Source organism: Zalophus californianus, chromosome X (assembly GCF_009762305.2).
Source record: "Zalophus californianus isolate mZalCal1 chromosome X, mZalCal1.pri.v2, whole genome shotgun sequence".
Lineage (NCBI taxonomy): Eukaryota > Metazoa > Chordata > Mammalia > Carnivora > Otariidae > Zalophus > Zalophus californianus.
This window is the reverse complement of record NC_045612.1, coordinates 112,951,841-113,214,694: the sequence shown is the minus strand read 5'-3', so window position 1 is coordinate 113,214,694 and position 262,854 is coordinate 112,951,841. Positions and strand designations below refer to the sequence as shown.

The 262,854-nt window shown below is 39.4% G+C and overlaps 2 protein-coding genes across 8 annotated transcripts; both read right to left on the bottom strand.

Annotated features, from left to right (window-relative positions):
• Positions 1-4,664: 4,664 nt before the first annotated feature.
• On the bottom strand, positions 4,665-26,998 carry EIF1AX (eukaryotic translation initiation factor 1A X-linked). Its single transcript, XM_027608713.1, has 7 exons — positions 26,725-26,998; positions 20,378-20,461; positions 17,916-18,019; positions 17,132-17,182; positions 13,780-13,861; positions 10,851-10,942; positions 4,665-8,484 (listed from the first exon to the last, which is right to left on the bottom strand). The coding sequence occupies exons 1-7, from the start codon at positions 26,738-26,740 to the stop codon at positions 8,479-8,481; spliced, it is 435 nt and encodes a 144-aa protein (XP_027464514.1). The 5' UTR covers positions 26,741-26,998; the 3' UTR covers positions 4,665-8,478.
• A 6,366-nt stretch (positions 26,999-33,364) lies between these two features.
• On the bottom strand, positions 33,365-148,581 carry RPS6KA3 (ribosomal protein S6 kinase A3). 7 transcript variants are annotated; one of them, XM_027607859.2, is made up of 24 exons: positions 125,799-125,914; positions 125,546-125,639; positions 124,528-124,564; positions 118,832-118,888; positions 91,845-91,961; positions 87,200-87,281; positions 78,059-78,139; positions 77,186-77,265; positions 76,478-76,584; positions 71,599-71,636; positions 71,248-71,390; positions 71,008-71,078; positions 61,532-61,620; positions 61,263-61,327; positions 61,084-61,186; positions 58,798-58,922; positions 56,035-56,160; positions 53,004-53,093; positions 50,876-51,034; positions 48,575-48,736; positions 45,593-45,669; positions 44,936-45,053; positions 39,416-39,556; positions 33,365-38,769 (listed from the first exon to the last, which is right to left on the bottom strand). In XM_027607859.2, exons 4-24 carry the CDS (start codon positions 118,871-118,873, stop codon positions 38,647-38,649), a joined length of 2,139 nt encoding a protein of 712 aa, XP_027463660.1. In that variant the 5' UTR covers positions 118,874-118,888; positions 124,528-124,564; positions 125,546-125,639; positions 125,799-125,914; the 3' UTR covers positions 33,365-38,646. The 7 variants fall into 7 exon arrangements, with proteins under 7 accessions (XP_027463660.1, XP_027463663.1, XP_027463656.1 ...); XM_027607862.2 differs by lacking the exons at positions 125,546-125,639; positions 125,799-125,914 and adding an exon at positions 148,161-148,581; XM_027607855.2 differs by lacking the exons at positions 124,528-124,564; positions 125,546-125,639; positions 125,799-125,914 and adding exons at positions 144,354-144,395; positions 148,161-148,244.
• Positions 148,582-262,854: the final 114,273 nt, after the last annotated feature.

The following is a 262,854-nucleotide window of genomic DNA, read 5'->3' as shown; positions in this document are numbered from 1 at the left end:
GCGGCAGTTGGGTGACTCAATTGGTTAAGTGCCTGACTTCTGCTCAGGTCATGATCTCAGGGTCCTGGGATTGAGCCACGTGTCGGGCTCCTTGTTCGGCGGGGAGTCTGCTTCTTCCTCTGCCTCTGCCCCCCGCTCATGCTTGTTTTCTCTCTCCAATAAAGATCTTAAAAAGAAAGAAATCATAGATTACTTTGGGGAGAATTGGCATTTTTTTTTTTCAAAGAAAAATTTTTAATTAACATGTAATGTATTGTTTCAGGGGTACAGGTCTGTGATTCAACAGTCTTACACGGTTCACAGTGCTCACCACAACACATACCCTCCCTAGTGTCTATCACCCAGCCACCCCATCCCTCCCACCCCCCTCCACTTCCGCAACCCTGTTTGTTTCCTGAGATTGAGTCTCTTATGGTTTGTCTCCCTCTCTGATTTCGTCTTTTTTCCCTCCCTCCCCCTATGATCTCTGTCTTGTTTCTCAAATTCCTCATATCAGTGAAATCATATACTTGTCTTTCTCTGATCGACTTATTTCGTTTAGCATAATACCCTCTAGTTCCATCCACGTCATTGCAAATGGCAAGATTTCACTTTTGATAGCTGCATAATATTCCATTGTATATATATACCACATCTTCTTTATCCATCTGTTGATGGACATCTAGGCTCTTTCCATAGTTTGGCTATTGTGGACATTGCTGCTATAAACATTGGGGTGCACGTGCCCCTTCGGATCACTACATTTGTATCTTCGGGGTAAATACCCAGTAGTGCAATTGCTGGGTCGTACGGCAGCTCTATTTTCAACTTTTTGAGGAAACTCCATACTGTTTTCCAGAGTGGCTGCACCAGCTTGCATTCCCACCAACAGTGTAGGAGGGTTCCCCTTTCTCCGTATCCTCGCCAACACCTGTTGTTTCCTGACTTGTTCATTTTAGCCATTCTGACTGGTGTGAGGTGGTATCTCATTGAGGTTTTGATTTGGATTTCCCTGATGCCGAGTGATGTCGAGCACTTCTTCATGTGTCTGTTGGCCATTTGGTTGTCTTCTTTGCAGAAATGTCTGTTCATGTCTTCTGCCCATTTCTTGATTGGATTATTTGCTCTTTGGGTGTTGAGTTTAAAGTTCTTTATAGATTTTGAATACTAGCCCTTTATCTGATATGTCATTTGCAAATACCTTCTCCCATTCTGTCAGCTGTCTTTTGGTTTTGACTGTTTCCTTTGCTGTGCAAAAGCTTTTTATCTTGATGAAGTCCCAATACTTCATTTTTGCCCTTGCTTCCCTTGCCTTTGGGCCATTTTTAAAAAAAAAGATTTTATTTGAGAGAGGCAAAGATCACAAGCAGGGGGAGTGGCAGAGGGAGAGGGAGAAGCAGGGAGCCCGATGTGGGGCTCCATCCCAGGACCCTGGGATCATGACCTGAGCCAAAGGCAGCCACTTAAGCAAGCCACCCAGGCGCCCCAGAATTGGCATTTTTTATATTATGTCATATCATCTATGAATACAAAGACTTTCTATTTAAGCCATTATGTTAAAAGTATTAGTGTGCTGGGCTTTTTCCATTAGATTATCTTCCTAAAAATCTAGCTATACTTGAATGGTTATCTTCAAATCTATTATACCATCTAGGGGTACCTGGGTGGCTCAGTCGTTAAGCGTCTGCCTTTGGCTCAGGTCATCATCCCAGAGTCCTGGGATCGAGCCCCGCATCGGGCTCCCTGCTCGGCGGGAAGCCTGCTTCTCCCTCTCCCACTCCCCCTGCTTGTGTTCCCTCTCTCCCTCTCTGTCAAATAAATAAAAACCTTTAACAAAAAAAATCTCTTATACCATCTAGTTGTTAGTCTAGTGCAGTTCTCACATTTTTTGTCTGAGACCCTTACCAGCAGAGGTTGGCAAGCTATAGCCCATGCATGAATGAAATGTAGCCTGCCACCTATTTCTGTTCACATTTTATTGGAATATAGACACACTCATGTGTGTTGCTATAGCCGTTTTTGTGATACAATGGCAGAACTGAGTAGTTGTTATAGAAACCATACGGCCTACAAAACCTAAAATACTATCTGGTCCTTTAGAGAAGTTTGCCAACCCCTACCCTTACACCTAAAATGGAGACTCCCGAAGAACTTTTCTATCTGCTAATAGTGGTGGATGTTGTTTTCCAAAACTTTTAAAAAAGTAACCCAACCTGGGGCTTGAACTCATGACCCCAAGATCGAGTGGCATGCTCTACCGAGCCAGCCAGGCACCCCAAATTTTCCAAAACTTAAAATGTGTTAATCACATCATTAGTTTTTGATGCAGCATTCCATGATCCATTGCTTGCGTATAACACCCAGTGCTCCATGCAGAACATGCCCTCCTTAATACCCATCACCAGGCTAACCCATCCCCCCCACCCCCCCAAAACCTTAAATTTTTACTTGATAGTGCAAATGTAATATTGGCAACACAGTTTTCTTTGAAAGGACAAGTTCACTTGTGAGTTATATCCATGAATATTGATGTATTAGAAATTTAAAATAATATTAATTCACTAAACCTGATGCTTTAATATAAAGTAACATACTTCTGGGGCACCTGGGTGGCTGTTGGTTAAGCGACTGCCTTCGGCTCAGGTCATGATCCCAAGGTCCTGGGATCAAGCCCCGCATCGGGCTCCCTGCTCGGTGGTAAGCCTGCTTCTCCCTCTCCCACTCCCTCTGCTTGTGTTCCCTCTCTTGCTGTCTGTCAAATAAAATCTTTGAAAAATAAATAAAAATAACATACTTCTAGTGAAAAGTAACCCCCCCCAAAATAATATTAAGAGTGGCATTTTCACATTTTTGCAAATCTCTTTTCAGTTTGGCTTAATAGTAGAGTCTCAGATCTGCTTTTGTATTTAATGTGTTGTCATACGTTCTTTTGGTTAAAGCAATTAAGAAAATCTGGCCTCAGAGGCATGTAGTTGGAAAAGGGAAAAACATTCTTATAGCCCCTTCAGGTAACTGTGTTTTGATACTACACCCAATCTTGACTAATGGTAATTTCTTCAAGGTTAGCTGCAATGTGGAATCTAACACTGAATCAGTGACCTTTCCATCCTATTACATTAAAATCCATTCATCATTTAGAAAATACTGGTTGATTCAGCTATGAAGATCTTCCAAATGTCAACATTCAACAAAAAGTCACATTCATTAATACCATCACTAATTCCTTAAGTTTTTACTGTGAAGTTGTAAAAGTGATAGTTTTTCCAAACCTGTAATTTTTGCTTGAAAAACTTAAATCCTGTCAACACCAACAAATGCTGCCAGTTGTTTTCCTTGGGGCAACAGCCTCATCTCATTCATTTTTGAGAAAATGTTAACCACAAACCCAGGTTTGTCAATTCTAAGTAAAAAATAAGTGTTCCATGAAAAACAGTGGCCAATTCAGCTTGCAACTCAATCACACAAGGGTTTTTTCTCGAGACAACTGTTACTACTCACAGTATGCAGAAGTGCTTTATGTGGCACTTCCTACTTTGTCACATTCAATATTAAAAAGGTGTGAACTCAAGGGCTGGGTTTAATGAGATTAATAATTTTTATTGTTACTGAGGGGCATTCTTAAGTAAAATTGACCTAAAAAAAGATTTGAGAGCGCATACAAGCAAGCATGAGTGGGAGGGGCAGAGAGAGAGAGAGAGAATCTGAAGCATATTCCTCACTGACTCCGGAGCCCAAAGGGGGGCTCGGGCTAACGACCCTGAGATCATGACCGGAGCCAATACCAAGATTCGGACATTTAACCAACTGTGCCACCCAGGCGCCCTGTAAAATTGGCTTTTTAAGATTGTTTCTGTATTTGCTTCTGATAGATAACTTTTTAAGTTAACAAAATTCCAATTATTCTTAGATTTCTAAGGTATTTAAAATCATAAATATGCATTGATTTTTATTAAATTTGCAAAAATCCAACTAATTCTATACCTGATACTCCAGCGGATCAAACCAGCAACGGAGTATCAGGTATAGGGGACTTAAAGTCAGATTCTGTCCCTACTTTTTGATCTGCTCATCATTAAGTTGTGAACTGAACAAAGCCCGGATTCAAACAGAAGAAATGTCTTTATTTCTTTATTTATTTGAGAGAGAGAGCATGAGCAGGGGGAGGCGCAAGGGGAGAGGGAGAAGCAGGCTCCTCACTGATCAGGGAGCCCCATGCAGGGCTCGATCCCAGGACCCCGGGATCATGACCTGAGCTGAAGGCAGACACTTAACTGAGCCACCCAGGCATCCTGAGAAGACGTTTTTAAAAAGTGAGCAGGTTGGGGGGGAAAAAAAAAAAAGGTAAGCAAGTTGGCCAGAGGATATCTGCTTCATCCATGGGTCTCTGCAGAGCACAAAATACGGTCCATTGAATGTGATTTGGGCAATTTGAGGTCATTATGGAGAACTGATCTACCATTAGGAAACGTCTTCTGCACAGGTTTGTAACAAACTCACTCACTCACAAAATGCAACCCCATATTTGGAGTCTGAATGTATTCATTCAAATCAAACAACCAAAAACACAAAAATGAAACACAAAGTATACATTTCCCCTCAATCACGACTGGTTTTCAGAAAAGAATCTTCATGAAGTTTAAATAGTTTAAAAAAAAAGTCAAACAGTGCAAAAAGAATCAACTGCATACGGTTAGAAGTTATTTCATATTTTATTTTCTAATTGTAATAGTTTGCATCCATTTTTTTTACATAAGTCCAAATCTTCAAATCAGTCAATACTAATTAGCTGTCATGAATCTATATAGTAAAAGGACTCATTAGACTTAAGAATGAAACATGACCAGAGCTATCAATATTAATAACTATAAACTTTCTCTAAAGAAATATAGTTGGTATTTTGCAAAACATCCATCTTTAAGCAATTTAGAGATTTGTTAGTCTTATGCTGAATTAAATGAGGGTGGTAACAATTATTTTATATATTGTGTCAACATGAATATATGAATATATATATTCTACAAGTTTCTTTCATTATAGGAACCAAAGACTGCAAGTGAAAGAAATGGTAAATAGAGAATATAAAAGATGCGCATATTTGATCTTACACAGTCCTGGATACCAAGTGAAAAGCGGCAGACACCGCTCTAGGTGCAATACACCTATGGAGACATAATTAATCCTCCTACCAATTCTGCAGGTACTATTCTCATCACCCCCATTCTTACAGGTAAGGAGCCTGAAACTCACACAAGTGAGAGAAGGTGCCCATGGTCACCTGGAGGTTAAGGGCAGAGTGGGGGTTGGGGCACAGGCCTCCTGACCCCAGGGCCCATGCTCCCTTCACTCTCTATCACACTGCCTCCTAAGTTCCCAGCAGCTGGGGGGAAGAGGATCCACTCCAATACTCTCCAAATTCCTTGGTTCACTCTGTACCTGAGAAGTTAAGTGTCTAAATACGGCTGTAGTAATAAGACTTATGATTTTGTTCTTTTCTGAGTAGGAAGAAATAAGCAAGGATAAAAAGAATGATAGTTTAAGGTAAATCAAAAACACAAAAGTAGTGTGTACAAGTTCATGGGAGTCCAAACAGTATAAATGAAACTTCCTCTGGCTAAGCAGGACAAAGATCTAAACATCTACCAATATGAATCTTAATTGTTAAGACATAAAGAACCGCACTTTCATTCTGATACTTTAAGCATCAAGCTACAGTTAATACTGGATACTTTAAAATCTGTAAACAATACAAATAAAGTATAAATCCAGCTAGGTATTTTTATTTCAAACATGCTTTTACCTATTTGATTACTCTGTTGTTCTGAAGTCATTACTGACAGCAATTTATATGTACTAAAGATGTTATTCACCATCCTATAATTTAATATTTACACAAGATAGAGGAGATTAAGTTAAACTACAAGTCACAAGGAGTTTTGTAACCAACTATATTTACAGCCATGATTCTGTAGATGTGGTGAGTAAACCAATGGCCATTCCTTAATAAAATACACGAACTGTCATCATGCATAGTTTACAGGATCCTTAAGAGGATCTCTTAAGAGGTTGGATGTTCAAAAAAGATTCAACAGTCAAGCAATTAAATCTTGGCAAGTCTTTTTTCACAAAAATGCTTGGTTTGGTTCTTGAGCCACCTTAGTAATACAATTTATTTATACTCTAACTGGAAGTAGAATCAACACTGCATGAAAAATGCAAGCCCATCAAATTCATTAGTAATAATTATTATACCCGCTTAGCAGGAAGAACCATTATTGTTGGATTTCAAACATTTTATTTTCTCTCGGGGCATACCTTATAGCTCTGTTATGGGAATCAAAGAGTATAATCAAACAAATCCCAAAATCAAAACCAAAAAAACAAACAAAAAAATACCATACAAACCAAAAACCAACCAAAGAAACTCAACAAAACACCACACATACACACACCAAAAAAACAAAACAAAAAACACCAAGAACCACTTCCATTTCTCATTTAAAATATAATCAATAAAACTATACAAATTTCACATTAAATTTAATAAAACAATCCCTCCAAGTAGTGTTGCGTATGACCTAGACCTTTACCATTTTATAATCATTATGATTTGAGATTTTCCAGGATGCAATGGCACTAGATTGAGCTGTTACTACATAGGCAAGGAAAAAAAAATATCACTAACACACACATGAATGGGGACCATAGTTATAATTTAAGAATCTTTAGACGAACCATATTTGTTAGAGGAGGTAAGTAGAAAAGCTAATGTGTGAGTTGTACCATCCCTACCATGAACTGTACCACAGATGCAGAGTTACAACATTCTTGGTAAAACAACACGGAAAAAGGATCTATATATACACCACAAATTTAGCAAAACACTTTTTGTACAGAAGCCTAAATATCTTAAGTTTAGATTTTGATGAAGATAATCACTAGGTTAATTCTTCAAGGCTAGTTTCTTACAAGTCTTAAAAAAACCAGCTTATGGTCTTGGATGCATTCCATCTAGGGTAAGTGTTCAGAACTCCAGAGAATTAAGAAACATGAATTCCAACTGTCTACTCATTTCTATTCTTTGATTTAATAATGTTTTATAGTACCTCAGATTCTGATTCCAGAGTTTGCACACTTAGGAATAAGCAATGAGATTAGAGAAGATTTGCTTATTTTTTGAAGCCACATGAAGGTTTATTTCCCTTTGTAGTACTTTTCATCATTGAAAACACCCCTGGAGACCGGTAGAATAAAAGCTTCATTACCTTAATGATGGACCTCTTCTTTTAAAGTTGCATAAGATTTCAATGTGGCTAGTGAGGTCTAAATAGCCCAGCCATTAATTTCATCTTTGTAGAGTTGAAAACAAATACAAGCAAAACAAATCTTTACACACAATAAAATACATCCTAAACACAAAGTCAAGGTATAATATACTCTGCAGATGACATTGTCTTTATTATATTTCTCAGCTGTAGCTCTCCCATTTTAAAATGAGAAACCATCTTTTCAGTAAATTGTTATTCCCCTCCTCTTTTCCCAGCTTAGGGATAGTTTGAAAAAGGCTTAGTTTGTACAGTTGTTAGGAAATTAAGTTTTCATTTATACATTAATTCAGGTGTTTATAAAGCACTCAAAATTATAGCTTATAGGTATATGACTTCTGAAATAAAATGACACTTTTAACAATATTTTTGTTCTTTAAAAATATTCTACATACATGCACATGATCAAAACAATCTTTTCTTGTTTGGGAAATTTCCTATGCACAGTAAGAAAAAAAATTGACAACTACAGCAACGTTTCAATGTTAAGATGACTGGGTGCCACCTACTGTTCAATTCCTGTAACTACTAACCTTACAAATTAAAAATTGCTATTAAAACCCAGGTTCTAAAACCTGCATTTTGGAAATGCTTTTTTGCTGATAACATTTATAGTGGCAAAATAAGATCATGAAAAGAATGTATATGATATCAAAATTAGTACAAAAATAGCCACATGGTACTTAAATATGAAAAACAGACCTAATTATTTTTTACTTCAAATGCAGAGTTCTGCCTCCTTTAAACTGTATCAAAATCTCAAGGGAACATCAAAGTAACTGGAATATACAGTCAACAGGCTAGTCAAAGGTAGGGCTTACTCATAATCCATAATGAGTGCAGGGCAAATGGTTTATTCAGAACATTCATTTACTTACGGGAAGGGGTCAAAGTAGGAAAGGCAGTAATGCATTTCTCCCCTCTTTTTAAAAATAGTAGATGTGGTCTTTTACCCATAAGCTCCAATACATCAAAAGAACAAAGGGGGTTTAACTTTTCACTTAAGAGAATTCAGGATTACCAGTTTTTAAAGAAATACCTTAGAAACAAATCAGTCTGCTTTAACAAATTGCACTCATGCTAATGAAATTTTAATCTTCTTTAACAGGTCACAGCCAAAATCCAAATTGTTGGAACAATCCTCAGAGAAATTGGAATGTAAAATGTTGAATTCAATTTAGATCTGGAAGGGAAAAGAACATCAGATCAAATGAAAGAATTCTTATATTCCAGCAGTCTACCACATAAGGGAGGCTTGCACACCCTAAGGCTGTCTTTGAAGAGGAAATTCTATACACAGGGTTTTTCTCAATTACAGTTTGTTGCCAGTAAATCTTTACAACCTCTTTCAGAATGTCATGCTATGCAGAATATTCTTAATAAAGTTTACTGTCTCCCCCCTTTTGTGTTAGTGATGAGAGATTTTTTATTCTGGGGTGGGAGCAGACACAGGAGTATTATCTGAGAAAGGGACAAATCTGACAGTAACCAAATTCTCCTCTCAACCTGGGTACAGGAAAAAAGGCTAGCATACCTATAAACCATCTGGAGAAATGTCTTGGAAAAGTAGGGTTCTCTGGTGGTAACAAGGCAACCCTTGCAAAACGTTCAAGATAACTCAAATTCCTTTAGTATCCACCATCTTTTACCATCTCTTTCCCTGCCAGCTTACTGGGTCCAATTCCAAGGCATCACTGGCATAGATTTCAGAAGTTTTTTCCTTAGAAAATCTTAACCCTGTCTAGATCCTCAATTAGGAAAATAATACATTTTCCTAAACAAATACACCTCAGTGTATTCAAATTCATATTCAAAAGTGTTCTCTGATTAGGTTCTTAATTTCCAAAAGAGACCTACCCCAGCTCTAAAAATGTTTGGATTGCCCTTAATTTACAACACAATTCCATGTCAGGTTCTGGTCACAGAATATAATCAATAAATCTACTGTCAAAGTATCATTAACAATTCAGTCACAAGAATTCTGTGGCTCAGGGTCTCTAAATGGAAGTACATTAAAAAAAAGAATGATATATTTATGTAAAAATTTATAAACGCATATACACATGGAGGATATATACTCAAATCCTTAATTCACCCTGAGTATTCTAAATGGTCTGAAGATGCATCAAAATATAAGATGGATTGATGGATGAATAAAGATAGTTAGATATATATGATAAATCAGGTATAAAAATATTAATTATAGAATCCTGGTAGTGGGTTATCACTTCTGATGCCTAACTCAGACTTCCCGAAGATGAGCCTTAGTATTTCTGAAAGGCTCTGGTAATTGTGTTGCAGTCTTAGGAACAACTGCCCCAGGTACACTAAAATTTCATCTTTGAATCAAACCAAACAAACATAAGCATAATTATTTTTAGATTTATATACACATGTGGGTTCTGAACTACATTTTTACTTTAAGAAGTTGAAAAAGAGCCCACACTGGAGTTAGGAATAACTTATAATACTACTACAATTATTTATATTGCCAGAAACTAAGTATGAATTTCATTTGAATACTGTTAACAGCAAAAGGGCATTTGCTCTTGTGAGCATCACTGCTTTACCTTTCAGAAAAATAATACATTTTCCTAAAACACACCAACTCCAAACCAAGAGTTTGGCAACAGGGCATATCCAACAGATTGTCATAAGTAATTGGCAAAAGGTCTCAACTTTTTAAAGATTTATTTATTTATTTTAGAAAGAGATCACACATTTGGGGGAGGGGCAGAGGGAGAGAGGCGCCCCTGGAATTACAACATATGTTAAAAGTCTTGTTAAATTTGAGACCTTTTGGGGTGTGTGGGTGGCTCAGCTGGTCAAGCGTCTGACTCTTGGTTTTGGCTCAGGCCATGATCTCAGGGTTGTGGGACAGAGCCCTGCGTTGGGATCCATGATCAGGGCAGAGTCTGCTCGGGATTCTCTCTCTCCCTCTGCCCACCTCCCATGTGCTCTCTCTAAAACAACTGAATAAAATCTTCTAAAAAAAAATGTTGTAATTCCAATGCTTCATATCAAGCTGTACAAACAAGATTCTTCTTTTAACATACTAGTATCTCTTTAGACACTTTTAAACAAGTTATGATTCCAATGCCTAGCATTCATATCGCCAAAACAAATACTCATCTTTTCTGGAAGAAATGTTGAAAAGATTTTTTTTTTAAAGATTTATTTATTTGACAGAGAGAGACATAGTGAGAGAGGGAACACAAGCAGGAGGAGTGGGAGAGGGAGAAGCAGGCTTCCCGCCGAGCAGCGAGCCCGACGTGGGGCTCGATCCCAACCTGAGCCGAAGGCAGATGCTTAGCGACTGAGCCACCCAGGCGCCCGAAATGTTGAAAAGATTTTAAGAATTTTCAAAGTTTAACAGTTTGACTAGTTGTCTTCTTTCTATATTATACTATTTTAATTCATGGACAAGTCTTGAAATATACCCTAATTTAACTATTCAACATTTTTAGTTTAAAAGATAGGAGAAAAGGCTGGTTTCTCTGCGGATAATTCAGAAACAAAAGTTGGAAAATGCAAGATGCATCTACTCACATCATCGATGTCTTCATCATCATCTCCAATGTCATCAAACTGAATTTCATCATCATCTCCAGGACCAAATGTATCAGTTTCATTGATTTTAGCTAAAGAAACAATAAACACACTCATATAACCAAGATGATATTAAAATGAGTAACTGTGCACTAAAAGTGGTCTGATACTAAATGTTGAAGTATAAAGACTCTTGAGTCAAACATACCAATTCAAGTATAGTTGACATAATATTAATTTCAAGTGCACAACATAGTTGATTTGACAATTATATACACTACAATATGTTCACCAGAATAAACATAGTTACCATCTGTCACCAAAGTTATTACAATATTATTGACTATATTCCCCATGCTGCACTTTTCATCCCTGTGACTTATTTTAGTACTGGTAGTTTGTAACTTTTAATCCCCTTCACCGATTTCACCTACCCCCCCCAACCCCCCAGCAACCACTGGTTTATCTCCTCTAGATTTATGAGTCTATTTCTCTCTTTGCTGTTTGTTCATTTTTTTGTTTTTTTAGATTCCACATGTCTAACTGAAATCATATGGTATTTGTCTCTCTGATTTATTTCACCTGGCATAATACCCTCAAGGTCCAACCATGTTATTACAAATGGCAAGATTTCATTTGTTTTTATGTCTAATACTCCAGTGTATGTGTGTGTCAACCATATGTTCTTTATCCATTTATCTATCAGTGGACACTTGAGTTGCTTCCGTATCTTGGCTATTGTAAATAATGCTGCAATAAACACAAGGGTACACACATTTTTCCAAGTAAGTGCTTTCGTTTTCTGTGGGTAAATATCCAGTAGTGGAATTACTGAATTGAATGGTATTTTTATGTTTAACTTTTTGAGGAACCTCCATACTGTTTTCCACAGTAGCTGCACCAGTTTTCATTCCCACCAATGGTGCACGAGGGTTCCTTTTTCTCCCCATCTTCACCAACACTTGTTATGTCTTTTTGATACCAGATATTCTGACTGGGGCGAGGGGATGGTTTTGATTTGCATTTCCCTGATGATTAGTGATGCTAAGCTCTTTTCACAGGCCTATTGGCCTTCCTACGTCTTCTGTGTAAAGTGTCTATTCAGGTCCTCTGCCCACTTTTAACTGGATTATTTGGGAGGATTTTTAGGCATTCAGTTGTAGTTTTTTTTTTTTTTTTTTAAAGATTTTATTTGGGGCATCTGGGTGGCTCAGTGATCTCCCCTCTGTGACCTCTCACTTTTGCTCTCAAATAAATAAAATCTTTTTTAATTTGAGCGAGCACGCACGCATGAGCAGGGGGAGGGGCAGAGGGAGAGGCAGACTCCCCTGCTGAGCAGGGAGCCCGATGTGGGGTTCGATCCCAGAACCCTGGGATAATGACCTGAGCCTAAGGCAGACGCTTAATCAACTGAGCCACCCAGGCGCCCCAAGTTGTAGGAGTTCTTTACATATTTTGGATATAAACCATTTATTAGATACATCATTTGCCAAGTATCTTCTCCTATTCAATAGGTTGCCACTTTGTTTTGTTGGTTTCTTTCACTGTGCAAAAGCTTTTTAGGGTGATGTAGTCCCAACTATTTCACAAAGATATTTTTAGTAAGGCAGGCTCCAGTTACACAAATTCTGAAACTATTACAACTTCCAGCTATGCCTAAAAAAATGGTTAGAGCACATGCTAACAACTTACCTACCCATCACCAGACAGACTCATCAATCAGAAACTTTAGTCAAATCATGATTACCCCTAAGCAATGAAAATGAACTGGGAGGTGCTGGTCCTAGTCCCCAATATACTAGCATTTCCTAGACTGAAAATGTCATGGAAATAATTTCAGTAGGCTTTTCATGCTTAAGTAAAATATTGTTTTCATAATAATATGCAAGAGAACCAAAACAAACAAAAAACACTACAAAACAAAAACATCAAATGAAAAAGGTAGGCTTACAAAGTAGTATGTAAAGGACATTTCCCCTTTGGTGAGGTTATGAGGGACTTATTTTTGTTTTATTTAAGTTTTCCGCATAACAATGCATAACTTTTGGGGTGCCTAGGTGGCTCAGTCAGTTAAGTGTCTGCCTTTGGCTCAGGTCATGATCCCAGACTCCTGGGATGGATCCCTATATCAGGCTCTCTGCTCAGCAGGGAGTCTGCTTCTCCCCCTCCCCCTCCTCCCCCAACTCATGCTTGCTCTCTCTCTCTCTCACCCTCCCTCTCTGAAATGAATAAAATCTTAAAAAAAAAAAAAGAATGCATAACTTTTGTATTGGTAACAGAGAAACAAAGAATGTTGGTTTTAAAAAATCCTATGGGATCTTATGATACTAGGGTAAGCACTGAAAACTTTATAAAAATCAACAAGAGTAACTACTATCCTTGCTTTACATTTTTTTTTTTTTTTTATTTGAGACGGAGAGAATGAGAGAGAGAGAGAGAGAGAGAGAGAGAGAGCACATGAGAGGGGGGAGGGTCAGAGGGAGAAGCAGACTCTCTGCCGAGCAGGGAGCCCGATGCGGGACTCGATCCAGGGACTCCTGGATCATGACCTGAGCCGAAGGCAGTCGCTTAACCAACTGAGCCACCCAGGCGCCCTCCTTGCTTTACATTTAAAGTAGATGAACACTGACAATCTCTTGAGAAAGTTACTGTGAAATAAATACTGTAACGAAAGTATTCCTTTGATTGGTATTAGGCAGAAGTTCAGAGTTTATAAAGTGTAACTCCACACCAAAGAGTGTATTTATTAAGGACAGAATCCCAGTTACTTTTTTAAGGTATCCAGTATTATGAAGTATAAGCAGGCATACTTAAAATGAACCATGTAAGCACAAAAGTAAATATGCAAAATTCTACCAAAATTCCTTCACCTAAATAACACCAAGTACTAACACCATATGACAGGTCAATAAAATAACTTAGACATTACCATGCTCTGGAAGCTCGCCATATGCCTTCAGACTCCTAGCTTCATCTGCATTGTATTTTAAAATTACATCGGCTTTATTATCCTGAAAAAGACAATTAACTTTTAGAACAGATTATGCCAAAATATTATCCATTATTATCCCAAATCATTTTCAAACTGGATAAAAAAATTAAAAACGGTTGTTACAATCTTTTTTCACATTTTAAAGTTTTCTCCTACCCAGTGCACTTGCTGTCATGAGCACTGGGTCACTTTCCATATACACTATAATTTCCGTAATGTTGAATGACTATATTGTTAATTATACCAGAATTAAAGTTAAAAAAAATAAGTATTATGGGCACCTGGGTGGCTCAGTCGGTTAAGCATCTGATTTCAGCTTGGGTCATGATCTCGGGGTCCTGGGATGGGGCCCCTGCATCAGGCTCCCTGCTCAGCAGGGAGTCTGCTTGTTCCTCTCCTTCCCCATTTGCCTCTCACCCTGCTTGTGCTCTCTCTCTCTCAAAAGCTTAAAAAAAGAGAAGTATCGAAACAAACAACTTAAAAAATAAAGTTTTCTCCTACCTTCTAAAAAACATCCTTAGGATTATATAGTATGAAGCTGCTTACATGCATAAATGAATGACGATCAACAAGCTTAAGAAAGATATTTACAGATCTCACTTTAAAAAGAGCAGAACTGTGCAAACCCAATCTTTTCTAAGTTATTTACTATTATCCTTTGATTAGAAGTCTTTTTTTAAAGATTTTTATTTATTTGACAGAGAGAGACACAGCGAGAGAAGGAACACAAGCAGGGGGAGTGGAAGGGAGAAGCAGGCTTCTTGCCAAGCAGGGAGCCCGACATGGGGCTCGATCCCAGGACCCTGGGATCATGACCTAAGCCCAAGGCAGACGCTTAATGACTGAGCCACCCAGGCACCCTATAAGTCTTTTGAAATACAAAAATTCCCTGGGACCGTAATTTACAGGATTAAACAGTCTAAAAAATTGAGACTGCGTAATCACCTAAGGAAATTAATATACCTTTCCATGAATCAGTGGTTCTTAGAATATGAACTGACTGGAATCTCCAGTGGAGCTTATTTCCTGAAGATAGATTAGTAGAGATGGAGTGAAGCTCATGAATCTGTATTTTTAAAAGCTCTTTTAAGTGGTTCTGATGCAAACGTCCCACTGAAAATTACTGCCATAGAATGTTCACACTTTCCCATTTGAAAAGAATCCAACTCAGTTAAGAGAAAGTATTGAAGTTGATTGTTTCAACTTCAAAAAGTTCTTTGGATCTAAAAGCAGGTCCTGATGGCTACAAAGAGGAACAGTGATGCAAAGGCAGTGTGATTCAAACCAGTACATCTTGAACTGTAATGTTTATAGAAGCTCAAAGGTAAATTGTTAAAATGCATATTCCAATTTAGGAGGACTGGGGTGGGGTCCAAAAACCTGCATTTCTGACAAGTTCCCAAAAGCCAGTGATGCCACTGGTCCCTGGATCACCCTTTAAGTGGCAAGGGTAGAGAAGGTGGTTTGTGGGAGATTTAAGAATCAGAAAGTTGATCTTGTCTGTCATTTTAGAGTCAGAATGGTACATGTTTTTGGGGCGCCTGGGTGGCTCAGTCGTTTGGCATCTGCCTTCAGCTCAGGTCATGGGCCCAGGGTCCTGGGATTGAGCCCCGCATCAGGCTCCCTGCTCAGTGGGAAGCCTGCTTCTTCCTCTCCCACTCCCCATGCTTGTGTTCCGTCTCTCGCTGTGTCTCTGTCAAATAAATAAATCAAATCTTTAAAAAAAAAAAAAAAGAATGGTACCTGTTTTCAAACCTTGGTTTCCTTATCTGTCAAACAGAACTAATTATCCTTCCTACTTCTGGGGCTATTTTTAAGATCAAAAGAAGAAATTGGACATCAGAATGGTATTTTGTTTGTTTTGTTAGAGAGAGAGTGCACCCCTGTCGGGGGTTGGGGGGCAGGGCAGGACGGACACAGGAGAGTGAGAATTTTTTTTTTTTTTAAGATTTTATTTATTTATTCATGAGAGACAGAGAGAGGCAGGCAGAGGGAGAAACAGGCTCCCAAGGAGCAGAGAGCCTGATGCAGGACTCGATCCCAGGACCCTGGGATCATGACCTGAGCCGAAGGCAGACGCTTAACCATCCGAGCCACCCAGGCGCCTGAGAATCTTAAGCAAGCTCCACACACAGCAAGGAGCCCAATGCAGGGCTTGATCTCATGACCCTGGGATCACGCATGACCTGAGCTGAAATCAAGAGTCGGATGCTTACCTGAGCCACCCAGGCAACCCAAAATGGTATTAATTAAAGCAGGCTTTTTTTGCATTGTTCACATTTTGGGCTGGGTAATTCTTTGCTGTAGGGACTGTCCTGTGCAATGTAGGATATTTGGCATCACCCCTGGTCACTTTCCATTATATGCCAACAACACTGCCTCCCCCAGTTGTGACAACCAGAAATGTCTCCAGGCACCGCCAAATGGTCCCTGGAGGAAAAAATTCACTCATGGTTGAGAACCACTAATTTAAAATGAAGATTTTAATTCTTTATTCTGGAATATATATCTTAAAAAATCAAAGCAGGATCAAGGTTATAAAAACAGAAATGTCACTCACGATGTGATTAAACATATGGTGATGAGTTCCAATAGGTAGAAACCAAACGGACTACAGAGACCCACAATGAGTAGTCTCCAGGTTGAGATCATGAAGGGGAAGTACCATTTTTTCCTCTAAGTGCTCAAATTCTATCATGGTTTGTACTGTAATTACTTGTGTGCCTGTCTTATTTTTTTCACTACCAGGCCATAAACACTTTCTGGGATGGGAGCTTGACTCATTCAGGTGTATCCACTACAGTAACAGTTTCCAGATTTTGATTTCAACACGTATAAATTAAAAAGAAAAGAAAAATTGCCATGGGAGGTCCAATGTAAGATTAAATTATTTTAACAAATAAGAACACGAACAAAACCACCACTATATAACATCACTCATTCCAAAAAAGGAAACTTTTTAAATATCAAAAAAGGGGAAAAAAAGGCCATTTAGCTTTATGAAAAATTCACATTGCCTGTTATTTTTTCCACAGCGAAAATGTAGACTCCACAGAATGACCATTTGGGAACCACGATGCCTAGGGTACCTAGCACAATACCTAAAAAACTTAACTGGCCCTTACGAAATGTTTGTTGACACAGTGGTGAGCAGCATGCTGGGGTGAAACCAGTCAAATACAGTCATGACGAAAGTTCTAAGCATTAATGGCTCACAAAATTCAACCAAGTGAACAATGAGAAAAAAAAATACACACACACACACACACACACACACACACACTTTTACCTGATAGTCTCGGAGACCAACCAATATAATGTCTGAAGTATTTATCCAAACCTATGAAAGAAAGTCACTGCATGTCATATTTAAAAATAAAGAATCAAAGCAACATTGAGTCAGTCTTTCCATAAAATACTATTCACCCAACTGTGGGTGAAGTACCTATACTTGGTAACAGGATTAAAAAATACCCATATAAAAATCAGAGTTGGAGGGATTTTTACCCAATTAATATATCTGCCTCAACACCCACTATGATAGGAAATTAATCATTCCTTTTCAAGGCAGCCCATTCAGGAAATTTATTATCACCATAATACTTAATGTAATTCATATTCAAATTATTTTAACACTCTTTACAACTACTGCCCCCACCCTCAAACCAGAATCCAAACATAGGCCACCTACCCCATTTAACCATTAGGTTTCTTTCATCTCCATTCAACTGGAATAGTTCCCCCCGCCCCCTTTAAGATCATTAACATTGTATTAAGAGCCAGGCCATTTGTTTTGCAGGTCTCCCTCAATTTGGATTTGTTGATAGTTTCTTCATGATTAGATTCAGGCTAAACATTTTGAGTAGAAAAAACAAAGGTGATGCAAATGTGTCTTTAAATAGAATCCATATAAAATTACCATCAAGGAGTTGGCTGTTTTATTATAGGTAAATCACTGTTCTACTGAAATCTTTGGGGAACTTCCAAAAATGAGATCCTAGACTCATAAAAACTATAGAGCCATTTTCCCCTCTTAATCACAATTTTAAAGTAAAACAAATTTCCACACCTACCTTTTTTCTCAATTTCCCTCTGATGTGACATAACCTCTTTACACCATCAAAACACATCGCTTCTAATCGTCCATTTCCCAACATTTTGATTACTTGAGCATACTCTGGGGGAGGGAAAACAAAAGTGTACAGGAATAGTGTTCAACTTTTCGTAACAGACAACTTAAAAGTCCACACAAAACTGACTAGAACAGGGGAGCCTGGGTGGCACAGTTCAACTCTTAGTTTTGGCTCAGGTCATGATCTCAGGATTCTGGGATCAAGCCCCACATCGGGCTCCATGCTCAGCACAGAGTTTGCTTCAGATTCTCTCTCCCTCTCCCTCCGCCCTAAGATAAATACATAAATCTAAAACAAAACAAAACAGACTAGAACACATAGGTATATTGACTAGGAATAAATATGTGTAAAATAAATACTAGGGATTAATAAACACTAAGCTAGTTAATGGCAGAGCCATAATCTAGACTCCATGATGTCATTTCTATAACAAGTTATCTCTGCTATCGGAAATGCTTTAATTATCTACTCATTTGAATAAGCAGAAGGACTACTATCTTCATAACTGTATGCTTAATTTTGGAGACCAAGGCAGCATGCCTGAAAACGTACATTACACCTCATCAATCTCTCACATTTGGAACGTCTCCCAAACTTGGATCTCCTTTCCCTCAGATCCTTCAGAGGCTAATCTCAACACAATTTTTGGTACATTTGGCAAATACAAGTAGCTTAATGCTAGTAATGTCTGGTTTTTTTTTTTTAAAAAGATTTTGAGATAGAGAGAGAATGAGCGCGAGAGTGAGAGAGAGCATGAGTGGGGGGAGGGTCAGAGGGAGAGGGAGAAGCAGGCTTCCAGGTGAGCAGGGAGCCCGATGTGGGGCTCGATTCCAGGACCCTGGAATCATGACCTGAGCTGAAGGCAGACACTTAACTGACTGAGCCACCCAGGCGCCCCAGTAATGTCTTTGTTATATTAGAAAAGTCATTATTCTAAAGTTTTTGTAGAGCCAGAAAGATGTTCTCAGGCAAAATGCCCAACTTTTAATCAAAATCTTTCCAAAAGGAAACCCAGGAATCCACCTGGTTTTACTGCCATTTGGAAAACTGAGATGATGAGCATTAGCTTGCACATGGGCCTGTCTGTTCTGCTCTTGTCATTAAATGACAGAAGACCTGGGGCGGAGGCGGGCACTGCTTCAGAACCTTTAGCTTACTCAACTTGTACATAAGACTGACCCCCAAAGGGAATATCCACTGATTTTAAGTATAGTGAGACCTAACTTTGAAAGGCTCAACTGTGGGGTTAGCATGCTGAAGTGACTTGCTCAGAATATACTGAACCTAGAGCCACAACGTGGTGGGCCAATTCAAAGGCAGCCTCTCTCACTCCCCCTGCTTGTGTTCCCTCTCTCGCTGTGTCTCTGTCAAATAAATAAAATCTTAAAAAAAAAAAAAAAAGTGAGGAAAAAATACGAAAAAAGTAGTGGTGGTCATAATGAAGTCAACTGCTAATGGAGGCAAGCCTGACTAAGGCTAAGAAACAAAAAGGTCTTTTAGCCACAAAACACGCTTCATTTTTAGTGGCTTATATAAACACAGCCATGAACAAAATCCACCGAAGTTCTATAAAAAGACAATCAAAAAAAGTTCTTTGTTAAAATATGCTGGAAATTATTGGGATAACTGGAAACTTCAAAAACAGATTATATACTAGATATATAATATATTCATGTTAAATTATCTGAGTGTGATTTAATTCTATTGTGATTATGTAAGAGAATATCCTTAAGAAACATAATGCAGCAGGTAAGGTAAAAGTATGATGTCTGCAACCTGCAAGCTTTAAAATGGTTCAAGAAACACACACACACACAGTGAAGGGTTTAAGGGAGTTCACTGTATTAATACTGCAACTTTCCCAAAGGTTTGAAATTGCTCAAAAATACAGGAAACTAGTGTTATGCATCTTAGTTTGGAAAAGTCAATTGTTCAGTTTCACTGTATTCTATGTCCTGAAATTATATGCTAATGGCATTGAGAAGTGAGGGAAAGGCCTCTAATTCATCCCTCAAAAATCCATGGTCTAATAAAAATACTACGAAGCACCATTTACTATCAAAAACGGTCTACTAAATCATGCCAATTGTTAACCTCAGCTTTTGAGGCTTAATTCCCTCTGAACTGTACAATTCATTCTTGAGTGTTCATGCACAAAACAATGAAATCCAGACATTTACAGAAATGCCTCCAATCCTCATTGCACACAGGATACCAGGGAATGATTAGAGGCACTCTAGAGAGGCGTGGAGGGCTGAGGAACAGAGAAGGGCAAAGAGGGGCATAGGATGTCATTGCTCAGGGTTATGAATAGTTCTGTCTTTCATGTTTAGACATTGAAATTCCATATTAAAAAAAAGAAAACTGTTACTAAAAAAAAAAACCCTCACAGAAATGCTTACCTTGTCCGTCTTCTTTGAACACCAGCTCTCTTTTTTCAGATTCATTCTCATTCTTACCTCTGCGTCGATTTTTACCTCCTTTACCTGATGGTTTTAAAGATAAAGAAAAAGACGTTATCTGTACAATAGTATTAAAGAAATAAATGACTCACAACATGCCTTTAAAAAATCATTTAAATTTAAAAATTCACCTAATGTGGTCACCCAATCATATTAAATTTACAATTTCCAATGATATCAAACACATCACTCCCCTACCCTTCTTAGAAATTCCTTTTGGGGGGTGCCTGGGTGGCTCAGATGGTTGGGCATCTGCCTTCGGCTCAGGTCATGATCCCGGAGTCCTGGGATTGAGTCCCGCATCGGGCTCCCTGCTCCTTGGGAGCCCACTTCTCCCTCTGCCTCTCTCTCTCTCTCCCTCCCTCTCTCTGTCTCTCATGAATAAATAAATATAATCTTAAAAAAAAAATTCCTTTTGGGTTATTTCTGACATAAAATACAAATAAACCAGAAGAAGGTATTACATAAAATTATATAGATCCCTGAGAACATCTGCGTTCAGTGACCAAAGTTCCTGGACCATAATGACCACTTGGTTGAGCACATTTCTCAGTGAACCCCTCCTACAGTGACCCACAAGGGCCAGGGTGGGAGATATAACGGGTTACCCATAAATTTCTATATAAATAAGCTCCCTCTTTTACAGCACCTCCCCATGAAAAGTCTGAGTTCAATCAAGTAGGATGACTTGGGGTGGGGGCTGGGGGTCAAGTTATAGCTCCTGGAATAGGATACATTGATTTTGTGGTAGAGGGAAAACAACTCTGGCTGCTTTGAGAGTTTTATCTTATACCGGGTAGGAAAGATTCACTGAGCAAAGTATTTGAAGTTAAAAACAGAAGGCACTAATTTGTGAACTTGGAAACAACCAAGATGTCCTTCAGTAGGTGAATAAACAAACTGTGGTTCATTGACACAATGGAGCAATAAAAAGAAATGAGCTATCGAGTTCCCGAAAGACATTAAAGAACCTTAAATGCAAACTGTTAAGGGAAAGAAGGAACCCATAAAGGCTGAATAGTATGATTACAACATTTTGGAAAAGGCAAAACTATAGACACAGTAAAAAAAATAAAATAAAATAAAAAAATCAGTAGTTGACATGAGTTGGGGAGAGGGCTGATGAATATGTGGAGCACAGAGGACTTTCAGGGCAGTTAAATTACTATTCTGTATGATACTGTGATGGTGGATACATGTCATTATACATTCGTCAAAACCCACACAATGTACGACATAAAGAATGAACCTTAATGTAACCTATGGACTTGTTAGTAATAATTTATCTATACTGGCTCATGTAAGATGTTAACAACATGCTGGGGTAATATGAGAATTCTAGTTTCTGCTCATTTCCCTACAAATGTAACTAATCTAAAAAAAAACAAAGTCTAGGGGCACCTGGGTGGCTCAGTCAGTATGCTTTGGGCTCAGTTCATGATCTCCAGGTCCTGGGATAGAGCCCCACGTGGGCCCCCCAGCCCCCCTCATGTGTACTCTCTTCAAATAAATAAAATCTTAAAAAAAAAAATAACAAAGTCCAATAAAAAACAATAAAAAGCAGCTACTCTACGACCCAGCAATTGCACTACTGGGTATTTACCCCAAAGATACAAATACAGTGATCCGAAGGGGCAAATGCACCCCAGTGTTTATAGCACCAATGTCCACAATAGCCAAACTATGAAAGAGCCCAGATGTCCATCGACAGATGAATGGATAAAGATGTGGTATATATACACAATGGAATATTATGCAGCCATCAAAAAAAAATATGAAATCTTGCCATTTGCAATGACGTGGATGTAACTAGAGGGTATTATGCTAAGCGAAACAAGTCAATCGGAGAAAGACAATTATATGATCTCACTGATATGTGGAATTTGAGAAACAAGGCAGAGGATCATAGGGGAAGAAAGGAAAAAAATAAAACAAGACGGGAGAGACAAACCATAAGAGACAATCTCAGGAAACAAACTGAGGGTTGCTGGAGCGGAGGGGGTGGGCGGATGGGGTGGCTGGGTGATGAACACTGGGGAGGGTATGTGTTGTGGTGAGTGCTGGGTGTTGTGTAAGACTGATAAACCACAGACCTGTACCCCTGAAACAAATAATACATTATATGTTAATAATAATAAACAAACAGTGGGATGTAGGAAAAAAAACAATAAAAAGCAAGATGCAAATAGGATGCAATCAGCAAAATCCAGACTGCGGGAGCAGGGTTGGGCCTGGTTAGCACTTCGATGGGAGACAATTTGTTTTCAAAAGAAAGCAAGCAAGCTGCATATTCATATTTGCTTATATATACATAAAATACCTCTGGAAAGGCATGTACAAAAAAGGTTAACAATGACTGCCTGTGAGGAGGAGAACTGGTTTACAATGGGACATGTTTAGGAAAGAGATTTCACTTTTCATACTTTTTGAAATTTGAATGGTAAATATACTTACTACCCAAAAAGAAAAAAAACTTCAACGAAAACTGTACAGTGAAGCAGGCCTAGCCTAGCCACGAAGAGGAAGAGAAAAACAGGAGGGATATTTCTGAGATGGAAACAAGAGAATGATGACCAGATGTAGAGGGAGGGAGAAGTAAAGGATGAAAGGGGCTTTCACAAAAACCTCTCAGGATCTCAGCTACAGACTATGTAAAATGAAGGAGTTAGAACAGAAGATCCAAGTACCTCTACATTCCTACATTCCTTCTACCATTTAGGATTCTAGAATTCTATCTACTGCTGTCCTTAAAAAACTGTAATTCTCCCCCTCCCCTTGTTTTACACACTTTAAATGACACTAATGATCATTTCCCCCAACTCTTCTTTTTCTGACTTTTAAAGGGCCACTTGCACTATTGACTTTTACCAGCCACCACCCCCCCAATTATGCCTATTCCTCTGGAGCTTCATTAATTCCAAATTCCCACTGTCAACCCACTCTCTAAGGAAATTAATTTTTCTCACCTATCACTTCTATGCTAATAATTTTACATCTAAGCCCACTATTTTCAACCAAGCATTGGTCTCATATTTCTAATGGCTCCAGTGAATGGTACTGTCCTCTCAGGCTCGATTTTATTCAAAACTCTATTTTTATTTTTTACAAAGCTGGTCCTAAATCAATACCCTTGTTTCTGTCAGTGACAACATGATCACCTTAAAGAATATATATATATCTCTCAACCTACGAACCACACCAATCTACCTCTTAACTCTTAATACTTCTCTTCCACTATCTTATGCTTTAATCCAAGTAGATTTTTCACTGTCCCAGTAACTTACCCTTAACAAGCCTATGCCTATGAGATAGGTACCATTTTCTCTTCATTTCCCAAGAGATAACAGTCTTTGAAAGGTTAAGTGACTTATCCAAGGCTCTATGATAAGACGTGAGATCCAGGATTTGAAGTGAGGAATAAGACCCCACCCCAGTTAACTATACTCTTAACCACTATACACTTAAGCCACCCATTTTACTTGTCAGAATCACCCTATGAATAGGTCATTTATCCCCAGTTTATCAGAGTTCACCGAAGCTCAGAGAATTAACTCACTTTACATATTTCAGTGTGTGGGGGTGAAGAGATTCAAACCTAATCTTTTTTGTTGTTGTTCCTGGCCCTCACATTAGGGTACCTCTCCACAGCATTTTGTTCCCATTCCAGAATCTAAAACCACACTAGTGGCCTTTTTCAAAAGGTGGGAGAAAGGCTGTAAGTGGTAGTAATATTAAAGAACTCATGGGAAGAACCTGGAAGCAGCAAAAGGTTCACAGCCCAAACAGAATCAAGAATGTGCACGCGGCCACTGCAAAGACAGACACATAACTTCTAGAACCAAGTACATGTTACCTGTCCTGGGGGAAGTCTCACAATGCTCTGTACTATTGTCAGGTGGGCCTCTACAATTTCCTGACCCACCCAGTGTCCTTAGAGTTCAGTATGTGAGGCATTCTTAGGGGACATGAAAACGGATTTCCTAGAAAAAGTATCTTCTGCTCCATGCCATTCATGCCAAATCTTCAAACCAGAGTGAGAGCTCCATTAGGGCAAGGATCCTACCAGCTTTGTTTACTGAGTTATACACCCAAGTTGGGCAATTCTTTGAATCAGTCCAGAGTAGTCCATACATTCCTAAAGGAGTGGCGATTTTAAAAGCAAAGGTAGTAACTTAACTCAAAGTGTGGGAGCGCCTTACCTCAAATAGTCTTCTTGAGTGGACCAAAAGATACCCTTTTTCCTGAGGTAATAAGCTAAAAGTATCTAGAGGATTCTAGAGGAAATAAGCTGGTAAGAATCAGTCCAAAGCAAAAGTCATTCAACACAGTTTGTGGTAATTTATATTTTTGTGAAACCATCACCAAAATTATATTCACAAGGCTTCTGGCTTTTCCAATGAAGAAAAAAATAAACATGAATTTAATTCTACATTAGTAAACCTCATCTCATAATATTCAAGGGTCTTGGAAAGCATTAACATAAGAGATTGGTTTTACAAGTACTGAAATGATAAACAAATTGAGAATGGTGACTACCTCCAAAAACAGAGGAAGACAGGAGGAGGGGACTGGAGAGGGGGACACAAAGGGCTTTAAATGATTAATTTTCAAGTTCAGAGTAACAGACTCACAGGTGTTCATTGTATTATATTTTTTGTATGCTTCAAATATTATTTAAAGAATGATCCATTGCTTGTCAATTTATCAGAATTAACCATACCCCGATCACTTGCCTCTCTCTTTTACTGCCATGTAATGGAATATAACCTTCAAAGAGGCTAGTGAACTAGATGTGATTTAATGTATAAGTCCTGTTCCCTGGGAACCAAAGGGGAACCTATTATTCATCTGAGCGTAGAGTCAACCAAAAAGGTGACTTAACCCAACAAATATTTATTGAGCATCTACTAAGTGCCAATTCAATGTGATTAAAAGACAGATACTATTACTGCCCATCAGAGCTTAGAGTTAGTGAGGGAATTGGAAATCTCATCACTAGAAATAAAGGTGAGAATAAGATACTTACTGAGGTGATCCAATTACCATCTAAAAGGAAATAAAGGACTGGACAAGTTACAAGAAAACTGACTTTTTAGAACTCTGTTTCACCCAGAATAATTAGCAATAAAATGCTCCAAAAAGGACCTGCAAGTTAGATTTCTGAAGACAATGGAGTGCCCTAAGGGAACTGTACCAAATCTTGCAAAGAACCCCAACCAAATACCCCAGGGGATAGAATCCCTGGAGCCAGCTGTGAAGTAGAAAAGAGAACAGAAGTAGGCCTGGGTCAGGGCAGGGGTCTCAAGGATGAATAACCAAAGGAAACTTCTTGTGGTTTGTGTAATATGCTCCTCTCCTGAAGGAAATACAAGTTTCCTTGTTTCTATTGACACATTACCTTAAGCAATATTTATAAAGACACAATTTCCTTGGGAAATTATAAAGATACTTAAAAGACAGAAAACCCTTTAAGTCTAAAAAAAAGGATAATTTCTTTAGGACTCCTCTGCTTTTAGGTATATTAGACCTTCCATTTTGGAAATTCCAAATAAATTTATCTTCGAGACGAGTAATTTGTGGACGTTTAGCCTCAGAATGGAGGGAACTTAAAAAATTAAAAGGTCTTTACTCCCAACACATATATACAACATATGAGACAAAAATAGAAAACTTGGATAAACATGGAACAAGTGTTTTGGGGGTTAAAAAAAAAAAGTTAAACCCCATAAAGGGATGGGGAATAGTAAATCTCTAGAAATGAACCTTAAATAAGTAAATATACATCAAGGTTTCGTCCACTGTTTACACGGGAGAGGGAGTAGTCTCAACAATACTCAACTATCCATAAAGAAACCCATACACAGAGTACCTGGTCACTAAAGCAGGCATTACCCTTTTAAAGTTAAGAACTGCTTTCAGGGCTTAACTCCTTGCCCAGGAAGCCAAAGGCACTCATTTGCGAAACCCTGGCCGCCTCAGGGAGGTCTCCCCCACAGGTCCACAAAGCGCCGCGGTCAGTCTGGCGCGAATCGGGAGCAAAAGCCCACATTCTCCCGCAGGAGGCCCTACAAAAATGGCGTCGGCTCCACCCCAATGTGACCAAACTGGAAGACAGTAGTAACTTCCCAGCTTCTCTCCCAAGCCCCAAATCGCGTCCGTATCGTGCAGCCGTGTGGAGGCACAGCGGAGAGGAAGGTCACTGCGGCCTGGGCAATCCGGAGGCCGGGGGCAGGGCCGGAGAGACCGGGTGGAGCGGAGTCGTGGTCCCGGGGTCCAGGCAGCATTACCTTTATTCTTGGGCATGGCGGTGACGGAAGCCTCCCGGCGTTTCCGACTTCTATCCTGGGCTTGGCTGCGGCGGCGGGAGCGGCGACTCCTCGGAGGGGCCCCAGGGGCGACGCGTGGGACCTCGCGGTACCAAGCAGGTAAGACAGGCCGGCTCGCGTGCGCGGGAGAGTCTCGCGACCGAGTTCTTCCGAGATCCGCCTGCGCCCACGCTCAGCTGCAGCAAATGGCGTCGCGGCTGCTTGCGTCGCTTTTCCCCGCCTCCCAACGCCGGCTGGCCCGCCCCCCCCCGGCCCTACGGCGCAGGCGTGGCCGACTGACCACCCTCCCCCTTACCCCTCTCCCCTCCAACCCCCCCCCTATTGTTAGAGAGGATGGTGACGCGCTTTTGAAGCGTTCACGGTAGTTCGCAGGAACACGCGGGGGGCGGGACCGTGAGCCGGGAGGAGAAGGAGTCAGGGAGGGAGTGGGCGGGGCCCAGGCGTCATAATAAAGGGCGGATTCAGGTGGCGCCCGCTGCTGGCTGACATCAGACTTCTCTGCTGCTTTGTGACAAGCCCGCGTCTCGGGGTTTGAGCTGCTGACTCATTAACGAATCTCACAGCTAGTTTTAACTAGGCCCTTTCGCCCACCCAACCTGGTCGGGAGCCTGAGGGGAAGGGCAAGGCTCTCCGGTCATCTCCATTACCAAGGCATAATATTTGCATGACATTTGTTATTACTTTATAAAAGACTTACATCTGTTGCTTACTATTACCATCAGTTAGCAGAATGTCTGGCATATATATAGTAGGTGCTCAATATACATCAGAAGGGAGGGAGGGGAGAAGACATAAACTCAGGGTTACGGGCTGAACTGTGCCCTCCCAAAATTCATATGTTGAATTCTTAACCCCTAACATCTCAGAATGTGACTGTATTTAGAAATAGGGTCTTTAGGGGCACCTGGGTAGCTCAGTCAGTTAAGCGTCTGCCTTTGGCTCTGGTCTTGATCCCGGGGTCCCGGGATGGAGCCCTGCTTAGGGCTCCCTGCTCAGCGGGGGTCTGTTTCTCTCTCTCCCCCCGCGCCACTCCTGCGCGTGTGCTCTCTCTCAAATAAAGAAGTCCTTTAAGAATTAAAAAAAAAGTAGGGTCTTTAAAGAGGTAATTAAGTTGAAATGAGTTCATTATGGGCGGGAATGCAATATTGACTGGTGTCTTTATAAGAAGAGGAGATTAGGACACAGGCACAGAGGGGAACACCGTGGGAACAAGAAGGTGGCTGTCTACAAGCCAAGGAGAGAATCCTCATAAGAACCCAACACTGCAGACCTCTTGATCTGATTTCTAGCTTCTAACACTGTGAGAAAATAAATTTTTGCTGTTTAAGCCACTCAGTTTGTGGTATTTTGTTATAGTAATCTCTGCCAACTTACACAGCTGACTATACAGAACATATAACTTCACTTTTAAGTAAACTTATTTTATTTTTTTAAAAGATTTTATTTATTTGAGAGAGCACAAGCAGGAGGAGCGGCAGGCAGAGGGAGAGGGAGAAGCAGACTCCCCACTGAGCAAGGAGCCCGACACGGGGCTGGATCCCAGGACCCCGAGATCATGACCTGAGCTGAAGGCAGATGCTTAACCAACTGAGCCACCCAGGTGCCCCAGTAAACTTATTTTTAAATAAATCACTTTTCTGAAAACATTAGGGTGTCAGCATTATCTTTCCAGGGAAATGGACATACCTAAATGACAGAGAAGTACAGTACAATTGTTGAAAACAGTGGTTTTATACCAGAGACATCTGACAGTCTCTGGAGATATTTCTAGTTGTCACAACTGGGAAGAAGGATGATGCTGCTGGCTCCTAGTGGACAGAGGCCAGGGATGCTAGTAAACATCCTACAGTGCACAGTACAAACCCCCCACTCCCAAACAGAGCATTATCCAGACCAAAACACTAATAGAGCTGAGGATGAGAAATCAATGACATGCATTTCTTAGAGGGAAATTGAAAGACAATGGGGGACTTAAAGTTCTGGGTTTCTCTTTCCATTTGCAATAATTTGCAATATTCACAATTGAGGATGAAGGATATCTATGAGATTTATTTAAATTTTGCTTTGAGGCCAAATGATTATGAACTTGGGCTTTGAAGTTAGAGAGAGCTGGGTTCAAATTCAGCTCTGCAGCAACTTATTACTCTATGACTATGGACAAGTTACTTAACCTATTTATAAGTCTTAGTTACCTCAGCTGTAAATTGGGTATAGGAATAATACTTACTATATTGGGTTATTGTGGGAATTAAATTAATACAATGCACTCAGTGTGTAGCAGTTGTGCCTAGCACCTGACAAGTAATCAGTCAGACTCCAAGTGTCTGGAAGTTCAAATATGTAAAAACCAAAAGTCTCTGCCAATTACTCAGTATAAAACCCCAAAGGAGAAAAAAATCAGGCTTTATTTGTCTATCATACGATGGTTCCCACATTTGACTGATCATCAGAATCATTTGGAAAGAGGTGAGTCATGGGGCCATCTGAGGGAAATGACTACTGGGCAGAGGACAAAGACCCGGAGCGGGAGCATGCTTAGTGTGATGTGAAATGTTGGGGTTCAGGAGCGAATGGTCAAGGAAAAATTCTTGCGGTGTCTTCGGTGCAAAAATTAAAGCATGGGGACAGGACCTGTGGGTAGAAAGAGCTGCACTGGGGTTGTGAGGAATGGCTGATTATACACTTTTGAGTTGGGTGGGGGTTAAGGATGGCATAAGTCTCTAGGGAATTTGAAAGCAAGGTTTCCAGGACCTTGAGGGGCTAGCTGTTGTTAGGAAAAGGTCATTTACCACTATCTAGTAAAATCTTAGTCATGAGACCCTTCAGAGGTATATCAGTGGGCCATATGTTTGGAGGACGATTGCTAACACATATCTTGGTGGGGGGCGGGTAGAGAAAAAGGAAGTTTCCAAAGGGATTTTTGGAAGGATCCTAGAGGTCTGGTTAATGTCAAGCTAAGGTTGCCTTTTGCCTTTAGCAAAGTATTAACATTGAGGCAGTTGAGTTCCGGAAGGAAGGTCACTCTGCCCGTCTCAAGTATGTGTCAATGGGCTGTAAGTTTGAAGGAAGCTTAATTTTTTTTTATTTGCCTTTGTTCTCCACATCAGGCATATTCAAGAAATAGCAAGGCCAATGTGGCTAGAACGCAGTAAGCCAGGGGGAGTTGGGGCAGATAAAATCAGAGAGGTAAAGGGGACCAAATCACTTGTTATAATCCTTGGTAGGTTTTGAACAGATCATTTCAGCTTCTGTATTAAGAATAGATTGTAGGGGGGCGCCTGGGTGGCTCAGTCGTTAAGCGTCTGCCTTCGGCTCAGGTCGTGATCCCAGGGTCCTGGGGTCGAGCCCCGCATCCGGCTCCCTGCTCTGCAGGAAGCCTGCTTCTCCCTCTCCCACTCCCCCTGCTTGTGTTCCCTCTCTCACTGTGTCTCTCTCTGTCAAATAAATAAAATCTTAAAAAAAAAAAAAAAGAATAGATTGTAGGGCACCTGAGTGGCTCAGTTGTTAAGCGTCTGCCTTTGGCTCAGGTCATGATTCTGGGGTCCTGGGATCGAGTCCCGCATCGGGCTCCCTGCTCCGTGGGAAGCCTGCTTCTCCCTCCCCCACTCCCCCTGCTTGTGTTCCCTCTGTCTCTATCAAATAAATAAAATTCAAATAAAATAAATAAAAATCAAATAAATAAAAAAAAAATCTTAAAAAAATAAAGAATAGATTGTAGAGGGGCAAGGGAGGAAACACACCATGCAAGACGCTACTGCAATTGTCCAAGCAAGAGACAGTGGTGACTTGGAGTAGGATGTAAGGTTTCTTTGTGACATGATGACAACGTTCTAAAATTAGATTATGATAATGGTTACACAACTCTGTAAATATACTAAAAAACAATGACTTATAGTCTTTAAATGGGTGAACCTTATCTATGTAAATTATATCAATAAAGCTGTTTAAAAAAGACTGGGAAAATGGATGACCAAGGAAAAATGAAAGAATTGACTGACATGGTACTGAGAGCTTAGCTGAGATTAGAAAACATAAACTTGCAGTGGTAGCAATTTGCATAATTGTATGGTTTTTTTTCCAACATATCAGTTACTGCTCGGTGGGTACACTATAGAGGCATGGATGTAAGGAATTTCAGGGTGCTTCTGAGGTAGAAGTTCAGGTGATTAACTATAGGGCCATAAGGTTCAGACTTGTAGCAGAGGAGCTAAAAAATGAGGATCGCCAGGGCATCTGGGTGTCTCAGTTGGTTAAGCATCCAACTCTTGATTTTGGCTTGGGTCATGATTTCAGGGTTGTGAGATTAAGCCCTGTGTCGAGCCCCGCGTCGGGCGTGGAGCCTGCTTAAGATTCTCTCTCTCCCTCTGCAGCCACCCTCGTCTAAATATAAATAAAAATAAATAAATAAATAAATAAATAAATAAGTAAATGGTCACCAGGAAAAAAAAAAAAGAATGAGGATTGGGGGTGAAAGGGTGGGGAGAAACCAAAGGAATAAAATTCAAATTCCTTAATATGACTTATTATTTCTGATGGTCTGACCCCTCTCTCTTGAACCTCATGTCTTGCTTCTTATGTTTTAAATTCCATTCAGACAGAACTTTTTATTTTCTTGAGTGCCTCTAACTCTCTCTGTACATTCTATTCTACCCTTCCTTCCCCTTTTAGGTTGCAGCATAATCATTGTTTTCTTAGAAGGCCTGCCCTGCCCTACCCTGACCCTTAGGCAACTGTTATATATTCCTATAGCATCCTACACTTCCTTTACCTAGCTTTGCTAGTGTCAGTCAATTCTATCAATTTAGGGTGGGTTAACAAAATTTAATATCTGGATCTACAAAGCTGCAGAAGAATGACCATGGCAAAAATTGCTGCTTCACATTGGCTCGTCTGAGGAGCCGGATGTTTTTCTAGATAACCACAGTAGGCTGGTTAATGGACCCCAAAATTTTTCCATGTCCTAATCCCTGGACATGGCAAAGGGAATTAGGATTGCAGGTGCAATTGATGTTGCTAGTCAGTTGACCTTGAGATGGGGAGATTATCCTGGATTACCTGAGTGGGCCAATCACATGAGTCCTTAAGAGTGGAAGACAAGGTGGAAGAAAGGAGTGAGATTCATGTGAAGAGGATTCTACCCACCATTGCTAGTTTTGAAGATGGAGGAAGGGGGCCATGAGGCAAGAAATGCAACTAGCCTTCAGAAACTGGAAAAGGCAAGCAAACAATTCTCTCCTAGAGCTTCCAGAAAGCAATTCAGCCTGTTCAACACCTTGGCCTTAGCCCAGTGAGACCCATATTGGACTTCTCACCTACAGAACCGTGAGACAATAAAATTGTGTGGTTTTAAGTCTCAAAGTTTGTGGTGATTTGTTACAGCAGCAGAAAACAAGTACATTAACAACCCTATGTTGCCTCTGTATAATACCAAGTAGATCTTGAAGCTCTCCATCTTAACCTGGATACCCAAATTAATTCAAGTGAATAGTCCCTAAACTATTTTGGGCTGAATTGTGTCTTCCTCCAAATTCGTATGTTGAAGCCTTTACCCCTAATACCCTGGAGTTAAAGTCTTTAAGGAGGTAACAGAGTTAAAATGAGGCTGTTAAGGGTGAGGCCCTAATGCAATATGACTGGTATCTCTGTAAGAGGAAGAGACAGCAGGGGTGGAATGACCACATGAAGAGGCAGCAAGAGGGTGGCCATCTGCAAGCCAAGGAGAGAGGCCTCAGAAGAACCTAACCCTGCTAGCACCTTGATCTTGACTTCCAGACTCCAGAACTCTGAGAAGACAAATTTCTGTTGTTGAAGCCACCCAGTCTGTGGTATTTTGTTATGGCAGCCTGAGACGAATAAATACACCATCATGATGTAAAACGCAAAATGTCAGTGGGGAAGAAAAGGGCTAACTGTAGGCCTATAACCCATTCCCTCTCTACCAGGAATCAATGACCTCAATCAAATTTCCTTAAATGTGGCAAGGATATTTACTGACTAGCAGAAAGAAAACAAAAAGTCCTTATCTCTAAAATGCTTTTAGCAAGATACATTTTGTCTATAGAGATGGCTTATTGTAAAACATGGAATTTATGGATTGATGAAGCATGGTTGGCTGGAGAATGTGGATTCATCATTTGTGTAATTAATGAGGTATAAAAAAGGGATGTTGCAGAACCAAATGACTCCCTTTGTTTAAGCAATGTCTCCACATTGCTCAGAAGGAAACTTGTCCTTTAATTCTGAGTCCAAAATGTACCATAATAAGGAAGAGCAAGGGTATTTTGGAGCTAAGTCTGATAATTTTGGATGTCTCCAAGAAAAGATTATTTCACCTATGCCTGGTGATCACTCTGTATCCTTTGAATCATTAATCACATTTGGTATTGGGTTAAGATCTATGACTCATGTGAGTCTGTTGTGACACTCTTTGGGCTAACCAAGACTTTGCATACAAAAATTATCTTGCACTTCTTATTAACTCAGAAATGTTCCTGTTTTAAGTTCTATCAATCCAGTTTGATAAATTTATAATTTGGATAGAATTGGACATTATGAAGGATTATCATATAATTGAAATAACCTGATAAATGACATACATGCATTTATTTGAAACTTTATTATATAAATTTTCATTTCTTTTAAAGATTACAAAACCTGTTCTGTGACAGGAATACAAGCAATATTGTTCCAGGATTATTCATGGATACATCTGAAAGAGCTTAGATTACACATTAATAGTATGACTTGAAAACTTCCCAGATTAAACTCTTAAGTAAAACAATTTAAAGTATTCAGTGATAATTAATCCTTTACAAGCATTTCATAATTATGGCAGCAGTGCCAAGCATCTGATGCAATTTAACCACCAATAAAAGGTACAATACATAGGAACTCATGATATGGTACCTTGGGCTTCTGGCATGCCTTACTAGAGAGAAACTAGTATAAAGTAAGATCATGTATAATAGTAGAAAAATATTTGTGATTTTTTTTCTTTTTTAAAAACTGTTTAAGTGGTTGCCCACCCCATTCCCACCCAAGGCCAAAAATGCAAAATAATTACATCCCTTAGGTGTATACCTTCCCTTTTGCTTAGGGTAAGAGTTAAGATAAACCTAATACATGTATACAATTTTAAGAATTAAAAACTCATCACCCATAATTATTAAGGATGCTAAGGAATGGCAATTAAAAAAAAAAAAGCTTTAGATGATAAACTACACTTAGAGAAACACAAACCAAAACCTTTATCCTTATGCCCTTGCTTTGAATTTAAAAGTTCTACTTTACACACTTGTTTGAAAAACTCAGTATACAGTTCATTCAGTACTATAGTAATACTAGGAGTAAAGATTTTCTCTTTAATTAGATATTGAACTAATCTACTTAGAGACTCTCCTCTCACATACGTTTACACATATTGTACTCAAATGGTATGTGCTCTAAAAGAGGTTTTCTTGAGGTTTGCATCTCTGAACCTAGTCTCTAAATTTTCCTTTCCACTAATCTCTATTCAATGTCATATACTTTGCTAGTTGCTCTGGGAGAAGTCATGGACATTTAAACAGCTTATCATGCACTTCAAGGTTATATGGCAAAATAATGAGGAAAGTGCCGTAAGAGGTAGGAAGTAGACTCTCATCCCAACCCTTGGTATGCCCTGTTATGAACAGTTAAAAGACTAGAATCAAAGTGGTAAATGTGAGACTGATAGTAATACAAGGCTTAAGAAAATTAAGTCGACTTAATTTACTAGAATTCTTTGAGAACACTCAGTCACATTGGAACCAGTTACAAGTCACTTGACCACACAAAATACAGCAGTGTCAGAAGTACATAAAGCACACTGTAGATACAAATTCTTCTTGGCCATCCATATTTAGGTATTATCATTCTGTAGATTCTTCACTAGAAAAAGTGGTTAAGCGTAGCTCTGCAGAATACCACAGTCCCAAGAAAGCAAATTTCATTCCTTCATTAATTGGTCTCCACCAATGGTCACTTGGGGAAACCAGCAAAATGTAAGCAATCTGGAGGTGAAAAGAGGACTATTTTCACTGAAATATAAATACTGAGTTAAGTCAACTTATCTGTGAATTAAATAAAACTCAATGTATACATCTAGTGTGAGTCACATGGAGCTGGACCTTTCAGAGGGACAGAACTCTAGGACTAGATCGGAATCTCTTGGTTTAAGCACCAAGGGTCAACCATGGAACCCATCGTATTTCTTAAACACAGAAAACAGACCTTTTCTAACTCTTTACATTCCTGAGATACCTGTCCTAATGCCTTCACAAATCTCACAAATGCTTGATACCACCATGAGAATTTTCTCTATAAAATATGGTAAAGCAAGCTGAAAAATTTTCTGTCATTTATAAAGGCCAGGAAGTAGAGAATATCAAAGCCGTGTTGAGATATGTATTGCTGACTTCCATGGTGATTAAGTACATCTGTATCAAGGCTCCCAAATCCTAAATGTTTCTCTGCTCTCATCCCAGGCTGGACCTACCCCAGTTCCTTTCCAACCCAATCCATTCTGCTTACTCATGAAGCCTTTTCACCCCTCTCCCTCTTCAAATCTTTGCTGGGCTGAGGGTGCAGGGCACAGCAAACAGGCCAGCCCCACCTCTCATAATGCCCCTGGCCCCAAAAGCAGCCACTTCTTAAAATTAGGTGGGAAATGGTTGATCCAAACCCATATGTTGCAGCCTACCACATGTGAAATGTGAATCTCTACTGCATACACACCACACCCCCTCCAGACACTAAGTGACTTTTCCTCACACATTAGCCTTGCAGCATCTTGATTTTGTGCCTTGTCAAAATCATTACATTTTTGCATTTTTGGGGTTGCTTGTGAATAAATGAATCCGTATTAAATCTGTTAAAGGTCTACTGTACTTAGAAAAAAAGACATCTCTATAAATTAGGATCTGAAATGACTTACATAAAAAATTAAAAGGACAAAAACTTACCTTAACATCATCACTTGAAAGGGAAGATACAAAACACGTGGTAGTGTAATCCGTATTTTTCAGCATGTGCTTGGAAAAGTTAAATGCAATCTACCATTCTAGATATTATTTTGGATTATAGGCTAAGAGGAGGTTTGTAAAAGTGGCCTGATGGTTTAGTTCCTTCTTTCACATTGAAATAATCTTTAAGACTGAACTAAAACCTTCTGGGAGAAGCCCTGGTAACTAGGGGAACTAAATGGTGAAGGGCCCGGTGGAGCTGGACTCAGTAATTAATGGAAAGGTAAACCCAGGGCAAGCATTACACAATTGTTGGCCAAGTTTGTCTGCCGTAAGTCAAAGGCAATAGGAACACCAGGACCACAGATGAAATAAATTAAGCTCACAAACTGCATTTTAGGCAAAAGCCTTCAGTTTTGTGAACATACGACTTGCTTTTCTCCAATAAAATTGGCAGCTGGAGTAGGCAAAGAAGGCAGTATCTTTGAAAGCAATAAACTTGCCATTCATCTACCAGTAGAGTATTATCCTAAGAAATATGTATTTTTTTTGAACAACTCTGCTCCTGGTTGGGTATTAATATGAAGGGAAGGCAGTGTGGTGTTATGAGGGAAAAAAACTGAATGGGAAGTTAAGGATTCTAGTCTTTGCTTTGGGTCTTAGGTACTTTACATGCAATATGAGAGTTATTTAGATAATTTATTATCTAAACTAGATAAGTTATTTAGATAATAAATTATATAGATAATTTATAGGATTTACACATTTACTTCTGGTTCTAAGACTCTGATGGACAAAACACCTAAGCATCAGCGTCCAAAATTTGAAAATATGTCTTTTTTTTTTTTGCCCAGAGTTACATTAACATTTTAAAAGTGACAAGAATTTGTGATGGTCATGGTTTGAAACACTGAATAGAGGAGAGAGAGAAAGAAAAAATATTTTCTTTATAGGCAATGGGAAGCAGTTTTTGATAGTTAGCATTCATATACTCAAGAATTTTAATAAAACTTTCTCCATCCAGATCTTCTGCATCCTTCTTCCTATACATTTTATTTAGAAGATGAACTTACATTTGATTTCTATGCAATAATCACTTTGTGTCACTTAAGCAAAATGAAATGTTATAGATTTTCCTTTTCTCTTTAGTTGCATGGAGGAGAAATTAAGGAATAACAAGTGGCTTCTAAGACATTTAACTAAAGCACGCTTTCTTGGCTTTGTACTCTCAAAGAAAGATTTAAAGCTTCGGGCAGGTAAAGAGACTTCTGATGTAAATGGCTCAGTACATGGCTAAGAGATCTGCTGGGCACATTGTTGATGAGGTTAAGTTAAATTGCTTTTTCCTTGTTCATGTTTTTCATATTACATATCGATGTATACTAGGTAGCTCGACTAAAATACAGGTAATAATGGATACAAAAGTTTCTTTAATCAAAGAGAATTGTGGAAACTACCCAAATCAGATGTAAGTAATGAATACTGTAATCTAAGCAGACCCAGTGACCACCACTATGAAAGCTGATCATTTCTGAAGTTAAAGGAAGTGTTATATGGCTATAAATCATCAGAAGGAATTCAGAAAACACTCAATGGTGAACATTCACTTAGGCTACTTGAGCTATGATTTCAGGTGAGAACAGATACTGTTTGATCAAGAATGTTTTATTCCCTCGAATAAGAAAGTTTAAATCCAATTTCATAGTGAGGCTGGTGGCCTTTATTACATTCAAATTAGTGTTTAATATAGAGCATTGTAATGGGATAGAACTCATTATGATTTACCTTTTTTCCAAAAAAGCATACTTTTCTTGCAGGTATACAAGAACAGGTATCCTGTTATTCATACGCTAAATTCTGCAATTTGATCTATTTAAACATGAAAGATCTAATGGGACTTGAATGACCTGTTGTTAAATTTTCCTTCGCTAATATCTTCACCATAACTCTTAAAGGCCTTTGATGTATATTGGCAAAATCCCAAATTATATGCCAAATACTAAGTATGGATACTATTCAAGATCAAAAGTGCAAGAACTACTTCCTTAATTAAGGAAAAAAGAACCCTAAAGAGTTGCAACGTATATGGACTAACTTCATAGGTGTACTCTTGATGTCATGCCACACACACGTGATAACTTTCTCTACCATAACAGCTCTCTAAGTTAGTCTGACAAAGCACCTGACTTTAAGAAACAAACAAATGAACGAACCAGTGAAACAGACATGGGGAAAGATATATACATTTTGGAAGTATTACATTCAACAGCTGTTCCACAATCTGGCCATTTTTAGGGCTGTCCAACAATACTGTTAATCCAGGTGAACTATTTAACCCGATTTAATAGTCAATTGATTAATAATAATAGATTCCAAGTTAAACAAAGCATGTATACATTAAAGAAAGCAGTACAGAAATGTACTGTGTATGAACTGTTTACAAAAACATACAAAATGTTGGATGGCACAAGGGATACAGTGCTAATAGAAACGGATTGTTTAAGCTAAGTGCTTAACATAAACTGTCCATCCCTATAACTAACAAAGAATATTTCAGGGACATGAAATATTTCCTATAAAAATAATGCTATATGGTGTAGAGTACTTTATTCAGTGTATTTTTAGGTGGTATTCATATGTTCATTATTCTTGTTGATTCAGTGAATATGTCTTCATCATGTTTCCATTTTCATTTCACCCGAAGCTCCAGGAAAATCTAACTTGCTAACAATCATTTAAAGCGAGAAGAGATGGAAGCAGGAGCAGCAGCAGGAGCAGCAGCATTATGGGTACCAGCTGGGACAGTGTGTGCTTGCAGGTGTCTCTCAGATATGTGCTACCTGTCGCCAGAACTTGTGCTATCAGCTTACACCATGGTACCAAATAGCTCACTGAGGTCACTTCACAGGGCTGTGGAGGTGATTTTTTTAATACCTCTCCGCTGAGCAAGAGTAGAGCGGCCTACTGGTTCCAAAACTGGCGACTGATTACGGTTTAAAGCAGAATATGTAGCTGCCATAGCACCCTGAAAACAGGAAAGAGAGGTCACAACACAAATGACAATGGCTAGTCCCAAGGACACAGAATATGAAATGAAGACTTTTTCCCCCCTAGATAATTTCTTCATATCTAAATGCATATACATTTAACTGGGCTTATAATGAAAATAACCATACTGGTCAAACCCTCTGATTTAACTAAAATTAAAGAGGCAAACGTGGGAGGCTGAACTTGTGGATGAGAAAGGACGGTGATGGGCTTATAACAAGCAGTCCTCACTTTACTCAGGACTATTCAACTTTTTGTTTCTTTGCAGTGCTTTAGCACGAGACGCAGTAAAGCATGCTCTTTTGGAACGTGTTTTGCCACTGCTGACAACCTCAAAGAGTTTGCTCTGGGTTTTGCGTAAGAAAGCAAAGTATAAACAAAAGTTAGGAAATCCATAAGCCTACGTGATTGATAAATTCAGAAGTCATTCTTAAACTAGTTTTATTATATTTTGGTGTGCTTTGACTTTTTCTTTTCTAAAAACTGCTCATTGTAAGAGACTGTCACTTGAGGAAATGGATGCTGGCTGAGCGAAAGGGAAAAAGGTGCTGCGGGCATGGAGAGGGAGGCTCACAGTGTTCTGGAGGGCATGCAGAAAACAGTGCCTGAATGGGGCAGCTCACCTTGACTAGATGGGGTGCGTCCTGTCTGTTTAGTTGGTATTGTGGCAGTTGGTCCCAGTGGACGATCCAAGGATGTCTGAGTACAAGGGCAGCAGTCAGTCTCTGATGAGGATCCACATGAAGCATCTTTGACACCAGGTCCTGTAAAGGGAAGAAGAAGAATAATAAAACAAGCTTAAACTTCTGTTTGTTTTTCTATAGCACTTGATACTGGTCAGCATTCTTCCTTAGCTTTTATGACACTATTTTTTCCTAGTACCAAACCTTGAGGTTCAAAGCAATTTGGTCAACATGACAATTTTTCTTTTTTTTAAAGATTTATTTCAGAGACAGTGAGAGAGAGAGACAGAAAGAACTGCAAGTGAGCATGAGTAGGGGGAGAGGCAGTGGGGGGGGAGAGAATCTCAAGTACACTCCCTGACATGGGGCTCAATCCCACGACTCTGAGATCATGACCTGAGGTGAAATGAAGAGTTGGATGCTTAACTGACTGAGCCACCTCGGTGCCCCCAACATGGCAATTTCTTTGCGGGGCGGGAAAAAAAAAGGCAAAAACCTAAGTCTTTGTTTTCTCCTCCCTGAGTAACAGTAATTTAGGTGCATTACAAAGAGTAAATTTACCACATTTATGTATCTTTAAGTACTTTGGCTCTTTCTTCACTGAGATATTCTGATTTTTCTACACTTTTGTAGGTTTATTTCTAAGTAATTTTTTGTGCTGCTGGTAATAATGAAAAGCAGAACATAACTGTCCAATAATAGGAATTTAATTGGAGAGCTCCAAATGCCCCCTCCAAAAGATCAGAGTTCTTTTTTTTTTTTTTTTTAAGGTAGGCTCCATGCCCAATGTGGGGCTTGAACTCACAACCTCAAGGTCAAGAGTCACATGCTCTACAGACTGAGCCAGCCAGGCGCCCCAGATTTTTATTTTTTCCACTTCATGGGCATCGCACAGGCATTATTTAAAAAAAAAAAATCAGAAATACAGAGAAGCAAAAAGAACATGAAGAACTCCCAGAATCCCATTCTTCCAAAAAAGTGCTTTCTATCGATCCAAATGCTTTCCTATGCATGGAATATAGATCCATATAATTGCTAGATAGTTTTATACTCTCTAAAATAACAACAGTTGTGACTTATAAAAGCCACCTACCACTTGTTTAATTTTTCATTCAAAATATAGCTATTGAGTATCTATTAAAGGCCAGGTATTCTGCTAGGCATTGGGTATTTAGCAGTGAACAAGATAGAAATGAACTCTGACCTCGTGAAGCTTTCAGCCCAGTGAAGGAGAAACAAAGAATCAATTACAAAGCAAACAGTAAGTTCTTTGATGGGATGAATAAAGAGGTATAGCTAGAGGAACACAAAGAGACAGTGACCTGAACAGGATGGGGTGGCTTAGAAGTGACTTCTTTAGAGGAATGTTAGATCTGAAGGATGAGCAGTAGATGGATTAGAGAAGGGGAGGAGGAAACAGAGCAATTCAAGGAGATAGAGCAGAGTGTGTTTAGAGGAAAGCCTTCAGGGACGAGAACATGCCATAATTAAGGAACTAAAAGGAGTGCAGTGAGGCTGTAACAAAAAATGCCAAGTAGAACATGGCAGCAGATAAGTGAGAAAGGCGAGAAGGGACCAGACCATGAAGGCCCTGGTAAGCTACATTAGCAAATCTGGACTTTGTCTGCAGGTAAGAAATTATTCAAAGCAAAGGAGTGATACAGTCAGGTTTGTACTTTAGAGAGCTTACGCTCACTAAGTGTGGAGGAAAATGGATCAGAGGGTGCAAGCCTGAAGACTCCAACTTGAGACTGGCGAGAGATGATGGCTTCAGGGCAGTATAAGAGATGGAGAAATATGGATGGTATTGAGGTACTTAAGAGAAAGAACCAACAGAACCTGGTTGCTGACTGGTACTGGGAATTGAGGAGATGTTATTCCAAGTATTCCTCTGGTATTATTTACAGTTTCTTATTTTTAGTTATCATTAACAGCTAAGAACAGGAACAAGCTACGGAACAGAATTAGAAATAAAAAGTGAAACAATTAGGAACTCCCCTTCCAAATTCTTAAAGTGGGAAGATGTGCTTCAAGTATATAAGGGGTTGCAAAACTGCCCAGGGGCATAACAAAACGCTATTCCTTCCATAGGTCTCATCACTCTGCTCAGATAAGCTCATTCGTGCTCATGGCTTTAGCTACTACAGATGATGACAACTCCTAACTCCACTGTCCACCCGAGACTTCTCTCCTAAGATCTGCATCCATATAGCCAGTTGCCTAATGGACATACCTCTCTTAATTATTTTGTATTCCACATCTTGGCGAAGGACACCATTACCTACTCATTTGCCTGAGGTGGAAATGTGGAATACATGCTTACTATCTGCTTCTCCCTTGCTTCTTTTTTCTTCAAAGATTTATTTTGAGAGAGAGACAGAGAGAGAGAGAGAGAATCTCAAGCAGACTCCATGCTCAGCACGGAGCCCAATGTGGGCCCTGAGATCATGACCTGAGCCGAAACCAAGAGTTGGGCACTTAACAAACTATGCCACTCAGGTGCCCCTCCTTTGCTTCTTATGTCCATGTAACCACTGAGTCTATTTTGCCCCCTAAATTTCTCTTTCATTTGCCTCAAATCCTGCTACAACTGCTCTAGTTTAGGTCTTCATCATTTGTGACCTGAAATATTGTAAAACCTTACAAGTAAAACTACCCTTAATATTAGGTCAGTGAGGACTGAATGAAATAATATAGGTATGTGTTAGCACAGTCCTTGGCACATAAGTGCCCAGTGAATTGTAGTGATGGTACTGTTCTTCTCAAAGCCACATATGACACATATGGCCCATATGACTGATGACATTCACATGTGCCACTTGCTCTTGAGGCAACACATCAGACTGATAGAACCCTCCCTCCCAGTTTTGTGGGTATTCACTGTACCATATAATGCTTGTAATCTTAAGTCTTAACTCGACAAATTAGCAAAAGTTATCAGTAATAATGTGATATTTATAAGAAAGGCTGTGAGTTAGATCCAATTTTTTTGTACTCTATTTTCATCTCATCCTCACCCGTCTTTCTCTTTCATTCAAAAAAGCATACTGGAATGCAAGTCAATGAGAACCAAATTATCAAAATTAAAGCAAGTTAAGGTTATCTCTATAATTTATTTAAAAAGGAGGCAATGGGTAAGCTCTGATACTTTACATGGTGACATTACTTAATATGTCTCACAAATGATCATGACAATTTCTAGCAGACTCCAGAGATAAGAATTACTGCTCTACAGAACAAACTTGAAAAAGGAAAATCTGATCACTATAATGCTTAATATTTTTCAACAGTTCTCCAATACCTAGAATAAACCTGAAATCCTGAGAATAATCTACAAAGCCTTTTATAATTTGGGTTCATCAGCTACCTTCTCGTGTGTACCCTGTATTAGTCACAACAAACTGTGCGCAGCAACCTGGAGGCATTCTGCCATTTTCAGGCTGTCCTGACCACAAAGAGCATGTACTGCTCCCTCAGCCTGGGATGGAATACATCCTTCTGCTCCCTAAACCTGCCAGGAAAATCCCTTCACTGCTTCTGGAAAGCTTTCCTGGAAATCTTTCTGACCGAGCACCATCTGTGAACTTAACACAGAAAATGTACCACTGTAACAGCACACGTGACACTGTACTGTATACTTCTGGCCATCTCCCAACTAGACTATGAGCTTCTTGAGATCAGGAATTCTATCTCAGTCACATCTTTGATCCCTGGACCTTCACATATTAAGCACGTTGTAAGTGCTTAATACATGGATTAAAAAGAAGTCCCAGAAAAAAAATCAATCATCTGGTTTAAGAAATATTGTTAAAAAAGGGGGAAAGGCTAACATTTCATTTTAAATCAGTTACAAAGCCAAATATCATCTATGCAGACATTAAATTAGTTAACAGAGGCTTCATGTCTATGCCAAAAGTATCAACCTACATTTTTGACATACCCTGTTTACTTATGCAATCATCTCAACTTGGGCTTCCATCTCTAAGAGAAATCAGCAAGCACTTTTACCAGTATGTAGCTTCTCTATCTCCTCTATGTTTTTCCTTATTCAGAAGTGAAAAACTTTGCTCTTCTTTTTCTAATTTTTAAAATTTTCACTCTTGTTTTTACAAGAGCATCTTCTACGAATAAAGTAAAACTAGAGCAGAGTTGGAAAGCAAGTCTGCCAGAGGATGGCAGATCTTCCAGTGAGAAACGCTTTTCAAATGGATTTCAAGCAGACACTATAAAATGATACTACCATTTACTGTGAAAAAGATAAGATCCTTTTCTACATAATACGGACCAAAAATAGAACATGGTGCAGTTATTCTAGGGAATAAGGGCTTTGGAACCAACGGCTTAGTTTGAAGCACCCACATGCTCCCTGTATGTAACCATGGACAAATTCACACAAAAATTCTGGCCTTGGTTTCCTTCTGTGAAATGGGGATACTACCACCTATTTTACAGGGTTTGGAAGAGGATTAAATCTTTTAAAAATTTTTTTTAAATTTATTATTTACTTGACAGAGAGAGAGAGAGACAGCAAGAGAGGGAACACAAGCAGGGGGAGTGGGAGAGGAAGAACCAGGCTTCCCACTGAGCAGGGAGCCCGATGCGGGGCTCGATCCCAGGACCCCGGGATCATGACCCAAGCCGAAGGCAGACGCTTAACAACTGAGCCACCCAGGCGCCCCTGGAAGAGGATTAAATGGGATGATTTAGGTGAGGTGCAGAGTGAGGCACAGAACACATAAATCATGAAGATTATCACCATTATTATTATTATTATTATTGTTAACAGATTTATATATTTTTTCTTCCAAATTTTTATTTAAATTCTAGTTAGTTAACATATAGTGTAATATTGGTTTCAGGAGAATTTAGTGATTCATCACTTACATATAACATCCAGTGCTTATCACAACAAATGCCATCCTTAACACCCATCACCCATCTAGCCCATCCCCCACCCATCCCTCCATCAACCCTGAGTTTGTTCTCTCTCGTTAAGAGTCTCTCTCTCTCTTTTTTTTAAAAGATTTTATTTATTTGTTTGAGAGAGAGAGAATGAGAGATAGAGAGCACGAGAGGGAAGAGGGTCAGAGGGAGAGGCAGACTCCCTGCTGAGCAGGGAGCCCGATGCGGGACTCGATCCTGGGACTCCAGGATCATGACCTGAGCCGAAGGCAGTCGCTTAACCAACTGAGCCACCCAGGCGCCCTCGTTAAGAGTCTCTTATACCACCATTATTATTCATCATGTTTGTGAGTAAGTAGTTTTAGATGTATAGGTAATAAAGCCAAACCAATACCTTCTGGGAAACAAAATAATTGGTCCATTTTTGAGTTCAAGTTATTTGGTAACATCACTTCAAAGTAATACTTTATAAACAAAAGTTTGTAACTATTTTTTTTTCTCACCAGGGATTATGAAAAATTATTTTCTCAAAAGCTTATAATAGGAAGCCATACTTACCTTTGCTGTGTCCGAAACAGAATTCCAGTAACCACCACTGAGTGAGAATTTTCCGCTGCCTATCCGTGCCAATATTTCCTCTGGTGTATCATCAGGGCCATTTGCAAATGGAGTGTAACTAATTTATAATGAAATTAAAATGTCAATGAATAAAATTTCTTTTTTGGTTGGTAATCTTCACATTTATTTACAGTGTTCAAGAGTACTCTGGGTAATTAAATTAATATAATACTTTACTGAAATCTCCTAAAGTGAAAAATATCAACATCATGAAGCTCCATTAAGCACCAGGTCAAGGTACAAGCTGTGAAATAATTAGACTTAGTATATATACTATAAATATTTTAAGATATGACACATAAGAATAGAATATTTAAAAACAGTGTATGTTTACAACATAAAGAGTACAAAAGAGATATGGAAAAAATCAAGTCAACACCTTAAGACATTAACAAATGGTACATTAAAGAAAATCAGTAATGATACAGTTATAAAAATGTGGTATACATATATGAGACAGAGAGAGAGAGATACACACACAGGACTACATTATCAGATAACATGGGAAAACATGAAAAGAAAGATATTACAACACAGAGATTAAAAAAAATAAAAAAAAATTGATGAATAAATGCTTACAACATATGGTCCACTCACCCAGTAAGCATTGTATAGAGAAGGACACCAAGACTCCATATATCACAAGCAGCATCATAGCCTTGTCGTTTTAAAACCTAGAAAAAGTAAAAATTAGTATTAACACACTACTGTTTAGAGATTTGAATAGGCTGTGAACTGCACTATCTTCTAAATCAATGTATTTAAGAAAAACTCAACAGAACATGGTTAACAAACAAGGCAATATATTAATCCTATTCTATAACATTCTACAACCCATAATTCATATATATATGTATATACACATAAATTTGATTTTGGTATTTGAATTAGCATTTATCGAGTGATGCCATGGCAGACAGAGGACTATAAAATAAAATGAAGGTAAGTTTCTTTTTCTCCCCCACTGCTTCCCTCTAAGTTTCTTATTTAAATGAATTTATATTAATTTTGTCTGAGACTACAGAAGTGGTTACATAAAACAGTACTTTTAGGAACACATAAAAGTACAAACAATATAATGCAAAATTACACTTTTGCATATATAAAATATGATTCACTTGAGCATTTAGTAATCAACTACTATCGAGCATGAACAGTGATAAATACAAAACGCTCTTGTTTCCTTAAGAAAATTAGACTATGGCAGGGGAAATAAACATATAGTTAATAAAGCAACATATTATAACAAAATTATGCCTAAAGTGCTATAGGTATAAAGATGAGGAAACTATTCATTTTTGTTATTAAAGATTTATTTATTTTAGAGAGAGCAAGAGTGAGTGGGGAGGCGGGGGAGAGGGAGAGAGAATCTCGAGAAGACTCCCCGCTGAGCATGGAGCCTGACATGGGACTCGATCCTATGACCCTGAGATAATGTCCTGAGCTGAAGTCAACAGTTGGACGCTTAACCGACTGAGCGACCCAGGTGCCTCAAAACAATTCATTCTTGATCTGGAGAGAGAAGGAAGGCTACAGGGCAGCCTGCTTGTACTGGGCCTGTAAGTAAGAATTCAGGAGGCAAAGGGAGGAGGTGGAAGAGAGTAGAGGACACTCCAAGAGCAGAGGCAAGAGAGCAGAGCATGCTTAAGGACAGGCAAGGATTCAGTGTGGCCAGATGTCCAGGTAAGGGATACCAGAGAGAACAAAGAAGGGCTTTTATAAATATCTTGTTAAGGATAGGCAATCTGTGGTCATTGAAGCATTAAACAGGGAAAAAAAATAAGTAGATGGGTATACCAAAAGGATAACTCAAGGTATAGAGGAAATGCTGGCAAGAAGACAGACTGGAAACAAGGCCATCTGATAGGAGGCAATTTGTAGCAAACTAAGTGAAAGGCTATGAGGAACCACACTAAGGCAGGACATGGAGAGAAAAAGATGTAATGATAAAATAGGAAGGACTTAGTAGAGCTGGGATGTATAGGATAAGGGAAAAGGGGTCTAAAATATTCAGGAATCAGAATGGAAAGGGTTTGGTGACTGACCAGATGTAGAGAAATGATGGAGAAGGAGGCTTTCAGGAGGACTTCCAAGTTTTAACTTGAACAACTAAGTGGTGAATCTGAGACAAAGAGTTAAAAGGTCAAGTCTAAGGAGATTTTATTCATGGAAGATTTCCTGAAGAATATGAATTTAGAGGCTTTGAAGCAAAAAAGGTTTTGAAGCAAAAAACATTAGGTTTTGAAGCAAAAAACATTCCAACATGCCAAGGCAAAAGAGCTACATGGCGATTTCCAGAAGCAGATTGCTTGTCTGAAGCAGGAAACACTCATGAGGAAAAATGAGATGGCTAGATGAAGTGACCATGCTTGGACACCAATATGTGTCAGAAGCTGTGGCTATATGGACAAACAAGCAAAAAGTCTGTCCCTCATTAGTTCTAGTCCCACCAGGCGAATAGGTGCAAGTAGTCTTTTTTAAAAGTATTATTTTATATCTCAAAAGTAACAAAATTACAAAAAATTTGGAAAATAGAGGGGGGAAAATCCAGCTCTACAATCCAATTGTCCTAGCATTACCAACTGTTATCATTTTTTGGTGAAATATCTAATGGTAAAAGCAGAGACTTTGCAGCCATATTACCTGGGCTCAAATCTCAATCTGACCTCAAATTACATAACCTCTCACCATGCACCTGGTTTCCTGTAAAACTTGAAGAGTAAAAGGTCTCACTTCACATAGTTATAAGAGAAAAAATTATTATATGTCAACTCTATTTGTGAGGATGAAATCAGCTAATACATTTGACTGGCACATAAGCTTGATATTAGGGTTAACTATTATTTATTACATAGTTCACAGTTACATTTTTTTTTAACACAGTGATAATAAAAAGGCAAGAAATCTTGAAAGCAAAGCAGTGGACTTTAGATTTGCTACAATGGGGAACCAAAATTTCTTAGGAAAAGAAGCAACTTGATCACAGCAGTGCTTGAAGACTTCAGTAAGTCGACAGCTCTTCTGTGGAATGATCACAGAACCAGAGAGGGAGCAAGGTGCAGCTAGGCTGTGGCAGTCATTTGGGCTGTGGTGAAGGAAGCAGCGGCTAGGATGGCAGTTCTGTGAAAAGAAGAACCTCAGACTGGTTTTAGGGGATAACAGAGATGGTACCTAGTTACGTAGCTAAAGACAAGAAGAGACCATGATGCTTTAGCCTCAGAAATACAGGAAGATGTTGACAAAATCAGGAAATTAGAAGGATATTAGGAAAGGATGAGAATAAACTAGTTTCCATTTAATTCCATGTGCTCACAGCACAAAAGTGTCAGTGATAGCGGACCGCTACAGATGTGTGATTATGTAGAAAGACAGAAGGTAGAGCAAGAAAGGACTGTAGTGGACTAAGTAGTAGGGGGCTGAGGACAGGATGAATTACCATCAGAAGAAGGGCTGACGTTTTATTTTAATTATTTGTTCAGTAAGTCTTCAATGGAAAAACTATTAACTATTCTATATTAAACACAGCAAATGAATTTTTAAATATACTGAAATACTGGAAGCAAACAATTTCACAATTACCTCCGGTGCAACAAAATTTGCAGTATAACAAGGAGTCATGAGAAGACCGTTTTCTGCTCTTAGCTGTTTGGCAAAGCCAAAATCACAAATTCGAATAGATTCTGGATTGCCAGATTCATCCACATAAAGAATGTTGCTAGGTTTCAAGTCTCTGTGGACCACCTAATTGAAATACAAATTGAAGAGGTACATTAACAATACATTTCAATTACGGAAAACTCTTTATTCACAAACTGTCAAGCAACGTACTTAACAAGACGATGAGTGCTGATCTTTAAATTATCTCATTTTAAAATGCTGATAATGTAAGTATAACTCTCTAACACAGAACTGGGGCAAGGAGAGAAGGAAGAAAAAAATAGTATGTACATCCCTCTTCTTTGTCCAATTGAGTAAGTGGGTTAAGGTAAAATGCAAATAGCAATAATATCTGTCTCTAGGTTATTTATTCATTCAACAAATATTTACTGAATGCCTATCATGTGTCAGGGTATTATATAAGGAGCTCTAGATACTATGCTCAACAAGACCCATAAGATCTTTGCCTTTCCATGCTAGGAGCTTACACAGTAGTGGGGGAGGTAGAGAATAAACAGGTGAGAGATGGGTCTCTACAGGAGGTAACATCTGATCCAAGACCTGAAGAACAGAATGAACAAGCCAGAACAGTGGGGGATGGTCATTCTAAGTAGAGGGAACAGCATGTATGAAGGATGTATACAATAAACATATGCCCACAGGCTCAATGGAATAGGCATGGGGTTCAGGAGTAAAAAAGGAAAAAAAAAATCCAGACTTTAAGTATTGCCTATTTGATATCTAAGTGACAATGTCACACATACAAAAAGATATCGTTTCCTTTAGAGTTTTGCATTATTTTCCCCCTTTAGTTACCTACTTGAATAGTTCTCATACATAAGCCTTCTGACATTCCTTATTAGACTTATATGTTTCTTCTACCGTGAAATTCTGAATCTAGAGTGTAATCAATCATCTCAGTTTTAGTTCCTAACATTGAGAACATTACTTCTCCAGACCATCTGAATAACTAATTACTGCTGAGGCAATAGGAAAAGAACAGAGAAGACTCAGATGACTGCAAAGTCATCAATTCTTCAGTGAATACAGAGTCCCACTAATTTTGAGCTAGTGTACCAGGCGAATCTTGACCAGCTAGAAGTCAAGAAGCTCTAGGATGAAATTAACACATTGCACTTGTTAGCTTTTATGAGCAAAGACAAAATAATGAATTGAAAAGAAACTCCTTAAGAAGTAAGCTCTTAATTTCCTTTTATTTATTTTTTTTTAAAAAGATTTTATTTATTTATTTGACAGAGAGACATAGCAAGAGAGGGAACACAAGCAGGGGGAGTGGGAGAGGGAGAAGGAGGCTTCCTGCGGAGCAGGGAGCCTGATGTAGGGCTCAATCCCAGGACCCCGGGAATATGACCTGAGCTGAAGGCAGACGCTTAATGACTGAGCCACTCAGGCGCCCCTTATTTTATTTTTTTAAAAAGATTTTATTTATTTATTTGACAGAGACACACAGAGAGAGGGAACACAAGCAGGGGAAATGGGAAAGGGAGAAGCAGGCTTCCCGCAGAGCGGGGAGCCCAATGCAGGACTCGATCCCAGGGCCCTGGGATCATGACCTGAGCTGAAGACAGACGCTTAACGACTGAGCCACCCAGGCGCCCCTCTCTGGTTCTGCTTCTAAACTTGCAATGGACCCAGTTCTCAAGAGTACAGAGTGGCCTAGCAAAAAAGGTGATAGGTCTTCCAGGTCAGAGGACCTCACTTACTTTTTCTTGGGAAGCATAAGTATTTAATATAAACAAGTTAGGATTTCAAAGTATCACTTCAAGCTCGGTGGGAGAAGTTTACATAGAGGAAGAACAGCAGAATAAGGTAATAACAGTTACTTTCCATTAATGCATAAAGTAACTTCTTTTTTTTTTTTTAAAGATTTTATTTATTTATTTGAGGGAGAGAGAATGAGAGATAGAGAGCACGAGAGGGAAGAGGGTCAGAGGGAGAAGCAGACTCCCCGCTGAGCAGGGAGCCCGATGTGGGACTTGATCCCGGGACTCCAGGATCATGACCTGAGCCGAAGGCAGTCGCTTAACCAACTGAGCCACCCAGGTGCCTGCATAAAGTAACTTCTACCTTTGTAATTTTAGTTTAAACATTAAGGGAAAAAAGGTAAAAAAAAAAAAAAAAGGTAAAGGTATGTGTGTGTATGTATACATATGTGTGTGCGCGTGTGTGTGTATGTATATATACAATGTTAAAAAGACTTACCCCTTGTGCATGAAGATATTCAACAGTTTTGGTTATAGTAAACAGGACAGCACTGGCCTCTCTTTCAGAGAAAAATTTCTGTCTAAGAATTTTATCCAGCAATTCACCCCCTTTCATAAGTTCTGTCACTACATACACATATTTTCCATCATCATATACCTGTAAAATTCAACATCAAAATGTAAAAAATTATTTGAAGCTTTATATGTACTCAGAACAAAGTTTAGCATATTCAAGAGAAAATTAAAACTCATTTTATAGTCAAGGAAAATTTTACTTATCACAACCAATAGAGGGTATAAAATCTGCAAACCATTATATACATATAAGAATATTAAAATACAAATTGATTAGATTGAATGTCAGAAAAATAAACTGTAATTTCCTTCTATGAAACATAAGTCATGGCAACCAAAGTAACTATGGGCAGCGTATATCAAGGGGCACTGAACTTTTGCTCTCAGGGTTTATTTCTCTTGATCTTTCTATCTACCGATGACAGCAGGGACTGGTATAAAGACACATGCCTGTAATTTTCCTGGAACTTCTACAATTGCAGAACTGTATTTACAAACGCAGTATAATGAATTATCCTGGTTTTGATTAAACTGAAAGACAAGTTGTGGCAAGAATTAAGCAGGAAGATTAAGTAGCAAAAAGAAATTCCATCTAACCCCACAGAAGCATGCCAGTTTACTCCTAATGTAGAAATAGAAAGCTCATTGTAATTTTGGATTTGTACTCCAGGCAATCCCGAACTGAAATAACCCCTTTATTAAACCAGTTCCTTTTATTCCCCCTCACCACAGGGCTACTACACACTTTTTATTTAGTTCCATAAGAGGTACCATGTACTAGGGCCCCCAAAATGGAGAAAACAAGGTACCCATCCTCGATGTTTTTATTCTAGTAGAGAGAAACAGACATAAAAACAAGAGTTAAAAAAATGTTGGAGATGCTGTAATAAAAGTAGGGAAAATTTTAGAGACTTTGGAATTTGAAATGAAGGAAGGAGGAAAGATGTGTAAAACAGTGACAGCTTAGGGAGTTTATAAGGCAAGGATGAGAGAGAATATTTTCCATACCTCCTTTTTGATTTACTTCGTTGGATTCTTGGAGATTATATCAGAGTCACTTAAGTTACACAGCTTCACATTTAATGGCACTAAGCTAACATTCTCCTTCTAACAATGAGCAGCGATAAATTAATCTGAGGAAATTAGGAGTTTTGGTTATCAAGAAGGGAGAGTAAACTTTGGAATTCACGAAATCTCAGAGGTGAAAGGCGAAAGGCACCTTAGAAGTCCTGTGGCTTAGTTGGCTACAGGACATATCAGATCTACAACCCAGACACAGTCTTTGAGGCTCTGTGAGCACCATCAGCAAGAGAAGATTTAATGCTGTCTGGGGAGTTCACACCCTTTGCCAACAGCTCTGTTATGATAAAAAACAGAGGTAGCAAGGAGAGGATACTTTACTTGTTTGGGGTGTGGTGATGTGCAGGACAGGCCTCCTGGAGGAAGTAATGTTTTAGCAAAGTTTTACATGCACAGTAGTTAGCCAGGCAAAGAAGGGAAGTGGTAGTATTAATTGAGGAAACCATAAATTCAAAGATAGAATGGCATGAGAAAAGGAGGAAAGTTTAAAGATGAGCACATAGTGGAGCATGGTTGGAGCATGGGGTTGGAGAGGAAGTGTGAAAACCAGTGTAGACAGAGGAAGGTTAAGGACTGGAGGTGAGGGGGGTAGGAAATGTAGGCTGAGGGATAACGTGGTTCCATGCGAGTGTTTGCTCTCTCTGGCAGTACTGTGGAAGACAGTCTGGGGAGTCCATGAAGCATGAGACTAGTCAATCCCCAATCCTAATTAGTACACACGTTCCAACAAGGATATCAAAAGCAATAATGTCAGCAACACTTTTCTTCTTAAAGCAAAAGTACAAAAATTAACTATATCAACAGGTTTTGTTTTTCTTTATAACTGAAATTATGCTATATATGTTGTCCTTCAATTTTTTAAAAACTTACTCTTATTAAGTTCTTTGTCCACCACATGATATTTGAAAACATTCCAAATGTGAGCTGGACAACTGATTCAAATGATCAGAGTTCAAGAATCTACTACTTACGTCCTTTAGAGTAATGATGTTTGGATGCTGTCCATAACGAAGAAGAATTTCAATTTCTTCTGTTGGGTCTCTCTTGCTTTTATCAATGATCTAAAAGGCAAATATTTATCATAAAATCTCATGAACTATTAAGGTCACAAACCTTAAGAATTTACAGCTACAGACTTTAGGTATTATCTTACACAAATACTGGACATATGAGCCATTTATCAACCAGTTTTATTCAAGTACCTGACCAGACTGTCTAATCAAAATTTGAAAGCCAGTCTAAGTTTAGGACTTTCTAAACGCTCAAAAGCCTCAAGAAAAGGTACCAAGAACATATCTTTCTTCCATCCTTGAATGTCTTAAAACCTTGGAAACTCAGTCAACTTCTAACCCCTATCAATACAGATAATTAAGAACAAGACGTATCTATAATACCACCACTAACATCTGTTTATTGAGTTAACTTTACTTCCTTTAATAAAAGGTTTCAATGGAATAACCAATTAGTTGTAAGCTACTTATAAAAAATTAATTCACAGCTAAGTAGAACAAGCTTATTTTTGAAGCTAGGCAGAAAGCTAAGCAGAAAACCACACCTAGAATTTTACTTGGCTAGTGTTAAGTTTAATTATTATAATAAAGCCCTTTAAAGTACTAATGTAGCTTTCCAACCCTTTTATGTCAGCTGCTTCTTAAAAATACACCTCTTAATGTTTTAATCTGTTAAAGTAATATTATATTTTTAAAAGGACAAGTTTGGCTTTCATTTTGTCCAGAGGGTAGTCTGAAACAAATTTTGTGACCTTCATACTTTCAATTTCAAAAAAGCTTAGTAATTGATGTACACAATAAATACTCAAATGCTCCAGCAGTCAAGGAAAGAGCTTGCAACTCACAGTATGAGCCAAATCTGCTATCTGAAATGGATTTAGTTGTAAAACAGTTCTGTATGTGGAGAACAGGGAATACAAACATTAGGTGTACACCGTAATCAAATGCAAATGACAGTGTGGAATTAGGCAAATGGATGATTAAGACGAAAGGTATATGAAATAGACATCCTAATTCAGGGGATATGATCCGGGACTAGTCTTTTGAAAACTAGAACACACTGGGAGGTGTTATTCCCAGCAACATTCTCTTTGATCTGCTAATCTGAGCAGAGTTTACGTCACATTCATACTTGTGTTTGTAGATCTTAGATTTGTAGTAATTTCAGTAGAATGAAATTGTGCTAGGATTGGTTTTATGAATCAAATTTAAGTCACACGAATCCACAAATAGCTTGAAGATATTCTCAAGGTTTTGGTATACAGCTTCTGGTTTCTGTAATTCAAAGGGGGCCTCAGGGCACTTTTGCCTTTTTTCTGGTGTGTTTATGGAGGCAAGATACATCCTTAAACTGCCCATCATGTACATTACTCACCTTCTCTCCTTTCATGTAAGCAATCTGAAAATTCCTATGTACCCCAGATTTCACTATGAGCAATGAGTAGGAGAAGAGCAAATTAACATGCATTTCTATGGTTCATCCTACATCCAACAGAAAGTCGGACACTGATGATTTTTAAAACAATTACATCTAAGTTTAGAATAGTAATTACAATTTTTTTGTGTATGTGTGTGTCTTCCCAGATATTTGCTATGCATATATAAAACACATTTATTTTTACACAGTGAAATCATATTAGATGATAGACGGATGGATGTATGGAAATAATAATTAATGCCCCTCTCCTACTAACTAAACATGAGCTACCCACACTTATAGACCAGTTCTAAGGTCCAAAATAAGTTGAAAGCTTTAGATATTACTTAAATTGCTTGTACTGGGAGAGTAGTGACTACCATCTCAGGAAATGAAAAGGCAGAGACTTGAATATAGTATTTTTTCACTTACAGCTACAGGTTTGTAACTCAAACTTTTTTATTTTTATTTTTTTAAAGATTTTATTTATTTATTTGAGAGAGAGAATGAGATAGAGAGCGTGAGAGGGGGGCGGGTCAGAGGGAGAAGCAGACTCCCCGTTGAGCAGGGAGCCCAATGTGGGACTCGATCCCGGGACTCCAGGATCATGACCTGAGCCGAAGGCAGTCGCTTAACCAACTGCGCCACCCAGGCGCCCTGTAACTCAAACTTTATCATAGAGCCATGTGATTTGGTTTTTGGCTTAGAAAATTCTTACTGTCTTGACACCTGCTGAAATTAAAACAGCTAATGATAATAAATTTTATAACAGTAGTGGTTCACTTTTATTGGTTTACAGATCCTTTTATATGTAAAGAACAGTATGAACATTTTTGCCAGAAAAATGGAAACACAAAATTTGGCATACAATCTTGAGGAATTCCCTGATACTTAGACCACAAAATGGGGGACTTTTTAGAGTAAAAGGATGTTACTAAAAACCAGGCCAGGTGTGAACTGTACTAATGCCTTGAGCAAACTGGAGGTATGCTACCTTGCCTTTAGTTTACAGGTGAATCCATGGTTCCAGATTAAGATCCCTAAGGGTTGCTAGGCAAACATTTAAATTTACCTTAGCTTTTTTAAAAAACAAAACAAAACAAAAGGCACATTTACCAAAGAAGAAGTATTTAACTGGTACTGACACATGTGAATAATAACTGTTAAGAGTTGCATTTTATATTTTATTTTAATTTTTTTAAAGATTTTATTTATTTATTTGAGAGAGAGAATGAGATAGAGATAGAGAGAGAGAGTGAGAGAGAGCACGAGATCCAAGAGGGTCAGAGGGAGAAGCAGACTCCCTGCCGAGCAGGGAGCCCGATGCGGGACTCGATCCCGGGACTCCAGGATCATGACCTGAGCCGAAGGCAGTCGCTTAACCAACTGAGCCACCCAGGCGCCCTTTTATTTTAAATTTTTTTAAGTAGGTTCCGTGCTGGGCATGGAGCTCAACGTGGGGTTTGAACTCATGACCCTGAGTTCAAGACCTGAGCTGAGATCAGGAGTCAGATGCTCAACTGACTGAGCCACTCAGACGCCCCAGAGTTGCATTTTAAATCTAAAAATATTTACCTTCACTGCAAACTCCATGTTTGTAGCTTTATGTATGCATCTCTTGCAAACAGAGTAGGAGCCAACTCCAATATCTTCTTTTACTTCATATCCATCAGTAAACTGAATACTGTTTCTGTGCAACTGCTACAAAGACAATTACAAATTGACAAAGCGTTTTGTAATGACTATGGTACAATCCATAATAGGGGAATATGTTACCCATTATGCATTGTTGATGTTAACAATAAATATAAATGAATATAAGCAAAAATAAAAATGAATCTTTACAGCATTTATTCTTCTACAGCTATGTATTTTAGAGGTATCTACCATAAAACGTACAGCAAGAAATAGGCTTTCAATTTTTTTTAAGAAGTTTTTTTTTTTTAAAGATTTTATTAATTTATTTGACAGAGACAGAGATAGCGAGGGATGGAACACAAGGAGGGGCAGGGGGAGAAGGAGAAGCAGGCTCTCTGCTGAGCAGGGAGCCTGATGCGGGGCTTGATCCAGGACCCTGGGATCATGACCTGAGTGAAGGCAGTCGCTTAACGACTGAGCCACCCAGGCGCCCCAAGAAATAGGCTTTTTAAAAAGCTTATGTTAAGAAGAAAAAATTGAGTATGTACAAGAGAAAATGCAGAGTTACTTGATAAGGGGTTGAAAGCCCTGCCTGCGACTGAGCCCTATTCCACTCCCCAACTGGCGTTAGGCCTTTGAAGTACTTTTGCAAATAGGGAGAAGTTTGAAGCTTCTGGTATAGAAGAAAAGATTTAGGAGGATTCAGAATTAGAATATCTGGATTCTTGTCTCAGATGCCCCTCTGGCAGACTGCAACCCTGAACATGTGTTTTCTCAGAGGGTAATGGTGAGGATTAAATAAAAATAACATATTTGAAGGTGATACCTATTATCATCATTGCGGACTATCAGTAGCCATGCCCTCCATTTCCACCCTCAAGTCAAAGTTTCAATACAACTTCTGCTAGAGAAGCTGTTAAAGGGTTAAAGACTAGTAACACATGGTAGGATGATGGCTAGCAGCATATTAGCAGTTCCATAAGCAGGCTGAGGGAAGTTGTGCTGTCCTTGGCTATATTGAAAGGAGACCCCCAACCCCCAATGCCTATGAACTGTGTATAGGTTAACATTTGAATTCTGTAGAATATATGTTTGTGATTTCTATGGTAGGTACAGAAGTTATAACTTAAAAACTTGCCATACATCACATGCTTGCTATAGTAAAAGGAACAAACTACTTCAACCATGAACTTTATTTAAAAACCAGTGTTTAAATTGGTTTTCTAGAAAGTGGAAAGCAACTTAACTCAGGAAAAAAACTTTAGAGCAAAAGCAACTTCATCATCAAGTAAATTCAAGCACTAATTGGTGCCCTAAAAACAATCAGTGCTTCAAAAGATATATCTATTCCCTCTATGATTCGGAAGATGAATTAAATTTCCCTTTCCATGATACTAGGATGGGATGCAATAAATCTAATGGTTTTTACTACTTGTGTTCCTCTAATAACATTTACTAGTTCAGTCTCCTGTTACAAACACACAGACATCTGGAAACGTGCTTCTGTTGTTTCTACCTTGTGCTCCAACTCTGAGACACAGATGGGATAATGAGGTGGGGGACACCCTAAGATTGTACCTACAACCATTTCTTTTAAATAGCAATGGGGGCTCCAAAAGAACAAGGACACAAAACTTGGAAAACATTAAGACTGAAGTTCACTTTTATTTCTTACACATTTCTACGGCAGAAGTTGGCGAAGTATATAGCCTGTGGGCCAAATCTGTTTCGTTACTAGCTTTTGTAAATAAAATTTTATTGGCACACAGCCACGCTCATTTATTTAGCTGTAGTCCATGGCTACTTTTGTGCTACAATGGCAGAGCTGAGTAGTGGTAATGGAGATCATATAGCCTACAAAGCCTCAAATATTTATTAACTGGCCCTTTACAGGACAAGTCTGCTGAGCCCTGTTCCAAGCCATCAGGGAACCAGGAGAACTCAGTTCATCATAACTGACCTGACAGAGGCAGAAGATGAAACAAATTAGGCCAGATAAACATTATGAGGCATAGGAGAGGGTATAGATAAGATGGTGATATGTATCTCAACTCTCTTAGAATTCCCCCTTTTTTTTAAGATTTTATTTCTTTGAGAGAGAGTGCAGAGTGAGGGAGAGCACAAGCAGGGGGAGGGGCAGAGGGAGAGGGAGAAGCAGACTCCCCAATGAGCAGGCAGCCTGACGTGGGGCTCGATCCCAGGACCCCAGGATCATGACCTGAGCCGAAGGCAGAGGCTTAACCGACTGAGCCACCCAGGCGCCCCTCCCCTTTCAAGTCAGATAGGTATCCAGGACTCTGGTGCATGCAATCTTTTTTTTTTTTTTTTAAAGATTCATTATTTATTTATTTTAGAGAAAGAAAGAGCACGCATGGGCGTGTGCAAGCAGGGGCAGGTGGAAGGCAGAGGGAGAATCTCAAGCTGACTCCGCACTGAGTGCACAGCCCCGCCAGTGGCCTGATCCCACCACCAGATCACGACCTGAGCTGAAATCAAGAGTTGGATGCTTAACCAACTGAGCCACCCAGGCACCCTATCTTTTTAAAGGCATATGAAAGGAACTCCTAAGAGTAACATCAATGATATAAAATGTATTATTTTAAACTGCCCACTTAAAATCAGCAGTTAAATCTAATTATTCACACAGTGAACTATATTTTACAACATTTCAAATTTTAAATTATTCATACATTCACTCACCTGCACAATTGAATGCACACCAACTGTCTGCATAGCTTGGCTTTCATCATCTGAGGTGATAGCAACAAAACTAAACCCCCGAAAAAGCTGATGTGCATTAGCACTAGGTGGAATACCCGGTGAATCTGAAAAGAGTAATACATTACTAAGAAGGTAATACTCTGAAAGATAATTAAGGGAAGAACTATTGACAGTATGACCTTTCTCACTTATTCTGGAATTCCACTTCTTAGGCATCCAGGGCTTCTAGGATAACTCAGTGAAACGCTCTATCAGCTTTGTCCCGATGGCTTATTGGCATCACAACTCTAACATCCTAGTTCCTCTGAGCCCAGAAAATAGCTAACTCATTGAAGAATATAATAAATCAACGAATTACTAGGCTAATGTTATTCTAAATTAGCACTGTCGCACAGAATTTCCTATAGTGATGGAAATTTTCTTTATCTGTGCTGTCCAATATGGTAGCCACTGGCCACATGCAGCTCCTGGGCATCTGAAATGTGGTTAGTGTGACTGAGAAGCAACATTTTAAATTGTAATTAATTTAAATTGAAATAACCACACGTGACTACTGGCTACCATATTAAACAGTGCAAGCCTACATGATAACCTAACAGTGCTACGGCTCCTGGTGAGGGGAAGATACAAGTTTCACCTACAGATAATTTAGGAGAAAGGGATTTAGTCTGGTAGTCTCAATATATAATATCAGAATCTGGAAATGTAAACAAGTTAAAAATTACTACATTTATATATATAAGGAACAAAAGTAATTTCTTTTTTTAAAGATTTTATTTATTTATTTGACAGAGAGAGAGAGAGAGAGCACAAGTAGGCAGAGTGGCAGGCAGAGGGAGAGGGAGAAGCAGGCTCCCCGCTGAGCATGGAGCCCGATGTGGGGCTCCATCCCAGGACCCCAGGATCATGACCTGAGCCGAAGGCAGACGCTTAACCAACTGAGCCACCCAGGTGCCCCAGGAACAAAAGTAATTTCTGAGACAATCATGGTATGCTGTCCTTAAAATATATTTTATGACATGACATGTATGGTTACTCAAATTATTTGTGTGGAATCTACTGGCATTAACAAAAATAGAAAAATACTTTTTTAAAAAAATATAATTAAACTTGTAGTTCACAACAAAAACAAACAATAAAAGCAGAACAAATGTGCTATTCATAAATATAAAGACACAATTAAGCATACTAATATTTATAATCATACTATAAAGGCTAAGGGCAAGCAAAAACCAAACAGGCAAATATACTTAAACATCAACTCCACATAAAGTTCTTTTTTAACATCAGCTTGACATTCTCAGCAACAAAGACTGTTTAGTGCATTTTAAACCAAAGTGACAGTATTATACTGAAGAACTCTGCTAAGAGAACCATACTGAAGAACTCTTCTAAGAGAACCAATTTGGGCAGAATATAATATATAACGGCTCTCTTTTGAGATTTTTCCTCTATCAGGCCAAATTGTAATGAGAAAGCAAAGTAAAACATTACCATATATCATCAATTCTATGCATACCACTGTTCATATATTTGATAAAATTTTGTTCATGTATTCATCAAAATTTCTAAGACTGTCTTATAAAAGTAATAAATATCCACCAGTGTTTAACATAATTTATGAGGTTATTGACCGGAAAGCTTTATAGTGAGGTTTAAATGATGTACTCTATAGAAAATATATGCAAATATACTTTTTATTTATTTGCTTGTCAATGATAAACCTGGGGTCTGGTACACCTAAATGAGAGAGTATTAGAGTGCAGAACACACCATTACATGCATACACACACTAATTTAATGAAATACAGATTACCATTTCAAAGATAATTTCTCTAATCATAGTCACTGTTTATGCAATTCTAGGATAAAGCATGACACAGGATATGAATCATTTTGAAATTATCACACCTCATACAAAGTTTATGTTTTGGATTTGAACTTGACAAGTACTTCCAGAATACTACCTAATATCAGAGTTTTAAAGAGTACTATCTATACTGAAGAGTATTTCATGTAAAAACAGCTACAGGTAAATAAATGCACAACCAAAGAATTTTTTCACATAAATAGTATCAAAGTTTAAGGCACAACCTAATTTGCTAAAAGATTTAACAAGGATCTTAACTGCTATAAAATGCTATAAAGGATTTATTAATTATCTAGTTATTGCAGCAGGGATATGGTATGATGGGGAGATATGAGGATAGCATTAAGAGTCATACATATATACGTTACATTTAGGTTTTCACATTTTCTCCTTACCTTTGGGAGTTTTTGCAGTAAACTCAGGATCAAAATAGAATGTATCTTCAGGCCTGCCAGTTGCAGGTTTAAAAGGTGGATGAATTTCTCTTCTGTACAGTTTCTGGTGGGGAAAAAGAGAGACTTAGACATGCATTAATTATAAAAAAAATTCAAACAAATTTTTATTTTATACTCACATTCCAGTCTATTGTCGAGAAAAATGAATGTCTTTTAATTTCCTCAACTCCATCGGGTCCTGCACCTATCAAAAATCAAACGGTTTAAAATTTTTGATTAAAGGGCAATTTTATTTCAAGGAGGAATATATAATTTATTTAGTCTTTGCTTTTAATGTTTGTCCTACTATGTCATAATTCCGCAACAAAAACAAATATCCACCTCCCCCCATCAAAAAATCCCAAGACCAACAAACACACAAAAGAAACAAATTAATTATAAATTTTACCTAATCTGTTTGCAGGATTTCGTTTGAAAAGCATTCGTAAAAGACTCTGGGCTTCAGGACTCAAAAACTGTGGCATCCCAAGTTTGGCTCTAAATAATAAATCCACATAATAACATTTTATTTTTTGGACGTATTTGTATTTTATTTTAAAAAATTTAATCTTTTTTTATTTTGAGATAATTGTGGATTTATACTAAGTTGTAAGAAATAATACAGATAGATCCTGTGTACCTTTTACCCAGTTTTCCCCAATGGTCATATCTTAAAAAACTATAGTACACTATCACAACCAGAATACTGACATTGATACAATCCACTGATCTCCTTCAGATGTCTCCAGTTTTAACTGCACTCATTGTGTGTTTAAATTTAGATCTATGCCATTTTACCATATGTATAGGTTTCTGTATCCACCACCACAGTAAAGATACTGAACAGTTCATTACCACCAGCATACCTCACGTTGTCCCTTTATAACCACACCTGCCTCCTTCCCTCTCCAATTCCTAACCTCTGGCAATCACAAATCTATTCTACATTTCTATAATTCTGTCATTTTAAGAATGTTATGTAAGTATAATCATAAAGTGCGCAATCTTTTTTTACTCAGCATAAATTCCCTTGAGATTCATCCAAGTTGTTGATTAGTATTCCATGGTGTGGATGTACCACGGTTTATCTACTTACCTGTTGAAGGGCATCTGGATTGTGTCCAATTTTGGGTTACTACAAATAAAGATGCTATGAACATTTGTGTATAGTTTTTTTGTGTGAACACTTAATAGAATTTTAGTCCATAATTTTTTTTTTTAAGATTTTATTTATTTATTTAACTGACAGAGAAAGAGAGAGAGAGAGAGACAGCGTGAGAGGGAACACAAGCAGGGGGAGTGGGAGAGGGAGAAGCAGGCTTCTGGCTGAGCAGGGAGCCTGATGCGGGGCTCGATCCCAGGACTCTGGGATCATGACCTGAGCCAAAGGCAGTTGCTTAACCAACTGAGCCACCCAGGCGCCCAGTCCATAATTTTTTTTAAAGATTCTATTTATTTATTTGACAGAGAGAGAGAGAGTGACAGACTATAAGCAGGGAGAGGGGTAGAGGGATAGGGAGAAGCAGACTACCTGCTGAGCAGAGAGCCCGATGTGGGGCTCGATCCCAGAACCCCAGGATCAGTACCTGAGCCGAAGACAGACACTTAACCGACTGAGCCACCCAGGCACCCCTAGTCCATAATCTTCTAACAAACTCTTCCGTTTTTATAAATTTTGCAACAAGCACTATTGTGAGAGTAAGATCATCTGAGTTTTAGTTCTGGCACTGTTACTAAGAACTTTGTGACCTTGGGAAAAGACAATTCCCTTTGGTCTGTTACCAGTTCTTTATAAGCAAGGGGACTAACCGTCAGATCAATGGCTCCCAAACTGTAGCCTTGGAACCTTTTTTCAAAAGAAATTTAAGAAATCCACTATTTAGGGCACCTGGGTGGCTCAGTCGTTAAGCGTCTGCCTTTGGCTTGGGTCATGATCCCAGAGTCCTGGGATGGGGTCCCACATCGGGCTCCCTGCTCAGTGGGAAGCCTGCTTCTCCCTCTCCCACTCCCCCTGCTTGTGTTCCCTCCCTCACTGTGTCTCTCTCTGTCAAATAAATAAATAAAATCTAAAAAAAAAAAAAGAAATCCACTATTTAAAACTGCTAAAAGAACATGTGCTACACATGCCTATGTTTTCCTCCCATTCCCTTTAATAGTCCTACAAGGAAGAGGAGCTGGTGGGAAAAGGGTCTGTGGAACATCTAAGAGTCTACAGCACACAGTCTGAAACCCACCAGCTTGAATGAGCTTGAAGGTCAGTTTCAGCTCTAATATATAATTTTATTCTTTTTTTTCTAACTTATAAACTAAGAAAACTAATGATCCTCTAAGTATGAAAATAATAACAGAGCTGGAGAAATGGCTAGCAGAGAAATTTCTACTTCAGAAATAGATCCATTTATTATTCAGTAAGTTGTTACTGAGCTACTACGTGCCAGATACTCCTTAGTGCTGAGGATATAGAGATAAAGATAGCCCCCCACAGTTAGTGGGGAAGACAGAGATGGATAACCCGAGGATAACCCTAGTATGTGAAGAGGCAAATTCAGAAGGACATATGGAAAGACTGCTAAGGGAACAGCAGGGGATCATCTAATTTAACATGAGACTGAAAGGCCTTAAATGCAGTTTAAAGGTTGAGAATTTATTCACTTGGCCAGTGTTCCCCCAACATTTTACTAAATAACTTTAAATTCTCTACACACTCAGCAACAACAACAAAATACTTCATGATCTAATAAATTTGTGGAATGTATCTATTATACCCCCTGTTGGGAGACACAGAATAAAATACACTGCATATAAAAGGCTGAGAAATCTAAAGTAATCAGTATTTTTCTAAACATTTGCTTCCAGTACCTCTTTTTCAGAGAATACCTATTCACATCTTGTAGAATTAGGGTTCTGTTGAACAAATCTGGGAAAATACAGCCATATTAGGTAATAAGGATATAGCAGAGGTCTTTAAACAGTGGACTAACATGACCAAATTTATTTTCAACAAGGTTAACTCCAGAGGTAGTATAGATTGATCTGGAGTGGGAAGTGGTGGTAGTTGTAGGCATTCTACTTAGGAGCTTGACTCAGTAGTGTAGGTAGGAAACTACCATGGTCTAAGAACTATAAGCAGTGCAATGTAAAGGAAAGCCTGGGACAGTGAAATATTTCTGAGAGCAAATTTGGTCAATACCTGCATGTGCAAGAGAGGGGAAGAAATCAAGAATGATTTTTAGGTTTCTGGCTTGGGAAATAGGGTGCTTAGAAATGAGGCTAATTGAAAATACAACAAGAAAAAAGAACAGCAAAAAGATGAATTTAGTTTAAAAATGTTAAAGTCATACATATCACGTTTTCAGAGAGCCATGCAGGTGAGTAAATGCAAATATAGATCTGATGCCTGGTTAAGTTAAAGAAAGAGTAATTTGAGAGTAATTAAAATGCTGACAGTAGTTATAGGAAAGACTGAAGTCAGCCAGAAAATGAGCACAGAAGGGAAGAAAAGCATATCGGAGATGAAACCCTGGGGTACAAGAACATTTAAAGAGTGGTCAGAAAAAGAACAATTTGAGCATTAAAAATAATGAATGCAACTGTTTGTAAATGCTGAATCACACTGATTATTAAATCCCATAGATTCATTATAATAAAATAAGAAAAAGAAAAAACTAACATAAAACCCAACTCACTGGACACCATCCCCACTGGAGGTAATCAGGGCTCTGGCAATTGGAAATAATTAAGAATCAAATATTTATTCTGCCTTTCTTGTTTGAGCCTTATTTCAAGGTAACTAAAGAGCCCTAGTTGATTAAAGAAAGTTCAGTGTTTTGGAAAATACCAGCTAATAAATAAAGAAGGAATAAAAGTAATAGAAAATCACAATTTTTGAATCCCTAATAAAATAACTGTTTCAAGTAATGATTACCAATGGTTGAAACCACTAGATGAAAGCCTGCCAGGCAACTTCCTAATAGAGGGATCAGCTGTAACTATAGAACTCATCACTTAAAGTGGGACAACCAGGTGTTCTAAGCCTTCTGATGTGATGCAACAGGGTGCATCATGAGCTATGAAATAATCTTGCCCAAAAAAGCTTAACCAGAAATGCGATAAAGGAACAAGTTAAACAATATTACAAGGAGAATAAAACAATTTCAACACTCCTAGGAAAAGACTAATTGTGTAACCATGTTAACAAGAGAGCCACAAGAACTGGCTTTAAACTCATTCAATTGATCAAAAACAACTTGCCTAGGGCGCCTGGGTGGCTCAGATGGTTAAGCGTCTGCCTTCGGCTCAGGTCATGATCCCAGAGTCCTGGGATCGAGTCCCGCATCAGGCTCCCTGCTCCTTGGGAGCCTGCTTCTCCCTCTGCCTCTCTCTCGCTCTCTCTCTCTGTGTCTCTCATGAATAAATAAATAAAATCTTTAAAAAAAAAACAACTTGCCTAGGTAAACACTGTTTTTGTTTTTTTCCAAACCAACCAATCAGTAACTGCTCTTCATCTGTGAAAATCAGCCAAACAAGAGTGGACTGACTCCAACAACCACACCTGAGTGCCAAGTGATCAACAACAGTCCCACCCAAGTAACCACTCTTATTAGAGATGATGTCAACCCACTTATGGCCCTGAAAATCTGCCAATTCTTGAACTCCACCCTTCCCCCCAACCCTATGTTAAGAACAGTGGTCTATGCTGCTTAGACACTATTAGATCAGCATCACTCTTCCTTACTATAGTAAGCAATAGGATCGGCTTTATGCTTTTTGTTTCATATACTGAGAGGTTGTCTTTTTGACAAGATAAATTCTGAAAGTGGAATTCCATAAAACTATCTTGGTTTCTTCTACGAGTAAATGGTAGGGAAAAACAAGGTAGAGTGTTCTGGAAAAACAGAAGCTTGAGAAATACAACCAAATGAAATGTTCAGATGTGATTTGGGACTATAAAGACACAGTTCTGGAGAAAATCTGAAAAGTCTGGTTAAGAATTGGTATTAGTGGATACCTTAGCAGTGTCTTGTTAGGTGTGGTTATGTAAGAAAACATCCGTATTTTCTAGCGATGCAAACTGCAGTAGGTGAGAAATGGCATGTCTGGAATGCTTAAAATATTTCAGTGAAGAAAGAGATGAAGCAAATGTGGCAAAATCTTGATGTCTGTTGAATCTGAATGACTGATATATGTGTTCATTGTATTCTATTTTTGTGAATTACATTAGAAATTTTTCATAATTAAACAGAGAAAAGCAGGCAGAGAAGGAATGGTTAAGCAGGAGATCAAAAGAGGAACTGTTAGGGAAGCAGGAGAAGCAGATGCGAGGAGGAAGATCTAAATGGAGAGAAAGTGGCCAACAGAGTCAAATACTCCCAGAAACACCTTTCTTAACTGTCTCCTCTAAAATGGCTTCTGCCCCTGCCCCTTCCCCCACACTTCAAGAATAATCTGGTTTATTATGCCCATTGCTCCTATTACTACCTGAAATTATTATATATATTTTTTTGATTTTTTATTTATTTGAGAGAGAGAGAATGAGAGAGAGCGAGCATGAGAGGATCAGAGGGAGAAGCAGACCCCCCGCTGAGCAGGGAGCCCGATGTGAGACTCGATCCCGGGACTCCAGGATCATGACCTGAGCCGAAGGCAGTTGCCCAACCAACTGAGCCACCCAGGCGCCCTATATTCATTTGTTTAAATGTTAATTCCTTGTCTCCCCGACTAGAATGCAAGCTCTGTGAGACCAGAGAAGATCCTGTCCATCTTGTTCACACTGCATCCTACATAAATGTAGGAAGACCCTCAATCATCTGTTGAATGAATTGTGTGAACAAATGGTGCGGAGAGTCACCTTTCTAACAACCTGTCACTGGTTTAGGCAACCAGATCACTGCTGACCATAATAAGGGGAGTTTCAGGAGAGTGGTGGGAATGAACGATCAACAGGCTGTGGAATAAAAGCAGCCAAGAAATGGTAACAGAAAGCAGACTATTCTTTAAAGAGGCTTTGTGGGGCGCCTGGGTGGCTCAGTTGGTTAAGCAACTGCCTTCGGCTCAGGTCATGATCCTGGAGTCCCGGGATCGAGTCCCGCATCGGGCTCCCTGCTCGGCGAGGAGCCTGCTTCTCCCTCTAACCCTCCCCTCTCATGTACTCTCTCTCTCTCATTCTCACTCTCTCAAAAATAAATAAATAAACCTTTAAAAAAAAAAATAAAGAGGCTTTGTGATGAAAGGATGCAGAAAGATGGGCAGAAAGTCGAAAGGAAGCCAGGTCAAAGAAAGGGTTTTTTTTTTTTTTTCCCCCCCGACACTAGAGTGTATTTGTTAGCTGAAAGGAAGGGGCCAGGATCGATGGAGTAATGAAGGTTTAGGGACATTAATTTATATAGCAAATATTTTTTTACCTTTTTTATTGTGGAGAATAACATAAAGTGCAAAACAAACCAACCCTGCACAACCCCAACATCACCAAAGTATACAGTTCACTGACTTACCACAAAGTGAACAGTCATGTGGCCAAGAAATGTAACACTGTAACCCCTCATTCAACATAACCACTTTTCTTATTTTGCCTTGGCTGTTGCCATCTAAATACGGACCTTAAAAACTGTGCTTTAGTTTGTCTGCTTTAAAACTTTATAAATAGAGGGGCGCCTGGGTGGCTCAGTTGGTTAAGCATCTGCCTTCGGCTCAGGTCATGATCCTGGGTCCCTGGGATCGAGCCCCGCACAGAGCCCTGCATCGGGCTCCCAGCTCTGCAGGGAGCCTGCTTCTCCCTCTCCTTGCCCCCAGCTCATGCTCTCTCTCACTCTCTCTTAAGTAAAGTAAGTTAAAATCTTTGGAAAGAAAAAACAAAAAAACTTTATAAATAGAATCATATAGTTATTTATTCTTTTGTATCTGTCTGCTCAGCATTCTTACGTGATTTACCCAAGTACCTGCATGTAACTGTGGTTTGTTCATTGTCTTTGCTGTATGGCACACTGTACCCCTGGGCCAAAGGCCTCAGTCTCTTTTTGTATGGCTTTCGAGCTAAGAATGGTTTTTACATTTTTTTAAGTATTTTGTTTGAGAGAGTGAGTGCAAGTGGCAGAGAAGAACAAAGGGAGGGACAAGCAGACTCTGTGCTGAGGGCGGAGTCCAACATGGGCTTGATCCCATGACCCTGAGAGCATGACCTGAGCTGAAATCGAGAGTTGGAGGTTTAACTGACTGAGCCACCCAGGCGCCCAGGTTTTTACATTTTTAAAGCGTTGGAAACAAACAATAAACAATAAGAATATGTGACAGACACAGTGTGTATTGGCTTGCAAAGCCTAAAATATTTACAGATCGTTTGTCAACCCCTGCTGTATCTCATGTATGAATAACATAATTTATGAATCTACTGCTAGTAATTCATTTTCCACTTTTTGGCTATTACAAATAATGCTGCTATGAACATCTTTGTTCTAGTTTCTTGATGTGCAAGTGCCTTCATGCATGTAAACTGAGTGCATGCCTACGAATGGGATTATTGGATGAGGGTATACATATATTTGGCTTTAGAAGATAATGTCAAAAACTGCTTTCCAAAGTGGTTATAAGAGTATTTATATTCCTTCCAGCTATGGATAAAAGTTGCCACTGCTCCACATCCTATCAGCACTTTATACTGTCAGTCTTTTTACTGGTTGCCATTCTGGTGGGTATGCAGTTGTAACTCATTGTATTTTCTGACTAGCGAGGGTGAGCAACTATTTATTGGCCATTAAATATCCTCTTTCGTGAAGTCCCTGCATCTCTTACCCATGTTTCTATTGAGCTGTCTTTTTCTTATTGATTGACTGGAGTTCTTGACATATTCTGGATACAAGCCCTTTGCTGGTTACGTGTCTCAAATGTTTTCTTCTACTCTCTCAATGGAATCTTTTGATGAGTTAATCAGTTTTATGTAATAATAATTGATCAGTATTTTCTTTTATGGCTAGTGCTTTTTGTGTCTGAAGACTATTTTTCCACCCAAAGATCATGAAAATAACCTCCTATACTTTTTTTTTTTAAGATTTTATTTATTTATTCAGAAGAGACAGAGAGAGACAGGCAGAGGGAGAAAAGCAGGCTCCCTGCTGAACAGGGAGCCTGATGTGGGACTCGATCCCAGGACTCTGGGATCATGACCTGAGCCGAAGGCAGACGCTTAACGACTGAGCCACCCAGGCACCCAACCTCCTATACTCTTATAGCTTTTTTTTTTGCCTTTTTACATATATTTTACCTATTTTTGCCTATTTACATATATATGTAAATATATATATATTTGTATGCTTACTTTGGCAGCACATATACTAAACTATATGTATATCTGTAATATACTTGGAAATGATTTTTGTGTGTGGCATGAGGTAGGGATTGTTTTATCTTTTTATATATGATTTTTCTAGCATGATTTGTTTAAAAAGGCTGTTACTTCCCTACTGTTCTGCAATTTCCAATGGTCATAAATCAAATGTCTATATATATATATAGTTCTGTTACCTGGCTCTCTATTCTATTGCACAAGTATATTTTCTATACTTCTTTCAATGACATTTTGTCTTAATTAAATTTAGAGTAAGACTGGATACTTGGTAAAGCAATTCTTCCTATCTTGATTTCTTTGGGAGCATTTTAGCTATTCTTGGTCCTTTGTACTATATATTATATTAGAATCAGTTTATCAAGTTTCATACAAAAAACTTCTTAAAATTTAAATTCCATCTGCATTAAGGCTATAGTTATGCTGTCCAATATGGTAGCCACTAGCAACAAACAGCCCCCAAGCACTTGATACATGGTTAGCCCAAATTGTAAGTGTAAAATGCACCCTGGAAAAAATATAAAATGCACACTGAGTTTCAAATAAGTATGAAAAAAATGTATCATATCTCATGAATCATTTTCTAATGTTGATTATATGTTGAAATGATAATATCTTGTATATACTGAGTTAAATAAAATATATTACAATTAATATTTTTTTTTTACTTTTTAAATGTTGCTACTAAAAAATTTAAAATTAAGTATGTGGCTCACATCACATTTCTATTGGAAAATGCTCATCTATACAAACCCACATCTTTACAATACTGTGTCATAATGTGAATGTGGTACAACCTTCCAAGTTATTTTGGCCTTTTAAATTTTCTTTAAATAAAATTTCCTAGTTTTCTGCATAGAGTTTTTGCATAACTTTTGCTAGATTTATCCATAGTTATTTGAGTTTTTTATACTATTGTAAAGACTATCTTTTTAAAAAATTCCATTTTCTGTTGTTAGTATATAGATATGAAATAGATTTTATTTATTGACCTTTGATCCAACAACTTTGCTAAACTCTTATTAATTCCAAGAATGTATATGAAGATTTAGATTTTCTATGGACACGATCTTGTTATATAATAATGACAATTTTACTTCTTTCTTTTTAAACCTTAAACCTTCTTTTCCTGGCCTTACTGTACTTGCTAGTATCTCCAGGACAATGTGAATGGAAGTGGAATAATGGATGTCCCTGTCATATTCCACATCTCAAAGGTGAAGCTTTCAATATTTTAACATTAACATGAGGATTATATGAGTACTCCTTTAGAGATGTAACCCAGAGCCCTGGACCCCTGGGTGTTTCTGCTTGGGGCAGGGGCCTTGTCTCTGGCTGTACTTGGTGGGGGGCATGAATAAAGGCCAAAGGCTCCAACATTTGTGTGGCCAGAAAAAAAAATAACATGAGTACTCTAAATCTACGGGGCTTGTTCATATTTGAAACACATTAATATTAACATCATAATATCGATGAATAAAATTTCATATTTTAGTTTGAATCATTTATTTTTAAATCTCATCAAAACATATCCATTAGGGAGTACTTACTTAAGAATCATAGTCATTGTTTCTTTTCGATCTTTTCCTTGGAAAGGTAGTGTACCAGTAAGCATTTCAAACTACAAAAAAGGCAGTATCATCAGAGGTATTAGTCAATAAGTACAAAATCTCAAGGCCAGAAAGTAAAAAAGCATCATCTTAATTCAAATCTTGTAAAATTGCTATATAATAACAAGTGATTTATAGTTCTACCATATTACTGAACTCAAAAAACACCCCAATCCTTACCATTAACACACCAAAAGACCACCAGTCTGCACTCTGAGTATGACCTCGACGATTAACTACTTCGGGAGCCATGTATTCCACAGTTCCACAGAAAGAATATGCCTTCTTTTCATGGTCAATAGACTCTTTACTTAGGCCAAAATCTGCCAAAATAAATATAAAATTCATAAATATCCTACAATAATTTCCACATTTAAAGTTTAAGCTTTGAGTTCTAATATTGACATTTATTATTAAAAAATTCTAATCCTAGTTTTCAAGGCAATATGTTACTCAATATTTGTACAATAAACCTTAAAAGAAATTATATAGAGTAGAAGAGAATATTTTAATAAAATGAGGATTTTTTACCTGTTAACTTGATGTGACCTTCTTCATCAAGAAGTATGCTGAAAGAAAACAAAGTCAGAAAATCTTTTCAAACCACTAGATATTTATAGAACCTGGAACTGAAACTATGGTGTTAAGCACCAGATCACCACATTTGTTCTAAAATATTGTTTTAGACTGTGAATAGGGGAAAGGTAAAAAAGGAGAAAAATGTTTTGGACACACACATATAACAAAACCCAAAGGCAAAGCCTTAAAATATTGTTTTAGACTGTGAATAAGGGAAAGGTAAAAAAGGAGAAAAATGTTTTGGACACACATACATAACAAAACCCGAAGGCAAAGGCTTATAAACGTGTATTAAGGGCACCTGAAAACTATTAGGAAAAGAACCAAAACCTATACTCTAATTTCTAGTTGCTCTTTCCAATGCCTTTCTCCAGAGTTGGCCTAACTAAAATCCCTAGTGCTTACACAATAGACAGAGGGTCCACATATTTAAGTCAATTGCATAAAAGTTGTCATTTTCTTGGTCATTTTTTTTGGCATCTGACTCAATCATTCTTTCCTAGTTTCTCCATCCAATCCTCTTTTTCTTTTTTTTTTAGAGCAGGGGACAGGGAGAGGGAAAGGGAGAGAGAATCTTAAGTAGGCTCAATGCTGGACACGGGGCTTGATCTCACAACCCTGAGATCATGACCTGAGCTGAAATCAATAGTCGGACACTTAACCAACTGAGCCACACAGGCGCCCCCTATCCAATCCTTTTTTTTTTAAGATTTTATTTATTTATTTGAGACAGAGACAGAGAGAGTGAGAGAGAGAGCACAAGAGAGGGTAGGGTCAGAGGGAGAAGCAGACTCCCTGCTGAGCAGGGAGCCCCATGCGGGACTCGATCCCAGGACTCCAGGATCATGACCTGAGCCGAAGGCAGTCGCTTAACCAACTGAGCCACCCAGGCGCCCTCCAATCCTCTTCTTTTTAAAGATTTTTTTTTTTAATTCATTTGAGACACAGAGATACAGAGAGAGAGAGAGAGAGAGAGAGAGCATGAGCAGGGAGAGAGGCAGAGGGAGAGGGAGAAGCAGGTTCCTCGCTGAGCCAGGAGCCCGATGTGGGGCTCGATCCCAGGACCCTGGGATCATGACCTGAGCCGAAGACAGACGCTTAACCATCTGAGCCACCCAGGCGCCCCCCTCCAATCCTCTTCTTAACACAACTTCCTTATACTCCTTGTTTTTCACTGACCCATCCCTTCACTGTATACATTCTCCAATGTTTTCTCTCTTTCTCAGTAAACTCTGAGCTTCTAGGTTTGACCTTATTCATCTTGTAGCTTAGTGCCTGGCAGAGTAGAGACAAATAAGAAACGTATGTTGAATGCATGGGGCCAGTCTACAAAAAGCCAATAAGGCATTCCAAATAGTTTGGGCTTCTTCTCAAGGGCACTGAAGATCATAAAAAGTTTATATGCATGAAAGGTAGAGATCATCAGATCTACATTTTCATAAAACAGTTTAGAGGGGAAACCCGAACTCTTAGATATGGATCATGATAAAGAACAAATGGAGAAGATACTCAGGTTTCTGGCTTTAGGAGATACTTGAGTGGAGAATAATGTCATTAATTAACAAGTTATAGGAAGGGGTAAGTACTAGGCTGTAGGCCAATAATTCTATTTCTGGATAGGTATTTTAGTATACTGACTTGAAAGGCCAAATAATAAACTGTTTCACTTATATTCAAAGCCATTCCATAACATAGGCATTTCCTTACTTTTAATTCTAACTAAAAAAAATGTGAAAGCCAAATTTTGCTACAATAAAATTTTACTATGTCAGAAATACTACCAACCTTTCTACATCAATTCAAATAGGATTACAATAAAGTTTACCACTGAGGATAATTCAGTAGGGACTTATTTTTCATGTCTTCTTCATAAGGGACTTAAGAAAAAAATACAAATCTTAATTAAGCTTGATTACAAAGCAGACCAACCATTTACAGAATATAAAGGGAATTATTAGGTATGGTGGAAATCATCCTCCCTTTTGTCTAATAAATACATGAAAAGACAATTCTAAAACTTCAAATTACTCTTTGTAATTCTGAGGAAAAAAGAGAACATAGCTAAAAGAACATTACTTATGCCTTCTATAGCAAATGGACTTAAGATAATCATGCCCATCCTTTATCTCTGAAAGAAAAAGCCAACTGTATTACTTTCAATAGGCAAAGTTCCCTTTCAACTACTAATAATCATTTTCAGCCATATTTATTATAACAGAGTTCTGGTTCAAAAGAATGTGGAAAACCCCTTACAGTACGTAAAACAACTGGTCTAAAAATTGAAATTTCTTCCAAGTTCTATATGATGGTATATACTTGAATTATTTAAGAGCTAAATGTTATTTTTTTTTAAAGATTTTATTTATTTATTTGAGAGAGAGAGAATGAGAGATAGAGAGCACGAGAGGGAGGAGGGTCAGAGGGAGAAGCAGACTCCCTGCTGAGCAGGGAGCCCAATGTGGGACTCGATCCCGGGACTCCAGGATCATGACCTGAGCCGAAGGCAGTTGCTTAACCAAATGAGCCACCCAGGCGCCCGAACTAAATGTTATTTCAATTAATAGCATCATCTAGGCATCTTTGTGAAAAATCTCACTTCTTACTTACATTTGATCTTATTTGACTCTTAAGAAGGGTCCATGCTGTATACATACTTTTATGACCAATGCTAATCCAAAGGTTTACAATAAATACATTCAACTAAATGACATAAAACACTAACACAGATTTTTATTATGAATGTTTAAGCTTATGTTTATAGTAATTTTTTTCTTCTAAGGACTATATGCTTGAATATTCTCATCAGGAATTATATTTTGTGTCTTGACAGTTAGAAATCAGGAAAATGATGAGAAAAACTTAATAATTATCTGGGGAATAACAACGGAGCCGTATGAAACTTATCCAAAACCAAAATGTATGAAAAACAAAAGTAAAATGTGAAAGTATAATTTCTAAATGATCATGTAATAGGATTCCAAAGGATCATTTCCTGTTTCCTGTTGTAATATATAATTTAAATTTTGCATGTAACATTTTATTTTTTTATTATTTTTTGAAGATTTTATTTATTTATTTGACAGAGAGAGAGTGCGAGCACAAGCAAGGGGAACGCAGGCAGAGGGAGAGGGAGAGGGAGAAGTAGGTTCCCCACTGAGCAGGGAGAGCCCTATGCAGGGCTTGATCCCAGGACCCTGGGAACATGACCCGAGCCAAAGGCTGACGCTTAACCGAATGAGCCACCCAGGCGCCCCATATGTAACATTTTATTTTATTTTTTATTTTTTTTAAGATTTTATTTATTTATTTGAGAGAGCGAGAATGAGAGAGAGAGAGAGAGCACATGAGAGGGGGGAGGGTCAGAGGGAGAAGCAGACTCCCTGCTGAGCAGGGAGCCCGATGTGGGACTCAATCCCGGGACTCCAGGATCATGACCTGAGCCGAGGGCAGTCGCTCAACCAACTGAGCCACCCAGGCACCCTGTAACATTTTAATGTAAGTAATACCCAAATTCTTTTTTTAAAAGATTTATTTATTTATTTGAGAGAGACAGAGAGACAGCGTGTGAGCGTGAGTGGGGGGAGGGGCAGAGGAGAAGGAAAGAGAAAATCTTAAGCAGGCTACATGCCCAGCACAGAGCCTGATAAAGGGCTCCATGTCACAACCTTGAGATCATGACCTGAGCCGAAATCAAGAGTTGAACACTTAACCAACTGAGCTGCCCAGGAGCCTCAAATATTAGCTTCTTGATACTTGCTACTACAAAAACAATGGAAAATTTGCTCAACGCACACTAAAAATTTGAGATGATGTGGAGAAGAAAATTTTCAGGGGCTCATGTCATGACCTCAGGGTTGCGAGACTGAGTCCCACATCAGGCTCCATGCTGGATGTGGAGCCTGCTTAAGATTCTCTCTCCCTCTCCCTCTGCCCTGCTTATGCATGCTCTCTCTCTCTCCCCCTCTCTAAAAAAAAAAAAAATTCAATAAATGGTATTTGAAGGAAAGCATTAGCTCTATGCCATCCTTCGTATCAAAAAATTTCCAGATGGAGTTAAAAGTAAAAAAAGAAACCATAAAATAAGAAGAAAAGTATCTGATTATGGGATTGAAAAAGTCTTTTAAGAATAAAAGTCATGGAAGAGATCACAAAATATTGGTATATCTGACTGCGAAAAAAATACTTGTGTAGGTAAAAACAGAATAAGTTAAAAATTTTTTTAAAAGATTTTATTTATTTATTTATTTGAGAGAGAGTGAGAATGAGAGAGAGAGAGAGAAAGAGCACATGAGAGGGGGGTCAGAGGGAGAAGCAGACTCCCTGCTGAGCAGGGAGCCCAATGCAGGACTCGATCCTGGGACTCCAGGATCATGATCCGAGCTGAAGGCAGTCGCTTAACCGACTGAGCCACCCAGGTGCCCCAGAATAAGTTAAAATTAAAAGACAAACTAAAAAAGCTATTTGCAAATATGTCAAATGGTTAAATTCTTAATTTCTAAAGGTCTCTAACAAAACAATGGGAAAAAAATATTCCAAGATAAATGAAGGCCATGAACAGAAAATTCACAAAAATACAAATTGCCAATAAACATATGAACATGGATTTCAACCTCATTAAAAATAAAAAAATGCAAATGAAGACAAGGTAACAATAACAGATATTACGATTGGCAGATTTTTAAAAGTATGAGATTACATAGTGTTAGCAGAAATGTGAAGCACGGGCACTCTAATGTAATTCTTGTGGTAGTTCTACAAAGTAATTTTATTTTTTATTACCTCCTAAATAATTATATAACATTGTATTCAGCTTAGTAGCATGATTCCTTACTTTTCCGGTTTTAAGTCTCTATAGATTATTCCCAGGCTATGTAGATGGTCTAAAGCAAGTGCAAGTTCAGCCAAGTAGAATTTGACATCTTCTTCTGTGAACATCACCTAAAATAAAATAATAATTTTTCTGTCTTATTTTCTTTCTGTGTCTGTAGTTTTTATTTAAAATGCCATCCTAGAGTTTAAATATCCAAAAAGTTATAAATATGCTAATCACACGTAGTTTTATCCACAATTTACTAATGAAAGGAATTTGCAAAAATGACCAAATCAGTCAACTAATCACTTTCTAAATGCTAAATGTGCACTGTGGGGGAAATAATTTTACATATTGTTAAGTAACATCTATATTCAGATTGTGCCATTGCTGCCCTACCACAGTAACATCTTAAAAATGAAAAATGATCTTTTAAATGCGTACTGAATTTCCACTACTAATTGTTTAAGGATATCTTGATGTATTATTGCTCCTGAAAAACTGTAACTAAAAGAAGCAGGACAAAAGACAAAGAGTTTATCAATTTAAAGTCCTACTTTCAGAATAACTTCAAAAGGCAGGAAAAGAACTCTTTTTGGCTCTAATTCTCTAATGTGAGACTCTTGTGCCACTACAGAAGATACAATAAACATAATTTTGAAATATAACAAAGCTTTAGTTAAAACAGGATGCATATAGATAGATTAAAAATAGAGATTAATTACATACCTCTTTGGATAAGCGTGTAAACAAATCTCCTCCCCTGAGAAAATCCAAAATAAGATACAACTTCCCTTCAGTTTGAAAAGCTGAATGAAGAAATGAAAATTTCTGTTTAACCCACCAGAGTTTATTTTTTTGGCTTACATTAGGTCAACTCATTCACAAATGAATATTATTTTTAAGCAAATTAATGATCATGTCATAGATCTAAACTGGTTTTTACTGAGAAGATAACCATTGATTGCTCTTAGTTTCCATGTGGAAATGTTAAAGGCAGTGTTTCTTATGGAACCACTAGGACATTTGTTGCATTTTCTTCAGGCAACAGTCTCCCAGGAATATAGCAGTTTTAAAACATGTGATCAATAAGAAAAATTCCCAACATGGTTACTTAACCAGGAAACAAAATACAAGAACCATGTCACTAGCTTTAATTACACGTATGAAGAATTACCACAACTTTACCCACTGAAAAAAAGTACATACACCTTTGGGGAAAAGAAAGGTTATAAAAGCTTCAGGATGTTGACATTAGGGTTCTGTCTTGTTTTTAGGAAAAGCTGGGCTAACACATATGGACTATAAAATGCTGGTACACTGTTATTAATTACCATAATAAAAAACAATTATGATTTATTATGAATTATTATGAAAACAATGATTATTACCTATTCCTATGGCTACTACTCAGAAACATAAGTATAAATGCAATAAAGGCTTCTAAAGTTTAAGAAGTAATGGCTTAATTTCCATGACTTTATCTGTTAAACACATATAAATATACACAAGTAAATATTTATATACATTAATATATCTGAATGCACTCAGGGAGTGGGGGATCAGGTGGAGGGATGAGGCTGCAATTGGCTCATAACTTACCATAATGCAACTTGACAATAAAAGGATGATTAACTTCTACCAAGATATCACGCTCCATTTTTGTCCGAACACGATCTCGAACTACAAAATATCGTACATATGGCTGTACTACAATAGCTTTCAGAGACAATCTTTAAAACAAAATCGCTTTGGTGCCTATTTTAAATAAAATTATGCTAAAATGTGAATTCATATTTTTATACATACCAATAAAATTATTTATATGTACAAATAAAACTATTACTCTTGAATTTTCAAAATTAATATTTTTTTACTAAATTATACAAATTTTGTTTATATTTATAAAATCTGTGCTTTAGGTTAAAAAAAAACAGAGAACATATCAGATGTTGAATCAGATGTTGGTTTTGACATCAAATTTACAAGTATTTTATTTTTTTAAAAGATTTTTTATTTATTTATTTGAGAGAGAGAGACACAGCAAGAGAGGGAACACAAGCAGGGGGAGTGGGAGAGGGAGAAGCAGGCTTCCTGGGGAGCAGGGAGCCTGATGTGGGGCTCAATCCCAGGACCCTGGGATCATGACCTGAGCCAAAAGCAGACACTTAACGACTGAGCCACCCAGGTGCCCCAAATTTACAAGTATTTTAATCAAAGTTATGAAAAATGACCAAAAAAGAGTAACTCTTTTTTTCTAAGATTTTATTTATCTGTCAGAGAGAGAGAGGGAACACAAGCAGGGGGAGTGAGAGAGGGAGAAGCAGGCTCCCCACCGAACAGGGAGCCCAATGTGGGACTCGATCCCAGGACCCCGGGATCATGACCTGAGCTGAAGGCAAGATGCTCAACTGACTGAGCCACCCAGGCGTCCCAAGAGTAACTTTTTAAAAATGAGGCATCCCGGTGAAATATTAAAACACGCACAAAAGAAAATGGAATAGGTTTCACTACCCCTACCAACCCTATCAACTCATTTCAACAAGCATTCATTAAGCATCTGTAAAGCATAACAGACATGGTGAAGGATGGGTGTACCCAAAAAGGTCTATTTTGGGGGAAGGAGGAAAGGGAGAGGAAGAAGAAATAATGTGGTGCAGCTGAAAGAGCAAAGGCTTTATAGAGTTAAAAAAATCGGATTCAGATCTGTGTAATCTGGGGTGCCTGGGTGGCTCAGTTGTTAGGCATCTGCCTTTGGCTCAGGTCATGATCCCAGGGTCCTGGGATCAAGCCCCAGATTGGGGTCCCTGCTCAGCGGGAAGCCTGCTTCTCCCTCTCCCACTCCCCCTGCTTGAGCTCCTGCTCTTGCTGTGTCTCTCTCTGTCAAATAAAACAAATAAAATCTTAAAAAAAAAAGATCTGTGTAATCTTAAGCAAGTTACCTACTTAAACTCTTTGAGCCTCTGTTACCCCTCATCTATAAAATAGAGATAAGACCACTGTACCTTTGTGTACGGTGTGACCATTTGAGATAAGGTCTGTACATCCCAGAGCCTGGTATATAGGAGATATTCAATTAAATGGTAGCTATAGCACCATGAATATGATAAAGGGATAAAATGACTTATAACTAGCAATAAGTAGTACAGAAATTCAGAGAAGGCAAAGATGAGTTTTACTTGCATGGGAAAGCAAGAAGGAAGAGGTGGAGTTAGGAACTTTTGGAGTGGAATTTAGATGGATGGGAAGGATCAGGCCTAAAGAAGAAAAGTCCAGGTATGGAATACCAGCGCAAGCAAGGACATGGAGGCATGTATGAGGAAGAGAAAGGAACCAAATCAGTATGGAAACTGGGGAGGTGAAACTGGGAAGACCCAGATTCTTGACAATTTGTAATGGCAGATAAATTTACGTTTGATCCTGTAGATAAAGCTCTCTTTTACCAACCAATGGTTTCCTGAGCAAATTCTACGTACCAGGTACTGTGAGATACAAATACAAACAAAATAGGGCGCCTGGGTGGCTCAGTCGTTAAGCGTCTGCCTTCAGCTCAGGTCATGATCCCAGTGTCCTGGGATCGAGTCCCACATCGGGCTTCCTGCTCCTTGGGAGCCTGCTTCTCCCTCTGCTTCTCTCTCTCTCCCTCTGTCTCTCATGAATAAATAAATAAAATCTTTAAAAAAGATACAAACAAAATAATCTTCAAGGAGCTCATAATCTGGTGGGAATGACAGACAACCAACTAAATAGAATACATTCTGATAAGTATTCTGTGTTGGTAGCTCAATGGATTTAAGAGGTGAAAATGACCATTCATTAAAATTTTATTATTTTTTCTGTTGCGTAATAAGGATAAATCATAAATGACTTGCATTCTTCAGGCTAGAGTGACTGAATGGTTATGTCAAAGATTAAGCAGCAAGAACAGGGAAGAGAGTCTTCTGTGGGGGGAGGGTAGGGACAGAGAGAAAGATGAACTGGTATTCTTTTCAGTTATAAAGTGACCAGATATTTAAAACACAGAAATAAGACCCCTGGAAAAAAGAAACAATATAAAAAAAATCCAATGTTTCCCATTCTGTTTTCCACTTCCAATTAAGAGATTTCGGTGCCAGTGACTGAAAATGGGCAAACCAGATATAGAAATCATTTTGCTTTTCAGATCTATAAAGCTCTGTCTTTTAAATGACTTGTCCAGCAAGTATATCAATTTCATTATCCTATTCTATCACAATAACTCTGGTGTGTTCTATCCAACAGGCCCCTTCTATTATTTCTATGAATAAGGTTCATCACCTAGGTCTGCTGATAATTCTGTTCCAGTCTAGGCCACATCTGTGCTTTTTCTATTGCTACCCATATGATCTTGGATTCAGTTTCTATTACCTTAAAGCTGGATTCCAAATTTCTATCTCTTTCAATAATTATACAAAGATTACAAAGCTTATCATTTAGAACTTAACTCTCTGCTCAGTGAGCAGCAAAAATACCCAACAATGTATTTACTGTATATCTTTCATCTATTATTCTATCACAATGAAAAGAACAATTATTTGGGAGTCAAGAACTACAGGTTTCAGTGGCCTTGCTAGTAACTAGATGAATTACCTGGTCAAATTCTTAACACTGCTCAGGGACTTCTAGCTTTCTTCTCTATAAAATGAGAGGTTAGAACAAGATGATTTTTTTCTATTATGATTATCCTGTGAGGTGGTTTCCTTACATGTAACACTGATGAGAACTTGTTTAGTTGAAAATGAGTAGCGAGATTTACTTACTCAAGAATTCCTTCATTTTGTCTGAGGCAGGACTGTGTAATAATAATTCTAATCTGGTTTCTTTTACTCATGTAAAGTCCTACATCATGCTACAATCAGGAATTTTGATTAGGATATACTGGTTTAGAAGAAGGCATGTTTTATATTGGTTAAACTCTAAACCCTAAAATAGAATTTATTAATAATGACTCATGCTGGCAAAGCAACTACATTCCTCTGAAATAATTTTTCTCATATAGTAGTTATTAGATTTTAAATCCTCCTTGACTTGAACCTAAGAGTGAACAAGAAGAAATGCTGTTTATGTTTCTAGGGTTATGTATTTTTTTTTAAAAGATTTTATTTATTTATTTGACAGAGACACAGTGAGAGAGGGAACACAAGCAGGGGGATTGGGAGAGGGAGAAGCAGGCTTCCCGCCGAGCAGGGAGCCTGATGCGGGGCTTGATCCCAGGACCCTGGGATCATGACCTGAGCCGAAGGCAGATGCTTAATGACTGAGCCACCCAGGTGCCCCTCTAGTGTTATATATTAAGAAACTTTAAGGCCCACAGACTATTGTATTAGGACAAAAGTCCCTACAAACTCAACTTAACACTACTGACTTCTATTTGACCCCATTTATTGTATTAATAGGAACTCTGAAATAGAAAGAGACCTCTGGTTAAACATAAATGTTTTACTTTCTACTTTCTTCCAAAGCCCCACTGAAATCACTATAATGGAAAAATGATGCATAAACTCACAAGGACAAAGAACAGGAGAGGAAGCAAGAGCAGATGAGTAAGTGGTAACTTACACAGTAGATAAGAGAAAGCTAAAAGCTAAGCCTAAGGGAATAAAGTCAATGAGAAATAAGGAAATTCTTGCCATAGAACTCTTTCCAATTGGCTATTTGGTACCTTACTCTTTTTTTTTTTTAAGATTTATTTATTTATTTGAGAGAGAAAGAGAGGAGAAGGGCAGAGGGAGGGGGGACAATATCAAGCGGACTCCCCACTGAGCATGGAGCCCAAAGCAGGGCTTGATCTCACGACCCTGAGATCATGACCTGAGCCGAAACCAAGAGTTGGGACACTCAACCAACTGAGCCACCCAGGTGCCCTGTTGCCTCACTCTTAAATGTGAAAAAGTTAGCAAAGGATCCCCACGCATTTGAGGAAAGGCTCTAAAGAGGAAAAAGTTATCAAAATAAGCAGAAAAAAGGGAATAAAGGGAAATAGAGATAATGTAAAGAGGAGGGGAAAACCTAACAATCAACCTTGTAATTTAAATACCCCAACAGAGCAAAAACCATACGGCACCCATGAAACAAGAAGCTTTAAAAGGGGCAGGCGTGAAGGAACCAGTATCTTCAACAAATAAACTACAAAGAAAAAAAATGGAGACAGAGCTCATGGATTAAAAGACCTAAAGAGAAATCAACCAACTACAAAATAGACCTCTTCTATAGATCTCGATTCAAACAAATTGCAAAAAGAGAGATGAATTACAACAACAGGCACAAATGGAAATTCAAACATTTAGATACCTGTATATTAATTTTTTAGGTATAGTGATAGAGTTGTATTATTTCTTTTAAGAGTCTTTATCTTTTAGAGATACATACTAAAATATTTACAGAAGAAATTGTACAATGTTTAGGATATGCTTCATAGTATCAAGAGAGGGGAAAAGACACAGATGCAAAAAAACTGACCATGAGTTGAGAAATGGTGAAGCAGCAAGGAGGGTATACGGGGCTTCTCTATATTCTTTTGTTTCTTTCTGTAAATGTTTGACACTTTTCATAATAAAAAGTTTTTAAAAATAGAGAACAAGGAAAATCTAGGAAATTAAAAATGATGGTAGAAACAAAAACGTCAATAGAAAGTTTGAAAGGTAATTGGTAATATTTCCTAGAAAATAGAAAAAAAAGGCAAAACTGGAAAACAAAGGAAAAAAATTAAGAAATGATCCAGGAAGTCCAACATATTCAAAGAGCAGGAGTTACAAAATGGGGAAGAAAAGACAAAATACTTTGCCAAAATTGAAGAAATGAGTTTCTAGACTGGAAGAGACCACCCCATACCTGGTATGGTGAATTTTAAAAGTTCACACTAAAGAAATACCACTGTACAAATTCGAGAACACCAGGGATAAAGAATAGAGTGGTTCTAGACTTCCAAAGAGGAAAAGTAGCTTACGTACAAAGGAATGGAAGTCAGTATTGCAATAAACCTCATAACTGCAACACAGGAAACTGGAAGACAATGGAAACAATGCCTTCAAATATCTGAGGGAAAATTATTTCTCACCTAGAATTTTACACTCAGCCAAATTATAAATTGACTGAGGGGTAGAATAAAGGCATTTTAAGACATTCAAAGTCACAAAAATTTTACCATCCATTCACCCTTTCTGAGGTAGCTACTAGGAGATGTGTTCTACCTAGACTGGTGAGTTAACTGAGAAAGAGGTAGACACAGAATTTAGAAAATGAGATCTAATACAGCAAAGATGTGAAGGTAATGGGATTCCAGTATACTATTCGGCTTACTTAGGAACAGTTCTTATAAAGCTATAATAATGTGGGCACACGGGTGGCTCAGTTGGTTAAGTGTCTGCCTTCGTCTCTGGTCATGATCCCAGGGTCCTGGGATCGAGTCCCGCATTGGGCTCCTTGCTCAGCAGGGAGCCTGCTTCTCCCTCTGCCTGCTGTTCCCCCTGCTTGTGCTCGCGCACTCTCTCTCTCTGGCAAATAAATAAAATCTTTTTAAAAAAAGAAAGCAAGCTGTAATAATGAAAACATTACTGGGCAGACATGAAAGGTGGAATTATGTATGGGTGGTAGTATGAAAGAACTAAATCTTAATCTGCCATATTAGGAAGTCAATAAATTATGTCACCAAATGAAAACAATCAAAGAATTGCAAAAAAGAGTATTGAGTATGGAGGTAAATGACAGAAATAGCAGTTAAGGAGATGAAAGTCATTGTCTCTGAGGGTCGAGAATTGGAATAGGGAGGAGGGTTGGTAAGGCAATGCTATTTTGTAAGATTCTATATACATATTACTTTGAAAGAAATTAAAATTGAATTTAAGAATGCATTAAAGTTATCTGACAGCTTACAATTCCAGTATGTCAAATATTTTCATTTTCCAGGGTTTCTTTTATAGCTTATATCCATATAATTTTACATACTTGTGGTAGCCAAATTTGTTATAACTGTCCACTTACATATTTTCATTAGTTCATTTTGGGGATTATATTTGAAATATTTCTTTTAAATAATATTCTATTAAATGGTATACTATAATTTTTAAACATTCCTCTATTTTCAATATTTGTGTGATTTCTAAATTCTCAGCATTATAAATTAATGTTGCTGTAAGAATTTTCAAGTGCATGAATTCTTTCTTTGAGATTATTTTCTCAGGTTAATTTAGCAGCAATAATGGCTCTCTGTATGTATTGCAAAACCACTTTCCAATTTATGTTGCCATTATATGAAATAACATTATTTTACATGTATTTCTTTATCATCAAAATGGAACATTTTTCCAAACATTATTTTATCCCCCTTCATAAAATTTATTCTGAAATCCTTTGGGTAGAGGTTGTAATGATACTTTTCAGGACCTCCTAACTCAATTATTCCTTTTACATTTATTAGTTGGAATTCTACTATAAGGAAGAGCTTTCCTTTGCTCCACATTACTTAATTTATGGATCAATCCATGGATTTTTTTTTAAAGATTTATTTATTTGAGAGAGAGAGAATGAGAGAAAGCACATGAGATGGGGGGAGGGTCAGAGGGAGAAGCAGACTCCCTGCCGAGCAGGGAGCCCGATGCGGGACTCAATCCAGGGACTCCAGGATCATGACCTGAGCCGAAGGCAGTCGCTTAACCAACTGAGCCACCCAGGTGCCCTGGATTTTTGTTTTATTCAGTGGTTTGTAATCTAGCACTATCATTAATTATTGCCAATTTTCAAATTGTCCTAGATTTGGCCCATAGGAGCCCTGTACTCATTCCTTGTATTATTTTCTAATATTTGAGGCAAATAATTTCATAATTTCTTACTTATACTACTTTTCATTATGTGAAAGGCTAAAATTTTTGCAGTGTCAATCTGTTTATAACATCTGTTCACAAGTTTCCTAGATGTGTTAAGTTGTAATATTCAGTTAGACTGTTTGATTAGATTGTTAGATTTTTTTTTTTATGGCATAGGGTTTAAGAGAAGACTAATTTTTTTTTCCAGGTTGCTCAGGAGTATTTCAAACAAAATTTGTGAAACCATTATTTCTCATTGTTCTGTATACTTGGTTTGCCATATAGCACAGCACATATTCTCTTTGATGTGTATGCTTTTCAAATGAAATTTTAAATATTTAAAGGAAAATTCAATTGGAATCTTGATGATATAGAGCTAATTGGATGGCTAGATGAATACTGAGATTCTTAACAACAGTTAGCCTTCTCTAAAAGGAATTAGGCATTTATTTCCTTTCCTGATATCTTTTAGGTTTTTCAGTTTCATAGTTTCTTTTACGTACATTATGCACAACACAGATCCTGTTAAATATATGAAACCTACTCTTGTTGTTTTTGTGAATGACCTCTTTTGTGTAAGTTCCACCAATGTAGTTTTATAACTTGGGAGTAGGTATAAAGTTATACAAGTAGTGATATAAAGTAGGGCAGTGAGGATATAATTTCACTCCCTGGTCCTAGCAAGAATCAAGTAAGTAGTGTGCCAGTTGCAGAGACTAGATAGGAAAGAAAATACATTCAGGAAGGGAACAAGAGAAAGTAAGCAAAGGATGGTGTTTATAGAGAATGGTGGAATTTCTTGGAATGAGGATATCCAGGGTAGGTGACTAACTGGAAAGAATAACACCAGAAATAATAAATGATCATCACAAATATTCCTTCCTGAATATTTTATTATTTTTTATTTTTTAAAAGATTTTGTTTATTTATTTGCCAGAGACAGACACAGAGAGAGAGGGAACACAAGCAGGGGGAGTGGGAGAGGGAGAAGCAGGCTTCCCGCCGAGCAGGGAGCCCGATGTGGGGCTCGATCCCAGGACGCTGGGATCATGACCTGAGCCGAAGGCAGATGCTTAACGACTGAGCCACCCAGACGTGCACCCCCGTTTCTGAACATTTTTAAAAGCTTTAAAATTACATGTAAATTGAAGAGGAAAAAAATGATGCTGGGAATCAATACATTAACAACTAGAGCTTATGTGGTAAAATAACCAAAACTACTAAATAAAAGATTTAAGTATTTTTAAAACTATGTATAATTTCTTCTAAATGACTATTTACCTAAAAGAGTCAAATCCTATATAAGATTGTTCAAAATCAGAGGTTTAGAATAAAAACTTACTTGGAGACCAGAAGTCAAGATGATAAAGTCCTTAAGATAAAAGCTATTTTGCATTGGGTAAATCAGTAGGTTTTCAAAACATTAAAATAATTACAGTGATTTGAAGATGAATCAAACCCAGTTTGAATTTTCTAAACCTCTACTTGCATAAGCCCAAGATGAATTTATAATATTTTTTTTTTTAGATTTTATTTATCGGACAGAGAGGGACACAGCTAGAGAGGGAACACAAGCAGGGGGAGTGGGAGAGGGAGAAGCAAGCTTCCCGCCGAGCAGGGAGCCCGAGGCGGGGCTCGATCCCAGGACCCCGGGATCATGACCTGAGCCAAGGCAGACGCTTAACGACTGAGCCACCCAGGCGCCCCTATAATACTTCTTTTATAACATGGCAACTCCTATTCTCACTAGTCATAGGATTCCTAGCCCAGTAGGAAAAATTCACTAAAAGAAAGTCTAAATTTAAAGGCAGTAACAGGAACAGATTCAGAATGTAAGTAACTGGCCTAGGAGTCACTGGAGATCTGTTGAGACCTTTCAGTTTGCTTAGACTATGCAAACAGCATAAACAGTTGCAGCACTTACCTTTCAGTGTGGCCTTCTTCAATACTTTCATGGCGTAAAGCTGTCTAGCATCAGAGCCTGAGATTTTTTTGACTAAGAAAACCTGTATTTAAATGAGGGAAAATAAGTTTTACAAAGTATCACAAACTATGCCATTGTTAAAAATAAGACCCTTTCGAGACTCTGATACACTGTAGATGCTTATTTTTCTTATGTATCAATTATAAATACAATGAGTTGTAAACAGTGGTAATCACTTGGGGTGTCAACATAAATGAATACATTTTTTTTTCTTTTTGTTGTCTGCCAATTCCCAGAGCATGTAATATATAAGTCACAAAAATCTTTAAACTGTGTAATTAAAGTCTAACACGTTTAAAGTATAACACAAGTGGTCATTGCTTTTAACAAAACAAAAATTCTTCCGATTTGATAGAAATTGTCACACAGGAGTTCCCCTTGACCACCATTTTCCGCTGATACAATTATTCACTGATAATTGGTCTTGTCTGTGTATGAAAACTGTACATAAATTTCTCATCGCTGGGAAGAACAATTAAAACACACTGAAGAAGCCTATTCACAAATATTTAATGTGACTTAAGACAGAACCCTACCTTTCAACCTTTTAAAAATCAAATTATCACATATACCTAAAATATGAAGAACACAGTTCTTAGGTATGTTACTGAGCCTCTTGATTTTCCAAGTTATTTTTATCTGCTTTCAAAATATAGTGTGAAATTTATGCAAAAAGAATAAAGTCTGCTCTAAATAATTCACAGTCATGCTATAACATGGCTAATACAAAACTATAAATCTTTTCTGTTCATTATGAACATTAAGTTTGTGATCTTTTTTTAAAGTTTTTATTTAAATTCCAGTCAGTTAACATACAGTGTAATATTAGTTTCAGGTATACAATATAGTGATTCATGATCTTTTTCATTCAATCTTTAAACATATTTGCTAAATGGACCTGAATTTCAACTTTTTTCTTCTGTCTATTCTTTCCTAGCAGTTGCTATTGAGTTGCCACAGATGGGAAGAGAAGCAATTATAATTGAGAATTAACTTTCAGGTCAGCTCTCAATGATCTGCACTAGCATGCCAGGCTATTAGCAAAAATAAAAAAATGCTACATTCAACTGATTCTAGGGCGAGGCAGAGTTCCTCACTTTGAGAAACTGTGCCAAAGGTGACTGGCAATGACCTCAAAAGTTTAGTGAAGAGCACCACAACTTGCACAGAAACCCTGATGCATTGTGTGTTCCTCTCCCCAAATCACTCCCTCTTGTCCCTTCCATGATGCCCCACCCTTTAGTTCTTTTTAGCCAGTTAGTAGTGAGCCCAACGAGGGAGAAAAAAGCATTCTTAATCAGGTTCCTAAGAGGGAATGATGTTCAAATGTTAAAGATAATCAGAGATTATTAATATTTTTGAACAGAAAAAATTTCTAATTAGGTAGAGATAATTAGGATTTATCTGGTATTTATTCTTAAGATTCCCTAAATCCAGCTTCTTTGTGCCATTCCACAAGAAAAATTCTTATGGATTCCAAACTTTTTTCACCCTTCTTTGAAAGTACCTTAACACTTTTCAGCACTTCTTAGTTTACAAAGGACCTTCACAAGCATTTGTAATACATCATCATGATAATTTTGGGAGGCAGGCGGACTAAGGAATGCCTATTTATAGCTGCCCAAGCTAGGGCTTAGAGAGGTTAAATAATTTGACTAGTGTCACAGTGGAGGTATTGGAACAAGGACCAGGCCAGCCACCCAGTTCTGTGCTCTTGCTCAGGCGCTCTTAATCTGTTCCCTTTGGCAGGTCACCAGTTAAGTGTAGCAGGAGCAGCAGTGGTCCCAGATGCCATCAGATCTTCCCCAGCCAGAGCATTCATGACCTTTCGAACTCCCCCATGAAGCTATTCTAAGCTCTGACAGGTCATCCCTGTTTCCTTGGCTTACATGGGCTTTTTAGGATGAGTAAGAAAGGAGACGCCCTGTTTTTAATGTTTGCTATTTATAGTAAGGTATTTAACTTACTTTTAAAGAAATAAAGGGAGATGCATGCTAACTACTGGCAACTTAAATATTGTGTTCCCTGAAAATCTAATGTATGGAAAGAAACCAATCTATTTGGGTTTGTCCATAATATGACTGCATGATAATACAATTTCATAGCAGATATTATGTGCTTGGCCTTTTATCATTTAATTCTCACTACTAACCTATGAGGTCAGGACTATTATTTTATCATTACTTCTTTCCAGAATTATATGCTAGGCACTGTGCTACTAGCTCAATGCTGAGACATGGTACAAAGCATGTCCCTTGTACTCATGGAAAGAACACATAGTCTAGGGGAGGAGATAGGCAATAAACAATTACACAAATGAAAAACTAAAATTGTGGTGAGTGCTGTGAAGAGGTATATAATGTTCTGACAGGGTAAAATAGAGAAATATGACTTAGAATGGCAGAGAAGACTTCTTTGAGATCATAAGCATGAGAGGTGCTAATAAAATGAGGAAAAGGTTGTGGCGGGGTGTTTCACCCAGAGGGAAGCGCACGTGCAAAGGGTTTCTAGTGGGATGGAGCCAGGGGCTTAAGGCCAATGTAGCCAGAACACAGACAGTGAAAAATATATGAAGTGATGTTGTTCAGGTAGCTAGGCACCAGAACAAGGGGCTTCTCAGCCGTCTTAAGACTATGTCTTTATCCTAAAGGCTAAAGGAAGCTACTGAAGTATAAGATTAGCTCTTGTTGGCTGTTATGTAAATAGTGGCTTGAGGAAGAAATAAATTTGGGAGTCCCAGTTAGGAGCCTCCTTCAATAGGCCAAGGAGAAATGGGGGTGGCATAGGGTGGAGGAGTGGTAGTGGAGAAGGAGAGGACAGGCATGATTTGAGAAATCTTTACTAAATCAATAGGACTTGCTGATAGTTCAGATTGGTGGGGAGAGGCAAGCAGAAAAGGTGGGCAGTAGAAGGATATGTAAAAAATGTCTCCCAAGTTTCTATTTGCTTAACTGGATGCCATTCACAGTTGCAGAGAAAAATGAAACAGGACAGGTTGGGGGGGGGGCAGGGGAAAATCATGACTTTGGTTGTAGACATGTTGAGCTTAAACTGCCTTTGAATCATGTGAGAACAAAATATGCAGCTGGACATAAGAGTTCAGAGCTTAGAGGCACGATCTAGATTGGAGAGAGAAATCTGTCAGGACAGCTGTATGTGGGTTATAATTAAGATAGTGGGCATAGAGAAAATAATTAGTAGTGAGTATAAAGTGAGGAAAAGGCAGCCTAGAATGGAACCTTGAGGAATTTCAATACTTAATGACTGGCTGGAAGAGGAAAATGGGGCTTGAAGAGGTTAAGTAACTTGTTCAAGCACATGTAACAAGTAGGAGAAAAAAAAAATCAAATCCATGTCTGGCTGACCTAGAGCCCAAAGTTGCAGCCATTATATTCTACTGCCTCCTTAACCAATATTTGAAATAAAAGCATCACTTTGGGTTTAAAGGAGGTTAACAGCTGTAATAAATTACCTATATTAGCCAAGAATTGCTAAACAGGCCCCCTAAAATACACAAGGGAGCTAAAGTGGTGTTGTTTTGAAGCTTGCAAACCATATTATCTTCAGATGTTTCCTCACAGGGAGGTGGTAAGCAAGCATTGCAATGTGAAAGTTGAATGCAATCTCAGAATCTTCCTCTTACTGAGAAATGGAACAGTTAGATCAAATAATAGTAATCATAATGCTGTACTTCTCAAAATGAAGGACAGAAAGTGCTCCTGAGGTATGCAGCAGGGGAACAAGGAATATTTGAAGAAAAATGATGAAGATGTTGCATCTCCAGGAGCAATTTTAGTTGGTGGCTTTGGGAAACATTTTTGATATTAAATACAAACATGGATATCATTGACTAGAATCTAACCTTTGCATTCTTATTTATTTATTTTTAAAAATATTTGTCAGAGAGAGAGAGAGAGAGAGAGAGAGTGAGAATGTATGTGGGAGCACAAGCAGGGGGAGTGGCAGGCAGAGGAAGTAGGCTCTCCGTTGAGCAATGAGCTCGACCTGGGACTTGATCCCAGGATCCTGGGATCATGATCTCAGCTGAAGGCAGAGGCTTAACCGACTGAGCCACCCAGGCATCCCCTTTATATTCATTTTAAAGATGAGTTGTTAAGTCTCCAAAATTTTATACTTAGTGGTAATCCACCCCCCCCAATTCCTTTGGAGTAGGCATTCACTTCCTGCTGGTATTAGGGATATTATGAAGGAAAGATTGAGATATACTGTTATAATGTATCCGGCAACATCACCTTCCAAATCTACATGAGGACTCAAAAAGTATATCAGGGGAATATTTTTTCTTATTTTGAATCATTTGCAAAGTGCAATTAAGAGAAGTCACATGGTCTTGAAGATAAAATAAATATGAAGTAATTATTGTCAATTTATGAAAATTTCCAGTGTACTTTTGAATGACTTTATTCACTTTCTCAGGCTACTTATAGTGAGAAATGTAAGAACAGAGAAACACTGCTTGTACGGAGATTGGTAGTATTTCATTAAATATTTCCATTCTCCATCTGTATGAAATACACACAAATTCCAAGAAACAACTTTTTAAAAACACAAACTCATGACTTACCTTTCCAAATGATCCCTGCCCTAATACTTTTAAAAGTTCAAATTGGGAAGGATCTGCCTTTTCATGTCCTTCCTTTACATGATGTGTGATTGCAATTTCTTTGATACTGCCTTCTTCCTGTTGAAGCAAATATAAAGGGAGAAAAAAGAGTTAGAGATACTTTCTCCAGCTATAAATCAAGAAATATAAATTTAGCATATATTAGAAATCCTCAAATTATTATTTATTTTCTTAAACTCTATGTCCAACTTGAACTCGTGACCCCCAAGATCAAGAGCTGCATGCTCTACCAACTGAGCCAGCCACGTGACCCCAGGAATATACTTTCAAGTTAAATGTCAGAGAGAATGATACCAGCCCACTGCATAGACCAATTTAACCTCTACTTAACATTAGCACTGAGTATTTCCAAGTCTTCATTCTTCCTATTGGAGATAATTAGAATAGTTTCATGGGGTGAGGGCAGAGGGTGTAAAGAAGTCTGAAAACACAACAGAGTAATCTGCTGTGCTCTGACATGTGCTTGTATTAAGTAAAACTAATGCTACACACACACACACACATCCCGTATTTATTGGGGAGTGGGGTTGAAAAATATTCCAAGGCAAACATGGAGATTTCTACCCTCAGCAAGGCCATTTGGATCAGTATGCTGAAGTTTATTCTGTTGGAAATATGTAAGTTACTTTGTTTCTAGGACTACTTGAGATCTAAGGGAGAAAGATACAACTCTAAAACACAAAATCAAAAAAGACTTAAACATTTGAAATGGAGGATTAGACACAAGAAAAAAGTTACTACCCAGCATAATGGAACAGTGGAAGGTCTTAGGGTTAAGGGAAGGATTGTTAGACAGTGGATGCTTCAGTATATCTGAGGGAAGGCGTCAGAAAGGGAGAAAGGTTGAAAATATATGTATGTATACACAGACTTTCAATTACTTATTCACTCTGAGATTAGCAGATAAAGTACACCTTATTTAATCAAGACATGTACTATGTTACAGCCAAAAACTACAATAAAACAAAACCCAACAGAACCAGAAATATAAGCCAGTCAAAGACTATTTTTCTTTTTTTGCCTATAATGTTTTTTCCTAGTGCCTAAGTATTATTAATAGAATCGAAATGTGTTGTACACAAATAATTCATTGTTTTTATTATTGTTGTGTTCCATATGCATGTTTGAGCTCAATTAGCATTTTCTGAGATAGAATGTTGGCTATATATGGAATTACAAAGATTTCTCAAAAAGATATACTGGTATACTAATGTGGCAGGTTTTGAAAATGAGCAGTAAAAGGAAGAAAACCTCTTATAGGACAAGAAAGGAATCTAGGCCCATTATTTTACTCTGTAAGACAGAAGTTTGTAGACTGTGCTAATACTTAGGTAGCTTCATCATTTTGGATGCTTTCAGAACTGTGGCAACAATAAAACAATCCCCTAATATGGTTTAGTCCTTTATTTTGTAATTTCACATGCACTATCTCCTTTATTTTTCACAACCATCCTGTGCAGTAGGTATTAGGGTAGAATCAAGCATTACCTGACTCTGAGACTCTATCCCCCCTTTCTGTGCACCCCTTCTCTGCAAATGAGACCGGTGTACAGGGGCTCAAGAGTGATAGCTATTTGTAGCTATATTAGGAAAGGCAGGAAGCAAATTACCAAATTCTTCTAAGAAAATTTTCAAAGAACAATGTATGTATGGAACTGATTAAAACCCAGCAAATATTTACTAAGCACCTACCATGTACCAAGCCTGGTTAGGTGCTTTTTCACCTTTTATCTTATATTTATTGCTTCATAACAAATCTTTCACTACATATCAATGTTAGAGAGGGCTGATAACAACAGGGCGGAGTATACCTCAGAGCAAGCAAAAACATCTCAGAATACTCTACAGACTCCCCCATTCATTACTAGAAATTTGACAGATCTTTTAAAGGCCAAATGGTTTGAATACAGATTGAAGTTTAAAGAGATTAAGTAAAGATCACAAGCGAATAACTGGCAGACTTATGGATCAATTCCAGGTTCTGACTTCTAATGACTTCTAAAACAAGGCTCATAGCATTACACCATACTGAGACTGTCATAGGCTTCTCTGGTTCCCCACCCAAGATCAATGACAGGAACATACACACTTATTCCCTTGATCCTTGTAACTGGTCTGTTTCTCTTGGGTCAGTGAGCTACAGTGATTAGAGAAATGTCTCTGAACTTTTGGTAGCATATCCTCATCAGTTAAAAAAAAACCTATGTTTTGTGTATTTGTACACTTATTGGCTTAAAAATTATATATACTTTTTGTATTACTAAATTATATACATTATACATGGAAATGAAATTATAAAGAAGTTCTCCTCTTTCTTTTCTGTAACCCAAAGTGCTGTCACATCACAATTTAAAGACCAGTAGATTACAGATTTAAACTCAAAAAAAAGGCCAAGGGTTGGATTCTAGCATGTGCCAGTCAGCCTACTATGGAAAAAACTATCTGTTCAAGAGCCTAACTGGAATCTAACAGCCATTTATGCCTTTAAATTATGAGGCTGTGAAGAACTATACTCTATAATATTCCAAATGTCTTATCAGTTTTCTTTCCTGGGTAAGTGGGATGTAATTCTAGGCTGCAATATTGTTTCATCTTCTATTTCATAAAAATACTATAATTATGTGTCACAAGGATGCAACACAGGCAGGGAAGGATCACTGAATTATAAATGTTTTGCATTTTGCAGCAGGCATATAGGATCAAGTCTTACTCTCATAATGAGAGCTACAATCAGGTCATGGGTCTCAAAATAAACAAGTAAATATTCAAGAAAGATTTCATCTTGGATGACTACCCTTCCTTTCCTCTCATGTCAAACAAGTTACCAAAAAACACAGAATCTCCCTTTGATCCCTTCATTCAACAAACATACACTAAAACATCTACTGTGTATCAAACATGGAAATGGGAATACCCTTCTTTCTCCCCCCCCCTCATTTCCAAAAGCATCACCCAGGTACAATTCTTCATTACCTTTCCTGTGGAAAACTGAAACGAGCTTGGCTACTCATAATGCCCCTTTGTGCCACCGCCAGTCCACTTCATCCTCCCAACAAATTCATTTTTTTTTTAAGATCTTATTTATTTATTTGACAGAGAGAGCAAGAGTGAGCACAAGCAGGGGGAGTGGCAGGCAGAGGGAGAGGGAGAAGCAGGCTCCCCGCTGGGCAGGGAGCTGGAAGTGGGACTCGATCCCAGAACCCTGGCATGACCTGAGCCTCAGGCAGACGCTTAACGACTGAGCCGCCCAGATGCTCAACAAATTCATTTTCTGAAAGGAGATAGCTCCAGTCATATGACGAGACTGCCCAAAAACTCCTCTAAGTTTTCCTAAATTAAATTTCCTAAATTAAATTCACCTTGGCATATAAGGCCCTCTACAATATGGCTGCACTTAGTTTTATGGTATCATCTCCCAACATTGCCTTACATGTAATCTTTTGTCAACCTGGGTTATTTCCTGTTCCTTAAACTTTTTGTTTTTAAAATTAAATTATGTGCACATGGATGACAAATCAAATAGTGACAAAATACCCTATGATGAAACACAAGTCTCCTCTCACCCCCATACCTAGGCTTTTAAAAAAAGTTAGTTCCTTTTGCACTTACATTGGTAATTTCTTGGTTTATTAAGACAATGCCTGCTGATTTAAAAATAAGACGAAGGATTCACTCATACCCCTTTCATCATCTTCTTCCCCACTATTTGATAATTATACTACTTTTACATAAATTTCTCATCTTTTCTATTAGTTTTGGATAGAATCCTAACTCCTCACTTAGTTTTGTTTTTTTCAAGATTTATTTATTTGAGAAACAGGGAGAGTGTGCAAGGGGGGAAGGGCAGAGGGAGAGAGAGAATCTCAAGCAGACTCCCCACCCCCGACCCCAGCACAGAGCCCAATGCGAGGCTTGATCTCATGACCCTGAGATCATGACCTGAGCTGAAACCAAGAGTTGGAAACAACCTATTGAGCCACTCAGGCACCCCCTAACTCCTCACTTTATGAAAGGAGGTTAATAGTGCCTATACTGGGACGCCTGGGTGGCTCAGTCAGTTAAGTGTCTCTGCCTTTAGTTCTGGTCATGATCCTGGGTCTTGGGATCGAGTACCGTTATCAGGCTCCTTGCTCAGCGAGGAGGCTGCTTCTCCCTCTGCCTGCTGCTCCCCCTGCTTGTGCTCTCTTGCTGTCTGACAAATAAACGAGTAAAAAAAAAAAATCTTAAAAAAAAAATAGTGCCTGTACGTTTTTTCTCTGAAACTTCCCTAACCTGCTAGCTATATATATATATATATTTTTAAAGATTTTATTTATTTATTTGACAGAGAGAGAGACAGCGAGAGAGGGAACACAAGCAGGGGGAGTGGGAGAGGGAGAGGCAGGCTTCCCGCCGAGCAGGGAGCCCGATGTAGGGCTCGATGCCAGGACCCTGGGAACATGACCTGAGCTGAAGGCAGACACTTAACAACTGAGCCACCCAGGCGCCCCTATATTTTTACGTTTTTATTAATATTGAGAAAATTAACATTCTCTCCTGTAACCACAACCAAACCCTTCATACTGTCTCCACAGCCTGATTTTAAAAGCAAAAGGCCCATACACCAGCATTAACATTTTTATGACAATACATTGTTTAAATGCAGGCTAGAAAGTACATTATATTTCCTTTTATATGGGCCCATAGCAGTGACTTCCAAGACAATCCGAAGGGACTTAAAAAAACCAAACCAAAACAATACTTCATCAAATGCTTAAATTCATGATACATTTTACTTTGAGCTCTATTGGGACCATGAAGTTTTTACATGTTTTTTTTTTTTTTTTTTCCTGTTTCTAACAGCCCCATCATTCCTGGGGGGAGGGAAAGGTTAATCTGACCATTAGTCTTAATTTTTCCTTAACCCCTTACCATACTTCCCATTCTTCTGCGAGCCCTCTCTTAACCCTCCCATCAGGAATGATTGGTCTCTAGGCCTTGCTGCACAGCTATTACCTCCAGATATCTCTTCAGGGCTTTCCTGGTTGAACCCACTATTCTCAGCTTCCCATATCATTCTCTTTCTTAGATTACTCCCTTGTAACTTCCTAAGAAAGGTAATGTTGAAAAAAAATTTCTGAACCTTGCACATCCGAAGATGTCTATTTTGTCTTCACATTTGTATAGTTTGGCTTGGTACAAATTATAGAATAAAAACAATCTGGCCTCAGGGGCGCCTGGGTGGCTCAGTTGTTAAGCGTCTGCCTTCGGCTCAGGTCATGATCTCAGGGTCCTAGGATCGATTCCCACATCGGGCTCCTTGATCAGCAGGGAGTCTGCTTCTCCCTCTCCCACTCCCCCCGCTTGTGTTTCTTCTCTCGCTGTGTCTCTCTCTATCAAATAAATAAAATCTTAAAAAATAAAAAAAAACCCACAAAAACCATCTGGCCTTGAACGTTGACGCTAATGGTCCATTGCCCTCTAGCAGCCAGGACTGCTACTGAGATGGGTGATGCTAGCCTGATACACATTTTTGGGAAGGTGAACTGTTTTCTTTCCAGAAGCTTTAAGAATTTTCTCTATCCTTGTACTTCTGAAATTCCACACTAGTGACATAAATATGGGTCTTCTTTCCTTTAGAATGCTAGATGGTTGGTGAGCCTTTATAATTTAAAGATCTGAATTCTTTGCCTCTGGGGGAATTCTAACATTTCTTTTTTGATAAATTTCCTTCCATCAATTTTTCAGGGTTTGTCTTTGTGCAACTCCTCTATTAGTTAGGTATTGTGTGTCTGGAATTGAATCCTGTATGTCACTTATCTTTTTTCTCCTATTTTCTGAGAGACTTCCTTGGTTTTATTTTCCCACCGTCATACTGAATTTCTTATTCTGGCAAATCTTATTTTAAAATAAATTTGCAAGTGCTCCTTTTGTCAATGTTTCTTTAAAAAAAAAAATAGCAACTTCCTCCATTCCCTACCCTCTTACCCCAAGATGGATGTAATCATGCGAAACCTCTTTAAGATATAAACTAGAATTTCAAAAGTCTTTTTCTACATTGGGGCTCAGAAAGTGCAAAACAGTGTGCTTGGGGGTGGAGAGAAAAGAGCGAGGCCTATGGCCCAAGTTCTAAAGACCTGTCACGGTTTTATCTTCAACACATTTTTTTGTTCCTTCCAAGTTCAAATTTTTACTAGTCACATTAGCAACTACCTTCTATCTACTTTTATGTTATACAGCCATAGCGGTATAATAGGCAAAATATCCTTGGTTGGTATCTCAATGCCCAGAATGTGCTTAATGTCACCAGTTTTTCCAAGTTATGGGACCATGGGTATTTTAGAAATGAATCTGAGGTTCAACTAGGACATAATACTAATGCTTGGGCAATCTTGGACAACAGGTAGAAAAGCAACAATGTGCTCTTGTAGCTCATACCTAGAATCTCATGAGATGGATGCAAAGAGGAATATCAAATTTCCAAAGGCACTGATAATCCAAGGACAGACATTTGCATGTGACAAACATATCATGTGAATAAATCACCTGTAACTGAAATAAATCTGTCACATGGAAACACAGAACTACAGTTTGACCATTTGTAAAATTGTGTTTTTGCCTTAAGCACACAGTAAAGCAACTATAATTTTATGGAAAAAGAATTTTGTCAATGAAGTTGAGCACAGATTTAAGTTATATCCATTATTCCCCTGTGAGGTTCACGTATTTTTACATTCTCTGGTACAAGTATATTTTAAATTATACATGGATAGCTTCCCATTCATCATCATGAAAAACTTACACTGTGTATTTCTAAAACTTATGGTAAATTCTGTATTTTATTTTTACAAAGTCTATGTTTATTTGATAAGCAAAGTTCTAGCTATAGGTAAAATTGTGAGGCTGGCGGCTGGTCTCCATCACAACCCTGTATCATCTGTCTACAACCCCATCACTTTCAGGTATTTCCCACCCCCAGCCTAGATGTTCAATACCCTCAAGCTATATATGGGAATTCATTCATTCATCCATTTAAACATTTATTTATTGAGTACCTAATACATGCCAAGCACTCTTCTAGATGCCTGAGATATATAATAAATGAAATAGACCTAAAATCTCTGGCGTTTTGGGGAGAAAAATAATAATAGGTATATTCATGTTAGAACAAGATAAAATACCATGCGAAAAAGATACTAAGTCGGGTAAGAGGGATCAGAAGTGCAGGGATGAAAAGGAGAGCTTACAATTTTAAATAAAACCATCACTGCAGGTTTTACTGAAAACGTGCTATTTGAGTAAAGACCAGAAAGACGCGATGGAGTCAACCATTTGGGGGAAGAGCACTTCAAGCAGAGAAAAGCCAGTGCAAAGGCCAGTGTGGGAGCACACATGGAGACCAGTGTTTGGATCAGACAGGAAGAGAAGAACAGGTTCAAGAGGGGACTAAAACTCAGGAGACTCTGGTGCTTCTGCTTCTTCCTAACTGCCTGGTCCTAATGGAAATGTTTCTGATCTGTAACATATTCTCAGGCCCATTCCTTTTTGTTAGAAGGCATTTGAGATTATGAACCAGGTAGTGTGCTAGGTATTAGAGATACTAAGATAAAGAAGAGTATCTGTCCTCTAAGAATTTACTTAGGGTTTCAAAGATTTATTACTGGATAAATACTTGTTGAGATGTGACCCATGATAGAAAAAACAAGGTCAATTCAGTTAACAAATATAGAATTTTAGGAATTCTGTAAAGGATGTCATTTTAGACATCACAGAAAAATGGCAGAAGGAAATTCATGGGCAGGTGGATCTTTTGGTGTTCATCCAGTCACACAGAAAGCCACCTCATTTGCTTCCCAAGCCACCTCATTTGCTTCCCAGGACCACCAAGAGGTCTGTAGGTCCCTTCTTAAATGGTCCTTAAGGTTCGCCCTTTAATGGAAAAAAAAAATTAATGTTTCCTTTTTAAGTTGAGAGGAAAAAGATTCAGTTTTGTTCTTAAAATGCAAAAGGATTAAAGAAAAGGAACAGAAAGTGATGCTGTCTATTTGAGACAGAAAACCTAATATTGTAACACAATACCATTAAGTAAACAAACTGCGTGATATTAATTGATTTTAAAGAATGATTCAACTTTTGGCATTATGCCCTGACTTGTATACATAATTTCCTTTTTCCTGCCCTCCCTTGGGTCAGGAAGTGTGTTCTTAAGGCATTTGTATTTTCTAAATTGTTTTGAATGTCAGAAAATACAGATGAAACTTGGAAGTAAATTATTTAAATGTTCCTTGGTAAAAACTAGTAAATCTTTTCTAACCATGGATATGTAACTATTTTTTGGCCTAACATAAAGAAGACCTTACAAATGAAAAATGTATACTTCATCTGCCTCTTGAATGTAATTCAAAATTCAAGTATTAATCTCTATACAGAAACCTAAGGTTCTATAACATACAGTTTTTAATTTTAAAAAGAGATGTTAAATTTTAGATGATCAAGATACATAAAAATTTGGCTGTGATACATAATTAGGCTGGTTAAAAGCCATGCTGGAAAAAACAACATTTTAAGGTATTCTAGATTACAATTTGACCAAATCCAATTTACTTATTTGCCAATGGATGATAAATATGCTCAGCATTTTTCATTTAACCAAGTTCTCTAAGCGTATTCCAAGCCAGCTTCTTCTGTTTGAGAAAATAGCATTGCTGTTCTCCAGACTAACATTCCTAATCACTGCTACAGAGAGCACAGTTTTCTCCTAATCGGGAATCCCAATCAAAAAATTAAATTCTCTTTAAAGAACAGCAGGATAGCACAATTCTCATGGCAAAATATCGAGTTAATTTGGCAGAATTTTAGATGAAACAAAATGCAAATTATCATTTGCTAAGCACTTTTTAACAAAGTAATGCTTTGAAAACTGTGCCTGTTCTAAGATAAAATTTCTTAAAGTTACTTAAATACGGTTGGTTAAAAACGTCAAACTTTGAAAGGAATCAATTTCAACAAAAGTCTGACTTTAAGGTCTTGACTGTTTAAAACAATACATTCTCCAACCCATCAAAATATTGCTTACATTATAGTAATCTCCTAACTATCAATAAGTTCACAATTTTGTTCATGCCTGGTTTAATCCTGAAAGTTACTGTCATCTGTTTTATTATACAAAATTACAAACACAAGCAAAATAAAAACTACTCTACCACTAAAAGCCAATATAAAAATAAATTTACAAAATATACAATTGAAATGAATAATACACATAGGTGGCTTACTTTTAGCAAAGAGAAATACTATCCCTTAAAAGTTCTTTAAAAACTGGTTTTGAATTTTGAAAAGCTTCTTAAAAGAACATATAAAATGAAGTAATTGTTTAATTAGTATAATTATACTGAGCTCCAACTAAAATATTTTAGTTTTTACAGAAGTTGAACAAAGCTTACCTGTATAGAGCGAACACGAAAAGACAAAAATTTAAACATGGCTACGAAACCATGATGGTGATAAAAGAATTTCTGACTGTAAAACTTAGGTTGGAAAGGGAAGGCCAAGCCCCTGCAAAGTTTTCTCCTACCAGCTGTTCCGGCAATTAGAAAATTTCCTGTCAGGCGGGTCCTGAAATGCTAGAAAAAGAGTCCTGACAATTTTCCTGTGGTAAAAGAAAGGAGAAACGTAATGGCGAGGGCACTATGTAGCTGATAGGTAGGGAGGCCAGAACAGGAAACCAAAACAGATTTGCTGATAGCAAAATCCTGTTGAAATGTTCTTAACTCCTGGTTCCCAGGAACCTAGACAATTTTCACAGCTAGTGAAATGAACATTATTTTTAGAATCCTGAGAAATGCCAGTATTTCTTAACTATACGACTCTTTAAAAGCAAATGAAACTAGTCAGCACTATTAAAATAAAAAGTCACTGATGCATATGTGAAATTTTACCCTTTGTAATGTTTACACACACACTCTAAAAGATAGTCAAGACTATTTTAAGATTATATATAGAGAAGTCATGGGTGTTCCCTGTCAATGAGGCATTGTTTCATAACTATGGGAAGAAAATGACCAATGCCAGCAAACTTTTTGATTGTGATATAAGGACAAATTCTTCCTGTCTTAAATGGAAGTAAATTATATTTAAATTCACATTGGTTATAGACATCAATTATCGGCCAGGTTAAAGACTTCAAGGTCTATAGCTAAAAATCCTAGTTGATAAAATCTAAGTTAAAAGAAAGACCAACCCCTGGGTTATTAGTGAGCAAAAGGAACACTTACTGATATAAGCCAAACTGGAAATAGAGAGGTTAAGTTACCAGACAATCCCTTACTCCATTTCATTCTCTAATAGCCTCTAGAAGTTCTTCTAAGGTATTTTTATTTTGGAAAATGTTTTTAAAATATGCCAATAATCAAAATATGATCACAGAAATAGTGGCATTTAAACAAAACCCAAGGGCAGAAACACTGAGAGCTGTGGGAAAATGCTCTACTTGATGTGCATTTAACCTATGTGGAACCAACAAACACATCAATCATTAATATATATAACCTATACCAATTTAATGAAATAACTGAATTTTCAAAACCTGAAGACAATTTATCATATGATTTCACTCATATGTGGAATTTAAGAAACAACAGATGAACACAGGGGAAGGGAGGAAAAAATAAAAAAAGACAAAATCAGAGAGGAGACAACCATAAGAGACTCTTAACTATAGGAAACAAACTGAGGGTTGCTGGAGGGGAGGTGGGTGGGGGATGGGGTAACTGGGTGATGGGCATTAAGGAGGGCACTAGATGTAATGAGCACTGGGTATTATATGCAATTGATGAATCACTAAACTCCACCTCTGAAACTAATAATACACTATATGTTAATTGATTAAAAAAACAAAATAAAACACAAAACCTTAAGAGTCTTCAGAAAACACCAGAAATGATTAGCTAGTTTTCTGGATGAAGGAACCATGGTCAAGGCAGGCACATATTCAATGATGCAGCTATCTATAATGAGAGCTCAGTTCAGCACTACTTTACTGAGCAAATGTTAAGAGTGTCCATTAGGTGCTACACATGCCATATGAAAGGCCAGGGCTTTTCCTGCTGTATCAAATTTTTGCAGCTATGTTCTATAATGTGCTATATATGTTCCTGCTGCATTTACCTTTTATGGCAATATTTTATAAATGACCTAACAGAAGCTGAAGAATAAAAAAACTGCTCAATTTAAAAAATTACCTTACTTAACCAGGTACATTAGAATCAACTGGGACCTAAATAAATGTCCAAGATAAAATTTTGAATTCTGCTAGGGAATTGTGCAGTCCTTTTGATTAAAAATGCATGCCTCAATTTTTCAGCAGAAAGCACTTAAGAAAACTTCCATTAGAACATCAACCCGTTCATCTCCCAGAAGGAATTATTTAAGTCTCCTTATAATGCTGCAAAGGGCAGCATGGTTAGGACAACCACCTAACATAAAATTGCAGTCTGAACATGAGATGACTTTTAAGACTGTCAAGAAGCAGCAAACAGCAATGGTTACTGCGCAACTGATTAAGACGTACAAAACAAAATAGGATTGTCTCTGTATACAGCACTCATCAACTTTATTCAAGTAATACTTAAGAAGCAACCAAATAACCTTTTTTGAATTTAAAGGATTAGTTTGAATTGGCTTTAATGACTACTGATGCTCAGGTTAACAGTCACATTTTGTTGTGTGCTGTGCTTTTTAATATTAACACTAAGAAAATGAAGCAGTATTTCAGATATCAAAACCTAAAATAAGTCTGAGCTGAAATGATACCTAAATTAAAACAGTGTAGTACTGCTGTATAAAAGATAAACAGAGCGTCAGAAAAGAATAAAAGAATAAATGTGACACTTTACATCTGACAGAATGTTAGGACATTTGGCTACCTGTCTGGGAAATGCAGAAGCCATAAAGGAAAATATTGGTATAGATGTGATTATAAAATTCAACAACTTCTCTATATCAAAAGGTACCATAAATAAAGTTTAAAAGACTAGTTCACATGATTGGAATCCCTTATAATCATATTACAACTCAGCACTAAGCAACAGCTTTATCTGGGTGTTAGTTATGTCCTAACCAAAAATGAAAGCGCTTAAGGCCCTTTGGTACATTGCTTAAGACACTGATCACTGTTTAAGCACATGCCACTGCCCCTACCAGATTAATCTTCAGAACAGGCACCATACTTATCTTTGTATCCCCACAGCAAAGAGCATATAGTAGGAATTCAAATAATGGCTGCCTCAGTAAGAAGTAGCATATGCTGAAATCTGAAATGGATACTACTTGTGTGGCTGTGTGCATGAAACAAGGTATTATTTATTGTTTATATTTTTCCTGCTTCTTTTGACTTCCTTTAAATTTATCTTATTAAAATTTCAGGTAATTCTTCTTTATTCTTGTATCTTACTGGTTTTAATGTTTATCTTATTCAAAAAGTAAATTTTATTACAAAAAGTATACATGTCCATTATAGAAAACTTGAACAATAAACAAGGAGAAAAACAAAGGAAAAAATCACTATTTTGGTGCTTATCTTTCTAGTCTTTTTCTGTATACACACACGTCCACACTTGAACCATACTATACATATTATCACTTTTTTCAGTAAAGGGCCAGACAGTAAATGTTTTTGGCTTTGCAGGCCATATGGTCTGTGTCAACTCTGCTACTGCAGTGGGAAAAGGAATGGGTGAGGCTTAATATATAGCCAGAATAATCTTAAAACAGAAATCAGACTGGGTCATGCCCCTACCTCAAATTCTTCAATGGTTTCCTGTCACAGAACAAAACCCAAATTTCTCAGTCTGTGGACCATAAAGCAGGCACTAATAAACACTACTTGATGATGACTTGGGAATATACTCACTAAATCATTCAGATACAATGTCAATATTTGGTTTTAGACATTATTTTATCATGTTAAGGTCAGATTATTCCTCTTTACTAAAAGAGGAATGAATAGTCAATTTTATAAAATGTCTTATTATCTATTAATATAGTCAATTTATCTCCTTTCACCTATTGATTTGATAATGTAGATCAACAGATGTCCTGATATGCTTGTATTTCTGGGAAAAATCCATTGTTTTAATATATGTATTTGATTGGTAATCTTCTAAAAGGATTTTTGCATCTATATTCAGAAGTTAAACTGGCAGTTTCCTTTTGTGCGTTAACTTTCATTTTCAGGGCTATGCTAACTTTATAAAACAAACTAGAAGGCAATGTAAATTTTTTTCCTACGCTTTGGGACAATTTAAAGACTACAGGAATGATCTAGTTCTTGAAAGTTTCAAAGATTTCTCCATGAAGTCATAGGGGCCTGGCACCGTAGTTGGAAGACGGAGAGTTTAACACCTTAAATTTCTCCCTTGTTATTGGTATATTCAGTTTTTCTATCCCTTCCTAAATAATATCTTTAGATTTTCCTAGAAAACCACATTTCAGCAAGACTTTTATGTTAGTATACAGTTACACTTGTATTCTATGTTTTTAAACTTGAACTTAAGGAACATGTCAAGCATATCTAAAGTAGACAGATGAGTATAACAAACACTCATGTACCTATCACTCACCTTTAACGATTACCAGCTCACGGCCAGTCTTGCTTCATACACTCACTTCCCCCCATAACTAATTATTCCCATAATTAATTATTTTGAAGCAAATCCCAGATATTATATCATTTCACCTATAAATATTTCTGTTGTTAAGATGTTTTAAACTCTTTCCTATCTGTGGCTGTATCGCATTTTGCTTTCTGAACATTGTATATTTGCTTCCCCACCACCCGTTTTCTCATTCACTGATTTTGGAATTTGTATTTAATTCCTTCTTCTTGCTCTCTAGAAGCTTTGTAGTTCTTTTTCTAGCATCTTTCACTGAATCCTTAGTTCCTTTATTTGAATTCTCATTCATTAATAAATTTTTCTTTCTTTCAAGTGTAATTCTAACAATATCATTTAACATACTATATTCTAAGCACTGTGCTTACATGAAATTATTTCAGTTAAATCTCACTACACTGAGATAAGTACTATTATTCATACTACAGATGCAGAAACTGAGGGGTAAAGAGAAGTTAAGGAACTTGTTGCTCAAGTTCATACTTTCTTGAAAGTCGGAATGGCTGTGATGTTGGTGGGAGCATAATCAGGCAAGTCTATCTGGGGAAGGAGTGTGTATTATGTATGGCCAGTGGCTGACTTAAGTCAGAGACCAGGAAGTGCTAAAACTTGTGATAAAACCCAGAAGACAGTAGAGGGTCCACAGCAGAGTTCCTGAACACTTTTCTATAGCATACATTATATTTGTCTGGCAAAACCCCAACCCTGGTCAAACCCAATTATCAACCATTTTCTTAAGTCCATGAAAGCAGAACCATGCTGGAGAAAAGTCAACCCCTAGGATAGAAACTTAAAATGAACATGTTTTCTGAAATGAGTCCTTTGGATATGATTTTTTGTATGGATCAGTTTTTCAGGTACTGAAGGGTTTAATATCTAAGGGTTTCCATTTAAGTACAGAAGAATTACTCTCTAGCACACGTCCATCAGTAGATAATGTTGCAGAGTGCTCTAGTTCTATGGTTTTAAATCAGAGATAGGAAATATCACCAACCTTAAGCAAATGGTAGTGGCTTCCTAGAGCACTGAGATGGGTTCCTTCTAAGGTCCTTTCTCAATGACCCCTTGCAACATTTCCCACGAGCATGGAGAGAGGGCAAGGGGGTAGCTGTACCAATGCCCCAGGCAGGAATACTGCAGTAAGCAGTAATACATCCTAGGTAGTATTGCTTGTCAATCTAGCCACACTTTTTTTCCCCCTCATGTAAGTAAAGAGGTTACAACTTTCAATATATGACAGTATTTCAGATTGACTCAATAAACCAGTCATACTTGAACAGAACTTAATCAAATCAGTTTGCTCTCTTTCCATTTGTGTATCAGATCACTCAAACTGAAAAAAATGTGTAGACTGCAGCAGAGGAGGGGCAATTTTGGATCAGAGGCACCACATGAGGTAGGCAAGCCATGAAAAAAAGGGGGGGAGATTTTATTTTTTTTAAAGCTCTTATGCGTGGATGAAAGGGACACTAGGAAGTGAAAAAATAGCTCTGAAAGAGAGCCAAAAATGTAGCAAAGGGAAACCTTACATGTTTGGAAAATTTGCCAATTATACACATACTCGATTTAATGCCACCATGCAGTGCTAATTATAATGCTATTTATCTCAGGAATATTTTCCTAAGTGGTATATACTTACATGTACTAGACTATATTTTTCCCATGCTCTGAGTGTTAAAATATACTCTCAGCCAATGAGAGAACAACAGACAATACTCTACACAATTAATCAGTAAGTGCTGTCAATGCACCACTCCACAAATGTTCCCTGCCAATGAGCACTCTATTGTATTTTGCTGTGTTGAGTGGGTTTTTCACTGTCTATTGTCTACTACGCTAGGGCTTCTCCTATAGTTTATTATGTGTTGAATCCACGATGACTGCAAGAGGTGTGCAAGTATGTGCGGGACTCATGGCTATGAGTATCACTTTGGATGTTCAAATGCAAGGTTTAAAGCAGCCTGAAGGAACCTTCAAGGAAATGGAAGAAATCAGTGGACAACTGGGAACTGGTGAAATTCCCTGGATACTGTGAAGGCCATCATACACATTACTGCAGCCTTAGAGTTACTATATGAACAATTGCTAGAGTAACGGCATGTGTGCAAGTGGAAGAAATTACTATTAAAGGCCTATCATGACTTCAGGGGATTTGTAAAGAATGCGGGCACTGTCAGTGTACTACCTGTGTCCTTCATGGGGTGCTGCTCCTTAACCTGGCATTTAAGGTCATCTATGAACTATCTTCATTATACCTTTATAAGCCATTTTTATCACTATTACTTTTAACAAGCTTTCTCGAATTCTTGACAATCACGCATGTGACCATGATACAAGAGCTACAAAAACTGTGTCGATAAATAGTGTTTAATAAGACTGTAGTCAGGAGCTCCTGGGTGGCTCAGTCGGTTAAGCTGCTGCCTTCGGCTCAGGTCATGATCCTGGGGTCTTGGGATCGAGCCCCACATCTGGCTCCCTGCTCAGCAGAGAGCCTGCTTCTCCCTCTCCATCTGCCTGCCACTCTGCTTACTTGTGCTCTCTCTCTCTCTCTGTCAAATAAATAAATAAAATCTTTTTTAAAAAAAAGACTGTAGTCGTGTAATATTTACGAAGTTGATGTCATAAATAACTGATGTATGTATGGTCACCAGAAATAAATAATAAGAGAAACAGAAGGGTCAAAGGACCAAGTTAAGAGAAAATTAACTCATTTCACAATTTTGTCTGAGGCCAGGCCTATTGTCAGCCACAAAATTACTGGATACCACCATAGTTCCTAAGAGGCATACTTTATCCCTGGTGAATAGTCTGAAAGAATAGGATCAGACTTTGGAAGAAAGGGGACAGGAAAATGAACACTTTTTGGGTTCTTACTTTGTGCTAGGTACTTATTTAGCTCCTTTAATTCTGAAGCCTCAGAAGAACCTTTGCCTGGTACTGTACGAACCACTAAGAGAATTATTTCCCAACTAAGCAAGAAATAGCTTTAATGATGGTTCTTGGATGACTACAGAGATGTAAATAGTCAAGACTCCCTAATAGCTAAACTATGGAAAGAGCCTAGACGTCCATCAACAGATGAATGGATAAAGAAGAGATGGTATATACACATATATGTGTGTACACACACACACTGGAATATTATGCAGCCATCAAAAAAGTGAAATCTTGCCATTTGCAATGACGTGGATGGAACTAGAGGGTATTATGCTAAGGGAAGTAAGTCAATCAGAGAAAGTATCATATGATCTCACTGATATGAGGATTTTGAGAAACAAGACAGAGCATCATAGGGGAAGGGAGGGAAAAATGAAACAAGATGAAACCAGAGAAGGAGATACACCATAAGAGACTCTTAATCTCAGGAAACAAACTGAGGGTTGCTGGAGTGGAGGGGGGTGGGAGGGATGGGGTGGGTGGGTGATGGACATTGGGGAGGGTATGTACTATGGTGAGTGCTGTGAATTGTGTAAGACTGATGAATCACAGATCTGTACCCCTGAAACAAATAATTCTATGTTAATTAAAAAAAAAAAAGACTCCCTATTTCTTCAGCATGGATCATGCAGAACATGGAGTCCTCTAGCCAACTGAGAAAAGGGAAATTCCAGAGTCCAGGAAGATATCTTGGCTTAAGGTACTATATAGCACTCTTCTGCTATGAAGATAGTCTCTCCCCAGCTCCACCAGAATAAAGGCTAAAAATAATCAAGTCTCTCCAGCAGGGGAGGGAGAACAAACAACACCAGCTAGAACAAGTTAACTGGTGAAAAATTCAATGAATTATACATAAAATATGGATTAATATATGCAAACATCCCTGGGGGAGGGAGATAAAGGAAAGTGATGACTACTTGTTATATTCTGGTATGAATCAATTTAATTGGATAAAGTTCTTATATTTTATGAGATACATGGAGAATATAAAAATTTTTACTTCAGGTGAGTAAAGACAAGAAAGAATTGAACTTTTAAAAATCCAGAATAAAGGAAAAGAGTATTAAAATTTCAGGAGATGGAAGAGAAGTGGATCTAGGATCTGGGAAGAAGGCAGATTGCAGGTCAAAGAACAAAGGGAAGCGAGAAGAGATGAGGTGTGAAGGAGGAAACAATCCAGCCAGAATGAAATGACTCTGCTACAAACAGAAACCAGGGGACATGTTCAAGATACAACACAGAGGCAGCTCCGTATGTCAAGAAGATCTGAGTGAAAGTATTTTATGTTTAGGAGAAATTTGCCTTTCCTTTATGATTATCATTTTAGTCAAACTGATTTAGCTACCTCTCACATTTTTCCCCCTTTGGCTTTTGTTTACACCACTGTCCCATGAGAATACCTTCACCCAAATATTGACATTTACTTCTAAAAACCTATACCAAAATTTTATGTCTTCTGTGAATTTTTACTTGATTATACCAGTTATAACTAGTTTTACTTTAAATTCTAGTTAACTTAAATTTTTATCAATGGTTAGATGGTCAGATATTGCTGTAAGGCTTATATGACCAAAAAGCAGCAGTACCTAGTGCTCCTGGTACCCTTTCAGCTCTTTTCATTGCTCCCTCTGGTATTTATCTCTAATCAACACAAGAAACAACAGGTGTTGGCGAGGATGTGGCGAAAGGGGAACCTTCATGTGCTGCTGGTGGGAATGCAAACTGGTTCAGTCACTCTGGAGAACAGTATGGAGGTTCCTCAAAAAGTTAAAAATAGAACTATCCTATGGTCCAGCAATCGCAATACTAGGTATTTATCCAAAGAATAAAAAAATTCAATTCAAAGGGATTCACACACCCCGATGTTTACAGCAGCATTATCTACAACAGCCAAATTATGGAAACAGACCAAGTGTCTGTCAACTGACAAACGGATAAAGAAGTGGTACATATATACCATGGAATATTACTGAGCCATCAAAAAGAATGGAATCTTGCCATTTGCAACGACATGGATGGAGCTAGAGAGTAATTATGCTAAGTGAAATAAGTCCATTAGAGAAAGATGAAAACCATATGATTTCACTCATATGTGGAATTTAAGGAACAAAACAAACGAGCAAAGGAGAAAAAAAGAGAGGGGCCCACCATTGTTCTTAATTATAGGGAACAAACGAATAGTTACAAGAGGGGAGGTGGGGGGGGAATGGGTTAAACAGGTGGTGGGGATTAAGGAGCGCACCTGTCCTGATGAGTACCACGTTGATGTACTGACGTGCTGAATCACTACAGTATACCTGAAACTAATATTACACTGTATGTTAACTGGAATTTAAATAAAAACTTAAAAAAGGAAAAAGAATAACCTTATACTACTTCCTCTTGACTCATCAATTTCAGATATTATCTTTAGACATCCTATTAGAGATGACTTAAAACTCATATCACAAATTTTGGTTAAATTAGTATTTAGTTTTTATATATTATTATGCAAACACTGTTCACTGCCAAGGTAAGGAATATACTCGTTACATTTCTTGTGTACAACTTCTGTTTTCTTCTTAAGTTTGCAGTTGGTTTTAAAATTTGCTTTCTTTTTGCCTACAAATTCTTCTCACTCTGCCTCTTAAGTGAATTTTCAGTACTCCAACCTATTGGATAATTCATCACTTCTATTTTTTTCCCTTGGAGACAGCTTTCCTGGAATCATCTGTCTGCTTCAATCTGGACTGAGTACTCTCTAAGCCTACTGAATGAACTAGTCTTCTGAAGCACCCTTTATTCATCACAATGTGAAGGAACTTTCTTCATTGTGCTTATAAATGTTGGATCCTTTGTTGCCTGAATCTCATGTCTTTTTCTTGTTAACAACCATCTCATGTTGGCAGAGCCCACTTTCCAGCAACTTCCTAAAAATAGGTATATGTCTGAAAATATCTTGGTTGAAAATCATTTTCACTAAGCACTTCAAAGGCATTGTTCCTTGTCTTCTAACTTCCAATGTTGAAATGTTTGATATTATTTTTACACCCCGTCCTTTATATATTTTAAAAATCTCTTAAAAGCTTATCTCAGCCCACTTGGGCTGCTATAACAGAATACCATACACTAAGTCATTTATGATAAACAGTAGAAATTTATTTGTCAGAGTTCTGGAGGCTAGGAAGTCCAAATCCAAATCACCAGCAGATTTGGTGTCTGGTGAGAATCTGTTTCCTGGTTCATAGACAGCTATCTTCTAGCTGTGTCTTCACATGGCAGAAGGGGCAAGGAAGCTCTCTTGGGTCTCTTTTATAAGGGCACTAATCCTATTTATGAGGCATCTGCCCTCATGACCTAACTACCTCCCAAAGGCCCTACCTCCAAACACCATTACATCAGGGATTAGGCTCCAACGTATAAATTTTGCGGGGAGACACATTCAGTCCAATAAAACTTCTAGGGTTTTGTATCACTGGTGTTTGATAATTCACAATAATGATTCTTCTTGAGAGTAGGTGTTTTGTTTGTTTGTTTTCATTAGCAGGCTTTCAGTAGGCCATTTTAATCTAGCAACTCACAGTCATATTAGGGAAAATTTTTTTTTGGTATTTTAGTACTCCATCTAATCTAAGAGCATGATTATCACTGTACCATTATAGTAGAAAATGCAGCCAATTAAAATGTGTCACATCATTGGCTTTAACAAACATTTCGATTTCAGAAATATTAAGATGTGGGAAAAAACAAATGTGGTATTTCTTTCCTAGTTTCTTCCTTTCCATTTCCCTGTTGTCTCTGGAATTTCTATTAAGTAGATGTTAGATTGCTTCTTTCTTTTTCTCTCCTATTTTCCATCTCTTTCTCTTACTCTGTTTTTTTTTGAGATTTCCTTAACATTAGCTTTTAAATATTCTACTAAAATGTAAAACATTCCTATCTCATTTTTAATTTTCTGATTAAAAACATAGCATCCTACTCTTATTTTAGCATATCAATTTTGTCTTTTAACACTCAGAAGGTAATAATTTAACTTTTCTTTTTCCTTTTTACTGCATTGTCTGTTCCTTCAAGAGCTTATTCTTTCGTTTGGAAGCCTTTCTCAAATGTCCAGTGATATTTGGCTTTTCAGTCATACTTAAGAGTGAGACACTAAGAAGTAGACCACATGTTCTGGAGCTTGTCAACTGTTAGGCTTTTTGGTAGGTTAATCGGCCAAATAGCCTTTACACTGAAGATCTCCTAAATGTCTGTTTCTAAAGGTCTTTTATCAGGGATCATTCAATTTCTTCATGAAAGAAGGGTTTACTTTCCTGCCGGGAAGATATGGTCCTGGTTGTTGTAATGGGCTTTCACTTGATCTCCTTGTTTCTAGCCCAGTGCCTCACACCACTTCCTACTATATCTGGGGTTCCCCAAGTCTGGAGCTATTCTGATTCATTTTTCTCTAAAAAATACCCCCTGTCTCTTCCAGGGGTAGGAGAGAGGAGAGAGTGGAGGCTGTTTATACTGACATTCAACCACTCTCTGTTTTCAGCCCCATGCCATTCCTCCACTTTCCACGGTACCTGGTGACCTCATTCTTGAGCTCTTCCGGAGCTGTGAGGGCAATAAATAAGGCATGCTTCCTGCTGCTATACCCCTCTAAAAGCACTTAGGTCCTTTAACTTCCTCCTGTTATGACTCTTTTATCTACTTTTCACATTTCTATGTTGTGGTTCAAATTACACAAGTCAGAATTCTAATTTAAAGATCACGTTTCTGTTTCTTATTCTCCTTGATGTTTTGGGTGATTATTTACCAGAAGAGAAGAAGACAAAAACAACTTTATTTTGTCATTTAAAGACTGCAAGTTTCCCTCATATGCTTTTGTATCTCCAACAACCTAGCAGAGTTCTTGGCACCTAATAGAAATTCATTAAGTGCCTGGTTAATGAATGATTAGCTGTAGTCAGAGTTCAGACTAAGCTGCTGAAACAAAAAGACCCCAAAATGTAATGGCTCAAACAAGATAAGTGCCTTTTTTTTTTCTCACGGAGCAGTCCATAGGTAAGAGGGTAAATCAGGGTGAAGAGGTAGCACACGATCATTAGGTCAATAAAGGACCCAGGCGTCTTCTCTCCTGTTACTCTCCATCCATCCTACAGTCTTGTTGTGGTCAAAACTGGCTATTCAGCATACCCTGTGTTCTAGCCCATTAAAAAGGGGCCAATCAACCTACAAGAAAGCCTACTAGTTGACAAGCTCCATACATACAACTATCATCTCACAGTTTCTATGGGCCAAGAGTCTGGGCTAATAAACGTGTGAGCTTGGAAGAAGAACCTTTTTCCATCAAGGTTCGGATGAGAACCTAGCCCTAGCCAACTCCTTCACTGCAGTGAGAGACCCTGAATCAAAGGATCCCATTAAGCTGTGCCCAGATTAATGACCCACAGAAACTGTGAGATAAGAAATGTATGTTGTAGACGAACCATGAGAGACGATGGACTCTGAAAAAACAACTGAGGGTTCTAGAGGGGAGGGGGGGGGGGGGATGGGTTAGCCTGGTAATGGGTATTAAAGAGGGCACGTATTGAATGGAGCACTGGGTGTTATGAACAAACAATGAATCATGGAACACTACATCAAAAACTAATGATGTAATGTATGGTGATTAACGTAACAATAAAAAAGAAATGTATGTTGTTTTAAGCTACTAAGTCTGAGGTAATTTGATATGCATCAAATAGATAACTAATGCAACATCTCAACTTTTGTTATTTAAATTATCAGTAATTGACAAAATGAAAACTTTTAGTTGTACATTAAAGGCAAGTACAATTTAAAAGTATAAGGCTAATAGATATTTTGACAATCTTTTGGATTTAATACCATCAATGAAATAGTAAATATTAGGCTTTTTATACTCAATCCTAATTCCTATAATCTGGAATGATCTGCTCAACAACTTCACCCATATTGCTAGTAATACCGTAGTCCTGTACCTTTTTTTTTGCTTTTCTTTTCTTTTCTTTTTTTTTTTTGGAGAGAGCGTGAGCTAATGAGTGAGTGTGGGTGGGGGGAGGGAGGGGAGAGGAAGGGGTCAGCTCCCAGTGTGGAGCTCGATATAGGGCTCGATATCACAACCCTGTCCTGCACCTTTTCAACCTGGTTATAAAATGCAATTTTCTTCCAGATGTAATGTTACTGATGCCATGAGTACTCTGAGGGAAAGTATGAGCCATATAATATCACAATGGAAAATGTTTCTAGGATACAGAGAGAATAAAAAATTTGAAGGTTTTCCTTCCAAAGAAATTGTTACCTAAGAAAAACAGGTAACTGGTGGCAGAAAAACTCAGTATTAATGCTTACTGTTTGCTTAAATGCTAATAAATATATACTCCAGATGAATGAAACAGAATGCCTCAAATGGCCTGGGACGTACAGAAATCTAGACTAAATGTGAAGGTAACCTCAGGCACAGGTCCCATGCTTGGGCCCCATTACGCATTCATTTAATTAACAAGCACTTATTGAATACCTACCGGATACTAGATATAAAACAAGGAATAAGTCAGACATGGTCAAGCTCACAGTTTAGTAGGGAATAAGTAAATAAGTAATGGAATCTAATGTGGTATTCCCATTTAGGGTTCTCATAAGCTGCTATGGCAGCACAAAGGAAAAACGCTTAACTCAAAGCCGAAATGGAACTCATAGTTGTGCCAGGAAGATATCTCAGTTGAAGTGATATCAAACTTGGATCTGAATGATGATTGGGAGTTAACTGGAAGGGGTACTAGGGGAAAAGAATTCTGAGAGAGGGAGTATTACCTATGAAGACCTAGGAACAAAAGAAAATCTGATGCATTGGAGTGACCACACTCTCAGGAGGGGGCAGAGGAGTACAGCTGGGAAGGATACAGAGAAGTACACAAAGACCTTATTATAAAGGGCCTGATAGGTCACACTGCAGTGTTTGGGCTTCATTTAAAGGAAGCACAAAACTACTGAAGGATTTGAAGAAGATTATAATGATCTCACTCTTCCATAACTGACAAAATGTTCATGACAAATTGATTTCTGAAAACTTTCCAAATATGTTAAAAAGCATATAGAAACATTTAACATTTTTTAAAGATTACTTATTTGATCTTTATTTATTTGAGAGAGAGAGAGAGAGTGCTCACACGAGCAGGGGGAGGGGCAGAAGGAGAGGGAGAAGGAGAAGCAGACTCCCCGCTGAGCAGGGAGACCGATATGGGTCTTAATCCCAGGACCCTGGGATTATGACCTGAGCCAAAGGCAGATGCTTAACTGAGTGAGCCACCCAGGCGCCCCAACATTTAACATTTTTATGTATTAGCAATAATCAGATAGAAGACAGCAGAAAAGAAATCCCATTGCATTATAACAAAAACTATAAAATACCCATGAATTTATCTTTTTTTCTTTTTAAAGATTTTATTTTATTTATCTGAGAGTGAGAGAGAGAGCACAAGAGGGGGTAGGGTCAGAAGGAGAAGCAGACTCCCTGCTTAGCAGGGAGCCCAATGCGGGACTCGATCCGGGGACTCCGGGATCATGACCTGAGCCAAAGGCAGTCACTTAACCAACTGAGCCACCCAGGTGCCCCCACCATGAATTATCTTAATAAATTAATGTACGAAGCTATATGTAAGAAACCATAAAATTTTGATAAAGGATATAAAAGAATGTCAATAAATGTTTTGGGAATGTGAAGACTCAACATTATTAAAATAATTTTCTTCATGTTAATTAGCAAATTTAACGGAATTTTTATAAAATCCCAATAACTTTTTCAGAAGTACTTGATAAATTGATTGTAAAGTTTATCTGGAAGATGTGAAGACCACAATTTTGAAAAAAAAAAAGGTGGGAGGGCTTGCCTTGCTACATATAAAAAACATATAATAAAAGCACAGTAATTGAAAATATATGTGAAGTCAAGACATTCAGGGATGCTATGGGTTGAAACTGTGTCTTCCAAAAAGGTACGTTCAATTTGTAATCCCAGTACCTGGGAGTGTGATCTTTTTTGAACACACGGTCTTTGTAGATTCAGTAATACTAAAATGAGGTCATACAGGAGTAAGGTGGGCCATAATCCAGTAACTGGTATCCTTATGTGAAGAAGGAAATTTGGACATGGAGACACATAAGGAAAATGCCATGTGACAACAGAGGTAAAGAATGGAGTGATGTGGCCAAGGAATGCCAAGGACTGCTGGCAGCTACCAGAAGCTGGAAAAAGCAAGGAAAGATCCCCTCCCAGGGCCTTCAAAGAGCATGGCTCTGTGGACACAGATTTTGGTGTCCTCCTGACTGTGAGATAATAAATTTCTGTTATTTTAAGCCACCCAGTTCATAGTATTTTGTTAGGGCAGCCCTAGGAAACTAACACCAGGAGAATACGGCAAATTTATATATGATAAAAGAGAAATCTCAAATAAGTTGAATAGGTTTTATTTGTTCAGTAAGTAGAGATTAGGACAACAAGCAATTTGGAAAAAGTTAGATTTCTATGTCATAATGGATACTACAATTCCAAGTAGACCACAGATCTAAATGTAAAACACAAAACTATAGAGGTGGTAGATGAAAATTTAAGAGGTTTATTTTTATAACCTTGGTGCAGGAAAGGATCTTCTAACCCAAAACACAAAGCCCAGAAGCCAGATCTGACCATTTAAAAATGAAAACTTCTGTATACAAACAATGAAAGACCACATAATCAATGTTACAAAATAGGGAGAAAATATTTGCAAGATACATTAAAGACATGGAGTTAATATCCAGAAAACATATGAACACACAGACCCCAAGGAGATAAGCAACCAACAACACAAAGGCCAGTAATACATGGATACTCAACTTCATTAATAATCAAATGAGATGAAACTGAAATGAGAAAGTATTATTTATTTAGAGTGGCTCAAATGAAAAATAGTTTCTAATAATATCCAGTGTTGAATAGGGTATGGTTGAACAGGTACTTTCATACGGTAACATTTTTACAAGCTTTTTGGTTTGGACAGCAATCTGGCAATGTCTACTGAAATTAATTTAAAAAAAATTTATTTAAGTAATCTCTATACCCAATGTGAGGCTCGAACTCACGATCCTGAGATTAAGAGTTGCATGCTCTTCTGACTGAGCCAACCAGGTGCTCCTATGTCTATTGAGATTTAATGTTCATACCCTTTGTTATAGCACATTCTTCTCTAAAACTATATCCTACTGAAACACAAGTTCACAAAAATAAATAGAGGGAAATTCCATTAAGTGTAGGACATGCATAAAATAGAGTATCATGCAACAGGGGTGCCTGGATGGCTCAGTCGGTTAAGTGTCCGACTCTTGGTTTCCGCTCAGCTCATGACCTCAAGGTCCTGAGATGGAGCCCCATGTGGGGCTCTGTGCTCAGCACGGAGTCTGCCTGTCCCTCTCCCTCTGCTCTTCCCCACTGCCTTCCCCTGCTCTCTCTCTCTCAAATAAACAAATAAAATCTAAAAAAATAGGAATATCATGCAACAATTTCAAAAGAAGATCTACATGTACTGTCATAAAAAGATGTTCTAGACTTTAAGTGAAAAGAGCAAGTTGGAGAATATACATATTTTGTAAATACCAGTAATAACTATCTTACGTACAGAATAAAATGAAGATACTAACTGTGCTAACAATGGATATCTTAAAGGTAGGAAAATTTATTAATTCATTTATGTAATATTTAATGAGTGTCTATTATGTGCCAGTCACTGGTCTAGGTGCTGGGGACTTAGAAGTGAATAAAACAAGATGAGGAAATGGTGAACATTCATCTTCTATGTTAATACTTCTATAAAGTATCACCTTTATATTTTTGTCTCTAATAAATCTTTGTTTAGTTTGATTTTTTAAAAAAATAACCTTTAAGGGGGTACCTAGGTGGCTCAGTTCGTTAAGCATCTGTCTTTGGCTCAGGTCATGATCCCAGAGTCCTGGGATGGAGCTCCTCATGGGGCTCCCTGCTCAGTGGGGAGTCTACTTGTCCCTCTCCCTCCCCAACCCCTGCTCGTGCTCTCTCTCAAATAAATCAATAAAATCTTTAAAAATAAGCTTTAATGTACTAATGAAAAACTTTCAACAATATAAAGCAATTTGTCTTGTCATTCTCTTAAAATCAGTCTTATTAAACAGTTTTTAAAAATGGCACAGCATATTCAAGACTATATTTTGGTAAAGTTAATGTGAAAGCATCAACAAGTTTCTAATACCATAAGATCATTACTGTGCTCAGTTTAAAAATAAGAATCCTTAAATTCTATGGTATCTGATTTATCTACAACCCTTATGATACAGTATTTTACTTACAGTTTGTGGATTAATCTCCTCCTCTCCCATAGGTTCATCCATAATTTGCTGTCCATTCTGTGAAAAGCACAGCAAGTAGAAAGTTACCAACACAGATTTCACATCCGTTAAAGTTAAATGAAGGCAGACAAAACAAAATCACATAGGAATATTTTCACCCCTACAGGGTTCTAATGAAATACCAAACCACCATATAAGTATGTAGTTGCCAATATGCAACAGGTTGTGCTTTAAAAGTTAACTATAAAAACATTTTCCATGGAAATGATATAATAAATGATGATTACCTTTCCAGGTGAGCCCTTGAGGTTATTTTAATAGTTAAATGCATTACAAATGGTGTTATTTAAACCTCACTGAACATCATTTACAATACTTTCTTTGGCAAAACACACTCTAAATTCCAACTCCACTGATTAATCAGGGGAACTGATTATTTTGGGGGAAAATAAACTAGATCTCCATATCAAAATCAATTCCAGGTGCATAAAACATTTAAATGTCAAAAATCAAATTATAGAAGTATTAGAAGAAAATATAGGTAAATAATATTTATGGGGTAAGGAGGGTGGAAATCATAAAGGAAAAAAATAACATTTGAATCGATAAAAGTTTAAAATGTCATCTATCAGACACAAAAAAGATAAAAGACAAATTTATTACAAAAAAAGCAACATATGACAAAGGGTTGGTATCCTCAATACATAAAGAACTTTGTTTTACAAACCTGTAAGAAAAAATGATGAACCTCAACAGAAATGAGCAATAAGGGAAAAAAGAGTTCAGCCTTAGTACTAATCAAATAAATGCATTTAACCGAAAGATACCTTTGCCTTTCAAACTGGTAATGATTAACAGAAAAAATAACACCCAGCACTAATATGAGTATAGGGAAAAGAGCACTCAGGATATACTGCTGGAGAAAGTATAAATCAGCACAACCTTTTAGGAAGGTAGTCTAAGTCTGTATTAAAACAAGTGTGCAAAGATGTACATACAAGAATGCTCACCATAACTTTTTCCAAAAAGAACTCCAAATTGGAAACCTAAATTCTTAACAATAGAGAACTAGTTAAATATATGATGGTACATTCATATAATGGAATACTATACAGTCATTAAAAATGATAATAAAGATGTAAATTTATTGACATGGAAAGACAGTCACATGTAATAAGTGAAAAAGCAGTTTACAAAAAAATATGGATTGTAATGATCCCATTTTAAATAAATATATACATATTTCAATGTATATATTTGTATGGGAAAAACTCTGTAAGGATATACACCAAAATGTTAACAGTGGCTATTTCTGGATGGTAGAATTTTAGACAATGTAAAATATGTTTGTTTTTGCATATCTGAATTTTCTAATGTGTCTACAATGAATATGTATTATTTGTGTAATTAATAACAAAACAAAACCAAACCAGAAGTCAAGAACACAGGGTCTTCTCTAGTTACTTCAATGGAAAAAGGAGTAAATGTCCTTGACCACTTGTCTATTCAACAAATGTAGAAGGATCTAAGCTAACCATCTTTGGAGCATTACCAACTGAAAAATAAAAGGCAGCCCACCCATTACCCTACATCCCACATGAGGCAGATGCTCTGAATTTGAACTCTCTCTACTCTCCAAATCCCTATTTATCCATCCATTCATCCACCCATTTCATTTCATTCATGCTATGTTCTAGGCACCAAGCCATAGATGAAAGGTTAATAAAACATGGCCCCCAACCTAGAGGATCTCACAGGTCTACTGACTTGTAAAAAGAGTACCTTTCATTTTCAAACACTCACAGAGTATGTTCCTAGGTTAGGGAATGCCTATACAATATTACAAAGCACAGAAATGGTGCTAAAATGCAGAAAAGGGGAGGCAGTTATAAAATCTTTATTATCCTAGGCCACCTTCAGAGACTATAGTATTGCCCACTTCTATGGCAAGGACTCAAATAACTCCAGGAGACATCTTTCTCCCAAAAGCCACAACCATTTATTCAACTGAATACTGATCATTTTTATCCAAACATCACAGACGAACCTTAAACTAGCTCTTAAGAACACTAGTTTTAGAGTCAGACAACTGGACTCAAATTTCTGCTCTTTAGCTAAGTATGAAGCCTTGGACAAGTTATTGAAACTAAGCTGTAGTTTCTTCGTATGAGAAGTAGAGACTTAAAAGTCTCATCTTCAGAGAGTTGTGGTAAAGACTAAGTGAGATAAGTGATATAAAACCCCAAGCACAGTGCCTGACACTTAGTAAACAATCAATGGTAGCCATTTTAATTATATCCAAAATTCAGTCACCCCTTTTATGGCTCACCAATCTGCTACTTCTCCTATATTTGCTATCTTTGTGAATGGTACCATCATTCATCTAGTAGTACAAACTAGATTTTCTCATTAATTGGTAGGCAGAGTTCTCCTTCTATAATACAAATCTGAATGGCTCCCAGTTATTTGACTTTTAGAACCCTTCATCTAACTGAGCTACAATTACACTTTCCATGGGAATATAATCTGAGAACCATCTGCTTCTTGCAATTTTCAATGTAATACAAAGCAAGAATTACAACTAATAACTTACTTTTAAGGTCAACTGGTATAGTAGAAACAGCACTAAACTTGGAATGGTAGACCAGGGATAGAGTCCTAGGTCTGCCACTTATAAGCTTTATTATTTTGGGCAATTCAGACTGTCTCCTACCTAGCCTATTATCTTATCTTTTCAAAATGAAGATACTTGCCTTGTCTATCCAAAGGGTTATGTTAGACTCAAAACTGAGATAACTTAAAAGAAGTACTTTAAATCATAAAGCGCTGTACCAACGCAAATTACTATTATTAAGGTGAGGTAGCTTCATGAGGATAAAATAATACTCCATAAAGTCCTTTTAATCTTGGAATCAAAACATTTAGGATTGGTAAGGGATCTTGAAAGTCTTTCGTTCCAAATAAACATCATATGCTTCAATTCTTTTTTTGCCATTCTCACCTAGATTTGAACACTATCAGGACATGAATGTACTACCTCACCAGGCAGCCTAGATAAAATTCTTCATTATATAGTAATTTTCCTCAGCTACAAACTCCCTTTAGTAGGATTACTAATATATGATGACTAACTTGCCTGTATTCTATCTGTAAAATAACTGGAAGTAAATCTACACCTATGACAGTAAACCATCTTGAGTCTGTTCTTTACTAGCCAACTCAAGTTCATTTAAACATTCCTTTCAGATAGATAAGACCACCTTCTTTTCTGAGCATGCACCCAATTCATCTTAAAGGCAGTATACAGAACTGCATTCAATTAATATTCTAGCCTTGATATGACCAATGAAGAGTAAAGAGCATATCACCTCCCTTGTCCGAGATAATAAACTTATATTAATGCAGTTCACATATGCATTATTTTTGATATGCCCAAAACACACTCCTGAGTCATACTAAATTTTCTGTTGATTAAATCCTTGCCTTCTTTATACTGCGACTAAGCCCTGCATACTTGTTGGTACACTTACTCTCATGAATAAAGCCTTAAATTTTAAGTTTTTGATTCATCTTTTTCTAGTTCTGATCCTCTATAGGATTGCTACAGCCTCTATAAAAAAGATTCTGAATCTGCTAATCAGTCTCTTCGCTATTTTCATCTTCATGTAATCCATAAATCTTATATTTCTTTTCTAAACAATTCACCCAGCCAATTAACAGTAATATACTAACAAAGCAATCTGAAAAAAAATTAAGTGAAACATGATCTAAAGGTAGTTTACGCTCTACCTTTTGCAAAAATATCTACTTCCTTTCTGAGTTTAGGAAAGACTGAAAATTTTTAACAATTTAATTTTAAGGAAGGAAAATATAAAAGCCAACATTATCCTACATATGGTGAAGCTTTACAAAAATTTACTTTAAAAAGCACTTTTACTTCAATCCTTTCATCAAAACAAGGATTCAAATATTACCTACTAGAAATGAGCATAATTACTCATGCAGCTAGTAAGTTTCCTTTTTGAAAAATGACTCCTGGCTTCACTAGAGATTAGGTTACATGGGCCATCAGTCTGACTTGATACTGCAATTTCTATAGATCCAAAAGTTCAAGGAATAGTACCTATTAAATAAGAAAACTTATTTAATTTTAAGAAACAGAAAAAACATATGGTCTGCGTCTCACTAGTACCAGGTTTAAATCCCAGCTCTGTCACTTACTGCTATAGTTACGTGGCCTTGGGCAAGTTACTCAACATTCTGAGCCTCAGTCTCTTCATCTGTAAGATGCATATAATATCTACCTCACAGGGATGTTGTACTTAAATGGATCCACCAAAGGATAGTAGATGCTCAGTAAATGCTACTTTCTGTTCCCTCTCTTTTGCCTGAATTGTGTAATATATACATTTCTACAGTTAACTTCTAAAGACATAATGCAATGAAGAAGTACAGGAGAGTGCTGAGATACTTGTTTTGCTACTTAATACAGCCAATTTCCCACCAACCAGGGTGAAAGAGATCATTCATAAGTGTAGTATATTTTCATACAATGTGGCCAAAGAATGAGTACAGACAAAAAAGAATAGTTTAAAAGTGAGGCAAATGTATTTATCCTCTCTCATCCCACCATTATGCCTTCTAGCCAAAAAACTGCAGAGCTTGGCAGATTGTACATATGCAAATATTATGTGAAATACTAGAAAAGGTTAGGAAATGCTAATCATGCTTTACTCTGTTAGTCTGAAATGTGTAAAAGTCAAAAATAAGAATAACGTACAATATGGGTCTCATCAGAACAAATCAGACAAAGGAGACTGTTAGCTTGCATTTCAGCAGGAATTGTTTTCAAAATAACTTCTAAGGTTGTGGTATGAAATTATCACTAAAATCATCTTCTTCTGGTTTTAAAAAGGATGAACAATTAAAAAAAAAAATCAAACCAGTAATTCTGAACCAAGGTTTCAGGACTTCTAGAGTATTCCCAAGTATTTTAAGGAAAATTCTCAAATGTTAAAAATAAGAATATTTTACTAAATAAAAATTTTGTTTTAAGCAACTTTATTAAACAGATTGTTTTGTTGTAATGGTATGTTACAACAATGCACATTTCCAGGTTGCTGTTTGATACCTTTGAAGAAAATATAAAATACATTAAAAAAATGCTTTGAGTCCAGCAGATCATCATGTACAAGTATACTAGAACTAAAAAAATTATCTGTGACTGACAATATGCTACCTTGAGATTACTAGGAAATATCATCTACTGACATCCTCCTACATAGAAATGAAATATACATATGAACACTGGGAGAAAAGAATTCTTCACAGAGAATAAAAGCCTGAAATAATAGGAAAGGAGGAGGAAAAGAAAGGGTCCAGAGGCCTGGTGTACTAATTTGGAGACCAGGTTGTGGGAATGAACAAGGACCGTATTTTTTTTAACCACCCTCAAGTTCCCACAAGTATATTTGCCTTCCAAACTCCCTGAAATCAGCAGTGGCTCTCCTGCCCAAAGCATATGCAACAGGAGTCCCATGAAGCTGCTGAGGATGAGGCATGAGAAACCTCTCTTGAATTTCAGTTCAGATACCATCAAATTGTTCAGAATCCAAAGAATCTTCTATGCAATCACATTGAAACAATAAGAAACAAAGCATTTTATATTCTTAATAAGGAATGTATATAATCCTTACCAATATGACAGGATTAAGAATCAGCTCCTCATTTATCCTAAGGAAATATCAGAGATGTGCATAAAGACTTATGTACAGTGATATTCATCATACTCATTATACTGAAAAATAGAAAACAATCTAAATGACCAACAGGGGACTGGTTAAATAAATCATAACACATCTATTCATATGTAGGAATACTATGCAATGGTTAAAATAAGGGCCTCAAAAAATTAATGATGCAAAAATATGCTTGTAATATATTAAATTAAAAAGGATACAAAACTATACAGCATGACCCAATTTTGTGCCCCCCCCAACATGTGTGTAACTGGAAAAACATATATCAAATCTTATCAGTAGTTACCTGGGTCATAGGATTTTCTTCTTGTACTGTATTTTCAAAATTATATGCATTTATTATTTATTATTTTTATGATGAGGAAAAAACACAATCAATATAATTGGAAAAATCCATTATTTCTAGTTAAGTTGCCCTTATGGGTTGCTTTGCTATTCCTCATGCAACTGAAGGCCTGCTAGTACTCAAGACTGTTCTATTTTCTAGACTAGGGTAGAAATGACCTCTGGTTATATCTATGTTTTTAAGCTTTAGAGGACCCTTTCAGAAGCCTTTTTTTTTTTCTGTATGGTCCTGTTGTTGTGGCCTCAGAAAATAGATACACTTTAGGCCTGAATCCACCTTATGTTTTTTGGAGTGTACCCCTAAGGGGAATTCTGCTTATGAAACAGGAGTATGTTGAGGTAAGAATAAAGAAATGAAAACACAGTAGCCAAAATTAAATCTGCATTGTGAATAGCAAATATTAGAATCGACACTGCAGAAAACGGAATCCATGCCACAGAGGACAAACTTGAATAAATGAAAAAATATGAAAGAAAAGATTAAAAAACTATGGAGGACAGACATAGAAATAATCTATGAATAACAGATGTTCCTAAAGAAAAAAAACAGAGCATTTTAATCAATCAAAAGTATAAGAAACTTTCCAGTTTCTGAAAAAAAAAAAAATACCTGAGACTGGAGACTGAGAAGGTTCAACAGAGATCATCAACACCAAGACATATCCTGGCAAATGTTTTTAAATTTCAAGGATAAAGATATAATCCTACAAGCATACAAGCAGAAAAAAATAGGTTATTTTCAAAGAAACTAAAATCAGAATGACCTCAGATTTTTCCTCTGCAAACAATAAAATGCCAGAGACAATGAAGTAATGACTTACAGAGAGTTGAAAGGGAAAAGTTATGATCTAAGAATTGTATACCTTGTCCTAGTTTTTCATGTACAAAGGTCACAGGAAATTATTCTTAGATCAGCAAAGTCTATAAAATTTCACCATCCTGGTAGTATCTTTTTTCATAAATTGTTCAAAGGTATATCCTAGACCATTGAAAGAGAATCAAAATAAGAACTATAAGAACACTGAGGTAGGGAAGAACTGGTGAAGTATACTGACATCAACTTAGTATCTAGAAACAAATGAATAAAATAATTAACCCCACTAAAGGAGAAAGGGTCAATAATGAAGAGTAAATAGTTGATATAAGTATATAAACAATATAAAACTTAGAAAGTTAAAGGTAAGATTTGTAATCTCAAGCTAAATTAATGTAGACTCAAATAAAAGAGGTAGTGGAAGAAGGGAGAAAAAGATTCTCAGTTCTTCTCTGTCCTAAAAGGATTATTAAAAAACCACTATTTTTAGTAGTTAGCTATAAATATAAATTTTGGAATGTTTTAAGAACCATATGATAACCAAAAATTGTATTTCTTTATTACAGTCCAAATCACTAGAGAAGATAATAACTGGCAAAGACTGTAAAAACTACTTTATGAAAGCATCACATTCAACCCTAAGAACATAAGGTAGGTATAATCACCCCTATTTTACAGATGAGGAAACCAAGGCTCAGCAAAGTTAGTGAATGGCAAGAGGAGGACTCAAACCCAGGTCTTTCTAGCTCTATAATTCTTTCTTCAGTATTTCATAACCTCCTCAAATAAAAACAATCCATATGTCAGAAGAAGAAAAAAACAAACCACAAAGAAAGAATAAAAAACTTAAGATGATAGAAATCATTTCAAAAGAAATAATGTTAGAAATGTAAAGTTTAAAGTGTCTAATTTAAAGAAAGTGTCTTACTGGAATTTGATGCTATTACAGAATTACTGACATTTTCATGAGGGATGATGTTATGGTGGTTATGTGTTTTTAAAAGTCTTCATCTTTTAAGAGATATAAATGAAATATTTACATCTGAATATATGTATCTAGGATTTGCTTCAAAATAATCCACTGGAGCCAGGGAGGGGAAGAGAGAATGTGTGTGTGGGCATGAGGAGAGTACAGATAAAATAAGATTGGCCATGAGTTGACAATCTTGGAGGCTGGGTAATGGGAATATGGTAGTTCATTATACTATTCTCTCTATACTATTCTATACTATGTGTTTGAAATACTTGATAATAAAAACTTTAAGAGTGACAGGTTATATTTAAAAGGTTAAAAAGCCCATACAATTATTTACTGCTTTAAAGAGAAACTCAAACAAAAGACGTAAGACTAGAAAAGCATAAAGAAAAAGAAAGAGTTTGTAATATGGAGGCCAAAAATAAAATGTGAGGCAAAAACCTATAGCCAATTAAAAAGATCATCTGATTTGGACTAAAAATGCAATTAGCATTTAATACATATAGCGATAATTATTGCTATCATTTACTGAGCAATTACCACACATCAGGCAAGTGTTAAGTACTATAGACCACCTTTGATGCTTCTAACAACTCTGTGAGGCATTATCACTAATTTACAAATGAGGAAATTAAGCCAAGATGGGTATGTCAATCTTTTTAAGCACTATATCCTCAGCCCCTAGCAAAAGGCCTGGCACAAAGTAGGTGCTCAATAAATATTTGTCAAATAAATAAAAAAGTCTAATATTGTGCCTAAGGCTAGTAAACAGGGCCTAAATTCAAACCCAAGTCTGAATCTAAAACCCCTGCTCTTAATCACATTTAAATCTTTTAATAATGATGTATCTTAGTAAGAGTAAAAATGTTTTTTTTCCTTCTGTGTATGTTTCACTATTTTTCAGATCTTCTACAATTAACATGTTATTTTTTCAAACAAGTCATTAAAAACATTAAATCACAGACTAACCACAAAACACAAAAGATGTTTTGGGGACTATAACATGAAATGAACAAACACAAAACAGGAGGGGAAACTAGCACACTAGTATCTGCTAGAATAAATGAAATAAGGACAAAGCATTTGAAGTAATTTACATTAGATTAGGTAGATATTGAATTTTATAATGTAAAAAGAATATGGGTTCTTTTCAAGTATCTATGAAAAATTATAAAGAGTATGTCTAGACCATAAAGTAAATCCAAAAGTCTTCAAAGCAGGAATTGTACAGATCATATTTTCTGATTATGATAAAGAAAGTGAATAAAGAAATAAAGCAGTCATTCAGAAATTAATATTCTTATAAAAAACTACTGGCTCAAGGAATTAATAACCGTAGCCATCCCTTACACAATGCTCATTTTGTTCAAAATACAGTGTTAGCCATGTTACATATATTCTCTCATTTAATCCCAATTAATCATTAATAAACCATGAGGTGTGTTATTATGTATAGCAGAGAAGAAAAAACTGAGTAACTTTTCCAAGATCACAGAGCTATTAGGTTTGCAGATAAGATAACCGAACCGAAGTCTGAATCCAAAGCTCATACTCCTACACAGAAATGCTGTTAGAATTCATTAGACATCTACCTTTGCTCAGTTTTCTCTATAAAGTTTTTTAATCAAAAGTAGAGAAACCTAGAGTCCTCCATAACACATGTTCTTAAAGTGTCCATTTGTTAACTGTACTATTCTAAGAGGGTAATGGTTCAATTTTCGAACATATTCATGTTCAGACATAATATTTAAAATCATAATCTCCTAAAAGCAATCCCTTTGAATATATTCACACTCTCAATAGGGCATTTAAAGAAGGAAGAAACCGTAAAATTACATAAAACAAAGTAGGGAATATAAGGTAAACATGATTTGCCGTAAGTTTATTTCTAAAAAGCAGTGTGACTGTGGAAAAGTCACTATTTTTTGGTACTTATCTGCAATCCGTAAGAGTTAGATGGAACCTTGGCCAGCATGGATTTGAAAGTTTGCCACAGGACTGTGGGCAAGTCCTTAAGCCTCTCTTGAGTTGTGGTTTCTTCATGCATAAAATATGTGGTTATCTAAGAGCTCTTCCAGCTTGACAATGTTATAATCTTGTGACTTTAATCCTTAAACTTTAAGGATTAAAGTTATTAAAGATTTTCTAGGGTTTTCACCTGAGGAAATTACTGATTCTGTATTTAAAGCTGTTTTTATGTTATTTCTTTTCTTTTTTTTTTTTTAGGGGGGAGAGAGAGAGAGAGAGAGAGAGAGAGGAGAGAGAGAGAGAGAGAGAGAGCGCGCGCGCCGTGTGCCCACACAAAGGGAGGGGGAGAGAGAATCTTAAGCAGGCTCCACGCCTCAGGACAGAGCCCGGGGATGCAGGGCTCCATCTCACAACCCTGAGATCATGACCTGAGCAGAAATCAAGAGTTGGGCACTTAACTGACCGAGCCACCCAGGCGCCCCTTTAAGTTATTTCTAAGTCTAATTTTATCTGCATCCAAAATACAGTTTTATTTATATCCTTCAGCGGTGCCTTTGTACCCAACTGTAAACAAGGATAATGTCAAAGAATGATTGTATAAATGTTGTCACCTGAAAGAGAAGTACTAAGAAAAAGAAAACATTGTTTTTCTGTGAAGAGTAAGGAACCTAAAGCAATTTTATAATTTCCACAATCCAATTTTACTATTTTTTTAAGATTTTATTTTTAAGTAATTTCTACATCCAACCCCAAACTTACAACCCCGAGATCAAGAGTTGCATGTGCCACTGACTGAGCCAGCCAGGTGCTCCCAATTTTACTATTCTTATTTCACTAGTGTTGAAAATTAAGTGTCACCTTGTTTTTTTAAGCTCCTCTATCTACTTCGAAGCCTATTCCTGCCTTCCTAATACCTTCAAGTCCCACCTCTTAGTACTCTAATGGAGTTGGGAGTATTTTCCAAACCTGTCTGATGATCAGAATCACCTAAGATTCCTGGTAATGATACATTACCTGGCCTTATCCGAAAATGAATCGGAAGTTCCAGAAGCCCCATGGTATTATTTCATTTTTTAAACAGCTACTTTAGATGATTCCTGTGATTAGACAAGTCTGGGAAATCACAGTGTAGAGAAAAGATCGTGGGCTTTGAAGTCTGACATATTAAGCTTCAAAACCTGACTTTGCCCTTTATTATAGGTGTGACTTTGGGCAAGTTACTTAACACGAGCTTCAGTTTTCTAGTCCACAAGATTTGGATACTAGTTATGTTGGAGGTTGTGGTAAAGCTCATTGTGTCTTGGGTGTTCAGTGTTAGCTTCTCTTTCTTCCTGCTCGCCTTGCCAGAGGAAATGACAAATACAAATATTTGAGGGGATTCTGATGAGTCTCTTATCCTAATGGGTCCACTTCCATTTTGAGGGCTAAAAATTTGAGTACTAGATAACTCTTTAATGCATTACTTGGGTTGGCTAATTTAAGAGTCTAAGGAACAAGGCTAATGATTTCTTCTGGTTTCCAGAGGCTTACTGAAGCCCTCCTACCTAAAACAGATACACCATGATGATGGGCTTCAAAGCTCAAGCTTTTGTTATGTGACTATGGCAAAATGACCTGAATCTCTGTTTCCTCATTGATAAAACAAGTGGTGCTTGAAAGTCTGCTGAACTGAACCCAATATATGTTACTGATAATGTAATGGTTAATAATCACTTAAAATTATGTAGTCTTATAAAGACCCTTTTGAACAAAAAGACAGCAATAATAGCCTGCAAGTAGTAAACTGAGACAGAATGGGATTTGTTCAAATACACAATAAATCAGAGCTTAACATCCAAGCAAAATTCCTATTTGTGTAGTATCAACTGTATCTTAACACAAAGTGTTTTAGACAAGTTTGGAGTTGAATTTACTTAGAAAATAACAATCCAAACTACTCACTCATTAAAAAAATGTGTATACATATTTAAAAATTACTAAAGGTATAAACACAACCTGGCAGCAAGGTTTATTTCTGAAAAAATAATCAAAGATAAAAGTTCCTAATTATAGCTCCATGATTAATTCTAGCTGTACATGTATTAAGCATAAACACTATTAATAAGTGCATTTTACTAAAAATTGTTAGCATTAATTGTTCAAACTACAAGATAACTAAAAGAAGCTTAAGAAATTTTTAAAAAACTAAAGATCTGGGGATGTTCATTCAAGACAGGAGGTTACCCTCAATTCTTAAATATAAATGATAAGAAAAAAAAAAACCAAACCTTGAATCTTATTTGAACTAATTTAAAGAGCCATAGCTTTTCTCTCAATTTATTCAAATTATTCTTTAATGCAACTCAATTTTAAATTTAATTCCTGCCCTTTGCTTGTTAATTTCCAAAAATTTAATATTTTTACTATTTTGAATGAGATTTTTTCATTACCATTTTTTTTAAAGATTTTATTTCTTTATTTGACAGAGAGAGAGAGAGCGAGAGCAGGAACACAAGTAGGGGGAGTGGGAGAGGGAGAGGGAGAAGCAGGCTTTCCGCTGAGCAGGGAGCCCGATGCGGGGCTCAATCCCAGGACCCTGGGATCACGACCTGAGCCGAAGGCAGGCACTTAACGACTGAGCCACCCAGGCGCCCCTCTTTACCATTTTTTTTTTAAGATTTTATTTATTTGAGAGAGAGAGAGAGAGAGAATGAGCAGGAGGAAGGGCAGAGGGAGAAGCAGACTCCCCGCTGAGCAGGGATCCTGATGCAATGCTCGATCCTGGGACTCTGGGATCATGACCCAAGCCAAAGGCAGACACTTAACCAACTGAGCCACCAGGTACCCCTACCCTTTTTAACTAGGAAAGCTATTTAATTTCTGAATATATATTTTGTGTAATACCACCTTATGAGACTATCATTAGTTTTTTTTCTTTAAAGATTTTATTTATTATTTATTTGAGAGAGAAAGCATGAGCACGCAGAAGGAGAGGGAGAAGCAGGCTCTCCGCCGAGCAGGGAGCCTGATGCGGGACTCAATCCCAGGACCGTGGGATCATGACCTGAGCCGAAGGCAGACGCTTAACCGACTGAGCCACCCAGGCGCCCCGAGACTATCATTAGTTTTTACAGAACCTTTTTAGTGGCTTCCTTACGTTATCTAAGTAGATAATTTTATCATCTATGAATAGTAATTTTTTACTATTCTTTTGAATACTCTGGTTTTCTTGTCTAATTGCATTAGCAAACTCTTTCTAGAGTATAAAATAGAGGTGAAAACAGCAGGCATAGTTTTAATGAGACTGACTTAAAATATGTCCCCATCAAGCATAATGCTGGCTATTGGTCTGAGACTGTTTTTTAGTTAACATTAAAGACACACCCTTTTATTCCTGTTTTACTAAGTTTTTAATTGAAATAGACATTGAATTTTATCTAGTGCTGACTTTTTTTAACTTTTAAATTAATGATTATAGATTCACAGGAAGTTGGAAAAATAAGAGCGGTCCCATATACCTTTAACCCAGTGGTTACATCTTACATAACTTCCTGTCAAAACCAGGAAATTTATACTAGTACAAAGCCCAGACCTTATTCAGATTTCACTAGTTTTACAGGTTCTTGTGTGTGTTCTACGCAACTTATCACATTATAGGTTCCTGTATCTACCACCACTATAAAGATACTGAACAGTTAGTTCACCAACACCAGGATCTTGTGTGCTGACCCCTTTATAACCACGCCCACCTCCCTCCCGCCCCTTTCTAACCCTTGCAACCACTGATCTTGTCTCCATTTCTACAATTTTGTCATTTCAAGAATGTTATGTTAATGGAATCATGCAGTATTTAACGTTATTCACGGAATATAAATTCCCTTGAGAGTCATCCAACTTGCGGCATGTATCAATAATCCATTCCTTTTAGTTGCTGAGTAGCATTCTAGTGTGGATGTATCACAGCTTGTTTAACCATTCATCCACTGAATGACATTTGGTTTCTAAGTTTTGGATATTACAAACAGAAATGCTATGAAAATTTGTGCACAGACTTCTGTGTGGATATTCGTTTTCATTTCTCTGGGATCAATGTCCAGGAGTATGACTGCTGGGTCATACAATAAGTTGATGTTTAGTTTTTAAAGAAACAGCCAAACTATTTTCCAGAAAGGTTTTATCATTTTACACTTCCACTAGCAATGCATGAGAGATCTAGTTTGTCCACATCCTCACCAAAATTCAATATTGCCACTATTTTTTATTTTGGCTGTTCTAATAGGTGTGTACTGATACCTCATTATGATTTTAATTTTAATTTCCCTGATAGCTAACCATGTTGACATCTTTTCATATGCTTATTGACTATCCACATATCCTCTTCAGTGAAATGCTGTTCATTTCTTGTCAGATTTCTAAATGGATTGTTGAGCTTAAGTTACTGTTAAGTTTAGAGAGTTCTTTATATATTTTAGATACAAGTCCTCTCAGATACAAGTTTCCAAATATTTTTACCCAATCTGTAACTTGTCTTTTCATTGCCCTAACAGGGTTGTTTTCATAGAGTAAATGTTTTGAATTTTAATGAAGTTTAATTTTTTTCCTTTTATGGATTGTGTTTTTGGTGTCTGGTCTAATCATTTAGCCCAAAGTCCTGAACGGTTTCTTCTAGGCCTAAATTCTAAAAGTTTTATATTTTACATTTAAATCCATGCTACATTTTTTTTTTCTGTTTGCGTTTTTTCCTTTTTGTGTGTCTTTTTATCAGACTTTTTTTTCCTATTTTTTATTTTAAACCCAGTATAGTTAATATAGTGTTATATTAGTTTCAGTTGTACAATACAGTGATTCAACAATTCTGTACATTACGCATTGGTCATCAAGGTAAGTGTACTCTTAATTCCCCCATGATACATTTTTGAATTAGTTTCTGTATAAGGTGTGATGTTGAGGTGCACTGTTTTACCCATGGATGTGTAACTGCTCCAAGCACCACTGTTGAAAAGGCCATCTATCCTTTTTTCATTGAACCGCTTTTGCATCTTTGATAAAAATCAACTGGCTGTACTTGTATGGGTCTATTTCTGCATTCTATATTGACGACCCTCAGAGATCAAGACCTGAGCTGAGATCAAGAGTCGGACACCCAACCTGACTGAGCCACCCAGATGCCCCTGTGTTTATCCTTTTACCAATACCACAGAATTTTGATTGCTGAAGTGTCAATTTTGATTACTGAAGCTTAAAATTGGGTTGATCCTTCACTTTATTTTTATCTTGTATTAGATATTCGAGTTCCTTTACCTTTTGAATTTCCAGGACTAGGCTGAATAGGTGAGAATGGACATCCTTGTCTTTTACTTGATATTAAAGGAAAAGCATTCAGTCTTTCACCATTAAGTATGATGTTATCTGTGGGGTTTTTCTGTGTATTCTTTATCAAACTAAGTTCCCTTTTATTCTTAGTTTGATGAGTTTTTATTATGAATGTTTAATTCAGTTTAATGCATTTTCTGCACTATTAACATGATGTGATTTTTCTTCCTTTTTAATATGGTGGGCTATACTGAATGATTTTTGAATACCGAACCAGTTTTACATCCTTGGAATAAAAACCATTTGATCACAGCATATAGCTCTTTTCATATATTGCTTGATTTCTTTTGCTAATATTTTGTTGAGGATTCCATGTTTATGTTCTTGAGGGATACTGGTCTAGAGCTTTCTTTTCTGTACTTTTTTTTTAAAGATTTTATTTATTTATTTGAGAGACAGAGAATGAGAGACAGAGAGCACAAGAGGGAAGAGGGTCAGAGGGAGAAGCAGACTCCCTGCTGAGCAGGGAGCCCGATGTGGGACTCGATCCCAGGACACCAGGATCATGACCTGTGCTGAAGGCAGTCGCTCAACCAACTGAGCCACCCAGGTGCCCTCTGTACTGTCTTTAGGTCTTGGTTTCAGGGTAATACTGGCCTCATAAAGTGAGTTACGAAGTGTTTTCTATTTTCTGGAAAAGACTATATAACTCATATTATTCCTTTATTCTTGATATTCTAGATCATTCTTTTAAAAGCGCTCAGTCATTTAGTGTCTGCCTTCAGCTCAGGTCATGATTCCAGGGTCCTGGGATTGAGCCCCGCATTGGGCTCCCTGCTTAGCGGGAAGCCTGCTTCTCCCTCTCCCACTCCCCCTGCTTGTGTTCCCTCTCGATGTGTCTCTCTGTCAAATAAATAAATAATATCTTTTAAAAAAATAAAGATACACCACCCTGGCTGAAGTGGAGCAGTGACTCTTGCTTTTTTGAATAGGAGTGGGATGGAAGTTCAGTTCCACTCCTGGTACCAGTGAAAGTGGGGAACCAACCTGCACCATCGCATTGCCTCTGAGTAGGGGTATAAGCTCATCTACCTGATGGATCACACTGCCAATAGGGAGACAGAAAGCAGAGGGCTGACTTGCACTGCTTTGTTGCTGTAAGGTAGAGTGGAAAGTTCAGCTTCCTTAAGGGCCCAACTAACAGGGGAGGGAAGAAGGGGAAGTGGAGTGCCAACCAGCCCTGCTATCCACCATTTTGTTCTGCCTTGTAGACGCCAGATGAGGGGCAGGGAGGCTCAGCTGCTCACTGGGCCCCACTGACATCAGGAAAGAGGGAAGCAGAATTAACTAGTCCACCTCCAACCATCTTATTCTGCCTTGTTAATTTTAGGTGAAGGTATAAGCTCAGCTCCTCATTGACACAGGGCAAGGGGAGGCTTAGTGGGGACTACCCCAGCCTCACACCACCTTGTTAAGTTTCACTGCTTCCAGATTGGGATGGAGGCTCAACTGGCTCCTGGACCCCACTGACACTACCTTAGTGAGAGCATCACCTCCTTCTATAGGTGGTGGCATGGGGGCGGGGGCAGTGAGGGAAGATCAGATCCCGGCTCACCCTGCCAAAACCACCCAGCAGGGGGAATCAAAGTGCTATCTGCTTTTGCTAGGCAGGGAATGGGAGATCAGGTCCTTGATCTGCACAGTCAACGTCACCGAGTGGAGGAATTCAAGCACTGCCACTTGCTTCTTTGGAGTAGGGTGGAATTTTTCTGGGGTGTTTGGCTACAGTAGGGTGTGTACTGTCAAAAAGATTTACTATTGTTAGGCTACCCTTTCCTCATTCACTTGGCTAAAGAGAACAGGCTTTTCTTGGAGTCCCTTTTGTCTGTGTCTATTGGTGGTTCAGGTTGGAGGCTTTTACAGGACCTGTCCAAGATATATGGGAGGCAATAAAAAAAAACCCAAGGAACTCACTATTTGTGTCATTCTTTGAGTCCCAAAGTCTGTAGGCAGTCTGCCTTCTTGTTTCCACCTTTCAGAGTGTTCCTGTACTTGTTTGATGTGTTATGTCTAAGGTGTTTTTGTTGTAAAAGAGGACCTAGGAGGAATAGGGCTTCTCCAACTTGGCAGAACCAGAAGTCTCCTCCAAGTGATTAATTTTTATGTTGAAAAAAAATTTGTTTTGTGTATGTATGTGTGTTTTAAAAGGAACTTTATTGGGTGTCAGGGGTAATAATATTTACTTTCTAATATTCCACATTATGCTTAAAAGTGCACTATGGAAAACTGCTATAACATTATAGACCATAATTTTCTTCTAAAGTTCCAATTATATTTGTTTGGAACATTCCTGGCTAATTTAGCTTGCTTCATGTTATTTAACTGCCTGTCCACCTCAGTACTTTTAAACTATAATATTCCAAAGGAAATAATCCTATTTCATTTGTCATCACCTAGTAATAAACTTCACACTCAGAAGAGCCAGGGGGAAAAGTTCACTTTACAACTCATTTACAGGGGTGCCTGGGTGGCTCAGTCGGTTAAGCATCTGCCTTCAGCTCAGGTCATGATCCCAGGGTCTTGGGATGGAGCCCCATGTCAGGCTCCCTGCTCAGCAGAGAGGCTGCTTCTCCCTCTCCTCCTCCCCCCTCCCTGTGCTCTCTTTCTTGCACACTCTCTCATGTTCTCTCTCCCACTCTCTCCCTTAAATAAATAAAATCTTTAAAAAAAAAAACCCTCATTTATGAGCTCTTTTTAATAATCCAAAGGAAATCTTTTTTTTTTTTTTTAAAGCAGACTCCACACCCAATGTGGGGCCTGAACTCGTGACCTTGAGATCAAGAGTCACATGTTCCACTGACTGAGCCAGCCAGGTGCCCCAGGAAATCTTATTTTTAATTTGTCTGTGACATTTCTCTCTTTAAGTACCCCCCGCTTACTGCTTATACCAATAGCCAGCAGGAACTTGAAGGAAAGGAGGCAAACAGGCTTTGTTTTGCATTTTCCTACTTCTTTAAATGAAACACCTGTATATCTCAGTTAACCTAAGCAAGTATTTAATTTTTGAGTCTAGACATGTGGTTTTGATTGACCTTCAATTATTTCCTGTACTCTTGCTTTAAATAAGAAACTATAGAATAGTATAACAACACTGAGGAGACTGTAATGAAAAATATCACTGCTTCAATTTTTGCTTTCTTGCTATAATTTTCTATAATTAACATTTCTTTGTTGTATTCCTCTAGAAACTCTGCTCTGGCTGGGCAAAGGGGTGGTCCCGGTGATGAGGTAACATAAGGTATCTCCATAGATTGACCCAGTTGGAAAAATCCGTGTTCTAGGAAAAGCTTTGAATTTATCACATATAAAAATGAAAAAAAAAATCTTTTGAAAGCACAGACTGAAACTAAGTTTTCTGAAGAACTATGTACAGTCCCTGACTTATGATGGTTCGACTTATAATTTGACTTGACAATGGTGCGGAAATGATTATTTAATTTCATTCAGAAGAAACCACACTTTGAATTTTTATCTTTTCCAGGGCTAGCAATATGTGGTACGACACTCTCTCATGATGCTGGGCAGTGGCAAGGAATGGGAGCTCCCAGTCAGCCATGTGATCACAAGGATAAACAACCAATACACTTAAAGCCATTCTGTTTTTCACTTTCAGTACAGTATTCAATAAATTACATGAGATAACCAATACTTTGTTATAAAACAGACTTTGTGTTAGATGATTTTGCCCAACTCTAGGCTAATATAAGTGCTGAGCATGTTAAAGGTAAGCTAGGCTAAGCTGTGACATTAGTATGTTAGGTGTATTAAATGCATTTCCAACTTATGGTGGAACATAATCCTATTTAAGTCAAGGAAGATCTGTATACAATATAACATAGACAAGGATCTTCTATTAACAGCATTAATGCAAAAACTCCACTTAAGTCTCCAAATCAGTAAAAAATAAGCACAAGAATTAATTATGTATACAAGTAGACAATAAGCACATGAAAAGATCCTTAACAGGGGTGCCTGGATGGCTCAGTCGTTAAGCGTCTGCCTTCGGCTCGGGTCATGATCCCAGGGTCCTGGGATCGAGGCCCACATCGGGCTCCCTGCTCCGTGGGAAGCCTGTTTCTCTCTTTCCTACTCCCCCTGCTGTGTTCCCTCTCTCACTGTGTCTCTCTCTGTCAAATAAATAAATAAAATCTTAAAAAAAAAAGATCCTTAACATCCTTAGTTATAAGGGAAATGCAAATCAAAACCACAATGAGATACCACTTCTTACACACTACAATGGCCATAATGAAAAAGACAATAACAAGTGTTGATGAGGATATGGAGAAACTGGAACCCTCATACACTGCTGGTAGGAATGTAAAATGGTTTAAGCAAGTTGGAAAACAATCTGTCGGTAATTCAAAATATTAAACATAGACTTACCATATGACACAGCAATTCCACGCCTAGGTGTATACCCAAGAAAATCGAAAACATATGTTCACATAAAAACTTGATACAAAATGTTCATAGCAGCATTATTCCCCATAGCAAAAAAGTGGAAACAACCCCAATGTCCATGAACTGACAAATGGATAAACAAAATGTGGTATATCCATACAGAATATTACCCAGCCATAAAAATGAAGCATTGATACATGCTATAATATGGATGAACTCTGAAAACATTGTTAAATGAATGATGTCAGACACAAAGGCCATATATATGATTCCATTAATATGAAATGTCCAGAATAGGCAAATATATAGAGAAAGTAGATTATTGGTTGCCAGGGGCTGGGGATAAGAAGGAAAAGGGACTGACTGCTAATGAGTATGAGATTTATTTTGGGGGTGATGAAAATGTTCTGGAATTAGATAGTGGTGATGGTTGCAGAACCTTGTGAATATACTAAAACCCACTGAATTGTGTACTTTACAAGAGCGAATTTTGTGGTAAGTCATATCTCAATTTTTAAAAAAAGATTCATTAGGGCTATTTAACCTAACAGGTAAAAAAAAAAAAAAAAAAAAGGAAATAACCCCACCAAGGATCATGTAAACTTTCTTTAAATTTCCTTTTCTTATACTATAGGAAGATAAATGGTAACTTTTTCAGGTTGAGTAAGATCCTATTTTCTGACACTTTGAGGGAGTGTCAAATAGATTTTTCTGAAGAGATGCAAATATAAAGAGGTAATGATTTAATAAGCGGCAATTCAAAAACAGAGCACAGTTACCCAAGCACACACCTAGGGACTTCTATATAAAGAACTGTTAACTAATATCTGGACATCACCCCCCCTTTTCCAAATACTGTAGTTTTTGTTTCAATTCTAAACAGCTGTTTAGAAATCCCAAAACATTTTCTCATACAATGTCACAAATGCTGTTTTTCAGGCTAGCTCACAAAAGCCTATTTAACCCACAATGTATTTGGAGAGTTGAACCTATTTCACTTTTCTAACTCTACCTATACGTTCCCATAAAAATATATTCTCATACAAACCACTGAGAACCTTTTTCCCCTGTTGATTTCATCTAGAATGAATCACCCACATGCTGTTCTCAACTCAAGCATGGCAGTCTAGCGGAAAGTCAATGGAATTTGCAATCTGAGACTTGGGTTTGAATCCTGCCTCCTCTACTAACTAGTGGTGCAACCACGAAGAACTTACTTAACCTTTCTAGGCTTCAGTTTCCTCATCTGTAAGCTGAGAATTATGTCTACCTCATTCAAGTTGATATAGACAGTATCTAGTCAGAGAGGGCATTCAGTAAATGTTAATCTACAAGATGTATCAATCCACTTTTCCAGTATTAATTAGCACAGTATAATTAACAAAATGCAACATTTTTTGATAGCTAATTTCCCCAGTGCTTGGTGTTATCACTTGAACGAGAAATGTCACTGTAAAACTAGCAAAACTATAAAAGTGCAGAATGGTGATTTGAAGGGCACATACCATGTAGTAGGGTTTATAAAAATCTTCGGGGTAGGTGAGGAACAAGACAAAGCTGATTAAACATAATTTGAAAAAGCATAGCAAGTATTTTTTCATTTAGAAAAAGCTTTAGCCTATTAACTTCAAAATACAAATAACAGAAGGCAGAGCTGAAAAACACCGGTATAGAAAAAAAAGTCCAATTTGTACTAATCCTGTAATCTTTAGAACTGTGCTGTTCAATGTGGTAGCCAATAGCCACAGGTGACTATTTAAATTAAATTAAATTAAAATTAAATTTGAAATTCAGTTCCTCAGCCACACTAGTCACATTTCAAGTGCTCCATGTAGCTAGTGGCTACTGAACAATGCCAATCTAGAAGTTATGGGGTTTTTTTTTTTTTTTAAGTGAATCTTTCCTGTTATTTTATATTGTTTTCAGGCTCCTAAATGTAAAAAATTGAAATAGCATTCTGGGTAACTAAGGTTTTTAGTATAGGTTCTACAAGATTTCTGGAGAGAAGTTTTCTCCCAAAACACTGTATGTGAGACGCACCTCAATCTATTATGTCAAATTTATCTTTTGCTTCAGGCTATCATTTGACATCTGCTTCTAACACATATCAAATGACTGAATCAAGTTTCCTATAACAAGCTTTGTGGACCACAGGATTAGAGGCAAGGTCACAGGAATCTAGATGACCAGGTCAAGTTTGAAGATGAGATCATTATTATACAGAAGATTATAAAAATCAATTTACATGGTAGATTAAACATAACTAGTTTTTAAGGTATGTAAGATACCATGGGTATATTAGTTAAGGTCGGGAAATCTGATTTAAGTTATGCTACTACTGTAATTCTATTTATATTAATAGAAGAAAAGAATGTCAGGAGGTATAAAAGAGCTTTTGGATTTACACACAAATATAGTGTAGCTAATAGTCAGGAAACTAGCACTATTTCATGGGGGAAAAAAATCCCACCAAAAAACTCCAAAAGACAATGTGTAGACCTGACTCCAGGTGGGGCAGTAGGCTAGCTTTCTGTCTTGTAGCCATCTGTTCTTTAGATTATTCACATTCCTTTCTAGTTGACACCTTCCAGAAAGGAAGGTAAATATGCTGAGTAGGTAATGCCAGTTATTGAGCCATTTGGTCACTGTTATGTTGAAGCATAAAAAACTGCTTATTAGTAGGTAAGATGTCCAAATACCCCATGACCCCAGAGGTATGTGTATACGATGGGCAGAGATCACAAAAAGGGTGAGGATGCTATTTTGCATTATTTGGTAAGCTGCAAATGTAAACTGTTTTTTTAAGATGGAGTAACAAGGTTCCCAAGTTAAAAATGACTGCATCAAAGTATCACTAACCCTAGCTGTTTTCTAGTAACTGCAAGTTAGATGCAATTAATTTAAAAAGGAGAGTGGGAGAGATAGATTGATGGCAGCATAAAGTTGCCAAATGTTAAAAGAGAGTTTGTAAGAATTATGAATTTGAGATGTAAGTTAAAGAGCAAGTCAATGCAGGGTCCACTTAATAGGGGCAATTAGCTTGATATTAAGGTAGAATATGACCACTAATTTTCAGAATATGGGATAAAAAAGTTTAAGTTATCTTAAACTTTCATTTAAATTATATTTAAGTGTTTAGTCCATTATAAGATGGAAAATCGTACAATTTAAAAGATTTCAATTCAAAATGAAACAAAAACTCCTGATATAGAAAAAAGCTTTGATACAGTCAATTAAACATAACAGCTCAATTGCAGGCAATACTGGATCATGTTACTATAGTTATCAGATTGTTCAAACTGTTCTGCAAAGCACTTGTGTCCTTTGAGACTTCAATAGAAGGTTCATGAAAAAAGGGTTCTGACATCAAGTCTCAAATGCTGTGGGCTATATCCTTTTTGCAGATTCATCATGTACAATATCATCTTAAAAGTTCTAAGAAGTTATGAGGTAAAGACATTGGTCAAATACTGTTTAACTCTATAATCCCCAAATTTATTCGATTATGTCACGCTCCTGTGTTTTGTTTTTGCACGGCAGAGATGGTTGCTGGGGCACAGATACACCTTTAACATTTCCAGAGATTTCTCAGTTAAAAATACTGTATATCCTATTTCAAATTCTTTAAATACAAATACCCATAAAAGACCAAATCCAAAGGATTCTATTTCTAGATAGGAAAACCCAGTTACTCGTGGCATATTCAAATAACCAAAACAAATGTGTTTAGAGTAATGGGGAGGGAGGTGTGCCATACTAAGTTCTGTCCCTAAAAGTGAAATTAATAGAACTGATCCTAAAATATAAAAAGGTGTGCACATTTTGTTTTGGTATGCTTTAGAAAGTAAGTTAAAGTTCTACTTCTTAACACTATATATTGACTGTATCCATTTCTTCAAGGACATACTTCCTTCAAGAAGTTGACATCCAGGATACACCAGGTTTCATCAATCATAAGACACTATCATGTATAAAATACACTATCTTATATATCACTAAGAGGAAAAAAACACTGCTAAACAATCACATGCCATGGATTGTGAGATGCCTTCCAAACTGACCAATGTTGAAATGTGAACACAACTTTCCTTTCTCCCTTCTTCCACACATATTCTTCAAATGTTCTTTATCTGTTTTCCCCCTTTAAAGATGATATTGAAGAGGGGAATAATACAAAAAGGGACAAGATTCAAGAGATCTGCATTCACCTTACCCTTACAATTATATTCAGATATAATGGCTCTGTTTAAACAGATCAATCAAATAATTTTTAATTGTTCTGCTTGATTCTAAAAAAATTACTCCAGAGGAAACACACAGAACTTCCTCAGACAATTCTGTCAGATGATTCATTATATTATTTATTAAACACTGAAACCATGCAGTGAACCACGTACTTTACATATAGTATCATTTCACTTAATTCTCACCACAACCCTATGAGGTAGATATTATTCATCCTTATTTTACAGATTAGAATGTTGAAGCATAGAGACACTATAACAACTTGCATAAGATTACTGTTATTAAGTGGCAGAGGCAGGACTCAAACCCAGGTCTTTATGGCTCCAAAGCTCATGTTCTTTAACACTTTGCCATACATCAGAATTATCTCAAAAAGTACCTTCTAAATTTTAAGGAGATAAGTAAAACTGAAATATTTAATTGCTAGTAACTAATGTGTTTGCTTAAAATAGGCCAAATGTATAAAATAATAGTTATGTCTCATATAGATACATTTTATCCTGAATCTTCTTCAGAAAATGCATATATTTGTGTTTTTTTAACTCTACACATTTTACAACAATTATTTACGGCTGCTTTATCTTTGTTTTTATGTTATTTGGTATTAAACTGATAAACTGGAATATATGAGATCTGCTAATTGTTCCAGATTAATGATACAGGAAACTATATCAAATCTGAAGTGGAGTAGAGGAAGACATTTAATGCCAAGTATAAAAATGCAGTTGGTTGTTTTTATTTTCTATTATGCGAATTGGGGAATTGCATGTATAATATATAGATTTGCACAATTGCATTCCAATGCTTTAAAACTTGTTATCCACCAAAACACATAAACAACCGAGCTCTATCACACTCATGCATTATCAAGAGACCACCAAGATGTCACTGTTGTACACTGTAATCTGAACCACTGGGTCTAAAGCATCCAGTCTGCACTGGGAAACCGGTGCCCTTGACATCACCGAACATTCACAGCCTGGTATATCACATGTCCCTGAGTATGGGACTCTAGAGCAAATCTTGTCAATGATCACAATGGTATTAATGTTTTAGTGTGTGATAAATTTTTAAAAATATCTTTACAACAATTCTGCAATTCAGACTTCTGATAAATGATCTGCTATATTTTTGATCTATAATTTACTGATTATCACATCCTTGGTCAAGAATGCACATCCCAATTATGCCACTCTCCTTAAATAAAAATAGAATATACTCATTGTGATTTCCAGAAACATACTAAAGAAAAGGCAAGTCTGCCTATACTTGTTTCTTTAAGTTTATCCCTTTATCTTAAAATTTAAATGTACCAAAGAATTTCACATTTTAGACCAACCCAATTAGTACAGCGAGAGCTGCCAAAATAAAGCAAACTTTCCTTAATTTTAGTTTAACGAAAACTGACATCTTAGGGACGCCTGGGTGGCTCAGTCGGTTAAGCGTCTGCCTTTGGCTCAGGTCATGATCCCAGGGTCCTGGGATCGAGTCCCGCATCGGGCTGTCTGCTCCACAGGGAGCCTGCTTCTCCCTCTGCCTCTGTCTCTCATGAATAAATAAATAAAAAAAAAAAAAGAAAACTGACATCTTATAATCACTGAAAACAATGAAGTGTTCAGTAATGTGTCACAGTTACTATTGACAGTTGACATGTAACAATACCTGTCCTCTCCTCAGATCTTCACTTGGGGGAAAGAAAAAAACCTGAAAGGTGGTAGAAATGAAACAGGAAAAGGAAGAAACTTAATAAAACATTTTTTCAAAATCAATGATCATACTTTAATAGAATGTTTTTCCCTACAGACAAAAATAAGAAACCTAGTATCAATATAGTAGAAATAGTACAGAATCCAATACAATCTTTGAAAATAAAAATGGATGCATATCCACTGAAGATGGTTTCCAACACAAGGGTCTCATTTTTTATAAAGAAAATATATAGTTAATATTTTTAATGTATTATGGGTACTTGCTATTTAAAAGAATTCAAGGTGGCTATTTTTATACAGCACATTTCTATAAATTAAAAATAATCTTAATTTTAAGGTTAAATTAATTTAAATTGTTCTTATTTACATTTACTATCGTTTATCCTTTATATAAAACTGAGAAAAAAGTGTCACTTTAGGTCAGGCTTATGATCCAGTAAATGTTATCCCTGACAGCAGTGGCAAGAAATTTACAGAGTAGTCACAATTCCTTGATACCTGTCTCCTAAACAGTCAGATACTCAAAAACATATTAGCATCTTTAAATAACTCATTAAAGAGTTGTGAATTCACCTGGACTATTTAGGACGCTATTTTGTTTTTAATTTTGTTCTAACCTTGACTGCTTACATAGTACTTCCTTTATTATCCAAATTTGCTTCTTTAAACATTTGGCCTAGTTCTAGCCTATCATGTTCTGACCCATGTTTGAGTTAACCACAAGGGTTTTTTTGTTTTGAGCACCATGAGACCCATGTGAGGTCTTAAAGCAGGAAGGCTATGTAAAGGAATGAAAAACTGCCTGTACTTTTGGTGAGGTACTCAGGTCTTTTAAGATTGCTCATATTTCAATGTAAGATTAAAATGATAAGAACAGAAATAACATTGATAATCACCCTATTCCTGACCATCATAATTCTTTCAGTGGACATCTATTGGGTCCCCAATATATATGTGCCAGGCACTGTGTTAAGTGCTGAGAATACAGAGAAAAAAAAGGCTCTGCTTTCAAGATTTCACAATCTACTAGGAATGAGACCACAAATGTAAATTCCTATAGAGACCAATTCTGAAATCTTTTAGCTTGGAGAGAAAAAATTTGATGTATTTACTCAAGTAAATGTCTTTCCAAAAAAATGATTTTACTCTGGTAAAATATAATTATTTTTTGATAAGGACTTACTGGGGAGGAGATGGCATAATAGCAGGCATAATAATAAGTCCAATATTAGACTTCTGAATGAAAATTCTCAACCTTCTCCTTACTGGCTTCAATTTCCAAAACTGTATCAGCAGTAATTTACTTGAAACAGATGAACCACCAAAGGCAACAAAATATCTAAAGGCAATTTAAAAAGATCTTTTTTAATTAATCCAGGCAACACTAGCTCCGTGTGACATATCTTATGCCAAAATACCAAGAAAATTCTTTGAAAATGGCAAGTTGTGGAATCCTATCTGCCAGGTTCTGGAAACCATGACAGTAACTGAAATAACTAGGCTTTAACAAGTGAGACCGCTTATAATACCATAACTGTTTCTGAAAAATACATGACCTCTAACTACTGGCTTATTTATTTATACCCTGAATTTTTCCACAAAGGATTTGAAACAGTTACCCTAATATAAAGCGAAGCACATGAATTATACCCACCCGGCTTTGAATTGTGGCTCTGCCATTTACTATTTATAATCTTTGTGCCCTTAACTTCGGAGATTCAGTTTCTTAATCTGTAATAATGAGGATCACAATCCTACTCTGTTGGGTCATAAGAAGGATAAAATGAAATAGCATGTACCACAGTATCTGGCATATAGTAAGTGCTAAATAAATATCAGTTTTGTGCCTTCCCTATCCAAATGTATGCTATGTAGAAAAAGGATAAGGTGGAATTTTAAATGATTTTTTAACACACTGATATGTGCCAAGCAGAAATGTGGACTGATTATGAGTTGCAAATGTTACGGTTTGCATGTAACAATCAGGCTCAAAGCAAATTCAATATCTTTTCATAAGGTCAGCACTTTGAGAACATATTTTATAAACCTTTTAGCTATATTATTTAGTGCAAATAAAATCTGGAGAAAAAGATGAATGAAAAGAGCCCATTTGCATACTAATTTTCACACTATCCATTCAAAGGATGATTAAACAGTCTAAATTCAATTTTCTTATAAAACATCTATAGTATTAATCAGGCTAACATAATTTTAAATGTAATTCTGCTAGTCTTAAAAACGTGATTCCTTTTAAAAATATTTAGAAAACATCTATCAATATCTTTTCTATTGAAGAGCAGCGTTTAATCTAGATTTTTAAAATATGATCCAAGTCACAAAATACTAAGTACCAGCCGTAAGCACTATTACAACTCTGCTCACGTTAAGGAGAGCAAGTAAACATTTTATACAGCAGTAGAGGTGACTAGGAAAAAATTGAAAAGCTATTTGAACTGATCCCCCTCCCCCTCCATTATACCCGGGAATGCAAGTGTCCCGCATCTCAGATCAAACTGAGCCTCGGTCTTACTGACGTAACCAGTAACCCTATCCACCTCTCACACTGCGGAGGCCGGCAGGGCAGCGGCTGCCGCCAAGTACACCACTCATCAGAGCCTGCCCCATTCCACCCCCGCGTTTCAGTCATGCTTTCCAGAAATGGGGTCACTCACTAACTATTACACACACGCAGCCTATCATCCTGTAATCCCCCAAAGTCCGCTGCGGGGATAGAAGACAGCAAAAAGTCAAGAAGGGAGAATCACAGACATGCCACCATCAGGAATTGATTTTTCCACTCCGGAGAGGAGCGCTGATGCCCTGGAATGGGTCTTGTCTGGATTATTTTCGCAGACCCCGAGTTGGTTCTGGGACAGGGGCGGCTGCGAAAGCTCGATGCTGTGCCGTGTCCGGGGAAATTGTTTTGCCGTCTTTGGGTATATTGTTTTGGTTTTTGGCACTCGGTTAGGTGTCTCTGGGATGGTCACCGAATAGATCCTGGGGGAAGAAAACCTGAAAGCCCTTCAGGGCGGCTACTGATGGCCTTGAATATCACCCTCTCACCTCCAGGAACAGGAAACTCAAGTTAAAGCTCCTACGGACTGGGTCCTCGAGCTCAGCGACCTAAGAAATGGGGGAGGGGGGAGGACCTCAAGCTTCCACTTTCTCCCTTGCACCAGCAGAAACCGCTGCGGCAGACAAACTGTGGGGAGGCAAAAACCCTTGGCTGTCCTGCACCCCTTACCCGAAACCCCCACAGGTCGCCAGTCCTGCCTTGGGCCGTTCCAGCCCCCAGGCGCCCGACTCACAGCACCAACTCCCTCCCCTGGCCGGACTCGAGAGTCCCCGCTTCCCAGTGAACCTAATCCATACCCCTCCCTTACACCCCAAAGTCGCCAGGGTCCAGGGAAGCCCCCAACCAGGCAGGGCCAAACTTCCCAACTCCTCTCCGGCCCCCGCTCAGCTTCCCGCTCCCCCCACGCAAAGTTGATTAAAATCGGCTTCTTGCAAAGCCCCAGCGCCCACTCCAAACCCCACGCGCCACCACACCACAGCCCCCCGAGCGAGGGAGGGGAGGTGAGGGTGCGGGTGGACCAGAAGGGCAAACAGACCAACCCCAACTACCCAAACCGGAATCCCAGACAGAGGGGAGATGCGAGCAGCAGAGGAAGGGGCCAAGTGGCCAGCCCCAGGGAGGGGAGCTGGCCCGCGGGGGCGAGGGGAGGGGCGCGCCGGCCCCCGGCCGCCCGGCTTCACTCACCTCAGCGCTGTCGGACGGGCTCTCCACAGCCATCTTCTGCCACGGGTCCGCCAGCTGCGCCAGCGGCATCTTCCCCCCCGGCCCGCCGCCTTCACCGCCTCCTCCCTCCCCTCCCGCCCCACGGCCGGCCCCGCTCTGTCGCCGCCCGAGCCCCACGACAGCAGCAGCGGCGGCGGCAGCAGCAGCAGCAGCGCCGGCTGCCCGGGAGAGGGCTCGGCGCCGACACCGACCCTCGAACGCCGCGCGCCTGGCTGGAGATGTCCGCGCGCGGAGCGAGAGCCTCGCGCCGCTGCCGGGCACCCGGTCTCGCCCCTTTCTTCCTCTCCTCCTTCCGCCGCCGGGACTACAGCTCCGCCCCCCCCGCCGGTTCCCGCGCCCGCTCCCAGTAGAACAGCGACGGCCGCGCGCTCCCCCACTTCCGCTCACAACATGGCGCCTAAGCGATACCTGTCTCTCAGAGCGAGGCTCTGCCGCCGCCGCCACCGCCGCGCGCACCCGGGGGCGGGGCTTGGAAAGACACGCCCCCGGCCGCCGCGCTTCGCTCCTCCCTCCTTCCTCGCCCCAGCCTCAGCTTCTGGGCCTCGCCTACTTTCAGGAAGGGCGAGCCCAAGAGATCTGGGGGCGTCGGCGGGCGGCTGGCGGTGGGGGAAAGAAGAGGGGAAGGGTAAGAGGAGCTAAAGGCTGGGAGCCTTGAACTGCTAAGGGTCCGAGCAGGTCGGAGGCTACTTAAGGATGTAGAGAACAGTGGTCCCCGCTTAGCTGGGGGAGGGAGATGGGCGAGGCGCAGTGGGCACAGTCCGGTGCCAAAGACCCGGGGAGTGAGCGTGGGGTGTCTTTTCGGTCTCACTCCTTGGTGGGTGTTTGTGGGCGCGTCGTGTCTATGGGAACATCCTTTAATGGACCAGGACCCGCCCTATCCAGGCTCACACGCTGGGCATTCACCTGCCCCCCCCCCCCCGTAAAGTCCCCCACGACGGGGACTCGTAAGGCTTTGTGCCCTGGAGCTCCCTGGAGGTTCAGCTCTCGGTTATGATTCAGGGCTCTCCAAATCGAGGCTCTGGTGTCATCTTTTTAATATTTGGAATTCATTTGTCCTGCTTGAGTCGTCCCCCACCCAAAGTCTGCAGAGCCCTCAGGCATCAGCCTCGACTCTCGAAGTCCCCCATTCCCTGCACGAAGAAGAAAATAAGAAGGTTCCTTGAGGTTGCCCCTCTCGGCAGAGGTTGGGGAATTGTTTTAAAATACCTTGTTGTCAGAAGCCTGGGGTTCCTGCTCCTCTGTTGACTTTAAATAAAAGATTAGATTAAAAAATCAGGCTGGCCGAGGGTGGAGGAGGGAAAGCGAGGGAGGGGTTCTAACTCCTCCTCCAGCCCAAGATAGGGAAGCCCTGGGTTAAGGAAACCCAATCCCCAGACGGCAACGGAATCCAAGAGGATGGAGAGTTTGTGGGGACAGGCCTGGGCGTCTGGACTGAGTCCCGCCGGGGGAGGGGCGGGGGTTCTACCTCGTGTTCCCAACGCCAGGTGCCTAGCGAGCTTAGTGCGCCTGGGCAAAATTGTGTAAAAGTCGCCGGGCTGAGTGGAAAGCTACTGCAGCCACTGGCCAACCCTCTCTACGAGGAGAAGGAAAAAAAGTAAAGGGAAATCTCCAGGACTGCCAGTGCCTTCATCCCCTCAGGCCTCGGCGCAGGCGTCCCGGTCCTCCCACGCCCGGCGGCCACACCGCGTCCCCAGCTGCGCTTCCGGTGCACGCCTTTTAACAGCTCGCTTTCATCATCCCGGGACCCAGACACCTGGAGAGCCCTTGGCTCCCTCCCTAACGCAGGTGTGAGGTTGAGATTAGAGCCCCACTCCTGGCCGGACAGGTCTGCGCGGGCGGTGCAAGGTTTCTCACTGGGCCCAAGAGAGGCAGGTGTCCAACTCTTTCTTCTACCTTAGCCTGCGCGCCCTCTGGCACAAGCTCGAGGCCCGGCAGCCTCGTGGCCACCAGAAAAGGCTCCATCTGTTTAGGGATCCCGAGGAGGTGGCCGGAAGTCCTCGCTGCGCGCCCTCTCTCGCAGCCTTGGACTCAGGGGGACAGCTCAGGGTTGAGCAACATCTGGGCAGGCACAGCGCGGTCTGTGCGGTGGGGGATGGGGAGGACTTAGCTCGTGATTTTGTCACCTTCCCCTGCAGGCTTGATTCTAGTGCTGCAAATCCAGTCTGGACCCAAACTCAACTAATTTGACAGCACCGTCTCCGTAATTCCTGACGGTAAAACCAGTTCACAGAAGTTTGAGGATAAGAAGTTGTGCATTGTTTTGCATTTATGTAGGAAGTGCCTAATTTATCTTTCATTTACATTGCAAAGCCACATTACCATTCCTTACAGCGAAAAGAAGTTGGTCAATTTGGTTAGTTTAAGGTAAATTAGTCCGCCCAACAGTGATCAATTATTCCAACTAACATTCTTGCTTTGGGAAAAAGATACCTTATATTTAAGGAGACAGTTATTATGTGTCCAACACTGCCCGGTGCGAATTACTCCATTGTAATAAATCAAGTTGTATACTGAAAAGTTGATTTCAGCATCAACTTTTATTTTTACCTTGAGGACTAGAACTTCAAAAACAAAGTTACTGTGAACAGTGGTCACATTGCAGGAATTAGGGATGAAATGAACTGTTAATAATGGGCTGTGTACCACTAGCACAGCTGTCTTGCACATAGGATCAACTTATAAGTATTTGTGAATTGATTTAGAAAAACACCATTCTTCCTTTTGTCCAAAGAGAAAAATGAATTTTTTCTTTTAGTTAACAATTTTTTTTTCATTTATTTCTTTTATAAATCCAAAAGCGGTGCAACCACTCTCTCTGGGTGGCAGAATTTGAGAAAATGAGATGAGGCTGGGGGATGTTTCTTGTAGGCGGCTGCAAAAAGAGTTATTTGAACATAGAAACTGATATTACCCTGAACAGGATTACTTTTTTCTTTCCTGTTTAAGAAAGGAAAACTCTAAGTGTAGTTATTCAAAGAATAGCTGCCTCTAGAGATTACCCTGTGCAGGCTAATATGGTAGCTACTAGCCACACATGGCTCTTGAAATACTTAAAATAAGATTGGCTGATCGCAAATGAGATGTGCTGTAAGTGTGAAGTTCACACCAGATTTCAAAGACTTAGTACAAAAAAAGAATGTAAAGTAGCTCAGTAATAATTTTATATTGACTACATGTTGAAATAATGTTGAGTATATTGAGTTAAATAAAATACTTCATTAAAATTAATTTCACCTGTTTCTTTTTACATCTTCATATGGCTACTATAAAATGTATACTTATATATGGGGCTTACTTGTCAAGATTGGCATTATAGTTCTAGAGGACAGCACTGCTTTAGAACTTTCACATTGAGCCTTTTAATGTTAAGTGACATCCTCACATTCTACTGTCTTTTGGTCTCCTTGGTGCAAAACCAGCACAAAGGGCTGATTCTATGCCCCACCTCCTGCATAAATCTCCCAGTCAGAACCAAAATATTGGAAAGTTATTACTTGAAACTACAGCAGAGGGAAACAGCAAACCTCAGTCGAAAATCCGGACTTGATTTCCAAGAAATCATTCCTGATGTATGACAAGACAACCAAATTTAACTTCCTCTGTCCCCAACAATTTCCTGCTCTAATTATAACCTTTGTATAGAAGTTTAAATAGGCATTTACTTAACAAAATAACATTTGTTCAAAAAATGGAGTTCCATCAGTCTGGAAAAGTTACAAGATGACTAACTACGGCTCATGGCACAATCTCTACTTTACACATATCCCGAATTCACAGCTCTATTACATATAGCTTTGTTACTACTATAGAAAACCCATAGAGTGTAATCATCATCTCTCTGAAAAGTCTTTTCCCTTTACATTACCTGAAGTATATTTATTTTTCACAAAAAAGAAAAAGTAATTGCTAGAGACTATTTCTTTAGAGAGAGAAAGAAAGATAAAACTTAGGCTCAAATTTTATTTCATGTAGGATAATAATCAAACAAAATACATGGTGACATATCTTCCATGTGTATGAATTTGGTGGGATTTTTTTAAGTTCCCAAATAAAAATTAAGAACATTTTCTTGATTGATACACATCTTAAGAGACAACAGGAATTTTTACATCTATTTGAACATTTTAGTTGAGAGAATTCAAATTTTGGAAATGTAAGGATCTTCTCCAGGTTCCCTTCCAGATATAAATTCAATGATTCTCAAGTTGCCTATGATGAAAGATGGTAATAAAATCTATAAAGAACTAAGAGGAGGGCGCCTGGGTGGCTCAGATGGTTGAGCATCTGCCTTCAGCTCAGGTCATGATCTCCAGGTCCTGAGATCGAGCCCCACATCGGGCTCCCAGCTCAGCCGGGAGTCTGCTTCTCCCTCTCCCTCTGCCTCTCCCCTCTGCTCATGCTCTCTCTCACCCTCTCTCTGTATCTCTCTGTCTCAAATGAATGAATAAAAGTTTTTAAAAAAGAAAAGAACTAAGAGGAAGACATTCTGTGATACAAATACTTGAGTTATTTCTAGGGCGCCTGGGTGGCTCAGTTGGTTAAGCAACTGCCTTCGGCTCAGGTCATGATCCTGGAGTCCCGGGATCGAGTCCTGCATCGGGCTCCCTGCTCAGCAGGGAGTCTGCTTCTCCCTCTGACCCAACCCCTTCTCATGCTCTCTCTCTCTCTCTCATCCTCTCAAATAAATAAATAAAATTAAAAAAAAAAACAAAAAAAAACAAATACTTGAGTTATTTCTTGAACATTCTTCCCAGTAAGATGATATGGGATCATTGTAAGAGCTGAGACAGGCCTGTGCCCAAACTGAAGATTCCTTTATATGTTTCTAAGCTTCAACTTGATGGCCTAGAACAGGGTCTGGCACATTGTAGTTGCTCAATAAATATTTGTGGACTAAGCTTTGTTTTCCTCATTTGAAAATAAGGATAATAATACATACCTGGTAGGATTGATGGGAAGATTGAATGGAAACAACGTCTGTAATGCATTGAGCAGAGTGCCTGCCACGTAGGGAACCACTCAATAAATGGAGGTATTGTTATCAGCTTCAGAAAGGGAGTATTCCTGCATACATAATGTAATTCAAATACTTCACTCAAAAGTTATTGTTGAGTGAGCATTTTATTATGGCATAATCTATTTCTTTAGTGCACTCTTGGATCACAAAAAAATGATATGGTGAGTAACTTCCTCTGGAATTCAAATAAAAGAGCATGTAGGGTAACTTACTGCTCTGTTTTTCAAGCCACATGTGTTGAAATGCAAATGATTACAGGTCAGTTGCCTCATAGGCTATGATCAAAACTTTGTTTATGTAATGCTCAAAGGAAACTAACGAATGTGTGATTCAAAGTTAACATTACCTGACTCACGTAGGGAGGATGGGAGGAACAGTGAAGTATGGAAGAGAGGTCTGTGTCAGACATGCTTTAATGTTTTCTTTTATTGGTTTCCAAAATGCTTAATCCTTAGAGGTGTCGTTTTGTTTCAGAGTTGTTTGAAGGGAAAGAATTATGGGACTTTGAGACTTGACAAGGAACTGAGAAGCCATTCTTGGAGCTTTAATAAGCTACTGTTTTCCTTCAGTTTACATTTTACTAGAACAGAAAAAACCCACTAAATGTTCTTGTTTATGAACACTAATTCATAAGAGGGAGATAATACATTAAAATTTCATTTTCAAACTGATATTAAAAACGGCTACTTTAACATTAACCAAAAATTGCAGCATAAAGTATTCCTTCAGAGGATAAACATTCCCGTTTTATAACTATCAATTTAGTTTGGTTGGTCAGAGCAGTGGTTCTCAAATTTTTTCAGTCCACAAACCATTTTAAAGCAAAAACCCAAGGACCACCGGTTTGTACTCATCACTATGAAAAAACCCCCAAAACTTTATGGAACTGTTGTTTTGGATCATGGCTGTTATTGTGGTTACATTTTTTTAAAAAAGCTTATATTTGTGTTTTTGAATGTACATTTGAGTCTGCAACTAGAAAAGATACTTTAAAAAATATCCTGACTTTTTTAGTGACTTGGATGTAAGACTAGCCCCACAACAGCACCTCAACTGGGGAAGTGATGTGGAAGAAAGCTATGGAATTAAATGGAGCTCTATTCTGCGACCACCAACTGAACTCCAAACCATATGCTTGGGAAACCTGCAGCTTTAATCACAAAAATTGAATGAATGAAGGAATGTCAAATCAAGTCTGTTGCAGGAAAAACTGGCTGTAGATTAATAATGCCATACTTGTAGATGAAGTATATATATATTTTTAAAGATTTTATTCATTTATTTGAGACACAGAGACACAGAGACACAGAGATAGAGAGAGAGAGAGAGAGAGAGAGAGCGCATGAGCAGGGAGAGAGGCAGAGGGAGAGGGAGAAGCAGGCTCCCCACTGAGCCAGGTTCCCAATGTGGGGCTTGATCCCAGGACCCTGAGATCATGACCTGAGCCGATGGCAGACGCTTAACTATCTGAGCCACCCAGGCACCCTGATGAAGTATATTTTTATCAAGCAACACACTGATTATGACTTCAGTAGATTATTTTTAAGTCATGTTCCTGTTAACCAGTAAATAAAATATATACTTTGGGGCATATAAATATTAAGGAATCCTTTTATTAAAAAAGATACTGGTACAATTTCAAAAAAATTAAATTTAAATAACTTACACTTGCCTACTAAATAAGGGATGAATTCTATAGATTAAATGCAATTTAAAGAAACTCTACCTAATGAAACTATATGAAAATGTTGAGTTCAAGTAGTGTTCACAGTTTTGGAGACTCTACTATCTTATATGTTTTTAAAGATTTATTTATTTTAGATAGAGAGAGAGAGTGCGAGAGTGAGCAGGGGGAAGGGCAGAGGGAGGAGAGAAAATCTCCAGCACATTCCCTGCTGAGCGCAGAGCAGGACTCTGGGACTCAGGACTTGGGGCTCAATCCCAGCACCCTGAGATCATGACCTGAGCCAAAATCAAGAGTCAGTTGCTCAACTGACTGAGCCGCCCAGAAGCCCGGACACTCTGCCATCTTATATGACAATGGTGATGTTGACAGTAAAGCTAGATATTTATTACATACATACTATGTGTCAGGCACTGTTATAAGTGTTTCACAGGTATTAACTTCTTTAATACTCATTGCAATTCTAAGAATACTAAATATATATTAATAGCAGTTAACAGCTATTAAGTACTTGCAAACCATTAAATTGTTACATACATTATCTTGTTTTGTTCTAACAATAGGTACTGTTAGCAAAAATTAGTGTATCAATTTGATAAAGAATGCATGTTTTGCACTATAAGTTTTTCAGAAAATGTTCAGGAAAAGGTTTGGGGAAAATGTGCCATAAAATGCAATTATATAACTACTTAAAAGGATCTTTATTAAATACATTTGCATGTCATATCACTTTCTTATTCTTTATTTTTTTCCACCTTGCTAGAGACAGCAAGGCTCTGTGAATGTCATTTTGAAAAAAATGAAACTAAGTTCCAGTTTCTCCAAAGGGCAATCAGTAAAATGCTTTTGAAATAATGCTAAAGGAAATAATTTTCAAATGAAAACTTTTCTTTCCATAATTCAGCATGGGTCTTTAGACCACTCTACTGGGTTGAATTATGTCCCCCCACAATGATATACTGAAGTCCTAACACCCAGTACCTCAGAATGTGACCTTATTTGGAAACAGGGTTGTTGTAGATATAGTTAGTTAAGATGAGGTCACGCTTGAGTACAGTGGGCTCCTAAGCAATATGAGTGGTGAATTTATAAGAAGATATCCATATGAAGACACAGACACGGAGAAAATGTCATGTAAAGACAGAGGATTGGAGTGCTACATCTACAAGCCAAGGAACACCAAAGATTGCTGGTAAACCACTGGAAGCTAAGAAGAGGCAAGAAGCTAGAAAGAAGCAAGGAAGGATTCCCCTACAGCTTCCAGAGGAGCGTGGCCCTGCTGCCACCTTGATTTTGGACTTCTAGTCCCTAGAACTGTGGGCAATAAAGTTCTATTGTTTTAAGCACCTCCCCCCCCCCCCCAGTTTGTGGTACTTCATTATGGTAGCCCTAGCAAACTAATACAACCACTGAGAAGATTTTTGCTTATACATTGAATAACATTTTTCACTTCTGAAAACATTTTATCTACTATTAAGGATTTCTTAAAATAGTAGGTACATCTTTGTAAGCAATAGGCAAAAAATGATAGGTTGGAATTTGGAACATGTTTAAAAATGGATTAGAGCCTGGAATTTAATTTCTTCAGGTTAAATACTTAATGCTAACAAAATAACCCCTGATTTTTATTTATAGATCTCTGGAATCCAGATGATTCTATATCAGCAATTTTCCCCGAGTATAGTATGGTATGCACTCACTCTTATTTGTTAGATTCAAGTGAAAAGAATTATGCTGCAGCTTCATAAATCATTCCTTCTGTCTGGGAGGTCTGTGTTTGGGCTGATTTCATTTTTCATTTGGAAAGTAACTTCTCTCTACTTCTCTTCCTGTATTTCTCAAGGTGGTTTGTGGCATGACCAGCTACTTACTTAACCAAATTATAAATCTAGAGTTCATCCTGTCATCCTACCCTACTCCCTCTCGCCCCGCCCACCACATTATTTGACAGCTATATTTTGTTGATTCTGCTTTCTAATCTGGATTCTGCCAAACTCTCCTACTCTACCACACTTCCTAGAGTTCAGGTCCTCACCATCTCTGGCCTGTATTATGATGGCTCCCTCTAGAACCTGCCTGACTTTTAACCCATTCTCCACACTATGGCCAAAGGGTGCTTCCTGAAACGAAAATCTCATTTTGTTCATCCCCTTCTTAAAACTCGCAATGGCTTTCCATAGCTCAGGATAAAATCCCAGAAGCTTTGCATAGATGCAAGACACCTGCATTTCTCTCCAGCCATCAATGGCAATTGAGAGAAATAAGGATTTATCATGCCTTTTCTTGTATAAACTGTATTTCAGACCAACCATATAAAATTAGTCGATGAAAGTTCTTTATAGAAGAATTTCAGCTTATAAATGTAGACAGAGTGATAGACTTAGAAAAGCACTATTTTGAAACCCATAATGAAAGAACTGATTTAGGCAAAAATTGTAAGTGAATGAAGCCATTAGATAAAAAGTGGGTGGGTAATTTGAACTGGAAGGATCAGGCTATCACCACATGAACTCACTGATTGGTCTTAACACCAGAAAAGGAGGAAGAACCAAACACTCTAAGCCTCTTAAGTCATGCAACGGGAAGCATATAGTACTACCTATGAAGTATTCTTTTTTTTTTAAAGATTTTATTTATTTATTTGAGAGAGAGAGAGAATGAGAGATAGAGAGCACGAGAGGGAAGAGGGTCAGAGGGAGAAGCAGACTCCCTGCTGAGCAGGGAGCCTGATGCGGGACTTGATCCCGGGACTCCAGGATCATGACCTGAGCCGAAGGCAGTCGCTTAACCAACTGAGCCACCCAGGCGCCCCTGAAGTATTCTTTCTAAGAACTTGAAGTGGAATTCAATGAAGCATCTAGAGCTGTGCTGTCCATTATGGTAACCACTTGCCACATATGGCTATTTAAATTTAAGTAAAATAAAATAAAAATTTAAAATTCATCTCCTCAATCTCACTAAGTACGTTTCAAGTGTCAATTTTCACCTTTGGCTAGTGGCTATGGTATCAGTGCCCATCGTAAGACGGTTCCACTCTAGCAGAGAGTTCCAGTGAACTGTGTTGCTCTAGAGCTAACTTTTGTTTTCAGGAAAAGTGGGGCTAGAGAAAGAAATTAAACGGTACTAGAAGCAAGAAAATAGACAAATATACAAAGCGATATTGAGAAAGAAGAACAAAGCTGGAAGTAGCACAATCCCAAATTTCGAGATACATTACAAAGCGGTAATAATTAAATCAGTATAGCACTAGCACAAAAATAGACACATAGACCAATAGAACAGAATAGAGAGGCCAGAAATAATCCCACATTTATATAGCCAATTAATCTATGATAAAGAAGGCAAGAATATACAATGGGGAAGAGGCAGTCATTTAAACGGTGCTGGGAAAACTGGACAGCCATATGCAAAAGACTGAAACCGGACCACTTTCTTACACCAAACAGAAAATAAACTCAGAATGGATTAACAGCTAATTGTGAGACCTGAGACCATGAAACTCCTAGAAGAAAACATAGGTAGTAATTTCTTTGACATGGGCCTTCTCAACACTTTTCTAGATATGTCTCCTAAGGCAAGGGAAACAAAAGCAAAAATAAACTATTGGGACTACACCAAACTAAAAAGTGTTTGCAGAGTGAAGGAAACCATCAACAAATGAAAAGGCAAGCTACTGAATGGGAGAGGATAATTGCCAATGATACAACCAATAAGGGGTTGATATCCAAAATATGTAAAGAACTAAGACAACTCAACACTAAAAAACCCCACAAATAACCTGATTAAAAAGTGGACAGAGGACCTAGTAGACATTTTTCCACAGAAGACTAGAGGTGGCCAACAGACACATGAAAAGTTGCTAAACATCACTCATCATCAGGGAAATGCAAATCCAAACCACAATGAGATATCACCTCACACCAATCAGAATGGCTAGTATCAAAAACACAGAAATAACAAGTGTTAGTGAGGAAGTGGAAAAAAGGGAACTCCCAGCATTGGTGGGAATGTAAATTGGTGCAACCATTGTGGAAAATAGTTATGGAGATTTCTCAAAAAATTAAAAATATATATCCATATGACCCAATAATTCCACAACTGTATATTTACCCAAAGAAAACAAAAACTGATTCAGAAAGATATACCCACCCCCATGTTTACTGCAGCATTATTTACAACGGCCAAGGATGGCAGCAACTTAAGTGTCCATCGATAGGTGAATGGATAAAGAAGATGAGGTATGTATGTACAATGGAATATTACTCAGCCATAATAAAGAATGAGATCTTGCTATTGGCAATAACATGGATGAACCTAAAGGATATTATGCTAAGTAAAATAAGACAGACAGATAAAGACAAATACCAAATGATTTCACTTATATGTGGAATCTAAAAAACAAAGTCAAACAAACAAAAAAGCAGAAACAGACCCATAAATAATGGAGGACTGGTGGTTGCCAGAGGGGAGGGAGGCAGGGGGATGGGCAAAATAGGTGAAGGGGAGTGGAAGGCACAAGCTTTCAGTTACAGAATGAGTAAGTCACAGGGATAAAAGGCACAGCATAGTGAATATAATCAGTGGTGTTGTAACAGCACTGTATGGTAACAGATGGGAGCTACACTTGTGGTGAGCACAACGTCGTGTATAGGGTTGTCGAGTCACCATGTTGTATACCCGAAACTACTGTAACATTGTGTGTCAACTGTACTTCAATTAAAAAGTAAAGTATCACTATTAAATCATGAACTTTAACAAAAGAGAAAGTGGGCTAATGTAAAGAATGTGATATAGTCTTTAGGTTTAGTTGGTCAGGTTTCTGCAACAAGTCAATGGAAGGAATAAAAGAGGGCAGGGAGTAATGCTTTATACTAAAAGAAACAACCAGATGTAATGCGTGGACCTTGTCTGGATCTTGATTTGAACACACAAACTGTAAATATGTTTTTTTGGGACAATCATGACATTTTGATTATGAATAGAATTTTGGTGGTTTTAACATTTTTACTAAACCTTGGTGTCCCATTTGGCTGTTAGGATGGATGCCCACTTCCCTGATTTACCATCTGCAGCAGCTTCAAGCGCAAAGGAGGACTTCAGGTCTGACCACAAGACATCCTGACTGTAGTGAGTGAGCAAGCAGGGAACGAGGCAGAACCAAGCAAATATGTCCATCTGGGATAGCAAAAGAGTTGTCCCTTCTGTGTCAGCAAAACAACAGCCCAGGACAATCAAATCCCTGAGTGCAGCAGAACCTCAGAACCATTCTAAGGTGTGTACCACTCTCCCAGAGATGTCTGCTCCCTGGGAGCAAGATGGGGGCTGTTGTTCTGGGAAGCACTGGAGGCCGACTGTATCGTTAACAGGGAATAATCAATTGGATGTGACGCCAAGAGACCAGAATTGAGGTCCAGGACTAGGAGATGGGGCTGGCAGGAATGAGAAAAGAAGGTGGATCTGGGGTTGGAATTTCCATCATGAAATTATAAGCCTGGATGATTGGAGAAATCACGTAAACTCTAGAATCCTGGAGAGAAGAGGCCCAGATGAGCAGATTGCTTTCCCCTTTCCTTTACTGAGGAAAGGCTCAATTCCAGAATCCTTTATCTTACAGGGGTCCTTCAAGACAGAAGAGTAGAGAACCATTTTCAAATCCCACGTGCTAGATTGGTTTCCACTAGTTCCAGACTGGGCAAAATTTGTGTCCTTTGGTTCTTTTTTTCCTCCTCTCCCCCAAATATGGGTCATATCCAAAGTTCTATCTTTTAACAGATATTTTATTTTAACTGTGATAACAAACACATCATGTAAAATTTACCAACTTATCCACCTAAGGGTATAGGTTAGTAGTGTTAAGTATATTTACACTATTGTGCAACTGATCTCCAAAACTTTTTCATCTTGCAAAACTGAAACTCTGTACTCATTAAACGACTTCCATTTCCCCTTCTCCTCTCTGGCCACCACCATTCTACTTTCTGTTTCTATGAATTTCACTATTTTAAATGCCTCATATAAGTGGATTATATTTTTGGTGACTGGCTTATTTCACTTAGCATAATGTCCGCAAGGCCCATCCATGTGTAGCGCGTGCGCATTTCCTTCCTTTTTAAGGCTGAATAATATTCCACTGCATGTATATACCATGATTTGTTTACCCATTCTTCTGTCGATGGACACTTAGGGTTCCTTCCACCTCTTGGCTATTGAGAATAATGCTTTTGTGAACATGCGTGTGCAAATTCAAAGTCCTCTGACTACTTTGGTAGATTGCAAAATGGCCATAAATTATTCCCCTTTCTGTATCCATGCCCATTTGTGATGTGACTTTGCAGTTTCTCCTGTCCAAGTGTGGAGTTTACTTCCCTACTACTTGAATCTGGGACAGCCTGATGACTAGCTTTGGCCAGCAGAATGAGATGGAAGCAGTGTGTTGCTGGTTCCAAGTCTGAACCTTAAAAGGTTTTGCACACTTCTGCTTGCTCTCTTGGAATTCATGTGAGCAAGGCCAGGTTAGACTACAAGAGGATGAGAGAGCATATGGGGCAGAGATGAACCATCTCAGATGAGGTCTGAAAGATGTGTATCCTACATAATGGATAGGTAGCAATTATGGAGTCATACTCATAAAGTTTGAATGGTGAGTTTTATCGATATCCATTTCAACCTAATTCCAACACTGTCAGCAAAGCTGACCTGGCATCTGCTGGTGGATACATGAGTGAGCCTGCAAGAGACCAGTATAAATGTCCAGTTGAACCCAACTTAAATTGCTAACCCACAGAATTATGAGCTAAATAAATGGTCATTATTTTAAGTATTCTTGATTTGCTATGCAGCAATAGATAAATACTACATGTTATTTATCTCTTAACTATATGCATTCTTCCTTGAAAATTTAATCCAACTTTTTAGGGACTTCAATGATCACTTCCATATTAAATGACCCTAAATCACTCTTCCTGGCCTTGACTCTGACCTTTTGCACAGCTTTATCTTGAATTTGGAACTCTTTGTTGCATACTCCATCTGGATATCTTGTTAACACTTCAAACTCAATGCTTTGAAAGTTGAATTTGTCATCTAATACCCAAGCTTTATATCCTCTATTGATGTTTCTATTTCTGCCAGTGGTGCTATCATTCTTTCAGTCAGCCATACTTGAAACCTCAGTGTCGTCTTTGATTCCTCTCACTTCTTCCCATAGTCAGATGATATTTTTCAAAGTAATTTTTTTTGCCAGCTTTCCTATCTTTATATCCATAGAACTGCTCACTCATCAAAGCTTCCTTACTGTTCTCCCATCTCTGGCCTCTGCATCCTCAAATTAATCTCATACACTGATTTAAGTTCTCTTTTTCTAAGATACAGAGGGATGAATTCACTCCTCAGCTTTATTCATTACAAGCATATTTTTTTTATGTCTGCTTATTTCATCTGGGTCATCTCCATTGATTTTCTCCACTGCTTGTTTTTTCTCTTGAGTATCGGTCATGTTTTTCTATTTCTTCATATGTCTAATAATTTTGAATACTATCCTGGATATTGTAAATGACATGTTTTAGAGATCCTGGATTCTGCTCTGTTCCTCCAAAGGAACTTTTTGTTTGTTTTTGCAGGCGGTTAACTTGGCTGAGCTTAAATTCCAAACTGTCTCCCCCACGGTGGGCAGCAGCTAAAATCTGTGTTATTTATTTATTTTTTTTAACCTTACCTGGACTTTTTGGAGTCTGCCCTCTATATGTGTACTTCCAGGATCAGCCAGAGATTAGGCAAAGTTTCTCACCACAGACCTGAAGTACTCCCTTCCTGAGGATGCCTAGCTGGCTCAGTTGGAGAAGTGTGCGACTTTTGATCTCGGGGTGGTGAGTTTGAGCCCCATGTTGGGTGTAGAGATTACTTAAATAAATGAAACTTAAGAAAAAACGCACTCCCTTTCTGCCTGTCTCCGTTCAGATTTCTATCTCCTCCCCCACCTCCGTCTAAACTCTGTCCTTGGGTTTGTCAAACCAAGAAAACAGGGTTTAGCTGCCCTGCCAGGTGAAGAGTGGGACTTGCCTTCAGGCAAGAGGCTGTAAAATAAATATGGGAAACTCACAAAGAGCTGATGCTGTTCTTCAAGTGTTGACCCCTCCAGTATCTGCCTGCTTTTGTTTGGCTCTCCAGTTGTCTTCAGGCAGGATTTAAAAAACAATCTTGTCAGGGGTTTCTAGTTGTTATCTAGAGAAGGGTGGTCACAAAGAAGTTACTCTGACTTTATCAGGGGCAGAATCACTCCACTGATTTAAAACCTTCCAGGATTTCCCATTAAAGTCCAGACCAAATCTAGGACTTGGTATCTATTATAGACTCTCCCTAAATGGATTAGCCATGTTCCGCAACTTCTGCTCAGCACTTTGCTGTCCCTGAGCTTTTGTTCACTTTGTTCCTTCCTATTAAATGCCTTTCTGATCTCTGCCTATCAGAATGTTAGCCTTCTCTCAAGTGCCCCAGGGCCTGGTCCTAGGTCTCTGTCCTAGTCTATCAACACTTTCTCCCTGCTGATCTTATCCAGGTCCATGGCTTTAAAGACCATCTATATGCTAATGATTCACAAATCTATATCCTCAGCCCTTTTGTCTCCACTGATCTCCAGATTTGTATGTGTAACTGCCTATTTATCTCCATGTGGATGTCCAAAAGGTATCTCAAAGTAGCCTGGTTAAATTAGGATTTTTGTTGACCTCTTCACTCTAAGTCCTGCTGCAGGCCTTCTCGACTTCAGTAAATGTCATCACCATTTATGAGCCGAAATCCTAAGTCACCTTTAATTCTTCTACTTCCTTTACACTTCACAGGGCTCCAGCAGGAAGTCTTTGGGCTCTATCTTCACGGATCTTGAATCTAGCCACTTCATTCTCTGGTTACCAGTGGAATTTAGGTCACCATGATCTCTCACCTGTACTTTTTCATTTACTTACTCAGAGTTGTTCCTGCTCCCACTCTTAGTTCCCTACAATCCTTTCTCCAGCCTGCAACCACAGGGATCTTTTATTTATTATTATTTTTTAATATTTTATTTATTTATTTGTTAGAGAGAGAGAGAGAGAGAGAGATCGCACAAGCAGAGAGAGAAGCAGGCTCCCTGCTGAGGAAGGAGCCCGATGCGGGACTCGATCCCAAGACCCTGGGATTATGACATGAGCTGAAGGCAGACGCTTAACCGACTGAGCCACTCAGGCGTCCCACCACAGGGATCTTTTGAAAAATGCAAACCAGATCATGTTACCTTCCTGCTCAACCCTTGAGTGGCTTCCCAAAGCACTTAGAGTAAAATCCAAACTCCCTCCTATAGCCTACATGGTCTTCCATGTTTTGAACCCCACCTACCCCTTTGACTTCATGTCCTATCACTCTCCCCTTTCCTTATTACACTCTGCCCACACTGGCCCTATTTCTTTTTCTTTCTTTCTTCTTTTTTTTTTAAGAGAGCGAGCACAAGTGTGTACACAAGCGGGTGGGGGAGGGGCAGAGCGAGCGAGCGAGCGAGAGAGAGAGAGAGAGAGAGAATCTTAAGTAGGCTCCAAGATCAGCATGGAGCCCGATGTGGGGCTCCATCTCACGACCCTGAGATCACAACCCAGAGATAACAACCTGAGCCAAAATCAAGAGTTGGATGCTTAACCGACTGAGCCACCCAGGTACCCCCTTATTTCTATTTCTTGATTTCACTAAACTCTTTCCCTTTCTCTGGAACACTCCACTCTCAAATCACTATCTTCTTGTCGGTTGTCTTCTCCATTGGGATTGTACTTTCTGTGAGGGCTGGGACCTTTCCAGTAAATTTTTCTTTAAAGAAGAAATGAATTCAGCATTGATGCACTTTCTCCACAAAGCCTTTCCTGTACCTCTCCGATGGCAATATTCTCTCACTGTTCTTGAATTTTATGTCTACATCTCCTTTAACATTTACTACTTCCTATCTCTTGTTATAGTTGTTTGTGTTTTATATTGTCAAATTAACTGTGATATCAGAATGAGCAGAATCCCTGTCCGATTCATCTAAATATTCCCCACTTGGCATACTACAGGGCTTTGCATGGAGCTATGATGATAAATGTTGAGTGAATAAATAAATAGCCAAGTCACTATTTATTTCTCTTGAAGGGGAGTATTATTAACATTAAAAACAGCACTAACAATTGTCTTAGGCTATTGCTAAATTCCTTTGAGATTAATGAAACAAATTCACTAAACCTAAAACCTATCTTATGAAATGTTTTAAGTGGTTTGTCATGTTTTAGTGCCGATTAGAAATGGCAAACAACTACTGAAGTATTCTGATTGAGGTACATTTGGACAACACTGCCTGAAATGTTCATGCAACCAATATATCTAAATGTTCTAAAAAAATACCAATGAGTCACGACTAATTCAGCCAACAGAATTCTGTGGGTACATTCTATATAATGGATAGGTACCAATTAGGGGGTCATACTCATAAAGTTTGAATGATGAGTTTTATCAAAATCTATTTCAACATAATTCCAGTCCCTGAAATGGAACAATTTTCACTTTGATTATACAAATCTTAGAGCCGAATCTCAAATAGACTGCTTTTTTATGATCTCATCTTCTTCCTTGGCTCCATTTTACTTATTCTTTCTAGTTTTCCAGCCCTTGCTGCTGAACTGTGGTTTTCCCTGGTACTATTTCAAGCCCCTACTCAGCATCTAAACTCATTCACCAAGCCCATTCATGTCCTATCACCTTCACCTCAGGAAGAAATACTTTTAAATATATTTTTCGTCTCATAGAACTATTCACAAGTTTTACTGTCATTGGCTGTTGGTCATCTTCATCTCTTTTTACTTGCTTTATTAACTTTTTGTATAGCAAAACCAATGCTTTAGATTGTGGATTATTTATTTGGGGGTGATTGTTTACTTTCCCATATTCTCCACTTAGGCATTTTGCATGTATTCTGCTGTAGTTTGCTCGGGTTCAACAAAGAAGAGTTTTAATAAATTGAAAAGAGAAATTGAAGCACAGCCAACATGGGAAAATAGATAATTGAAAACTATGTGACCAAGGTAAATTAACTGCAAAGTTAAGATGCTTCTAATCTTGAACTGCAAAAGACATTGCTCATAAATGACACTGTGGAACAAAGTATTAAATAATTCAAGACCATTGATGTCATTGTTATCTGCACAAAAACATTTAACTGAAGATAGTCTTTCCTCCCTTCAAGTTATTTTGTATAAGAAATTTCCCCTTCATATACAAAGTTTTGATTCTACTCATCTTTTTATCCCAGAGGCTAAGCTTGTAGAGTAATGCACAAAAGTCTAGTTGACATGAAATGAAGCTAAAGTATTGCCCTTTTGTATTTATACCAGAAGTGGCTTATCAGTTAGGATGTTTTTGACTACAGAGAGCTGAAGACCCACTGAAAGAAGCTTAAGGAATAAGGAAATTGTTATCTTATTTAACAAGAAAACTGAGGCTAGAATTGTTGCAAGGTTAATTAATTCAGAGGCTTGATAATATTATTAAAAGCCAGGGCTCTTTTCCCATTTTTTCTCTGCCATTCTCAGAGAATTGGTTTGGTCCTCAGGCTTGTCCCATCACGGCTGCAAGATGTTTATAACAGTTTCTGCTGTCATACGCAGACAACAGAAATTTATTCTCTTATAGTTCTGTTGGCTAGAAGTTCAAAATCGGGTGTCGCCAGAGTTGGTTCCTTCCGGAGGTTCTGAGGGAGAATCTGCTTCATGCTTCTCCCCTAGTTTTTGCTAGTTGCCAGCAGTCCTTGGCGTTCCTTGGCTTGTAGATGCATCCCTCCAATATAGGTCCCTGTCTTAACATGGCATTCTCCTCTGTGTGTCTCTGTGTCCTCACTTGGCCTTCTTATAAGGACACCAGTTACTGGTTTAGGGGCCTTCTTAATTCAGTATGATTTCATCTTAATTATATCTGTAAAGACCCTAATTCCAAGTAAAGTCACATTCTGAGGATCCAGGTGGACATGTATTTTGGGAGGATACTATTCAACCCAGGACAGTAGTGAAATGCTTTCTAGATCCTGTGACCCTTGACAACTTACTGGGAAAGAAAGAAAAATTTTTCCAAAGGAAAGTCAGTAGCCTGTCTGAAGGAAAATGATATGAAGAAAGTGTAATGAACTTCTCTCATTATTTAAAAATTATACTCCCATGCATAAATGTTTAACACATTCCTATACATACAACTCTGTAAAAACTATATTATTTTTGAAGGGCTCATTCTCTATTCTCTGAATACATTATAGGTATTGAGCAACCCTCTCTATAATGTTCATGCACAGTTATGAATACATGTGCAAGACTACATGAATACTATAGGTATCAGACAGCTTGCTTTGTAGTGAATGATTAATGGCATATATACATTTGATGAGTTTTCAAGAAAATTATATTAAAATAAAGCAAAAGCATAAACAACAAATCCTGACTGGATAGTATTTAACAAAGAAGGATTCTCAATATAATTTCCCCAAGTACATCCAATCAGTTGTTAAGTTCTTGATGCAATCTTTCCCAAGGTTTCTTCCTTCCATAAGTAGAAACTCAAGGAAACTCATTCTTAAATATCTCTGGCACTATTATTGCTCTACTCCTAGATGTTAAGGTGCACATAGATTTTAACATTCTGGACCCTCAGGGTAAAAACTGGCCAGGAATTTATCAGAGTACAATGGAAACTCAGTGAGCTCAGACCACTTAGCAGCATTGTTAGAAAGAGCAGGAAAGAAGACAGGAACTGGTGTCTTGGAAAACTTCCTTTTGGTTTTTGTGACAAATATGGGTAATAGATATCATGTTCTTCCCTTGTCCAGAGAGTCTAGAGGAATTGGTGGATAAATTGTCACAAATGTAAGAGCACCCCATTCTTTCTCTTATGTAACAATTATCACACTTATTATTACTTAGTTCTGATTGTCCCTATTCTAATATAAGCCCCATGAGAAAAAGGCCTAAGCCTGTCTTATTTATTTTTGTGTCCCTAGGGTTTGCTTGGCACAGTGACTAGCAAAAGGAAACAATGAAATATTTGTTGAAGTAAGTTGAAATAGAAATGGGCTTAACTCCTTATGGATATGGATAACTCTACTGCTAAATATTGAATGAGATGTCCTGGTACCCTATTAGAAGTATTGATTTTTTAGTGTCACCTTGGCTGACCCTGCAAGGTGCTCCCCAGTAACCACTCTTTTCATCTTTAGTTGGGAACATGAAGACTACAAATGAAGACTACAAATGAAGGCTACATTTCCCAGTTTCCCTTGAAACTCGGTGTGGCCAATGGGATATTAGCAGAAATGATGTGTGGCAGTTTCTAAGAACCTTCCTTAAAAGATGGCTGATGTGTGCTCTTTGTTTCTAATCTTATTTTCCCTTTTTTCATCTTGTTGTCCAAGGTATGATGACTGGAGCTCCAAGGTATGATGATTGGAGCTCCAGCTACTATTTTAGACCACAAAGATGAGGGCCACACCCTAGGGTTGTAAGGAGCTTGGGTTCTTGAGGACTTTGTGAAGCAGGGCTGCTATACCAGCCCTGGATTGCTTACTTCTTTAGTGTTGTCTCCCCCACCACAAGGTTTTTTTTGTGAGAGAAAAATAAATTTGTACCTATTTAAGACACGGTTATTTGGGGTCTTTGCTATTTGCAACCAAATCTAACCCAAGTGATAGATGGAAATAAGATTTTAGGATGCTACAGCTGGAAGATGGCTTGGTTGGAGCTCACAACTCTCATTTGACAGTTGATGACCAAAGAGGTTAAATCATACACTCAGGTCACAAAACTAGAATGGAGGTAAAGCCAGGTCTAAAATCCAGTTCACTTCAGATCACTTTTTCCTACTCTGTGTTGCCTATTTGATGAAACACATCTGTCAAAAATAGTCTGTAACTACATTCTTATTTTTTCCATTGACTTTAGTTACAATATTATAGGTACTACCAGTCACAAGTAAATAATCTTTCAGTGAATTGACTTGAACATTTGGTGGAAAAGGTGGTGTTTCTTCCATATCTACTGATCCCTCAGCTATCTGCTTGAAAATCTCAGGATTTTGTCTCTGTTTTTGAGGACATTAAATTAGGCTAATACAGCTGGATTATAAGATAATGCTCCACAGTTGGTGTAACCATGTACAACATGATCTACCTGAACTTGAATATTCTTTGGACATAATTTTAGCTTGATACAAAAAAAAAATGCCTAGTTATTTTACCAAGTCTTTATGCCATGTTTATCAATAAGACATACTTTATTGTGGACAGTATAATAAAAGTTGAATAAAGAGATTATGAAAGTTAATGCAGTTTCCAGAAGTTATTGCCTTGCAAAGAAGCTTAGGTATTGGGGGAAATCCTTAGCTATAAAATATATTAAAAGTAACCAAGGACAGAGGCAGGGACTTCTCTGCCTGAGCTCTGGTTCTCAGTCTTGAATAGTTCATTCTCCATTTCTTTCTAGTATAAATCTTGAAACTATCATTGCCAGACAATCAGAGATCACATATACAATGATTTTTTTCTAAGCAAAGACATGATTGGTGCCTCCCATTAACAGTAAACTGAGCAATAACATATAACTTGAAAAACAACCAAACATTGCCAGGAGATTGACTGTGGAACCTGTCTTTGGCATGATAAAGTTGTTAGTTTGATTCCAATAATTTAGAATTTGTAGGAATTTTATTGTATTTACTTTGTACAATCCTTAAAAAAGTTTTTTAAATTTAATTTTATTATGTTAATCACCATACATTTCATCATTAGTTCTTGATGTAGTGTTCCATGATTCATTGTTTGCATATAACACCCAGTGCTCCATTCGATATGTGCCCTCTTTAATACCCATCACCAGGCTAACCCATCCCCCCATCCTCCTCACCTCTAGAACCCTCAGTTTGTTTCTCAGAGTCCATAGTCTCTCATGGTTAAAAAAGTTTTAAGTAGTAATGTAATACAGAAACATTGATGGGAGTATATGTTTATCTGCCCTAGTTTGAGAGAATGTTAAAGGACTTAAGTTGCACTAAGGCAGAAGTTCATAAATATTTTGAGGTCATAATCCCTTGAGAATTTGATGAAATTTATGGATCTATCCCAAGAAAATACCTATACTCAGGGTAGCAGACTTAATTGGGATTATCTCCCTAGCACTTTTCTTCAGGAAACTGCCTTTCCATCCACTTAGTTATCATAGGAGATCCAACGCTGGTACAAGATGAGCTCACCCCTGGCTACATTTCACTGGTCAGTAGATGATCACCTGACCCAAGTCAAGCCAATCAGAGTCTGAGCCCAAGACATTAGACTGAAAAAGGAGAAAGATGGCCAGTCTGTCATCAGATACTTTAAAAAGTGAGATTTAAAGTTCTTAAGTATTTGTTAGTCATGTTTTCCATCACCTGGAAAAAGTCAGTTTGCACTAAGGGAGAATAAAGCCAGTGAGCAGAGAGAAGTATGATAGAGTTCATCAACTGTGTCTCTTAGTCTAGTGGTTTTGAAGGCTCAGCCAATCATACTTATGACTTGGGATTCTGTGAGAAATCTTTATCCTAACTTCCTCTTTCTTCTGGAACAAGTTTAGTTTGAGTATTTTTCACTTGCAAAAGAGAGAGTACTACCTACAGCATACAGATGTACATAAAACCATCCCTTCCGTATTAGGGGATTTGCCAGGGGCTAAGAACTCCTTGGTATTAGTGTGATTTCTCACAATCAAACGGATTTTGCTAATTAAACATGAGTCATCTATTAAATAAATTCAACATGTCTTATATTTATAAAAGGCTGTTTGCAGTTTAGGTTATTGTACATATGTATGAAACAAATTTTGTTTCATTAGCAGTGTCCTACAATTTATATTTTCCCCTATTTCAGACTTCTGCATCCATACTCTCAAGATTTTAAAAAAGTTTTAAGTGCTTTGAGCACTGGGTGTTATGCACAATGAATCATGGAACACTACATCACAAACTAATGATGTAATGTATGGTGATTAACATAATAAAAAATTTTAAGAAAAAAGTTTTAAGTGCTTTTAACAAGATCATATTGATTTTCCTTTTGAATATAAAATGAGAGAAAAGAAACAACAGCTTGCCACTTTATTTTCACCTGCTCTAGGAAGCAATCGAGACCCAGCAAACCATAAAATAAAATTTACAGGAGTTGAGTTTGTGAACCAGAATGAAAATTTTACTAGTTTATATACGGGTGTAGACTTTCCTAGTGATTTGAACCACAGAGTCTTTTCTCCAAGGTACCCCCTTCATTATACGCCTAGAAACCATCTTATTTATCAGAAGGTCATGCTGAGGAAGATGGAATTGCAGAGAGAAGAAATCAGATGATAAGAGATATAGTATCCAGGCTTTACCCAATCCTAATGAACTACTCTTCTCAAAAACAGAATTGTAGTCAATTGGAAAGTTATAGATATCCTTCTCATTGCACTGACAATTATTTTTTGGCGTCTGTTCTGCTGGATGGATCCTGGATATCTTCTTGAATTTTTAAAATTTTCATCAGAGACATTACCTTCTCTCTGACTTTTGACTGATTCACTATTCGTGTAGCTCCTGGCTTTTGCCTTTACTTCCTGGACCAGGAGCTCTTTATTATTACCAGGTCTGGCAGATTTGACCAGGAGAAGGTCCATAGAAAGTTGGCTTACTGAGAGCAATTCCACTTCTAATCATAAGAATAAACTTAATAAAACTCAAAGAAAAAGATGGAACAACAACTTATGCAAATTATAGGGTCACAGCTTGAGAATAAACTTGTAACATAATTCTGAAAGGAGAGACTAAGCTTTTGGAGGATGGAATAATTCTCTTCAGCTAAGTCTGCTCCCATTTCATTTACATGAGGCCTCCCCTTTTATAAATAGGTAGATGTAATAGAGTCTCCATGATGAGAGATATTGCCTTTTATTATGTCTGTAATAGAGTAGGAGCTACACACAGTATTTCATCAAAGAGAGTGTCAAAATCTAGAGGCTCTCCGTATTTCCTGCTTTAAAATATTCATGCTTCCTTCCTTATGTCCTTTTGATCTCATAAATGCTATTGTGTTGCCAAAAGAGAACACTTACAGGCTTTAGAAATGTACACAGGTTGTGACGTTTGCAGCCAGGATCTGACATTTAGATGGGTTCATATTCAAAACACATCTTTCAAAATTAGCATACAAGACAGGGAAATATAATCAGAGAAAAGTGACTATGCACACACTTCAGGGTTTTACTTTAGGTATTAAGTAGGAATTGAACTGATTGAAATAAAAAAATGTCTGCAGCAGGGTTCTTGTGAGTAACCATCTTAGAAGTGGATCTTCCAACCCCAGTCAAGCCTTCAGATGACTGTAACCCTGATGAACAGCTTGACTGCAACCTCAAAAGAGGCCAGGAGTTAGGACCTCCTGGCTAAATGACTGACAAATCCCTGACTCACAGAGATTGTAAGATAATAAATGTTTATTGTTGCTTTAAGTTGCTAATTTTGAGGTCATTTGTTATAAAGCAATAACTGATAAAGCCTATAAGGTACTATGTAATCTTGCCCAAGGCTATTTCTCTGACTCCATCTTCTACCACTCTTCCTATTGTCCACTGCATCCAACTATAGTGATTGTTTTACTCTGTACTGACTCATTAAGCATGTCCGGGTCTCAGAGTTTGTGTTCTTACTGTTGCTCCTACTTGGAGTGCTATTTCCACATCTCTGTACATAATTCACTCCTTCAAATCACTCATGTGGAAATAAGAAGATATATATTTTTTAAATCAATAGTTTTTCTCTTTTCTAGCAATAAATGCCTAGAAAAGGAAATTGAAAAAATCTATTCCATTCATAATATTGGAAAAAAAAAACCACATGAGATTCATAAAAGAAGCTAATAAGAAAGGTTCAGAACTGGCAAGAAAAGGCTTATAAACTCGAATTGAAGGTTATAAAACAAAATCTTACCAAATGGAAAGACATTTCCAATCTTGGAGAAGGAGACAATATAAAAAACTTGATTCTTTCCAAATTAATATATTAATCCAATTAATTCTAATTAGAATGCCAATAGGTGAATTTTTGTATTATTTATTTACTTATTTTTAAAGATTTTATTTATTCATTTGAGAGAGAGAGAGAGAGAGAGTGCACTAGCAGGGGGACCAGCAGGCAGAGGGAGAGGGAGGAGCAGGCTTCCTCACTGAGCAAGGAGCCCAATGCAGGACTCGATCCCAGAACCCTGGGATCATGACCTGAGTCAAAGGCAGATACTTAACCGACTGAGCCACCCAGGCACCCCGAATTTTTGTATCTTTAAAAAAAACTTAATAAAATATTCTTTTTTTTATCAGGTGAAAAAATAAAGGTCTGAGAGGAGTCAGGCATTTTTTTCTTTTGAAGTATTAAAACAGCAGAAGCAATATTTTCCAAATGAAAGAACATATTATAAGGCCTGATCAATATAGTAACAGGTAAGAATAAACAAATAGTTCAATGGGAAAACATGGAGTCCAGAAAAAGCTTTCAACATATATAAGAATTTAGTAATGACAAATAATTGTGAGAGAGAGAGGAGAATTGTGGGAGAGAACTGAGAATTGTAAGAGAAACAAAAATTATGTGAGAAAGACTTTTGAGAACAGAGAATTATGGAAGAGACAGGGAATTGTGGGAGATAGGGAATTGTGGGAGAGGACATAGAAGTGAGGAGAGACAAGGAATTGTGGCAAAATTGTGAAAGCAACAAAAACTGTGGGAGATATAGGGAATTTGGAAGAGACAAAAAATTGTGGGAAAAACTAGAGTATCATGGGAGCAAATGGAGAAATGTGGGAGAGATAGGGATTTATGGGAGCGAATGGAGAATTGCAGGAGAGAATGGGAAATTGTGGGAATGAACAGGGGACTGTGAAAGAATTGTAGGAGAGACAAAATTGTGGGAGAAAATGGAGAAATGTGGGAGCCACAGGGAACTGTGAGAGAGAATGGGGAATTGTGGGAGAGAATGGAGAATTGTGGGAGAAATAAGGAACTGTGTGAGAATTGTGGAGAGGGAAAGAATGTGGGCCACATAAAGAATTGTGAGAGAGACAAAGAATTGTGGGAGAAACCAGAGATTCATGGGAGAAAATGGAGAAATGTGGGAGAGACAAGGGAATTGTCAGAGAGAATGGGGAATTGTGGGAAATACAAAGAATTTGGGGAGACATAAGTAATTGTGGGAGAATTGTGGAGAAACAAAGAATTGTGGAAGACCTAATGAATTGTGGGAACAATAAAGAACTGTGGTTGAAATAAAAAATTCATGGAGTAAACTGAGATACATGGGAGAGAATGGAGAACTGTGGGCAAAAAAGAATTGTGAGAGAGACAAAGAATTGTGGGAAATATAAGGAATTATGAGAGAACTGTGGAGAGATAAAGAATGTGAGAAACATAAGAAATTGTGGGAGGGAAGGGGAATTGGGGGAAGAATGGAGAATTGTGAGAGAGAATGAAGAACTGTAGGAGACAGAAATTGTGGGAGAAACCACAGAAGTGGGAGACAATTGAATTGGTGGAGAGATAATGAGTTATGGAAGAGAATGGGGAATTGTAAAAGACAGAGAATTGTGGTAGAAAAGGGGGGAATTGTGGCAATGACAGTTTTAAGAGACAGAGAGCTAATTATGTAAGAGAGAAGGAGCTATATGAATGTAATGGACAATTGTAGAAGACACAAATAATTATGGAAGAAATTGGAGAATTGGAGGAGAGAGAAGGAATTATGGGAGAAACCAGAGACTTGTGGGAGAGACAAAGAATTGTTAAAAGACAAGGAATTGTGGGAGAGAATGGGGAATTTTGGGAGAGACAAAGGATTGTGGAAAAAGGCAGGGAAGTGTGGAAGACAGTAGAGAATTTTAGCAATGACAGAAAGTTGTAAGAGAGACAGAATTGTGCCAGAGAAAAGAAGTCATGAATGAAAATGAGAATTGTGGGAAACAGTAGGAATTGTGGAAAAGACAAGGAATTGTGGAATAAACTAGAAAATTGAGGAAGAAAATGGAAAATTATGGGAAATATGGGGACTTGTGGGATAGAATGGAAAATTGTGGGAGAACCGTGGAGAAATAGAATTCTGGGAGACATAAGGAATTGTGGGAGGGACAGGAAATTATAAGAGAGAATGAGAAATTGTGGAAGAAACCAGAGAAATGTGGGAGACATTGGAAATTGTGGTGGTAACAGAAAGTTGTAAGAGAGACACGAGAGACAGACTTGTGTGAGAGCTAAGGAGTTGTGTGTGAAAAGAATTGTAGGAGAGACAAGGAATTGTGGAAGAAATCTGAGAACTGGGGGACAAATAAGGAATTATGGAAGAAACCAGAGAATTGTGGGAAAGGCAAGGAATTGGGGGAGAAAATGGAGAATTATGGGAGATAATGGAGATTTGGGGGAAACATAAGGAATTGTGGGAGAGAGGTAACTGTGGTATAGAATGGGAAATTGTGGGAGACATAAGGAATTGTAAGAGAAACCAGGGAAATGTAGGGGACACTTGAAAATTATGGCAAAGACAGAAAGTTCTAAGAGAGATGGAGAGGCAGAATTGTGTGAGAGACGAGGAATTGTGAGTGAGAATGAAAATTGTAGGAGAGACAAGGAATTGTGGAATAAATCAGAGAATTGGGGGAGAAATAAGGAATTGTGGGAGAAGCCAGAGAATTGTGTTAACAACTAGAGAATTTTGGGAGAGACAGGGAATTGTGGGAGAGAAGGAAGAATTGTAAGAGAAGGGAGAAGTGTGGGATAAAGATGGACTATTTATTTTTTATTTCATTTATTTTTATAAGATTTTATTTATTTACTTGACACACACACACACAGAGAGAGAGAGAGAGAGAGAGAGAGAGAGAGAGAGAGAGAGAGAGAGCACAAGTAGAGGGAGCAGATGTGAGGCTCGATCCCAGGACCCTGGGATCATGACCTGAGCCAAGGGCAGATGCTTAATGATGGAGCCACCCAGGAACCCCACGATGGACTATTTAATGCATAGGGCAGGCATAACTAATTTGGGCATCTGGAAGAAAACAAAATTGGACCTTATACATACAAATAAATTTTAGATGGATTAAACACTTAAACGTTAAAAATGAAATAATAAGCCTCCTGTTAGAAAATCCAGGAAACTACACATAGCAGGTGGAATAAATTGGACTTTTGTAACCAAAACTGGGCCCAGGTACATTTGACTTTATAAAATTATTAAAGTGTCCATAACTTTAATCGACAAACAATATACTTGGAAAAACTTAAGCAACAGCAGGCAGACATTATATATTTAATAAAAAAGAACTTTTTAACTCAAGATAAAAATGGGCAAAAGATTTAAAAAGGCAATTATCTCAAAACTCACTCTTGAAAATATTTTTCAATCAAGTTCTTGAGGGAGAACACATTTTTGTCGAACAACTGAAAAACATTTGAAAATCTAGATCAGGGGGCACCTGGGTGGCTCAGTCATTTAAACATCGGACTCTTGGTTTCTGCTCCGGTCATGATCTCAGGGTGTGGGATCGAGTCCTGAGTCAGGCTCCACCCTCAGTGCGGAGTCTGCTTGAGATTCTTTTCCCTTCTCCCTTCCCCTCTGTTCTTCCCCTCTGCTCCTCCCCATGCTTGCACTCTCTCACTCTCTCTAAAATACATAAATAAATAATTTAAAAAAATGGTCTTTTTTTTTTAAAGATTTTATTTATTTGACAGAGAGAGAGCACAAGCAGGCAGAGTGGCAGGCAGAGGCAGAGGGAGAGGGAGAAGCAGACTCTCTGCTGAGCAGGGAGCCTGATGTGAGACTCGATCCCAAGACGCTGGGATCATGACCTGAGCTGAAGGCAGATGCTTAACCGACAGACACCCAGGCGCCCCCCAAAAATAAATGGTCTTAATAAGCTTCCTACATTTCTTTTTCATACATATAATTTCTCTGCCAATAGAAAAAAACAGGCCAAAATGAAATCCAGATGGTCAACAACACGTGAAAAGATGCTCTTAGCAAAGGGAAATACAAATTAAGGTAAGAGTAAGACATTGCCCAAGAAACAGGTACAAAATGTAAAAGGATCTGTAACTTACTGCTGGTTGGATGTAGGGCAAAGCGTACTCTCATTCATTGCTGGATAACATCTGACCTGCTACAGCTTTTTGCATGACAACCTGGCAACACCTATTAAAACTAAAAATCTCCAGACCACTTGACCCAGTTATCCCTTTTCAGGGTATCCAAGTCTTAGAAATTAAAAACAACAATTATGAACACACACACACACACACACACACACACACACACACACACACACTGCTTGTACTGGCAGAAGATGATTATCAAAGTAAATGCCTATCAATAGGGAATAGTTAAATTATGATATACCAGTTTACTTGGAAATTTCTAAATGGTATTTCTTTTTTTCTTAAGATTTTATTTATTTATTTGTCAGAGAGAGAGAGCAAGCACAAGCAGGGGGAGTGCAGCAGGCAGACGCAGAGGGGGAAGCAGGCTTCCCGCTGAGCAAGGAGCCTGATGCGGGGCTTGATCCCAGGACCCTGGGATCATGACCTGAGCCGAAGGCAGACGCTTAACCGACTGAGCCACCCAGTGTTCCTCTAAATGGTATTTCTTATTGAGAAAAGTAAGGTGCAAAAAAGTATGTATAGTATAATCCTATCTTTCTAAAACAAGACCAAAATAACCCCTTAACTGTATATGTACAGAGGTGTGTGTGTGTGTGTGTGTGTGTGTGTGTGTGTGTGTGTGTACAAAATATGAGCTTGGAGAAAGTATGTATGAATAGAGATGAAATTGCTGTCATGGATTGTTTGGAAGGGGGATATATGCCAGAGAGGGAGGCAAGAAGGGGAGAGGGAAGCCAAGCTCAACAGGAAGAGAATTAAAAAAGACTGTACCCAAACTCTAAATGTGTATGATATGATCACATTTATGCATTTTTGTAAAATTATATTTGTGAGTAGAAATGTAAAAAGGAAAAAATTTTGAATGTGAATACCAGATTTTTTTTTTTTTAAAGAAAAGTAAGTGCTCTGAGCCCAGGGCATAATTTGAAAACATTTTTGTAAGGTGAATTCTTGCCATGAAATTCTTTTCATTTTTCTCCTTTCCTTTTTCTTTTTCACTATGAGCCAAAGACCAGAAAAGAAGTGGTAATGCAAAAGTTCTAATTGAGTTCTGGTTATCATAAATTTTCCCTAAAGAGAGAGAATTACGTTTGCTAGTATGCCCCCAAATTTTCCATGGAGATGCACTTTAGCAGAAAACAATAAATTTATATTTCGCATTTTTCTCTTTAATATATCCATGCTTGTGATAATATAAAAATATTTAAATACCTTAGTCAAAGTATTTAACATCTTGTCTATCAGGTAGAGCCTTTCCTGGAAACAGAGGGCACACTCAAACAGGGTACCTGAAGAGTGTTTGAGGGAGGGACTACTTACAAAAGCACCAGCAGGGGTCAGGGGATCAGGAAGGGAGAGTGCATTACCCTGGAAGTAGTAATATTGAGAAGCTGTTGCCATGTCTGGGCCTGCAGGAGCAAGGGGAGGGAGTGGCTATGGGAACCCAGCTGTGTGGAGTGGGCTGTCTGAGAGTAGCTGTGGCCTTCAACAGAGGGATGTGGCCAGCCTGTAGATCCTGTGGAGACAGAACTGAGGGAATCAATATCCCAACCTCCTGCTCTTCCCACCCTCTGACCTGTTGATGCTCCTCATTCTTCATACACAACTGGAGGCTGGAAGACAAGAGAGCTTTGTCCAAAGAGCTCAGCCTCCAGGAGCACAGAACTGGGTAGAGGGGGTTGGAGAGTGGATCCGAAGGGGCAAAGATTTCATCACTCTTTTTCACAACTAGTTTCTTTAGAGAACTTGACGGTTGGTAAAGATCAATCATAATACTTAATCCATGGCTTCAGTTATCCCATGAACTTGGCCTTATACTAATGGGAGCCCATACTTGAAAAGCTTAGCATGAAGCCATATGACACTAGCTATCATGTGACATAATTAAAGGAGTTAGATGTCACCCAAAACACAGAAGAGAAATTTCTGAATTTAAGACCCAGAACAAGTAAACTCTCATGGGAGTTGGAAAGAAGAATAGGGAATGAAAAACTTAAGTTTTCTCAAGGGGAAAGGAAAATCTCAGGACATAGGGGATGAGGTTCAGAAAATAAATTTCACTAATGTAACCATTTTGTCTGAAGTTGGTTATGTTCAGATGTATGTACCCTACATGTAGATCAAAGATCATTTGTCTAGGAGTTAGGATATCTGGGTTTGGATATCGGCTACTGCTTGGTTCTGGCATTTTGGGTAAATCGTTTCTCCTCTCTGAGCTTGTTTCATTCTCCACATGAAAGGGTAGGGCTAAAGATCTAAGCTTCCATTCAGTTCTATGCTGTATGATGCTATTATTTCACTCAAACAGAAATTTTCGTAAAGGTTTTTTATTTAAGTAATCTCCACATCCAACATGGGGCTCATACTCACAACCCTGAGATCAAGAGTTGCACACTCCACTGACTGAGCCGGCCAGATGCCCCTCAAACAGAAATCTTAAGAATGACTTGATTAAAAGCTTAAAGTTGAGTTAGAAAAATAGTTCAGAGCATTTAGAACAAGAGTCTAATTAAAATTATGATTTCAAGCAACTTCTAATTTTCCCCTTAGTATACCTCACTGTAGAATTCAACAGGCCACTAAAAGACAATAAACCCCCCTGTTCGATGAACACCAAGTTCAAAGCATTATATCCATAAGCAACACTATTATTAGGTAATGACAATAGAGTACTTTAGGAAGAGACAGTAAAAAGCAGGAGATAATCTGGTTTTAGTAGATTGTATTATAGCTGAAAACCACTGAAGAATCTACAGTCTACTTCTTGTAGTATCACACAGAAATCTCAGAAAAACAACACTGGTATAAGAATGTAAACGAAGTGGAAAAAAATACAAAGAAGGAATCATGGTATACTATGGCCTTTTGTACCCCTTTCTATTTAGCAAAGGGAGTACTTATCTCAAGGCTACTTCTGAATTGCATGAATGGGTATGAAAACAGTCACATTGCTGTGGTATGCCAAGAAAGTGGCAATGGAAGTCGCAGTTTGACTCTTTCTTTCTTTATTCCTTATTTTTGTATGTATCAAATGTTCTTGGATCATTTCTATAAATTGATTCTCTCTCACTGTCATGACTGGAGGACAAAAACACTGATATCTATAAATAATTTTTTGATGATGGTACTTGCTATCAGAGTCTCTCTTAATTTTAGAGCAACATTGGTTTAGGTATACTTGATTAACTCATAATAACAATAAAAAAAGGAGAGCGTCCCTCAAACACTAGAAAGCCAACATTCTATGATAGTCAATGTTGCCTAGAGGAAGACGTTCTATGATAGAATATGGTGTAGACCATTAGTCAATGTTGTATGGGGAAAGATCAAGTAAGGTTAGGGCCCGGGATGTGGCCCATCTTCCAGGGTCAGGGCAGTGGGTGTTGGGAAAAGAGGGATTGAGTTTAGCAGATGCTGTAAAGTACAGCATCCGTAGGGAGGTGGTAAAAACCCGAATTTCAGGTAAATAACACGCACAAGGTGTTTTAAGAGGTCCTGGGAGTTCTAATGAATAGGTTGAATGCATTTTGAAGGAAGCTGGGGAGGGGAGAAATGGATGAATCCAGGTAGACAGGCAGGGTAAACAGGTGGTATAGCAGCCTGCTGTAAGAGCAGGACTCTACTAGTTTGCTAGGGCTGCCATAACAAAGCACCACAAACTGGGTGGCTTAAATAACAGAGACTTACTGTTTCACAGTTCTGGAGGCTAAAAGTCCAAGATGAAGGTGGCAGCAGGGTTCCCTCTGAGGGAAACATTGGTTCAGGCTTCTCTCTGAGACTTGTAGATGGTTGTCATCTTCCTGTGTCTTCATATCATCTTCCCTCTATGGGTGTCTCTGTGCCCAAATTTCCCCTTTTCATAAGGACACCAGTCAGACTTGAGTAGGGCCTGCTCTAATGACCTTATTTACCTTGATTATCTGTAAAGACCTATGTCCCAAATAAGGTCATATTCTGAGGTACTGAGGGTCAGGATTTCAACATGATTTTTTTAAAAGATTTATTTATTTATTTTAGAGAAGGAGAGAGAGAGAGAGAGAGAGAGAAAGAGAACACGAGAGCATGAGTTGGGGGGGAGGGCAGAAGGAGAGGGAGAGACAGAATCCTGGAGCAGACACCCTGCTCAGTGTGGAGCCGTGGCAGGTGGGGGGGGGGCGGGCTCTATCTCACGAGGCCGAGATCATGACCTGAGCCAAAATCAAGAGTCGAACTCAACTGATTGAGCCACCCAGATGCCCTTCAATGTGTATTTTTGAGGGTGTGGGGGGGGCGACAAAATTCAACCCATAAGGATTGATGAACACAAGATGAAGCCCTAGTGTTGTGAGGGGATTGGGGGACGAGACCAATTACCAAGACAGGAATTAAACACAGAGACCAAGACAGAACTTGGATTATTCGAACTGGGGTACACGGTGGGCCAAGCCTTGGAAATGAGATAATCGCTAGAATTGGAGTCTGGAACCAAGCCTGATGGATGCTCAGTTACCTGAATTGAAGTACAAGAACTGTTTGAAAGCTGGGCTAGAAATAACTGTCTAAGCCTGGGTGCATGGTCAAGAGGAGGTCTCAACTTCTGGGAGACAGAGGCCAGCAAAGACTGAGACTCCATGGGACTCCACGATGAATTGGAAAATTCCACATGAAACGGAAAATCGAAGTGGGAGGCACTGGCTCAGTAGGCTCCTTGGTGAAGCCTGTACAGAAAAGTTCTGCCAAGATTGCCTGCTCCTGCCCCCTGCCCAGAGGGGTATAGCCAGAAGCCAATTATCACTCCCGGTCTCCTCAAAATGGGAGGGCCACAACCCTAGGTTCTTAAAAGCATGTCAGGGACAGGTGCTTGGAGCCACCAGATAAATATAGTCCATATTCCTAGAGCATCACTTTCACGTGGAGATTAGAATGGAATGAGATGCAAAGTTTGTGAATTTTTACGATAAATTACGAGACTTGGAGAAATTTCACCGCTTGTAGAGTTCGGTCGACTGTTTGGGTCCCACCCATGTCCCCTTGACACTCATCATTCATGTATAAGCCAGTTGGTGTCTTACTGCAAACACCTGCAGCTTTCTGCCTGAAGGCTTTCTATTGGTTTGAGGAGTAGACAACTAATAATCCAGGGATTCGTCCTCAGTCAATGAGAGCCGGAATTGAAATACCCCAGCTTCCTTGACCTTGGGTGGGGGTGCGGGAGTGGGGAGGAAACTTTGATTTATGTTCCATAGTGTCTCCCAAAAGTCCCCAGTGGGATTGAGCCCCATGGCCACAGAGGTAACCTGTTCATTGATGCACCATGGATTGACTTCCTTACCTTTTTTTTTTAAAAAAAAGATTTTATTTATTTATTTGAGAGAGAGAATGAGAGAGAGAGAGAGAGAGAGAGAGCAAGAGCGGGGGGGGAGGGGCAGAGCGAGAGGAAGAGAGACAAGCAGCCTCTCTACTGAGCATGGAGCCTGATGCAGGACTCAATGCTAGGACCCTGAGATCATGACCTGAGCTAAAGGTAGACGCTTAACTGACTGAGCCACCCAGGCGCCCCTGACTTCCTTACCTTTTTGGCTCACTTCCCCCACTCTCCCATGGGTGCTTCTTGGGATTGCCTCCCAAATAAACCACTCAAATCCTAGTCTCTAGGTCTGCTCTGTGGGGACAACTTGGCCAAGCCCCTGAGTCTGGTCTGAACCAAGCCCCCAGACTCTAGGATAGGTGGGATGATGGTGGAACTTTAGTTTATATCCTCTGCCTTTAAAGTAACTTTGTTGGTCAATTAGGAAACACTGGTTTAAGAGACTGAATCATATTGCACTTGCAGCTGCTGAACTGGTAGACCTCCGCCTTTTCCTCCCCTCACTTATCTCTGAGGTACTGCGTGTTATCTTCAATGATTCAGGGGAAGTCTGACAAAAACCCTTCAGGTTATCCTCTCTTTATTACCCTCCAAATACAGAAACCTAAAAAGTAGCAAGGACCCAAAGCAACACACCAGCTCACACTGAAGCTCAGGGCCCTAGGAACGCACCATAGATTGTGGAGGCATCACCATGATTCCCCCAGAATTAGCTTCCTTCCCTTGAGTGTGATTTACCTTTTATGCAAAAGACGCATATATTTAAAAAGCGCTAGTGGATTTCTCTGTTGTTAGAAATGCTTCTTTTTCTTTGGCTCTTATTTAAAAATGAGAATTACAAGACAATCTCCCAGGACTCTTTATTGTTGCTTAATAAAACACGTTTAGTAGCAGTGATGTCCCTTGACTTGAGCTCCAACAACACAAAGTGGTAAGTGTGAATGATTCCATCATCCTTCATCCTGCTCAGGCTTTATTACTTAACAATGACGCTTTGCATGGAGCGTCAGCAGGCAGCCTGAGAAATGATTACAGTATCATGCTAAACACGTAGTACATTCAGCTGCTGTGGCTTCTACAAACATTGCTCCATGATCTAGGCACTTAATTTTTATTTCAGTCTTTTGTCATTATTTCTGTAAACAAATTTTGGTAGCAAATAAAGGAACACAATAAATTAAAACAATGAACAACTTGCTCTTGGGGTAAACTGAATGCTAGTAAAGGCATGCTATCATTGATAATTTAACTAAAATGTTTATAGTTTACCATCATTCTTTATTAAAAAGCACAGGGTTATTAAACTGTACCAATTTAGTCTTCTTGCCCTTCTCAGGATTCCTTGAGATAACAAGCAGGTATGTTGGAAAAGGATTTTAAATAACAGAAGCAGAATTGCTAAGAAAGATATATCCAAAGTGAATCTACTGGGATGCTGGAATGTTCTCTATTTAATTTTGTTTGCTTTTACTCACATTTCCATGCAAGAATGTGGAATGATAATTAAGGTATTTCTAAGGAAATAAGCACAATTATTGAATTGCAATGTTATTTATGGAGAAGCCACTAGCAAGATTCATTTATGCCTAAGGTTTACTTTTGTCCCGATTAGAAAGTAACCTCATGAAATGTATGCTGTTATAAATGGACTATTCACCTCACTTTGTTTACTGAAACACTGAGTTGTTTGTGGATCTGGACCTGAAAGCAATGGTGGGGCCCTTTCCTCATTTTTCTCCAAGTTTAGAGACTTATTCCAGTTTTAAAGGTATTTTATTTCCCTGCAAGAAGTGAGTCTCTTGGCCCTGTGCTTCCATTTTTGTCCTTGGAAAAGCAATATGTATATATTATGAGGTAATTTTAGTAATACATTTATTATTTATAATCTTTACAATATAGTTGTCTTTTCATGAAGGTTTATAGTGATTTCCTCTTGCAACTTGATCCACACTCTGGGGTCATGCAAAATAGCTCAAATTCTCTGTATTCCAGGATTACAAAAATGGCTCGTCAGACATTTGTAATAAGTAGGATGCATGTGACATTAAAGCCACAGGATTATACTTGTCCTACTACGGCCACTTAGATTTATGTAGAATATTTATTAAAGGTCAGACAGATGGCTACTTCTAGGTGTCAATGGAACCAATGCTGGCTTGAAATTTGAAAGAAATTTGAATGTTGCAATGATATTCTATCCTCTCTGCAGTTAAATTGGCGTTCTCTCCTTCCCCACTACCCTGTCCTCAATGTTGATTGTAAAAACAAAATTATAAAATCTAAAAGTATCAAGAGAAAAGAAACAAAATTTCTAGTAGGACTAGTACATTTTTATTTGTTGCCTTCTATTCTTTGCCCATAGGCATTTATATTTTTAAACATAGTAGCAATCATATATGTGCACGATATTGTATTCTGCTTTTTTATTGTCAACTCTTTTGAAGAGAGATCTGGAATTTCAGAAGGAGATTGCAAAATAGGAAGCTATGCCACTCTAGCTGAAAAAAAAAAAAAAGAGGGTAACGTGTTGATTGTATGAGTTTCAAGCTTTTTAAAAGTGGTGTAACATTTACCTTAGATTTTCTTAACCAGAGCTTTGAACCCAATCATCTTGGGTTGGAAAAGGGTATGGAATGTAATCAAACTCAAATTTGTGAATGAAAGTAGAGCAGCATTTGCTTTCTGCCAGATTGCTAATTAAATGCCATGGAAGACTTTGCGTATTTAATTTTAGTCATGTAAAGAATGTGCAATAGTTGGTAGGCAAGAGTTTTGGCCAGGAAAGAAATGGCTGTATTTTTAGATCATTTTGCTACCTCTATAAATTTATTATCCTTTGATGTAGCCGAAGTGTAGAAATGGAAAAGATCCTTCATTTGATCCAGAATTAGGGTTTTGCCGGGTTAAAGGGCAAGGTACTTGAGGATATCAGCAAAAGAATGGTTGAAATGATGTGCCATGAATTCTAGACAGAAGAGGCAAGGAGACAGAGACAGGGGAAAGCTGACAGATGAAGACAGAGTAGGAATATGGAGGGGCTGGAGATCTCTGTAATAAGAACAGACATAATGGTAAAAATAGAGCAAGAGAACTGGAAGAATGGAGGGTTGTGTTGAGCAGGTTTATTAAAACTGAAATAAAACTGAAATAAAATCTGAAATGCAAGTGAGTTGGCCTATTTAAAAAGTTCTTCTTTGTGTTGTTTTGGTTTTTATCTTGTAAAATATTAAGCCCAGAACAGAGAACAATGCATGGGAACTGAAATCCGGTCATTAACTCATTCACACCTTAATTCAACAAATACCTTGCTAAGCCCCTCATATGTGCCAGGCACTATTTTAGGGGCTGGGAATACAGTAGTGAATGAGGCAGAAAGTTTTAAAAAAGATTTTCTTTAAAGAAGATGTGGCCCGATGAGAGACGATGGACTCTGAAAAACAAACTGAGGGTTCTAGAGGGGAGGGGGGTGGGGGGATGGGTTAGCCCGGTGATGGGTATTAAGGAGGGCACGTACTGCATGGAGCACTGGGTGTTATATGAAAACAAGGAATCATGGACCACTACATCAAAAACTAATGGTGACTAACATAACATAATCAAATAAAATTAAATTAAAAATAAAGAAAGAAAGAAAATCTTAAAAAAAAGATTTTCTTTATTTATTTGTCAGGGAGAGAGAGAGCGTGCACAAGCAGGGGAGTGAGTCAGAAAAAATTTTGATGGTTTGGAGTTTATACTCTCATGGAGTCAGACACCTGAATGAATAAAATATCAAATTGTGGTAAGATATAAATTACAGCAAGGGCATAGAAGCACAAGGGGTGGGGGACTATTTCAAAGATGACGGTCAGAGAAGTGAAGAGGGGGGATGGGAGGGGGAATGTGAAAGAAATGAAGGAGGAAGCCAAGCGGATAGCTGGGGGAAAGATGTTCTAAGCATAAGAACAGCAGGTGTGAAGGCAGGCCTGTCCCTAACATTTGTACAGTCCAGGGCAAAAGTACAAATGGGGCCCATGAACTTTATGTTTAGACAGCAAAACTTATAAAACATACTCTGCCATCCAAACTTGAGTAATATATCTCAATATTGGCCAAGCAGGTCAGGTTTAGATTTAGTACTCTTGGACTGCTCAGGGTTTTGCAGTAGAACCTGGGGACTACAATGGGATCTGGTCCCAGCCAGAGGTCAATCCGCCTTTCTCTTCCCACCCCATGATCCTCTCATCACGAGGGGTCTTGCACAGCGTGAGTGGCCACCGCTGCCCCGCATGTCTAAGTTCTGTCCACACTGCCCCAGACAGCTACCCTCTGAGGGCTCTTTGAATGAGGGATGTGCACACTTGCGGCACAGTCAGCTCTTGGGAAGATGAACCAGGGAAGGGGCCCATGTTGGCCCTGGAAACCAGCTCTTGGTCCCCCAGGCAGTGTATTCCAGGGTTCTGAACCCAGAATGTGGTCTAGATGGGGCACGGGCTCTGGATGGGCACCGCGCCTTGACCTCACTGACTCTGCCCTGTGGGGAAGGGTGAGGCTAGGGGAGGGTCAGAGCAAATCGGGGGGCCCAGGGCAGTGGTCTGTTTTGCCAGGACTTGAGGGTGGTATGTACCTTGACTTGTCGTGCTTGTGGAAGAACAAGGAGGCTATTCCCTATAGACTCAGGGTTTGAACTGTGATGATGGAGGAGCGATAACATTTCTTTTCTGTGGACCGTCTATAAAAAGTAAAGGAAGGAAGAAAAGGAATCCTTGAAGGGAAAAGTTATGAAGTTCTTGGCAGTTTCGCTGGTGTGAACTGTAGAGCTACTATGACCCCCCCATCTTACAGATAAGGAAACTGAGTTACACACCGGTTGTGAGGTGGTAAGCTTTCACAGCTAAGGAATGCCAGACCAGTACCCAAACCAGGCTTTCTGCTGTCCACTCTAGAATTCTCTTGACAGCACCATGCAGTTTCCATGCCCCTGAAGGAGATCAAAGATGAAGGAAGAAACAAGAAAAATGTGATGTGCAGGCAGGAGGAAGGAAAAACTTCATAAAACAAGACAAAAATGCGATATTTTAAGGAAGAGGTTTGCCCTTCATATGAATGATTCTTGGATTTTGGTGTATATTTTTGGTAGCAGTATGCGGTGAGTCACTAACAAAGAGCTTAAGACAGATGAGTTAACATAAATGGACCAAAATAAGCTGTGGTCTCTAGGCTGAGCAGCTGTTGGACAAACCTGCCAATATTTTATTTCCCAGAGACACTTGCAGCAGATTAAAGTGAGCAGGCGGTGAGTGCCACATTAGAAAATTGCATACCGTTCAGAGTTTCCTGTGCCTGAGGTGTGGCTCTCTAGGGGAAAGGGGAATTCCCCCCGCCCCCCCGGCCCCCCCATTTGTTGAAGCTCCACTTTGTGGAAGAGGGTAGGCAGGGCTGCAGGCTGCAGCAGGGTGACTAAGTGAAAGGATAGTGCAGAGGCACGGGCATCAGAACATCCTGGGGTTTTGGCCCTGATTGTGCCACTAGCTGTGTAACCAAGGGGGGCTCTGTCAGCTTCTCTGTGGCTCTGTTTTCATCTTCTGAAAGGGGGTGCTTGGATTGAATGACATCCTAAGTACGTTCCAGTTTCAAAATGTAGAGTCCACATTCATCAAGCATTTACCTTGTGGCAGGCACCTCGAGGAGGGCTTGACATGTGGATTTTCTCCTCTTTCCGATCTTCAAGGTGATTTCAACAATAGACCCATTTTGCAGATTAAGAAACTGAGGCTGGAAGATGCTAAGAGACCTGCCTCAAGTCCTACAGTGAGCGATGGCAGAGCCTGGACTCAGATCAGAGGCTGTCTCAGAAACCCGGCTTGGGCGCCTGGGTGGCTCAGTTGGTTAAGCGTCTGCCTTCAGCTCAGGTCATGATCCTGGGGTCCCGGAATCGAGCCCCACATCGGGCTCCCTGCTCAGCAGAGAGCCTGCTTCTCCCTCTGCCCCTCACCCTGCTCGTGCTCTCTTGCTCTCTCGCTCTCTTGCTCTTTCTCTCAAATAAATAAAATAAAATCTTTTTTAAAAAAAAGAAAAGGAAAAAAAGAAACCTAGCTTCTTAACCACCACTCCTCCTTGTCCCTTCTCCCTAAGCAGGAAGCTGGGATCACATCCTTTCCGTCTCCACAGCTATGTATCTGTTTCAATCGTTATGCTTCCATTGCACTGTACTGGATTTTCAGACCCTAACTGGAGCCCTTCACGGCATCTATACACTACACTGTGGGAGAATGGCGTTCAAGATAGTAAATCAAATTCAGGACACACACCTCACACAGGACAGAAATGGTGTCAAGCAGGGCACAGCAGGGCCATTTGATTCACAGAATCACTGGCGTCTTGAATATTTTGTATGTCTCTCCAGTGAACACTCTGTACTTCATGTTCCCACTGATGTCACTGGCAGAGATGTCTCATGAGGAGACACCCTGTTTGAAAAGCCAATTCAGTAACCTCCCCTCTCCTGATTTAATATGATATGGCCATGGCAACGGCGGTAATAGTGGTGGCTCCTTTGTTCCTTTTCATAAATTACACACAGTTTAAGCACCTTCTTGTCCTGCCTCTCTTCTAGTGAAGACATCAGACATAGGAGGAGCATCCCGCTCTCCGAAACAAAATAAAATAAGCTGTAAGATTGCAGGTGATTTATCTAACTTCTGCTCAGGATTGATCTTTAGTTGGTGACTGATAATCCTGTTTTTAAAGTCTATAGGGATATTTATGACTGAAATCACACTTGGTGTAGTTCTTTCTCTGATGGTTACATATATAGAAATGGAGAACTGAAGCAATATCTAATAATTCCAACCAAAAAAGCACTGCTGCTTATATTTATTTGGATGTCTTAAGACACAGTGACAAGAGGGCGCCTGGGTGGCTCAGTTGGTTAAGCGACTGCCTTCGGCTCAGGTCATGATCCTGGAGTCCCGGGATCGAGTCCCGCATCGGGCTTCCTGCTCAGCAGGGAGTCTGCTTCTCCCTCTGACCCTCTTCCCTCTCGTGCTTTCTATCTCTCATTCTCTCTCTCTCAAATAAATAAATAAAATCTTTAAAAAAAAAAAAAAAGACACAGTGACAAGAAAGAAAGGGAAAGAAATAGACACTCAACCTTCTAGGTCAAAAGGCAAATAGTAAAATATGGTGGATTACATTAATGACCTTGATTCTTTACCTCTTCCTATAGCCACATCCTTTACCACGTGACTTTGGGATTTCTTTCACTAAGGAGTCAGAGTTTATTTTCACTCCCCTTGAACTTGGCTTGGCCTTGTAACTTTTGGCCAGTAGAATGTGATGGAAGTGATGGTGGGTCAGTTCCAAGTCTAGGCTTCAAGGAATCTTGAGTGTTTTCATTTGCCTGCTCTTCTTCTGTGTTTGCCAGGAGAACATGCCCTGGTTATCCTGCTGGCAGATGTGATGTGAGGAACAGAGCTGAGTCTCCCCGTCATCGCAGCCGAGTTTATCCTAGCTCAGCTGAGCTGCATGCAGCTGACTGAAAGACCCCTTAGTGAGTCCAAGTGAGATCAGAAGCACTATCCAGTCTAAATTGCCAACCCACAGGTTTATGAACTAAATAAATGCTTATTGTTTAAAGACATTGAGCCTTGGGGTGTTTTGTTACCCAGTAGTATGTGGCAAGTGATAGCTGATACAGAAAATGAGACTTTAGTTGTCAGGAAAACACCCAGGAAGTACCAAGAATCAAACTGAGATTTAGCATAAATTTGAAGTCCTTCCAAATCAGCATGGTTTTGGATTCTCCCCACTCCCCAAATAGTTATTCCATACACAAATACTGAGTCTATTATTAGTGAGACCCTATGCTAAATGGAATGCCCAGTGACCGGGAGCCTAAGAAAAGCATAAATAAACGATAAACATGATCCGGAGAGGTGGCCGTGGGAATGAAGTTGGTCAAATGGCTGATAATATTTAGGGTGGTAGAGAAGGGTGAATTCAAGGAACTGGCTGTGGGGCCAAGGGTCAAAGAGAAAAGAAATGACAACAGGATGAAGTTAAAAGCCGAGATAAAGAGGAAGGTATCGAATGTCAGTAATGAGGGAAATACCTATATTAGAGGTGTCTATGTGTGATTAAGTATTTAAATAGAAAATAGGTCAAATTAACATAAGAAAGCACAGCAAAGCCATCAGTACACTCCCCACCCCGCCACTATCCAGTCTAATGGGTTCTGGACAATTTTCAGCTGCCACTATCTGTCTGCTTCCCTGTATCCAAAGACTTTTTCCAAAATTGTGGAAGCTCACTTTACAGGCCAGAAATGCTGGGTAACTAATATCTATGCTCCCCCAGCAACATGTCAGCAGCAATCCTCAGCCAATGACTATGGCAGTTGGTACATAAATCCCCCGGCTCTCTCGGCTCTTGGGTGGGATAGTTTGAAAACTATCATTTGCCCACAGAACTAAGCTTCAGTCACCCTATTGTGGCAGCTGGCTTAACAACATGCCCTTTATTGGCTGCTTTCCCGTCCCCTCCCTGTCTCACTTCCCCACTCACTCCAAGGCCACTAGCCTCCCTTCTACTCCCTTTCCTGCCCCAAAGCCCTTGCGGTTGGGGCTCTCTCTGCCTGAACTACTCCTCCCCTGACGTGTGCACGACTGATGGCTTCTTGTCCTGCAGGTCTCAGGCTAAATCTCACCTTGTTGAGGAAGCCTTGCCTGGCCAGCAGATCAGACGGAGCTTCATCATCTGATGTTAATTCTCAATGTCACTTCTTTTACTGTTAGATGCTTTTCTTACCTATTTGTGTGTTTGTTTTCATATGTTTTTCGGTGAAAGTGTAAGTTGGTAAAACCCTTTTAGGAAGGTCGTTCAGCAACTGCATTCCTAGGTATGTGTCTCAGGAGGATGAATGCTTATGTCCACCAAAACATTTATCACAGCTGGATTCATGACAGCCCCAAGCTGAAACCCAACCAAATGTTCCTCAATAGGAGAATGGATAAATAAATTGTGAGACAGTTAACGGAATGTTCTACAGTGGAATACTACACAGCAATAAAAAGAACAAGCTGCTCCTACATATACTGCATGGATGAATTTCATAGAAATCACAATGAACAAAAGAAGCCAGGCACAAAAAAGAACATACCATATGACTCCATTTCTATGACATTCATGAACAGGCGAAACTAATCTATGGGGGTAGGAGCTGAAATAGTGCTTCCCTCTAGGTGGGAGGGTATTGACTGGGAGGGAGCCTGAGGTGCCATAAATATTCTCTATCTTGATGTGTGTGGTAGTTACATGGGTATGTCCATACGTAAAAGGTCAGTGAGGTGCATACTTAAGATTTGTACACACTCTATGTATGTCATACGTGAAGGAAATGAAAAATTAAAAAATAGTTTCCACGACAGCAAGGACCTTTTTTTTTTTTTGACTTACACACTACTGCATATGAAAACAAACAAACAAACAAGTAAGAAAAACATCTGATAGTAAAAGAAGTGACATTGAGAATTAACATTAGGTGATGAAGCTCCATTCGATCTGCTGGCCAGACAAAGACGCAGGAGGCTAGCAGTAAGTACTTCTTGACTGAGCAAGGGAATGAATGTGGATTTGCCTTTTTAAAAAAACTTTAAACCAAAAGTTAGGTCAAGTCTTATTGAGTATCTATTCTACGTGCCGTAGATAGTAGAGGAATCAAAGATGAGTCGGCCAAATGAGAAATACACAACTGATTATATAAAATGGCAGCATATAATAAATGCTATAAAAACAGATGCCAAACAAAGTGTTAGCAGGGCTAGAAAGAGAGAAGAATTTCAATTGCAGCTTTGGGGAAATGAGATTTGATCTGGCCCTGGAAATGTTCCTGCAGGTAGGGCTGAGTGGGAGAGGAAACAAAGAAGGGGGTGGGTATGAGTGGCAGGGAACAAAGACTCAGAGACAGGAAGCCCAGGGAAATGGTGAAACCTGAGGTGGCTGCAATCAGGGGTGGAGTGTCATGGGGGAGGGAAAGATGAACATCTGTCCAAGCTGCTTGGGGCCCGCTCAGAAAGGGCCTGGACTACTTTGCAAGGAGTCTGGCTTTTACTCCATTCATAGGGATAAAGTTTCAAAGGTTCTAAATCAAAAGAGTGATTTTGAAGGGAGAATTGTTATCCTCCCTAAATTAATATTAAAAAATATGTTCACTTACAGAAGAATCTGAAAAGCCAGTTCAACGCAAAAGACACAAATCTGATAGAATCACTGTTGTTGCTTTCACCTGGCAACCCTGAGAGACTTGAAAAAAAATTGAGATATGATTCACATACCATAAGATTTACCATTTTGAAGTGTACAATTCAGTGGATTTTAGTATATTCATGAAGTTGTGCCACCATCACCACTAATTCCAGAATATTTTCATCACCCCAAAAAGAGATCCCCAAACTCATTGTACTCATTCTATTTCCCCCTTTCCCCAACTCCTGGCCACCACTTAGTCTATGTTCTGTCTCTGTGGATTTTCCCAGAGATATTTTTCTATTGTATATGTGCAAATATATATATATATATATATTTTTTTTTTTTGCTTCTCCCCTCATTCACACAAATGAGTTTGTACATACTGCAAAGTAAGCTGTGTTGACTCTCGAATATACATCTTGACTCTTGACTTTTGACCACATCAGATCTGTTTGTAATAGATTCTGGGTGGCAGGGCAAGGATGGATGGGAAAAACAGGTTGGGGACACTGAGAGCACTTAGCAATGCTTGCAGTACAGAGGGGGTGAGATGTTCTGTCGTTGAGAATCTGGACGCCAGCAATCTCGTGGATGCTGGGGTGTGCTTCCAAGATCCCAGCTCATTAGCCCAGCCGGAGGAAATGCTGATGGCCAAGGGACCTTGGCTGAGTCTCCCACGCCTTGCCTAGCCCAAGATCACACTCTTTCTCTCGGGCAGCTTACGTGCAAAGATTGGTCGATGCTGGGGGGGGGGGTGCTGTTATAAAGGGCCAGACACCTTCCCCAGTTTGAAAAATCTCTGAAGGGCTGTCCCAGCTCCAGAGCTCCCTAGAAGCTGAGGCTTTTATTGTGACACTCTATTGCCGTCCATTTCTTCCCACTGCCCCAACCTGCTCCCTTCACTCCTCCACAGGTACCGTTCCTAACAAACTTCCTGCGCTCACATCTCCGTCTCAGAGTCCGTTTCCCAGGAGACCCGGCTTGTTGCAAACAGTGAGGATGGAAATGGAGCTGGCGTATGTCCATGTCTTTGTGGAGCAATTGAGTGGACAGAACTTGGTGATCACTTTGAGATGTGGCGTGGGAAGGGTGGGAGAGTTAAAGAGAAGGAGCAAAACAAACATTTATATATTTATATATAATTTATACATTAAAATTATATAGACATTCACACACATTGTTTCTATATATGTAACACATAAGACAGCCTCAGGCACTGACTCAGTGTCTAGATGGTACCAGAAACAGTTCTGGAAGCTGAAGGTGCAAGATGAATTAGATCTGGCGCTTTTGTTCATTGAATCCACAGTGTTTTGGGTCAGACAGAGAACAAACAACGAATTCTAATACAATTTGTTGCAAACCATGGTAAGTGGCAGGGAAAAGTGATGAGGGAATGTAATGGGAATGAAGATGCTGCCAAGGTTGAAGCCGAGGTGTCCTGAAAGGTGGTAAAGTCATCGTGTGACATGCAGAATGGAGATGAGAGAGTTTGCAAATAGAACATCCTCGAAAGAGTTAGAAATAGGGGTTTGGAACTCCTGTGAGAGGTGTCATGGATGGAAATCTATGTTTCGGTGGTGTCTTATAGAAATGATAGTTAACGCTTTGGGAGTAGATGAGATTGTCAAGGGAGATCATGTAAGATGGGAACTTGAGAAAGATCTGCACAGAGCTGACTCATTTCTGAACCTAGTCTGCTACTCCCTATGCCAACACCCATGGCAGACATAGCTGACTGAACATACGGCCTCAAAATTCTTAACACATGGCTTCAGGCAGCCATTACCAATAAATCCACTTACCATTCTTGGTTTCTTCTCAAAGTCCAGGCGTGGTGACCATGAACAACTGTGGGCCTCAAAGGAAGCGTGAACTGCTCTGATGCCCAGGGGCAGGGGGAGCCCCCAAGAAGGTGGGAGTAGTAGCTGGGGAGTGGCGGTGTGGGGTCCCAGAAGGAAGAAGAGGGTTTCAGGAAGGAACTAAATAGCATTTGTCAAATGACTGAGTAAGTTGAGGACTTGAGGAGACAATGGGACTTGAGTGGGAGGCCGATGGTGACCCTACAGAGAATGCTTTCACTAGTGGTTCACAAGAGTAGTGAGATGAAGGAAGTCTGTGTATAGAATGGGAGGTCTTTCCAAGTGCTGTAAATGGCTTGCCTCGGACCCCTCTGGGGAGCTGGTTGAAAATGCATTTCTAGGACTCACTGGAGAGCCATTGCCTCCGGCTATACTCTGGCCTCCCAGGAGCACTTCTCAGGGTTTTCTGGGTGGCTGAGAGAGGCTAGAAGCTACGGGAAGGTGCTCACTGTGGCAGATGCTATTGATGTCCCTTTCACCTGCATTAGGCCTTCCCACTCAGTAGACACTGTTGGTGTCATACCCAAGCATATGGGACTCTCTGCCCGAGGACTTTCTCTGGCCACTGGAGCATGCTTGCCTGCTTGCCAGAAATGCCAAGAAGTTCACTTCCCAGCGAGCAGCTCTCAACCAATGAAGGACAGAGGTCGGTTGATAAATATTTCAGCTTCCTCGCCTCTCAGGGGGGAACAGCAGGGGGCTTGTTTTATACAGTCTCTCAGTAGTCCCCAGTAGGATTGAGTCTGAGGTGCCCAGAGCATGCTCATTAACATACTCTGCATTGGGCTTCCTTCCCTCTCTGTCTCACTTCCTGACTTTTCTATTGGTAATCCAAGCTCACCTTTCACCTAAACTATTAGTACCCATTTTCTTGTCTCAGAGTTGGCTCCTGGAGAAGCCCAAAGCTGGCCATCTCATTTCATCTTCGTGGGCACACAGAACAACTTCCAGTGGCCCTTGCAGTCTGGTTGAGCCCATGTGACTAGGCTCTGACCCATGCGCAGAAGTGGTACACATTACCTCCAGGCCTGGCCACAAAACTCCTGGTTGGTCATCCCTCTCAATCTTTCGTTCCATGGTGACTTCAGAGGCCATGCATTTAAGATGGCAGCACCACAAGCTGGAAGTGACCTGGATTCCTGAGTCATCATCAGTTGGAGGGAACATGTTAAGGAGAGCTGTCCCACCTGTACCACGCTGTGACATGAATGAAAGAGAAATAGAACTGCACTATGTTCAATCGCTGAGATTTGTTTGTTACAACAGCTAGCATTAATTACCCTGACTCACATACCTGCCCTCTCAGTCTTGCCTTACTCAATTCTCCAAAATGACTGCTGTCCACCCTCCCTTAAAAATGCCCATTCCCTCAGTGTGGTTGACAGCATAGCTGAAAACCGCCATGTGTTAAAGTACACGCAATTATGAGCAATAAGAACCAAATTAGCTACTGAAAGATAGTTCTGTTTTCAAATGAATTCCTATTTGGTAGGGTCTACAAGGGTGATTTTCCTACATATCGGGGGTCCTCTTGATGTCTTTGTATAATCATTGGCACAGCCCCCTCCCAGGTCTATCGGTGTTGTTCAGAAGAAAGAGGGGCCAACCACTTCTAAGAGATTGCTGGTCTCTGACCCCTGGGATAAAGTCCAGACTCGTTAATCTGGCATTTCCAGGTGTCCCAAGTGACCCTAACCTACATTCCTCCCCTGATCTTTGCCCTCCTGCCTATGAAACCTCTCAAATCATACTATTCGTGACAGGGCGGGCTTTCCCACCTGTGCACCTTGGCTCCACTCTACCCTCTGCTTGGAGTGTCATTTCCTCTCCTCTGCTCCTTTCCAGCCCCAGCCCCAACTCACAGGCCTGACTCAAATTTTGTCTCCTCTTTGGAGCCCTGAAATCCCATTTTGCCTTCCCTTCCCACTATTCATTCGGCCCTCAGCATTTGCTGCTTATTATTATTTCTATCTTTTCATGTGTTTATGTCCTCTCTTCTGAACTCCAAACGAACCATTTAAAAGACAAATTATGCCTATTTCTCTCTTTTTTTTTTAAAGATTTTATTTATTTATTTGAGAGAGAGAGAATGAGAGAGAGAGAGCACATCAGAGGGGATAGGGTCAGAGGGAGAAGCAGACTCCCTGCAGAGCAGGGAGCCCGATGCGGGACTCGATCCTGGGACTCCAGGATCATGACCTGAGCCGAAGGCAGTCGCTTAACCAACTGAGCCACCCAGGCGCCCCCTATTTCTCTTTTTAATCCCTATAGCTATTAACATAGTGTCAGGGACAGGATTACTGAAGATAGACAGATAGATAGCAAATTGAACTTCGTAAATATCACAAATGCAAAGTCTTGTTCACACACAATTTTTTTTTAAGATTTTATTTATTTATTTGACAGACAGAGACACAGCGAGAGAGGGAACACAAGCAGGGGGAGTGGGAGAGGGAGAAGCAGGCTTCCCGCGGAGCGGGGAGCCCGATGCGGGGCTCGATCCCAGGACCCTGGGACCACGACCTGAGCCGAAGGCAGACGCCCAACGACTGAGCTACCCAGGCGCCCCCACACAATTTTTTTTTTGAGAGACAGAGAGGGAGAGTGGGAGAGAGGGAGAGCGTGCACACAAGCAAGGGAAGGGGCAGGGAAAGAGGGAGAGAGAGAGAATCCCAAGCACACTCCACATTCAGCACGGGGCTCGCCCCCACGACCCTGAGATCACGACCTGAGCCAAAATCAAGAGTTTGACGCTTAACCGACTGAGCCACCCCGGGGCCCCTTGTTCACAGGTAATTTTTAAAAACCTATTCAGGGGCCCCTGGCTGGCTCAGCTGGTAGAGCATGCAACTCTTGATCTCGGGGTTATGAGTTCCAGCCCCACATTGGGTGTAGAGATTACTTAAAAATAAAATCTTAAAAAAAAAAACCCCAAAAATCTTATTCAGAAATAATTTTGAACCTACAGAAAAGTTGTAGGAATAAAAATAGTATAAATAATATCTGTAAATGCTTTGCCTAGATTCACTTGTTCACTTCCTATTAATATTTTACCTTATTTCGTTTATATTTCCCTATCTATCTATCATCTATCTATCTATCTTTTATGATTTTCTCTTTATGCACACACACACACACACACACACACACACACACACACACTATGATTTCCTGAGTCATTTGAAGGTAGCTTACGTACACCATGAGCCTTTACCCTCAAACACTTCAGTGTGTGTTTCCTAAGAATAGAGATAGTCTGTTACCCAACCACAAAAAAGTGATCAACTTCCGCCAACTTAATACTGATACAACACATTTGTACCAATAATTTGTTCTCATCCCACTTTTGTGAACTGACCCAATAATGTCCTTTATGGCATTTCCCCCTCCCCTACAGGGTCCAATATAGGGTTAGATCCTGCATTTAGTTGTCATGTCACCTTAGACTCCTTTAATCTGGGAACATCTCTGTAGCCTTTCTTTGTCTTTTAAGGCACTGTTGTTTTTCAAGTTAACCTTTTTCCCCCTTTTAAAAGAATGTCAGATTTTGAAAACATTTATGTCTCGCCAGCTATTCCAGATGCGTGTGTATGGATGGGTGGGGGCTTCCTGAGTAGTGCCAGAAATCACTTCCAGCAAGACTGCAGACTTGAGCCTTCTCTTCCTCTCATTTTGAACCCATAACCAATGGCAATATTTTTCATGCTGCTACACAGGAGCCTTTGACTTATTCTATTTACAATATCTTTCTCCTTACTTAAGTGGAGTTGGAGCAGAAGAGGAAACGGCAGATCTCTTTCTCCTCCAGCTTCTGCTGGCCTGCGGGCTGTTGGCGAGGAAAAGTCAATAGAGGAAGTGAGAGAGCGAACTGAGAAGTTGATTCTAAGTGGTGGGGTGCTGAGTCTCGCCTCTCGTGTATCTCTCCTCCGAAGTCAAAGCCTTTTTACAGACAGCATTCAACCATAGTTAAATAAAATCCCTATGCTGTAGAAAGGGAAGGCATTAGTAATTTCCGTCGTCTATGAGTAGAAACAGAGACACTGACGGGCACGATGGCTTTTCTACTTCTGAGAGGCAGTGAGGAATCATGGAAAGAGCTGATAAAGGAGTGAATCTGTTCGGGAGATTTAAATCTATTTATTACCATTGCTGCCAAGTAGTTATGGAGCTCAGCAAGTCATATCCTCCCTGAGCCTTGATATCATTATCTGTGAAATGAGGGTTTGGAGTGGACCCGACTGGTTCTAAGTTTCCTTCTGCGTGTCTAACACTCTGTGATGAGGAACTCCAGCATACCTCCCCGCACATCTACGGCGGGCCTACCGTGTGCCGGGCGTTGGCTGGGATGAATGAAGTGAGGGCAGTGCGGCTGGAGCGGTGGGGAGGCAGGGCCTGATCTCGGCCAGGCAGAGAGGAGTTGGAGGGGTGGGGTGGGACTCAAGGCAAGGTCATTGGAGAATCTCTTGCAGAAGATAAAGGATTGAGAGATGCAGGGGACACAAAGCAGCAGAGTGGTTGGAAGCATGTTTAGGAGAAAGATTGAGAAGGTTCACCGGCTGAGGGTGGGGCTGAGGGAGAGGGTAGGCTGTCACGGGACTCCGTGTTTCTGACTTGGGCAATGGACTGGACTGTTGGTGCTAAGTGCAGTTGCAAGTCCCGAAGGAGGAGCAGGTTTGGAGATGTATAATGAGATCAGGTTAGGATATGTTGGTCTGAAGGTGTGTGTGGGCCACCCAGGTGGAGGTTTCCAGCAGGCAGTTGTCTACATGGATCTGAAGCTCAGGAGAAGTCTGGGCTAGATAGCGGGCAAGTAATTTTGAATCTGTTTCTTCATTTTTTTAACAATGACCCCAATTTGTAGACTTATGGGAATTTGAGGTTTATAGAAACCCAGTCTACGAAACTCCTAAGAGGAGCAGGAAGGACGCCCCTGGAAACACTATCACACGTTTCCTACAGGTGTCAGGAGGAGCCATTTGCCAAGCTCCCCTCTCCCTTACTGCCTCACTTGCCACCGTAGTTGAATTTCTCTGAGCCTTGGCTCTGTCCTCTGCGAAACAGAGACAATAACAACTGTTCTGGTTATCTCAGAGAAGTCTTTTGAAAATCCAGTGAGATAAAGCTTGTATGAACACTGCCATATACATGTTAGTGATGATCAAAATGAACGGAACAAAGAGACATGACCAATTTGCCAACGTTTTCTTTCAGTATCAACAACTGAGGAATGTTCTAACCAGTCAGTGGCAGAACTGGAATAAAACTGAAAGTCTCTGACTCCTGGTCACAGATATGCTAACTACTGTGTGAGGCAGTTTTACTGACCTGGGATTTCCCCGGGGTTGTGGGGCAGGAAGGAGTAGAATTTGTGAGTCTACCGGGGTCTTGAGGTCTCTTGTGATCGCTACTTGTCTATTCTGCGGTGCCCCCAGTGAGGACGTGTAAAGATGAACTCTGCCCTTAACGGCATGATCACAGCTCCTCCTAGAACTTTCAATTCTCGACTCCATGTGGGAAAGAGAACCCCACTACACAAACAGAAGCATTACCGAAATAACACATACAGCATGCCAGCACGCAGAAGGTTCTGGATGGATTAGTTTGCTGGGCAGGCCAGATTTTCGACACAGAAAACAGCAGGATTCACTGGGTAGGGCAATCCCAGGTCCAAACTAGTCCATGATTACAGAGGGCCTGGGCCAGATTCTGGTCCGGGTGGCAGGGATGGGCGAGCCTGACGACCTGAGCTCACGTCAAAGTTGCTTTAACTTGTTTTTTTCCCAAAGCAGCTAATAGGCCTTGCAAATGATATATACGAGATAAGAACGCAGGGATGTAGATGCAGTTCCCTGTCACTTGTCTTGCTTTTTTTAGTGATCCTGGAAGCTTGAAAACAGTGAGATGTCCCCTAGGCCAGAGGAGCCCAGAGTCATGAGCCCATTGCTGTTTAAACTCCAGCCATGGAAGCATCCAGAAACTTGTACAGCCATATAAGGCAGCAGTCTGGTACTCAGCAAGCCCCTTCACTCAAGCCTAAAGCCTAGGTTTGGTCCCTGAAATTCTTGCTGGAGCACTGCAGAGGCAACTGCCTCTTACCCTCGCCTAGGAGTTTTTTACTGATGGTTCCTTCCAGGTTTTCTGTAGCAGGTCTGCCTGTGGCTTACATTACAGAGTTAAACCCTGTATCTTCTCTTTCCTTTCCTTTCCATTCCTTCCTTCCCTCCCTCCCTTCTTTCCCGTTCTCTCTCTGTTTTTAATAGACTGTATGTTTTCAAACACTTTTTATTGAAGAAAAAGTGATCAGATAGTAGATACACATATCATTTCCACATACCTCCCCGGCCCCACTACCTTGCACAGTTTCCCCTATTATTAACATCTCATGTTAGCAACACACATTTGTTAGGATTCACGAACTAAAACTGATACATTTTTATTAACTAAAGCCCATATTTTCTTAAGATTTCCTTAGTTTTCCCCTAACGTCTCTTTTTCCAGGATCCCATCCAGGATACCACATGACATTTCGTTGTCACATCTCCTTAGGCTCCTCTTGGCTGTGACAGTTTCTCAGATTTTCCCTGTTTTTTTTTTTTTTTTTGACGACCCTGACAGGCTTGAGGGGTACTGGCCAGGTGTTTTGTAGGATGCCCCACTACTGGGATTTGTCTGATGTTTTTTCTCACGGTTGAACTGGGGTTGTGGGTTTGGGGAGGTAGGCCACAGAGGCTAAGTGCCATTTTCATCACATATCAAGGGTACGCGCTATCGACATGACTGATGACTTCTGATGTTAATCTCGGTCATCTGGCTAAAGTACTGTTTGTCAGGTCTCTCCACTGCAAGGTTACTCTCCCCCCTTCCTGTACTCTCCTCTTTTGATGGAAGTCACTCTACGCAGCTTTCATTTCAAGCTCAGGAAACTATGGTCCATTTCCTTTAGGGTGGAGTGTCTACAAAATTTAATTTCAATTCTTCTGCATGGGAGATTTCTTTCTTCTTCCCTTTTATGAATTTATTCCATCATTCATTTGTGTCAGTATGAACTCGTGGATATTTATTTTCTATTTTGAGTTATAATCCAAAACTATTTTACTTAACTGTGTTTTTCGCATTGTTCCAGCTTTGGCCACTGGAAGCTCCTTCAGTTCCTTCCTTCCTTTCCTCTCTTCCTTCCTTCCTTCCTTCCTTCCTTCCTTTCTCTCTCTTTTCTTTTCTCTTCTCTTCTTTTGGCACTTCCTTACTTTCTGGCATTACTAGTCTCTTTTGAAAAATAATTCTTGTTCAGATGCTCACTCAACCAAAATGCAGTCTGAGCTTCCTGTATACCAGACAGAGAGAATTCAAGGATGAGCAGATCATAGATCTGCCTTCCAGGAACTCTCAAGGGCGGGGTGGGGAAGTGGGCAGAAGGAAGGAGAAACAGGCAAGAAAAGGGAGCACAGCGAGCGCTTTGGCAGAGTGGAAACTCAGGATGCTTGCCCCAGTTATGTGTACTCACTTCGCTGCCTCTCCTGAGCATTTCTGGCTGATTCTCTTAGAAGAACCTTCAGCTCCACACCCTGGGCTAGTTTTTCTTTCTTCCCTTGGTCTCTGCTCAATTGCTGCACTTTTTAAGGCAGGGGAGTATGATAGCAAGAGCAGAGAGCCACCACAGATAAGTGTTAATGATAATCTACATTGATGTTTATCACACACAAAATGGCTCCTGACTGTAGCAAAGAAGGACTATGACAGCCCTCTATTAGCACTTTGCAACTCCCGTGGACATGGGGTGGCTTGTGATCATGGATAAAAGGGAAAGTGAGTGAGAACTTCAGGAGCAGGAATTTGGTTTTCTTCCCTCCCAACCTGCAGCCTTGTCGAAGATCGAAGATTGGTGTCCCGGCAACCTATTCTCTCAGTCCCTAGCTTCGCATTTCCCAAGTCCGGCTAATGGCCAATCCTTGTTAATCGACATCTGAGCAGTAATTATTTTTAGATTGCCGACTATATGTTCTGCCACTCAGTGTTATGTGAGCATGTAATGAAATCCATGCCCTAGTGCATTAACTAACCTTTTGAAAAAACCTTTCAACAGCATCTCCCCCTGCTTCCCCTTTCACAAAGGGCTGGCAAAAAGCCCCTGGACTTGAGTGCTAAATGTCGAACCATTAAAAACTCTGGTGAAAGCCATGAAGTCATCAAGTATTGACCTGAGAGAACATTTAGCACCATCTGATTTCTCCAGCCCGACATCAACATGAAACGGACGTTACATGCCAATGAATCACTTTCTCTATTTAAGTTCACAGGGTTTGTCTAAAATAGCTCCCTTGGTACAAAATGGAAATTCAGCCCAGGGATTATAATGGTGAGTGGTAGATTCAAGTTTTGTGCTTTCATCATAAGAGAAGGAAAAGGAAGACTTACTAAAATTAGATTTTTTTTTTTTTTTCCGCTGGGGGAGGGACAACAGGGTAGAAGTGTCTTTTTATTCACAGAAGCCATTAGGAAATTAGCAATCCAGTCCCACTTGTACATTTTCTTGATATCTTATGTTCTCCAAATGCAGCGTGAGGATCTTATTCAAGCTGTAGATTCTAGCATCCCACGCAGAAATGTTGATTAAGCTGGTGTAGCAGATGATGTCGGGTCCCTGTCCATTTCTTCAACCCTTACCATTTCAGTGCACCCCAGTGTGACCATCAACTCCTGGGACCTTCGTCTTTTTGCCAGAGGACTCTGATTTTGCCGGCCGGAAGTGTTAGGGAATTAATGCCAGGCAAGTGCAGCTTCAATCGGTGACTGAGGGGAAGTGGTGTCCAAACACAACTCCCTCTCTTGCTCAGTGGCTGAATTCTGAGATGCGTGTACTGTACTGTTTCCAAAGTTCCCCAGTGGGTTTAAGTTCGAGTTGCCCACAGTGGTAACTGACATGAGAGTGCACATTTTATTGGCTGTCTTCCCTTCCCTGTCTCACTTCCTCCCTCTCCCCTACTTGTGTTTCCTGGGACCACCTCCCAAATCAACTTTCTGCAATTGAATCCTCGTCTCAGGGTGTGCCTCTGGGGGAACTCAAACTAGGACAGTTGGTCTGGAGTTGAGCCCAGTAACCTGCATTTTTTTTTAAAGATTTTATTTATTTATTCATGAGAGACAGAGGAGGAGAGAGAGAGAGGGAGAGAGAGAGAGAGAAGCAGAGGGAGAAGCAGGCTCCCAAGGAGCAGGGAGCCCGATGCGGGACTCGATCCCAGGACCCTGGGATCATGACCTGAGCTGAAAGCAGATGCTTAACCATCTGAGCCACCCAGGCGCCCAGTAACCTGCATTTTTAACAAGCACCCTAGGATGATCTGGTGCACATGGCATAACATCCAACATTTTGAGAAGTTCTGTTCTGAGAATCTTATGATAATTAAATGTAAGGTTATTAGCATTCTTTATTATTATTATTATTCTACCATTTTCTAGAGACTTTCCATTGCCCTCAAGTCTTGGGGAGAGAGATGGAGAACGAGAGGGAGGTTTTATCTGCTTGAACTCTTTCCTCCAGGGTCCAGCTGGGAAGCCAGATGGTGTCCACCTAGGTCTCCCTTGGAAGTCAGGGTGGTATGAAGGGGACTTGGAGGTGTTGAAGGGGCCTATTCCTGAAAGAGCTGTCTCAAGAGAGTACCATGAGTGGAGAAATAAAAGTCAAGGAATGAAATAGGATCAGTGAGTGTTGGAGCCGCAGAGTTGTTGGGTCACAAACTGTAAGTGTGGAACCAAAATAGAGTCAGAGAGGTGAAGGAACAGGCCCAGGGCATGATGAGAGGGGGTAATGAGACTGAAGGCCAGTTAGGGGTTAATCGCATGAATGCCAGTGGTTCATGCCGGAGTTTTGATCACATGTCCTTGACATTCTCTGTGCAGCTGGGGACAGGTCAGTATATATGACCCCTGCGGCAGACTAAACATGAAATTATGGTGTGCATGTGTGTGTGTGTGCACGCGCGCGCGTGCACACACACACACACACACACTCATTTGAAGGAACTGGATATTGAGACAATTTTGAAGAAGAAATCATGGGTAAAGCAGAACTTTGTTCTTTTTAAAAAATTTTTTAAATTAACATATAATGTATTATTTGTTTCAGGGGTACAGGTCTGTGATTCATCAGTCTTGTACAATTCACAGCGCTCACCATAGCACATACCCTCCCCAGTGTCTATCACCCAGCCACGCCATCCCTCCCACCCCCCACCACTCCAGCAACCCTCAGTTTGTTTCCTGAGATTAAGAGTTTCTTATGGTTTGTCTCCCTCTCTGGTTTCGTCTTGTTTCATTTTTCCTTCCCTTCCCCTATGATGCTCTGTCTTGTTTCTCAAAATCCTCATATCAGTGAGATCATATGATACTTGTCTTTCTCTGACTGACTTATTTCCCTTAGCATAATACCCTCTAGTTCCATCCACATCATTGCAAATGGGAAGATTTCATTTTTTTGATGGCTGCATAATATTCCATTGTATATATATACCACATCTTCTTTATCCATTCGTCTGTTGATGGACATCTTGGCTCTTTCCACAGTTTGGCTATTGTGGACATTGCTGCTATGAACATTGGGGTGCATGTGCCCCTTCGGATTACTACATTTGTATCTTTGGGGTAAATACCCGGTAGTTCAATTGCTGGATCGTATGGTAGCTCTTTTTTCAACTGTTTGAGGAACCTCCATTCTGTTTTCCAGAGTGGCTGCACCAGCTTGCATTCCCACCAACAGTGTAGGAGGGTTCCCCTTGCTCCGCATCCCCGCCAACATCTGTCGTTTCCTGACTTAGAACTTTGTTTTTTATACTTATTTTTCACTTATACTTATTTTTCACTTTAGTGTTGTTTTTATTCTATATTACATGACTTTTCAGAGTATAGAGCCTGTAATGGTCTTAAATTGGAGTTGGAACACCCCCTTCAAAGAGCTCAGCAGGTAGCAGCCATATACCCATTAAACTGCCGCCCTTTGTTCTGAATCCAACCCAGAGTGTCCATTCCAGCTAGTTGTTGCTCCTACTACTAAAATTCCCAGGTGAAAACCAGCTCAATTGACTAAGACCCTACTCCTGCCAAGCCCTCACCAGACCCCCTTCCTTGAAGGTGTTGGACTTTGTCCCCTGTGCCTCCAACTCCTGGCTGAGATTGGTTTCCTCCTAGATCCCACTGAAATCAAGATGCTGCCACTGTTAGTTATCTTGCCCAGAGACTTTTGCTCTTGGGTCCCTGCCCACTAGATTATCAGATAACTGACTCTTGGAGCCAGCTGTACAGGCCCTGGAACACTGTAATATAGCTTGCTGGCCATGCTCCTTGGGACCAGCCTACTGGACCACTTAGAATATTTAGCCAAGCTCTACTGAACCCTGCTACGTTGCTCCTAGATCCCAGCATGCTTTGCAGCTGAACCTGCATGGTTAATTGAAAAGAAGCTTTAAAAAGTAACAATTACAAATGTAAGCTCCACCAACAATATCCATCTGTGTTTTCCAAGCCCTTTGAACAGCGCCCGGTGCAGGAGGCATTCAATCAAACTTTGGTGAATAGATGAATGATATGATGTTGACAAGGAAGAAAAGGCATATGGCATGTCACATAGAGAGCTTTTTAATTAGCTCAAATATGTATGTATTATAAGTGGAAGGGGGACTAGACAGAACTGTTTAATGAAGAGTTTCAACTCAGTAGGGATAGAAACATGAAAGTGTTTTATTTAGCTTTAATCTCTGCTTCCAACTGTGCTCTGTCTTATTGCCTTTCCTGTTTTCTTAATAACGTCTTGGGCAAAATCCATAACTTTCTGGTCACTTCTGATTATTAGAAGTCCAGTCCAGTTTAAAATTTCAATCTCAACTTTGATCTCAATCTCATTTCCTCTTGATGCCCAAGCCTAAGTTTTAGCTGTGTTGGAGTGGCCTGGTCTAGCTCTAAAATCTATCCTCCCCTCTCTCCAAGGCCTAGCTCACCAAATATGTTGGCTGAGGGGTGGTGGGAGAGGAAAGGGAAGCAAGGATCTCTTTACTAAATGGGCTGTGATTGTTGCTCTCTTTCGGTTGCTGTGGCTTCTTTGGTACCCACTGCCAGGTCTCTGTACCCTCTGGTGGCCGCCTTCCAAATGCTGACATTTTTTGGGACACATGGTGAGTTCCTTAGGGCAGTGGTTCTCAGAGACCCTTTCTTTGGTCTGCAAGATCAAAACTGTTTTCATACGAATACTGAGATGTAATTTGTCTTTTTCACTGTGTTGGTATTTACAATGATAGTGCACGAGCAATTGTGGGTAAAACTGCCTGTGCCTTAGCATGGACAAAAACAATGACACCAAACTACTAAGAGCCATGTTTTTTTTTTTTTTTAAGATTTTATTTATTTATTTTTCCGTGCACATGCACACAAGAAAGAGCACGCACGCACATGAGTGGGGAGGGGAGGGGCAGAGGGAGAAGCGGACTCCCCACCGAGCTGGGAGTTTGATGTGGGACTCGATCCCAGGACCCTGGGATCTTGACCTGAGCCGAAGGCAGACACTCGACTGAGCCACCCCGGCATCCCAGCCACGGTATTCTTCACTGCTGTCACTTTTGGCAACAAAACAAAATGGAATCCAATCTAAGATTGGCCTTGATGGGGCAGTAAAATTACTAATTATGTTAAGTCTAGACCTTTGAGTATATGCCTTTTTATTATTCCGTGTGATAAAATGGTAAGTATGCATAAAGCACTTCTGCTGCACACCGAAATATGATGGTTGTTTTGAGAAAAATTATGTGTATGAGTTGCGAGCTGAACTAGCCATGGAAAATTTTCATGGAAAATCATTTTCACTTGGAATAATAGCACCATTTTCTTGTGAATGACTCAAGTAAGCCTGCCATTACAATTGCTACAAAAACAAAACAAAACAGAACAAAAAACAAACAACTGTTGTCAATGATAAAATTTGAGGTTGCAAGCAAAAATTAAAATTTTGTAAAACTTGTATTCACCATTGTGAGCACGAAAGCTTCTGAGTCTTTGAAAACTTTTCTGGTGAGCTGACTGATGAGATCAGTGGTGATATTAACAGATGTGACTTTTTGAAATTATACAAAATGTGTGAACACTTGGAACATCTGCATAATTTGGTGAACCAATACATTGGAATTGTCAACGCATGCTTTTACAACATCATGTATAGGTAAAAGATCCATTAAAAGTGCAAGGTGGACCGATGGGTTTTAATGTAACAGAATATGAAAATTTCATTGTTATGATTTGAGATTTCACATTGTGACTAACCTTTAAGAAAGTATCAAGTTTTAGTGTAGTATCAAAGAAAAGCATTTATAATTACCTGAAAAGGTCATTAAGAAACTCATCCTTTAAAAAAAATTTTTTTTTATTTTAAAATTTTAAATTTTTTATTTAAATTCAATTTAGTTAACATATAGTGTATTATTAGTTTCAGGGGTAGAATTTAGTGATTCATCAGTTGTGTGTAACACCCAGTGCTCATTACATCATGTGCCCTCCTTAATGTCCATTCCCCAGTTACCCCATTCCCTCACCCCCCTCCCCTCCAGCAACCCTGTTTGTTTCCTATAGCAGCAATTGCACTACTAGGTATTTATGCAGAGGATATAAAAACTCATCCCCTTTCTAACTACACATCTGCATGAGGCAACAAAGTGAATGCAGAAGCAGATATGAGGACCCAGCTGTCTTCTGTTAAGTCAGAGATTTGCAAAAATGAAAAACAATTCCACTCACTATTTTTGTTGTTGTTTTGGAAGGTAGAGCTATTTTCATAAAAAATGTGTTATTTACGCTAACATATAATGAGCTTTAATGTTACCTTAAAATGAATCCATAAACAAATATAAAAAATTCTCAGTTTCAAATTTGAGTACAGTAAATCTCAATAGCTATAACTCATATGAACAAAAGCTCTTTGGGATCTCAATAATTTTTAAGAGTGCGAAAGGATCCGGAGACCAAAGAATCTGAGAACTAGTGATTTAGAGCTTTGGCACTCTAAGTTGGTCCACAACCAACATAATCCAGACCACCAGGGATCCTGTTAGAAATGCAGAGCCCCCTTGGGATGGCTGGGTGGCTCAGTCGGTTAAGCATCTGTCTTCAGCTCAGGTCATGATCTCATGGTCCTGGGATCAGGTCCCACATTGGGCTCCTTGCTCAGCAGGGAGCCTGCTTTTCCCTCTGCCTGCCGCTCCCCCTGCTTGTGCTCTCTCTCTTGCTCTCTCTCTCTGTCTGACAAATAAATCAATAAAATCTTTAAAAAAAAAAAAAAGACAAAGAAATGCAGAGGTCTATCTCAGACTCACTGAATCAGAACTTGCCTACTAACAACATGCCCAGATGACCCATAGGGTCAGCACAGTGAGGGCTGAGAAGTGTTGTTGTAGAGAGCCCCGGAGACCTCCCCACTATATAGGTCCCTGATGGAGGAGATCTGGCTCAGCTTCTTTTCCCTCCCTGTCCTTCGTCTGCTACTTAGGTGCATGCCCCACACCTCCTGCTGCTGGGGGTTCTCTATGTCTAGCGGGCAGCCCTCCGGAGTGGGATGCTGGCACGGTTGCTTAAGTCCAGATACCTTCTTCCTCCGTGTCTCCCTGGCCTGTAGGAAATATACACATTCTTGCCTTGCCAGACTGAAGTGCGCAGGCCCGTCCGCCGCAGCCCGCTTCACGGCGCGTTCTAGGCGTGCTGCGCAGCATGAAGCTTGCCCCACCCCTTTCTACCCGGCCAGGCTAGAAGCAGGCACCCGCTGTCGTGTTCACAGAAGCCTCCAAGTCCCACCCATGCCTCACCGTGCTCTGATGTGTGCGCTAGGATGGGTCTGCAGATTCTGCCCTTTAGCGAGTATCCAGCTGGAGAAGTGGGGGGGTGATTCAAGCCTCCTCCTCCTTTTCGTCTTCTTTTTTGGTAACAGCTTTACTGAGATACCATACAGTTCTCTCATTTAAAGTGTACAATTGAGTGGCTTTTAATATGTTCACAGACTTGGGCAACCATTACCACACTCAATTTTAGAACATTTTCATCACCCTAAAAAGAAACCCTGTACTGCTTAGCCATCATCCCTCCAGCCTCTGGCAACCACAGATCTGTTTTCTGTCTTTATGGAGTTGCCTTTGCTGGCCATTTCATATCAATGTAATCACACAATATGTGATCCTTCGTGTCTGGCTTCTTTCACTTAGCGTCATGTTTTCAGGGTTTATCCGTGTTGTAGCCTGTGTCAGCACTTCATGCCTTCTTATGGCCGAACAGTATTCCGTTGCATGGATATACCACGTTGTATTTATCCATTCATCTGCTGATGGACATTTGGTTTCTTTCTACTTTTTGGCTGCTATGATAATGCTGCCATGAGCATTCGTGTACAAGTTTGGTGTGAGCGCGTGTTTTCATTTCTCTTGGGTATACACCCAGGAGAGGAATTGCTGAGTCATGGGGTTAATTCTGTGTTTAACCTTTGAGGAACCGCCAGGTTGTTTTCCATTTTCCATTCCCACCAGCGGTGTATGAACGTTCCAGTTGCTTCATTCCTTGTCAACACTTGTCATTGTGTCCTTTTGATTATAGCCGTCCCTTGGGACACGGTGTCTCATCGTGGTTTTGTAGTCTGTGCTTCTTGCAGGCACTGCTTCGCCTTGCCCAGCCAGAAGTGATAGAGAACCCGCTAATCACTCTGTGATCCCTCACAGGCTGATTACCCTGTAACTTTTGTAGCTCGTTCTTAGTACTCAACTTACAGAGGCTGGAGGGACTTGTGCCACGGGAGTGGGGCCCATTCGGTGGGCTGACTGGTCTCAGTAGTTCACAGCTCTCTTCAGAATGTGGAGCTACTTACTACTTCTCCGTCCTCAGCTTTAGGCCCAAAGTTCTTTTTTTTTTTTTTTTTTTTTTTTTAAGATTTTATTCATTCATTTGAAAGAGAAAGACACGGTGAGAGAGGGAACACAAGCAGGGGGAGCGGGAGAGGGAGAAGCAGGCTTCCCGCAGAACAGGGAGCCCGATGTGGGGCTCGATCCCAGGACCCTGGGATCATGACCTGAGCTGAAGGCAGACGCCCAACGACCGAGCCACCCAGGCGCCCCTAGGCCCAAAGTTCTATCCAAAATTCTCTAGTTTATAAAAGAACAAATACAAACCTGTAAAATTATCAGAACTAGTTCAACCCCAGATGAATCCAGGTGTGGCCAAGAAAAGCTAACTCTTTTGGGGGTTGGTCTTTCAGCTTATCCTTGGCTCACCACCAAGAATGCAAATGGGATTAGCCTGGCTGCCTGGGTCTGATGCGGTCATGTCGGTGGGCGATAGACAGAACGCAGAAAGGTTGGAACACATTTGGTTAAGAGGAATTGGAGGCAAAGCTAAGTGAGGAGATCATCAGAGAGCCACAAGCTGCTATAAATGGATTTATGTCTTCTGACACAGAAAGACGACGATGTGAGAGGGTTTAGACGAATGCAGACGAAATCGCTGAGCCACACCGCTGGTGATTCTGAAGAATTGTGGGAAGAGGAGAGCTCAAAGACTGGAAAAGTGAAAATGTCCGAATTTTCCAAAAACTCTCACCTCAAACTGGAAATTGAATTCACGCAAACATTCTAGAATGAATTATTAAATCGAGTGGTTTCTGGGTACTTAGGGAAGAAGGGTTGGCTAGCAATCAGTGTGGAGTCACTGAGTCCTGCCCCGTGAGAGCCCTGGCAGATTAGGGCTGTGCTCTGGCATGGAGACTCTACAACTGGGTTTTCCTCCTGTTTGTCACAGTGCTTTACAAAACTCCATTCCTGGTAAGACGGGGAGTCACGAACTGGATGAAAACCAGTTGGGGATGGCGTGCACATGGAACTGGTTGAACAGCTCTCCTCAGAGAGTGCTAATTAATGTTAAAATCAAAAGCAGATCACTAGTAATAATACTAGCAATTCTAACAATGATGATGGAAACAGTAGCTGTTACTTCCTGAGTTCTTACTATGTGCCAGGCATTGCTAGCAATGCTTTATTTATGTTAACCGATTAACCTCACAGTCACTCCATGAGATGGGAGCCGTTACTAGGGCTGGGTTTACAGATGTGGAAAGTGAGGCTTTGAGCCATTAAATTATTTGTCTAAGGCCACGCAGTAAGTGATGGAGCTGGCCCTTGAACCCAGAGCCCGTCCTCTCAGCAAGCATGCTCAGTCCTGCAGAGGATGAGGGTATGTGTTAGAAGATAGACTCAAGATTCTGCTGTAGAAATCCTGGCTCCAGGAAGTAGTATTTTATTTTTTCCCTACTAGGTCGCTGTTTTGGGGCATGTGATTCAAAAGGGATTGGGGTGTGAGTTGGCAGGTACATGATGTAGCCACTGCAGGCCCAACCCCTGGTCCCTAATGCTCAGGCACTTCAGTTCATCCCTATTTGCCCAGCATGAGCCCTTCTTGCCCCGTGGGAAGATAAGCCTAGGGGTTGGGGAAAAACCTGATGTATGAAGTCAGGATAAGCAGGTTTGTGTGTGAATTGAGTCAGTGCCCTCCCTTTCCCAGGAGCTGTCTTTTCTTAAAACTTAACTCTGATTGTGGAGTGAAATGGTATGACCCATGTTGAAGATACCTATCTGCAAATGGCTGTATTTTGGGGGTCTTTCTCTGAGCCCGCTGAATTCCCTCCAGAAAAACCCCATCACTGATGTCCAGGTGGAACTATTTTTCTTCAGCCTTTTATATCAGTGCTTCTCAGACTTTATATTTTAAAAAGACTTATTTATTTATTTTGAGAGAGAGAGAGAGAGAGAGAGAACATGCACGAGCAGGAGGAGGGGATTGGGGAGAGGCAGAGGGAGAGAATCTCTCAAGCAGAATCCCTGCTGAGCGAGCAGCCTGATGCAGGGCTTGATCCTACAGCCCATGTGACCTGAGCCAAAAACAAGAGCCAAAACCAGGCACGCTTAACCGACTGAGTCACCCAGCACCCCAGTGCTTCTCAGACTTTAATGTGAATGGGAATTTCCTGGGGATCTTCTTAAAATTCAGATTCTGATTCAGTAGGCCGGGGGCGGGGGGCTGACTCTGCATTTCTAACGAGCACCACCTCTGGTATCAGCATCCACCTCTGGTTAGTGGGTGCACTTCAAGTAGCAAGATTCCACATAACTCTTCAGAGCTCTGAGCCTATTAGCAGCTCAAAAATGCTTAGTAACTTGTAACTTGATCTGGACATGTCTCTAATTTAAGAACATTAGTCATCAGTTACCAGGTTATGGAAAGCACTGTAAAATAGAAGATGGATTTTTGTGGGGGGGGGTTGGGGGAAAAGAATACTTTATTTGCAATTCAGAATGAGATTTAACTGACCTTCTGACTTTAGTCATTTGAGGGTTCAGAGATGCCTGGGCTCACTCGAAGAATCAAAACCTTACTATTACATAGATGGCCAACACAGGGCTTAATACTCATGACAAAGATGGAAAGACAAGCATGGCAGAAATTTACTACTCACATGATGAGTCAGTGGTGAGGGAAATCCACAGGGATGATGTCATCAACTCTTCTCAATTTATATTTACTATAGAATCTATAGTTTTTTTCCTCCCCAATACTATCTTCTATCTTAAAAAAAATGAACCTCTTATCAAGACTTTCCTTCCCTCTTTGTCACTCTGGAGGTTATGAAAAATGTTCTTGCTTTTTAGCTAAAACTCTTTACAATATGAGATCTAAATTTGGTTTTTCAGATTTTTTTTCTTTAGAAAAGTTATAAATATTCTCATTTTCTACATTTTGCACAACATTCTTATCCCTTCTAAAATTAGTCAGTCTACCTCTCTACCCCCCCTTAAAGTAAGAAAAATGACATGAGCCATGTCAACATTCTAAAGCCTGGGGGAAACATGCCAGAAATGAAGGTCTGCAGAGACTGATGGAAGAGAAAAATGCACAGAGACAACAGCCAGAGCAAGTTCATTCTCCATTTTTAGATTTTTTTTTTAAAGCAAACCCATTTTAGGGTGAGGGTAAGAGGGGGAATTAATGTATAGCCAACGATTATGTTTGAGGCTCTCTCTGGCTGATTTTTTTTGGTATGATATTTTTATTTTTATGTTTGGACACTATGTGTAGTGTGCCAAGAGGGTTATTGATGTATGTCTAGGTTTTCATTGACCTCACTGACTTGTGTTTCCTATCAGTGGCTCTAATGAGTTCCCATTTGAATGTTAATTATAATTTTTGGAAGGCAGGAACATCCACAAGCAGCAAAATTCTAGACCTGGATGCAATAGTCCATCCCCGACAAGCTCTGTTATTTAATATCCCTTTGCCTTATGAGATCAAATTTCTGCTCTGGTGTAGAGATTTCTGTAAAAGGTCAGTTCTGATATTGGAAGGGAACATTTAATCAAAAATAGTATGTAAAAAGATAATGCAGAGATTATATCAAATAATAACCTTTATTCTCTCTGACATAAACCAGCCATTACCAAGAATACTGAAACTCAAAGCTGCTGTGTGTTGAGTCATATTTAGAGAATTAATATTGGCTATAAAGTAGCTATTACAGAGAATACTACAATGCAAAACCATTATGTTATATTTATAGAATTAGTATCATCCATGGAAAAAATAACTTTTTATATTATTAAAGTTAGCAGATGCTCTTGTTTCATTCAAGGCGATGCATCATTTAGTTATTATTCATACTGTTGGTAAAACTGTCACTGAATTTTTAAATATATCTCATTTAGGTTCGGCTGCATTATGTTTTTATTTTAGAAGAAAAAAAGAAACACAAGTACAGTAAACATTTTGTTTTAAATGATAAAATGCTCAAGTATTGTTAATGTAAAACCATGCAAAAATTAGTTGTCTATGCTTGCTTTTCAACAACTTATTAGGAAATAGAGAATTAATAATCTAGAATGTACAGCAAAATTCAAGGAATAATAATGATTTTAGTCAGAACTAATAGGCACCAGTGTTGTGTGTTGTCTTGGGAATTTTGGTATTTTGCAGGATGCTAGTTGGGTAATTCACACTCGAGTATGTTGTTGTCGTGCACAAGAGAATCTATGGCAGTCCATCCCCAACCCCACCCCACGCTTCCTCCCTATAGTTAACTGCCCCAAGACCCCTCCTGCCTCGGCTTTTCCAATCAGCCCTCTTTCTTTGTACACTCCTGTCTGGTCCTTCCCCATCCAGGTGCAGCAGCCTCCTTGAATCTCACATTAGCCAGAGTGGTTACCTGCATGTGCTTTGATGGTGGACTACCCTGGGTTCAAATCCCAGCTCTGCCATGTTCCAGATGTGTTCTCTACACCTGAGCTAATAGTACCTCATTGTCAGGGTGGTAGTGCGAATCAAATTAGATAAGGTATGGAGAGTGCTTGTGGGTGTGCCGTATGCCACTTTTTTGTGCTACTTCCTGTTGCTCTTCTCCTTTCTTCTCACTCGCCGGGGTCATGTATATTCTCCCCATCTGGTACTGGCCCCATCTTCTGCCCCCTCTGGGTTTCACAGCAGTTTCCATCAGTGGGTGCAGTGTAATCAGGGCCTCTACATGGCCTCTACATGGCCTCTACAGAATCCTGCAATCAGGCCTGTAGTGGGACATGTGGGTGGTTCAAGGGGTTGCAAGTTCTGGAAGCTTCACAGTGAGTTCTACCAGAGAAGGGGCCATGTATTCTTCATCCCCAACACAATCCCTGTGCCTGGAACGTAGCAAGCAGGTACTGAATAAATGTTGGTGGAATAAATTCACTGCTGCCTCCTGCCATCAGGGGTTCCAGACCGGGCTGGAGGAGGAAATAGAGGAGGACATTCAATTGTGTAAATGAGGACTTCTAGGGTAATTTACCTCAGACTCAAAATATTTCACAAGCTAATCATCTCCACAGTTTACATTGTACTTTCACATTCATTACCTGATTTAAGATAAGATTTTACTCCAATCTACTCTCCACAGAGCCTTCAGAGTAATTTTTATTAAGATGAGCCTGAACTTGGCATTTTCCTGCTTGAAATCTTTTAGGGCTGACTGGCTGACTACAGATAGAATTTCAACTTCTTCACAGGGCAGGCTCAGTCCTTTTTTTAAAAAAAAAAAAAACACAAAAAAGATTTGTTTATTTATTTGACAGAGAGAGAGTGGGGGGAGGGGCAGAGGGAGGGAATCCTCAAGCAGACTCCCCACTGAGTGCAGAGCCTCCTGACCCTGAGATCATGACCTGAGCCGAAATCAAGAGTCCTACGCTTAACCGGCTGAGCCACCCAGGCGCCCCAGGCTCAGTCCTTCTACACATAATTTCTGCTCCTCCTTTTGTTATCCCCTGCCCTCTCTTCTCCTTAGACATAGGGAACTCTCTAGACATATAGACCCCCTTGCTAGTCCCACTTTCACATAGGCATCTCTGCCTTCTGTTTATGTTGTTCCCTCTGCCTGTCCCTCTCCCATCTATGTGGGCCACAACATCCATCTATCAGTCAAACTCAGAATAATTTATGAGGCTATGGTGTTGGTGACAGAGGCGTGAGGCCCAGCTGGCCGAAGCTATAGGGACAGGAGATGTGTTTAGAGCATCTGTATCCAGGATATGGGGAAGTCATGGAAATGGTTGGACTTAGGGTCAATTAGGAACTTGGTGGAATTAGTCAAGGTGGAAGCAGAATGTTTGAGGCCTGGGGAATGTTGTTGTTTTTTTTCTTTTCTTTTTTAAAAAAAGATTTATTTATTTGAGAGAGAGAGAGAGCTCGTGTGTGTGCGCGCGCGCGTGAGTGAGTAGAGGGAGGGGCAGAGAGAGTCTTAAGCAGACTCCGCGCGCGCGCGAGTGAGTAGAGGGAGGGGCAGAGAGAGTCTTAAGCAGACTCCACCGAGCTCAGAGCTGCTGAGATAATCCTTGCAGGGGCTCCTGCTGAGAGAGTCTTAAGCAGACTCCATTGAGCTCAGAGCTGCTGAGATAATCCTTGCAGGGGCTCCTGCTGAGTATATAATTGCTCCTGGTGTCAGCATGAACTGTCACAAAGGGAGAGTAAGAGGGTTGTCTCAGCATCTGGAGGTTGGCTGCCATTTTCACCAGGATGTCCAATATCATTTTCCTCAAGGGATCTTGATAATGGTATACTTTTTGGTGAACATTGTTTAATGGAAGGCATTCTGTGAGAGTCCTGCAAAATATAAAGGCTTGACTTGATGGTTCAGCTCATACACTGGGATTTTCCAAACGTGGGGCAATGGTACTGTTAAAAAAACCAGTGAATGAACTAATGAGGAAGGTTGTTGTCTGTGATGACAGAGAATGTAATAATACCATTTTATTGGAGTCAAGTAAGATAAAAATATCCTAATGGGTCTATCTGGGAAGCCCCTAATTCTGGGAACAGGAAGGACATAGCTAGTATTTTACAAATAATCTCTTTAAATAGAATTTCCCTCACTTCGGCAGATTTCTCCCTCGCCTTATGCAAAATTCTGTTATGCCTGACTTTCTGTTTGCCTATTATTTTTCCATCACTTACTAGTTTCCCCCGTTCCATTCCTGACTGGTAAATTACCACTGGCATTTGTATTATTTTCAGAGACAAGGAGAAGGTATTGGAGTTTGCCAAATGAGGATGCAGTAACTTACGCCAATCAAAAGTTGGAACTCTAGGTATCTACGCTGGGCTTATAAGTAAGAGCTTCCAAATGACAGGATTTTACTTGGCGAATACTAGCCTTTTCTGTTCTTTAGCACTGCCTATACGCCGCCCGGAGTGCAGGGAAGCAAGTCTGTGTTGATTTACACAGATTTCCTAAGTTCCTGTCAAGCAATTCTAGCTTATTTTAAGTGCTTTCCTCCTCTCATTTCACAGTTGGGTACCTATAGGAATGCCTGGGTTTAGCAAACCCACTTGGAACCTCTCCTCCCCGTCCTTCCCTAAATACACGGAAGGGCCCTCTACGGCGTCCTTTTATATGTTAGCTTAGGCGTTCCCTCACAAGGCCATAGAAGTTTCCTTGGAGGTTTCTTTTTCTTCACATTAAATAATATGTCCTTACTTCACTTACCTTGGTCACGTACTCATCATTCGTTTCTGCGGCTTCTCTCTGAAGTTACATCAACTTCTCCAAGCCTTTCTTATTAATTTATTTGGCCAAGAAGCATAATCAGTAGTTTAGGAGGAATAATCACTATGGCTACGACAAGCGCATTAGGCGCCTCTCCCACCGCCCTCCCTGGGGGCCCGTGCGGTTGGAGTTTGCAGTCAGTAAAGCAAACCCTACCAGGCTTTGTCCCTTCCTCTCTCCCCAGTGTCTTCTGTTGCTCCAGTTCCCTTTGCTCTCTGTTCTCTAGCTTACTGAACCCTCTTCAGCGACCTGAATTTGCCATACCTGTTTCAGTTCTGTTGCAAACAAGAGAACCCAACTGTATCATTAGGGAAACACTGGCTGTTAAAACAGATGAGCTCCAACATCTCAGCAGATTAACTAAGAGAAACCTCAGGGAGGCCAGGAAAGCAATGTGGGGCATGGGGACCTAACAGGAGAGTTCCGCGAATATAAGGAAGTTGTGCAAAAGATGCCAGGAAGAACATATGTCCACCACTCTCTTAGTTGGGGTTCCCTTAAAAGCAGACCCTGAACAATGGACTTGGGTCCAGGCAGCTTATTTAGGAGTTGGTCCTAGGAAGGAGGAAGAACCAGTTACATGGTTATCCCTGTGAGCAGGGGCCCAATGCCTCTGAGGACCCTTTGAAGAATGGTGGGGAATGCATCTCAGACATGTTTTCCCAGTGTTGGGGGGATGCTGGAACATTTATCTCCTCTCATTCCCCACTGGTTGGGAGTTTTTTGGAGGACAGTAACTGCATCCGCCCCACCCCAATTGTGCTTCTGGACTGCCCTTGGAGTCCTGGAAAAAGTTTGGAAAAAGTCCCGAGACAAAAAAAAAAAAACCCAGAAGCATGAGGCGCCTGGGTGGCTCAGTCGTTAAGTGTCTGCCTTCGGCTCAGGTCATGGTCCCAGGGTCCTGGGATTGAGCCCTGCATCGGGCTCCCTGCTCTGCAGGAAGCCTGCTTCTCCCTCTGCCCCTCCCCCCACTTGTGCTCTCTCTCTCTCTCTCTCTCTCTCTCTCTCTCTCTCTCTCTCTCAAAAATAAAATAAAATCTTAAAAAAAAAAGCAGAGGGACATGGAAGGTCATGAGGTGACATGCCTGTAGCATGCATGGTAACTGTCCACACAGCTGAAGTGGAAGTCAGAGGTGGGTTGAGGAGACATGGAACAGAGCACAAAAAGTGTCTGCCACAGCCACCTCTTCTTGGCCTCTTGGTATTTGCATATTGTTGCCTGCTATGTACCAGACTCTGTGACAGGCCCTGGATACACAATAAAGAAAAAAGCTGTGTAGTCCTATATCTCTCATGAAACTGAGAGCCGCTGAAGGAGAGCAACGTTAAACATATACGTAGCATATTTAATTACAAATTATGGTACTGCCACAAGGAAACTGAATGATGCGATGGGGAGTGAGGGCAAGATGACAAAGGGCAATCATGCAGGGCTTTGCAGAGAGTATTAAAATTTTTGCTTTTTCCCCCCTAAGCAGTACTGGCAATCGCTGGAAGAGCTTTAATCAGGGGAACGGCACGCGGTCCTCATTATTCATGGTTCCATGTTTTCTCATTCCAGTAGGGTCCACAATTTATTTGTAACCCCCAAAGCAATACTCTCAGCACTTCGTGGGTCCTTTTGCATATGCTCAGTGTGGAAAAGTGTGAGTTGCCTGCCATGTTCTCAGCTAAGGTCAAATAAGGCAACACTCTGCCTTCTTGTTCCAGCTCTCATACTGCAAACAAGTGACATTTTTGCAGTATATTCAGTGCCGTGTTTTTCACATTTTTGTGATTTTTTTTTTTTTTTTTTTTGGTTGGTGATTTTGTTGTTTAGCTCCCGAGCCAGTGCTGGGGTGTTGTCCAGTGTCCTTAAGTGCAAAAAAGCTGTGATATGCTTTATGACGAAAATACGTGTGTCAGATAAGCTTCATGCAGGCATGAGTTATAGTGCTGTTGGCTGTGAGATTAACGTGCATGAATGAACAATATTTATTAAATAAGATGCCTTCCAACATAAACACATATAAAACAAAGTTATCTATTGATTGGTTGGTGGAAATGTGACCAGAGGCTCACAGGAACCTAAGTCTGTATTTCCCCTAGGAACAATGCTTCAGTATTTGCCAACCCAGGGTTCACAGCAACTTTTAGAACATAACCACTGTGTGGGATGCCTGGGTGGCACAGTCGGTTAAGCACCCGACTCTTGATTTCGGCTCAGGTCATGATCCCAGGATTGTGGGATCGAGCCCCGAGTCGGGCTCTGCACTGGGCGTGGAGCCTGCTTAAGATTCTCTCTCTTCCTCTCCCTCTGCCCCTCTTCCCTCCACCTCTCTCCCTCTCTTAAAAAAAGATTCTCTCTCTCCCTCTCTGCTCTCTCTCATTCTCCCTAAAAAACAAACAAACAAACAAACAAACAAAAAACCATAACTACCGTGAAGAACAAGAATCGACTGTATCTTATGCTTTAAAGGAGGTTCCTTTGGTTGCTCTGTGGAGAACAGATGGGAAACAAGCAAGAGTGTAAAAGTAGAGGAATTTGTAAGTTCACTGCGATCATGCAGGTGAAAGATGATGGTCGTGTGGGTCAAAATGGTGGCAGGGGAAATGGAGAAGAGTGAATTCTTTCTATGTACATCTTGAAGGTAGATGAGGTATGACTTGGTGATGGACTGGATAGAGAAGGGGACAGGAAGTGGGCAGTGGTAAGGAGAGAGATGTGTTAGTTAAGAGTGACTTCCGGGTTTTCGGCTTGAGCCAGAAGCTTTTTGCTAATAGAGCAAAATTTGGGAAAGTTTGGAGTTACACTAGATTGGGGAGGGAAGAGTCAGGTGTCCTTTTTGGCCATGCCATGAACTTCTAGGCACTTAGAGTGGGAAGAGAAACTAAAATTTATGGAAGAGAGTATCAAATAAATCGATACTTCCAAGATAAGTGTTACAAGCTAACTTAGGGGAGTGCACAGGCATGTCTGACAGCAGAGAGAACCGGCACCTGATCCAGGCAGTGTTCAGAGATGGCTTCCTGGGTCATCTGGCATCTGAGCTGGTCTACATAATGTCACATGATCTCTAAGGTCCTTTTTGCCTTGGAGAGGCTATGATTTGCTCATGTTCTATAGCTAACGACTTTTTCAGTGGGGGATTTATTCTCCAGGGCGAGGCTATTACAAAAAATATGGACATCTTTCTTGGTTCATTTACTTCTCAATTTTATGCTACCAATTTTTGTTTCAAACTAGAATGGAAGGGCAGAATCCACATTTCTTCAGAGCAGCAGACTGTATTCACTTAATGTCTCCATATTACGAGACAGCCAAAGGACTCTGTCAAAGATATTTAGTTGTTTTTACTCTCATAATTACACTGGTTTTAGTAAGATGGGTGTGATTTCTCAGGCACTCTATTACAGTTGGGAATATGAGACTCCCTTTCAAAATTGCTAAAAGCACCTCAGTGTATCTGCAATATGATAATACTAATCCTAGCTTGAAATAAATGCTAGTTTTACGGCTGCATACTCTGTAAAAAGTGTATTTTAGCCTAAAGAAAATGCCACTGTTCAGATAGTTTTGACTTTATTTTGTCTCTCTTGGTCTGTAATAATCATGTTTAATTTTGACACATTTAGTTAGACATCTTGAAACCCTAAATGCTCTGTTACAGTAAAAGAACTTGGAGCTGAACTGAAATTTCCCCGTAATTTGTTGAAGAACTGTGTAATCGATGGGGCAAAATTTAGTCCTATGCACACTGTCACTTAATTATATCAAAATGTAAAAATCACTGTCACATTTCTATTAGGCCTTCAGTGGAGGATGAAGTAACAGAATTATAAAATCTCTGATTTGGTAAGGATTGTTCATGTTCATCTTTTGCAGTGTTGCATTGAATTATTATTAGATTTTCTGTGAGAAAATGGTGGTTCTGAGGTCAAAGAAGTCTGAGGAATTCTACATTCTGTGTCTCTCTTGGGGGAATTCAAAGCGCACTGTTAATACCTTAAAGACACCAAGAAGTTTTATGGTAAAGAAAGCTATTTAACTTTGTAGTGTGCTTCTTAAATTTGATCATAAAATTTGTTTTTGTTTGCTTGTTTTTTACAAGAACATGTTGACATAATGAGATAATCAAAAGTTCCATACAGTTTGAGATGCCTGGGGTGGCTCAGTTGGTTAAGCGTCTGACTCTTGATTTCAGCTCACATTGTGATCTCAGCATTTTGAGATGGAGTCCCGAGTCAGGCTCCACACCCAGCACGGAGTCTGCTTGGGATTCTCTCTCTCCCTCTGCCCCTCCCCACCCTTGGCTCCTGTTCTATCTCTATTTTAAAAAAAGTTCCATAAAGTTTGGGAAACACATCTATCATAGCCTCCTACCCCATTTGTAACATTCTTGCCAGACATATGGTCATCCAGGTTTTGTCTGATGGTTACCTTGGCAAATTCAAAGAAAGCATTAAATAAATAGACCTTGGTATTGAGGTGAACACAGTGACTCCTTATTACATTGGGACCTTCAAAGAGAGAACACACCTGAACTGTTAAGTCACAAAGGCATAATTGGATGAGCTAAAACATGAAGTTAGCAGTGTATCCATAAAATTTTTTTTTCTATTTTTAAAAAAGATTTTATTCATTTATTTGAGAGAGGGAGGCAACACAAGCAGGGGGGAGCAGGAGAGGGAGAAGCGGGCTCCCCGCTGAGCTGAGAGCCCGACGTGGGGCTCGATCCCAGGACGCCGGGATCATGACCTGAGCCGAAGGCAGACGCTCAACTGACTGAGCCACCCAGGTGCCCCACCCATATAATTTTCATCAGACTATCTGACAGTCAAACATTAGTATCAGACAGAGTGCCTTGAGACATCCTCTAGTATTGAGCACTGCCCTCAAACTGTCATCTCATGTTAGTTTGTTTGAACTTTCCATCCTTCTGGAATTACTGTTGCACTGCCCTTAGTTAGAGTTGATGCATATAAGTTACGTGTCACAAAACTGTGGTTCTAGTGCCAAAATAGAAAATTTCAGTATCAGTCAAGAGGCATTTTTACAGATTTGTAGCCACAGAGTGATGGTTGCCATCATCTGTCACATTTGGAAATGGAAGGTGTGGTGCTGCTGTATGGGTTTTGCGTTGCAGCCAGCCCCTCTCCCCCGTTCTGGGAAATGACTCAGGCCTGGCCAGTCAACCTCTGAACACAGTGATTGATCCAGCAATGAGCATGTGACTCAAGGCAAATCAATGAAACTCGATTCTGGAATTCTGTGTTGGGAGACAATTCTCCATAGGTCGTTCACTTTTCTGTACATCTTGCAAGCGAGGCACTGAATGCCCTTTATGCTTATCTTTTCAAGGAGTTTTCTTTTTTAAGTTTTTCTTTAAATTTCAGTAAGTCAACATATAGCATAGTATTAGTTTCAGGTGTACGATACAGTGATACAACACTTGCATACATCACCCGGTGCTCATCATGACAAGTGCACTCCTTACCCCATCACACGTCTCCCCCATCCCGCACCCACCCCCTCTGGTAACCTTCAGTTTGTTCTCTAGAGTTAGGGTCTGTTTCTTGGTTTCCTCTCTCACTCGCTCTCCCCTGCCCCACTTTGCTCAACTGTTTTGTGTCCTAAATTCCATATATGAGTGAAATCATATGGTATTTGTCTTTCTCTGGCTGACTTATTTCATTTAGCATAATACTCTCTAGCTCCATCCATGTCATTGCAAATGGGAAGATTTCATTCTTTTTTATGACTGAGTGATATTACACACACACACACACACACACACACACACACACACACACCACTTCTTCTTTATCCATTCATCAGTCGGTGGACGCTTGGGCTGTTTCCATAATTTAGCTATTGTAGATAATGCTGCTATAAATATCAGGGGGCATGTATCCCTTTGAAGGAGTATTTTTGTATTCTTTGGGTAAATACCTAGTAGTATGATTGCTGGATAGGGTAGTTCTATTTTTAACTTTTGGAGGAATCTTCATACTGTTTTCCAGAGCGGCTGCACCAGTTTGCATTTCCACCAACAGTGCACGAGGGTTCGGGAGATTTATGTAGCCAACAATCTTGGAAGATTGAGATACTGTCTCCCTCCAGGGCAGAAGACAGGCATGCATACTGTCTACTACAGTAAAGATAACAGTTCTTTCCAGACCATTAAAAAAGATTCAGGTTCAAAAAGTTCAAGGTTCCTCTCCTGTAATGCAACCCCCTGCATGTACAGGTGTCCCCTGGCCCTCTTTGTATTGTCCCGTGGGACTTGGGTCTGGGGAACCAGAGCAAAAATGCTGATACTTTAGCTACTGCCATTGCTGTGAATAAGCTATCCTTCATCTCTGCCCTAGGAATCTTGTGCCTTCTCCCAGCATCCATGAAACTATGGCAGGCTAAATTGTTAGCGTGCAAGTAGGTTAAAATCTCAGACCCTTGACAATTCTTGATACTTTGGTTGTAACTCATAGCTGTCTTCCTGCTGGAGTTGCTGAGAAGATGGGGTGTACACTTGGGCCTGCTGGCAGCCATCTTGCCACCACAAGAGGTGAGCTTTTCTGCCTTGGAATGGAACCAACACAGAGGAAAGTAAAGCATAAAATGGGGGGAGGCTGGAGAGAACCATTATTATAGCCGCCGCTTATTAATCACCTACTATGTGCCAGGTGGTGTTAGGCACTGTTCGTACTTTCGTCATGAAATCCTTCTAGCAACCTTACGAAGTTGGTTTTTTATCCCCACTTTACAGAATAGGCAACCAAGTATTGGCAGTTAGGGTCTTCTTCAATGTGGGCAGTAAAGACAAATATCATTCTCTTTCCTTTTTGTTTAGGCCTTTCAAAGGAAAAAATTAAACAGTATAAACATTAAGTGATTTTCCAGTAATTATTTTTTATATGCACTAAAGAGTAATTTTCAAAGAAGGACAAATCTTAGGTTCAAGTGGCACATTTTTGTAGCAGTAAACTGCAACAATTATCTGCTCCACCAAAACCTGTGCTTTCCCCTCACCTTAGAACTCTTAGGCTCAGAAGTTGCAAAGACCTTGGACAATCAATTTGCCATTGTGTACTTTAGTTGCCTGACCAATACAGTGAGGATTGATAAGAGTATCCACCTCACAGGCTTGCGGTGACTGAATGAGTTGCTACATGGGAAGCGTTCAGGGCGTGGGAAGGGGTAAAGGGAGGAAGGAGGGCAAAGAAGAAGCAGAGCTAAGGATTTCAGAGAACCTTGTTCGCTGGGAGAATATCCCTCCCACCTCCCAGCTTCCTTTGTTCTTTTTCTTACTCCCACTCAACAGAAAAACAAGCAGAAAATAACCTTATCCATCCTTTTGATAATTTCCCTCAGATCACACCGTCTTGGGTCCCAGGGCCTAGGTTTCTCTTTTCTATGTCATTAGTAGTCACAGTTTTGTTATGCTCTTCAGTTTTATTATCTATTCAGATACCAACTTTTTTTTTTTAAAGGAGGCTTTACCTCTCCTCCATTCCTGACTTCCAAGACTCACAAGAACAGAACAGTTTAAAATGTATTTACACATGGCTTCCTCCTGTATAATTCTGACTCTATAGTAAAAAACAAAAAAGAAGAAGAAAAAAAATCATACAAAGCTTAAACAACATGACACAGATACTTCTTTTGGCTTTTTTAAAAAAAGAATTGACGCCCTAAAATATGCAAGTACACATTTTACCACTCCTTATTTATTTCTTAATAGTTTATTTTAATACCAATCTTATTGGCAGCCACTGATTTGAATGCAAATCTTGCTCAAGTCAGTGTTCTCTTGGCATCATACCCCTTGGGTTTGGCTTTTTTTTTTTTTTTTTTTTTTGGTCTCAGCTTTGGACTCCTTTCCAAGAGGGTAGGTACAGGCTGAGGAAGAATAGGGCTAGGGGATGCGGATGCGAGGGGGGTTCCTGTGCTCATTCTCATTGCTCGCTGCTCCGCTTCCTGGTTCGTCTTGCTAATCTACCAGGGAGACAACAGAGCCCTTGTTCTCCTGTTCATGCCAGTTTCATTCTATGAGGGATTTGAGATGATTGTCTCCTTAATGCTGCCACAGACAAGCTGGGAACAATGGGAGAAATCTGGGCTGGAACCAGTCTTTCTTATCTAGTGATGGGTATATGTCAAACACAAGAATGAAAACAAAGGTGAGCAATGCTGTCATTAACACTTAATAACATAGCTTGGCAGTGCTCCAGCTTTTTCATCTCAGGACCCCTTCACACCTAAAAATAACTGGGGACCCCAAAGAGCTCTTGTTTTTGTGGGTTATAACTATCAATATTTACCATATAAAATATTAAGACAGATCTTTAAAATTAATTAATTCATTCAAAGATAATATTAATAAACCGTTACACGTTATGACAAATGACATTTTTAAAAATAAAAATAACTATTTTCCAAAATAAAAAAAACATTTCATGAGAAAGTAGCATCGTTTTTACAATTTTGCAAATCTCTTTCAGGTCTGGCTCAAGAGAAGATGCATGGATCATCATATCTGCTTCTGTGATATCAGACATCATGTAGCTTCTGGAAAACTCCACTCACATGTGGAGGGAATGAAAGTAGGAAAGATAATATCTTAGTAGTATTATGAAAATAGTTTTGACCTCACAGACCCCCTGAAAGGGTCTTGGGGACCCTCAGGGATCTCTGGGCTCCACCTTGAGAATGGCTGACATAGACGAACTCATTTTTAAAGTAAACCCAGGCAGTTAAAAGTCATAAAGGAACAAAAGGATGGTACTAAAGGCAAAACCAGGTTCTCTATGATCAAGGAGGAAATGAGTTTTTTCTAGGTGACTTTGAGAAATAAGATTTTGAGTAAGTCAAATATAGGGAAAGCTAGAGCAGCACGGTCCGATAGAACTTTCTGCAGTGATGGCAATTTTTGCACCTGTAGCCGCAGCTACAAGTGGCTAGAGAGCACTCGAAATGAGGTTCGTGCGATGGAGGAATGGAATTTTCAATGTTATTGTTCGATCTAAATTTAATCTGAAATAGCACTAGCGCACATGCCTAGTGGCGACCATACTGGACGGCACAGTTCTAGACAAAGCAACTGCCTGGAGGAAGCCACTTCATCAAAGGAGCAAGAAATCTTCCTGTTGGAAAGAGACACCGTTTCCTTTGGGAAGAAAGAAGCCTCCACTCCCAAGTGACCCTAAGGGAAGGGTCGGCGAGATGAAAATGAGGCTACAGACGGCTTTTCCCGGTGGCGGTCACCACTCTGCTTTTTACAAGGGAGTTTGTAATTGTTAGAACAACAGGGAAATCTGTAACTATTATGGCACAACACTGTCACTTCCCAAGGTGCACTCTTCTGCCACAGTCGCAGGCACAGTGTCCCTGCAGATGATGTGACTCTCTCAGAGACACTAGGATCGCGGCATCTCCCCAGGGTGGTTGTTTCCAAGCTGAAGGTGGTGGTCCTGCCTGGGATTCAGCCCTTTTCCTGCTTCGTCCTAGTCCTGACATTGGCCTTGGTGAGATGATCCAGAGATACAACAGAGACTAGGCCCAGTGCATTGTCTTGAACATGCTAGGGGCTCAAGGAGCGTTAGCATTATTATTTCTTGGGGACGGGGAGAGGGGTGAGCAGGAGGAGGGGCTGGGGTTGGTGCACTGGCGGCTGTTGAAGTTCTTGGGCTGTGAAAGGCCCCCAGCTGCGGGCCTCATTCTGGATCCCAGAACAGGATGTTCCCAGGACAAGGGGGTCTGCAGCACGCTAAGGCATATGCCTGTGAGTGGGGCCTCTGTTTCCTCCTCTACAAAATGAAAGGCTTGGAGATCAGTGACCCACCCTCACCCAGGGGTGAAAGCTGTTCCTCCGCACCACCGTGGCACCACCCATGAAACCCACTGAACTAGATGATCTCTGTAAGTTCTTCTAGAAAAAAAAAACAGTTCGCATGGGTATCGTTGGCAAAGAGCTGCAGCAGTTCCTTCACTGTTTGAACACATGGCGAGCCTTCTCTGTTGCACTTGTGGGTGGTTAAAGTGAGCTGGATAATTACGCTGTGGTTTTAATCAGTGTAGACACAGCCAATGAAGGTAATTCACAAAATGACCTGCCCTTTTTTTGGCTAGGTAATAATTACCCTTAATCTAGGTCTTGATGGAATAAGGACCTGCACTGGAATGTCCGCAACGGGAATGGAGAGGAAGTACGTTGGAGAGGATTCAAAGGAAGTTAAGAGGGTACTGCGAGTGGCTATAGAGGAAAAGGAGAGGCAGGAGGCAAAGATGAGGTAGGGCCCTGGTTCTCAAAGCATGGTTCCTGGACGGGCAGCCAAGCATCACCCGGGAACTTGTGAGAAATCACTGGGCCCTTCTCTGCTTACTGAATCAGAAACTCTAGGGCTGGGACACATGGAGCCACACGGCCCGAGAGGTTACAACCGCTCTGTCCCTGACCCCAGCGCCCAGAACCCGATATTACGGTACAAAAAGCTGGCCCTTTAATCTTGAGGAGGGACAATTTGGGGTGTGATTTCTGCTCTGACCTTTACCTGAGGCCCCCCATCTTTGCTTGTTTCCTTCCCTGCCCTATTGTGCCTCCGTCATTCCCTAACAGGCTTTTGCTTAGAGCCGGTGTTCACTCAACCACAAGCATCAGAATCCCTGCCTCAGGCTCTGCTTCTAGGCAAAGCAGATGGCTCTAATGTTGGGAAGCTGAGAAAAGGCTCCCATGATGGCAATGAATATGCAGAGAATACAGGACTTATAATCACCCAGTTCGATGTGGAGTTGAAAAAAAAGAATCATTTTTTCAAATAGTAATACATTTACACGTTCCAAAAATCAAAAGGTATAAAATGATGTGCGGTAAAAAGTCTCTCTTCCTAACCCATGCCCTGTCTGCCCATTCACAGGTCACCACATTGGTTAATCACTTCGGTATTATTCCAGGGACTTAAAAATGCATACACAAGCAAATACAGATTTATATTCTTTCCCCTGTCCCTTTGCCACAAAGGATAGATTTCTATATACGGTGCTCTGTGTCTTGCCTCCCTCCCCTTTACACTGTATTTTGAAGGACTTCCCCTATATGTACATAGAGAGCATCCTCATTCGGTTTTAACAGGATTCCGTTGTAGGGGCATAACATGGTTTTGGTAATCAGCACCCCTGTTCATAGCCACTCGGGTAATATTCAGTCTTTGGCTTCAGTCTGGCTTTTGAAAACTATTGAGCCACGTAAAGTTGCCTGTATAAGTGCGATTCTCCACAATGTGGGTGTCCTAGTGTTCAGGAGGGACAACACCCCTTTCCTAGGGAGCCATGTTAAAGGTATGAGGGGCGTATTATGGAGGAATTTCCCACTTACAAAAACTTGATATATGAAATGATATGGGAAAAAAGCACATAACTTCAGAGGTGATGATTTTCTTTTAAAAATGCTTCATTTAATAGGAGATTTACCCAAGTGTTCCTTTAGATGGAGAGTTGCTAAGTCTTAAAAATATGACTTAATCCTACAAAAACTTAAATTACCTTCATCTTTGCAGAAACACATCTACTGTATTAAATAAAGCAAACTGCTCCTGTATTATTCTATATTTATCACAGACTGTATATGGAATTCACAAGGACCATTTAGGCATTAATATTCCTGTACTGAAATTTTGTTACAGTGAATGGGTATTGGTTAGGGTTTGGCAATCCCACTGTTGAATAAACATTTTTGTCAAAATGGTACTTATTTTCATGAAATTCAATCTGAAATGATCCTTGGGGATCTTGAAAGATGTAGCTCACTTCTTAGAACCTAGCTTTGGAAAATATTTCGGCTTGGCATTGTGGATATTTTATCTTTAATCTGAAAAATCTTTTTAACTCTCTTTACCAGTTTTCTCCTTCATTTATTAGAATCATATAGCTAAGACAATAATTAACATTGTCTCCAAGAAAAAAGGAGGCATTCTGAATATTTACACAACTGATTTGCAGTGGTTGAGGAAAGCCTAATTAAATTAGAGCTACTCTTGTGACAAGTAGTTTTCTAAATGTTTTCTCTTTGTTTTGATATATCAGACCTATATGGCATAAATTACCATTTCATGTTCAAAATTTGTTGTTTTCATTCACTTAAAGTAACACTTTACTGTTAATTTCCACCAATGTTACACCTAAACAGATTGCAAATACAGAGAAGTGTTACCAATACTGTTTCCACAGAGCAGGGAAGTTGCAAAATGTTAATTGAATGGAAGAATTTGGTCTTTATACATTAGTGGGTCTTATCTCGGTTATCTCAAAAATTGGGATTTAAAAATCCTCAGCCCTGAGAATGCACTGTTATCCCCTGAAAATGCAAAATAAAAACAGTAGTTGTTGCCGCTTGGGTATATACAGGTAAGCAAGGCGAAGAGGAGGGAGAGCAAGGACAGAGAGAGAGAGAGGGAGAGAGAGAGAGAGAGAGGGCTCTCATTACACTGGGAAGGAATTTGAACTGAAAGGGCACTTTCTAAATTTCCGGATGAGCCCACAGAAATGACAGACAGTGAAGAGTCAAAGACATTTTTGAGCAGGGTTTTGTGGCAAAACATGGAAAACAGGGAAAGCATTTCATGTTTTATCCATGTGCTTGGTTGTGCCAATATTGGCTGAATGTTGCATAACAACACAGTAGCTGTGCTTACCGCAGCTGTCGTTTAGGGAATGTGGCAGATTTGCTTGACTTAAAAAATCTTCCAGCAAAAATTCCATTTTTACTTTAGGAATTTTACTTAGGAATCGGGGAGAAGGCTCAGAAGGATGCAGAGTGGGATGTTCGCTGCTACTTACTTGTCCCATCCGTCACCCCCCCATATTTGGGCTAGGGGAGGGCACAGCTGGGGGGGGAGCGCTAGGGGCTGGACAGGGGTGTGGGGGGTGTGGATTACTGTTGCACCCGGGGTTACAGTGTGTGAGGCCAAATGGGCAAATAGAATCAACTCTGTGGGAGTTGGGGAGGGAGGCACTCGCCCCAAAACAAGACGAAGAACAGAAACAAGGCCATCTGCCTAATAAGGACTTAGGAAGCCAGCCAGTGGCGGGGGGGGGGGGGGGGGGGGTGGGGGGGGGGTGGGGGGTGGGGGGGGTGGGGGGGGTGGGGGGGGTGGGAGTCAGCCTACAGGAATTTGGGAGCCTGAGCGCACATGCAGTCTCCTTGCAGGTTCTCTCCATTCTCTCCCTTTCTTCACGGCCCCCTTTCACCAGTTGACCTGGTGTGGAACTCTGAAAATCTAAGAGCTCACCCATCTGGAATGTTAAGAGGCAGCATCTAGATAAGAGGGTTTGGATTACATGAGAGAAACAGGGCTGCTTTTTCCTAATTTTTTTTTTTTTTTACCTTCTATCAACTTGGTTTTTAAAAAGAAATTGTAAAATATACATAATGTAAAGCTACCATTTTAACCATTTTTAAGTATATAGTTCTGTGGTTTTAAGAACATTTGCCTTGCTGTGTAAGCATCACCGCCACGCGTTTCCAGAACTTTTTCATCTTCCCAAACTGCAACTCTGTCCCCATTAAACACTAGCTCCCCATGCCCCCAGCCCCTGCCAGCCACCCTGTTCTTTCTGTCTCTAGGTGCTTCATGTAAGTGGCCGTTTTTTGAGAGCATCACAATCCTCCATGGCCCTATTTGCTGTGTATTTGCTGACTGGGGCCTTTCATTTGAATGTAGACACTACTGTCTACCACTACTGATGGGGACGGACGTGAAGGTGTCTGTCCAGTCAGGCAAATGCTCACTGAGGACTCATAGCACAAGGACAACATGCACACGTGCCCATGGGGACAGCCGAGGGGGGAGGTTGCGGAGGAAGCTGCCATTTTAGACTGGACTTTGGGAGGAGAGTCTCTGTATTTCAGTTACTCACTGGTAGACAGAGGAAGTTGAATTTTTAAAAGCTGTTTAATGAGGGAATGGTGAGGGCTGGGCAAACATGATTAGTCACAGAGCTCCGGGCCTAGGTTATTTATTCTCTGGAGAAGCCCAGTGCTTTTGAGTGGAATGGATTGCCGACTGGGAAGCTGAGTAAATTTGACCAAGAGGCCTAAACCGAGGGGGAGACTGGTCTCTTTCTGAGCTCTATTGACACTGAATAGAAACGTGGGCTTAATTCCAATTTGTTTCCTAGCAAAATAAATACACAAATATCAAGGGAACTTCCTTGTTTTCAGAAAGAGGAAAGAGTCGAAGTTATTATAAGTATGAAAGGCAAATGAAAAGGAGATGAGTGGTTTTGAGGATACGATAAAAATATCTTGGTAGGCAGTTCCATGTACGTGTAAAAGGATACTCTGAAATCTTTCCTGGCTGCAAGGGCAAGCAGCAGCGGATTACGTTCCCCAGAAAGGTGGGTGTGATTATATTCAGGGATATGCTGGGCTTGGACACCAGACCGAATCACAACGTAAACATTAGAAATAACGCCTTTGTTTTTGCAAAAATCACGACAAACTCGTCTCTCTTAAAATGCCAACATTATGTTAAAATCTAGATGCAAATATGCGTGTAAATACTTATGGAGTGGATGAGCGAACAATGTATATACTCGAGAACTATAAAGAGTTCCCAGTCTAAAGACACCCTATGCATTTTAAGGTGCAGCCACAAATCCCCTGGTCCCACACCGTTTCGCTCCTGGCCCTCACTGCTGCATTGGCTTTAATTAGGGCCTTGCGATGTGGACCCCTTCTTGTCAGGAGCTAAACTGTTATAACCAATGTTTTGCACTCTCAAGCAGATAACTGTCTGCCCACGGGCAGCGTTTATCTAGTTAGTCCATATAGTAAACCAAACGTTTAAAAGTGAACTGAAAACTCAAGGTGGGTCCCTTCAAACTTCCCGTTTCTTGTAGCTGTTTTGATCATTTAGTATTTATTTAACATTTTCATGTCTCGATTCTAAAAAATAACACATGCATATTGTAGAAATTGTAGGTATACAGATAGGTATAACAGAAAAAAATGAACATGACTGGTAATCCACGATTCAGAGATAAAATATTTTTCTATTCTGATGTATTTTCTCTAGTCCAGTTTGCTATATATGTCAAAAATGGAGGCGGGCAGTCTTTGATCTTCCTTGTTCATTTAACATTTCATCGTAAGCATTTCCCGCGGCCATTAGAGATCTTTCACACGTGGTTATGATAATGGCTGCATCATTTCATCCTGTGGCCATACTGTTCCCCTGGTGTCGGACATTTAGGTTAAAATGCTAAAAACTTGAAAGATCAAGCTTTCGTTATCAGAAATGGCTCTTTGATGAGCTCTTGTTTTCCACTGATCTTTGTTTGACCTTCTCCTCAGGTCAGAATCCCAAGGACAGGGAATGAAGAAGACTTTCTAAGCTTCTTGAAACATTGTACAACATTCCCTCCCCTTAGTTACACTCTAGCCTGCAGAGCAGGAGAGTGGCTGTTAGTTTTGTCTTTAACACAGAGTAAGCACAAGAATGTAAAAACAAATGCTTTTTGTTTTTTCCACTTTGGCAGGTGTAAAATGATTTTTCCACTTTGGCAGGTGTAAAATGATTATCTTAGGGTTGTTTGAATTTGCATTTCTTTGATTGCTAGTTAGCCTGAAACACTTCAATATGGTGATTGGTTATTTGTGGTTCTCCTGAAAATTGTCTGTTTGTGTCCTTTGCCCACTTTTTTTTTCTATTTGTTTGTTTGCCTTATTTATGCCTGATAAGAGGTTTTTTTGATGCTAAAAATACAGTCCTTTGTCACCAGTAGAACCAAGAGAGAATTCCATAGGAAAACAGATGTTCATACTAGCAGTACAAATTAGAAAGCTCCTGGGAGGATTTTATGAAGGTAAAGTTTTAAACTTTGTTGAAGGATCCGAATACATGGAAAGCTTGCTACATTTACACTTAGGAGGCCTCAGTAGTCTATAGATGCAAATTCTCCCCACAGTAAGTTATAAATTCAGTATAATTAACAACAAAAATCTCCACAGGATTATTCTGGGAACTCAACAACGGGTTCTGAAATTAATATGAAACAATGACAGTCCACACAAATCATAAATAATTTTGAGGAGAACAAAAGATAGTGGGGCGCGGGAGGGAGAGGCCCATTTTACCAGATATCGAGACATATTTCAAATTTCCAACAATCTGACAACCGGACAGTACCAACAAATGGTATTCTGACACGGGAAGGGACAAACTAATACATGAAACAGAGGAGAGACTCCGCTTCCCACCTCAGAAAGAGTCAGTGATGTATAAAATGGCCTGCTTCACAAATCAACTGGGAAAAGACCATATTCAATAAACGGAGTTGAGACAATTGGCTCTCTATATGGAAAAATCTTAAAATTAGCTCCCTACATCATATCCCAAAATACATTTTGCTACATCGAAGTCCTAAAAGTTAAAACAACAGTAACAACAACAGAACAAACGTGCTTTGAAAGAGAAGAAAATACAAGAAGAGTGTCTCTATGACCTCAGTGCGTGCAGTTATTAGCTCTTGCCAGGACGCTGCGGTCCCTTCCAACTTGTCTCCCTGGTTTCCTTTCGGCCTCCCTCCACCTGTTCTCTGCACTGCAGAACACAGTGACCCTTCTAAATTGTAGCTAAGATCAGGTCTCTCCTGCCTCTCTGCAGTGGCCCACGGGTGGGCCCTCCCCTGCCTACCTCTCTCTCTTCATTTCCTACCTCTTGCCCCTGCTCACTGAACTCCAGTCCCACTGATCTGCTGACTGTTCCACAAACATTTCAAACATCCTTACCACCCCAGAGCCTCCTCTCTGGCTTTTCCGTCAATCTGGAATGCTTTTGCCCCTGACACGTCCATAGCTTATTCCCTCACTCCTCCTGGGTCTCTGCTTAGAGCAGCATGCCCTGATGGCCCTAGGTAGAGTAGCTCCCTTGTCCCTCTCTATCTGCTTACCCTTGTTTACTTTTCTTCATGACCCCTTCGCTCCCTGACAGTAACTTCCAAATTTACGTAAGCTCCACAAGGGCAGGGGTCTTGCCTGATTTATTACTATAAGTAATAATAGAACAAAGAACAAAGCAGAGATTCAATAAACATTTGTTCAATGAATGAACGAACGAATGATCTTAGGTTAGATTCTTTCCTTCCTTCCTTCTTTCTCTTCCTTCCTCCACTTTCCCTCCTTTCCTCCCTTCATCCCTGTCTTTCTCTCAACAAGACATAAAAAGCATGAATCACAAAGGAAGAGATTAATAAATTTGTGTAACAAATTGTAAACTTTTCTGGGTGGCTCAGTTGGTTAACGATTCAACTCTTGATTTTGGCTCAGGTCATGATCTCAGGGTCGTGGGATTGAGCCCCTGTTAGGCTCCGAGCTCAGCAGGGAGTCTGCTTGAGAGTCTCTCTCTTGCCCTGTCCCTCCTGCCCCTCAAAATAAATGAATAAATAAATAAATAAGTCTTCAAAATGTGAAGTATCTGTTTGGCACATGATATCACAAAAATGTTAAAAGCCATATGATGAACAATAGTAGGCATTCAAAACAGAATAGAAAGCCCAGAAATAAACCCATGATTATATGGTCAATTAATCTTCAACAAAGCAGGAAAGAATATACAATGGGGAAAAGATAGCTTCTTCAACAAATGGCACTGGGAAAACTGGACAGCTCCATGCAAAAGAAGGAAACTGGACCACTTTCTTACACCACACTCAAAAATAAATTAAAAATGGATTAAGGACCTAAATGAGAGACCTGAAACCATAAAAATCCTGGAAGAGAGCACAGGCAGGAATTTTTCTGACATGGGCTGTAGCAACATCTTTCTAGATCTGTCTCCTGAAGCAAGGGAAACAAGAGCAAAAATAAACTACTGGGACTACAGCAAAATAAAAAGCTTCTGCATGGCAAAGGGAACAATCTACAAAACTAAAAGACAAACTACTGAATGGGAGAAGATATTTGCAAATGGCATATCTGATAAAGGGTTAGTATCCAAAATATATAAATAACTTATACAGCTCAACACCAAAAAACCCCCAAATAATCCAATTAAAAATGGGCACAAGACACGAACAGACATTTCTCCAAAGAAGACATCCAGATGGCCAACAGACACATGAAAAGATCCTCAACATCACTCATCATCAGGGAAATGCAAATCAAAACCATAATGAGATATTACCTCACACCTGTCAGAATGGCTAAAATAAAAAAACACAAGAAATGACAAGTGTTGACAAGGATGTGGAGAAAAAGGAACCCTCGCACACTGTTGGTGGGAATGCAAGCTGGTGCAGCCACCATGGGAAACAGTATGGAGGTTCCTCAAAAAGTTGAAAATAGAACTACCATATGATCTAGTTGGGTATTTACCCAAGGAATATGAAAACACTAATTTGAAGGGAGATATATATATATATAATATGATATATATATGAGCCCCAATATGATATATATATATACATATATATATCACTTCTTCTTTATCTATTCATCTATCAATGTATAATATATATATTATACCCATTCATCTGTCAATGTATTATATATATATTCCATATATAATGGAATATTACTCAGTCATAAAAAAGAATGAAATGTTGCCATTTGCAACAACATGGATGGATCTAGAGAGTGTAATGCTAAGCGGAATAAGCCAGTCAGAGAAAGACAGATACCATATGACCTCACTCATATGTGGAATTTAAAAACAAAGCAAACAAACAAAGGAAAAAAAAAAAAAGGAGATAAGCCAAAAAAAGACTCTTGACTATAGAGAACAAACAGATGTTTACCGGAAGGAAGGTGGGTGGGGACATGGGTGCAACAGGTGAAAGGGGATTACGAGTGCACTTATCTTGGTGAGCACTGAGTAATATATGGAATCATTGAATCGCTCTATTGTACACCTGAAATTAATAGAACTCTGCATGTGAATGACACTGGCATTAAAATTTAAAAAAGCAAAATGACAAAGGTTAGTACCCAGAATATACAAAGAGCTCCTATGAGTCAATAAGAAAAAGACAAATAATGCAATAATAATGAATAACAAATATGGCTAGGCAATTTACAGAGGAGGAAACACTGAGGACTGCCACCCCCAAGGATGAAAAAACAAAAGGAAAAGGTTGGAGTATTAAAACTGAATGTTTTGGAGAAGAGACCCCATGCAGCTTGGACTTATACTTCTGAGGAGGTGGGAGCTTATTATAGGCTGATACTGGTGTTTTTGAGCTCAAAGGGAGCCTGCTACTCTTGCTCTGGGAGTGTTGGAAAAATCGCAAGCTGGAATCTACTACTAGTACTGGCATGCATCACCACTGCTGGGGTGAAGAAGCACTAGATTAATGCTGACAGGTACAGGATGTAAATAGGAAGAAGCGTTGACTTTTCCTTCTTCCCCAGACTTCTAGTTTTCTTCTAGAGTCCTCTACCGGCAGGGTCAATATAGGGAGCAGCTGGCCAAGGAGAAACTTGGTTTACAGAGTCTCAGCCTCCACATCATAAAGTGGCTCACAGGAGACAGGGCTTGAGGCTGAGAACAAAACAGCTTAATAACTGACACTCCCCAGCTTTGTGAGTCTTTTTGGAAGACGGGGTCTTGCGTCTACAAGGGCGTCAGCTATATCCTCTCTCCTCAACCCTGGCAGCTGGAGTGTGACCCAGGCCATTTGAATGGGCTATGAATCTTGAGGGAGTGACATCAAGACTGAGTAAGAGTTGAATAATTACTCAGGGTTGAATCTGCCATAGAGGGAGTCCAGAGCTGGGGGTGCCTGATGGGCTGAAGTGGTAGGACCAGCGGCGGCACCGAGTAAGACTGTTTTTGTGCCATAACTTGGCTGTGTTCCCTCCTGTCTGGTTGCCCTTGTTCTTGCCTATCTTATGAGACTGTCTCCAGACATTCTTTCTACACTTTACTGACCCAATTACCGAGATATCCTTTTTCTGCTTACTTGCATTCAAGTACTCAAACTTATAAAAACATCATGCACGTGAATTTTTAACAAATGACTGGAAGCAAACAGAAAATATCAAGAATCATTCCTTCTGATATTATGCAGCCATCAAAAGGAATGAGATCTTGCCATTTGCAATGACGTGGATGGAACTGGAGGGTGTTATGCTTAGTGAAATAAGTCAATCAGAGAAAGACATGTATCATATGACCTCACTGATATGAGGAATTCTGAATCTCAGGAAACAAACTGAGTGTTACTGGAGTGGTTGGGGGTGGGAGGGATGGGGTGGCTGGGTGATAGACATTGGGGAGGGTATGTGCTACGGTGAGCGCTGTGAATTGTGCAAGACTGTTGAATCACAGATCTGTACCTCTGAAACAAATAATGCAACATATTTTAAGAAAAAAGAAAAAGAAGAAGATAGCAGGAGAGGAAGAGTGAAGGGGAGTAAGTCAGAGGGGGAGACGAACCAGGAGAGATGATGGACTCTGAAAAACAAACTGAGGGTTCTAGAGGGGAGGAGGGTAGGGGGATGGGTTAGCCTGGTGATGGGTATTAAAGAGGGGACATTCTGCATGGAGCACTGGGTGTTATGCACAAACAATGAATCATGGAACACTACACCAAAACAAATAATGTAATATATGGTGATTAACATAACAATAAAAAATTTAAAAAAAAGAATCATTCCTTCTGGGTGATGGGGCTATAGGAATTTGTCATAGTTTTATTTGTATTTTTGTAACTTCTAAGTTTCTCAAAAATATACAAAATTAAAATTTGAAAATCATGTGAAAATTACCTTAAAAATTCATTAGAAAGCAGAATATGGCTAGTCACCCATATATTTTCCTATATTTAAAAAAGATGCATTTAACTCTCAAATGTATCTGAATATTAACTGGTAGATATAGGAAGTGAAGCCTATATCTGAAAATTTTTTTCCAAATTGTCAGTTTTCCTAGTTCCTACTTTCCGAGGCCCATTTGCCAAGTAATATTAATTTGAGTTAATTTTTTAAAATCTTAATACATTTTAGGGGTTATTTTCTGGTGTTCTAGAATTCTTTTAGTAATAAATTTGGACAAGCTGTATTAGTATCAGCCAGAGCTAATCACCATTTTAAACTCTGAATTCCAACTATTCATTTTTTTCCCCCCATGCTTTCCTGTTGTAGCTTGGGTTGTCCGGGAAGCAGGCTCTGAGACAGAATTTAGTGGGCAGGATGTTTATTAAGTGTGTCCTTGGAGTGAACACCTGTGGAAGGGAAGGGAAGGAAGCAAGAGTGGACAGAGGGAGAAGTTGACCTGCGAAGCAGGCCCAGTGACAGTTTAGGGCAACCCAGCAGGTTGCTGTATGACTAAAATGGCCCATCAAATTTGTCCTGTGTTGGGCTCAAATGGCCAGGCCTTTATACCCCCAGGCTTTCCAGGGTGTGGATCTCTGCAGCTGAGGTACTCCCTGGGAGGGGGGGTGCGACAGCACTCCCTGAAGTGGGGGCCACCAGCCCTTCACTGAAGGGGGCTCTGGGCAGTGCAGCTCCATGTCCACCACAGACTTTGACATTGGAGAAGCACTTTCTACGCGTTGGGCCTGGGCTGGGGTGTATTTGCGTTTGTTATGTCACATAATTCTTACAGCACTCTGAAGTACAGGTTGTGTTTTACATTTTACACATGAGGAAACTTGGCCTGTGTTTGTTTTTCCTGATGAAAACCCAGCATGGGGCAATGTTTTACAGGTGGCCAACCACTCGGAGCAGCCTGCCTGCTTACAGGGAGAAAGCAAGCCAGCTCTTTATGGGGGAGTGTCCAAAGTTTGGACTTGACGTTCTGCTCTTAACTTCCTTTTATACTCTCAGGTAACCACTCTTCTCTCCTTGCTCTCATTCCCTCTTTCGTTTTAGTTTATAATTTTGTAAAGATGTGTAAGTTGAAACAAGACTGGTGAGAGCTAGATGCAATTCTCATTTCTCTTTTCCTGTTAAGGTGTTTGCAGTGGGGTGGGTTGTGTTGACCTGATTCTTCGGTACAAGCACGATTGTACCAAAGACTCGGTGTCTTCTCCTCTGACTCGTTGCCCCAAATTGCTTCCCTGCCCTTCACTGAATTTCTCATTAGTCAGCAACTGGATGTCCCAGCCACATGGAACACAGAGGTGACTCAATTTGTTATCTGATGATCTGGAAAGTTAACACCAGCAGGGCGGTGCTTTAGTATCATTAAGAGAAGCAAATCTGTACCTATGAGAACTTTGGAAGGCATTTCTGCTCGGGAAATGGCGAACACAGATTTCTATGTGAGCACGTTGACAGGGAGACAGAAGAAAGCCAGATTATCAGGAGAAAACCAGTGGGGACGGAGCAGGGGAGAGGACTGGCGTGAACTTCAGGACTGGCTCTCACATCGACTTGTGAGACCAAGGACAGCTCTTGGGGCTTTGGCCGCTTTCTCTGTCAAGGTTCCTCAAAGCTCTTTGTTTCTACAGAGAGTCACTTGGAAAGGGAAGCATGGTAACGATCAAGACACGAAATTTTAAACACTGTCACGGGGAATAAAGGGCCCAGCATCAGGAATACAGTCAGTGACAATGGCACGGTGTGGTGACAGGCGGTAGCTATCCTGGAAGAACACAGAAACTTGTCCCAACACTGTGTCGTATGCCTGAGACTAACGTCACACTGTGTATCACCATACTCAAAAAATTAAAAAAAAATCTTTTTAAATTGGATAAAAGCATAAGAGATGAAGCAAAGGGATTGTATTAGATGTTCCTATCACTTTGATTCTTTTAATCAGATGAAACTATTAAAACAGCTTCTTTCATAGTAAGATTTGATGATCACGTGAACTGATGGGAGGCAGGATTGCTCAGTACTTCAGAAAATGAAGACTCAGTCAATTTTCTTTTGGTGAGTTATAAAGTTCAGTCTCGGGATGACCATCTTGATACTTGGAAAGGGTAAAACCTATGCTTTTACAATGAGAGAAAGATTCTGAAGAACTTGGCGTATCACAGAAAGAATTATAAATTCTTGGATCTAGCAGATTGTGGCTCATCTTTACTAAAAATACTTTGTTGGCCCAAATAAAATGATGAGAGAATAATAATTCAGATGAACAAAGGCACAAGAGGTGGAATTGATTTTAAAAGTACCACAGAGTTAAAGCCTTAGTAGAGACTCTGCTGCAACAACGTAAAGGAAATGCAGGCCTCTACCTTTTTTTAGTAAAAGGAATGTCACTGAGCTCAAGGACGCCCTCGCTTCAGGCTCCAGCTCCCAATTTATTAGCTTCATGTCTTTGGGAAATCGACTGAAACGTCTTTGAGCCTTAGTTTGTTCAGCTGTAAAATGGAGATGATATTAGTGCCTATCCTTGTTGAGGATTAAAGTACCTGCACTGTACGTGACACAAAATAGAAGCTCAAAAATATTAGAAGAGTATAAATCTGAAATGAATGTCTTCATTTTTACAAAGCTCTTCTGAAAATAGCACCATGGAACAGATAGAGATGCAAACTGAGGACTTCTGTCTAATGTAACTAAAGTCATCGACAAACTCAATCGTGGAGATTTTAGCACAGGGAGAAGCCAAGACTTGAAATTTTATATTCTAGTCATTATGCTGTTTTTATGCCAGAACTCCAAGGCTTCATTACTATTTCCTGTCGCTTTAAATATTGCACTAATTACTATGTCCTCTGAGAATGAATTAACAAAATTACGTCTAGACTCATGAGTGTAGAAATCATCTTATTTTTTAGAAAGATTTTAAATGGTTACATTGTGAGTAGGTACATATGCAGCAGGATCTTCATGTAATTGATTCTCTTATCTTAGAAAAAAAGGTTAATCAAATGCTCTGTTTAAGAGATCGAAAACAGCCGGCTTGTGCTTCTTCAACATGCTTTCCTGGCATTACCGGTTGGTTGCCTCAAAATGTGACCTTATGCTGTGGGCAATGAACCAATTCCTTTCTAGCTAACTTGAGAGCTAACTGTGTGTGTGTGTGTGTGTGTGTGTGTGTGTATGTAAATTATACATATTGAAAATTCATATATGTATATAAAATATATACAATTTTCCCCTTAGGGACATTTTGGCTAGTTAACTCTGTAGTATTCTGTGCTGTACCTGTTCTGAATTATCCAGAATGGAATGTTGCTTTTGGCTCCCTCCTTTCTCCTTGTAGCTTAAGTAGTTTGTTGTGTGTAAATATGTATGTATGAGTATGTGTATGAACAAAATACCATGATAACACTTCACCTCAAATGAATGCAGCACTGTAGCAACCCGACCTTTCAGGAACTCGGGCGAGAATGAATAAGTAAGTAAAACAGGACTCTGAGTGGCTCAACTAGGTATATCACTCAGTCCGTGCACAAAAGCTCATGCGTTTTAGTATAGCAAAGCTTCCCAGGTCCTTCTTCAGCGCTTTTTTATTTGTACTTAACACACAATTCTTATCCACATGATTATCTGCCCTCTCTCCTACCCTCCAGAGTTCACAACAGATTAGAAGCAGCGAATCAGAAGTGTTGTTTTGGGAGAGCACATTCACGGGGTGGGGGTGGGGTGGGAGAGGAATGAGGGTGGCAAGGTGTGTCACTGCTGATAACTCAGAGGAAGGGGAGGACAAGGAAAACCTATAAAGCAGTGACCGGATTAAAAAGGCCCAGCAATCTGGGACCGTTTAGAGCCAGGCTAATAGACTCTGAGGGCATCAGTTTTATACAGAAGAGAACAATTGTAAGAATTCACAATTCTTTTCAAGTCCCAAATCAATAAAGAAAGGTCAGCTTATGTTTAGAGGAAGAAGACGCAAGACAGTAGGTGGGAAGATTTCGAAGTATTTTAACCTGAATTGATGAACAGAGTTTAGGCATAATTTCCCTATGGTTGAACTTACCTTTTTTAGGAGCGCAGTTCTATGACTTCCGAGGAGTGTATACAGCTGTGTCACTGCAGTACGTAGCCCTTCGAGTCTGGCTCCTTCTGCTTGTCAGAATGCTTGAGATGCATCTGTGCGAACTGATTAAAATTTAAAAAACAGTTTGTGCTTAAAACTGGAAGAACTTGCTCATCACCTAAAGTTTTCTGGTAACTGAGATTTGCTCTGCAGATAATATAAAAATAGTGGGTTCTCAAAGAAAATCCAAGCTGTGGGAAAACAGGCAGCCGGCATTCACCCTTGGTGGGGAGAGTAAATTGATACAAACTTTCTTATTCTTTCCTAAGTTTTTCCTTCTCTCCTCTGGGGAGAGTAAATTGATACAAACTTTCTTATTCTTTCCTAAGTTTTTCCTTCTCTCCTCTTCTTGTCAAACGAACACACCAGAAGACCTGTGTGGTAAGTGCCCAGCACATCGTCTGGCACAGAACAGCTACTCAACAATTAGTCATCTCCTTCCCCTTACCTTTTCTATTCTTCTCTGTTTACATCCCACTTTCTCTTTTTTTCCCCCACACCCGTCAATACTCTCTCGTCAAGCTGCTTTATAGGTCAGCCAAGGTGAGTAATTGTGTTAAGAGTTGCTCATTATTGCCCCAGTTTCCTTGACTTCGAAGAGGTGCTGTACGAATGTTAGTCTTTTTTCCAAGTCTCTGGGACTTAGTCACCTGTTGAAAAGTCACCCAAAGAAAATAGGGCTTACAGTTTTGGCCTTTCACTCTGTATTTATTGACGTGTAGGTGTCAGGCCCATTTTAGGATGCTAACTGAACTCACCCTTCTTTGAAATTGCCCTTGTGGAAGCGGAGGGTCCACACAGCCGTGTTAGTACTGTGTAAACTTTGGCCTCAGCTGACTAGCCTGGGAGTAGACAACTGATCGGGGACAGCGAATCATAAGCTGGGCTGGCTTCATCAGACCATCTCTCTTGAGAATTGAAACAGAAGAATCCAGAGGGACACTCTGTGGTGGACTCTTGAATTGAAAAGCTGTGTAGAGCTGGCTCTCAAATGCGGTGGCTGAGAGAAACTGCAGACATGCCTGAGAGAACTTAGGGGCCCGTGAGAGGCCCCAGAATTAGTCTCTGTCACTGACCTGCCAGTCGTTGCCTCCTCGTGGCCTGACAAAATTATACGTCCTTCTTCTTTTTTCCTTTTTAAAAAATCTTTTTTTGTGTGTGTTTATTTACATATGGCTGAATAAAACATGGAATAATATAAACTTAGAGCTCAATTTAAACAATAGAGCTGCAAATCACTTAGTAAGCATTTATATTCATGAAGCTCCGTCAGGTAAAATGCTTACTAAGTGAACACTGCTTTCTCCACGCTTTTCCAGGAAAGCCTCACAAATGATTGGAAAAAATGTATGATTTGTTTACAGATAAACACTCAATGTATGTGGATTTTCAGAATTATTTATTTGGAGAAGAAAGAAGAAAGAGGAAGAATATGATAGTTTAGAGATATTCACAATTAGAATGTTCTCATGTATGGGCATTTATTGGCCCTGGAACACATGACATTTAAATAGGTTCATTATCCAAATGGGTGGTATATTCTGAAAAAAATAAATATGATGGTAAACAAAATTACATTCCTGAATATGGAGCACTTTTTAGTGAAAAACTTCTGATGCCTAGGGATATCTTAATTTTGGATAAAATGTTTAAGGGAATAATATATGCAAATAATTGCACGTTTAGAACATTTCGCTTTACCTCACAAAAGAACTATCTTTATGAAAGCTGACAAAAAAGTAAAACTTGCTAAGTACAAATGCCAAATATGGGTTTTAGAGTTCACTTGTGGAAGGTGGCTGAGAATGAACTATTAAGTTACCAAAATCATGAGGTGCTAATTAAGCAAGAACAACACAGGCTTACAATCCATATTGAAATTTGGAAAAGCCAAGGATTGCAGTATATAGTACCTGATAAATTATGTAGGCCTCTGTCATTTTTTTGTCTCTCTCCTATATTAAAAATGAAAAAGTAATGTTGGTATTATTGCTAGTGCTATAAAATTTGGTTATTGTAGGCAATCAAGGTAGATGAATGAATAAGGCCACTAGAATATCATAGAAACAGAAATATTAAATAATAAACGTTTGTAAAATGTTGAATTTATATTTTCCTGAGGACACTAATCCAGAATTGTTGAGTCATGTGGGTTCAAAACAGTATTAATGCTCTTGTATATACTTCCTCCTTGAATGTCCCTAACAGTCGACACTTCTCTTATTCCTGCGAATGTGAATGGCTTCCAGTTCCCAGCAACCAAACAATGTCTATTAGAACAATCGCCCTGTAGTTAAGATTTGGTTTTGGGTCTTCTGATAGAAATGTGCTTATACATAATAGAAGCTTCATGGAGTATTTCAAAATTGCAGTGTAATGAGTATATTAGTTTCTGGTTGCTGTTGTAACAAACGACCACAAATTTAGTAGTTGAAGGCAACATAAGTTACTTTTCTTACAACTCTGGACGTCAGAAATCCCTAATCAGTTTCACTGGGCTAAAGTCAAGGTGCTGGTAGGATTGCATTCCTTCTGGCGACTTCAGGGGAGAATCTTTGTCCTTGCCTTTTTCCGCCTTCTAGAGGTCGCCTGCATTTCTTGGCTGTGGCCCTACTTCCTCACATCCCGGCTCTAACCTCTTGCTTCTGTCATGGTATCTCCTCCCATCTCTAACCTTCTTGCCTGTCTCTTATAAGGAGCCCTGTAATTATATTTAGGGCCCACTCAGATAATCCAGCATAATCTTCTCATCTCAAAATCCTTAGTTTAATCACGTCTGCAAAGTTCCTCATCATGTAAGGTAATATTCCTACGTCCTAGGGATTAGGGTGTGGATATCTGTGGGGGCCATTATTCAGCCTACCACAGTCAGGATTTTTTAAGTCTCACAAAGTCAGAGTATATCAGGAGGAAGGGTGTATTACTGAGTGAAGAATGGAGTGTGCGAAGCTGAGTGAAGAATGGAGGAGGAATTAATGGACAAGCAGACACGGAGTCTTACAGATTCAGAGTCCCAAAGGCCACGTGGGGGGCAAGAGAAGTATATTCTTGTGAGGTTCTTATATTATATGTGAAGTGACGTATTACTTGAAGGCAGACTGTGATAAGTTAAAGAGAAGTATATAAACCCTAAAGCAAATACTGAAATAACACAGTGAAGAGTTTTAGCTAATGAGCAAGCACAGAAGATAGAAGGGAGTCATAAGAAAACTCAATCCAAAAGAAGGGACAAAAGAGTAAGAAAGGAACGAAGAACAGATGGGACAAATAAAAAAACAAGAGCAAGATGATAGATTTAAAAACAACTGTATCAATAATAAGATTAAACGCAAATGGTCTAAACAACCCATCGAAAGGCAGCAATGACCAGATTAGATAAAAAAACAAAGCAAGACCCAACCATATCAGAAATATGAAGAGGCTGGTTAGTTACATTTATTTGATTTTTTGATTCTTTATTTGGTTATTTTCATTCAAATATGGCTAAGCATACTAGATATAACCTGAAATGAACATCTTACGTGTGTTTCGTATTGAAATTTTACTCACCAGGGGCGCCTGGGTGGCTCAGTTGGTTGGGCGACTGCCTTCGGCTCAGGTCATGATCCTGGAGTCCCGGGATCGAGTCCCGCATCGGGCTCCCTGCTCAGCGGGGAGTCTGCTTCTCCCTCGGACTCTCCCCCCTCTCATGCTCTCTCTCTCTATCTCATTCTCTCTCTCAAATAACTAAATAAAATCTTTAAAAAAAAAAGAAATTTTACTCACCAGTGAAGTTTAGAAATCTATTTCTTATTACAAGACTAAGATTTGTTAGTTTTAAGTAAATGGTTAAGAACTCTAAGATAGCTAAGAAAGAAAGAGACGTACAGATAATAAGAATATTAGAAGAGGGTCTTAGCTCAATAACTTCAGGAACTTCATCATATCCTTTCTGAGTCAACAAATGTTTAAAAAAATGTGAATAATAATATAAGGAGAAACTCCCAAGTCACATACAACAATAACGATTAGATATCATCCTAATCCCTACATAACGAGGACTAGAAGGAGCATGAAGATAAGAGGAAACCGCATTAGAAAAAAAATGAGTTACCTGAAAATATCTCACTTTTCCACTAGCCTCAGCTGAAAGAGAGCATTTATTACCCCAAATTACCATGCCGTGCCATAACGACAGCTTTAAATTTTTGACTACTAAAATTTTTATAATAAAATTGTAATGACAATGAAATTTTGGATTAAAGTCCTGATTTATTCTTGTATTTCAAAAGTTCATTCTGTGATGGTGAGGTTCATTTTCAGCCAAATATCAGTTTTAATACTCAGCCATTTGACACTCGGCCAAAACATGCATTCTGTGCGACTCTTCTGTGTGCATGTGTCCATATCCTGTTTTGTAAACTGAACATTATGATAGGAATACGAGAGGCCCTCCATCTCCAATGTTCTTTTATAAGATGACTTAAAATAACTGTAAAATGAAATCATTAGACTGTATCAGAATTTAATTATTTATTGCCTTTTGTTGGCCATTCAGTTTCTCCAAATTTATGAGTGATTAAAAATGTTCTCAATGTCTGGTACAATATATCTTTAACATAATCTCTGAATTTTTTCTCAGAAATCCTGTGCTGACTTCCACTCCTACATCTAATGTATAAGAGTGCCATTTTCCTACAGCCCTGCCAATGTTGCCTATCACTTGTTTTATAAGTTCCGACAACCTGGTTGATAGGCAAAACTGGCATCTTATTAATTCAGCTTGCGGTCTCTTTGGTTGCTTGGTCCAGTTGCTTCTTTTGTGACATTCTTATTTATGTCCTTTCCCTTTTTTTCAATCGATGTTAGTATTTTCATGTTTATTTACAAGAACTCCCTGTTTATATAGTAAGGATATTAACATTAACTTGTTGAAAACGAAAAATGTTGACTTAGGAATGCCTTCCGTATTCTCATGTGTTCGCTACTTTGATAGGCTCAGATGGAGTGTGTGGGGAGGGGAGGCGAGGGCGTTTACCGGGCATATGATTGGTGGGGAGCATGTAAGCATGGGCGGAAATTCAGTTCATCCTCTATATGCCTCCAGACAGATTCTCCTAGAATAATACTGTCAGCATGCCTTCTGCAGCTCAGAATCTCCCCAGTTATCTTCATCAGCCCCCTAGCAAAACATAATTTCATCAGCCAGCCATGAACATTTCTCCATACTTTGGCTCTAAATATTTATTTTCAAATTGTGTCCAACCCAGCCCAACTCCATCAGGACTAGTGTAATGTGTAAGTGCTAGAGATAAAGAGATGACAAGGTGTCTATCTTCAGGGTGCTCACAGATGAGATGGAAGGGACAAATGAACAGAAAGATTGCAAGTGGTGACGCAGACCTCATGCGCAAAGTGCGGTATGGGGGAGTAGGGGATGGACGGCCTGACTGGCAGAGGTCAGGGAATCTTAGCTAAATAGGGGATGGCTAAAATGCATCTTGATAGATGGATAATTGTCAGTCCACCAAAGAAACGTCACGGGGGAGGGAAGGATATTCTAAGATGAGGGGAAATCAGGTGAGACCCCATTCAGGTCCAGTAGAGGGATGTAGGCGGAAGTGGTCAAAGCCGAAGCGGGCAGACTCCGGATAGTCCGTTTCGTCAAGGGGGTCGGATTTGAACCTTAGGGAAATGGAGAGCAATGGAAGAGCTGTAAACAGAGGTCTTACCTGATCAGGGTTAGGCTTTAGAAAGACCACCCTGGCTGCATCCTAGAGAATCAATCGGAGGGGAAATACTTAGAACCACTCTAAGCCTCGACTTATACCTGTTGTCCCGGAATTCTGCCCAGTTTAGCATTAGTCCTAGGTTTTTCATTTTTAAATTAACTATGACAATTACAAAGCATTAAAATAAGTCTGGGCGAGTTTAGTAGACCTCCCTCTTGTACTTCTAGATCTTTCATGGTCTTGTCTAGCGGTGAGATGCATACTCACCGAGCAGAGGTCTCCCTTTACTGTGCAGTTACATCTGGAATAAAAGCAGTGAAAGCCTATCTCTCTTTCCCCACCCCTTTCCAGATGTAAGCTGGCTAACACCTATCTCTCAATGAAGGGGAGCATGCAGGCGGCTCCCTGACAAAACCAAGTGGGTTCAGACATTAGCAGCTGGGCGGGGGGGTCCAAGCCCTTCAGGTCTCAGGTGGTGGTGGGGGAAATACGTGAAGCTTCTATCGCTGCCAAGCTCTCTGTGTGCCAGCCAGTTGCTGTGACTCATGCTGAGAGGCCACTTCTTGGCAGTGTCAGTGGGAAATGCGGGGCAGCCCAGGTTAGATGGGTGTGGAGTATGTACAGGAAATAGGAAGCTGAGCCGGGCTGCTGCAGAGTATGGAAAGGGCAGTCTTGGGGCTTTTGCTACGGGGGTTCTGTGGTTTATAGTACAGTGTGAACCTATGCCTATTCCCTTGGTCATTGGATTATTTGCTAATGCTTATTTTTTTCTGTTTTTTTTTTCAATAAACCCTTTTGATATCAGTGAGCTTAAAGAAATGTTAAACGAAATAGTAAGTACCAAATTTCCACCACTCCAGTCTATTGCTGTTGAGTGTATAGCCTACACGGGGTTTGTGCGCACGTTATCACGTGCCACGGAGGCCACGGAGGTGTTACTGACCACGCGGGAAACAGAAGACCCAAAGCCACTTGAAGAAGAGTTATTATTGGCTTGGGAAGAGAACTGTCACCGTGAGGAGACGGCCTGGAGCTGGCGATTTCCCGCATGCAGCTGCAGTGTGTTCTGGCTTCTCCTGACATCTGTGGGCAAGAGGACAAGGGAAGGCCCACATTCCATTAGGTTTAAATATTTACAAGGTCTAAAGCAAGCTAGCAAAGTGTTAAATAAAATATGTCCTATGCTCTTACCTTGGACAAAATACCTTCATTATGACAAAAAATGTATAAAGCTATGGTTTTTATATGGAGTTGGCAAAAACTCAAAGATGATGGAACTTAAATATTGAGCACGTCTGAATGTTGTCTTGATGGCCTAGTGAAGTTTAGATGAGTAATAAAAGTCAAATAATCTGGAATTCATGAATTATTATATATTTATTCCACAAAGATTTTCCTCCATTTTGGCAAAATCACTATGTTTTTATATTTGAGATCTTCACATAATTTGTTTTCTATTTCTAAAGATCTAAAGGATTAAAAAAGGAAACCTAATTATACTAAAGATGTGTAAAACTTGAATATATGTTCATCCAAATATGTAAATAAAAGTGAATTTAAAATATAAAAAATTGGGGCGCCTGGGTGGCTCAGTCAGTTAAACATCTGACTCTTGATTTTGGCTCAGGTCGCGATGTCAGGGTCGTGAGATCAAGCCCCGTGTCAGGCTCTGTGCTCAGTGGGGTGTCTGCTTGAGATTCTCTCTCTCCCTCTCCTTCTACCCTTTCCCCTTCTGCGTATGCACACACGTGCGTGCGCCCTCGCTCTAAAATAAATAAATAAAAATTTAAAAGTAAAAATAAAAATCAAGTTACTTTTCATGTTTTCAAAAATGGTATCTCCTGAAATATTCAAAATTATCAATTAAAATTAAAGGAAAGATATAATTAATGAATATCATCAACTTTTGTGATCAAAATTAAATGAGGGTGAACGTTTCAATTTAAGTCTGAAATTGAAAGTGAAATCCAGCTGTATTAAGGAATTTTATAAAAACAGAACTAGTCACAATTCTAGGGGTCATTGTCCATCTAGTTGTAATTTAAAGACTGCACATGTTTCACTCATGTTATAGCTAGACTTATATTTACTTACACATAAATAGAGAAAACTAAAATAGATATGTGTATGTGAATGGATGTGTGTACATACACATACCAATTTAAGAATAGTATGAATTGTTTAGTATTAGAAAACATTACAGGTACATACTAAATCACTAGTACTTCTGAAACCAAGAAATGAAACAAAAAGAAAAGCAAGGCAATGGATGCTCAGCACTAATTGGAAATAATACTTGGTTATGCATCAATCTACTGTATTCCTGTTATCTGCAGGGAGACAGTTGACAAGTCAATTGATCTTCCTTTTCTCTTATATAAGTCTCTCTACCACTCAGCTCCTCCTTGCATTCTATAACTGCTTCTGTCTCTGATTTCAGCAACAGCATTTTGATGCAGTTGCTTTCTGTTTCTGGAACACTAGGAAAGAGTTGCAGAGAAGAGATTCCTGAGCTGTGAAAGGTGTTAGTCTTGAGTGTGGATGGGCAGAGTTTTGCTCCCCAGTCTACCAGCACTGGGTTTTGGATCTTGAGTGAGAGAGCTGGCCACGAGCTTTTAAATGTACTTATTTTTTGTGTTTGTGTTGTGCAGGGCCCCTAAAATTCAGGGCCCAGGGCAGGGATCCTTCCTGTCTACATCTAAGGGTATTTACATCTCGCGTTGTGTTGAGCTTAATCCAGCTGAACTTAATTCCAAGTTTTCTTGTGCATATATAAAAGTAAAGCCATTCCTGTCACTGTGTTGCTCCAGAAGATGCAGAAGTTCACCAAGAGTTAAATGATACGTTTTGTATTGGTGCCATCACCTGCCTCAAGTGAAAAATTAGTTCATTCCAATTACAGTTTGATATTTGCATTCAATTCACGGAATCAAATAAAGCTTTCGAAGATTCGTTCAAAAGTAAAAGGTGAAACGTCTGCCATTACTGTTAGTAAAGTCATAGTAAATTAATTTAAAAAGTTCAGCATTTGCAGATAAAGTTACTTGTTTAGAGGGTAATGGATAAAATACAAATTTGGGGCCAGCACATCATGGTGAAAACAATGTCCTTGCTAAAATTAAGAAATTCATGGAACTGAAATATACTTGGAACTAGTCCAGGCACATGCATAAGTTATAATCTGTGTGTAAACAAGCTGCGATATTTTACCAATGAAAATAGAAGATGCGATTGTCAAAATTTACAAATGTTTCTATTTATATGATGTTACAGTAACTGAAATACACAATTTTTATGACAAAACTGATGTTGAATTAAAAATACTTAACATGACAGTATGTGTTTTCTCTTTTTCCTGGTGGTCGACAAGCAGATTTTCAAAATGTTTGAGGCTTTGAAGAACTACTTTGTAAATCAGTCTAAGTGTCCTACATTGTCATTGAACATTTTTGTGAGTGAGTCCTCTAAATTTTATTTCACTGTTTTCTCAAAACCATTTGGAAATCTTTAATCAAAGCATTCAAAGAATGTTCACATTTGAAGATTTTAGAAAAATAAAGTCATTGCAAACAAAGCTTGCAAAGAGAAAAACAGTGAGATTAAGCTATTCAAAACAAAAGAGGAACTAAACAAACGTGTGGAATTTAAGATGCCTGCTTACAACTCTTCCATGATTTCCCAACAGGCTTACCATTATCCTTAGAATTAAGACTGAAATCCTTCAAATCCCAAATAACTGACTTATAAACAGACTTGGAAGAAACCCATTCTCAAGTTAGGGCCGAGTTGGGTATTTACTTTTTAGGAGATGTTGATACGAGGCTGCGATGTAGTCACCAAGGAGGCATAAGCTAGGAATGTGGGTGCTGGGATTGGCTAGGAATGCCGGACCGGCAGCAAAGTTCATTCAGGGTCGGCCAGCAAGTGACCTGGTGTTCTATTCGGATGGTTCGGAGGGCCGCCCTGGGAGTGAGGTGGGATGGGGGAATCAGGCAGAGCAGGGGCTCCTGTCTACACTTGCACCTTTTCTGAGTTCTGAAAACCAGGGCTGGGATCAGGCAAGAGAGCTGTGAGGAGCACAAAATTCAAGGCGGCGTTCGCTTTCAGATGTGTGCAAGGACACCCGAGACCCCAGGACTGAGAGTCTCCGGAAAAGTTACACTTTAGGTGCTTTTCTCTCCTCACGCTAGTCCAGGCCCTGCAGAAAACACTTTCTCTCTACACCCTATCAAGGGCTTTGAAATCTAATTCAATATCATAGTGCCCTAGGAAATTTTTCTTCTTTTTCTTTCTTTCTTCTTCTTCTTCTATTTTATTTTTTTTAAAGATTTATTTATTTATTTTGAGAGAGTGAGAATGAGAGAGAGAGAGAGAGAGTACATGAGAGGGGGGAGGGTTAGAGGGAGAAGCAGGCTCCTTTCTGAGCGGGGAGCCCGATGCGGGACTCGATCCCGGGACTCCAGGATCATGACCTGAGCCGAAGGCAGTCGCTTAACCAACTGAGCCACCCAGGCACCCCTTCTTCTTCTTTTAAATATTTATGTGTTTATTTGGGAGGGAGAGAAAGAGCGTGACTGGGTAGGAGGGGCAGAGGGAGAGAGAATCTTAAGCAGACACTGCGCTGAACCCAGAGCTGGATGCAAGGCTCAATCTCACCACCCTGAGATCACGACCGGGGCCGAAACCAAGAGTCCCACGCTTAGCCGATTGCATCACCCAGGCGTCCCCCTAGGGAGTTATTCTTGAGTAATTTTTGAATGTAGATTGTAAAATGCAGACTCCTTTATCTCCACTTCAAATATGCTGAACTGGAATCTCTGAGGGTAGAATTCAGGGACCTATATTTTATTTTATGTTTTTTCAGGGACCTGTATTTTAAAAAAGTACTTAGGTGGTTCAGTTGCATGAGGTGTATAGGATCCACGGGCTATTAGTGCTTAGATGCTTTTCTTCATGTCTGATCCTGGTAGGTAAACTGGGTGGAGGATCTTAATTAAACACGCCCCTTTGTCATACCCATTCTGAATCAACTGAGAAATAGAGGCAGGATACATGTGCGAATTAAAGACTAGCATCACTGGTCAAAGAAGAAACCACAAAGCAAATGAGATGCTACTTAGAGTTGACTGTATCCGAAATTGTGGGATGCACATAACACAGTGCCTAGATGAAAATGTATAGCATTAAATGCTTATATTTGAAATAGATTCTCAAATCAATGGGACATGCTTCTACCTTATGAAACTAGTAAAAGAAGAGTAAATGAAACCCAAAGCAAATGGAAAGAAAGACATAATAAAAGAGCAGAAATCAATGAAATAGAAAACAGAAAAAATAAAAGAAAATCAAACTAGAAGTTGGTTTTTTGAAACCATCAGTAAAATTCATAAACTTTAGTCAGACTGATCAGGAAAGAGAGATAAAATGCAAATTAATGCAATACCAAGAATGAAAGAGGAGATATCATTAAAGATTATACAGACATTAAGACTATAATAAGCGACTATTGTGGACAGTTTTATGCCAATAAGTTTGATAAATTAGAGGGAAAGTTTTGAAAGACACAAATTACCAAGAGCTCACTGAAGAAGATAAAGATAATCAAGATGACTTTATAATATGAAGTACACCACTTTCATAGTGAACACTCTCCCAAAAAACTACAGATGAATTCTACTAAGCATTCAGGGGGGCAATAATACCATTGCTATACAAATTTCTCAAATAAAAGAAGAGCAAAATTTTCTGAACGCATTTTATGAAGCCCACATTATCCTGACACTAAAACCATACAAAGACATAATAAGAAAACTATAGACTAGACTAGTCTCATAAACATAGATGCAAAATTCTTTAACAAAAGTAGCACATCAAATCCAGTAACATGAAAATGATATTACATAAAGAAGAAGTAAGATTTATCCCAGGAATGCAAGGCTGTTTTAATATTTGACAACCAATCAATGTAATTTACCTTATTAACAGATTTAAAAAGAGAAACTGATTATTTCAATAGTTGCAAACAATTTTTGACAAAATTCAACACCAATTTTTAATAAAATCTATCAGAAAACTAGGAATAGAAGGGAATTTCCTTTACAGCTAAACTTAATGGAGAAAGACTGAATGGTTTCCCCCTGAGACCAAGAATAACACAAGTATATTTTCTCTGATTATTTCTATTCAACATTGTACTGGAGGTCCCAGCTTATAGCAGGAAGGCAAGAAAAATTAATAAAAGGCATACTGATTGGATAGGAAGAAACAAAACTGTCTTTATGAAGAGATGGAATGTTCATCTACGTAGAAAATCCAAAGAATCTGCCGAAAAGCTACTAAAACTAAGCGAGTTTAGCAAGGTTGTGTGCTTGAAAAATGCAATACACTAGCAACGCAGAACTGGAAATTGAAGTAAATGATATTATTTACAGTAGCACAAAATATGAAATACTTAGGTATAAATTTGACAATATGTGCAAAATTTTAACACTGAAAATTACAAAATATTGCTAAGAAAAATTAAATAAGACCTAATAAATGGAGACATCTATCATATTTGTGGATTGGAAAACTCGATATTAAGATGCCAATTCTCTCTGACTTGATCTATAGATTCAGTGCAATCCCAATCAAAATCCCTGCAGGATTTTTGATGGAAGTTTGCATGTTGATTCTAACACTTGTATTTATGTGCAAAATATTACATCAGCTTTTTATTGCTAGAGAAAATGCTGGAAAACATTGATTGAATGTTCACCATATTCCAGGTATTGTTTCACATACTTTGAATGTATTAAGAAATCAAATTGTTACACAAACTCTCTAAGGGAGGTAGAGTAGCGTTATCCCCATTTTTGGATATGCAGACACAAAGCAGGAAAATAACTTGTCTGGGTTTATCAGCTTTTGGGTTGGAGAGTTTGCCATTGACTCCAGGCGACTGGAATCCAGAGTCTGGCTGTTTAATTACTTGGAATCACCAGTTTCTGTACAAATTAGCTATTGCTACAAACAACCACAAAATCTCAGTGGCAAATAATAATAAGCATTTCGTTTCCACATGTCTGCAGGTTGGCCGGCATGGCTTTGCTGATTTGGGCAAAGCCCCATCTGGGCTCAGATGGGCGACTCCAACTATAAGCAGGGTTCATGTCTGCTCCCCAGGTTTCCCATCCTCCCTGAATTATTGGTTTAGCCACTGCCTGTTCTTCACACGGCAATAACAGAAAGCAAGAAAGAGCCCCCCCACTTGGTTCCATTAGAACCAAGGCCCAGATCACTCTTCTACTGTTTCTACCTTTTAATTGCCTAAGCAAAGGGGGAGCAAGTGGACAACTGCAGATCTCTCCTAGAGGGCAAGGAAGCCCCACCCTGGTGCACTTACAATGGGGAAGAGACAGTAAGCCCCAGGGATTCCTTCCATAGGCAGGATGTCTCCAGAAAGTCAAATGCAAGAGGAGGGACCGTTTGTGCCAGTGACATTTATGCCACCTGATGCAAGATGAACGGAGGTCAGAGTTTTGTCTATTTTTGTAAGTGTCTCACGAAGAGAGGAGCAAAGGGTGAAAGCTTCTGTCCGCCACGTCTGTAAGGACACAGAAGAGAAGAGCTTTTCCTCTCACAGAAGGTGAGGACTGGGTTTCTATACTTCACAGCATTCCTCTTCTAGCACCGAACACAGAACTATTAACAAAGAAGGGTCTCAAGAAATATTTGCAGTTGAACAGTAAGAGAAACTGTTGCATTTTCCCTCTTGAAGAAACTCCAAAATTTCCCTCTCTCGGACCTTACTCCTGGGGCTTCGTCTTGACTTGGCAACACAAACAGTTGTTTGCCTTCCGAGGAGTATTTTGGCCAATTGTTTCAGTTGCCCTGAGTTCCCCCAATATGGCACAAAAGATGCTTGTCCTGCTGGAGTTTAGAACTGATTGCAAAACTAACCCTGGTTAGCAAAACTGGTAAATTCCATTTAGTGTGTGTGCATTTTTGTTGTATTTATGTTTGTGATTTGTGTGTGTGTGTGTGTGTGTGTGTGTGTGTGTGCGCGCGTGCGCTTGTGCTCCCGCTCTGAACAGAGTTTCCATAGGAAAAAGAAAAGCAAGATGTTGCCCAGCTGCATTGTTCTGGCAAGACATTTTCACATACTTCTCCGTGGAAGTTTCTGCAGTGCTCCCCTCTCTTCCTGGCTTCCTGTTTCTATAGAATAGCAAAGATCTGCAGAATCTCTCCAGCTATAGCCTAAAGCCATCACTGACACAACTTTGGACTGACCATTCTGAGGTGGCGGGGCGGGGGGGGGGGGATGGGAGGTAAGGAGCTTGTGCCCTTATTATATAAACCAGTCATTAGTGGAAGGAATTTGGGGTAGGCAACTAGTAGTGTCTGCTCCAGATGTTTTATTTCCAGCAATAGCTTCCAGCATGAGTTTTCTAAGAAATCATAGCAGAAATGCTAATGTTTTAAGGATGGAATGTAGCTCCCACCCGCCTCTGGGTTTTATTCAATGGGCTACCGAAGCTCATTGTGCCTCAGACCCAACTTCTCCTCCTCAGTTCAACCTCACCTGTCTCCTGGACCTTCTGAGCATTCCCCTCTGTCCCAGCATCCGCTGTTCTCTAGCCCCAAGACCACTGCCCCCTCACCATCTTTTGTCTGGATTCCTCTGCCTGACTCCAGTCTTGCTTCCTTCAATCAGTTCTCTACTGGTAAGGATTATCTTTTGAAAACCGGAATCCTTTGTTTAGAGGTTCCTTCGAAGCTTCCCCATAGCCATTAGGATGCAATCCAAGCTCCATACTTTGAAAACAAGGCCCCTTGTGTGGGACTGAAGTAGGGTGAGGCAAGCAAGACACCTTGGGTGCAAAATTTAAGGAGACACTTATTCTCAAGGATCAGGTAAATGTACGGTTGGCACTTGAGAATGAATGCCACCTTAATTTTTTTCTTTTTTTAAAATTTTTTATTGTTATGTTAATCACCATACATTACATCATTAGTTTTTGATGTAGTGGTCCATGATTCATTGTTTGTGTATAATACCCAGTGCTCCATGCAGAACATGCCCTCTTTACTACCCAACACCAAAAGAAACAGTCAACAAAACCAAAAGACAACTGACAGAATGGGAGAAGATTTTTGCAAATGACATATCAGATAAAGGGCTAGTATCCAAAAATCTATAAAGAACTTCTTAAACTCAACACCCAAAGAACAAGTGATCCAATCAAGAAATGGGCAGAAGACATGAACAGACATTTTTCCAAAGAAGACATCCAAATTTGCCACCTTAATTTTTACTCCCTTGGTGGCTCCCTGGCCCCGGCCTTGTTGCTGTGCCTTCGCACTGGCCCTGTTACTCTCTGGTCTCATCTCTCATCACACGCCCACTCAAGTCCTCATTTCTAACCCAGTGAGCTGCTTGCGGTCCCCTGAACTCACCTCATTCTTACCATTGCTACCGTAAAACCTGTCTGAGCAGTGGATTCTTCCTGAGGCTTCAGGTAATGATAAAGGGACAGAAACTCAGACAATACTGGTCTCATGATGAATCCCAAATAGCGAAAGGGCAGCAAATGTGATTATTTTTCAAAAATTTTTGGGATAAAATACACATGAGATAGAACTTATGATAAAGTGTATCCTTGAATACATTCATGTTGTATAATCATCACCACCATCCATTTCCAGAACTCTTTTCATCTTGCAAAGCCAAGACGCTATACCTATTAAGCGATAATACCTCATATTTCCCCATCCCCTAGCTACTGGCAACCATCATTTTATTTTCTGTCTTTATGATTTTGACTACTTTTAGGTACCTCATATAAGTAGAGTCATAAAATATTTGTCTTTTTGTGATTGAATTATTAAGCTTAGCATTATGTCCTCAAGATTCAACCATATTATATTTTAGAATTTCTTTCTTTTGTCAAGGCTGAATAATATTCCATTGTATGTATATATCACATCTTTAAACCCATTCATCTGTCTATGGACACTTGGGTTGCTTCCATGTTTTAGCATTGTAAATAATACCGCTATGAACAAATATCTCTTTGAGACCTTTCTTTCAAGTCTTCTGTGTATATACCCTGAAGGAGAACTGCTGGATCATGTGGCAATTCTAGCAAATATGTTTTAAGCCTAGCTCAAAGGCATTCATTTTGTCTAAAGCTTTTACATGTAAAGCAAACAAAATATTGAAATCCATCTTTTATTACAGTCATTGCCATAACAACATCGTATCTCATAGCATATGGTCACTGCAGTGCAATTTACTTTAAAATACTTCAGCATAGATAGTATGATATATACTTGTGCACGTTAGTTTTAATCTCTACCCCAGGGCAGTGGTGAACATTCAAAGTTTTCTAATTGAGGATATTCATTCCAGGGATTATTCTTCCTTGAAAGACTCTAATCAGATACCAACATGCCCAAAGCAACTACAATAAGCCTGCAAATATCTTTATCTCAGATCAATATCATAGGATTTGTTAATTAGCCTAATGGATGTTAGAAATAATTTCTCATTGGTGAAATGTATCGTATTCAAACAGTGTGCATTAGCTAGAAATACTGTTTAAGAAGTCCTGTCCCTTGCATGATAGGGGTCTAAGAATCTGGTGAAGCCAACAGCCCACGGTCCTTTAGAATGGCACTCCAGGCTTAGGATTCCAGACTGGTCCCTTGTCTGGCCACTTATGGGGGGACTCAGTTGTCTGAATCTCACGTGAACCTTTCATGCAAGAGGCGGTAGGAGCAGCTCAAGGGTCACCAAACTGGGACTTCACTCAACTTCCAGGACAGACTGTATGGCCATCTGGGGGTCTCCATGCTATGAATGTTTGTATGAGGGTCAGAATTTGGTCTGACATTTGCTTTTATTATAACATACTACCCGACAGTGAAGTTGTTGGAAAGGAGACCTATTGCCCTCACTTGTGACTAGTGAAGACTGCTACCCATCCAAAAAACATCCTAAAATCTGAGACTCACCAATCTGCTCAGGTCAATTTGTGGTAGGTGATTTACTGGAAGCAAATGGGAGGGTAAACCTGCCTATGCAATCTTCGTCCCAATTTGGATACACTTGCCTGCTTGTCAAGGAGATCTCACCCAGTAATCCTATCAGCCTTTGGCCCTTAGCATCTTGTAAATATAGCCCTCGCCCCAAAGAACTGGGAAGAAATTATCTCCATGAACTAGGTATTCCAACACTTTGATAACTTGTTCCCATATATTGCCTCCCCAATGTCCAGCAATAAAGCACGTGTAAATTTAAAAATTACATATAGATGAAAGGTAAAGGTAGAATGTTCAACTACATTTTCCTTTTGTGGCTCTGGCCCCAGGAAACACAAGATGCTAGATGTACTTGGCACAACTGAAGAGAAACACTGCATATTAAAAGTGTGTCTGAGAGAAAAAAAACAAACATTTCATGGTGCCACAGTCAAGGATCATTGAATTATTTAAATGCGAAATCATAGAATTTGTATAAACAATTAAATGGAGAAAAAGCAATATATGATTTGAGTAATAGTTAACATTTTCTTTAATTGTTTAAGCTGTGACCATATTTTACGAGCAGCAAATTACAAAGACTGAAAATTCATGTTATAATTATAAAGTGTGAAGACTGATTTTCATATATTGCTTACGGAGTGAGTCTCATGGATTACTGTCATAATCAAATATAACTTGAAACCATATCAACAGGACACATTTTAATGATATGCACATAATTGCTAGTGTGCTGAGTAGTGATTTAGCCTAAACGGTAAATAGATCACTTAAAGGATATAATTAGTATTATATTTACAGAGTTGAATTAATTTTTGTGCTTTTCTCTTCTTACTCTGATGCAGATTATAGATCTTGGAGAATTAAGGCTGACAGTTTGCTCTCATCTTTAAATGGTCTCATGCACACACAGAAAATGGCACCCACTTAAAGCTGAGGCTGGGCTCAAACACATCAACACGTGGGGTTCTATTGTTTCTCATTCATTAACCCTCTGGGCCCCAAGGTAGAGGCCCCTATGCTGCCACTCCCCCCCTTGGGGTCCTTGTATCAGCTGTCAGCCTGGGTTGTAGCATCACCCCAGTGAGTGTGGTGGTGTGGTGAGGAGGGTGTACCCCTGGGGTACGGGGCAGATTCCTAAGAGAAGGGAGAACCTGAAATGTGAGGAACCGTGGGCCCAAGAGTGACTCAAGTAAGCCTTCATTTCTCCCTCTCATTCTTTGTTCAGTCTCTCCCCAAACCACCTTGGAGCCCAGTGCAGGGAAAACACAAAATGAAATTGAACATTCCAGCGCACTTGTTTGGCATCAGACTGCTATGAAAAGCTTTCAAAGTGAAATTTTTATGTCGATATGCTTTAACAGTTATCTGCGTGTAGCTTAAGTCTCTGATTAAGTTTTTGGGGATGTCGATTAAATTAAAAAAAAAAAACAAACCAAAGCTTCCCTGGTGGCTCTCTTGGGACTTCTACTAGTGGCACCCTGACATGCCCTCCTTCTCCTTCTGGGACTCCCCATCTAGGCTTATCACCTTCAGCTCAGTGGCCCAGAATCCACAGCCTCAAGAACTCCTTGATGCTACCGCTTTGTCTGAAAGCTGATACAAGTACCCCAAGATGAGGAACGGCAGCACAGTATTACCCTTGAGGAGTATGGATGGCCTGAATCTTGGGCTATGAAGGGTTGGGGAATCAGGGACAAGGTAAGCCCAAGTATGCATGTGTTTGAGCCCAGCCTGAACTGTTAAATGTGTGCTCTTGTGGGTGTAGCAGTGAGTGCCATTAAGTTTGTGCCTGGAGAACACCAGATGGGAATTACCTCTGGAATCTGAGTTGTTGGAATCTGAGTTGTTGGAAGCCCTCAAGAAGACAAGGAGTAGAGTAGATGATGATAAAATTGGTGTAGAGGCTAAAGAGGAGAGAAGGGGAGATGAAAGCAAGTCTTGTTTTGCAACTCTGCCAGGGACCACCCAATGAATATGTTTCCAGGAACTGAACGTAACTGCATATTCCAAAAGTAGTATGATATCCTATGGTTAGTGGATCGAGCACTGCCTTCGGATTCAAATCTATCTGGGTAACTTTGAAATAGTTTCTTAACCTCTATAAGCCTCAGTTTCATTATCTACCAAAATGAGGATGCATCTGGATTTTTTTAGCAAAAGAATATGCTAAAGTCCCTAGGACTATAGTACAGGGGAGCTGTGGTCGTCCATTACAACCATAGCCCCCATGTCTCCCCATAGTCCTGCCCTTGTGTAGTTCCTGCCCCTTGAATTGGGTTGGCTTTGTGACTCACTTTAATTAATCGAGTGTGTCTAGTGCCTAAGCCTTAGGAAGACCCGGTAGTGTCTGCATTTGTGCTCTTGGAAGTTCTGAGTCACTATATAACAATCTGGCTATCTGAAATGGAGAGAGCATGTGGAGAGGCTATGTGGAGAGAGAGAGAGAGAGAAAGAGAGAGAGAGAGAGAGGGAGCTCCAAGCATCCTAGGGTCCTGGCCGAGCCCAGCCCTCAACCAACCTGCCAGCTGAAGGCAGACATAGGAGTGATGGCCGGTAAGACCAGCAGAAGAATTGCCTAGGGGAGTCCAGCTCAGATTGTGGAATTGTGAGCCATGAAAATATTTGTTGCTTTCAGACACTAAGCTTTGGGGTAGTTTGTTATGTAAGAATAGATAACGGAAACAGGGATCATGAAGGTTATACAGATTTTTAAAAATGCAGTAAAACCAAGTCATTCATAAGGTGTGTACCTTAGGCTCTTCTTGAATACATTATGGCATTTAAACTCATAATATGCAGTCAGCTAAGACTAAAATATTTGAGTAGCCCTTTCAGACTTAAGATGATTTTCGAACATGGTGTGTTTGCAATCTATTTATAAAAGATCTCGTCACTTCTTCACTTCAGCACCGATATCCATAGTTGCCATCATCTGAGGGAAGCTTTCGCTAAGGACAAAGTTTGCCTCTTACTAAAGCTTCCTGTGTAGATGCAGGAGAGAAGAACAAAGCCACTTGGAGGTGTGGTTGACAGGTGGTCAGTCAGGCTTATTCGCTAGCTAAGCACATTTTCACTGCTCTCTGGCTAGTAGCATGGGCAATGCAATTTTGTGCCTTAGTGACAAATGATTATTAAATTATTTATGTCATAGATGTTCAGGAATAGCTGCAATTATGAGTGTTAAATCCACAAATGGAAACTGTAATAACCTGGGGGTGGGTGTCGTTACTGTCTACCCAATATTCTGTCCTTCCCTCCCCAACTTTCTTCTTGGAGCAGAGTTTATTTTGCTTCTGGAAAATCCATTCTGGATGGACTGGGTCGAGATGACCCTTGCCCTTTGCCCCAGGGTTGGGCACATGATCCACCCGGGCCATTCAGCAGATGTTGGGTTTCCTTCGAAAATGTTGGGAGCCTCTGGTGGTTAGCTGTTTGTGGAAGTCAGGTGTCTTCTCCCTTATAACTCAACTCCCAGATAGTATCCTACAGGGAAAACAAGTCTTAGACTAAACCTCACAAAAACTACAAGTATTTAT

What these genes read in the sequence shown, in the direction of transcription:
- EIF1AX (XM_027608713.1), bottom strand. An exon ending in GTTCAAAGAAGACGGACAAG is followed by an intron (nt 18,020 to 20,377) that starts GTAAGCATTTCT and finishes TCCCTCCCCCAG; the next exon opens with AGTATGCTCAAGTAATCAAA. An exon ending in TTGGTCTCCGAGACTATCAG is followed by an intron (nt 13,862 to 17,131) that starts GTAAAAGTGTGT and finishes TGTCTTTTTCAG; the next exon opens with GATAATAAAGCCGATGTAAT.
- RPS6KA3 (XM_027607855.2), bottom strand. Translation starts at nt 148,229, where the DNA reads ATGCCGCTGGCGCAGCTGGCGGACCCGTGGCAGAAGATGGCTGTGGAG. An exon ending in GCCCGTCCGACAGCGCTGAG is followed by an intron (nt 144,396 to 148,160) that starts GTGAGTGAAGCC and finishes ACCACCTTTCAG; the next exon opens with GTTTTTTTCTTTCCCCCAAG. An exon ending in AATATCTTCATGCACAAGGG is followed by an intron (nt 48,737 to 50,875) that starts GTAAGTCTTTTT and finishes TATTTCAATTAG; the next exon opens with GTGGTCCACAGAGACTTGAA.